Below are 288,358 nucleotides of genomic sequence, written 5' to 3' on the forward strand. Positions count from 1 at the left end.
TAGTTATCTACTTATAGGCACTTTAACCGGGGCTTACTCCAACTGGTTTAAGTTGCCCCGTATCAAAAATGTGATTGAGAGCGACACCTAGTGTCGAATAGACTGTTTTCGAATAGACTAACTCTTGTACTGACATCTATGGGCGAGTAGACAAACTATGCTTCTTATAACTGTCCATAGATGGCAGGGTAATTTGACTTTAGATATTTTTTTACCAAAAATATAAATAAAAGGAGTTTTATTGTAATAAATATAAAATAACTATAGAAAGTAAATATTTATTTCGGTAAAATTATATACCGATAGCGCCACTATCATTTTAAATAGCAACCCTAAAGTCAGCCATATTTATTTTCCTTTTTGACGTTGCTGTCATAATCAAAACACAGCACGTGTGAAAAATGCGTATAGAAACGTGTTATTTCTGCTCCTCTAGGATATATCCTGGACATGGGATCCAATTCGTGAGAAACGATTGCAAGGTAAAATGATTTCCATAATTTTCCATCACAAAAACTTTATTTCACCAAGTTTTGTAACTAACCAATACACCGATCAGATTTTCAGATTCTGCCGTTCAAAATGCCACGCAGCGTTCAAAAAGAAGAAGAACCCGCGTAAAACCAAATGGACCAAAGCTTACCGTAAGACCGCTGGCAAGGAATTGGCTATTGACCCATCGTTCGAGTTCGAAAAGCGTCGTCACGCTCCCGTGAAGTACAACAGGGAGTTATGGACAAAGACCATCGAAGCCATGAAGAAGGTTGAGGAGATTAGGCAGAAGCGGTCCAACAACTACATCATGCAGCGGCTGAGGAAAGGACGCGAGGTTGAGTGGCAGCGGGATGTTAGAGAAGTGCAGAGGGATATCTCACTTATCAGGTTTGTGATATTTTTAAACATCAAAGTAATGCAATCGAATCGAAACATACTTAATGCATATCAGCTTGATTATTCTCCGTAAACAATATTATAATTAGGTGACACAGTATACAATCTTATTCTCAAACAATTGATGGAGGTAATAGTGTCTTAACCAATGGAGGCCCATGGCAAATGGAGGCCTGTGGGATTATGGATTGTGCACACATGTAAAAGTATCATTAATTAACGTTCCTTTAAATTTTGAGTATGATGATTAAAAGCAGAAAAATTGTTATTTTTCAACATAATTTTTTGGGGACTTTACTATCAGACTTGTACAATACTTATTAGAAAGAGAGAAGGAGGCACAATCTGACAGCCTGACACAATGAAATGTGCCAATTTGCTTGAAATAGTCTCATACGTCAAAATATAAATAATAGGAGTCCCATTTATATATACGGTCCACAAAAATTTAGAGTCACACCAAGCAAACTGCAATTTCTGCATGAAATTTGCAAAGATGAAGTCATATTTTTATTAAAACATTTTTTTTTTCTCTCAACTTAAATCTGCAATCGGCTGTTCTAGCCATAATCAGATGGTTTGTTTCTTTTTTTTTTTAAGTTGCTTTTTAGGGTGGTGTTCCACTGAGCACCATCACCAGTTTACGTGGGGGCTTATTGTCTCTGGTCTAGCCCTAGGATGTGCCATCTTTTTAGCCTCGGTGTGTAGTCTTGTTCGTTTAACAGGTTTCTGGCTAATTCGTTGCAGTGGTTTTGAAGTCTTTCCTTGTACTTTTTGCAGTATTCGTTTACCTCTTGTTTTATAGTTGGTATTTCTGTGTATTCATGTATTTCACTATTTCTGACCAATAATGGTGCACACGTGATCATTCTTAGGGTTTTGTTCTGGAATCTTTGAAGTATTTCTAAGTTTGAGTTGCTGGCTGATCCCCATAGCTGTATTCCATAAGTCCATATCGGTTTTATTATACATTTGTATATGAGTAGTTTGTTGTTAAGTGTTAGAGTTGATTGTCTTCCAATTAGCCAGTATAAGTTCCTGCATTTGATATCTGCTTGTCGAGGTGGAGTCCTAGATATTTGACGCAGCTTTGGCTTTATAAAAACATGGTGTTTATAATATAACTCTCTCACACTTTGTTCTGTTCAAATCAGTGGGAAGTCAGGTTAGATGGACTATATTTTTACCATCCATTTTCACCCGCAGATCTCCAGCAGCAGGCCTCAAACAGCGACTAGCTGAAGAAGAGACCGAAATGGAAGTTGAACCAGAAACCATTGAAGTTGTGGATGCTAAGGGCCGCAAACAAATCATTGAGGCTCCCGTCATGGTGCCCGCAGTGGGAGAAATGATTGAAGATGGAGGGAACATTGAACTATAATTTGTTATTCCAAAATGTATTCTTTTTTAAATGTGACTCACCATTAAGCAGTCAAATCTGTGTGTAAAACAGAGTGTAGATATCCACAAAAATAATAGTATTAAGACATTCACTCTGGTCATGCATCCGTAAAATGAATATACCTATACTCTGTATCTTTACGTGTTTAAATAAAAGTAAACAAACAATCTGTACATTTTCGGGTATAGTTATAACATTTACTGGACTTTAACCTACATTTGTTGGTCATGTAATGTTTTCATCTACTCTCAACTGGCTGAAGGAGCCATTTCAAATCAAAAAAATCAAAATCAAATCAAAAATTATTTATTCAATCAAGAGTAAATTACAGATAACATTATAGTATTTAGTACCTCTTTTTAAGTAAATTATTACCTGTGTTAAGAGGTACTGCTCTTCTCTTATTTTAACAATAACTCTTAATTATATTACAATAATATCTAATGAAATACAAACTAACATAACGTATTCTCTTGAAATAATATATAAAACATGAGTTCGGTATCTATGATCTATGTATGATGTATGTTCTTTCCTTTTCGTATTTATGTGCATTGGATGTATGTATATAAGTAAATTTATTCAATTTCAGCAATGTTTAGTAATATGTTTTCTATATTATGGTATGTTTTCGACTTAATCCAGTCCATTATATATTTTTTGCATTCATAATAAGGTAAATGGTAAATGTTTATTTGTTTATTGATGAAGTTATACAATTTAGTCGATCTAGTGGTGTATTGTCTACTCGCAAAGGTAGTGTTAATAGACGTGGTTGGTAAAATATTATCTTTTCTTCTTCTATTTTGTACAATGGATTTAAAATGCAAAGATTTGTGCCGTCTTAAAGTGGTAAAAAGAATGTATAGTTTTCTAACAGATAAAACGTCGGATAGCTTATACAGGTCTATGGTAGGGTATCTAAAAGGCTTGAAATGAATTACTTTTAATAGAGATCTTTGAGCTCTTTCAAGTTCTAGAAATTTCATTTTTGTGGCGCCTCCCCAAACTGGTATACAATAAGTAAGGATAGATTGAGCTAGGGTTAAATATATCTGCTTCAGTAGGTTTTTGGAGGCTATGTGTCTCAGGTTTTTAAAGATCCAAATTAGTTTTCTGGTACGGGACATTATTAGCTCAGTGTGCAAATGCCAGGTGAGTCGTTGGTCAACTAAAATACCATGGTATAATAATATACTCCGCCTGGTACTCCATTCCCGTCTTTTCTAGGTCACCTAACTGACACGGGCCTACGTCATCATGCGACAGCGCTATATGATAATATGCGATAGCGCTATATATAGCGGCCATGTTGTTGTGACGTAGGCCCGTGTCACTCTGGGAATGGAAGACCATGTTTTATTAGACTATGTAAAATACCAAGATATTTAGTATTATCTACTTTCGAAATAGAAGGACAGGAACAATTTTGTGGATTAATGCATGTATGGATTTTGATTCTGAAATCATTACTTGGTTGAGAACTTTTATAGTTTGTGAAGCAGATATAATTGGTTTTAGCTGTATTAAGTGTAAGTAAGTGAGAGTTAAGCCAGTGAGCTACTATGGATAGATCTTGTTCTGCATGATTTTTAGCATTTGCCCATGTCTCTCCGGAAAAAACAATAGCGGTATCATCTGCATAGGAAACAATATGACCATTTTTTATTTGTATGTCACAGAGTCCGTTTATATAAATAAGGAATAAGGTTGGTCCAAGCACGCTACCCTGGGGCACACCAAACGTTATATTGGATTCCTCACTGATGTGGTTTCCTATTTTAACTCTTTGTGTGCGGTTTTGGAGATAATTTTCTAGTAGCTTCAGTGGGATGTTTTGGGACATTTGAGGGTAGATTTTGTTTACTTTTATTTAAATACAGAGTATAAATGTAGTGATCTAAACAATGGTTTTTGTTAACTTACAAAGTGAATGTTTTAATACTGCAGTGAAAAAACTGTTCATTTATTGCAGTGCATACAATTGTTTCTCTGAATTAAATAAAATTATTAATAAATGCGTTTTTTTTTTTGTCTCATTTTTATATCTGTAACACATCCATCATAGGCCTTTTCGTCTATAGCAGACGATTTATGGTGTAACACCGGAGAAACACCGTTTTTGGTGGCTGAATAGACCGATGCGAGACCGACATGGTCTACCACAGGTCTGACAAGAGAAGTTTGTGGAAACCGGTACTGAGACACCTTGTCGTCGCCTTTGCCTCTTGTCAGCGAGTGCGGCGAACCAGGTCTCATCACAAAACTTGCGACCCTCCACAACACGTTTGCGCCACTCTGTCCGCTGCTCTGCGAGCCTCTCCCAGTCTCGGTGGTCGATATGGAAGGCAATCATGTCCCTCTTTGCGCAATCTTTAAAGCGAAGCAATGGCCTTCCAACGTTACGTTTTGCATTCGCAACCACACCAAGAAGAACACGACGAGGTAGTCGAGAGGGTTCCATCCTGTGCACATGCCCTAGCCAACGCAAACGTCTCTGCTTGAGAAACGCTCTTAAACTAGGCAGCTGTGCAATTTCTAGAACCCTTTCGTTTGTCACCCTGTCTTGCCATGATATTCCTAGGATCTTACGAAGGCAACGCATGTAGAAAGAGTTAATACGACGTTCTATTTTTGCATACGTCGTCCAGGTTTCAGCTCCGTACAAGAGTATGCTTAATATAGAAGCCTGAAAAACCAACATTTTAATGTAGTGTGCACCATATATGACACGTACACTCTCTCACATGCACCCAATATATACCCTAGCATAAGTATCATATATCAGAATAAACCTATACTCCAGAGATAGTGTTTGTCTTTACGTCCCACCTCACAGATGGTTACAGTCATTACCTGTATGTATACTGATAATATTGATATTAAAGTTCTTTAAATAAATGAGATTCTTCTAAAACTAATTAATGTTTATTCTATTCGTTACATAATGATAACTTAATTTCCAGATTCGGACAGAATACACGAAACACATTCAAATATAATTAGAACTATAGGTAGGTCTTCGATGTGACCTATAATGAGGATACAACTTACTTAATCATTCAATCAAATTAAGTGTATTGGCCCTTAGAGAAGGTACCTATCGTATCGCGATATATCCACGCACTGTTTTATAAAGAATTTATTGATCCTGTGGTAGACCCGACTAATCCTCTTACGTCTTTAGGCAGGGGTAGACAACGTATTTTATTTCATTAAACCAGCCTAATAATAAGTTTTTTGTTAAATACCTACTGTTTTTTTTTCTAAATGAAATGCAAGTTAAAGATTAGGTAGTTCTTAGGAAGTAGCGCTGAATGCGTATGAAAATATTAACATAAATGTCACAATGTCAGTTAATAGGGTAAATCGTCAATAACTGGCCACCTTAATACTGAAATAAATTCTGTTTATAGGTGAATAGAATTTATTCAGAAAAAATCTAGGACTTTCAATAAAATTGCCCGATTAACTAACCCACAAAGCATACTCTACGTAGGTAGGTACTTTATTTTTTTCACCATTCGTGTAACTTTTTAAAAAGTTGCGTATACCAGTTTAATTCAATTAGACTACTTTTACAGTACGATACGTAGGCACTGGGATTAAGCAAGCCGGAGTCATTCATGGGGGCACGACACGCGACAGTGGCGCGCCGCTAATATGACGATGTATTCGTACGTATTCGGTGTAATTGTGGCTTGTATATCATATTTAGTGTATCAGAGATATGTGAATTTATATCCAAGTATCGTTTCAAAGCCTGAGAAGAGATATGACTATATTATTGGTAAGTTGGTTAATATTAAAGGCGCCTGATAAAATATTAATAGCAACAAAGTTTAAGTTAGATTTATCAAATCCCGCGCTGCAGGCGTAGAATAGGTGTACTGCCATCTCGCCGAAATATTTTTCGCCTAATTTCACTTTCCAACCAACTTATTGCAGTACTTTTAGTTGGCAAACCAATGCTTAGCATATTATTATTTAGCATAATTTTTATTTGAACACAATTTTATTTAGCAGATGTTCATTTTACCACGATTTATTTAGAAAAATAGTTACTAAGCAAATGTTTTATTATACCTAACTATTTATTGTTAAATAACGTTTGCCCAAATTGAAATTTCGCATACTTATTATTGGATCACAACTATATTTAGCATTTTTTTTATGACCCGTAAAACGAAACTGCTCCCAGAGATAGGTAGGTTATGGTTATTTTTTTTAAGACCCTAAAAACGAAATTGCTCCCAGAGATAGGTAGGTTATGGTTATTTTTTTTATGACCCGTAAAACGAAACTGCTCCCAGAGATAGGTAGGTTAGGGTTATTTTTTTTTTGATGACCCTAAATACGAAACTGCTCCCAGAGATAGGTCGGTTAGGGTTATTTTTTTTGGTGACCCTAAAAACGAACCTGCTCCCAGAGATAGGTAGGTTAGGGTTATTTTTTTTTTGATGACCCTAAAAACGAATCTGCTCCCAGAGATAGGTAGGTTAGGGTTATTTTTTTTTGGTGACCCTAAAAACGAATCTGCTCCCAGAGATAGGTAGGTTATTCACAATATTAGGCGAAAAATAATTTATGCCTATCAATACATTCGACATAACAATAAAAGACATTTTGAAACATGACCAACTAAATATTTTGCCATACAATAATATTGTAAATAATCATTTGCGACATGTTATATATGCGAAACATTGGTCTGTCGTCTGATAGTTTTGCCAAATGATACTATGGGAAAAATAGTTTGGGTAGTGATAATTTGCCATACAATTTTAGGCCACATATTAGTAAACCCGTAGAATAAAATTTTAAAATTATGTACTGCGAGCTTCTGTACATCTATGCCTCAGTTTAGCAAAATTAGCTTTTAATCACAAGACACAGTCGGAGTGTTTCTGAAGACCTGGCCTACACGAGATACGTAATTATGCAATACAGCAGTACGGCTACGTCTCTTCACCCTGCCCCGCCATCTACCCATTAATGGCACGTAACGTAAGCGATGTAACATCTTCATGGACGATTAATATGTATTTGATGTATTATACTCTACAAATAACAAATGCCACGGCACAGCCTGGTTACAAAAGCATCTGCTTTATCCACTGATCAATAAAAGTAGTCGCTTTTCAGTCGGCGCCGGGACCTCAGGCTGCGTGCTGGCCGCTCGCCTCTCGGAGGACCCGAAGGTGACAGTACTCCTGGTAGAAGCAGGGTACCACATGGGATATTTCACGAAGATCCCGCTCACGGCAACCGCGGCACAGCAGGGGCCCGACGACTGGTCGGTCAGGAGTAAAGCGCAGAAATATTCTTCGTTTGGAATGTGGGATCAGGTTGGTGGATTTCTTTAAATACCTAATAATGGTTCTGTTGATTTTTTTGTAACACAATATAAGATAGAGAATTTAAAGACATACCTACTAATCAATTAGGAATTATGCAATCGGAAAAATATATACCTATAGTTTAACTCTGACATAAAGCATAATTAATATACAGCCTACAATGAGGGGAACATGGCAACTTCTTATGGACCGTACGGTTTAACTTGTAATTCGGTAGGTAGGTACATGAACACGCATCTATGTACCTACAGTTATGACATAAAGCAACCTTGATATTTCTCTCAGTCTCAAATAATCCCTCGAGGCAAAGGCCTAGGAGGCTCTGGTCACATCAACTTCCTCCTCCACGGCTTCGGTCTGCCCGAAGACTACGAGCGCTGGTCTGCCCGTGGCTTCCACGGTTGGGGCTGGGAAGACTTGAAACCGTACTTCATCAAGGCTTTCGGCACGGAAAAGAGCGAGTTCGACACTGTGCGCTGTGCTGTGGAAGGATATTGTAAGGGTGATAAGGTAAAAACTAGAATTATAATTATTGTGACTTTTGTGTTCTACAATGTTAGATCGCATAAATTAGATAAGTGGCAAAGCAGCACTAAATACGGTTGTCTATGAAGAGTACGAGAAATGAAGCTAAAAGGTTTTCTAATTAACAAACTTCCCATGTCCTCTGAATAAAAAATAGTCACGGAATTAGGTTTCTCACTTTTGAACCATAATGCCATTACATAGAATCTAAAAGTGATTCCTGAACTTTCTAATTCCGTGACTATACATTAAAGTGCATCAAAGATTCCACTGAAACCCATTCTTACTGCTTATTTAATCAACAATTATTGCGTGCCTATCAAAATTCAATTTGTCGCACAGGCACCAATGAAGCTCCAACAAATCGACGAAAACCACGAGTTGCTCAGGGTGTTCCAGCAGGCATCTTCACAACTCAAGAACAAACACACGGTGTTCCGAAAAGCTACGGCCACAGTGAGGGACGGGGTGCGCGTGTCAACCCTGGACGGGTATTTGAAGAACGCTATGAGCAGGAGGAATCTGCATGTTGTGCTCAGAACGCAAGCGCTTTCTGTAAGTATTTAGTTTACGTACCTACCTCATATCATTACCCTACGCCCTACGGGAACTTGACAATCTTGTACCTAAACATAATACACTTTTCTGCTGGCCCTCCACCAGGTTGACAGAAACCTACTCGCCCTGAACGCAGAAGATTGAGAGGAAGGCCGTACCGGAGGCCAAGGTGTCAGTACGAGTTGATACAATGATGGGATGATGATGAAGTCCGTCATTTCTTTTCAGATCAGATTCGAAAACAAGACAGCGTCGTCTCTCTTCATTCTCCGCCGCAACAGAGAGTTGGACAACGTGTTCGTGAACAGAGAGATCATCCTCTGCGCCGGCGCTATTAAGACGCCTCAGATCCTGATGATGTCGGGCATCGGACCTAGAGATGTCATACAAAGGTATACCTCTAGCTACCACAGTGTAAAAAGTAACAGTGGTCCGACGGCCTTTGACGTGTACCGAGCTACTAACAATGTGATGACTGCGATGTACGCAGCTCGGGTGCACGCGAAATGCCTGTCCGAAGACAAACAACGACGCCCGATTCTCTAACATGGGTCGGTGCACAATGACAGCATCTGACTGAAGTGAAGAGCATCCCAACATTCACGTCACTAGGTTCTCCAATGCACAATCTCTTCAATTTAGAACACGCTAATAAGTTAGCTACACCATTGGTGGTCGCTTCTGTTAACATATCGTAACAAACCTGTGCGACTAGCTGAACCTTATCAAACTACACAACGGGACTTAATCGCGTATTTAAATTTTAAGATTTATCTCCGACGTTTAGAGGACGGCGTTGTCCCCGTGGTCTCGAAGAAGACTGGCCCAAGGGCAAATTGCCAGCCTCTGGCTTCCCGCGCAGACACAAGCAACGCAAGCGATATTGTTGCTGGCAATACAACGTCGCTCCAGCATCCTTTGAACAGGGATGGTAAAAGTAAGTTCTTTTGTTCAGATTGAAGATCAAGCTAGTAGCGGAGAACAAGGCAGTGGGCCGCAACCTGCACGACCATATGAACCTAGCGGTATATGTCAGTATCAAGAAACCGATCAGCCTCATCCTGCCCAAGGTGTTCACGTTTGGCACCGCTTGGGACTACTTCCTGAATGGGAAGGGTGAGTGAATTTTACAAACTTCATAACCTATGAAACTTCAGAGATACCTTTTCAGCGTAATCTGCTCCTCTACAAGTAAAAACATAAGTTAAATCTCGCTGAGTGGCGAATTTATCTGAGAGCCCTTGTAAATTCGTCGAATTGTAGGGATAACTAAGATTATAAGATTGTAACAAACAAAATAGGCGAGATTCTTATTAATTGTCAGACCGGCGAACTAACTATGCGATGCGATGGTAAATCTATACGAACAATCAATAAAGAAACGATAAAACATGCATTGTATTATTTTCTGGCAGGGTTGCTGTCCTTCCCGCCAGTTGCAGGCGTGGAGTACCACGAAGCATCTGCATTGATGCTGTTTACCATGGGAACCACCAGCGAACGACTGCTCCGGGACTTATCCAATTATAAACACACAGTATGCCTAGTTTTGAGAAAATTTATTACCTAACCGTTGTCGTGTAAAAAGTACCTAATGGCCTTGGTTTTTGGTTTGACGCCGTACGCAGTGTACAGTAGGTACCTACTAGGTACAACGTCATGTCATGTTCTTTAGAAATGTAGTACCTAGTCCTCTCATAGAATTTCACATACCTATATTAAGCAGCACGCGACGATATACATGTAGGTACCTATTGGGTATGCATTAATTCTCCAGAATCATGGGGTTTCTTGCTACTTCATTTCTGACTCGAGAGATTTTGAGGTTGAAGCTACCTACTTAAAAAGTTACTAAAATTACTTAAGTACTACATATACGTGTTCAGAGTATCTTCTCATTACGTGTTCATATCACATCAGCGAGATATTATATCATCAATATCGGTTACCCTTTCACGAAACTGTTGCACTAGTTTCATATATTATATCAGTACACGGCGGGAAGAAGTTGATAACTCGAGATATTTTAATGAAGAAATTTGAACTTTAAATTAAATTGCATAAGGTTCAAATTTCTTCCATTTTTTCCCGCGAGTTATCAACTTCTTCCCGCCGTGTACGGATATGTTCGAGTTTGCCACGAATTCCTTCTTTATTGATTCAACACGTCACAGGTATTCCGCGACACATTCCCCTTTCACAACGACAGCAGCCGAGAAGGTTTCATGTTCCTGGCGACGTGCGCACAGCCCCGCAGCAGAGGCACCGTCACTCTCCGAGACCTGAGCACCAACGTGCCGCCGGTGGTTGACCCGAACTACCTCCACGATGGCTTCGATGTCAAGTGCATGATTAAAGGTACTAGTAAAAAAGCCTAGTAGTAGTATTTACAGACACCAACTAACTTCGATGGCCATTCGAGTATTTTAACTGGCTGGGATCGGAGTAAATGCTCCGCCACTTTCAAAAACATGAACACCAACTTATCGCCATTTGTGTATCTGCACTTCTACTATCAACTTGAAAGATACATAGTTTTTCGCTTTAAATAATGCGCAAAGAGGAACATGATTGCCTTCCATATCGACCACCGAGAATGGGAGACGCTCGCAGAACAGCGGACGGAATGGCGCAAACGTGTTGTGGAGGGTCGCAAGTTTTGTGATGAGACCTGGTTCGCCGCACTAGCTGACAAGAGGCAAAAACGACGACCAGGTGTCTCAGTACCGTTTTCCGCAAATCTCTCTTGACAGGCCTGTGGTATACCATATCTGTTTCACATCGGTCTATTCAGCCACCAAAAACAGTGTCTCTCAGGTGTTACACCATAAATCGTCTGCAACAGACGCAAAGGCTAATGTGATGAAGGTACCTAAAGTTTGAATTATTAAATTGAACAATTCTTGGAAGAGTTGGAAGTCAAAAGAAATATTGAACACGGTTTTGTTAGTTATTCTCTTTAATATAAGTATGTAACTTTTTTAACACATAATCCTTTCGTTATCCTGTCTTCTAGCAATCCGTCGAGCTGAACGCCTGGTATCATCGTCTCCGTTCCAGGAGATAGGGGCGAGAATCCACTGGCCGCGGCCGGAGCGGTGCCTTTCCCTCTGGAACTACACGCGGATCGACCAGTTCGGCCCAGACAGAAGAAGAAGAAGAAAGTAAGTGAACTGTAGAGATTCTGATAGACGATTCTTGATGATGATTGATTGTCATGTACCTACCCTTAAATTAAACTAGTGACCCGCCCTGGCTTCGCACGGGTTACACAAAACCTTAACAAATTATGCACCTAAACCTTCCTCAAGAATTTTTAAGTTTATCGCGAACGTACAAACACACGAACAGACAGACGCGGCGGGGGACTTTGTTTTATAAGGTGTTGTGATGATTATGTAGGTACCAAATTCAATTTAGATGTATCAGCACTCTAGCTCACATTACTTCTCGAGAATATAGTAAAATTAATTGAAGCTCACAAAGAACCACAAAATAATAATAGTAAGAGCATTGACGTATATGTCGAATACCGATTGTCCTAAAAGGCGGTGGGCGCGTGGGGTAGTACGATAATGTATTACTTCTCAGCTAAACCAGTATGCTACCATGCTACCAGTGCATGAAATAAACCTTAGGACTCGTTAACCATACTAGTGCCTACTATACTTCAGTACTAAATGTTTAAAAGAACTAATTGCTATGTTTAACTCAAGGGAGCGATATGAAAGTAAAAAGAAACCGTTTAAATCTTTATTCAAGTCAAACTAGGCCGGCTCCAACCCTACGCCTCTAACATGAGAAGATTTAGCCCTATATGGGACCGGCAACAAACTCAGAGGGACAAATCTTTTCAAAACAAGTTAAAACAACACATAACACATCATTTCTTTATTTCACAAAAGTAAGCTTCTAATGAAACATAAGAAAACAAAATAACACTTGAAATAAAACACTTAGCTAAATGGTTAAAGAACGCGGGATTTTATAAGCTATCAGAATAATCCTTTAGGTATAAGCCTTCAGGAACGTAGCGAGTTAGGCACGAGGTTGGCTAACGAGTACGTCCGATCTCTAGCGCGGTCCGATCAAGAAGAACTACCAGCGGCGGAGCCTCTCTGCTCCCGCCTCAAAGTCAAGTTGGCAAACCTGCTCGACCAGTCTACCAACATACCGACAAAAACGCCAACTCGTGCCTACGCTCACTCGAGAGAAACCTCTCGACGTTCCAAAGCCTTCTACCTGTCATCTCAGTTCAATAACACGCCAATAGATGGCGTTACTCTCTACGCAACTTTATTTCAACAATGCGCCAATAGACGGAGTTACTCTCTACACAACTTTATTTATTTTGTTACAACCAAATAATATTTTTGCTAATCGATTTTATACAGGCGTCTAAAATAATGAATTATAACGCTGCAATACGTCTTTCTGGTGTCAGGTTCCGACACGGCCGTCCTGCGCTACACACGTCCTCGTGTGTGTGTGTATGCATTTGATTCTGTAACAAAATACTCAGCACAGTATCTCATCGCTCGGTCATTCCTGACCCACAATTTGGGTCTCTCTCAAATTACTATTAAAATCAAACTTCAATCCAACCAGAAAAAATAATTGTTCAAAATTACTTTAACAATCCTCAATTCTCTAGTCAAAAATAGTCCATCGAGCAACGACTTAATAAAAATAATCAGTAATCATCGCCGCTATCTAGCGGATACACTCCATTAATCATCGCCTCCATCTGGCGGATACTCTCAAATTTATGTGAAAACAGAACAATCTCAAACATCAAAAACACAAATCACAACAGCTCTAATTCATTGCTCGACAGTATCACTACTATTGTCATCAATATCAATTTACGGGGAAATCATCTGGCATAAAAAAAAAATAGTTTGGTCAAATGTGATAATAATCATTGTAGGACATCTTAAAATAAATAGCACTCTGACTTAATAATGCCAATTTTACTCATATGAACACAGTACATCAACGGGAGTTCATTTTTAACAAAACAACACCAGTCCTTCGGTGCATTGCCAGTCCTTCGGCAGATACCAGACCCTCGTCAGAAGTAACCATCTCAGCCGCGTAAGTGCTACTCCTTTCAAAGAGCATTCTGCACATAAAAAGCAGACCACGTGCACCTCTTACATGCTCTGGCACTTCTGATGCGGTCACTAAACAATACCCAGTCCATCTAAAGCAAAACAGTAGTGCCCAGTCCATCGGGCGTGCCTTCAGTCCATCGAAAGCAAAACAGTAGTGCCCTATCCATCGGGCTTGCCTTCAGTCCATCGAAAGCAAAACAGTAGTGCCCAGTCCATCGGGCTTGCCTTCAGTCCATCGAAAGCAAAACAGTAGTGCCCAGTCCATCGGGCTTGCCTTCAGTCCATCGAAAGCAAAACAGTAGTGCCCAGTCCATCGGGCTTGCCTTCAGTCCATCGAAAGCATGACAGTATTGCCCAGTCCATCGGGCGTACTTTCAGTCCTTCGAAAGTACAAGCTTTCAGTCTATCGAAAGCAAAAACAATGTTAAGAGTGAATTCCAAAAAGAAAATAAAAACGGTTCTTTAAATCATGTTACTCAGAACCATTGGTACTATCAGCGTCAACTGATCAACTGAAACTGAACATCACTGATCAAAATCACTAAAGATAGCTTTCTACTTTAGCTTTTACAACAGAAACTCAGCTTTCTACTTTAGCTTTAACAACAGAAACTCGCTCAAAACTTCTATGCAGAAGTAAATCCTCTCAAAATAATCCCAACAAAATGGGAACTGCTCACCAGATTAATAAAGTATGATGCACGCGTCCAAGACAAAGGTGGTGGTGAAGTCCAATCCAAGCACGACGGCTAATGCCTTTCGCCCTGCAGTTGCCGTTGCTGCAGCAGATGGCAGGATGCACGATGTGGTTTATCGTAGCTGGCTGATACTGAAATCATCATTAGCACGGCATCAGGTTTATCATGTAAGCAGGATAAACTCAAAGGTTTATTAAATGCAATGTAGCAGACAAAAAAACATGTTTCCAATGTATACGGGACTTCAAAAATCTCAGAATAAAATTTAAACTTCAATGAGTGCGTTTTATTTCATTCTATGAACAAACAAACATGTGTTCCAAAAATAAGTACCACGGTAAAATGGGCCAATACGAAAAGTGACAGCTAATTAGTTACGTTAGACTGTTATGCTTCGCCATTACACTCATAATAAAATTCACTAATAAACAATTGGAACGAAACCTGTCCTTTTATTTCCAAATCTCCAGAACAGACGATACTGCACAGCTGCTTCTGTGTTACAGGTGTGATGGCGTCTGTAAGTTGTCCCTGCTCAGGTTGCAGCACACTGTAACATTAATTTTCATATGCGTAGCTCATGCTTTCATAGTATGCACGATTTGTGATCTATCACGGCATCACGGGCAATAATTTGTAGCAATTTTACTAATTACTAAACTTTACAGGGTAGGAATTACACAATCCTATGCATTGGCAAATCAGCAGGATCCATTTCTAACGGTGCATTGTATTTTCAAAAAAAAAATATTTTTGAGGGTAGAAGCACAAGTGAGCGATGAAATAATATCACGTCGTGATAGCCGATATTTGGTTGTAATTAACAACATGGATTTCACTTCAAAATAATTCAAGATCACTTAGATTTAAATCGATTATAAAAATGAATTGTATCTTCATAAAAAATCAATCATTGAGGGTAGATTCACAAGTGAGCGATAAAATAATATCACGTCGTGATAGCCGATATTTGATTGTAATTAACAAGATGGATTTCACATCAAAATAATTCAAGATCACTTAGATTTAAATGGACTATAAAAATTTATTGTATTTTCATGAAAAATCAATTATTGAGGGTAAATTCACAAGTAAGCGATGAAATAATATCACGTTGTAATAGCTAATACTCGGTTTTAATTAACAGTATGGATTTCAAATCAAAATAACTCAAGATCGCTTCGATTTAAATGGATTACAAAAATGAATTACAAAGAAACGTAACGATCCCAGAGATGACGTCACGTAACGACCGCTATGCTCGACTGCCTCAATCACAATTTTATTCACATTTTCACAATAATTCTCACCAAATAACAATGAATTACACTCACCTTTCAATCAAGGTTAGACACGTGAGCTTACCATTACCACGTGTCCAGATTATGGAATGTAGGTCACCAGAAATACACCACGCTCCCAGGTGGCTGTGTAAGCAATACATGATACCTTGACAATCCCACTTGCTGATGTCGAATACCGATTGTCCTAAAAGGCGGTGGGCGCGTGGGGTAGTACGATAATGTATTACTTCTCAGCTAAACCAGTATGCTACCATGCTACCAGTGCATAAAATAAACCTTAGGACTCGTTAACCATACTAGTGCCTACTATACTTCAGTACTAAATGTTTAAAAGAACTAATTGCTATGTTTAACTCAAGGGAGCGATATGAAAGTAAAAAGAAACCGTTTAAATCTTTATTCAAGTCAAACTAGGCCGGCTCCAACCCTACGCCTCTAACATGAGAAGATTTAGCCCTATATGGGACCGGCAACAAACTCAGAGGGACAAATCTTTTCAAAACAAGTTAAAACAACACATAACACATCATTTCTTTATTTCACAAAAGTAAGCTTCTAATGAAACATAAGAAAACAAAATAACACTTGAAATAAAACACTTAGCTAAATGGTTAAAGAACGCGGGATTTTATAAGCTATCAGAATAATCCTTTAGGTATAAGCCTTCAGGAACGTAGCGAGTTAGGCACGAGGTTGGCTAACGAGTACGTCCGATCTCTAGCGCGGTCCGATCAAGAAGAACTACCAGCGGCGGAGCCTCTCTGCTCCCGCCTCAAAGTCAAGTTGGCAAACCTGCTCGACCAGTCTACCAACATACCGACAAAAACGCCAACTCGTGCCTACGCTCACTCGAGAGAAACCTCTCGACGTTCCAAAGCCTTCTACCTGTCATCTCAGTTCAATAACACGCCAATAGATGGCGTTACTCTCTACGCAACTTTATTTCAACAATGCGCCAATAGACGGAGTTACTCTCTACACAACTTTATTTATTTTGTTACAACCAAATAATATTTTTGCTAATCGATTTTATACAGGCGTCTAAAATAATGAATTATAACGCTGCAATACGTCTTTCTGGTGTCAGGTTCCGACATATATATCATCTTAGGACTGGCCTTACGGGCAATAAGAATGGGGCATGAATGGGGCCAGTACAGCGGTGTGACATCGCTACAACGCAATTGGTTGATGAGTTCGCATCACGCACGCGATTAGTTAATGAGTTCGCATCACGCGCACGATTGGTCGCAACTATATAGTTGCGTTAGGCTGCACGACGGCTGCACGATTGGCTCGAATTAGTGAGTGACACCGGTGAACTAGTACCATTCTACCATTTTAGTGCCCGTAAGGCCAGTCCTTAGATATAATACGTCAATGAGTAAGAGTAAAAAAGATAAATAATTCGATGCAATGTGAAATTTTATCGAAGTGTAAGAATTCAAACCCTCACATTTAAGTATTATAATCCTTTTTCATGGTCCAGGATAATACCTGGCCCGCCTAATCAAGCGCCGCCAAAAGAGAAGAAGCCAGAGCAGAAGCCCAATAAGCCACAGAGGCCCCCCGACGAGTACCTGGAGTGTGTGTTGAGAGAGGTGGCGGTGACGGGGCATCATGTCGGTGGGACGGCTGCAGGCGGCACTGTAGTGGACAGCCAGCTAAGGTATATATTTCCTGGGTTAGGGCTATTGAAAGTCTAGTCTCCGTAGTGCGTAATGTTGCTATATGTACTCGTATCTGTCTTTCAAGCTAGAATTTACCGTTAGTCCAAAAGACGAAGATAACAGCATCTATATAAAAAATGTTTTAAAAATCAAGGGGCCCACTGATTAACAGTCCGCCGGACGGTATCGGCCTGTCAGTTGTTCGGAACTGTCAAAATTTTGTTCTAACTGACAGGCCGATACCGTCCGGTGGACTGTTAATCAGTGGGCCTCTTAAGAGCTGCAAGAAAAATACATTAATTTTATTTTAATGCTAGTAGTTATTCTGAATAAACTTCATTTATTTGTTTCAGGGTGATGTCGGTATCAGGACTACGCATTATGGACGCCAGCGTCCTGCCCTCACCTCTGTCCTTGTACCCCAACTCTGTGTTAGTGGCCATGGGTGAAAAAGCTGCGGATATTATAAGAAACACGATTGTCACTTGAATAGTAAATATATTATAGTTAAACAATAATTATACCTATTAGTATTTTTGAAGAATAACTGGCTGATATTTAGACGTTACCGTAATGAACAGAAACTTAAAAGTTACCATTAAAAGAGTAGAAAGTACTAACTTTCACACTTAGGTACTGCAAAACTGACCACGGTTTTATTTTGCTTTAAATCCCGCATATTTAAGATAAACTCACCTTTTTATTTTGACTTCAGCCAGTTCAGCCTTTTCCAGACCCTAACAACTTACCTACTTACTTACTACTTACTAGTTTGGCGTGATGACCTGATGACCCATGGTCTAATAAAACATGGTCTTCTATTCGCAGAGTGACACAGGCCTACGTCACAATAACATGGCCGCTATATATAGCGCTATCGCATATTATCATATAGCGCTGTCGCATGATGACGTAGGCTTGTGTCAGTTAGGTGACCTAGAAAAGACGGGAATAGAGTACCAGGCGGAGTATATTATTATATCATGTGATGACCCAAAATGGTCGTCCTAAGTAGGTAGGTCCGTCCTAAGTACCTATCGCTGGGCGGATAACTGGCGTGAATCCGCGCAGGACCGAGTAAAATGGCGTGCTCTTGTGTTGGAGACCCTAACAACAATGAAATGTAATGTTCAATTGAAGAGAGAATAAGAAACACTTAAAGTATCCATATTAGGTACTAATAAAATTTACTGCCTTCATACAATAATAACTATTCATCATTCAGGTACAAGGAAATATCCCACACATTCATGTTTTGGTGAGGCGGTTGCTCAATCCATAATTTTATAGTTTCAAGTTTCATGAAATGGGTTGCACAATTGACGAAGTGTTGATCTTTCACTTTAGTGTGTATTGTGAATTAATATTTACAAGCAGTCACTTCCTTGAGAGAATTCAAACTGCAGACTGCTTATTGTAATCATTCTTATCTAACCCTTTGCACACCATGATAAGTTCGTCACTATTAGTGGTGACAATAGGACCAATAACGCTTACAAATGTTATCACATAATAAATAATACGTTTTATATACATATATGTACCTACTTATTAAAGGGACTAATAATGAATACATGCCAAGTGATTATTCAACGGTGTCATCCGTCATAACATCCCTCGTACGTCCCTTGATACATTCCCTAGGGGCAAGCGCCCTTCTTTGATCATATCATGCGGTCTAAAAGTAAAAAGCACGACCTAGAAAGGCAGATTATCTTGGGCTAAATAGAGGGCAAGCGAGCGCGAGGAAAAGCACCCACGAGATGGTCTGATGTTGTGAAGAGGGTGGTTGGCGGCAACATGCAGTGCGTGACCCATATGGCCTATGATCGCACACTGTGGAGACCTAGCATACATGGTCGCGATCCTCAGCAATGAGGGACCGAGGAAGGTGAAGGGGCAAGCGCATTGTCCTTATAATTTTGGAAATGGGGTAGGTATTTATAAGTACCTACTCTGATTTTTTTATTTAGGTACCAATATTTGTCGATGTTGAATGCAAATAGATGTCCCGTGGGCAATGAACTCGTCGTACCTACTAGCGTCTAGGTTTTTACCACGGCCGCAAGGAGTGGTTAAATTCAAGATAAAAATAGAATTGTGGCCCTGCGAGACAAAGAAGTCGCACGCTACTCCGCTAATCCGATCCGCCCCCTAAAGCTCGAAGACTCGATCCAGTGCCGCGTGCAAAATTAATTAACCTTAACTACATTGAGTAAGTAGTTTGATAAAAATGACAAAAAACACTTTAAAAAACTTCCACAAATACGCTACTAAATATTTTCAACAATACCTATTAATTATGATGTATGAGTTGTATGACGCATGTGCAATCATCTTTAAATTCAATACTCGTCCTGTTTTTATACCTCGTATGAGTATGAATAGTTCCTGTTTACTCAGTGTTGACGTTGGCCCTGAGCTAAAACGTATGTTGCTTTTGTGTTAAATAAAATTACAAGGAATATGTGTGAAACTGGGACAAAATTGGACGGCAAAACGGCTATAGTGACTGGTGGCAGCTCAGGAGTCGGTTATGAAGCAGCTAAGAATCTAGCTCGCCGGGGAGCTAGAGTCATCATAGCTAGCCGCAACGAAACCAAACTGAAACTAGCAAGGGACAAGCTCGAAAAAGAAACCGGAAACAAGGAAATTGGCTACAAAACTATGGATCTAGGATCATTCAAATCTGTCAGGGATTTCGTGAGTGAAACTACTAATACTGAAAGTCGACTAGACATCTTAGTCAACAACGCTGGTGCTGTAGGCCTGCCTGATGTTCTCACGGAAGATGGACTAAATTTAACTATGCAAGTGAATTATTTCGGAACCTTTCTACTCACTTGATCGATGTATATCGGAACTATTGATTTTGACCACTGGAACGACATTGGGAGATATTCGTTCATAGAAACGCTGAGCAATTCTAAACTTGCTATGACTTTGTTTAACGTTGAGCTGAGTAAACGTTTAAATAGTGACGATGTTACTGCTAATAGCTTTGACCCTTTCGTAGTGCCAGATACGGATCTTTTAAATCAGATCCCGGGTGGTATCAGATATATAGCTGATTTCTTTATACGATTAGTCGGTCAGCCGAAAGAAGAGGTTGGAGCTCAGATAGCGTATTTAGCTGCTGCGCCAGAGTTGGAAAATGTTAGTGGCAAACATTACAAATTCTGTATGGATTGGTTCAACCACTGGTTAGCAAGTGACGAAGAACTAAGGAGAAAATTATGGGACGTTTCGAAGCAACTTGTTAAAATAAGTGCGGGTGAAGATTGGGAAACGAATGTCATACATTAGTTCTTAAGAGAATGTAATATTTGTGTTATTATGTAGACCCCTATTCACTTTCTTTATTTTATTGTAACACTGTAATGTAAAGTTATAGTGTATATCTATTTAACTTTATAAAGTGCAGCTATTTAGTCATTTTCAGCCATATTTGTCCCCTCCTTCCCTGGAATAAATGAGTTACCTTTCCCCTTTTCCTACTTAAATAGTTTTTGAAGTGAGATAATTTTACACAAATAAAGTTGCGGGCATAAACTTGAGTTAAATATGTTATATGCATTCGAGTTGTTTTTAGAAAGAGGTAAAAACCTGAGACTGAGGGCCTAACGCGAAAAGCGAAAATCTAAATTTTGTTACGAGTATCTGCCTCTATATCGCTCTTGCATATTCGGGCGATAGAGATAGAGCGAGAGAGATCTAAAAAATAACAGCAGTCTATGGATTTTATCTCTTTGGATTTGGCATATCTAATGACATGTTTTTTTTTAAATGATTGCAGTGCCATCTTCATTAAGCTGTTCAAATTTATCCTCATTGTGTCATAGGTAGAGTACCGGAAAAGTTTAACGCATTCCCACGCCCCGTTTCGCACAATACGGTTATTCATTGTTGCCCGGGACATTAGGAAACTCTTGCGCATATGGCAAATAGAGAGCTACATAATTAGGTACTCTTATTAGGAAAATAAAGTTTACCTACTCTTAAATTTTCATCACCGACCTATATGTATGTTTGTAGTTAGGTACGCTCATATCCGTCCTTTAATTAAGCTAACGCGGGGACTAAGGAGTATAAAAATTCAAAAAATAATGTGTACATGATCGTATAATATCAATAAATCATCATCGTATTGATGAACTTACTGACTTATAAAATTCTGTCGTTAATACTTTGTTAGGTGTATATTAGGAGAATTAGTACCTACAAATATAAGAGTAAAATTCATGTATCTTTGGTATTATATTAGGAAAACTTATACCTACCTCGTATGAAGCTACATATGTATATATTTACAGTATGTATGTACGCTTTTTGCTTGGTCACTATTTCGTATACCTACATGTATTATTATACTCATGGCCAAATTTAGAAGAACGCAAAAAAAAGTTTAATTACTAATTTTGAAATTGCTTTAAGTGTTGTAATCCAGTAAATACGTAATGAAACCTTTTTTTATGCGTTCCTCTAAATTTGACCATGCGTGTATGTTTAAGTTATGCACGGCCAGTGTCGTTTGCCTTTAAGTTCAGGGCCGTTATACTTATTAATAGGTTTAATAACCATGCAATAGGAATATCCTAAGTCGAATAACCAACATAAGAGATCTCCCATTACACATATCTGTCATGAGCATCAGGGTGACTTGTACTGGTGCGCCTGAGAAGGGAGTTTGGTAGGCGTTGCGAAGAACAATAACGAACCTTCAAAGCCGAACGACCTTCTCGCCTTAAAGGTTTTTTTTTACATTTTGCTCAGTTCATAACCAAAAACAAGTGAAACCGGACATTATTCTTGCTGTTTCAACATGGCTCGCGACGAGTTTTCCAACTGCGAATCGGACATCCGGTTGGACGGAAAAGTGGCTCTCGTGACAGGGGCAACGTCCGGCACTGGGCTGGAGGTAGCCAAGAACTTGGCCAAACGAGGGGCCAAGGTCATCATAGCCAGCCGAAACCCTGCCAAGTTGGCAGACGCGAGGAATATAATTACAAACGCGGCAAAACACAACAACGTTGTCGCTAGAACCTTGGATTTTGAGTCACTGACGTCTGTGAGGACATTCGTACATGAGACAATAATGCAAGAGCCCAAGTTGGACATGTTAATTAACAACATTGGTGCCATTGGTCTGGAAGATAAACTGACAGAAGACGGCCTTCAGACTATGATGCAAGTTAACTATTTTGGTTCGTTTCTGTTGACATTTCTGTTATTCCCACTTTTGAAGGCGTCTGCACCGAGTAGAGTGGTCAACGTATCCTCTCTTGCATTGGTTCTTGGTTTTATAGACTTCGAACACATGAATGATGTCGGCAGATACACCAATTTTCAATATTATTGCAACGCTAAGCTAGGAAACATACTCTCTACCGTGGAAATGAATAAGAGGGTCAAAGGCCAAGGCGTGAATGTGTACAGTATGGATCCAGGACTGGGAAAGTCGGAATTCTTCAGACATTTGGACAATGAGGCTTTGAAGACGTTGTTGAATGCTGGCTTGCAGCTGATTGGTCGGCCATTGGACAGGGTGGCCACAATGCCAGTGTATTTGGGGATAGATCCGAGGGTCGAAAACTACAGTGGAAAGCACTTTAGAGACTGTATGATGTTCTACAGTAGTTGGTTTGCGAATGATACGGTATTGGCAAGGAATTTATGGGATGAAACGAAGCGCCTGGTCGGAATAACGGAAGAAGAAGATTGGGAGAGACAATAGAGATGACAGTAGCCAGTCGAAAGTCCCGAATCCCGATACCTACATAAAAATGTGTTTTTTTGATGGACTGTACCTACATAGAAGTTACCTAATTAATTAGGTACTGTGTGATTTAGTGTACTTACAGTGTAGTTACTACAGTGTAATAGTTATGCAAATGTGTTCGCTAGAAAATAGTAAAAATAAATTATTTCTGTCAGCTATCCTGGCGTCTCACTATAAAAATAATAGGTGATACCACTATGAAAAAAATTTAGTAAAAAGAGGAAGAAAAATGAATATGCCAATAAAATATTTTAAAAACGACACGAAATAGGTGTTATTTAGGTCTAATAACGCTTGAGATGTTTCGATCAGTGCATGAGTGACTGACTTATATACGTGAGTGACTGAGTAAATATTGTAATATTTCTAACTCTCGTTACTTCTCTAGTTAATAAGGCCAATATTAGCTTAGCGCACTCGGTAATATTTCACAGGAGCAGTATTTGAGCATCTTGCGCTCGCGCTCGCTTCCGTGTTGCTTACGCAAACATATACCGTGGTCCAAAGAATGAGATACTGCGATGGTGGCAAACAAGCATACCGATGTGTTGATGCCCAATTAATCGGACGAGCATTTAGTTATAGGTTAAGAGTTAGCCTCGGAAAATGGTAGGTAGGTATATGATAATGGGAATAACAAAATTCACTTCGTTTTCAGTTACTTTGCTATACTATCCTTATTACTACAGTGACAGGTTTTCATCGGTCTGGCAGTTATTCATCAGCCCATTTTCCGGGACTAGCTCTCCGTCTATTACTAAATATAAGTTCGACCAAACTGACAAGTGATAAAATTAATGAGAGCTTAAGTTTACCATAAACCTGGGTTGAAATAACATTAAGTCCGTCGCTTTATGTCAACCTGAAGTCCACCATATAAAAGAGCAATAGACGATGTAAAGAAGTGTAGGCCTAATAAGAACATAAATAGGCTTTTATCACATTTTTTATCGTTTAAAAAAGACCCTTCTTCGAAGACAGTAGATTTTTATGAAATTTAAGTCATGCCAGAGCTCCGTTCCGTCCGTTTTAAGGATGACTCACGTTAGACCGGGCCGTGTCCGGGCCGGAGCTTCCGGCGCATCATTTTCTATGGAAAGCATCACGTGATCGCCTGTCACAGAAAAGTAAGCGCCGGAAGCTCCGGCCCGGACACGGCCCGGTCTAACGTGAGTAATCCTTACGAAACCGAGTACAATAATGTTTATTAGTTAACGATCCGCTAACGCTTGTAACTTATCACCGACACTAAAAGGATTCTGCGGTCATCGGGAAAGCGTGTATTCCTTCAGACACCAAACGCATTCCTAATCACCACTGAGAGCCGTGAACCTAATTACGCAATCAAAAACAATAGCACAGATTAAGTAACTGCATTATTAGCCGATATGCCACTCTAGAAAAAATTCACAGTCATTGTTCTTGGTTATCGACATCGCTCATCTGAATTGCGCTGCTCTAGGTACTTACGTCACAATTATTATCTGTTTGACTTCTGCTGAGCTTTGCTTTCATCCAATCTCAATTTTTCCTTTAAAAAAAACGTGACATACATAATGTCACGTTTTCACACAGATCAGAGATTTTCAGAGGTGTTGTCAGATGTACAGTTTTCTAATTGACTGAAAAGAAGACGGTCATCTGGCCCCTGTCACCCCGCTAACAATTTATGACACCTGACACTGACAATTAAGGTGACGTTCGGCTTTTTACTGCAGCTACATTACCTTTGCGGCATCGTTGTTGCCGCCGCTGTATCTGTCAATTTCCTTGATAATATGAGTGACGGAATTAACGTCATAGTAATGCGACAGCGAACGTCACTTAATTTTATCAATCAATGAAGGTGACAGATACAGCGGTGGCAATAACGACGCCGCAACAGTATAGTTGCACTTGTTATCCGAACGTCACCTTTAGGTACCTGTCCATTTCTGGGTTGATAAGTAGTATCGATGGTACGTAAGTATATTTGTGTCCGAGACTTTGTGTTTAATCTGCGACAGTAAGTACGTCACCAAATCCTGCGAATTTAGCTTTCTCCATTTATATAATATAGGTAGCGCTAAAGTTTAAACCTAGTCTAGACTTAATATGTATTAGTCATTGTCAGTAGTTCAATAGCAAAATTACATCCGCGTTTGAATTGTGAGAAATGTAAGTAGTAGACGGTGTAGGTATTTTTAGTTAGGTACAATTGTCTTTTTGTGAATGTGTTACGAGAATATTAGTTAGCTTCTGAACTGTTGATAGGATTGAGGAATTGAGCGACTTCAAACTTTATTTTATCCTTTTTGAAGTATATTTACTAGTGATGTACCGACTATTGATTTGGCCGACTAGCCGACTACTCGGCGCTCGAATGGCTAGTCGGCCAGATCATTATTTTCGTATAAGTTTAGTCATTTAGTAATTTATTCAATATTGCATGGTTATGTACCTACACACAAAGGTGTTACAATTTAAAAGGCCATTTCATGACATGCCTGTAAGGGCACACAATAGTAGGTACATACTTATTTACAGTTTTATACGATTTAAACAAGTCTATATGGTGATATAGTTCAGGTTAAAAACAATAGTTTGCTCTTTTGGTTGCGCTATTCATCATATTAGCTTGGCTAAAAGGTGTTCTCTACAGGTTCAAAGACCTATCACAAGAATCCTCGTTCAATTTCTGTCTTTCTTTTATTTGCGATCCTGAGCAGACCGTCAGTACAGCTTGTAGGAGGTATTTCCAAGGCTCTATTTCCCGTACGTAGTCGCCAGTTAAGAACCTGTGGTCAGCGTCTTTACGAACAACGTGCCCTGTCTAAGTCTCTAGATTTTGCAATAACATTAACAGTTCCCCATGGTTCCATTTAAAAATAAAACCAAAAACTGAATACTAATAAAATCATTTTACTATCGAACTCGGCCATGAAATTACACGAGAATCAGTTGAGATCGACCTGTAGAGGAAAACACCAGCCCAACAACATACGATAACGATCAAACGGTCAATTATATGAACAAAAGTTTTTGTATGCACCCTGAATAGGTATTTTAGTAAAATAGACATAAAACATATGGTAAATATTGACTGTTGATTTCTTTTTTTCTGTTTTTCTTTCACTAATAAAGTGCCGACTAATCGGCCATTTTTGCCGACTAGTCGCCGACTAATCGCCGACTACAAATGTGGCTGGATAGTCGGCTTTCCCGACTAGTCGGCGACTATCCCTAATATTTACTTGTTTTTTGTAAAAAGTTTTTATATGATCATATAGTAGTACCTAGTAGTAAACACTTTATTGCACAAAACAAGTACATAACACAGAGAGAATACAGTAAATGTGTACAAAGGCGAACTTGTCCCGTTAAGGGATTTCTTCCAGCTAACCGTTGATACCATATACGTACTGCAGCAACACTTGCCCCGTCACGTACCTGTAACAACTAAATGACATTCTAAATCTCATTAAGTACCTATTTGTCTTTTTATTTAAATAAATTCAAGAGGTTAAAAAAAAATTAAGTATATAGTAGGTACATTGCTTCCTGTATTCTCGCACACTACATAAATTACAAGTTCAAACCAAACCGATTTTCCAATGTCACTTACCGTCGTTATGTTCTTGCGAGGCAGTAGGTATTAGGTACAGGTAGGGTATATATAAAAATCGGAGGCATTATAAGGAGTGTGTTTATAAGGTGTGTTCCCGGTAGGTACTGGTTATTCAAACAAAAACAATCCTGTGTCTGGACTCACCTTCTAAGCTTAATAATTTTTATCTAAGATATTTCTCATGTACATAAAAAATAAGATGGACGTTCGATTATTTTAGCAAATGCTACATGAAGAAAGTCTTGTCCAAAAATCTTTGATCGATGTGTAAGACAGATTATCAGGCTCAGAGGTCAATCCGTCGCCCGCCATACGAAATTACGTTCAAAAGCCATGTAAGTACAGTAAACTTCAATGCAACTCTATTATAGGTAGAAGTGTGACATAATAATAATCATCACCCGCCGCTAGTGATGTGTACGATATCGATTCGCATCGATGTTATTAAACTGAGAGCACTGAAGATGATAATTATTCTAACAATTCTTGTTCATTTATTTATATATTTTGGGGATTTCGATGAAATTTGCTAGGTATATGAGGGTTTTCGAGGGCAAAAAATCGATCTAGAGTCTTATCTCTGGGAAAACGCGCATTTTTGAGTTCTTATATGTTTTCCGAGCAAAGCTCGGTCTCCCAGATATTATTAATTATATAGGTAGGGGGCTACATATTTTAATTTTGGTGAAAAGGTCCACGGAAGCCACTGGAACGTAACAGAGAAAAGAATGACAAGTCAGGGAGTGGTACCTAGAACTATGAAATTTGGCAAGTAATATAGTCTTTTATTTGTTAGGTACAAGTACTTACGGGAAAAAATCAGAACAGAAAAAAATATATATATATATTTGTTAAATATTTAAATATGTATTTCTATATGTTCAAATAATTATAATAATATACATTACAAAAACAGTTAATATCTACAGTACAGAAATTTACAAACTTATAACTAGGTAAATATAAAAATTAAGGGTTTTATATACTATTAGGACATAGGTACCCGGCTAAATGTACCTAGCACGCTGCTGGCGTTTCCTCTTTGTTAAATTGTTAAAGTGTACGGAACCCTCGGAGAGCGAGTCCTACTCGCACTTTAGTCCGTTTTTTTAATGCGAATGTTTGTTTGGTGATGAAAATAACATGCCATGATTAGTTTTTATTACAGTTTTGAGTACTTACAATTTATTACAGGTACGATGGTGTACTGTACCTACGTACCTATCTAACAAAACGTTAATAAATGAGATATTACTGAGATTAATATTTATTAGTACCTAGCTATTACCTACTATACGAAACTACCGAAATCTTCGATACTTAAAAAGATCGATAATGGTACATCACCATTACCTCAGGTCAATGGAAAGTAAGAGGCGAAAGGTTATGGAGCTCGCAATGGCACAATTCCAACGCCCGGCGAGTGCGATACGCTTCACCCACTTCCAAGGAATAGTTAAATTTTGAATAGAATCAGGCGTTACTTTGCGGAGATCCATATTAACCAAAATATATATTACATACTTTGCTAATCCGCGAAAAGATAACGTGCTAGTCAATCAGTGCTAACCCGTTATACTTACTTGCGTATTTTTTACATGCAATTAATGTTAACACCGTCCCACCGCCAGGTTTTGGTGGTGGTTGGTTATATTTATTTGCGTATTTATTTTTACGGTGGGAGGGTGGGACATTAATTGCATGTAAAAATACGCAAGTAAGTATAACGGGTTAGCACTGATTGACTAGCACGTTATCTTTTCGCGGGTTAGCAAAGTAATATTTTGGTTTTAATAGTTAAATTTGATTAATAGATCATAGAGAGAGAGTAAAAAAAGCTCTGAGGCTGATTTATTATAGCTAAGCGCCTTTGATCTATGTTGAAGTATCGTTCCTATACTGTATGGTATACGAACAAAGCCACCAATGAGATGGTCGGATCAGGTTAAAACTGCAGTGGCGGATGGGTTGGAAAACCAATTTCCTGAATCAATGCCTGCATTATCCTACCCACAACACATCGCATGAACTTACTATAGATTAAATTTAATTAATTTACATATTTATTCCTTTACAGTCTTTACAGTATATGAAGAACTTAAAAAAAATTTCATACAAAACTTCGCGAAGCACTTATTTTTGCATAAAACCTCCTTTATTTTGGAAATCGTTAAGATTTTTTTGGCTTAGCTTGAAGATAACCGGCTCCATGTAGACCAGGGGTCTCCATACTTTTTTACCTGAGGGTCAGCGCGGGGGGGATCTGGTTGCTCCTGTTAGGGCTGAACCCCTGGAGCCTGGCTCCCGCGGGCCGGACGCTTTGGGTGTCGGTGCCGGATTGGAACGTGTAGCGGGCCGGAGTTTGGAGGCCCCTAGCTGATTTCGACTATGGTACGGGTACACCAAACCGTCGGTCACCGTTAAAACGTTCGATAAAGCTTCACTGCTGATCGAGTGACGATGATCAGACTGTCAATTGTCAAATCAAATTATGGCTTTTTTCAGAATCAAATAAGTAGTTACATAAGCGATAGCTACTTTGTTGGAATGCTCAATACGGAACCATAGGATGATAATGAGAATCTTTATAAAACTTGTACACACAAAAAAATATTAACTGTACACACAATTGACACTTTTAAAAACAAACGTACTGTTGAGTTAATGTGTTAAGTGGCAAACAGCGACTGCAGTAAAACTAGTTTCTATGTACACTTTCGTGTGTGTTTTGACTGTTGTTACTAAACTTAGTTGACAGTAAGTACCTATATTATGTCAGATTTTCTGACTACGCGTTGTGTTCACGATAAACTGTTTATATAAAATACTAACGACCCGCCCGGGCTTCGCACGGGTTAACAAATTATACACCTAAACCTTCCTCAAGAATCACTCTATTGATAGGAAGGTGATAACCGCATGAAAATCCGTTCAGTAGTTTTTTTAATATATCGCGAACAAACATACAAACAGACAGACGCGGCGGGGGACTTTGTTTTATAAGGTGTAGTGACAAACAGAATAGTTTTCATAATAATTAATTATTTTCACATTTGAAAACACTTTTATAAAAAATAATCTTATGGCGACTTTCTTTTTTTTCTGGAAAAGGTCGAGGAGGACGTATTGTTTAAAAAGAGTAGCCGGATATTGTCCTAAACCGAGACGGACGGACGGAGATTAAAGAAGGAGATCTATGACCAACAATGGCAGCCATATTCGAACTTGATACGTCAAATAATAGATATGGAAACGATATAGATTGGATATGTCAGTGTCAAACAAGTGTCAAAAGTGAGGTTTCTTCAAACAAAAACGTCACTTTTGACACTAGTTTGACACTGACATATGTGGACTTTTGACAGAAGCGCCGTGTGAGTCTGTTCATTTTTAGGTTATTTTCCTTTATAAATAATATCCTTTGTAAATTTCATCCTTATTTATTAACTTGGTTGAGGTTTATTTACATAAATTAGTTTATTAATACATTTGTTCTGATACAAAGCTAGGGTAAGGCCTTTTTGGCCTTAGGGCCAATGGTAGGGAATGAGAAGGAAAAGCCACCTGACGAGACCGATGGTAACTCTAATGTTATGGTTGGTATGGACATTGAAAATAATTCTAGAAAAAGAAACTTGCAAACATTAGACTTATCACCGGTCAGTAGCCCACAAGAACCGGCTCTTAAAAAAATTACAACCAACGTCAACAAAGAGATCTCGGAACAGGTAATAGCAATAGTAAATGAGGATGCCACCAACCCCCACGTAGATAAACAACGCGATGAGAATGCTAACTCACTTTTGTACAAACACCCTGATCTTGACACAGAAGGCAGAGGATACAATGCAGACGACGATGGCCCATTTGTGGTTCACATCTCAAAGGAATCTTCTGCTGACTCCAGGTCAACACTGAAAGCCATCTATGTAGGTATGCTCTTAACACAGGCAAATGTCACAAATATTAAGAAGGACGGGATAAAATCTGTAGGCCGCAATAGAGTTTCAGTAACATTCAATAAAGCCGTTGATGCCAACTCTATCTTAAAAAACCCTATGTTAGATAAATACAAACTATCAGCAAACATACCAACATACAACATTTCTCGTATGGGTCTAGTTCGAGGAGTTCCAACGGATTGGTCCATGACTGATTTCGTTAAGGGTACAAATTTAATAGAAGGTAAAGGTAGGATTCTGAAAGCGCGTCGCCTACAAAGGAAAGTGACTAAGGAAGATGGATCTCCATCCTGGGTTCCAACCCAGACTGTAGTAGTTACTTTTGAAGGTCAAACTTTGCCATCTAGAATATTTGCTTATTATACTTCTCTAGTGGTGGAAGTATACCTACTGCCAACAATTCAATGCCGAAAATGCCTTAGATTTGGACACATTCAGACTCAATGCCGCTCAGATGCCCGCTGCTACAAATGTGCCCAAAAGCACCCGGGTGATGGGTGTAATGTAGCTCCCGAACACATATCCTGTATTTTTTGCACTGCCCGACACTATGCCACTGACAGAAACTGCCCAGAACATCACCGACAAAAGTCCATCAAACTGATAATGTCTGAAAGAAACATTTCATATGCTGAAGCATCCACACAAGTCCCAGTTGTTAGTCGTAGACCCTATGCGGATGTTGCAAATATAATGTTTGGCCCCACAAGAGAACCTTCCCCCCCATCACAATCAACCTTTGACTTAACAGATTTACCTTCTACCCCTCCCAGAACCTCTCACCGCAAAACAGTATTTTTGTCACCTCGGTCAAGACCTTCCTTGTCCCCAGGTTATGACCAACAAGCCCATAACAATATAGTCCGACCCCCTCCATCCCAAATTCCCAACGGACAAGCCCTCAATAACTCATACACCAGAGAAACTCCAAATGAGGACCTCATGGAGCTCCTCCTAAAACTGTTGACTAATATCATCGCCAAATGGAGTGATATATTACCGAACGACGTTGCACCTATAATGTTGACCCTAGTAGAAAAACTCTCCTTCCCTCACCACCACGGACCGCCAGGCCACATTTCTTCAATGGAATAGCCGGAGTATTTTTCCTAAAAAAACAGATCTCATCCAGCTGATCAATGACCATTCTGTGTCTGTCGCGGCCATCTCGGAGACGTGGCTGAGGCCCGGGTCTCGGTTTAGACTCCCGGGCTTCTCATGCCTCCGGGACGACCGCGTCGATGGACGTGCAGGATGCGCTCTGTTGATCAAGCAATCCTACCCCTTCTCTCAAATTCCCCTCCCTCCTCATGGAAATGAAATTAATGCCGTAGCCGCTAAGGTTATGGGCATTAATTTCATTTCAATATATATTCCTCACCCTGACCTTGACCTTATTCCTGAATTATCTTCTATCCTAACCTCTGTCCCTCCTCCTCATATAGTTTTAGGCGATTTTAATTCACATAACATTTCTTGGGGATCATACCATTCGGACGGGTTTTCGTCACTCTTGTTAGAAATCTTCGATGAAATCAATGTTTGCGTTATAAACGACGGATCGCCCACACATCGAGTCTATCCAGGCCAGAACCCACAATCCGTTCCCGACTTGTCAGCTTGCTCCCCTAATTTGGCCTCATTGTTATCTTGGACTGTGCTTCGTCAGTCCTATGGCAGCGATCACTTTCCCATTGTTATTTCCAAGCCCTCATCTGTTCTTCCATCCCCGGCTCCTGAACCTCTTCTGAAATACAGATTACAATCAGCTGACTGGTCGAAATTTTCACTTTATGTCGAAACAAAAATTAAAGAATGGGACTCTAACTTAAATGACAATAGGGAAAATTACTCAAAATTCAAAAATTTACTTTTAGAAGCAGCTGATAAGTTTATCCCCCAGAAAAATAACAAAAAGGATAAAATTCTTTCACCTCCATGGTGGAATGCTGACTGCACAGCTGCCGTGAAAGAGAGGGATGAAGCTGAACAAAGATTCAATGAATCAGGTGACATACAGGACTTCATCAATTTCAGGAAAACCTCGGCCCGCACTAAACGCTTATTGTCCAAAACAAAGAAAAAGGGTTGGAAAGGGTTCTGTGAGAGCTTGTCCCCTAGAACTCCCCCATCAGTTGTATGGAAGAATATAAGGCGGTTCAGAGGGTCCTTTAAACCGGATATCATATGCTCTTCTGACAGGTCGGCTTGGCTCTTGGACTTTGCTGATAAACTGGCACCCCCAACTGCCCCAGAATTATCCTGCGTAGTGTCGCCACCACTCCCTCCTCCGTCGACCACCTTTGACGAACCGTTTTCGGTTTCTGAGCTCAAAATAGCTTTGGATGGACTACGCAACACTTCACCAGGAGAAGATGGTATTCCATACTGTTTTATAACAGAACTGAGCTCATTCTCACAGGAATACTTCCTTGGCATTCTGAATCACGTGTTTGACTCAGGAGAGATCCCAGAAGATTGGAAAACTCAAATTGTCATCCCAATTCTGAAACCGACTAAAAATCCACAAGAGGCCAGCTCGTACCGACCGATTGCGCTCTCCACTACGATGGGCAAGATACTTGAGCACCTAGTAAAGAATAGGCTAGAGTGGTATGTCGAGAGCAGAGGACTATTAGCAAACACCCAATTCGGTTTTCGAAAAGGTAGGAGCACAATGGACAGCTTAAACATACTAACCACGGATATCAGACTTTCGCTTTCTAACAATGAGGACCTACTAGGATGTTTTCTTGATATTTCGGCAGCTTATGACAATGTCCTTCTTCCGGTGCTCAGAGCAAAAATGCTACATCTGAGCATTGCAGTGAAGATTGTACAAATTGTCTCCAATCTATTCATAGGAAGAACCATCAAAATCCGTGATGGCAGTTCTTATCTTTCTCCTCGTACACTGTGGCAGGGCCTTCCTCAAGGATCCGTTCTTAGCCCAATACTTTACAGCATATATACATATGATTTAGAGCAAGCCGTGTTACCCTTCTGTAACATTCTACAGTATGCAGATGATCTAATCCTCTACACTTCCGCAAAATCTATTGATACAGCATCTGCAAGGTTGAACATGGGCCTGAGTTACCTGAAGGATTGGCTTGAAGAGCATGGTCTGTCTTTGTCACCTTCCAAGAGCTGTGCTGTGATCTTCAGTCGCAAAAGGAACATGCCAACTGCAGATGTTCATTATGGTGAAGAAAGCATTCCCAATAACGAATCAACCAAATTCCTGGGTATCATCTTGGATCGGAAAATGAGTGGAATACCTCATCTGAAATACATACAGGACAAGTGTGAAAAAGGAATCAACATTTTGCGGGCTCTATCAGGAGTTTGGTGGGGTTCTCATCCATATTGTCAAAAGCTACTTTATAATGCTATTATCCGCAGCCACATGGACTATGGATCCTTTATATTAGAACCATGTAATAAGGAATCCTTAAAAAAGTTGGATTTAATACAGGCTAAATGCTTAAGAATCATACTTGGTGCCATGAGATCTTCCCCAAAAAATGCCATGCAAGTAGAATGTGTGGAGCCTCCTCTGGCGCTGCGTAGACAATATCTTGCTGACAGGTTCCTCATAAGAGCTATCTCCAACTCCAATCACTTGCTGATTACACGCTTGCGGGCTCTTGCTTCATTGGTCACTGAAAACCCATATTGGATGCATAAGGAGTTTCCAAAAATTATTATTACTTATTCTAAATTAAATCGTATAAACCCCATATTATATAAATCAGGAACAAACCCCTTATTTGAAACAAAATTTGAAACTTTAATTTACACCCCTAGTGTTATTTTAGACCTTGGAATTTTTAAAAATGACCCGGGAGCTAACAGCAAATTTAAAAAACTTTTAGAAAAGTGGGAAGACTACTTACCGGTGTTTACTGACGCATCAAAAAATAATTCCGCAAATTGTGTTGGAGCAGCAGTGGTGGTTCCAAAATATAGCATTGTCTTGATGTTTAAGTGCCCTCCTCAATCATCCATTTTTACAGGCGAGGCTGTTGCCATCTTGGAAGCTGTAGCATACGCGGATTCTCACAATATAACAAAAATGTTCATATTTACAGATAGCAGGAGTTGTCTGCAATCTATTATGGGCAATCAGTTTAAAATGAAAGCAAAATTTCCCTTAATACTTCAGATCAAAACCTTACTAAGAAAATGTGAATCAAAGGGATTAAAAATAGTACTTGGGTGGATCCCGGGCCATTGTGGCATTCCTGGAAATGAGTCTGCAGACTTATGGGCAAAGAGAGCTATTGAGATGGGATCACCAGGCCACGACAGGATATACAGTTCTGACCTTTTAAACCATGCACAGACTGATATGTTTAACACGTGGCAAAATCACTGGAATTCTTCCAGATTGGAGGTAGGAAAACATTATGGCCACATTCAGCCCAATATTCCACGTAAACCATGGTTTTTCAGATTCCGAGCATACCCTAAATGGGTCACGTCTACAATTTGCCGTTTACGCTTAGGGCCAGTTTGTACGCCTGTATTCCTTGCCAAGATACGGGTCCGGGATACGTCACTGTGCGAATGTGGGTTAGACGAAGGCACCGTAGATCACATTTTCTTCTCTTGTCCGAGATTCAATTACTCTTTGTATGATGTGTTACCTTCAAATATTCCGCGACCCATTAATTTTTACTCACTTCTCACTCTAATGGACCCGCCCCTAACTTCTATCCTTATTAAGTATGTACAGGAACATAATATAAAACTTTAATTCTTACTGCTCGTCTTACTATTATTTTCTATCTATCTATATAATTTAATCTCTACGTTTTTTCCTCCATTTCATCCGCTATGTTGCTTGCCTTAACAATCTGTCATCCGCTTTCCGCTCTTTTTCACTAATGTTGGTACTATGTTAATTGTGTCATGTCATGTATTTGTCTGTGATGTCCATAATAATTTGTTTGTTTTAGGTTCCCAGTCTATCCTTCCACAAAAATCAAAATTAAACCGAACATTCTCGTCTCATAAGTCAAAAGTCTACACCTCGACATTGGCAGAATCCACCTTGCTAAATTTAGCGAGGAGTAAAAGCCATAATAATAATTAAAAAAAAAAAAAAAAAAAATATCTATTATTTGACGTATCTAAAGTTCGAATATGGCTGAGACACTACATCGTAATATTCCACTCTTAATAAAAATACTTTAATTGGCATGTTTGTTTCTGATTAGTTAGGAGTGGTTAATTACTATGTAGTGGCCAATAACTATAGCAGTCACCCGAGATAGAAATTGATAAATTATTTTTTGATTTAACTTAGCAATTCTTAAGGAATTTCCTAGAAGTTTCCACTTGTGAAAGCCTTCCGCAACTTACACTTCTTCAAACTCAAACATTTACTATCTTTAATTAGTATATTTAAATACCTATGTTAAGTAAACCTTATGAGAGACCAGCTTTATCATGCGAACGGCAAGGCCACTATAACTTGGATCTCTTTAAATCGAGAGTGAATAGGCATCTCTTAGGTAAGCATGTTCCATCCTAGACTGCATCGGCACTTACCATCAGGTGAGATTGTGGTCAAATGTTTACCTTTTTCCAATAACAAAAATAAAAATAAATATGAAACTCCAACAACTATCATTTACGAATTAATAGTTCTAATTTGAAGCCAGATTACCTAAAACTTGAAGTGTTGATTGCAGTAATTTTGGTTTCATACAGCCTTCGTTGTTATAGGTACGATAGGATGCCATTATCTTTCACAATTTCGTACCTGTCAGTAAAGTGTTATATATTCTTGCAGATAATAGTTCAATCTTGTATACACTTATTATTAGTTAATACTAAAGTGATTTTGAGGTAGGTACCTACCTATAAGAAAATAGAATGGCAAGAAGCAAAAAAAAAACTACATATGGCTCCGAAATCTCTTGCAGTTTACGTAAAGGTGCTTTTCTTGTATTTAATGCAGGTGGCGAGCACCTTGGAAAATCTTTTCACAAAAGAACATTTTTTTAGATGTTATGTATATAGAGGGCATATCTACGGGTCACCACGCGAATATAACAGCCGCAACAGCAAATAACAAACCAGTGTATAATTTTGGATTTGTTAGAGATAAGGTGAGTTTTCCTTTGGCTATATGGTGGGGGTAAAGAATATATCTCTAGGTATAATCTCATCCCCACAGTCAGTCAGTTACCATCAGATATATCGTAGCGGCCGTCATCAGTCGTTAAAGTGCATGTTCAGATAGTTTTGAATACCGCCGCCGCTCCGATAAATCTGGTGGCCACTGTACTCTTCGTTGCTGCTCCACAGTACTTATTTATGTGGTAACTTGTAACAAAGTCTTCACATAAGATGCAAGCGACGAGAGCGTATTGCGTGAATCAGAATCACATGTAAATCGTTTTTAACCGATTGCGTCAGACGGACATTAGCCCGATATGCATCTGCCGCTACAACAGACTGTTAACCAACCACCAATTGGACAATATGTACCTACATCTGCAGTTTCAGAAAGAAAATGATTTCTTAAATGAGGCAAATATTGAGGATTTATGGAGTATGCCAGGGGTCTCCAAACCCCGGCCCGCGACGCGTTGCAATCCGGCCCGCCGATACCCAAAGCGACCGGCCCGCGAGAGCCAGGCTCCAGGGGTTCAGACCTAACAGCAACCCTCGGCGCCGACGGTGGCCCGCGCGAAAGTTTCTGAGGCGCAATATGGCGCTCAGGTAAAAAAGTTTGGAGACCCGTGGATTATGCCATTTAAAAAGACACGACCAAAACAGATGCGCGCCTTAGTGAATGAATCATACCTATACTCGTTCTGCCTAGATAAACGATATATCTATGTCGTAGTCAGATCGTATAATCCGCCGTATTACATTACGGCTAGCCGTTATCAAAAACAGGGGCGTTTTGAAATGCGGCGGTTCGACGATTAGCCGGATTGTCATTGCGATACGTTCTTCAATAAGGCGGCCAACGTTTAGCCGCATCGTACTACTATTTTAGATTGTAGAGTGACCAGTTCTTTCGGTCGCCTACGTAACCGGAGTTTGACAATGTTTGCAATTTAATTTATTTTTACCATGGTCCCACCGCACTACATGTGTTTCTTTTCCAAAACATTTCCTTCACAACTTAAATAGACGGAGCCCCGCAAGCGGGGCTCCTATTTCTGGGCGGTTTGCCCTTCGGGCATCTGAAGCTACCTAACGAACCTAACCTACTTACCTACCTACGCTTTTTTCCCCAAAGTGTAAATGTTTTCACGGACGTCTCACTAAATCAATAGGTAGGTAGGTTAGGTTCGTTAGGTAGCTTCAGATGCCCGAAGGGCAAACCGCTCAGAAATAGGAGCCCCGCGAAGCGGGGCTCCGTCTAGTTAAGTTGCGAAAGAAATGTTTTTTGAAAAGAAACAGTCCGACGAACTCCAGATTTGATGGACACCCCAGCGTTTGTCAGGCAGCGCCACGGGTGTTAAAAATGGGAACTAAAAACTGTCAAAGCGGCGGCTAATGACTCGCTGTATTACATTACGGCTAGCCGTGTTGAAGAACGTATGGCGCCGAATACATTCCGGCGGATTCTCATTCAGCCGCATTCAATCCGGCTAATCGTTAAACCGCCGCATTTCAAAACGCCCCTGTTTTTGAAAACGGCTAGCCGTAATGTAATACGGCGGATTATACGATCCGACTGCGACATCTATATTACCCAAGTAGCATTGCAAGCTGTATATAAGCTGTATTAAAGTTTATTTGTATACTATAAGCTGTACAGTTAGGCTGTACAAAGGCTGTATAAGCGCTTATACAGCCCTTATAAGTAAAAAAAGGGCCCAAATTATACAGCCTTTGGCGTTATTAGGGCTGTAGAGTAGCTGTATAAGCAATACATAAGCTGCATAATAGCTGCATTACAGCTATATTTCGGTGTAACAGGAAACCTTAACACTACAGATAATCTCTTATAAGTACGATAGAAGAAAATAAGTTTTAAATGAGTTATAAGAAAGAATTACAAGAGAATAATAATCATTTAAGAAACTAAAATGTCTTAATCTTGTTCATTCGTAATATAGTAATGGCGACAATAAAGTGTTATAGTGGATGGTAAAAGTAAAAGTAAATATTATACAGGACTTGAATGGAATTTTACATTATTGGTAAGTGCGGATTATTATTTATTGTGAACCTGTGTATCTTTTCTGGCAAAATATTTACGCGCCTGCAAAATAACAAAGAGAAACCATAAGGAAAATATCAAAAATCGGTAAAGTTACTGTTTGTTTTTAAGGTTAGAGTATCAAAAATATTTATAAATATTAATTCTAAGGCTAAACAATTTATTTTAGCTGGTAATCATAACACGGCGTTAGTCTGCTAAATATTTGCAAGTATTTCTTTAATTATATTTACAAATACGTATTTTTTTTTATTGTAAAGTGGCGACAATTTTTTAACAGCCTACAGGATAGTTGGAGAGCATTATAATCTTTTACAGCTTTTGTAATTAAAACAGCTTTATAATAGAATATTTGTATTCGTTTGGCTGTATTTCGGTTCTCCGTACATAAGTTATAATTATCTTTAGAGATCCGTATAACAAATAAAAAACCTGTAACTGTCATTCATTAAAAACATTCGTAAAAACTAAAAAAACTAAAACTAGTGCCTACGTCAAATCATGGGATTAGTTGTCAAGCGGACCCCAGGCTCTCATGAGCCGTGGCGAAATGCCGGGATAACGCGAGGAAGAAGAAGACTGTAACTGTCATATATTCCTTTAGTTTTATAATACACTTATTTTCAGAAATCATTACACTACTATACTTATACGAGTGTAAAATTACGCCAAAAGATTGTTATAAGCGACTCTATCAGTAATATAGAAAAAAACTGTACTATAGCTGCCATTTATTCATTTGGTTTTATAATACCCTTACAGACAGAAGTTATACAACTACTATTCTTATAGGAGAGTAAGATTACGCCATAAGAAATAGCTTTAAAACGGGGTTGACAGATACATTTGTACAGCTACAAGTGCCAAGTGATACTACAATACAGCCTGTATACAGCTTTTACGATAAAATTAGCTTGTAGTGTTTCACAACACTTAATGTTTTAAAACGGAGTTGACAGATACTTTTGTACAGCTAAAAGTGCCAAGTGTTACTACAATACAGCCTGTATACAGCTTTTACGATAGAATTAGCTTGTAGTCTCTCACAACACTTTTAGTTTTATAGTAGATTTTTTATAATCTGATAAAGCACCCCATGCTTCCGCAGAATCCTTTATAATGATTTTATACAGCGTGAGCTGTATAATGTCTGTAAAGTACCTTTTATACAGCTTATATCTTTTCTGACACTCTTATACGTCCCTTAAATCACTCTAAGTTCTTAATTGGCTGCTATATTGATGTTGCCGACACTTCCATGCTACTTGGGTATGTACCTAAGAATTAAGTACGTGCATACATTGTGAATTTTCCAAAAACTACTGTATGTAGAGAAGAACATCCGGACAACCGTACGAATCTCAAGGGAAATGTCAAAAACTTCGTGTTAACGAAGTTTCGTCTTATCGAGGGCATCGACTTAGGGAGATTCTTAGGGGCCCCACTGATTACCAGTCCGCCGGACGATATCGGCCTGTCCGTTGTTCGGAGCTGTCAAATTTTTGTTCTAACTGACAGGCCGATATCGTCCGGCGGCCTGTTAGTCAGTGGTCGGCTTTATAGGTTTTGATTCGTCTTAAAGAGGTTTCGAGTTACAGAGTAATTATAGAAACGCGGAAAGTACAGTCTTTATTAGTTAATAATTATCAAATTATCAATAAATTAACAAATTTAAGAATTTTGTAAATGGTTTAAACCTCATTAATAACCAAATATTATTATCTATATAATGTGTTAGGTAACTACCTGGAGGACCACTGACCAGTGGTACTTTCTAAACTATACAAAAAATATAATACATACCTATAATATAATATAATAAATAAAAAACAACATAATAGAATGAAATAAAATATTTTTTTATGTAAAACACTGTCATAAAACTTGTATTTAATATGCCCTCTAATTTATACAATTAATAGATGCCAGTTAGCGACTAAGCATCAGTAGGACATTCAGAAAAAAGAAACAAAAGAAAGTTGCGGATAAAATTAACACAGACATAAATATTTGACTTCATAGTATGATGTTTTGGCTTTCATTTGACTTATGTTTTGGCCGCTTCGAAAACGAAAGGTTAGTCGTAATGTGAGGTCGCGTAAATGCGTTGCGGGTCATCGAGTGCCCATTTATAGTTAACGATATCATAAAGTTGGAGAACCCGAAGAGAAAGAAAATGGTGACAGGATATAAGTAGGTATACTCGTAGATAAAAATATTTCGATGTAGAGTTTCGGCTCTCGGCGTGTAAATTCCAATTCAATAGAGACGGGTCGTTAAGTGCACGTATGTAAGCCCTTTTATTTTGCGCGAATTAGCGAATATGAAAGAAGATATGCATTGTAGTAACACAAAAAGTGTTTTTAATAATACCTTAACCATTGAAAAGGATTTTTGTTATACAAAAGGACATCATTACAACTGAGTAACTCGATTTAAGGACATTGATATTGATGAATATTCTCCTAATAATGTAGCAAATTAAATCGAGAACACTCCAAAATATATAGGTATCTTAGGTATTTTAAACTATGGCGTGGAACGAAAAGCACATATGCGACTTATACGAGATGAACAAAGACGAAAGACGATATAAGTACCTACAAAGACGAAAGTCGTGTCGCACTCGTGTCGTTTCGTGTAAAATTCGCATTCCTCTACATTTCGCAAGCCTCTCCGATGATAGCTGGATTTAATTAATAGAAACCGATCAATACACCGGCAGTGGGTTTGTTTGTTTATTAATTATCATTTTTTTGTTGGCGATCCGTTAAACTTTGATCGTGATTGAGAGTCGTGAGTTGTTACCACTTGGCTGGAGTGATGTTTGGCATGATGAGGATGAACATTATGAACGCTGTGCCAAAGAGAATTTGATATATAGAGGCGGATTGTCAAAGTAGCAAAATTGTGGCCGCTTTCGGACGAAAGGAGCGCCAGAGGGCCTATCGCGGCTATCGCGAACCATTCGGCGTGTTGCGATAGGCGGCCATAGGCGTACGTTGGCTCGTTGGTTTGGTTGGGTGGATGATTGCGGGTAACTTCTGGATGAGATTAGCCTCAGGACCGGGACAAATGGCGTACTCAGAGACAGACTTATGATGCTCGGCAGTGGATGATAAAAGGCTGATATCTCGCGGGGTGTTTTACCTTCTACACATATCAATTACTCATAAAATATTGATCATGTTAACTCTTCGTTCCAAAACAATCGTGCAAAGTTAGTATCTTTACCTACTCACTAGGTAGGTGCCTACCTAAGATAAGTACTAAATAGATCGTAAACGTAGGAACGACCCCACAAATCACATTTAAATCGGCCCTTCTCCCTATTCAAGAGTCAAAGTAAAATACATCCTATCCTCAAGCTTTTAAACTCATAATCCAACAGCAATGGGCCAAAAATCTCAATTAGCATACGAATGTGATGAGTTAAATATTAAGTTATCATTACCTATTTACATAGATAACTTCCCACAGATACCGCGTTATAACGCCACGAGCCACACCACTTAGCTGCATGTTTGCACTAGGTTATACCCCTAAATTCGTTATTCGTAGGAATTTGTAATTACAAATGTACTGGTGTAAACCGGCAACGTCGTTGTATAATAAAACACAGCTTTTAAATAATGCGAAACTTATATTAGTGTTTTAGGGTTGTTACATTAAAATTAAATAAAAAATGTGGCCAGTTTGTAACATACTTTTCTCAAACATGCAATGAAATATTGATGTTATGTTCCTTATAATAGGCTGCGAAGTATGACGTTTCAGGTGCGGCTAGGACAAGAGGTCGTTAATGGAATTTCATACAAATCTTGCAGGTCTAGGCCGGCAAAGTCCTCTTTTTTAATTTCCATTTCACAGATATTTGTGACACATCATCGTGGCATTCAGCTATTAAAGTCGTAACACACTGTCGCACCGCGCCGCGGCCTTGGAGCGTCGCACCCATGGGTGAGAGCGAGAAAGAGATATCTATTTCGCTTTCTCGCTCTCACTTATGGGTGCGACGCTCCAGGGTCGCGGTGCGGTGCGATGGTATGTTACCACTTTAAAAAAAATTAAGGCAGTGTTTGGTTTATGGTACGATTTCTTTTTTTTTTCATCTTTATAGGGCTGTATCTCCTAAACCGTACGTCGTAGCGCAAAAATAATAAAATATTCGTTACTCTGTAAGAAACCCCTAATTAATATTAAAAAAAAATAACAAAAAAAACTTTATAAGGCTGTATCTCCTAAACCGTACGTTGTAGCGCAAAAATAATCAAATTTTCGATCCCCTTTATAAATCCCCTAAGTCATATTTAAAAAACACAAAAAAAAACACAAAAAAAGAAAAAAATATATTTATTAGGGCGAGCGAAGCGAGCCCTATCACTATTCGACGAACTATGCATTCTTGTGGTACACTTTACGGAAAAACTACTGCACTGTTAGGTTTGAAATTTAACATAGTCATTTAAATTCGTGTCTAGATGTGTTATCAAACATAAAAATATCATTTTATAAACATAAAAAATAAATAAAAGGGTCAATAATGTGTATTACTACTAACGCCATCTGTTGACCTAGTGTTGGTTATTTATTTTCCTAACAGATGGCGTTAGTAGTAACAAGGTTAAAGGTTGTTCCGTTAAAAATGCGCTGGGTTTTTGGCTCAGTATAATTGGGTAATTGACTACTAGTCAAATGAGTTTCTTTTTTCGAACTGTCAAAACGATTTGCTACTAAGGAATTTACATGAAACACTAGCTGAGACGTCACAATCAAATTACCTACTCTTTATAGTTTTATACGGGATTTAAAATAGAAATGTGACTAAAAATAACTGTTATCTACGTTTATTAATCTTCTGGTGCTTTATTTCATGCATGGTGTAAAATAATTTATTTTAAATACAGTCAAATACCCTATTAGCACCTAATAATAATTAATTATTAGTGAATACGTGACTATTTTTAGGGTTCCGTACCTACCTCAAAAGGAAAAAACGGAACCCTTACCTATAGGATCACTCGTGCGTCTGTCTGTCTGTCCGTCTGTCACAGCCTATTTTCTCGGAAACTACTGGACCAATTAAGTTGGAATTTGGTACACATATGTAAATTAGTGACCTAAAGATGGACATGTTTTTTTTGTAATTTTAAAATACATAGGTTCGAAGTTATTTAAGAAAACAGCCAAAAAATTACCATTCACCCCCTTTTATCTCCGAAACTACTGGGTCTAAAATTTTGAAAAAATACACAAAATAGTTCTTTACCTATAGATGACAGGAAAACCTATTAGAAATGTACAGTCAAGCGTGAGTCGGACTTATGTACGGAACCCTAGAAACGCGAGTCAGACTCGCACTTGGCCGGTTTTTTTTATTGAATCTATAATCGTTTTTACTACTAATATGTCGGTTAAAATCACACGTGACTGCTGTCGATATTGCGGCAATAATGCACAATGCAGTTGGCAGTAATATCGCAGTCGGCAGCAGTATCGCAGCGCGATATTATTACTCCCTTACTGTTTCAAATGCCAAAATCGATTTCGCTGCCAGGGTTTTGACATTTGAGGCAATAATGTAGTCGGCAGTAATATTGCAGTCAGCAGCAGTACTGTAGCGCGCAAATGTCGAAATCGATATCGCTGGCAGGATTTTTGATATTTGCGGTAGTAATACAGTCGGCAGTAATACTGCAGTTGGCAGCAGTATTGCAGGGCGATATTACTGTTTCTAATGACAAAATCGATGTCGCTGACAGGGTTTTTGGCATTTGCGGTAGTAATGCAATCGGCACACTCGGCAGTAGTATTGCAGCGCGCAAATGTCGAAATCGATATCACTGCCAGGAGTTTTTAATTAATATTATTTACATTTGCAGTAATATAGTCGGCAGTAATATCGCAGTCGGCAGCAGTATTGCAGTGCTCCGGACATTTGTAAGGCGTGCGCGGAGTTTAAGCCAACACGTGGGGCCCTTTTGATATTTTAATGAGATGTAGTACTCATAGTAGTAGTAGTAAAACATTTATTGTACAAAAAGAAACATAAAACATGAAAAAACACACAAAGTTTTATAGTACAAAGGCGAATGTATCTCTTTCAGGGATCTCTTCCAGTTAACCTTTGAGCAATTGAAGAGAAAGAGAGGAGAGAACGGTAGACATAAAATCTGTACTAAACGGCATTAAAATATGAGATATTTTGGATACATCGAGATATAGATATGGTTCCTTTATAATATATTACGTAATGTTAAACTCTCATGTATTGAAATGTAGGAAACAAGAATATATTTGTACGAGGAATTTAATGTAAGTAGATACCTATTGATATAATATAATACAAACAGTCTGAAAATGATTTGGGGTATTAATTATATTCAGAAGCCCTTCTTCTTCATCTCGTGTCGATGGTTTCGTATTTCATATTAAGCGGGACCAGAAGGTATAGCGACGGACAGAAGCCCTTATATCACATCATATCCTTTTTAGAGTTCCGTACCTCAAAAGGAAAAAAAACGGAACCCTTATAGGATCACTTTGTTGTCCGTCCGTCCGTCTGTCTACTAAGACCTTTTATCTCAGGAACGCGTGGATGTATCGAGTTGAAATTAAAGCATAAGTTCCTAAAAGCTGTGAAAAATTCAAACTTCTAAGTTATCGGAAAAAAAGATACTTGTCCGGTTTTTTTAAGATGTATCTCTTATTAAACTACCTTAGTAATTATAACTATATAGGTAGAAAAACTTCGCGAGCCCTTATAAAGCTCTGCTTTTTGCTAGTAGGGTTGTATCTCCTACACCGTGCGTCGTAGCCCAAAAATAATAAAATTTTCGTTCCTCTGTAAGAAACCCCTAATTAATATTAAAAAAAAAACAAAAAAGAAAAAAAAATCCAAAAAAATCTTTATAATGCTGTATCTCCTAAACCGTACGTCGTAGCGCAAAAATAATCAAATTTTCGTTCCCCATATGAATCCCACGCACTGAACAACCTATCACATTAGGACATGAAACAATCATCATCATCCATTTTTATTATTATTTCATTGCATGTTTGAGAAAAGCACTATACATACGTCGGCGGGAAATATGGGGTTGCCCGCCTCAGACCTATCCGGCCTCGCTTCGCTCGGCCGTCTATATGTCTTCGGCCGGCAACCCCTTTTGTCCCGGCCTCTGTAGTAATGTACTATTCTCCCTATACAAACTATACCTATATTAAAAATTTCCTTATGGTAAATATATTATTTAACAGTCGTAGTTGTTTTGCCTAATGGAAAGAGGCATTTAACCAGCGATACCGATTAATAAAAGATGAGAAATAGTAATTTGTACGCCTTTAAATGGAAACCCAGGTCATAAATAACCGCTATGTCTGGTTGCTGATCGTGGTTTGACATTGTGTTCTTTCATTGATGTTTATTAATTACCTTCAAAAAATGGAGAATACTTATCACATACTTTGACAATTTTTTTTGTACATATGTTACTTACCTCAGAATTTGTGAACCGATTGAGAAAATAATTTTTATTCTGCATTATTGTAAATCAATTATTTGCATTCAAAAAATGTAATTTATTTTTTCCTGAACTCTCATGTAAAATATATTATATGGCAGCGCCAATGTGTGGTGATGAAGACCTCGAGTCGTCTTAGTATATAGACCATCTAGTAGCTTAAGTGATCATTACTCATTTAGTAAATAGGTACTTAATGCAAAGAGGTCACGACCGTGTGAACGGTCACCCTGAACTCTAAGGTTAAACGAATGTGTTTTTGGGTTAGTTTCTTATTCAGAGCCTTTATTAACAATTATGACCTAGGTTAATTTAGAGCTCTGAACACTGCCGTTTTTGGTTCCACATCTAAGGCTACTCGTACAGGCGAGTTCACAAGCCAAGCCAAGCCAAGCCAACGTCCCAAACATATATTAACTTATACTTACACCTTTAATACATTGCCATAAATATTAAAAGGTCGAGTAAACACGAGTAGGTATACTTTTGGAATGTTTGGCTTGTAATAGTTAATATTTGTTTTACAAGGGGGCAAAGTTGTTATTTAACCGCTCGTGCTAATATTGATACCCGAGCAAGCGAAAGATTCCAAAATTGAACCAGGAGCGTAGCGTGTGGTTCGAAAAATGGAATCATGAGCGTTACGAGGGTTTCAAAGCACGAGGGTTAAACAAAATTTGCCCCCGAGTGAAACACAAAATTTTTCACCACACCGACCCGAAGCAAATATTAAATGTAAAATATCAAACAAATTCAAATCGAAATGAATGTTTTTAAATATTTATCATCCAAAATCATAATTTAAAAGTCAATTCTACCAGCAAACATAAGAAAACAACTCAAAATTTGCATTTGATTACTTTGCCTCACATGTGAATTACTGATCTATCCGTTTTAAGTAAGCCTTTCCGAGCTGGTGTGGTGAAAACATCTTTATAAGCTAAGTTCCAAACATACATTTGTTACACACGTTTAATACAGTGCCAATGAGGTCGAGTAAATATGAGTAGGTACTTTTGGAACGTTGGCTTGTATATATATTTGTGAACTCGACTTTAGGTACAGTTTTGCACTTGTCGTATGTAACTTGCCTTGCCTGTAGAATCAAGTGACCATTGGCTAAGATGGCTATTTATCATCACAAAAATGAATCGCTTAGATAAAGTAAAATAAAATATTATAAAGGAATAATAATATAGAATGACAGAGAAGGATGCGTTTTATCTATTAAAATTATGAAACGTTTCATACGGACATAAAATATGGAAAATATGGATTATGGACACTTTTTAGAGTTAGTTATCACTTAGTCTAAAAAGTATTCCATATTTGGAAAAGTGTTCCATATGGGGCTATTGCCCCATTTTACGATACCTATTATATAAACAAACATACCTACATACATTCATGAATTTTTCTTTACATTTAACCTTTATTTAGTAGGGAAATTATTTCTCGACTCATCGATTTTTATAGTTTTACTTAATTATTTTTAACATTTAACCTTCATTAGTAGTGAAATTATTTCTCAACTCACATTTTTTTATAGAATATTACTTACTTATTTTTTCTGTTTCATAAAATGTTACAACGTGCATTTTACTTACATGCATACTCAATATACAAATATCATGGGTCACACATTAGATTAAAGGTCATGTCCCATCTACATCAAGTCATTGCGGTCAATTACAGTGTCTGCATCTACACGCGTTTATGCCGTTTATGGATTTTTCACCGACCTTTAGCGCTAGAGAGGGCACTTTGATCTAAGGCTAGAGCCAAAAATCGAGCATTTCGGTGTCATATCTGCTATTGTATCGGCAATGTTAATGAAAGAAAGAATATACATTAATTTAACGCAACAAAATAGTACGCACAGAATAAAAACATCGGACGATAAAATAGGATAGGTAGGTTTAGCATAACATGCCACTCAGCATAAAATGCCGCGGCAATCCGTCGCGCTGGTTTTCAGTGGCCTGTACTGTCTGTCAGACAGTACTTACTTAAAGCTACGAGTAATTAGTGCTACGCCAACGAAGCACAGAATTACTGTTCAATATCGGTTCAACAATATAAAAAAAAACAACGGGTTGCACTCCGGGAGTGCCGGCAGAAGTGAAAACTCAACGACATTGTAACTCAAAATATTAATAACAGCGCCATCTAGTGCAAAATGTCTGCAGCACTATGTGTAATTGAGGTTAACGCCATCTAGCGTTATTTCGTCATATTAATTGAAACCCCTAAGCACATCACTGTGAGTAAGTACTACAGTTATATTAATACCAGTTTGAAGGAAACTCACTAAATGGCATTTAAATAAAAAAAAAGAAAAACACAATGACATGTCCGTCACACGTGACGTCACGCAAGCGCCCTGCGCCGCCTAAACGAAACAGCAGGCTCAGGCGTACATTTTCGCCGCGCGGTAGAAAGAGAGGGTTACGCCTAACGCCTTACGCTGTCTCGAGTTTAACATTTTTTCCCCACCTCAAAAAGTGCACAGCGCCGCTAAAGAAGTTTTCACTTCAAAGATTGCGGGAGAGCGCCCTATATTTAACGACTTATTGTTAACAATATGGGTTAGTAAGTAGTAAGGCCCACAGATTACCAGTTCGCCGGACGATATCAGCCTGTCAATTAATCGCAAAAGGTGACAGTTCCGACCAACTGACAGGCTGTTATCGTCCGGCGAACTGATAATCTGTGGGCCCCTTAACATTTTTGATACGGATATTATTTTGTTATAACTCTAGCTATATATTCCTTAAACCTTTCTGCTATCACAGGTACCCCTAGTTTTACGCACGCAGGCGTCGGACGCGGGTGCGATAAGTCAACACCTAAAATAAAGGTAAAACCTTAAGGTTCTACCACTTTGTGGGGTGACTACTATAGTTATTGGCCAGTATATAGTAATTGTGGCCACTCTTAATAATAAGGTTTCAATTGGCTTGTTTCTTTCTAATTTTTAAAGGCCCCAGTACACAATGGGCCATCGCCGGCCACTCCAAGGGACGCAGCCATGCGGTAGAATGAGATAGCAATATCACTTGCTCCCTCTAACGCATAAATGCGTCCCTTAGAGTGGCCGGCGATGGCCCATTGTGTACTGGGGCCTTAAGGAGTGGCCTACTATATACTGGCCAATAACTACTTATATAGCAGTCACCCTGTTGCCTACTCGGACACAGCCTTGTACTTGTTTCTGAGGCTTACCGCTCTGACATCTTACCGCTACCTGCCGCTAAACTCGGGCCACATCCTAACACGACTTGAGCGATATAACATAGTGCCTATACGTCAAAGTTTAAAAAGTGAACGGACCTGCCTGAACCCTGCTCGGACACAGCCTTGTACCGATTACTGAGACTTACCGCTCTGACATCTTCACGGTGAATAATTTATAAGGCTACAAACGTAGTCGAGTTTATTAACTAGCAAAAAGCAGAGCTTTGTAAGGGCTCGCGGAGGTTTTCTACCTTAACGTACCGAACCGGTTGCTGTCCGGTACGCCTGTCTGTTACAGCTTTTACTTTGTCCTTTAAAAACGTGTCCAGACGACAAAATCAAATTGCCAATATCATCCACACGTAATATACAATTTCATAAGTGCATTACATCCTACACGGTCGCCCAGTACTTTTTGTAAGGAACCCAACTGGCTTTCCTACATAATGTTGGGTCAGCGAGCCAATGTTCTTGAATTTATTTTTGCGTCCACTCCACACAATTGATCGAAAAACTATCCCGTCTGGACACCTACTGGCGGTAATCACACTGCTCCGCACATAAACTAACACACACAGTTCCACTAGGTACAGCCAGGGTCCAGCATCTGCTCTATCTTGGGTACTGCTCTTCCAAGTTCTCATTAAGACGAGTCAGATGACCAAAACAGCGTGTGCCTATGTTGCACCAAACCTGAGTTCCACTAGGTACAGCCAGGGTTTAGCATCAGCTCTATCTTGGGTACTAATCTCCTAAGTGATCATCAAGACGAGTCGGATGGCCAAAACAGCGTGTGCCTATGTTGCAACAAACCTGAGTTCCACTAGGTACTGCCAGGGTTCAGCATGAGTTCTATCTTGGGTACTGTTCTCCTAAGTGCTCATCATGACGAGTCGGATGTCCAAAATAGCGTGTGTCTATGTTGCATCAAACCTGATCGAGTTCAACTAGGTACAGCCAGGGTTCAGCATCAGCTCTATCTTGGGTACTACTTTCCTAAGTTCTCATCAAGACGAGTTGCATGACCAAAACAGCGTGTGCCTATGTTGTATAAAACCCGAGCTCCATTAGGCACTGTCAGGGTTCAGCATCAGCTATCTTGGGTACTGAAAGTACTGATCTACCCAGTGATCATCATGACGAGTCGGATATCCAAAACAGCGTGTGTCTATGTATGTTGCATCAAACCCGAGCTCCACTAGGTACTGCCAGGGTTCGGCATCGGCTCTATCTTGGGTACTACTCTCCTAAGTGCTCATCAAGATGAGTCGGATGACCAAACCATAATGTGCCTTTGTTACACCAAACCTGAGTTCCACTAGGTACTGCCAGGGTACTGGGTCATTTTGCTGAACTGCACGCCGACGTTTCGATTGGCGTGCAGTTCCCATACAGGTTGCAGTCGGGTTGTAGTCCGTCTGTATCGGCCCTAAGTCACTGAAGTTTGTATTAATTATGCTTATCTTTATTTATTATTTTGAGCAGTTCCAAGCAATAGTAACACTAAAGGCGCCATTCATTAATTACGTAAGACAATTTTTGCCAGCTTTTGACCCCCTCCCACCCCTATGTAAGAAATAATAAGAATAGGCTGACCCCGTCCAGCTACCAATATAATTTAATTTCAAAAAAATATTTTTATGAATGTTTATTTGTACCTGTACAAAGGTACTTGAGCTCGTTTAAGCTAACTCTGCACCGTATTTGATAGCATAGAGTGTGGAAGTATTATTTTAAACGTCATAATTAATAAAAACTGTATCTCGTACTGAAAATACCCGATTTAAGTTTGCTAACACAATATGACTGATCATCACATCGTCAGCGTCACAAAACATACGAGTAAATATACAGCAAGATTGATTGTTCTAGTAGGTATTCACAAAAACTTAATTGCTAAAATGGGAATCAAACCAAGTGAAGCGAGGTGGGTTGAATCCAAAATTGTACCCACATTGGTATTCATCGTTGTTAATGGCGTAAGCGCCATCGACATTATTGAACTTGAAAACACCACATAGGTATCGTATTGTCTGAATACCCACAACACAAGCCTTCGTAGTGAATTTGTATAAGAATGTCCAATATTTATTTATTTATTTATTACTAACGCCATCTGTTAGAGAAAGAAATAATTAACATTAGCACGAATGTTAATTCATCATTTGCCAACAGATGGCGCTAGTAGTAATACAAAGTGTTATTACTTTATTTAATTTTTTTAGGTTTATAAAATGATATTTTTATGTTCGATAACACATCTAGACATGAATTTAAATTACTATGTTAAATTTCAAACCTAACAGTGCAGTAGTTTTTCCGTAAAGTGTACCACAAGAATGCATAGTTCGTCGATTAGTGATAGGGCTCGCTTCGCTCGCCCTAATTATCACTTTGGTCTTTAATTCTCGACATGGTGTCCATATCGGATCACATAAAGTTCAACAAAGTTATTCCTTATCGCACCAATCTGAATAGGTACGTATTATTATTTTATGATTTCATGAACATGATACATATAAGTACATATTTTTTAGCATACCTAATTCTTTATTTTTTTGGGTAAGAATTAACCACCGATGAACATCAATTTTACAATAATGTTTAGAAATTGTCCGTGTTGACGTCAGTCGAACAATATCTATTGACGATAAAACTAAAACTATTTCATATAATTATTTCAGTAGGAAAATAAGTCAACTACCTAATACTTCCGTTTACTAAGTAGAAAATTAATCCTTACCTCCATCGTTTCTCCGAATTCTTAAATCATTAATTTTATATTCATAACATTGTTGCATGTAAATCTGCATAGTTTTGAATAATTTGGTGAAGTTCTAACATTCACATTGTTATGTGGTTACGTTGTGTCGAGTCTGGAGAGCAATTCAAATATACTCGGACATTTTGATATCAAAATGGTATCTAAATGATGTGATTTCCGTAGGTACATGTATTGAATTGACGCAAGCGAGATGCACAGGCGAACGATAGCAAAATGACATCATTTAGATGTTTAAATGTAAGTTTGACAATTCAAACTGACCCCTTTATAGTCGTGAATTCCGATCATAGACAACCTCTCAGACTAGAGACACTACCTAGTTTTGTCCGTACCGATTGGCAGATCGAAATGATAAATATATTTAGTTCGTTGGTACTCTTAAGATGCACTCAGAAGATCAGAGATGGTACTCAGAAGATAAGATGGTTAATCTTGAGATGCACAATAACTTGTTTAGGGACGGTACAGACAGACGGACTGCAAACTATATGGGAACTGCACACCGACGTTGCAGTCCGTCTGTATGGGCCCTTAGAGACTTAGGCCTCTGGCACTTAGAATTTATGGGGCCCCCTTTTCCATCTCAAAACCATTACTGACCTATTACCTTGTGGGTTGTGGGCGTAAGCGAAAATCCGGCCCTGAGTACCTAACACGAACCGCGTTCGACGTGGTGAGTCCCTGTCACACTTACGTACGAAAAATAAGTACGACAGAGAGGCAACACGTCGAACGTGGTTCGAGTAAGCCCTCTGTTGGTATGCGTTATCGTTAACCGTAAAAAGACACAGTGTATTATGGCATATATTCACTGGTACACACACACATTCACATAACGAGGCGAGTAACTTCATCAGCATTGCGAATAACATCCCTATAGTTCGTTTCTTTAGCATTAGAAATAAGGTAAACAATCTTGATGTGTCTTTTAATTGAAAACCACATTTTAAAAATAAGTTACGGCAAATATGTAACAATTATGAATCTAATACGATCACTGTCATCAACTGATCACATGTCAAGATCGCTTACCTTCTTTCAAGTTCTCTCTAATGCTAAAAAAAATGAACTATAGAGCCCAAATCAGATTTAACAACGTGTTATGGTTTTGATACGACCTTAACGATCGAGTTGGTGATTGGCGCGCTTGTCACGTACGAACGTTCATTTCGCATGCACCAATCAGCGTGAGAGATCTTCAAGGTCGTATCAAAACCAGTTCAAAAACATAACAAATTGTAAATCTGAATTGAGTTCCTGGTTTAGAAATTTAGTGGTTGATTACTACAATTATAGTGCGTGACTGTGTGTATTAGTGGTTTATAACATAATAGGTGGTTTAGTTTATTTTAAGCGTTTAATATACTTTATTGTTTACAAAATGTTACAAATCTGGGTCGCCATGTTATTTATAGATAGCAATATTTACATAAATACCATTCATATTTGTAGGTATATGTTATGTATGTCAGATGTCTGGTCTGGAGTCTTGAGAAGCCTTCATTATTAAATATGTTATTACGCCTACGAAACGTCTGTCTGTATGTATGTTCGCGATAAACTCGAAAACTGCTAAACGGATTTTATGCGGTTTTCACCTGTGAATAGAGTGATTTTTGAGGAAGGTTTAAGGATGACTTACGTTAGACCGGGCCGTATCTGGGCCGGAGCTTCCGGCGCATAGTTTTCTATGGAAAGCATCACGTATATTATCTTATTTACATATCGCTATAGCAGTGAAAATGATTCAGTCAGTATTTCACTAAAATATAACACATTAATTCACTATAATTTGAGCTTATCTTAATTATTATTAAATGCTAATTCTAATTCATCCTTCAAACTTTACACAAACGTGACCAATTTCGCAATTAATTATTTTATCTTTTAGCAAAAGTCTAGACTGATTTATAGAACAAAGTTACGTAAGATGGTATGTTAGTTAGTATCTTATAAATGCAATTTAATGAATTAACTGCATCCGAAACGTGCCCCCGGAATAATAATGCTATAAATATTAATAAGACACTAAATAACAAAATTAAATGACATTACACACGCTGCATATGTACATTAATAAATATATAAATTAATAAACTGAAGTAAGTTTTTAACAAATTCCTTCGGACGGCGAAATATATATTTTATTTTAATGGATATACAGCAAAGCTAAAAGGAAGGGTTATAATGTTGGTAATATGTATGACGCCATTCATATATTCTCTCTTCTAAGTCGGTCCCTCACTGCTGAGGATCGTGACTCCGCTTGCTAATTTTTCCTATGGCAGCTCTCCACTTTCTCCCTGTCGGTTGCTTTATGGAAAGCGTTGCTTAGTGTGATGTCCATCTGGGCGGATACTTGGTCACACCATCTCGTTGGACTTGGTCCTCTAGGCCGTCTGCCGTCCACCTTTCCCATCACCACAAGTCTCTCCAAGTTGTCAGGTTCTCTGCGAGCTATGTGACCGAAGTATCTCAGTACTCGTTGAAGACGATGGTGGATAGGTTCCTTTTCTAATTTCCAATTTGATTCATTTATTACGTAAGACGATTTAGGGGCGGGGAGAGGTCGACCTATTTCTTCTTACAAGGGGGTGGGAGGGGTCAAAAACTGGCAAAAATCGTCTTACGTAACAATTAAATGAACAGCGCCTATGTACCTACGTACCTACTTTTATTTATTTATGTAAGTTCGGGCCCGTATCCTTATAGGCAAAGAGAATAGATAGTATAGAGGGGTCCTGTCATAGTAAATTTTGTAGTCACAGTAAATTTACTGCCATCTATCGACACACCACTAAAACTCAAAATGAAAATGTATAAAACTATCAAAAATTTATATACAGGGTGTCCCTAGCCATTGGACAAAGCCGAAATGTACATATGCATTAGGGTATTTAGAACCAGTATACAAAGTATCATAACAATCGGTGTAGCGGTTACGAAGAAATTAACAAATTACGATTTTTTTACTTTGGAGCAACCTGTATGTGTTAGTAGCTCCTGAGGTAATAAATAGTATGAAACCTTCTTTGACCGTTTCGATTATCTTTTTTATTTATGACATTAATAAGATTCTGACTTTTGACAAATGTCATAATTGCCGGACATTTTCAAACAAATTGTCAAAATCACTGCCAATGATTAATACAGTATGTTTCGTTTTGTTGTCGATTATTGGAAATAACTTTTGTTTGATAATTTATTTTTTTATCTATTGTTCTAATTTAAAACATATTACCGCTAGAGCATTTCTGAGAAGTAACCCTACGTGGGATTTCAGGGTTTGTCCACTGGCTAAGGTCACCCTGTATATGGATAAATGATTTTATTATTTTTATATGATTTTGACCCATGTTCATTCAGTGATACCTATGTGTTAAAATTGTTAAATATGAAACGGTGTCGTCAACGCCATCTAGCCGAGCATAGGCCAAAGGTGTGTGCGCCATCTATCCGAGAATGACTTTTTCTTGTTTTCCGAGGCACGTTTTTTCCTTAGACTTTATTCATCTTATACGGAGTTACATAAGGGGTCATCCATTAATTACATCACACGTTTAGGGGGAGGGAGGGGGTCAAGAAAATGTGACATGTTGTGACAAGGGGGAGGGGGGAGTCACAAACTTTGTGACGTCACTTTTAACTTCATCAGTAACCGAAAATGTATTTAAATTATTTTATTCGCTACACAGTTAAATAACAAGTTTTTGAAACGATAATCGTTTTTATTCGTTTAATTTTATTTCTTAATCAGTTTTGGGTTATAAAATTACTAATATTTCTTTTGTCAAAAATATTTTGACAAAATATTAAATAAATATTTGCCGATTTCGTTGAAGAAATGTGACGTCACACCAGGGGGGAGGGGTTTGCCAAATGTGACCAAGTGTGACAAGGAGGGGGGGGAGGGGTAAAAAAACCTAGAAATTCGTGTGACGTAATTAATGGATGACCCCTAATTATGTCTTTGTTATAGGTGTGTCAGTAGCGTCCTTAAGCATTTTTAACCTTCTTTGAACGAGGGAGCTTTTTCGAAAAAATCGTCCAATAAAACAGTATAAACGATTTGCGCTAGTTGTTTCAAAATTATTTCCGTGTCACTTAAATATTCATTACCTACATTAATTATAATAAATATCATTAATATCATTATGTACGACTACAGTCGCGTCGGGGATTCTGCAAATTTCCGAGTTTTACGAAATAATTTATGCATTTGTGAGGTTACAATAAATATTTATAACTTTAAAAAGAATTAACTTTACATTGCATACCGGCATTAAAATATTCAAGATTCATTAAAGTAATAATACCTATGTGCCGAAAGAAAATACATGTAAGCATTGTTGATAAAATTCCATCTAGTTTACTTGGAGACGCAGTCGGGAGGAGGTTCTAAAATCATCGAATTGTAATCAATTTGTAATTTGTAAACCCTGGCCTTTTATTTTTATTTTACCTAGCGTTGTCCCGGCTGTTTAATATTTCAGCAGACCAGAATACATCTCAATTTTTTTATTTGTAATTTGGAATTATGCAACAGGCCTGAAAGCATAAAAGTTAAATAATCGTTGAAAACGTCGGCTATAAAAGTCGGTGAAATATATGCGATTTGTTTTGTAGGTAACTAAAACTAACAGCTAATTTTTGTTTAAACTTTTTTAATGTCTGAGTCTTAGCCTTTTGTCTGTGTAAATATGATAAGAATCCTGGGGGCCGATTTATCGAATTTCGATCGTTCGATTTCGTCACTCGAATATCAGTGGAAAACGCCGAAATGCAAATTTTTGAAATACAAGCGATAGAAATTGGGAATCTAGTGGTATTGACCATTCGTTTTCAATTTTATTAGTAAAATTTAAATGCCTAGTATTGGAGATATTATTGAACGAAATACACGAAATCGAGTGGTCCAAAATCGGCCCCCTGATCGAATAGTCAATAAAGTCACATTGTTGTATTTTTTTCGAGAACGTTTTTTTCTGCTCTATACCTACAGCACAACGATTTGACTTGACTTGATTTGACCACAACACACATTAATACAAAGGTTAAACAAAATTAGAATACTAAACTGTAATAAAATTATGGAAAAATCATCATTGCTCAAATTGGTCATTTTATGTAAATAACGCAATGGTTATGTAAAACCCTAATGAATTAATGATTAATAAATAATAATTAACTATTTTCCAATGTCATGTTTTGCAACACCGTTGGAATCCGATCCGCCCCTTGATATTGGTGTGTGAAATCTACGAAGTTCTAGGTAATGTAAATAAAATAAATATCTGAGGACGATCTTACACAGATCAACCTAGCCCCAAACCAAAAAGAGTAGATAGTATAGAGGGGTCCTGTCATTGTAAATTTTGTAGTCACTGTAAATTTACTGCCATCTATCGACACACGACTAAAACTCAAAATGAAAACGTATAAAGTTATCAAAAAATGTATATATATGGATAAATAATTTGATTATTTTTATATCATTTTGATCCATGTTCATTCACTGATATCTATGTGTTAAAATTGTTAAATATGAAACGGTGTCGTCACGCCATCTAGCCGAGGATAGGCTAAAGGTGTGTGCGCCATCTATTCGAGAATGACTTTTGCTTGAATTGCGAGGCACGTTTTTTCCTTAGACTTTATTCGTCTTATACGAAGTTACATATGTCTTTACCCAAACTAAGCAAAGCTTGTACTATGGGTACTAGGCAACGATATACTTAGTTAGATACATTGAAAACATCCATAACTCAGGAATTCGTGATGAACACAAATAAATGCCCTGACCGGGATTCGAACCCTGGACCTCCTGCTTCATAGGCAGGGTCACTACCGACTATTAGGCTAAGACGCCGTTAAGTAGGTAAAGGTCAGAATTATTACCATCATTTACATAAAGCATGTTTATTAAAGTGTTATTCGTATTTTACAAACTGTGTAGGTGTAAATAATCTTCATAAAGAAATAAAAAAAACCGGACAAGTGCGAGTCGGACTAGCCCACCGAGGGTTCCGTACTTTTTAGTATTTGTTATAGCGGCAACAGAAATACATCATCTGTGAAAATTTCAACTGTCTAGCTATCACGGTTCGTGAGATACAGCCTGGTGACAGACGGACGGACAGTGGAGTCTTAGTAATAGGGTCCCGTTTTTACCCTTTGGGTACGGAACCCTAAAAATAAAGAGCTCTGCTAATTCAAAACAAAACCTCTTTTAAATTTTCAAATTTTATTAAATACTAGCTGTGCCCGCGGCTCCGCCCGCGTGTAATTCGGTCTGTGTCAGTAAGCGGCTAATTTCTAATCCTAATTTCTCTCCCTCTCCCCTGGAGGCGGAACTTGAAGTAAAGTTGACAGATGGATATGCTAGAGGACTGTAGTCCAGATAAAATATTTTACAATTAGGTACCACTAAATAAAACTACACTCCAAAATCAATAGTTTTATTCGCCCTAATTAAAATTTTACACGTGATTTAAACTTTAAATTTAGAATATAACCAAACGGAGTGGTCATTAACAGGCGTTCCCCTCTGACGAAAATAGGCGGCCAATGGTCAACCGACGTTTATCTGACATGGCTATGTTTACGTTACGTAGGTACACATTTGATGTGCCCCTCCCCCGCAGAAAACGCCAGACTATTTTGTACCGAAAATTATAGACATGGCGTCTCCGTTGGTTATATTCTCTAAGGATTTAAACGACAGAGTAGTAGGTGTATATCGGACGATACAGTAAGGTATACGCGCGCGAGCGAAAGCGAAGCGGCCTGCCTGGCTAGAGCGCCACTACCGTGGTCTTCTTCAGACTCCTGAGGAAGACCACGTGCCCCTTGTAACCTCAATGCGTTGCGAAACTTTCGCGAATGATTCGATTTTTTTTGGGAAGGCATGGTAATGCGTATAAAATGCGAGTCCCAAATCGTTTGACTCCGCAAACGACCAGTGCCGGATTAAGATATTTTGATGCCCTAAGTATTTCTAGACCATGGTGCCCCCTCTTCCTAGGGTCATCAAGATTACATTGAATTTATTTGGTAAATTGAGTGACGTTCATTGCTGCATTTCAGCTGAGAATGGAAATCAGTCACATCATTTTATCACGAAAATTGACAGTGCCGCAGCAGTAACGTTGCAACAGAGTACCTAATGCTGCTGCAGTCGCCACCCGAATGTCACCTTTATCATAAACACCGTAGAGTGTTATTGAAAACGCGAGCGAAGCGAGCGCGAAATTTTTTCGATAATTTTTGGTGCCCCCTAGACATGGTGCCCCCTAGACATGGTGCCCTAAGCAAGTGCTTATTTTGCTAAAAAGGGTTAATCCGGCAGCCGGCACTGCAAATGACAGATCTCAATGTTTTTTTTTCAAAGTTTTTTTTTTACCCACCTTCGTGGCCATTATTAACAGCTTAAGGAGGCGATACGTATGGTATGAATATGGATTTGATATGGATGCGATATAATTACGATTAGGTATAATTCATGACGGAGAAAATAAATAATTTTATGCAATTATACGCGTGTGTTTATTTTACCACTACGTAACTATGTAAACTCATTTTTAATGTTTACTCAGCTCCCCAAAAGATGGCATTGTGCAATGAGGGGCAATTAATTTACTGTCGATTAATTTTGTTGTATTATTAAATCAACACAATTATTCAATTAAATTTGTTGATATCCGTACGATTTATTAAAATTTTAGAAGCGGGGTCTTCTAAACTTAGAGTTAATTTGGCAAAATCCTTCCTTGGTGGCTTATTTATGTCACATCGTATTAAATTCAGCGCCATCTGTTACCAGGGTACTCTATAGTGATAGCACATATTTGAAAAAAGTTTGCCCCTCCTTCCTAAGTGGCGCCATACGATTCAGGGGCAAACTTAAGTCAATCGATTGTTGTGGCTACCCCCCCTTTTAGGGGTTGAATTTTTATAGCCTATAACCTGGCCGGTGATTTTCTCGACGGATTAGTAAAGTTTTCATCAAAATCCGTTCAGCCGTTTTCACGTGATGCGCGTTCAAATAAACAGACAAACAGATAAACAGATAAACAGACAAACAGACAAAAATTCTAAAAACTGTTGGAACGTGTTCTGTTATCAATTCTAAGTATCCCCAGCCAACTTTTTTTCAAATATCTTCCATGTACAGACTTTCAACCCTCTTCAGCTTTATTATATGTATAGATGTATAGAAGATCACCAATTTTAAATAGATTCTTAAAAATCGCTTCTTATGAAAGCTCAATAAAAAGTATAAAAATTCACAGTCCTAAAACTAAGGTCCGGAAAAATAATACGTTCGTTTTTAAAGTGTACCTAAGTATTTTTTTATTATACTCTGTATCTTTAGGTACTTATTTAATTTAGTAAACAAAATCTACCCTGAAACGGCTCCTTAAGCCAGTTGAGGGTAGATGAAAACATTACATGATCAAATAATGTATGTTAAAGTCATGTTGTTCAGTGACAGATCCAGGAGGTTTGTATTTGGTTGGTTAACCAATAAATGTTATAACTACCCGAAAATGTACAAATTGTTTGTTTACATTTATTTAAATACCTAAAGATACAGACGTAGAACCGGTGTACCCTTGTTTTGCCGACAAACTTTTCATCGAATATTGTTTCATCGACAACGATTCATCGAAACGTTAGTACTAGCAAAGACATATGTAACTTCGTATAAGACGAATAAAGTCTAAGGAAAAAACGTGCCTCGGAATTCAAGCAAAAGTCATTCTCGAATAGATGGCGCACACACCTTTAGCCTATCCTCGGCTAGATGGCGTGACGACACCGTTTCATATTTAACAATTTTAACACATAGATATCAGTGAATGAACATGGATCAAAATGATATAAAAATAATAAAATCATTTATCCATATATATACATTTTTTGATAACTTTATACGTTTTCATTTTGAGTTTTAGTCGTGTGTCGATAGATGGCAGTAAATTTACAGTGACTACAAAATTTACAATGACAGGACCCCTCTATACTATCTATTCTTTTTGGTACTAGTAATATTGTTTGGCGGTATTTTGTTTCATATACTATTTATTTCAATTTTTCTTACTGCGTAGAAATACTATTCAACGAATATTACTTGATCGCTAATTCGTTTCAAATTATTTTAATTGGCACAACTACTAAACATTGCAATTCATTTGTTCGACGTATTACTTTAATACATTTTTATATGTCGTACTACAACACATTTATACATTATTCTGAAGTAAGAATTTTAGATTTAGGTTAGGTTATAACTGCGACCCCACACAGAAACGAACGGCTTATAAAGTAGATTTAGGTTAGGTTAGAACTGCGACCCCACACAGAAACGAACAGCTTTCAAAGTAGGTTTAGGTTAGGTTAGAACTGCGACCCCACACAGAAACGAACGGCTTTTAAAGTAGGTTTAGGTTAGGTTAGAACTGCGACCCCACACAGAAACAAACGGCTTTCAAAGTAGGTTTAGGTTAGGTTAGAACTGCGATCCCACACAGAAACGAACGGCTATCAAAGTAGGTTTAGGTTAGTTTAGAATTGCAACTCCACACAGAAACGAGCTGCTTTTAAAGTACGTTTAGGTTTAGGTTATCAAAGTAGGTACAGGTTAGGTTAGAACTGCGATCCCACACAGAAACGAACGGCTAACAAAGTAGGTTTAGGTTAGGTTAGAATTGCGACCCGACACAGAAACGAACGGCTTACAAAGTAGGTTTAGGTTAGGTTAGAACTGCAACCCTACACAGAAATGAACGGCTTAGTAAGTAAAATTATTGTTACCAACCAACCTATCTTCAAAATTAGAGCGCAAACTTAAAATTAAGTATATCCAGATAAACAATTTTATATCTTAAACTACCCATATAGCTATAATCGCGCAGAGTAAGCCGACTGACGTGACTGCGTTTAGTTTCGATAACGAAATTTTACAAATTGAAATAATTTTACGCGCAATAAATTTTATTAAATACAATCCAAAATGAAATAATAAAACTCGTAAAGAAATACCACGATATAAACTATATACAAAATAACTCAAGTACCAATTAAAAGTCCGTGATTTAAATTTACTAGTATCGATTCTTCGACGCAATAACTTGTCGATGAAATGAAAATACTTGAAACGTTGTCTTCGAAATAACATTCGATGAAATGTCTGTCGGCAATTCAAGGGTAAACCCGTAGAACCATGGTATAATAATATACTCCGCCTGGTACTCTCTTCCCGTCTTTTCTAGGTCATCTAACTGACACGAGCCTACGTCATCATGCGACAGCGCTATATGATAATATGCGATAGCGCTATAGATAGCGGCCATGTTGTTGTGACGTAGGCCCGTGTCACTCTGGGAAGAGAAGACCATGTTTTATTAGACTATGCGTATAACACAAAAGAATTAGACTCAACATTATTTGTCCCAAATCTTTCATAAAAGAAAATCCATTAAAAGCAGAGTTTTCAATGTCGTAGTCAGGGCCGTGTCGTAACGTTATTTGGTATAATTTATGTGTTTTGGCGGCATTCCACCCAGCAGAGGTTATCAGGTTACTGCCCTTACCAATGGCGACAATCATTTTATTATGAAATAGGTATATCATAATAAATAGGTTATAATCTTATAATATATTATAATTAGGTACCTACAATGTTAATAGCGTATTATACTGTATTTAAAGTAAATTATTTTACACCATGCATGAAATAAAGCATCAGATAATTATTAGAAAAACACAGATAGGGGTTATTTTTAAACACAAGTTCTATTTAATAAATCGGATAGAAATATAAAAAATAGGTGAGTTGACCGTGACGTCACGATGTAATGTTTCATATAAATTCCATATTAGCAAATCGTTTTGACAGTTTAAAAAAAGTAACTGATTTGACTAGTTGGAAAATACCATATTGAAACAGCCGAAAACCTACACACGGAAACCTTAAAAAACGTCATGCCCGTTATAGTCTAATTTTAATGGTTAATGAAAGAAAAACTTAACTTTCATCTATTATTTGACTTCGATAATGCCAATTTCAAATTACACATGACGGTTACATATCAGAATACCGAAAATCGATTTACCTAATGTTGAATCACCTATGCTCGTTTCACCTATTTTTTTAAATACCTAATGATCAATTAACCTAAGCTCATAACACCTAATGAACGAATTACCTATTGCACGTTTCACCTACAATTGGTTTACCTAAGCTCAAAATACCTATGCTCGATTTATCTAAAGTTGAAACACCTAATACTCGAAATACCTAAAGCTAATATACCTAAAACACGAAACACCTTATGCTGATATACCTAATGCACGAAATACCGAAACTCGGTATACCTAATGATCGAATTGCCTAAAGTTAACATACCTACTGCACGAATTACCTAAAGTCGGTATACCTAATGATCGAATTACCTAAAGTTAACATACCTAATGAACGAAATACCTAAATTCGATACACCTAATGCACGAAATACCTGAAGTCGATGCACTTAATGAACGAAATATGTACCTAAAATCAAAAATATAATTATTGTTTAGTAGAATATTATTAGGACATGGTATACATTTTTTAGCCAAATCATTCAATTGGCTTACTATTTTTTATTATAATATAAGGTCTAGTCATTTGCCAGAGTCGAGATAGGTGCGACGACGAGCAAAGCGAGGAGGAGCGTGTTAGGTTAACTGCGACCAAACAGTGCCAAAACCGACTTTTATTTCATCGTCATGATGTTAACTTACAAAAATCAAGTTTTGATAAGATAAGATAAGATAACTAATTTTGTATTAGACTTACGAAATCATTCTACTACCTAAAAAGTAGCGTTTCAAAAAGTGTATTCTTAAGTTGTTATCCAAACAAACAGTTTCTACTGTAAGGTTGGGAAATCATACGATTTATTAGGTGGAGTTGGTTGCCACTTGGATCATTCCGCAAAATGATATGAATTTTGTACTAGGTATATAGACTTTAGGTATTCCGTGCATTAGGCATATCGACATTAGGTAATTCGTTCAGGAAGTATATCAACTTTAGGTATTTCGTGCGATAGGTTTAACAGTTTTAGGTATTTCGTCCATTAGGTAAATCAAGTTTAGGTACATCGTTTATTAGGTATATCAGCTTTAGGTGTATCGTCCATTAGGTATATCAGCTATAGGTGATTCGTTCATTAGGTATAATAGCTTTATGTGAAACGTGCAGTAGGTAAAACGTGCATTAGGTATATCGTGCATTAGGTGTTTCGTCCATTAGGTTATTTGAGCTTAGGTATTATAAACTTAGGTCAGTCAATGTTTAGGTAAAATGATCGATAGGTCATTTAAAAATAGGTGAATCAAGCATAGGTGATTCAACATTAGGTAAATCAGTTTTCGGTATTCTGATATGTAACCCACATGACTTACCTAGCTAGATCGCGCATAAAGTTTAGTAATGGGGCTAAAACATATCCGCAATTAGTTAAATTTAGAAAGAAGTTCAGTTACTTTTCATTATGACTCACGTATAATAATTACCGAACTATTTCTATCCGGTACGTTAATACTTGTTTATGTAATAAGCACCAACATTTCTTCCACTCAGGGTCATGTACCTACCTATGTCTTAGAAATGTTCTTTGCAATATCAAATACTAGCGAGCCGCCGCGGTTTCACACGGGTTAACAAATACACCTGAACCATTCTTAATAATATTGATACTGATAGGTGAAAACCGCATGAAAATCCGTTCAGTAGTTTTTGAGTTTATCGCGAACATACAAACATACAAATAGACGCGGCGGGGGAGTTTGTTTTATACGATGTACTTAGTGATATTTAGGTATTTTGCAGTCCCAAAATCAATTGACCTTAAGGACAACATGCAAATCATCACAATGACTCTAACGGTTAGTCAAGGCAGCGTGGCGTAAGCTTGCGTGGCTCCATTTGTATGCCACCGGGAAGGTTAAAAAACAAACGTAACATATGCGAATTCTAATCATATCATTAGAGAGTTACCCTTGAAAGGGCCATAGCTAAAATTCATTGAATACAGTAGACTTCTAATACACGTGTCTCACTTCTCTGCGAGGCATCCTTCCGAGGCAACATGTTGATAGGGTAGTCTGGTGTTCGAAAAAGAAAACTCCTTAACATCAAGTAATTATTATGAATTTCCGCCAAGCTGATGATTTTATAAACTGTTTACGCCTAATTTTGTAGGATTTGCTTCAGATCAGTAAATAACTTTGGTCATAATTGTTTCCCACCTAATATAATTTCAATCGTAACATTAGCTTACGTTACCTACCAAAACTACCAAATTTTCAAAAGCCCACAGTATGAGGCATGTTTATCACGCAATTTAAATGCATTAGTCGCACTCTTACGACAAGGATTTGTGTCGAACCACACGAAATTTGTAATTGAATTACTACTTATCCATTCAAACGGTAATTTCACAAACTTAAAGTACAAAATAACAAAATGTTATGCTGTTTTCGTGTAAACGAGGCATAAGATGTGAGCGGATCATTGCCATCTCCTCATCCTCATCTCCGTATAGTTTTTCATTATGTTTTAGACTCTGACCTTTTTTTTAACGTTGGGGAAATGCGTTTACCAATGCCACCTGGCCCGGGGAACTAGGTGCGATGGCGGACTAACCAGTGGTAGGACTTCCGTCAAAAACCACCAACGAATGCCGACTCCACCTTGTAGAGGAGCGCCGTAGGAACACTATCGACATGCGACTGCGACAAAGTACATTATCTTTAACATTTTGTCTATGTAGGATAAGAATCCTGACCGAACCCTCTGTCACCTTTTTGCATTTTTCAAGAACGATCGAACGAACGACGAACGACGAGCACGGAGCTCAGCCGAGGTTGGATTGAACCCACGATTTTTGACCACCACACACAAGAAAGGTTAATAATGAGTGAGTGATAATGGTAATAAACCTATAATGAAACATCACTACACCTTAAAGTCCCCCTTAGTACACCTTAGTACTTAGTAGTTACAAAGTCCCCCGCCGCGTCTATCTGTTTGTATGTTCGCGTTAAACTCAAAAACTGCTGAACGGATTTTCATGCGGTTTTCACCTATCATTAGAGTGATTCTTGAGGAACGTTTAGGTGCGTAATTTACCAAGGTTTTGTGTAACCCGTGCGAAGCCGGGGCGGGTCGCTAGTCTTCAATAAATGAAAGTGGAATATCTTTTTCAGTTTTGGAAATTATTTCAATGAGGTAATGCAAGTTTCTACTCTTTCGCGCTTGTGACTTATGCCGATTGACATAGCTGACTTCAATGGTACTTCCATGATGAAATGTCAAGAATAATAAGACTAGCACTCGAATTCTTTGACCTCAAACGTACATAATGATGATTTGATTATGAACATGCGTAATACTGGTGTGTAGGTGTGAAATATAATGCATTTTTAGAAATGCCTTCTACATGGCCTTTTTAGAGATAAGTAAGTGGGTAGGTACTTCTTTTTATTTAGAAAAACAAAAACATTCTTATTAATTTTGTCGACGTGCCGTTTTAAAACATAAAAAAACACATGTCGTCATAAAACTACGGCACCCTAAAAAGAACATGAAGGAAAGGAGTTAATAAAACGACAAAACATGGGAGCCCGGCGCAAAATTCCTATGCAAAGAAATTTTCCAGCGCCTTGTTGAGTCTCCAGTGACCAATAGGGCTGGCAGCTACTTTGGCCAATCCAAAAAGGTAACGCTGCCAGTATTCTGGCACCTTAACACGTCATAATGGCGACCTAGGAAGCATTTTTTATTTTATAAGTTTATTTTAAGTTTTATAAGCACATACACAGGTACAACAGGTAGTTTAGTTTTAATGATTAGTTAGTTTATTAAGTAGTAATAAATAAATAAATATTATAAGGACATTCTTACACAAACCTACTAATAGTGTAGTAAATGAAGCAAGTTGTTGTATGGAGACCCATGCATTAATTTCTCAGTCGATGAAATTTAGCTTGGTTATTGTATAGTATGAGCCGAGACTAACATTATAAATATCAAAAAAAAAAACACTCCTAAGTTAGGTAAAAACACAAATCTGATTATATATTGAACCGAGTAATTCCTCAGTCCAAAATTATTTTACAAAATAAGTTATTTGTATCAGTATGTGATACTAGAAAAAAATCTAATAGTTTTGTCAAACATGACAATATTTTTTTATGATACTTCCTTTTTTTGACGCTCATTTTCATCGGAAAATTGCTCTGTCATTTTTTTCTTCTTATATGGTCTTAGAATATAATTTGGCGCAGTGGGTAAAAAAATCCAAAAAAAAATGCGGTTCGAAATGTATGTATTATAGAACTATTAAAAACTGAGAGTGGAAAATTTTTAGATTTTCATTTTGTAGGTATAAAACGGCAATAAAATGGCATTCCAGTGAAAAAATTAGACTGAGCAATTTTCCGGTCCAAGACACGCCAAAAAATTTTATTTTATTAATACTGGTATTTCTGCTGGGATATTTTTTTGATATTTCATATATTGTTGCAATACGTTACATGAATATGTCTGGTGAAGAAAGTTTGAACGGAGCATTTTTCCGTAAAAAGATATTAACGATATAAGACTTTAGGTATTTACTTTAATTCTATTATTATTATTCTTTGGAAATTTATACAATACTCTTTATTTATTGATACTTTATCATACTGTAAGTTTTTTCTGGCTGAGGAATTACTGCGGGGTCCACTACCTTTATTTACTACACTATAAGTCCCACCCCACGGTAAGCTCAAGAAAGCTCGTGTTGTGGGTACTCAAACAACGATAAATATAAATATACAAATACTTAAATACTTATATTAGAAAACATCCATGACTCAGGAACAAATATCTGTGCTCGTCACACAAATAAATGCCCTTACCGGGATTCGAACCCAGGGCCATTTGATTGACTTCATAGGCCAGACCGGTCGTCAAAGAAATTAATAAAGATTAAGATAGTTTATTATTCAAGTAGGCATATTAAAATGCGCTTCCAATGCTTCGCAATGTTCCAAATTCCTTGAAAAGGACTCAAACAAGTTTTACTAATTAAAATATCTGTAAATATTATTTTTCGCCATTTCCATAATTACTTGATTTGGCGTATCATATATTAATACGAGATGAGCTCACATCGCACGTAACGCATTTTACGCAACGGGCAAATTTTATTGTAATTTAGACTCTATTCCAACTAAATAAAGTTTTATATATTCAGAGACAAAAACTTTGATTGTTTGTAAACACAAAGTTGACTTAAAAAGACTTATGTGTTATTAAAAGTCAAATATTTTGTGTTGTTTCGAATAAGTAAGTAGGTACTTATGTAAAGTTGTAAACAGTCAAGAAAGCTATGAGATTCACGCCATGCTTAAAAGGCTATGGACGATTGTTTTCGGATCAGATACTGGTACAAATTGTATTATGATTGTATCTCGCTCTTTTTGCACAAATTTGGGAACCGGATGTGAATTTACAATTACTTTTTTCTCTAGCCTATAATACACAATAAACCCTCTTTATGTTTCGCACCTATTCATTAAGCGTTTACCTATTCTAAATAATATAATTAATCCACGTAATAAAGTGCCTTTTTAGGGTTCCGTACCCAAAGGGTAAAACGGGACCCTATTACTAAGACTCCGCTGTCCGTCCGTCCGTCTGTCACCAGGCTGTATCTCACGAACCGTGAACCAGTTGAAATTTTCACAGATGATGTATTTCTGTTGCCGCTATAACAAGAAATACTAAAAACAGAATAAAATAAAGATTTAAGTGGGGCTCCCATACAACAAACGTGATTTTTGACCGAAGTTAAGCAACGTCGGGCGGGGTCAGTTTTTTTTTGCCGTTTTTTGCATTATGGTACGGAACCCTTCGTGAGCGAGTCCGACTCGCACTTGCCCGGTTTTTTTATATAGTCGATGGCCGTCGAGTTACAAGAGGGGGAGACAGCTGGCACCCCCTGGCGACGCCCTTGGCTCGAGTTGAAGCGCGGTGACAACTTGTTGGAAGCACGGTACGTTGTGAACGCACCAGCTTGTGCTGAGGCGAGGCTAGGCTGATGTTCCGATGCATTGACTTATATCTCAGGACTGGCCTTACGGGCAATAAGAATGGGGCATGAATGGGGCCAGTACAGCGGTGTGACACCGCTACAATGCGCTTTGATGAGTTCACATCACGCGCGCGATTGATCGCAACTATACTCTAAATCAGCGGTCGGCAACAAGCGGCCCGCGGGCCGCATGCGGCCCGCGAACCTCTCCCTTGCGGCCCGCGAGCCTCCCTGGCTATTTTGTATGTAATATTGACAAAGGACAATGTCTGATAAAGTCGCACAACAAACAAAGTGCGGCCCGCGTCAACTTCGGTAACTACAATTTGGCCCTAATAGGCTGCTAAAAGGTTGCCGACCGCTGCTCTAAATCATAATTAGATTCCAAAAAAAGTAAGACAATGTTGCCACTTTTTACTAACGCGTCTTGTATTTATGTAAAAAGAAGTAAATAAAAGTACTTTTTTAAATCGTAGGCGTAAAATTACCAATAAATAAATTATCTTAGCGTATTTATTTATAAAAAGGAATTTACTATTTTACAAACAAATTATTGCAGTGGCAACATTTATTGGAATCTAATTATGATTTAGAGTTTAGGTACATAAATAGTTGCGTTAGACTATTACCATTTTTAGTGCCCGTAAGTCGCTTCCTGAGATATACGTCAATGTTTCAATGCCGATAAGTGTGCGTTACAGTATGGAGTATCCTATAATGTATACCGAGCGGGTCGGGTTGAAGCGATGTCGACCTAGCAAGGAACTTTTTATATAGTGTGCTTCAACCTTTACAGTTCACAGGCAAAACTGGCCCTTTTCTCGAAAGTGATTTTTCTAGTAGCTACGTCACGGGCTCTTATATAAACGGGTCGAGTTTATCTCCATAGTACGATAGTTGAACGTCAAATAATTACTAAAGTGAAATCTGACGAAAGCGCGATCTATGCATATTAGGCACTGTAATTTTGGACGCCCCTAGGCATCTCTAAATGAGCGTTAATAGTGACCCTAAGGCCTAATCCATTTTGCTTGACACGCGATTACATATCTAATTGCTTGCAGCATATATCAACAGACATATATCTGTGTATATATATACTAGTAGTTCGCCCCAAATTGAGAACTCGCGGTGTGCCAAAAATTATATAGAGCGATTGACTTTGTTGCACCTACTTACTCGTATAGTTCGACATAAAATAGTAGAAAATAATTTTCAGGAAAAAAAACCGACTACTAAGGGGGTCAGTGAAACATTATTGTACAAGTATATAGATGGTACACTATGTATAAAAGGAGGTAAAACCACCCACTTTTCTAGTAGGTAGCATTTCGTTTCTGTAAGGGTCGCAGTTTTAGCCTCACGAACCCACTTCTCTGATAGCAGTTCGGTTCTGTGTGGATTGCAGTTCGAACCTAACCAAAACCACTTTTCTAGTAGCATTTCGTTTCTGTAAGGCTCGCAGTTCTAACCTAGCCCACTTTTTTTCGGTTCTGTGGGGATCGCAGTTCAAACCTAACCTAACCCACTTAACGGCGCGTGCGGTGCGGTGTACGGGGGTTTGAGGGGGAGGGGCTAGTAAGTCTGGCATCATTATACTTTATACCTACATTTTATGGTAGGTAATCATAGTGGTTTATTTAGCTTAGGTATCAGTGGTTTCCGGGTCCAGGACCAGGTCCAGGTCGAGGTCCAGGTCTAGGTCTTGGTTCAGGTCCAAGTCCAGGTCCAAGTCCGGGTCCAGGTCCAGGTTCAGGTCCAGATAAGATCCCGGATCCGGGTCAGGTCTGGCTCCAGGGCCAGCTCCGTCAAAATGGAAATTCGAAATCGCCAAACGTGTAGTCATTGAAGAGTTCTGTTCTGATCATCATCAGCAGTTCCACTTCATCAAATGCGACAGTTTTTAATGTAAATTCTTGATTTTCTGATGAAAATACACAAATCTCTATTCTCTATACGCATGCCTTTAAGATTTGAGGAGTTCCCTCGATTCCTCATATACAGGGTGGAAAGGCACGACGATCCTTTCCGGAAATGGGAGATAGTTTAGCCTAAGCTCTATATTTTCTCCATAGAAACTATGTTAATATGGGCAACCGTTTCTAAATTATGACCTTTTAAACATCCACGCAAAAAACTACTTTGTTCTAACCCTAACAGGTGACAGGGTCAATGAACTTACTTGTAAACAATCAGTATTCGACAGGAAATTATGCTAATTTGTTGCCATCTAACCATTTTTAGGTCTGCTTACAGCACGGTAAGAATCATTGCAGGATTTTCGCTTTCTTAGTGGTTCCACTTGTTCAATACTTGAATGAAATAGTTATGTTATTCCTTAATATTAATAATACTAACCACAACATTGTTTACAACAACAGTTCAAATGGTGACATTGACAACCACTCAAAAGTACGCAATCGTCTTATAAATATCTCTGGTTTCCTTGACTGATAAAAAGGTTTTAGTTTCTTAACACGTTTCACAAAATTATTTTCGAATAATTGGAAACTATCTAAAATAATTAAAAATAACAAGTAGGTTGTGTTAGTTGCACCAAATGAACTTGCAAAAATGAAATACTAAGAATAAATCAAGAATAAATACTTCTTCAATACCAAACTAACAAACCTTCTTGCGTGGTAGGAAATAGACAAGACGTCTGATGTTTGAAATTAAATTTTCATTGAACTATACTTATTGAATGTCATATTCTTCAAATAAAAATGTTAGATGCTCGTGGCTATTTAAATTTGTGGGGCTGTGTAAAAGATATGGTGTACCAAACCAAACGGAATGTGAAACTGCGGACGAAATGAGACAAAGGCTAATTGGTGCTTTCGGCGGAGGATAAATGACGAAGAGCATACACTATATCGCATGTGCATCGACATACTCGGGCACGGGCTGCGGCGGCGTTGTAATACACGGAGGTACATTTGAACACCGTATGTGAAAAGAAGATAGTATTAAATATTGGAAAAAAGTAATTATCTAAGAAAGTAATAAAATTGTTTGTAATATTTTTGCATGCATTTGATTTATTTGACATTTATGCGTCATTCATACATCATTGCGATACTGTCAACGATCGGAAAAATGTTTAAAGTCCCGAGCTTTCCCGACGGAGATCCTTAATCTAGCCGTCATGTGCACATGCTATAGGGTTATCACCACAGTTAAAAAGTAGTATTTTTGCAATTTTTATTTTTTACTCAATTAACGATTCTTACCATTACCAATAGTCTCTGTATCACTTAAACGACCTAATACTTCCGGGAAGGATCGTCGTGCCTTTCCACCCTGTATACCATCATCAGACCTCGAGCTTGGCAAAAATGTGGCTTAAAAACTTAACTTGCTTAACAAACATAACGAAGAGGACAAATCGCCAAACGTGAACTATGCGTCGTTGAAGAGTTCCGTTCTGATCATCATCAGCAGTTCCACTTCATCAAACGCGACAGTTTTTAATGAAAATGCTTGATTTTCTGATGAAAATACAAACATCTCTATACGCATGCCTTTAAGATTTGAGGAGTTCCCTCGATTCCTCGTGGATCCCATCATCAGAACTCGAGCTTGACAAAAATGTGGCTTAAAAACTTAACTTGCTTAACAAACATAACGAAGAGGACAAATCGCCAAACGTGAACTATGCTACAACGAAGAGTTCCGTTCTGATCATCATCAGCAGTTTCACTTCATCAAATGTCACTTTGTTGATAAAACACATAAATCACTATATGTATGCCTTTAAGATTTGAGGACTTCCCTCGATTCCCCATGGATCTCATCATCAGAACTGGGTTTTGACAAAAACGGGACCAATCTGTATATACAATCAAAAAAATATTTTTCTAAAACGGACCAGTAATGACGGAGATATGGAGTAACAAACATAAATAAAATCACAATCGAATCTCCTCCTTTTGAGATTTGGAAGTCGGTTAATAAATGAGGGCGCCACTTTCTACGTAGCTGTCCATAGAAGGTAGCATCCTATAGACGTGGTGTGCGAAGGGTGTGCGCGTGCCTCCGTGAGGGACAAAACATACGCAAGGCGACAATATTAATTATATAAATATTAAAACCACGATTTAACATTCCTGACAATTTACCAAAAGTTAATCTACGTAATTCGGTCGGGTTATTTGTTGCCCACCATAAACCATTCTAAATTTATGGTTGGGAACAAACAAAAAGTGAGACTGTGACAAGGACAAGCTAGTACCTAGGACCGCTTTCTCTGCTACTCTTACTGAAAGTTGTATAAGTGTATCTCGTTCGGTCATTTGGCCCCTCCCCCGTTTCCTCTCTATATTATTGGAGTACCTCTATGGTAGCTGTCACATTTTTGACGTAAAATGCTTACACATGGCAACAAATTTATAGTCTGTCAAGCCATTTCCGTGTGTAGAAAAAAGCGGCTAAAAAATGTAGGTGCGAAGGGTTATCGTCCCATAGAAAATTTGAATATCGCGCCTTTTTCTACTGACAAACTTGTTTGACCGACCTTTAGTATGGAAATTTTAGAGTTCCATTTTATTTTATTTCTACTATTTTATGTCCCACTATAGGTGGCAATGGATCAAAAATCGCGTGGATATATTACAAGGTCTGTGGAGCCCTTAACTGATACTGTATCTGTGGTAAGCCGAAATATTTCATGTCAAATACCTATATTATGTTTATTTTTATCTTGCTAATTATTACAAAATGGTAAATTGAAAAACGATATTATAAAAGTGCAAGCCGAGCACTTTCATTTGATACCAAACTCGACCATACTTTCTTGAAAAAAGATGACCAGAATAGCAAGATCCCTCACAAATAGCTTTTTAGCCTTCTAAGCTCTTCTAGCTCAATAACCCCTTGATCGAGCCTGCTCATAATTTAATGACTAAAATATAATGCCCTTTGACTACACGTTTACCCAATTTCATTTAAATTAGAACAAATTTATTTAAGTTCTTGAGTATCAAACTATCCTCTGATAGTTCAGCTTAAAAACATCGAAATGCCGGGACGTGCCCCTAGCCAGCCGCGAGTCCCAAGTCGAATGTAAGAACTTCGTTCGCTTCGCTCGCTCGTTAGATAATTTCTGTAGGTACAGCATATAAACTTGAATATACTCGTACGTATAATAGGTATTTAACATCTAAGGCCTACTGTTCACATAACTTGAACTATTTTTTATGATAAAGGAGGCAAAATAGCGGAAGAATCACCTGATGCTAAGCAATTACCGTCGCATATGGACACCTGCAACAGAGGGATTGCAAATTATGCGTTGCAAATATTTAAGATGGGGGTAAGCTCTTTTCTTGAAGGGTTGAATTTTGCCTACCCTACTACTATATTGCTACTCAATCATTGTGATTTTTTACTCAGATAACAGATACCTAAGTCTTACCGCTAAAAACGATCTCTTCCACACAACCTTTGGGTAGCAGGAAACGAATAACTGACAACAATGAAAGTGTAGTGTCGATATAAGATTATGTAGAGTACTAGGGCGAATAAATAGAAAACATTTATTTCAGGTCTTAAAACCAATATGACATTTACAAAATAAAATGACAAAATAGATATAAAACAACATTGATAAAAAAAACAACGGGTTGCACTCCGGGAGTGCCGGCAGAAGTGAAAACTCAATGACGTTGTAACAGTTTTTCGATCAGGTCACGTGTCCGTCTTACGTCTTACGAATCTTACGCGAGTTTAAAATTTTTTCCCCATCACAAAAAGTGCACAGCGCCGCTAAAGAAGTTTTCACTTCAAAAAGTAAAAGTGAAAGAGCAAGAAGACTGTTAACTTTGTAAAATCACATGTCAAATTCTATGTAAAAGGAGTGATACCGATGTTAAACATGCCATAAATGGTGGAGTACTGCCATAATACCCATATATTACCCACTGCGGTAGGTTTACGAGAGTCAATAACCACTGAGCTCGTAAAAGCAGTATACAATAGTATTCAACCGTTTGAAGGATTACCACGGTAGCTGTACGTAAGCTTCTTCACAGACATGTCAATAATAAAAACTGCTACTTACCTATAATAAAACATTCTTTGTCGTTGATAATGTCTTATTCTGCAGTGATATTCGGAATAGGGAATAGTAGATCAAATCAAAAATATTATAAAATTTAGGCATTCGTTTATCAAAGTAGGTATTTATAAGAAGAAATAGGACCATTAATAGGTTCTACAACACGGTATTTTTTTTTATTAATCGCCCGCAAAAATCAAATTACTTTTTCAGTCAGTGCAGGTTTCAAAATTATACATTTAGCAAAGGCGTTACAGTTATGCTAATATTTTAACGCTATCATTAAATTTCTAACCCTTTCGGGAAGTATACTATGGTCAAACGATGCACCAGTTTGCTGACACTGCGTCGTCTGTCGCCTCCGACTTTGTACGTAGTTTTAAAAATTGTCGACGTTAATTAATAGCGAAATGCTCCCTTAACAAAATTAAGCGAGGGTTAAAGCTTTATTTCATATGGCATTGAGACCTCACTAAGTTATGTCATCATTGACAATAATAAAGTCAGCGACTTGGTAGTCTGTATCACTTATATGTCTCTGGTTTCATGCATAGAGATAGTGCGTTCTTTGGTAGCAGACAAAGTGACGCGTATTCACTAATTTTATGTGCGTACACACTCTGGGATTTTACGCGGTAGGGTTTGCACATACAGAGCACTGTTGATTCTTAAGCATGTATTACTAGCACCTATCGAACTAAAAACTTCATATGTTTGGGAACTGCAGTGTGAGTAACATTGGCACAAAGGTGTCACCTGCAATAATTTGTTGCACAACGAATGCCGCAAAAATATCTGACACGATCCTATTTTACAAGCTTTTATCTAGTTTCACCTGACCGTTGTCTGTAATCAAATCTTGCAAGTTAAATTTGATCCACTTCCCGGTTTCCGATTAAGCTGAAATTTTGCATACATACGTAAGTCGGGTGACAATGCAATATTATGGTGTCATTGAGCTGATCTGATGATGGAGACCAGAGGTGACCATAGGAACTCTGTGATAAAACATCGAAACCTAATTGTGTTTGGGGTTTTTAGAATTGTCTCGATGAGTATTAATTGCCTGTGGAAAGAAAAGTACCTACAGTCAGCGACAAAAGCTTGTACCAAAAATGAAATATGTGCCAAAAACTTATTTAGCCTTAGACATAAGAGTGTGTCACATAGTTTTGCGGCCTTCGAAGAGTAACATATTATTGTAGGTGACTGTATGTGTAAATAGATGCACATGGTCATAGTCTACCCATATTGCTCAAGGTGCCATGATGGAAGGAGGATTTTATAGGAGATGCTGGAATCCGGTGATTGCTGGTTGCATAGAATCGTTGAAAGAGCTTTTGATACGAGTATTTTGTCACTTGTGTGATACGTAAGAGTAGATTTACACCGATGTCGAATACCATTTTATTTTTGATATCCACCATTTGTACGATTTTTTATTGCGTGCAATAAAGTTTTTAAAACAATGACGTCAATGACACGGTTCTAGGCGCTACACCTAAGCCGCTGGGCATTGTTGGCATGGAGTTTGACTGCTTGCTTAATCAGCTATGCTTAGTTACCATAATTATGTAAACTAGTAGCGTACCTAGCATAGTTTTGCTCTGCTAAAAAATCAGGTAATGCCTAGTACGTAGGTATCTCAAAATTTTTCATCAAGAAATTATCAAAAAACCGTTTTACCCTACCTATCTTGATTTCTGCTCTCGTATGTTTCTTTTCTCTTAATGAATGTATTAATTATACAGGATATTGACTCTTGGAGATCCTATACATCTCTAAGGATAACTTGATAAACTATATAATCTTATAGTTCTGACACCTAGAGACATTTACACCTCTAAATATAATAGATTATTTTTTGTGTTTTGTATCTGTATTTTTTATGTAATACGACATTAAGAGACCATATACATCTCTTAGTAATTGTAATACGTTAGATTGAATTCTTAGTTTTATTTTATAAAATTGTTGATTTTATTATTTTTGCATGTATGTAAATTCAATGATGACGTGTAAAAGTGCCCTTGTGGCCTATTTGCTGAATAAATGTTGATGTTTGATGTTCAGTATTGAATTAAAATAAGTAACTACTAACATATTTTATTTATGTCAACCCTACGCTCGTAGCCCTTTGCACAGTGTGTGACCAGCCCGCATGATTGTTGGTTTTGTCCAAGTTGATTGCCGTGAAAATTGATTTCCATATTACGTGGTGAAAATGCGTAACCTCTTAGTACTGGTTATTCTTTACTCAAAACAGATGTTAAACTATCATATTCAACACAGTTCTCTCTTGAGAGCGGTTTTCATAAAAAATGGTAGGTACCTACTATTTAGTTTTTTATTTCGAAAAACCGTAATCTTTTGGTTCTTATTAGAATCACGAGTACCTACTTACCTACTATTGAATGCGACAAAGAAATAAAGTGTCCCCAGTTTTTCATACAAACTTTGGGTGTCAGTTTTGTAACGGTCTACACAAAATGTACTTATGTGAAAATGCGTTACAAAACTGACATTCTTTTTTGGGATACATTTTTTTTCTTTTTAAGTCCTCTTGATTCCGAGTAGAAATAACCCAAAAGTTGATGGATTTTGTAAAAAAAGTAAATGGTAAACTTTGAAGTGAAAATGCCCGGATACTGTGTGTACATAATAAAATAGATCAGGGAGCTAGTCTAGATCTTCCCGATACAGAAAAACATGTAAGTAATATTAAAAGACAAATATTAATCGCCTTGACTTAGATAAATTAATTATAATCTGAAATCGATTATTGTTTAATTTTTGTCAATAAAATGTCAAAATTAATCAAATGAAATGGGCAATTAAGATGTTAAAAAACATGTTATTCGTGCGTGCATAACGCTCTCTATGTAAACACAGTTTGTTGGCACATAAATATTTATTCTAACCATCATTAAACCCGTAAATTACTCAACTGGTAATGTTCGTGACCTCCCACCTATCAGTCTTCTAAATTCGAAAAAAAATCGCATAACGCCCTCCAATTAAAAAACTTCCTCGTCCGACTCTATGGTAGCATCTCCCTTTCTTGCACAACTGCCATACCTATCCTTTCTCCGCCCCACCGCGGCCATTTAGCTATATAGTACCTGATACCATCCAAGAACATCACACTACTTCACTAGTAACCGAAGTGACCCATCACTAAGCATCATGAAAGCCTTCGTAGCGGTAAGTCCAGTGCAGTGCTCGTGCCAAGTGAATTAAAAAAACTAAAGTGACAAGTGATTGTGACGTTCCGAAATCAAGATTGACAGTGCATCGGTATTTTAAATTTGGAATCCGATTTAATCGATGATTATTGAAATGTGTTTTGGTTCACAGGATGTGATTTAATTTTTTTGGACTGTTTTTATGCACTGAAGTTGATTTCAGAACTTTTCAGCTTGAGTTTAGTGACCAACATTATTTCATTACGATTAAATAACTTTATCAACACGATGTACAAGTTAATCCTATTTATTTCAAAGTGATGAATAACTTCAGTTAATTTCAGAAATTTAAAACGGCAGTTTAAGCAATTAGTTTAATCACCTTGACAATGTCTTAGCGTTTTCTTTAACAATTTTGTTTTAAGCAGCAAAATAATGAGTAATGTTGTATCTCTATTCAAATTGAGTTCACACCATACATCGTTAATCAACTGTTTTTGTCCCATCACTCAGTGCGCTCCGCACAATGCATCATTAAGTACCTAAGGATAATTGTCTATGTTTTGGTAATGATGGTCTCTACATACTGCATGTCTACTCTAAAACAGCCTATAAGTTCTCCAGCGGGTCAAAAGTTCAAATTGCTTCTAGACATTATTTATGAAGTAATTAAAATGGCCCTAAAGTTAGCACGTAGGTGAAAATGGCGATATTTTATAGGTTCTAACAACATTTTAATAATATTCAATTAAGACGAGATACTAAGGTAGGTACAAGCTAACTTTCCGTAACATTAAACTTTCTGTCGTATTGTTGTTCTTCGGAAAATTTAACGTTAACATACCTTACCTATATAAATATGAACCTTTTACCGTTAACCTATATATAGTTTGTCAAAGGACTGTCTCATTTCAATCATAGACAGAGATAATCATACTTATCTTTGTCTTACACTAGTACTAGCACCCAAAAGAAAAGGATGAGTATTGTTTTCCTGGTTCTTACTGACTGACAAATTGGTTTGACCAACTATAGTAGGTATTCCTGATTCCTCCCGTTTACAGTTTTCTTTTCGCCATTTTGATGCTTTAAAGTACAATTTTCAAGTTTTTATCAATTGATGTTATAAGATAATAGAGTGTTATTAAAATTAGCGGAGTACATAACATAGGTACCTAAACATCTATAATTTGAAAACAGAGAGAATAAGCTAAACAGCATTTCTTTAAAAAAAAAATTATAATACCAACATAAAAACTATAACTAAAACAACAATAAAAAAATTAAAGAATCACTAAGAACTCAATGCTCATATTTTTTTTTTAAATGCCAAAAAGACATTATTTTGGTGCGTACATCTATTTAATATTCGAGGTAGGGCCCAGTTTGGCAACAATCCTTCAGTTCTCCGTTCACTTATGCTACGCAGTAAAGTACGCCAATTATATTCCATTGCACAAGTGCGTATCTTTCCATGAGCAAGCCTAGACCGCGGGTCACAGGTTACGCATATCATAAAACTTACAAACCCTAGTAAAAGTAATTAAATTACGATGTAACGTTCAAGTAATTGAGTATGCCTTGCGAAAGTCTTTATAATTCAATTTATTTATTTTGCTTGAACATACACAACAGTTGTCATGGTTACATGTCATTGGGGTATTATAGGTACATTTATTGTAGCTATTGTGTACATGCATGTATGGTCTACCACAATATGGCATGCAAAATCTTAGACTAACTTAAATTAAAATAATAATCTAATTAAGTACAATTAAAATGTCAAGGATGGTAATTCAAGAAATCCTAAATAGAACTTAACCTCGTTAATACCCAGGGCAATTTTGGCGCTTTTGAATTTGGAACTTTTATTTCTATATGAGTTCAAAACTCGATTTTAATTTGTACTTGTACTTGTACAAGTACACGGCGGCGGCGGGGACTTACGAGTTCAAAACTGAACTTAGAATTTTTCGCAAAAAAATGGAGCAAAATTACCAAGTAAAAAATTAGTATCACATAAAACATCGAACCTATGTCAAGTCTCCCTAGAAATAACAAACAGACTTTTAAGACAAACCCAATTAGGTATTTATTATCTACCTATTGTCAAAAGTTCCACTGTTGTTGATTTCTTTCGATGAGCTCATGAGCTGTTAGTTTAACTTTTAAAAACCAGACAGACAGACGGACAGACAGGCGGACAGTGGAGTCTCAGGGTCCCGTTTTTACCCCTCGGGTACGAAACCCTAATAAAATGACGATGGCGTGATACAGCATAAACAAATGAGACGTAGAGCTCGTCTTCGTCAATATTGAGTGTTGACTTTACGATGTGCTTAAGAGCTTTGACACATTAGGTGCCTATAAACAAAACAGTACGTACACTTATTCATATTCTTGGCATATTCATATTCAATAGACGAATCGATTAGGATTGAAAACTTAAAATAATATTAACATCTTAACGCATACCTAAGTCTTAATTCGCTTAAGATATAAGAATACACTAGGTATTTCAATTATGTATTAATACATACTAAACTCTTACATAACAAAACACTTGTCCCATTCCTAACACGGACCTTGCTGATTTAATTCAGAAATCGAACACCGTTTGAATATTAAAATGTAGATCGGTTGAGCAAGTGAGCGAAATTAGTTTTTCCAAAAAAATATTTACTTTCGTCTTTTATTTTTTTAAAACGATTTTAATATTACGTAGTTTTAGATCGTTATAAAATTTAAAGTATCTACTATCTACTACATAATTTAGAATAGTTAGATACTTTTAGTTTATATACAATATTTATATTTATCTGTTTAATGGTTCAATAAAGAAATTAATTCTACTATCTATAATGTCATGTTGGATTTTAGCCTCCGAAAAATCAATTACTTTTTAAATACTTAAATCGTTTATTTTCTATATCCGGGCTGTTAATAGCAGACGTCGTAAATTTTATAGCATTTTTGGTGCAGCGGAGTGGTGTTAACGGAATTGGTATAGATAATTCCAACTTCAATGGTAAATTAAGGTTAATATTAACGTAATTAATCATTAGGGTTGAAATTGTTTATACCAATTCCGTTAACACCACTCCGCTGCACCGAAAATGCTATAAAATTTACGATATCTGGTTATTAGTTGTCATAAAGTTTATTATGAGAAATCTACCCATTGTCTGTGCCTAATGCATAACCATAGCATGATCGAGCACCATAGACATCTCGATCGTCGAAAGCTCTGAACTTAATGACACTAGCGTGACTTCCGCCACGGAAGCCTTGCATAACCTAGTGCATCATAAGTCCATAGAGCATACTATAAAAAAGTATGTCAATTGAACACATTACGAGTGGCGGAGACAATTTAAATTTGGAACACATACAGTTTTCAAGATTCCACTTTATGAACCACTCGCTACACCCGTGATAAAATTTTGGAATCTTTTGCTTGCTTGGGAATCAATATCATAGCACGAGAGGTTAGAAAACCCCTTGCCGCTTTAAAAAAATAATTATTAGAATATACTTATACATGTACATACCTAACTCCTTCTTTCAGTTGCGGGTACTAAGGTTTTTTAATTATCCTAATAAGCATACATAATAATTAATAACACTTTACACTCTCGCGTTTTGTACACATATTTAATTACACAAACAACATAAAAAAACATTACATTTTTACAAACTAATTTCGGGTTGTTTAGTGTTGTTTTATATCTCCGATTGACATTTGCTGGGACGTCAGTTTTTCCTGGTGCAACTCAGCTGGCAGCAGCGTAAAAACAATGAAATTATATCGCGGTAGACCCGTTTGTGTAAATAAGCATAGGTACATAATCTGGCTCGTGAATTTATACCTTATATTTTTTTAGTGTTTATGAGGGCAAAGATCATCTAGAGCGTCTAACATTTAAACCAAGTGCATCCGTGATGCAACAGAGACACTATATCACCTCAACTCTGACCTTTCTTGTGAACTTTCACTTGCCATTTCCAATGTTGTTCCATCACGTATTAGACAAAATTTTATAGCGTTTAAGAAAACAATCCATTAAATTTAGCAATAAAATTGTAATTGAATAATTACGCGTGCATGCAAGAGCTACGAGTGTTACGTGCGTGACGTGAGGAAAGTAAAATTGTTAAAGAATGGCGACATGCTGCCTAACCTTATGCCACTTGACCCAAAGCATCCCAAAGCATGCTCGTGAGAACTTAACAAATTTCACTTTCGACTCCACTTGAACATCTTAAAAAACAACTGAAGTTCGTTGGTCAGAGATTACGCAACGGCAGCTCGCGTATTTGCATATTATACGGTTTATGGTAGCGAAGACTTACTTAGCAAATAAAATGCTCAGAATTGGAAAGCAAGACAATGCACGTTTCACATAATTTACATTTGCGAGTGGTTGGGTCATAAAGCATTTTAAGAGAGGCATTAGCGTCTGAATTATCATATTTAAGTAGGTGTAGTCTCCACTTACATAGTAACAGTTGACAGTACTACTCGATGCCATAGTCAACCCGATTTTAATAGCTTGTCACTTTATTGCGCGATTCAGATTTACTTTTTTTTTATGGATTGTATGAATAGTTCTAGTTGTCTAATTAGTATTATTTTTCGCAGTGCATAGCCCTCGCGTTGGTGGCGGCCGTCAGTGCCGAGGCTCCTGGCGGCTACAACTACAACCGCCCGTCCGGCGGCTCCGGCTTCGGCGGCGGTTTCGGCGGCGGCCTGAGCGGCGGCGGCGGTGGCTACCGCGCCGTTTCCTCCGGCTACCAGACCTCCGAGGGCCAAAACGTTGACCAGCAACTCCTCGAGCAAGTGCGCCAAATCCTCCTGAAGGAAGAGTCCTCCGCTTCCTCCGGCAGCATCGGCGGTGGTTTCGGCGGTAGCGCTCCTTCCTCCTCTTACGGCGCTCCTTCATCCTCCTACGGTGCCCCCTCATCGTCTTACGGAGCCCCATCCTCCAGCTACGGAGCTCCCGCTCACGGTGGCCGCGTCGTTGGCATCAACCTTGAGGGAGTCCGTCAGGCCATCCAGGTCGCGCAATTCGAGCAGTCCGGTGGCTCTTCCGGTGGATACCCATCTGGCCCATCCTCCTCCTACGGAGCTCCCGCCCGCGCCCCCTCCGGCAGCTACGGTGCCCCCTACTAAGTCCCTAACAAGATTCCGAACGCAATCATCGACTGGACCCTCCCGTGATCGGATTTTGCCAACTAGTAAGCGAATAGCTGAGTACTCCGTTACTTCTAGTCCATTCGTAGGTCCTCGATAGCCACTGAGCGTTCGGATATTGTTTTATTCGGGCGACTTCGTAAGATCTCTGGAGCGGCCGAATGTTTAATCAATTTGGCCGGCAGTCACGTACAATGTAGGTGATGCCGGCCCACCAGGCTCTTGTCTCACCAAATCCAACACTTGCGACTATGCACGCGAACGGGTTGCAACGTCCCAGCGGCCGGCCAGTCGTCATTGGCCCGCGCCCTGGTTATACTGAGAGCCTCCTGCGGCTCTCAGCGACTGGTCCGTGTGCCAAAAAGCCGCGAAGTGGCCGGCCGTTGGGCTCAACACTTGTATAAAGTTTATTATAAGTATAGTTAAATATTTTTTATATTTTAAGATTTATTATGTTTTTATTTTTATTTACAAAAAATAAATACATTTCGACACCGTAAAAGATGGTTTCTCTTTAGGTCAACTGTCAACTGTTACCCTCTGTTTTTACATAGTGCATATATAAAAAAATATGTAAATGCTGTTCTTCACCGACCTTGGAATACAAATCGAAGCACTGACGCAACTATTACTATAAACCGATAATTGTAATTCTATTCGGCGATTGTTTACACCTATTCGATTTTATATTCCATCCGTAACTTTATAGGCCGAATGAAGATGCAAGGTGTGGAATTAGACCATTGCATCACCGTAGAAGGCGAATGCAAGGCCGGACCACCATCGGAGTGTACTATGTCCATGCAACGATCTGGCACCCTAAATAAATAGTTTTAAAGATCTTTTAAGATTGACTACAGAGTAAATCATATGTATTACCTAATGAATAAAATGAGGTTAGAACTTACGAGCATATCTATGTATATAACCATTAGACACAAACGATCACTCAAGCTTCTAGTGTGTTTTAAGCTGATACCTCAGTAAGAAGTAATTAGCTTTAAATAATTCAGTTAATACGACGATAAAGTCTAACGTCAAGGGATTTGTCAGTCAGCGATAAAGCCTTCATATCTCGCCGAGTCGATTCCGTTTACATAAGCCACAAGCTTAAGCAATATCGTACGCACTTAAAAATTGACCACCATATAACACTTTATTTTTAAATTGTTACTTAACAAAACATAATGTTGATCTCATCACTTTCCAACCACAGACAAGCATTCGTCTCAGCTAAACAATTGCAATTTTATTTCGACGTAAACAATTGGACATGGAGGAGACAGTAAAAATTTAAACAATATATTATATCTTGAGGGATCTTCGGTATCATTTTCAGTATTCCTGCTCCGTCTTCGCATTCGAACCCCGCTTTGATATGTCGTCTCATGCCTCTGACTCTTATGGGGACGGCTCTTATTAAATAAATTTCGACTTTAACAATCAGCCAGAAAATTTGAATATGCCTTTCCCCATTTATCATTTAATTTTGATGCTATGTGATTACATTTATACCGATTCCCGTGAGGCAAACAATCTGTAAGCGGTGTACAGAGGTTTAATTCACATGCGGAAAAATATCGCGTGGATCACGTTTGATCTCAACATAAGATACTCAATGGAAGAAGGGACTTCAATAAGTCAGTCGCTTACGTTGAGATGTCATTAAGTAAGTATAGAACCCACTCATAATGATGTAAGCGCCTCCCGCAATAAGGTCACTTTTCCATGCGAAAGACGCATTCAAAGTTAATACCTTTGTACATCTTCAACGGTGGGAGACAGCGATTATGAAAGCATCCCACGTCTAATCTGCGATCGCATGATATCGTGTTATGTAAAGTTGCATCATGTCGAACAATGGTCAGCCTCTGGCAATTCGGTACATCTGTGTGTAATGTAATAATTGCAGTGTTTTGGTTGAAAAGTAGGTACATAAGACAAACACGGCTATCCCACTCCCCTAGCCATAAATAGAACATAAGACATCAATGAGCGTTTGGCTCATTAGACCTACTTCGTTTTGCCGGGCCTTAGATGTTCATTAGATACCTAGTTTGTCTAATTAGATATTTCGGTAGACCTATCTTAGAAATAGTCACTACATCTTATAAAACAGACCCCGCCGCGTCTGTCGGTTTGTATGTTCGCGATAAACTCAAAAACGGACGGAAAACGAATTTTCATGCGGTTTTCACCTGCATGTGATTCTTGAGGAAGGTTTAGGTGTATAATTTGTTAAGGTTTACCTGTGCGAAGCCGGGGCGGGTCGCTAGTATTATACAAGGTGTCCCAAGAAGTAGCGATATACTGAAGCTGGGAGGTAGAGGACCTAGAGGGCTATCTGAATCACCCCCATGTATGTTCCGCGATTTTTCGTATTTTTTTCGTTTTTTTTTTTATTCCATTCAAAAATCTAACGATAGTAAATGTTACCATACTGAATTGGCCTATCTATCAGCTTAGCACACAAAAAAAATCAAGCATCTACCGCAATAATTCACGTCACCATAAATAAAAATCTCATCGTACTCGGCGATAGGTGAAAAATTAAAAAAGTCATAACTCCGTAAATACGAAAAATCACGGAACATACCTACATGGGGGTGATTCAGATAGCCCTCTAGGTCCTCTACCTCCCAGCTTCAGTATATCACTACTTCTTGGGACAACTTGTATATGTCGTAGGCCGATCGTAAGATCAGGCAGATCGTAATGTTCCTGTGTAATGTTTTGACGATAGTCACATTAAACCAATACATAGGTAGGATAGGTTCGTTAGGTTGCTTCAGATGCCCGAAGGGCAAACTGCCCAGAAATAGACTCAGGGAACGAGTCAAAGATTTTCACGTTTCACGATATGCCTAGGAATTTCACGATATGCCTGATCTTACGATCGGCCGCCGACATATATACAATAGTGACATAATTAACATTTAAATCTCTTAGGCCAACACAGTAGACTTTTCAATCTAAATTGAAAAGCTCATTATCTATTCTGTTACAATCTCATGATTGTACAGTCAACTGTAAAAATATGGGTGTAGCCAACTTATTCAAAAATATGTCCCATAGTTCTTAATTCGCTGACATAAGAGCTATAGGACATATTTTTGAGATGATTTGTGCACCCATATTTTTACAGTTGACTGTACCTATAAAATACTACACATTTATTTGGGTTTTGTAGGTTTTATTGACAAAATGTAATTAATATTAGGCCACACATGTATCTTAGCTAGCTACCAAATTGCATCGACACTTTATGAATGAGTTCATTAACAAAGTGGCCATGCAATTCAGCAGCTGGGTGTACGTATGCAGGGCAATTGTGGGCTTATGTAACGTTTGCATGGCGCACAATGGAAATGGCCAGCAACCCCGGTGATTCGGTACAGCTATGCTCAATACGATAATTGCAGCGAAAGTCAGCTAATGGAGGACAATTGCTAAACTGTTTGTGGGAAAGTGGGTAAGTAGGGTAAGCTGGGGAAAATATGCAATTTTATAATAATATTCAAAGGACTACATAGACATACATATTATATTTACAACGCCCGCGTGTTTTATTTTATATTATACTTCGGGATGATTAAAGGATCGTGCCGAATTTGGCCTACGATTCGATAAGCATGTTATATATACGATAAATTTCATCATATTTCTTACAATCTCATACATATATTAGATTCCAACGGACACTTCTTAGTAAAGAAAATAAGTTAAAGAGTAATTAAACCAAAACAACACATCCCACGCCATTACATAGAATCAATGACATTTCATAAATGGACGTCCAGAGCCAAACAAAAAAGTATGGCAGCAAAATACTTTTCTACGATGTTCCTGTTGATGCTAATAACGCTCACTTCAAAGAAAAGCATTCATACCACTAACGACATACTGTTTTAAGCACTAAGTATCAAAATTGCAAAATGAACTGCGATACAGTAAAAACATTTTATTCCAATGACTTTAATTGTAACATACCCAAATGACTTACGTCAAAAGTGAATAGCGAACGAATATGGAACGAATAGAGTCGCTATGGCTTGTGTTTTCATATTAATTATTTATACATATTTATTTAATAGTATTGTATGAAATCTAGAAGAGCACCAATTTACAATTAGCTTTCACCGGCTTTCCCCACTGAAGTAGTTTTTTACTTCTTTAAAATTGATTAACTTTTTTAATAAAACCTTATTTGATATCAGGGTATGAATATGAATAACACGAAAATAGGTTAAAACTTAAAAATACATTAAAATAAAGGGAAAAATATATATCTAACTTTTTTTATAAATTACCTATATGATAAACCTACAAAATAGGAATTCTAACTTCTTTGAAATAAATTAAGTTTATTATTAAGTGCCTTTTAGGCAAACATTTGTTTTTGAAATATTCTTTTTTGGAATGAGTTAGGTACCGTAGACCGGGGTGACTTTGGAAAATTTGGGGTTACTTTGATAGATTTAAAACGGCCATAGAATTACCATTATTCATTATTTACTGAAAATGTTCCTGTAACTAGTTAGATTACTATATATTCATATTCACCTACTGTAAAAAATCTCGCATAAATATATATTATGGCTTAAAAACTAGAATTTTAAAGTCGCCCCTGCATTTGAAAGTCACCCCGGTGAATGGTACTTATCGAATTCATTATAACAATCTTGTGATTGTTACTGTATTTCTTCTCTCTCTGGAATTGAAGTAAATATGTTTACTTAAGTGATTGGTTTTACATTTGATGCTATAACAATTTTTACTATAAAACAGCTCCTAGTTGTTATAGTCTATTCCGGTTCGCATGCTATGTCTTATTCATTTACAAAGTCTTATTAAATGTATTATTTTATTTTAAAAAATGTATTAATCTAATACCAATTCATTCGATTTTTGTTCCTTGACAGCCTTTAAACGCCCAATATCATCGATATGTTTACACTATTTACGGCACCTTATTTCCTTGTAATAAGGCATAATAATATTTAACATGGCCCGATACAAGGCAGAATTTCTAACCTCAAAATCGTAGAGAAATTCCGCTTTTATAATGTTCTGTGAAGTGTCCGTGAATTTAATAACTATCGAGACTTTCATTTCATGTTTGGAGCCTAACAATATACCACCCATGTGTAGCGAATGAAAAGAAGGCATTGTGACTACGTAGAAAATTGGCGCTACAACTTTCCATCCCAGGTCTAAGATCCGGGGGCAAACCCAGAACAAGATGGAAGGATGTAGTGCTAAAGGACATGCAAGTAATCCGAGGACGATGTCGTGGACAAGGCGAAGTGGAGAAGATTAAGTAGTAAAGCTGACCCATAGACTAGGAATCCTCTAGGCGGAGTTTAGAGCAATTATTTCATGAAACCGATGCTGCCAAAAATACGGGGGTGCGGGGGACGAGGTGAGCGAGGTCCCGTGCTGTGATTGGTCCGTTCAAAGACACGGACGTCACACAAAGACACTTTCGACTCGAAAAAGGAGTAAAACTACCGTATTTGTGGCAGAGGGGGTAGAGCTACTATGCTCAGTCTGGAGGATGTCTTGTCTGTGAGCTGACCCCACCACCATGTGGGATAGATAGCTAGGAAGAGAGAGTACAGGAGCACCTCTATGTTTGGTGACTTTCATTTGTCGTGTGCTGCTTGCAGTCAATCTGATCTGCGCGTATTCCTAGAAGACTTATATAGTGCAGTCAGCATCGAAATTAGCGAATACTCTTCAACGCGAACTGTAGAGATCTTCTTCTTCTTCGTGTTAGGGGCTATATAAGGCTCCAAAGCCTATGTATCACTGCGACCATCGCTGATCTATTGTGATCGCCACCTACTACAACTCTCGATCCAAGCCTGCAACTTCAAACAGCTGCAGGATCTTTTTGATCTCGAGAGACTTTAACTTCTCCGGGCGCAATATGTGTCCGCCCATGATTAAGTCACGAACTGTAGAGATATATTATTTGCAAAAGTATTCCAGGGTGGCAGATACCTACTGTTGGCGTGTTGTTTCATCTGCTATTATAGTGGCTGACTGTACTCATGACAGGTACCGAATAATGAAAACACTGTTGTAGACAAAAATAATATTTTATTTAATTTCGTACTTTCAATCACTTTCAAATCACATTGCCGTTTCCATTCAATTAAAACATTAATATCAACACAAAAATATAACGGTTTGCGTTCATTTCTAATATTTACCTACTTACGACTAACGATTGGCACTTCACATGTGAGCACATTACATTTACAGCTTATTTACAAAATATAGTCGCTATACTTAGTCAACCTCATATCTGCAACAATCTTTTGATGGAAATGTCGCTTTTCTTTCATTCGGAATACGGGTGTTTTTGTCATCAAATGAGTGTTGCAGATACGAGGTTGAGTAAGTATAGCGGCGATATGTCGTTCCAAGGAAAAAGGACCTTAGTGAGTTTAACTTGCGTTAACCGATGATCCAATAAAAAAATTATAAGTAGTTTTTGATATAAGCACCAATCACCATAAAGTCCTTTTACCCGGGGATTATAATAACAAAAAAAACTTACCTACAATAATTTATTATTATGACAAATGGGACGTTTTCGACAGTGGAAAGTGACCAGTGAGTGAGCGAAAAAGAAACGTTAGTTGTTTAAGTTATACGACAGATACCGCGAACCACGAACGAAGTTTGGCCTCTCTGCCGCAACTACGTACGAATTTACAAGTGCAGCAGAGAGGCAAAACTTCGCTCGTGGTTCGCGGTACGGCACAGAGGACCTGCTGGGAAAAATGTAAATCGAAATTTCGTTACCTGCCTCTATTGCTCTTGCATATTCGAGCGATAGAAAGGCACATAAAGATTTTTTTTTGTTTCGCGGTAGGCCCTCAGTACATACACAATAGTGTAAAGGCAGCATCCACCACTGCTGCATGAAGTTGCGAAGCGATGCGAGAACAAAGGTGTCCGTATTAGTTCGTGCGTATCTATTAGGTACTGGAGGGCTGTTGTGAACTTCAAAAGTGCAGATAATCCATATTCTCAACAATCTCATCAGCATATCTCTAGCATTCAAATATAGCGAGGGCGATAGAGATGAGCCTCCTATTAGACCTTTGCCTCGTCCTTTTCTCCGCTATGATACTTCGCTTAGCTCTGGTGGATGCTTACCCTTATACGTAGTAGACAAGTCACAGGTGAAACTCAAACAAAAACAGAAATCTCGCGTCAAAAAAACGCTAATTCAATTAATAAATAATTGAAGAAAAATCATAAATCATAAATCATGATTGATGATTCATGATTTAAGGAAAATCAATTAGGCATCGAGTTTTTATTTGGGGTAACGTATCTACTATTAACATTGTGATCTGTAGCCAAATTTTTGAATTTCATATCCTCTCATCTGTGGAAAATAAACAACATAAATAAAAAAATACAATTTTGCAATTAATTTGGTCCAAACTTACAGAGAAAGTTGTGACTGGGAATTTTCACTTATGAGTGTACCATTTACTTTTTTCGATAATGCACTAACTTTTGGGTTATTACTACTCACTCAGAATCAGGAGGACTATAGATTAAAAAAATAAAAAAATATGTGTTCCGGAAAAAATTACAGTTTTGTAACGCATTTTCACATACATTTTGTATGGACCGTTACAAAACTGATACCTAAAATTTGTATGATAATCTGGGGACACTTTTTTTCTTTCTCATATTCAATGGTACCCGTGATTCTGAGTCTAAATAACCCAAAAGTTGATGGTTTTTCGAAAAAAAGTAAATGGTACCACTCTTTCTGAAAACCCCCGACTACTCAGTACTACTATAGTAAAACTACAAGAACGGTAAATTGCGACATGTAAAAGTTAAAATCGCACAGGTAAAAGTTGTTATTTAATGTGTACGTACATATCTTGTTCAAGAATGTTCTGAAGTTATAAAATAAGTAATTATTGCCTTTAAGTGATAGCTTGTACGGAATACATATTTAGTTCACAACCAGCATAGGGTATATATAATACAGTCGATCATATAACGAGTATGTTTAATTCAAGTAAAACGAAATGAAAAGGTAAAATATCAGATAAGATTCCATAAAGGGGTAAAACGGCTAAGGTTCATACTTAGAGCACGAGACCCATCGGTTTAATAACCTCATTAGGTAATTTGGTTGGCTAACAATTGAAAGAATAAATCCAATGCGCTTAATCAAGATATTAAAGAGCATCACCGGCAGAGATGTGAAAAATACTTTATAAAAAGTATTTAAATACAAAATACAAATACTTCCTTGATATTACTATTTCAAATATAAAATACAAAATAGTTTTTGAATTTGTATTTAAAATACAAAATACGAAATAGGTATTTTCAAAATACTTTTTAAAAATACAAATACTTTGCGATAAAAGGTACTCTGAGTAGTGAATACCTAGTCTGAATTAAAAAGTATTACTCAGAATATCCGAGTTGAAAAGACTCTCTTTATTCTTTGAAAACAGTGTGTCAATCAGTCCACTATCTAAAGTGCAAATTTCTAGTTTGCTCATATTAATCGGTAGGATGGATGGCTGATGGTTTTTAATGGACAATTTTTAAAATCATTAATTTAGATTTGTAATGTTTTACAGCTAGTATAATGCCTCTCGTTGGTGTGATGAAAACGTCTCGTTTGTGTTTCACCAGGGCAGAAAAGTTTGTTCTCCTCTCGTGCCTTGAAACCCGCGCAACACTCAAGATTCCACTTTTTTAACCATTCGCTACGCTTGTGGTCATGTGCGACGTTACTAAACAGATTCAACAGTTCCATGTTAAAAGAATGAGAGAGTTGCTAGGATTTTAACATCAGACGAGATTGTATATATAAAGTATTTTGTATTTTGAAAATAGAAAATAGGTCCCAAAAACTATTTCAAATAAAATACAAAATAGTTTTCTTCAAAAGGTATTTAAATACAAAATACAAAAAAAATAGGTATTTTGCATTTTGTATTTGCATTTTAAATACAAGTAAGTATTTCAAATAAGTCACATCTCTGATCACCGGGTATGAGCTAATATTTTCCACTTTTCTGAATTTAATAACTAAATTTTATTCAAAAGTTCTTATAAACTAGGTACCTATTGTCATATTTACGGCAGTAATCTTATATTGCTTGCTCTAAGAAGTTATTGATAGTATTCATCCACTTATTATCAAGTAGGTACAGTTAGTAGTACCGTAATTTAATATTTATTTGTCTAACTATAGGAACAATTATACCTAAGTGAATTTGACGCTGTTAATACATTCACTGCCAGGAGCCCTATTAGTGGGCGCTCGTATTTTTTTACTCAGATGCCCGACAACTCTCTAGGCGGGTTGTTGCTATAGGTAGCCATAGATAAGGCTACGCCATAGAGCCCACTTAGCGGGCACACATTGTAACGGCTATCGCAGTTGACACCAGCAAAGAAATGTTCATTAGTAGGTATATTAAAGCAACATGGATAAGTGGTTTTTTCATGTTGCTTTAATGCCCTTGATAACAGATGATTCTTATTAAAAGGCTGCGTTTCCTCCGGATACGTGCTACGCATCCTAGTACATCTCTAGTGGAACCGCAGCTGAAAATGTTTTATGGTAATGATTACATGGAAAGACTACTTTTCCACTGACATTCATAATTAAATAAATGCTTTAAATTGTTTACGTATGTTTTCATGGTTATACCGTTTTAACAAAAAGAAATAGAGAATTATGCTTAGTAGGTATAATGAAACATTACTAAAGTCGAGTTTTATATGATCTGACTTCAGACTAGGAATCTCTTAGTAAAAATAAAAAGCCATGTTTCTTACTTAACTAAACTAAAACTTGTTCATTGCGATAAAACAAAACCACCTACACGATATCATGTAGCATTCCTCATAAAAAAAAATTTAAACGTTTAATTACTTGTGGTATATTACTCGAAAATTTTGCCCGTTAATATCTATTTACATTATTTTCTAAAATTTTATTTTTATCACAAGTCCGTCAAAAAAAAAAACTAAAAATGATAATTCAATAAAACTGACTAAAAAACTATATAATATACATTTGACTTTCGTAATAGTTATACCAAATGCAGATTGAGTAGACGTAATATTAATTACATACAACCCCTTCACAAAAGGGGACTCTTAATAGTTATTAAATAAGCTAAGCCTGAACCCTATACTAGCTAGCACCTTTCTCCGCGTCTGGCCACAGCACATCCGGGTGGTTCAACATGTAATATGTCATGTGCTTGTCATTACCATGAGTCGAAGCCTTCGTCCCTAGGCACATCAAAAACTGACTCTTCTCCAAATGCTTATCACAGTCTACCGAGTGGAAGATATGCACCAAACTGTCATCTGGACCTCGATACACAGTCAAATTCGACTTGATCATAGTTTCAAATAATTGAACGTCTTCCAACCCCCAACCCTTAATGGTAAGGTCGAACCCGCCCACCCTTTCAAAGTCCCTCTTAAATATACTTAGTATACCAAAACCGTATTGCCTAAAGTACCCATAGTCGTCATGTACCTCTTTACTGTATTTCAAATTAGTGAGTTCTCGCTCCGATTTAGCACCACTTTCGGAACTGTCCACGTACTTACCTAAATCACTATTTATTACGAACGTTTCACCTTTGAATTTGTTATAGTCCTCTCCATTAACAACGTCCGGATCATATTCGCTGAACACTATAGGGAAGTACACTTGATTGTATTTGATTGTGTTTATCCTTATCCGCCTAAGACTTTCGAAATTGAACATTACGTCGACGTCTATAAAGGAAACTAAGTCGTCGTCTAAACACTGCTTCAGTCCTTCTGTGAGCGCAGCGCCTCTTGAAAATGTCGTCGATCCCATTCGGACGACTTTAATCTCTTTCCCATATAAATCCTTATAATAGGTTACAAGGGATTCCGTATTTCCGTAGTCCAACGGATTCTTACTGTCTAAATATAGTACGACTATTAACGTCACAGCCTCGTCAGTTTTTAGGACAATGTCCTCATAATTTTTCATGAAACGTCCGAAGATTTCTTGCCTGCCCATAAGGGGCAGTATAAAATTGATTATTCTACTATACACAGGATACTCTTCTATATCTGCGTCGCTCCATTTGAGAACTTTAGGTAAATTCTGGAGCTTCATTAGTCCCGTTTCTAGAGCCTCTTTGACCCCCAATCTCCCGAAGTCGAGGAAGCTATTCTGCTGCTGACTAGACTCGTCAAAGTCGTAGTCCATGGGATCCTTTGCGTCGGCATTGTCCGACAACTCAGGGTCCTCGTTCGGTGCTGGCTCTCCCATTGGAAGTTCTCTTATCTCCATCCCTGAAAATGTAAATAATTTAATAAATTACATGTTCATTTAACGCTGCTAGATGTAGCCGGCGTTGTTGACGGCTTAGAACGAATCCGTTCTTAATTCTCATTGTATCATTTTTTCCAATTACAGTCCATGTATCTAACTCGTCAACGTCATTAAGTATCATATTCATAACATTCCTTTCCTATGAACCCAACTGTCTGGTGCATTCATTCTACATTATACGTGTATCGTAATATTTAACGTGTCATGAAAAAGAATTATATGCCAACTTTAAGACGACCCTGACGTTGCTATCGCGATACCTTCGGTAACTCATTAAGTTGGAATACCGGGGTACAAGTGGTACAACCTCGTGTAGTTTTAGGGTGGTATTCCATCTGTCCAATGTCTATTGATTGCATCTGACATGTTGCTTAATGAGAGAGTGAGACGCAATGACATTGGACAAGTAATTGGACAGGTGAAATACCACCCTTATAAAAATCATTACTAAACGTATCTTTACCAGTAAACGTCTGCTGCAGATAAGCATGCCTCCTAACCGCAGCAGTCATTTTACGTCCTCGATACGTCCGGTACCGGAGCAGCAGGTTCAATATATGATCAGCACCATGCAGTCATTCCAACCTCATATAACCGTATTTATAAAAGCTTATAAAAATCATAAATATTTCTTACCAGTAAAAGTCTGCTGCAGATAAGCATGCCTCCTAACCGCAGCAGTCATTTTGCGTCCTCGATACCTCCTGTACCGGAGCAGCAGGTTCAATATATGATCAGCACCATGCAGTCATTCTAACCTCGTAACCGTATTTATAAAAGCTTATAAAAATGACAAACATTTCTTACCAGTAAACGTCTGCTGCAGATAAGCATGCCTCCTAACAGCAGCAGTCATCTTGCGTCCTCGATACCTCCTGTACCGGAGCAGCAGGTCAAGGATATGATCAGCTCCGTGCAGCGGATCCAATCTCGTGTAGCCGTATAGAAGCTCATTGAAGTCGATTACTCGACCGCGCTGTCTTGATGGCGCGTTAATTATTTCCATTACCTGGAATTAAATAGGAAACATTTTTAATGCAAGAGTTAAGAAAAGTAGTTGAGTCTTAAGAGCGCTATTACATTTCGGCGTTGAGCGAGTTTAGGTATTTTACGCGCTGTGGCAGGCCGTGCGAGCTCAGTACGCCGATCCCTTCTACCACACTCGCACTACAATGATGGATTAAACATTCTTGATCCTTCGCGAAGAATATTGAAATCAACCATAACAACACTAACTGTACTTAACTTTTAAAGTTCTAAAACTGTTATTTGGTAAGTACGAAAATACTAAATGCAGTGCAAATGTACATAGGGGCTGTTCATAAATTACGTCATCTATTTTTGACGATTTTTGACCCCCCCCCCCACCCCTCAAATCATCCAAAAATCAAGCTTCGGATGAATCTGTTTCCTCCTACGTCATGTTACCATCATCCGATGTCCAGACCCCTCCCCCCCACTCCTCCCATTTGAAACGACGTAATTTATGAATAGCCCCATACTCGTACTTATGAAGGTATATTACTCGAAAGAAATTATAGGTTTTCTCGCTTATTTACATGTTTCGTCATTGCATTTGGTACCTATAGGTTGTAAAGTTTGTATCAACGAGGGTTTAAAAACGAACTGGTACTGAGGATCTGATGATGATTAAGGTGGTCACGGATACCAATCAACCATGTAGTAACATGATTAGGCTCGTTTGATTCGTCTCAACAAGATCTTTGACACTGAAGATACACAGGGTCTGATGATGGAGCTGGAAGGTGGCCACGGGTACCAGTCTATCATGTAACTAAACAACTTCGTGTTTGGGCTCGTTTGATTCGTCTCAACAAGATCTTTGACACAAGACAGTACTCAGGGTCTGATGATGGAGCTGGAAGGTACCATTACCAATCAACCATGCAACTAAACCACATCGTGTTTAGGATCGTTTGATTCGTCTCAACAAGATCTTTGACACTAGGTGATACTCAGAGTCTGATGATGGAGCTGGAAGGTGGTCACCGGTACCAATCAACCATGCAACTAAACCACTTCGTGTTTAGGCTCGTTTTATTCGTTTCAACAAGATCTTCGACACAAGATAGTACTCAGGGTCTGATGTTGGAGCCGGAAGGTGGTCACCGGTACCAATCAACCATGCAACTAAACCATTTCGTGTTTAGGCACGTTTTATTCATCTCAACAAGATCTTTGACACAAGGTAGTACTCAGGGTCTGATGATGGAGCGCGAAGGTGGCGACGGGTACCTGTCTATCATCATCAGCTCCATCATCAGACCCTGAGTAGTATCTTGTGTCAAACATCTTATTGCGACGAATCAAACGAGCCCAAACACGAAGTGGTTAAGTTACATGGTAGACTGATACCCGTGGCCACAGTCCAGCTCCATCATCAGACCCTGAGTACTAACTTGTGTCAAAGATCTTGTTGCGACGAATCGAACGAAGCCAAACACGAAGTGGTTTAGTTGCATGGTTGATTGGTACCGGTCACCACCTTCCGGATCCATCATCAGACCCTCAGTACTACCTTGTGTCAAAGATCTTGTTGCGACAAATCAAACGAGCCCAAACACGAAGTGGTTCAGTTACATGGAAGACTGGTACCCGTGGCCACAGTCCAGCTCCATCATCAGACCCTGAGTACTAACTTGTGTCAAAGATCTTGTTGCGACGAATCGAACGAAGCCAAACACGAAGTGGTTTAGTTGCATGGTTGATTGGTACCGGTCACCACCTTCCGGATCCATCATCAGACCCTCAGTACTACCTTGTGTCAAAGATCTTGTTGCGACAAATCAAACGAGCCCAAACACGAAGTGGTTCAGTTACATGGTAGACTGGTACCCGTGGCCACCTTCCAGCTCCATCATCAGATCCTGAGTACTATCTTTTGTCCAAGGTCTTGTTGAGACGAATCAAACGAGCCTAAACACGAAGTGGTTTAGTTGCATGGTTGATTGGTACCGGTGACCACCTTCCGGCTCCAACATCAGACCCTGAGTACTATCTTGTGTCAAAGATCTTATAGAAACGAATCAAACGAGCCTAAACACGAAGTGGTTTAGTGGCATGGTTGATTGGTACCGGTGACGACCTGCCGGCTCCATCATCAGACCCTGAGTACTATCTTGTGTCAAAGATCTTGTTGAGACGAATCAAACGAGCCTAAACACGAAGTGGTTTAGTTGCATGGTTGATTGGTACCGGTGACCACCTTCCGGCTCCATCATCAGACCCTGAGTATTATCTTGTGCCAAAGATCTTGTTGAGATGAATCAAACGAGCCCAAACACGAAGTGGTTTAGTTGCATGGTTGATTGGTACCGGTGACCACCTTCCGGCTCCATCATCAGACCATGAGTACTATCTTAAGTCAAAGATCTTGTTGAGACGAATAAAACGAGCCTAAACACGAAGTGGTTTAGTTGCATTGTTGATTGGTACTGGTGACCACCTTCCGGCTCCATCATCAGACCCTGAGTACTATCTTAAGTCAAAGATCTTGTTGATCCGAATCAAACGAGCCCAAACACGAAGTGGTTTAGTTGCATGGTTGATTGGTACCGGTGACCACCTTCCGGCTCCATCATCAGACCCTGAGTACTATCTTGAGTCAAATAAATACATATAGAATGTCAGGTCGTTTCAAATATTTTTAATCCTGTCCGGTAGTTTATTAAACTGTACCATTATAAATTATAATACTATAAAAACAGTGCTAGGATCAAAGTCTCTCGTTGCGGTTTACACGCACACAGTATAGCGTTTTACACGGCGCCCGCCGCACACAATGATAAAAAACCTCGTCGTCGCCGTTGAAAATGTGCGGAGCCGACCGACACACGTCCTGCCTCTACAAGCTCTGCCGCGGCACTGAGCTGGCGCAGCGCGCGTCATCGGTAATATAGAGTAGTTTTCAAAAAATTGCCAAAAAATTATAGTAGAATTTCATAAACACTAATATATACCAACAGTATAAGCAAACGTTGCAGATTGCTTGAGTATGAAAATGACTTCGATATTAAGTAGATTTTCGTAGGAATTGACACTTGTTTCGGAGAGAAAATCGAGTTCGTTTTACTTTGATTTTCTCTTTCTCAAAGGTATGTAGGAAAAATATAGTTTGATATGCCTAAAGTACAGGGTATTAGTAATACAAAATAGCCAGGTTTAGCAGAGTAAAATTCTCAACATTTCCAAATAAGAGCTCGCCATTCAGTGCTTCACGGGGTTTTTCGGAAACGACCATCAGAAAAAAAATCATTACTAATTTAATAAGTCCTTTTTCTAATATTCACAACGATATTTATAAAGATAAGAAGACGCTTTTACTGGAACAAGTACTCATTGTTTCTAATAATAAGCGCAAAGTCCTGAATTTCGTCGACTAGTATCATCAATTTTGCATTATTTCGACTTTTCTTGTAAGAGCGCTCTTAATTATACTTCCTTAACACAGTTTCTCCGAAAGCCCCATCTCGTCTGCTAGTGGACGATCAATTAATCAATCAATCAATCAATGTCTTTATTTTGTATAAAAAGTGGTACATAATAGACTTTTTAGTAATTCAAAGATGTACACAATTTACCAACATCTGGCATGCAAAGTACAAGTTTAATTGTTTTTCTTTTACTTTAACTTTACGACTAAGTAAAAATTGCATAGACTCGGACCAAGCAAGCTAAATCTGCACTGCATTTGCTCAGACAAAGTGTGTAAATGTCATCATAAATGTCAATTTTCTATGTAAATGAATATGATATAATGACACCTCCGTACTTTGATCTGTCAAAGTCGGTGCAGAGTTAGCTTAGATGGACTCTATAGTCGGTATGATCCTCAGACTGGCTGATATTATCTCTGGACGATACTGCGCAGATGCTTGTAAGTAGGGAATAGGTACTTGTGGCGATTTATTTGTGACATATTAAAACCTCTATATCACTCGCCTTGTTAATCGCTGTGCCCTTGCCAGCTGACGAAAAAAAAATTTTTGCGCGGGGAGCGATCTGTCATAAGAAACAAACGTGAATAATCTACTACGGTTTTGTGAAAATGTGTATAATTTCTATAAAATGATTTCCTTCTTGCGACACATTTTATTTCCCTGGGTCGGACAGATGAGTGGTTGTATTTTTGGGTCGATCAACTATTTCTTGTTGTTATTCTGTCCCATCAGCCAGGAGACAATAGTAGCATAGTTTCTCAGAAGAGCTGCTGTACAGTCAGCAACAGAAGTTGCTAAGCGGGCCAGGTGTTCAAACTTGTGGCTACCGGGCCAAATCAGCTTTGATTGACCATAGAAACAATTATGCCAACCGGCATCGCCCGAGACAAAAGTGTATACTCACTGCACTTACTTAGCCTACGAATACAAGTTCGAAAAAATTATACATTTTGAAAGGCTTTATCTCGGAAAATATTAGATGTACAGAGACAATTCTAGTGTCTTATTGTAGCAAATTTAGTCTACTTTAAAAACGCCCTAGGAAGTTACTATCAAAAACTAGTACTTTAGGGTTATAATCGCCCAAATCTAAAAAAAAATGCGGTTTATTCTATTTTTGACAAAGTTGCGTTCGGCGCTTGAGGGTCAAACTTGGATTATTCATTGGGCCAACATCATAAACAAGTCTGCAAAAAATCAGAACTACCGGATTTGACGCAAACGCAAAATGTATAATTTTACTGTATTAAACATATCCCTCAACGCATCCTCGCACTTCCCTGGTCAAAACGCACCCTTAATGTTCCTTCCGTTTAAATCTTCCGTTTATTTTAAATACACAAGTTTAGTTTCATTTTTCTACCTAACTAACTATCCGAAATGCGAATGTCCACAGACTGGCCAATATTGTCTCTCGGTGACTTCGCGTTGCTACTCTTACAAGAAAAGTCGAAATAATGCAAAATTGATGATACTAGTCGACGAAATTCAGGACTTTGCGCTCATTATTAGAAACAATGAGTACTTGTTCCAGTAAAAGCGTCTTCTTATCTTTATAAATATCGTTGTAAATATTAGAAAAAGGACTTATTAAATTAGTAATGATTTTTTTTCTGATGGTCGTTTCCGAAAAACCCCGTGAAGCACTGAATGGCGAGCTCTTATTTGGAAATGTTGAGAATTTTACTCTGCTAAACCTGGCTATTTTGTATTACTAATACCCTGTACTTTAGGCATATCAAACTATATTTTTCCTACATACCTTTGAGAAAGAGAAAATCAAAGTAAAACGAACTCGATTTTCTCTCCGAAACAAGTGTCAATTCCTACGAAAATCTACTTAATATCGAAGTCATTTTCATACTCAAGCAATCTGCAACGTTTGCTTATACTGTTGGTATACATTAGTGTTTATGAAATTCTACTATAATTTTTTGGCAATTTTTTGAAAACTACTCTATATTACCGATGACGCGCGCTGCGCCAGCTCAGTGCCGCGGCAGAGCTTGTAGAGGCAGGGCGTGTGTCGGTCGGCTCCGCACATTTTCAACGGCGACGACGAGGTTTTTTATCATTGTGTGCGGCGGGCGCCGTGTAAAACGCTATACTGTGTGCGTGTAAACCGCAACGAGAGACTTTGATCCTAGCACTATTTTATAGTATTATAATTTATAATGGTACAGTTTAATAAACTACCGGACAGGATTAAAAATATTTGAAACGACCTGACATTCTATATGTATTTATTTGACTCAAGATAGTACTCAGGGTCTGATGATGGAGCCGGAAGGTGGTCACCGGTACCAATCAACCATGCAACTAAACCACTTCGTGCTTGGGCTCGTTTGATTCGGCTCAACAAGATCTTTGACTTAAGATAGTACTCAGGGTCTGATGATGGAGCCGGAAGGTGGTCACCAGTACCAATCAACAATGCAACTAAACCACTTCGTGTTTAGGCTCGTTTTATTCGTCTCAACAAGATCTTTGACTTAAGATAGTACTCAGGGTCTGATGATGGAGCCGGAAGGTGGTCACCGGTACCAATCAACCATGCAACTAAACCACTTCGTGTTTGGGCTCGTTTGATTCGTCTCAACAAGATCTTTGGCACAAGATAATACTCAGGGTCTGATGATGGAGCCGGAAGGTGGTCACCGGTACCAATCAACCATGCAACTAAACCACTTCGTGTTTAGGCTCGTTTGATTCGTCTCAACAAGATCTTTGACACAAGATAGTACTCAGGGTCTGATGATGGAGCCGGCAGGTGGTCACCGGTACCAGTCTACCATGTAACTGAACCACTTCGTGCTTGGGCTCGTTTGATTCGGCTCAACAAGATCTTTGACTTAAGATAGTACTCAGGGTCTGATGATGGAGCCGGAAGGTGGTCACCAGTACCAATCAACAATGCAACTAAACCACTTCGTGTTTAGGCTCGTTTTATTCGTCTCAACAAGATCTTTGACTTAAGATAGTACTCAGGGTCTGATGATGGAGCCGGAAGGTGGTCACCGGTACCAATCAACCATGCAACTAAACCACTTCGTGTTTGGGCTCGTTTGATTTGTCGCAACAAGATCTTTGACACAAGGTAGTACTGAGGGTCTGATGATGGATCTGGAAGGTGGTGACCGGTACCAATCAACCATGCAACTAAACCACTTCGTGTTTGGCTTCGTTCGATTCGTCGCAACAAAATCTTTGACACAAGTTAGTACTCAGGGTCTGATGATGGAGCTGGACTGTGGCCACGGGTACCAGTCTACCATGTAACTGAACTACTTCGTGTTTGGGCTCGTTTGATTTGTCGCAACAAGATCTTTGACACAAGGTAGTACTGAGGGTCTGATGATGGATCCGGAAGGTGGTCACCGGTACCAATCAACCATGCAACTAAACCACTTCGTGTTTAGGCTCGTTTGATTCGTCTCAACAAGATCTTAGACTAGGGCTTGCAATTCGAATATTCGAATATTCGAATTTGTCGAATATTCGGCCTGTTTTGATATTCGAATATTCGGCCGCTCAGGTTTCGAATATTCGAATATTTTTTATTACTATAAAAAATCTATTTAATCCGCTGCAGTTACAGTTTCTGTGTGTTTTCCGGGTATTTACAGTGAATGAGTAATGGTAGGTACCCAAATACGAAGGAAATAATATTTTTACTGTATTCCTCTCGATAGACTTCGTGAATACAGTGAAACCAAACTCAATTTGAAAGAAAACGAAATCAAAAAGTATGTTATTTTTACGGTGCAAGTTTTAAGTTAAAGGGTCATTCTGTTTATTAAGACTAAACCTTGCCCACACTTATCGCAATTCTCAAATTTGATCATACCAAACCTGCCCAACTAGCCCAACTAGGTAATCTAACTATGCACCTTTAGCTGACGAATAATCCAGTAGTCAACTAACTTTTTCCCTTAAATATTCCAATATTATATAATTAAGCCAACCATTAATTAAGGCCTCTGAGTGACTACAAGTTAATTTAAATCAGAAAATAATTACCTACTAAAAAAAATATCTTACATACCTAGGTTTGGTTTAGATGATTAAAGTTATATTATTTCACTCAACGGCGCATTTATAATAAAAGTTTTATCTAGAAATATTGAATACGTCTTATTTTGGCGTTTTACTTGTTTTTATAAATGTGGGCATCTCATAGTAGGATGATAAAATCTAGTCAATTAAGTGGATTTCTGCAAAATATCATTAGTTTTAGCAATAAGTGAAATAAGCTTTTGAATAAAACGATAATAAACCGATTTCTCGTTCTTTTTCTTATTTTTAGGGTTCCGTACCTCAAAAGGAAAAAACGGAACCCTTATAGGATCACTCGTGCGTCTGTCTGTCTGTCTGTCTGTCTGTCTGTCTGTCTGTCCGTCTGTCACAGCCGATTTTCTCCGAAACTACTGGACCAATCAAGTTGAAATTTGGTACACATATGTAAGTTTGTGACCCGAATACGGACATGTAACGTAAACAAATGAATTTTAAACATGGGGGCCACTTTTGGGGGGTAAATGAAAAAATGAAAAAAAAAAATTTTTTCAAACTATATCATGTTACATATCAAATGAAAGAGCTTATTGTAAGGATTTCAAATATTTTTTTTTTATAATTTTCGAATCAACAGTTTAGAAGTTATTCAAGAAAATAGGCAAAAAATGACCATTCCCCCCCCCCCCCCCCCCCTTATCTCCGAAACTACTAGGTCTAAAATTTTGAAAAAAATACATAAAATAGTTCTATACCTATAGATGACAGGAAAACCTATTAGAAATGTACAGTCAAGCGTGAGTCGGACTTAATTACAGTTTTTAATCCGACCCCTACGGATTTTTTTAAAGAGATTTCACTCACGTTTCACATAAAAAATACATTGTTAACAGTGCCGGATTACTTAGAGTAGTAGTTTTCTTAGAGTAATTGGTGATAATTTTCTGATAAGATAATCATTTTAAATATTTAACGGTCTTACCTACTTACGAGTAATTGTAAGGTCAAATTAAAAATAATGTTTAAAAAAAAAGTTAAATTGAGAGCTAGCTTAAAGTTTTTTGTACTCGTCGACTTTAATGGTTGAATTAATAAAGACTTTGTAACCAATAAGCAAAACAAGCACGTGCTTACGGCGCCACGTTCAGGGAGGGCACCAAAATGCCAGGTTGAAAAAGGTGAACAAATTTTAAAATTAGGGACAGACACATCGTTTTTACCACACGATTTTTTTAGCTGTCCAAAAGCTAATTTGCAAAAATAATGGCGCGTAATTCTTTGGGAAACAATCGGTAGCAGTAGAATAGTCGTGATTACATGCATAGATTCGATTTCAACCCACTCTTTTGCGGTTCGGCGTCAGGTCTTATGCGAGGCCTTCTGCCTTACGGCAAAGTTGATCTTCTGCCTTAATTACACTTGGGCGTGGATCCAAATCCAAGCTTTCCTCTTTCGCAGCTGGGCCTACTGCCTTTCTCACACTTCGCCAATTCAATTCCAAGCTCTCTGCTTTCTTGCATATTTTATGCATGAAAACAACCTCGCTGAGACCCTTAAATATCGAGCCCTATGCGAAGCTAGGCTGATAGAAAACTGTCCCATCCCTTCTCTGTATGAAATCCTGGATTCGCGCCTGGTTAGGACTAAAACTAAAATTGCGTTTTTATATCGAAAAATTTTCGCGCTCGCTTCGCTCGCGTTTTCAATTACTTTGTAAGGTATGATAAAGGTGACATTCGGGTGGCGACTGCAGCAACATTACTCTGTTGCAACGTTACTGCTGCAGTACTGTCAACTTCCGTGATAAAATGATGTTACTGATTTCCATACTAAAAGTAAAAATGTACAACTGTCTATCATATTGCGTTTGTATATCGAAAAATTTCCGCGCTCGCTTCGCTCGCGTTTCTATATTACTTTCTACGCTATGATAAAGGTGACATTCGGGTGGCAACTGCAACAGCATTAGGTACTCTGTTGCAACATTACTGCTGCGGCACTGTCAATTTTCGTGATGAAATGATGTGACTGATTTCCATTCTCAGCTGTAATGCGGCAATGAACTTCTCTCAATTTACCAAAAAATCAATGTAATCTTGATGACCCTAGGGAGAGGGGGCACCTAGAAATGCTTAGGGCATCAAAATATCTTAATCCGGCACTGATTGTTAAAAATTGTGTAATATACGGAACCCTTGGAACGCGAGTCCGACTCGCACTTGGCCGGTTTTTTTATAATATTCGAATAATTATTCGAATATTCGAGTAAGTCGTCAGAAAAAGTCGAATATTCGAATACCGGAAAGTTTCGAATATTTGCAAGCCCTACCTTAGACACAAGATAGTACTCAGGATCTGATGATGGAGCTGGAAGGTGGCCACGGGTACCAGTCTACCATGTAACTGAACCACTTCGTGTTTGGGCTCGTTTGATTTGTCGCAACAAGATCTTTGACACAAGGTAGTACTGAGGGTCTGATGATGGATCTGGAAGGTGGTGACCGGTACCAATCAACCATGCAACTAAACCACTTCGTGTTTGGCTTCGTTCGATTCGTCGCAACAAAATCTTTGACACAAGTTAGTACTCAGGGTCTGATGATGGAGCTGGATTGTGGCCACGGGTACCAGTCTACCATGTAACTGAACTACTTCGTGTTTGGGCTCGTTTGATTTGTCGCAACAAGATCTTTGACACAAGGTAGTACTGAGGGTCTGATGATGGATCCGGAAGGTGGTCACCGGTACCAATCAACCATGCAACTAAACCACTTCGTGTTTGGCTTCGTTCGATTCGTCGCAACAAGATCTTTGACACAAGTTAGTACTCAGGGTCTGATGATGGAGCTGGACTGTGGCCACGGGTACCAGTCTACCATGTAACTGAACCACTTCGTGTTTGGGCTCGTTTGATTCGTCGCAATAAGATGTTTGACACAAGATACTACTCAGGGTCTGATGATGGAGCTGATGATGATTGACAGGTACCCGTCGCCAACTCGCCAGCTTCGCGCTCCATCATCAGACCCTGAGTACTACCTTGTGTCAAAGATCTTGTTGAGATGAATAAAACGTGCCTAAACACGAAATGGTTTAGTTGCATGGTTGATTGGTACCGGTGACCACCTTCCGGCTCCAACATCAGACCCTGAGTACTATCTTGTGTCAAAGATCTTGTTGAAACGAATAAAACGAGCCTAAACACGAAGTGGTTTAGTTGCATGGTTGATTGGTACCGGTGACCACCTTCCAGCTCCATCATCAGACTCTATCACCTAGTGTCAAAGATCTTGTTGAGACGAATCAAACGATCCTAAACACGATGTGGTTTAGTTGCATGGTTGATTGGTAATGGTACCTTCCAGCTCCATCATCAGACCCTGAGTACTGTCTTGTGTCAAAGATCTTGTTGAGACGAATCAAACGAGCCCAAACACGATGTTGTTTAGTTACATGATAGACTGGTACCCGTGGCCACCTTCCAGCTCCATCATCAGACCCTGTGTATCTTCAGTGTCAAAGATCTTGTTGAGACGAATCAAACGAGCCTAATCATGTTACTACATGGTTGATTGGTATCCGTGACCACCTTAATCATCATCAGATCCTCAGTACCAGTTCGTTTTTAAACCCTCGTTGATACAAACTTTACAACCTATAGGTACCAAATGCAATGACGAAACATGTAAATAAGCGAGTAGGTACCTATAATTTCTTTCGAGTAATATACCTTCATAAGTACGAGTATGGGGCTATTCATAAATTACGTCGTTTCAAATGGGAGGAGTGGGGGGGGGGGGGGTCTGGACATCGGATGATGGTAACATGACGTAGGAGGAAACAGATTCATCCGAAGCTTGATTTTTGGATGATTTGAGGGGCGGGGGGGGGGGGGGGTCAAAAATCGTCAAAAATAGATGACGTAATTTATGAACAGCCCCTATGTACATTTGCACTGCATTTAGTATTTTCGTACTTACCAAATAACAGTTTTAGAACTTTAAAAGTTAAGTACAGTTAGTGTTGTTATGGTTGATTTCAATATGCTTCGCGAAGGATCAAGAATGTTTAATCCATCATTGTAGTGCGAGTGTGGTAGAAGGGATCGGCGTACTGAGCTCGCACGGCCTGCCGCAGCGCGTAAAATACCTAAACTCGCTCAACGCCGAAATGTAATAGCGCTCTTAAGTGGGGATACTCATAAACTACGTAAGGGATATTAAAAACAACTTACTTCTCGAATAACATCGTCCAACGCCTCTTTCAGCGGGGACTCAATCCTTCTCTTCGGGTTGGAGTGTGTGGTGGAATATATCGACTTGCTGATGAAGTCGAACGTCAGTATGTCATTCAGAGTCGTCGGTTGATATCGGCTCATGTCGATGGGGGCACCTGAAAAAATTACAAAAAATGGTATGAGTACTTTTTATACAAATGAACAAGTAAGTAGGTAATAATTATTTTGGGTTACAAAAGGGAAAAAAGGAAATACACAAACAAATGTCTTATTTAATTTCGTATGCCATGCCAAAACCCTCCTCGGTCATCAGATTACCTACGCTTTACAATTTATTCTGGATTGGCTTCGGTCTTTGAAGGTATTCCGTCGGGTTTTAGGTACGTCTTATACACCTCGTAGAATCTACGGACCCATCCTTTTTTCGGGGAACACGTGACAGTCTGACAGTAAGATGTAAAATAACCTTATTTTAATCCCAAAACTCAGCGGCCTTCTACAAGAAACTTCTTTCACCGCTTAACTTCTTTTTCAACTGTCTAGGATAAGCGGTAAACCTATAGCATGTACATACATAGTCCGCAAGTTGTGTTTGGGGCACAGCAACTCAGTTGAGTTCTATAGATAACTTACCTAATATAGTGTTCTGTCCCGCGTAGTCCTTGTCTTCGCTCTTGGCAGGGAAAAGGCATGTAGTCCGCCACTTGCTCTTACGATACGTAAAGTCCTTCCATATTGCAATTGAGTACATTGTTGTTCTACAGAAAAGTCACCTAATATAGTGTTGTCTCCAGCATAGTCCTTGTCTCCGATCTTAGCAGGCAAGAACGACATGTCCCCTGGAAGCATGTAGTCCGCCACTTGCTCTTGCGTTGCGATACGTAAAGTCCTTCCACATTGCAATTGAGTACATTGTAGTTCTACAGACAACTCACCTAATATAGTGTTGTCTCCCGCGTAGTCCTTGTCTCCGATCTTGGCAGGGAAGAGAGGCACGTCCCCTGGAAGCATGTAGTCCGCCACTTCTCTTGCGATACGTAAAGTACTTCCACAATGCGATTGAGTACATTGTAGTTCTACAGACAACTCACCTAATATGGAGTTGTCTCCCGCGTAGTCCTTGTCTCCGATCTTAGCAGGGAAGAACGGCACGTCCCCTGGAAGCATGTAGTCCGCCACTTCTCTTGCGATACGTAAAGTCCTTCCACATTGCGATTGAGTACATTGTAGTTCTACAGACAACTCACCTAATATAGTGTTGTCTCCCGTATAGTCCTTGTCTCCGATCTTAGCAGGGAAGAACGGCACGTCCCCTGGAAACATGTAGTCCGCCACTTCTCTTGCGATACGTAAAGTCTTTCCACATTGCGATTGAGTACATTGTAGTTCTACAGACAACTCACCTAATATAGTGTTATCTCCCACGTAGTCCTTGTCTCCGATCTTAGCAGGGAAGAACGACATGTCTCCTGGAAGCATGTAGTCCGCCACTTGCTCTTGCGTTGCGATACGTAAAGTCCTTCCACATTGCAATTGAGTACATTGTAGTTCTACAGACAACTCACCTAATATGGAGTTGTCTCCCGCGTAGTCCTTGTCTCCGATCTTGGCAGGGAAGAGAGGCACGTCCCCTGGAAGCATGTAGTCCGCCACTTGCTCTTGCGGTACATGCAACTCCTTCATGCACATCGCTATATCTCTGTGCAGGTCTACTGATAGCTCACGGGTGTCTTGGATACGGAGGTTCTGAAATAAGAAGAGAGGTCTCTATTATTTTTGATGACAAAACATATTCAACCGAGTGTTTTGATCTACGCAAATAACCATGAGATTTAAATTCAAATTGATTGTTAGTATGTCGTAAGTACGTAAACCCTGTATGTGTCCCAGATAGTAGTTATAATCAAATTTGTTTGAAACAAAGCAAGGAATTCTGAAACCGTCATTACAGTCGGTATTGAGACAGAGAACGCACGTGTGTTTAGACTTGGTACAAGCGGTGTAAAGTGCTAAACTACAAACATCTTTGATGTTTTACGATCAACATGGTCAGTTATTTTTAGCTATAGTCTTGAACTTAATCACCAGTTTATTAGGCCTTTGCTCTTTGTAGTATACGTTCACGAACGGCCTACGGGTACCTAAACTAGTAATAATCAGAAATAGCGAAACTGAAATAGAAATCTGGACCAAAGTCCGAAAAATGAGACAGTAAGATCTCAGTCAAGTCAAGATAATGATCAAGACTGAAATCGATTTGTTTGAAACCGATAGTTGCCCTAGTGACTGCAAGTCGAGTCGTGACCCATCCCTCCTCCCTATTGACAGCTTAATCGTCTAGTATCAAATGGATTTAACCAGGCGGCTTAGCACGGTCGCGTTTTTATCCCTTGTCACCATGCCTGTCACGTTCTAACAAGTATGTAAGTGCGAAAGGGACGCGCATAGTGATAGTCGATAAAAATGGAACCGTGCTGAGCCCGCAGTTCTGTGTAATGAGATCTTTCTCGGCTCTTTCCCTTTAACTTAAAAGTGTGTCCAAAGAACCTAACAATCATAAATAGGATGTTGGAGAGTCGTAGTGCGGTTTAAAGTTTGATTTAAGTCTATCTAGGTACTTCAAGTGCGAGATTAAAAAAAAACTACTTCTAGATCAATCTTTGGCGCCTATACATTTTCCTGAGTAAACTTATTACTAATTAATCTTGTCACTCGGGCAATGTTTGTCACTCGGACAATGTTTGTCACTCGGACAAGTGTATTCGTATTTAATATCCATAAGTGACAATTTCTTATAAGTTAAGCCTTTTTACCTCGAGGATATGATAATTCCAGGGCATTGAACTAATTATCATATCGCAGTCGAAGAAGCTTGAATTGTCTGTTCGTGGGCATTAAAAATAATAATGGCAGTGTTCTAGGCCGGCGGTCGGCAACCTGCGGCCCGCGGGCCGCATGCGGCTCGTGAAACTGTCACTTGCGGCCTGCGGCCTCTCTGGCTATGTAATATTGAGAAACAACAATGTCTGATAAAGTCATAAATATTAACAAAGTGCGGCCCGCGTCAACTTACTCATCATTAACTACGCTACTAAAACTACGCAAAAAAAGGTTGCCGACCGCTGTTCTAGGCCATTAGCTATAGGTACTGATCGGGAAATATATAGATATTGCAAATAAATAAAAGTGAAGCGATAGCGGATTTCAATGAATAATACATATATCTAGGTACCTACGATGCAATTAAAACGAACGCATTGACTAAAGAACGAAAAAAGGGAAGTCGTCGGCTGTATACACGAAATTAATAAAATTATTAGGAACTAAAAAAAAATTCATTTCGATTTCTGTAGGCCTAGCACATGATTGGCGCGACAGTATCTCGCGGCAAGATAGACTAGGTACCCGTCTTTTTCTAACTATGTTAAAAAAAGGAATGGATAGTCTATCTCGCCGCGAGATACTCTGCCGTATTCGAACTTCAAGATATTCACAAGAGATGACACGTACTAGATCCTAGATATGAGCGCCGATAGGCATTTAGCCGGCGGCGGCGCGCCGGTCAAAATCGGTCGGCGGCGGCGGCGAATCGGCGGCGTGGCCTTGAAACACCTTTGAATGAAAAACGAATTCAAACCAAAACTTTACCCGTTAACATGTTTTTGCTGTAAGGAAGTTATAAAATAAGTGCATTTTTCAATTTCAAGCAAAATTTATTCAATAAAGGTACGAAAAAAGTTTTATAAAGTATGAACAGTATCGCGCGGCATCAGAGGCGGTCTTAATCTTGGCGAGGCCGTGGCCGGAAGATCTTTGCGAGGCCCTTATCTTTTGTGCTTAGTAAAAAGTAGCGGATTAACTGTATCAGGGAAACGTCTGGTCGACAGTCCAAAGAGCCGAAGTGAGGAAAATCAAGCTCCGTCATTAACCAATTACGACCCAAAAAACAGATTTATGTCAAAAAGTGAGGTCCAGGGCCGAGCTCCACCTAACACCGAAGACCTGTTTCCGACGCCTTCCCATGCGAGGCCAGAAGCTGCAGGTAATGCCAAGTGTGAGCTTGGCTGACGGCCGAATGCCCGGAGCGCCGATTACAGCGCGCCTCTGTGCGAGGCCGAAGGCCAAGCTGCAAGAGAGCAGAGCTTGGAATTGAACTATAGGTCCAGTGTAAGCAAGTCCGAAGGCCGATAAAGACCGAGGCCATAGTGTTAAAGACCTGGAGCTTTCCTGAAGGTGCATTGGTGCGAGGTTAAAGGCCGTGCTGCAGTGAAGCTAAGATCGGAGAAGATCTAATGACCAAGCATTTATTTTAAAAGTGAGGCCGAAAGTTAGGCTCCAAACAGGGCCGAAAACTTGGAGGTTCAGATAGCGTTTTACTTCTATGCGAGCGATGCCAGGCCAAAGATTGGGCTGCGAGAAAGCAAAGCTTGAAATTTGAACAATAGCCAAGCTTATATGAGACCAGATTCCGTTTCCGAGGCCCTTCCGTGATTCCGTGCGAAGCCAACGGCCGGACCTTTGGGCGTGAAAACACTTAATATCTGAAATTAACCCCTTTTAAAGACATTCAAACCATGCTTGCAATGATTAAATTCGCGGTGAATGACGGATGAGCACGCAGAGAAGATGGCCGATGGGGTCGAAAAGTGCTCGAGTGGAGACCACGGACTAGCAAGCGCAGCGTAGGACGTCCACCCACAAGATGGACAGACGACCGTATTAATGTCGCCGAAAGACGCTGGATGCGGATCGCTTCCAACCGGTACGTATGGAGGTCCAAGGGGGAGGCCTATGTTCAGCAGTGGACGTCTTATGGCCGAGATGATGACGGATGAGCTAGCCAGCTGGCAAAATTAGTCATTTCGTTGCCCTAACAGTACTAGCGCGGTTACCAAACAGAATAGTTTGAATTTACCATCAATATTTTTTAATTATATGGACCTATAATTATTTATTTATTTATTTATTATACAATAAGTTACAACTTACAATACCTTTTGAATGTCTATAAGCTATTCAGACTGGCGCTGTTAAAGATCTAAACTAAATAAAATATATATTTCTGATTCTGAAAGTAGTACTATCTAACAAGGTCACGCCGATGCCACGCCGATAGCGCAGCGTTGGCGGCGGCGGCGCGAAAATTTTGTCGGCGGCGGCGGCGCGCCGGCGCGGCGCTCATATCTACTAGATCCATTCTAGGGGCTATTCATAAATTACGTCATTTCAAATTAGGGGGGGGGGGGGTCTGGACATCGGATGACGGTAGCATGAAGTAGGAGGAAATGGGGTCACTTGAAGCATGATTTTTGGATGATTATAGGGGGGGGGGGGGTCAAAAATCGTCAAAAATCGATGACGTAATTTATGGACAGCCCCCTAGATACGTTATGGTTTAGATATCAACTAGTTCTCTTTTGCAGCGCAATTCGGGCAACCAATGTCACTTTTACGTTAGATAGAGTAAGATATCTATTAGATGTGAATTGAATTGGATCTCTAAGTCATATCCTGTGGAAATCGTTCAACAGTATCTCCAGAATCGCGCAAATGTCAAATTTGACAGGTTAGATCTTAAACATATCGTTATCGTATCTTGGTGATGTCTAAAAGATGTCTAATAGATGTCTATTTCAAAATCCGAATCGGGCCGACTGTCCCGCCAATCATGTGCTAGCCCGGCTGGGCTGGCTGGTCAAACAGGCAAACTTGTGTAAAGAGTAAGTACCAGCTACGAACGTAAATATTCTGAGCTCAATAAGAATTTAACTGTACTTACCTATAAATAATTAAATAGGTATATTTAAATAATGTTCGCCACAGTGACGTCAGTCGCACGCGCTTGTCTAGCTCTCAGAAATAAACTTGTTGCGTAAACAACTCATGCGCAAAGGAAGTGTTGCCTACTTAGTCATTCATTTGTTTTAATTGTTAGACGCCTCAACTAAGTAAATAAGGAATAGTTTTGTGTTTTGTGTGAAGGTGCACACGAGACTACGTGGAATAAATATAGCATCATCTCAACTCATCATGCAAAAATAACTCTCAATTTAGGTATTATGTACTTTTTTTATATACCTACCTAGAGATGATGTACCTATTTCCAAACACAGCTTTAATGAATTTATGACAATTTATGTTTTGTCTACTTGTCTAGATTTACGTTGTGAAAATCGTGGTCAAAAGCAAATGCAGGAAATATAACTATTTACCAAGGTGTAGGGATTGCAATCCGGTCCGGCGGATCCGGTAATCCGGCCGGATCCGGCACTTTTTAGGAGCTACCGGATCCGGTTGAAATCACCGGATCCGGACCGGATCCGTGTAGATAGAAAAAAGACTGCACACAGCACCCACTGTGCGTTTTAGGTGAGATAAAGGCTACGGATGGAAGAAAGAAGTTAAACAGAATAAAGAACGAATGAAAAAGTCAAGATTTAGTAAAATAATAAGATATTTAATATGACGATAATTGAGAACAGAAGAGGATTTCTTCTTCTTTCATGTTGGTGGCACGAATCGGCACGATACGACGATTACTTAAATACTTAGAAGTATACTATAGAAGTAAAAATTAAAGGATGGAGATGGCATGGAAGGCATTTGTAACCGTAAAAGGTCTGGCCTAGTGGGTAGTGACCATTCAGTGACCCTGCCTATGAAGCCGATGGTCCTGGGTTTGAATCCCGGTAAGGGCATTTATTTGTGTGATGAACACAGATATTTGTTCCCGAGTCATAGGTGTTTTCTATGTATATAAGCATGTATTTATCAATATACTATACGTATTTACTTATATCGTCGCCTAGTAGTACTACCTAGCTAGCTAGTACCCGTAGTACTGTTTGTTGCTACGAGCTTTGCTTGGTTTGGGGCTAATGGATGTCAGCGTTACAAATAATTCCGTCAAAGAACAGTTACGAAAACTTGTCCTTTCAAGGAGTTCCAATTCCCATCCCATAATTATCCCATTAACAGGCTTTGGAATCTAATCAAATCTATAATTTTATTGTAAACGTAAATTTGAGCAGAATGTGAATGATTAAATATAATAAAATTAATAAATTACTTCGATTTCACTTTTTTTTGTTAATTGAGATTGACATTGTGACACAAAAGTAGTTTCTTATTAACTTCAAATTGTTGTTTTATTTGTAAAAATACCCTTTGTTTCTCATATAACGCATAAAACTTGAAAAATATGTCATTTAATTAACTTTAATATCCTTACACCTAACCGGATTGTGGCCAAAATCCGGCCGGATCCGGCCGGATTGAAAATCAATCCGGTTTGCAATCCCTACCAAGGTGTAAGAAAGTAAAGTCCAATTTTGTTTGTTTTTCCCTCAAGTACTCTATCATTTCCGATCCCTTATATTTTATCATTTTGTCAAATGAATGAGTATGAAAGTCAAATAATAACGACCATCTATAGGTAAGTATAAATAAAGTGAGCGTTTAACATTTACGCAAAATAAAAACAACCTAGCGTAGACAGTGAATTACAAATCATCATAAGCTCAAGCTAGGGACTAGGAATGTCTGTAAAGATATATTGTCATGTTTCATAAAGTTCATTGCCACATGTAAAGGTCCGCCACGTGTCAAAGTATTTGCAAGGTTTGAAATTTAAAACTAGGTTTACATTACAAAACTACCTGTTGTGCTGTTACTTACGGTGACGAGACTCAGCATAAGTAGTTATCTGGGGGCCGATTTTTTAATTTCGATCGCTCGATTTCGTCACTCGAAAATCGGTGGAAAACGACGAAATGCTAATTTTTGAAATACGAGTGATCGAAATTTGGAATCTATTGGTATTGACCACTCGATTTCAATTCTATTAGTAGAATTTAAATTCCTAGTTAGTGGAGATATTATTCAATGAAATACACGAAATAGAGTGGTCGAAATTCAAAAATTCGCCCCATGATTACTTAGTTTTAAGTTTCGTTTTGTATGAAAGTTTATGTTGTCATGGAGACACTATAGGGTTTCTGAATTCTACATGAACCTTTTTGGACGCAGTGGTACTTTCTCAGTTCCATGTTTGTTTCGTTGTATACCCGGCATTACCATAAAGAAAGCCAATTGTTCTGCAGAAAGTGAGTGTAGGTGTTAAGTGGGTAAGCAATCGGTATTAGCTAATAAAGTGTGTGTTTTATTACTGAGGAAGAAACACATACCTACCATGAACTGCAATATATTGTATCTTTACGACCCTTTTTGACAGACATGTATTGGATTCTAGCTCAAACCTCAGCTAGAGTTTAAATAAAAAAAATCCTACATGTTAATTTAGGTTATAAACTAAATTCCTAAATTCTACCCAAATACCATACGTTCACCAAACATCCATACGTCTGAACTGAATATACATAAGCTATGTATTTTTTTAATCCCAGACACTATGACAGATTCATCGGACTTTGGGCAATCGCTTCGATTGGTGACCCAGAGTAGCCGCGAAAGAAACTATCATTAGGCTTAATTATTTTATGAGCAAACTTCTGCTTATTATTATTAGGATAACGAAATGAATAAACCAGTTGCGGTGTTCATAAATTTCACTTCAGCCTAGCTAAACGACTTCTGATCGTTACTGAACGGAGCGGCGAGTCGCCGACTTTTGTGGTTTGCAAAGTGGTGAGCAAATTTTGTGGTATGCAGCCTGTGCATGTGAAGACCACCTCACGAGGTGAGGCGCCACTTCAAACGCCAGGTGTATGTACCGTCACTACCGTCTGCTGTGGTGCAAGAAGATCACCTTTTAACAAGCTAGGGCTATTGCCAACTGAAAACAATTCTGTACCTTAAAGTAAGTATGCAGTCTGTACATATGGCGGTGGTCCTTCACAGGATGCAGAGTAATAGCTCGGTGCACCTCGCGTTTCTTCAGACGCCCGGTGTACGCTGCTGCGCCGCTGCCGTTGTGGTGTAGAATCGTCTGCATCTGGAAACGAAAGAGGCTTATGTTAGGCATTTTGCACTTGAGAATCTTTAAAATAAATTATGCTGGATTCATTTAACGTTTCATAGTTCTCTGCTCAGCTCCGTTAATCAGTCCATCAATTGTGGTTGATGTAATCCTGGCCGTCCGGGTCTAAATTACACTCCGTAAAACGGGCAATAATAGTAAATAGTATCATATTACAACAGATTGATTATTCATTTTAAAATTGTTAAAACAATTTTACACCTTCTCATTGTCGTTTGACCAAGGATAACATTCCAACGACTTTTCGCGCGGAGGCGAATTGAGCATACTGGATGGATACCCAGTATAAAGGAGTCCCCGATACGCCTAGCTATTACAAAACTCGAATTCGCTATTCACTGGTTCTTCTAAAAACAGTTACTGCGCGCAGTAGCAATGATAATACACGACCAGTAAACATGCCTACTCAAACAAATCTAATTGAACACACAATGCAACCAAAATAATCGAGCGCTCGAGATGTATGTGACACTATACGAGCCAGGGACGTTTTTACATGGCGGTGTATCGTTATACACACACAGATTATCTCATACGTGACGCTATTTGGCATGACCGTGGTCTGAATGTCAATTTTGTTTGAATTTACAATTATACTAAGCGAATAATTAAACGTTAATATTTATCGGAGACTTCACACCAAAGAGAGTAAGTATATATATTCTTCACACTAGACGCTTTACATTACTTACTCTACATATAGATGCTCTAAAGTTATAGAGGTACATTATTATTGTATTTATTCTATATTACTTATAGGACAGAAAACAGTAGCTGCTAAAGTACCTATAGCTAGCCTAGCTCTCACAGGGAACCATCACAACGGCTATTAAAGACCATACCAAGACCAAACACCAGGAAGAATGGGATAGTCTGACGGGTCTAAAGCATGCAAAGCTCTTTATGCAAGGAATAGACTCCGGCTGGAGCAAAAAGCTTTGGAAACTTAGCAAAAGACAACTCCAAATCATAACGGGGGTGTTTACTGGCCATTACGGGGTCAAAGGATTTCTGGCCAAGATGGGACACTCTGACAACACCGATTGTCGTATGTGTGGCGAAGAGGAAGAGACAGTAAGACACTTAATGTGTGAATGTCACGCCCTCGCCAGACAAAGAATGAAGGACTTTGGAGCAGGATACCTGGAACCAAAGGACTTTAAAACGCTACCCATGAGCTCCATCATCCGACACATGGATATGGTGGGAAAAGCTCTTGAGTAGTTGACAGTAGACATGTGCGCCGCGCCGCCGCGCCGCCGCCGCCGACGATTTTTCCACGCCGCCGCCGCCGATAAATTTGACCGGCGTATAATCGGCGTGGGAAATTTTGATACCTATCGTGTCTTATTCCATGTTGCGTAGTGAATAGATAGTGTCAGAGGTATAATTTAAAGATCCTTATGCTTTTTCGCTTATTATTTGCGGGTGAACCAAATTAGCATCATTTTTGTCGTTGCGGTGTTAGCTGTGATAACGATTTAGTGTTAATTTAAACAAGATCTAGTTTCTGGATCTAAGGTTATTATTTGATATTTTTTCGCACAGCTTTTTTGTAGAACGTAAATGAAATTGTATATTATGTGATAAATCAAAATATGATTTATTTATTTATCACATAATATACAATTTCATTTAAAATTACACACGATCAATTCTTAGTCATTTTATGGTGATTATCAGCTTCTTTTACTTAACAATATATATTTCAATCCATGGTCTAATAAAACATGGTATTCCATTCCCAGAGTGACACGGGCCTACGTCACAATAACATTGCCACTTTATTTCAACATAACATGTTACATGGGTACATTATACCTATGGTTAATAAGTTAAAATATTTCTTTATAATTTTATAATTTTCATTTATATGTATTTTAGCTTAAATTTTACAATAACACGTCATTTTTAATTACTCGTTAGCAATATCTTCCGATTCACGAAAGAAATTTCAGACTTTCGGGTAATTCTGTTTATACTACTGGCAACACAGGATAGCGCTGTGCACATTTGACAATTCGGATCTAGATAACTTCATGCCCTGACCGTCATCCTTGTCGAACGCGTGTTAATTGTTATTTCCTTCTCGCTCAGTGTCAGCAGTCGCAGTGTTTTCCAAACTTTTCACGTCGTAAGCTTGGTAATTAATGTGTAACTGTGAATTAGTTTTTTAAACGTTTGTCTTGTATAGATAAATAAAGTTTAATTTAATACATTAGATTTGTTTTATTTTACTATGTTTCTACATGAATAACTTAAAATTAATGCCGTTAAAATAATTTTCACCGTTGGTTAAAATTCTCCCACATTTCAAAGTTTGAGAACCTGTAAACAGCATGATGACGTAGGCGCGTGTCAGTTAGGTCATACGCGAATCTCGGAATGGAGTACCAGGCGGAGTATATTATTATACCATGTTTCAATCAAAATTATAAAAATCAGTTTAAAGCTTCGCAATAAGCTATTACTTACTTCCGTTGGCGCTACAACCCTTTGTGGGTCTTGGCCTCCTCCACAATCTTCCTCCAGTTGTCGCGGTGTCTGGCGACCTTCTTCCAGTTGGTAAACTTTCCCATCTTCCTAAGATCTTCTTCTACACAATCTATCCAACGCTTCTTAGGCCTGCCTTTCGGTCTTTTTTATTGCGGCGTCCACCTTGTCATGACTTTTGCTGCCCTCTTGTACGGCATCCTTTCAAGGTAACCCGTTCATCTCAACTGCTGTGACTTACAGACCCTGACGATGTTCTCGTGCTCTATGAGTACATCCAACTCGTGGTTCATACGTTGACGATAGGTATCATGTTCTATTACAGGACCATAGATCTTTCTGAGCACTTTTCTTTCGAACACTGCAAGTTTTAGTTCGTCTCTCTGAGTTAGCGTCCAAGTTTCGCAGGCGTAAGTTACGATAGGCCTGATGATGGTGCGATAGATAATAAGTTTGGATCTAATGCTAAGCAGTTTAGAGCTCAAAAGTTTGCTACACGCGTAGAAACATTTGTGCCCAGCAGCTATGCGCGCCCTTATCTCTTCGTCGGTTTTGTTCTGAGAGTTAACCGTCGCTCCTAGATACTTGAAGCTGCTCACACCTTTGATGTCCTGATTGCCGACATAGATGTTTGTTGGCAGTCCAGTCTGTCTTGATGTCGCAAGGTACTCAGTCTTGGATACGTTTACACGTAATCCAAACGTGGCGGCTTCTGTCTGCAGGTTTAGGCAGTGATCGGCCATTCTGTTTCTCGACCTACTGGTAATGACAATGTCATCGGCATACGCAGCAAGCTGAGTTGTGTTGTAGTCGATCAGCCCATTGATGTTTAATTTACGCGTTGCAGCCTCAAGTACCAGGTTGAAAACTATGGACGAAAGCGCATCTCCTTGCTTCACTCCCGAACGAATCTCAAAAGGCTCAGATAAATCGTTTTGTATCGCCACAACGGATTTGGAGTGTTTTAAAGTGGCATCCACAAGTCTAACCAACTTGCTTGGCACACCCAAACACAGCATGCTGGAGAGTATTTGTGCGCGGTTAACACTGTCAAATGCCTGCTTGAAGTCCACAAACATGTGATGAAGATCGATGTTGTATTCGTATTCCTTTTCCAGTGTTTGCCGCAGTAGGTGAATCTGGTCTACAGTAGAGCGGTTAGGCCTGAATGCGCATTGGTATTCTCCTAATATCTCTTAAGCATAGCCGCATAGGCGCCAATACACGACTCCTGATAAAACTTTATAAGCCACAGACAAAACCGATATACCTCGGTAATTGCTACAGATGCTCTTGTTTCCTTTTTTGAAGATAGGCACAATAATACCTGCGATAATAAATGACCGTAGTTATGCAGAAAACGACTAACTCTATTTTATCATCAATGCAGAAAGCGACCAAAGCCACTGAGTTAGGGTGTAAGTCACTTTGACAAAAATAAAAAGTTGGTCGCTTTCTACAGAACTAGGGTCAAATAAGAGCGCTGGTGGCCTAGCGGTAAGAGCGTGCGACTTTCAATCCGGAGGTCGCGGGTTCAAACCCCGGCTCGTACCAATGAGTTTTTCGGAACTTATGTACGAAATATCATTTGATATTTACCGGTTGCTTTTCGGTGAAGGAAAACATCGTGAGGAAACCGGACTAATCCCAATAGGGCCTGGTTTCCCCTCTAGGTTGGAAGGTCAGGTGGCAGTCGCTTTCGTAAAAACTAGTGCCTACGTCAAATCATGGGATTAGTTGTCAAGCGGACCCCAGGCTCCAATAAGCCGTGGCAAAATGCCGGGATAACGCGAGGAAGAAGAAGAGGCACAATAATACCTAAATTCCAATCTTCTGGCATCTTTTCCTCTTCCCATATCATAGATACGAGTCTAAACATTCGCTTCTCGAGATCGCTGCCTCATTTTTTGAGTAACTCTGAAGCAATAGTATCAAGTCCCGGCGCCTTGTTATTCTTGAGGCAACGCATAGCCCGCTGGACTTCTAACCGAGTAGGCGGTTGTAATCGTTCTTCAACGTCAAAGTAAATGGGCACTTTTTCCGTGGCTGTTTGCGGAATGTTCAGGAGATCGTTAAAGTGTTCTCTCCATCTCCGAAGCACATCTGCCTTTTCCGTGAGAAGACTTCCAGAGGTATTTTGGCATGCATTGGTTTTCGGCTGGTATCCACTACGTAGGCTGTAAAAAGGTCGTACGAAATGACGCACCCTCAAATCCTCCATTCTCCTAAACCTCTCCCTTTCCATATTTCTCTTTTTGCGTCTCGCCATTTTTCTGCATTTGTTCCTCTCGTTCTTATAAAGTTCTTTGTTTTCTAAGCCATCGTTTTGGAGATATTTAAGCCGCATTTCAATCTTTTTATTGAGGGCTTCCTCGTATTCCTTATGAAACCATTCCATATTTTTTGAACGTTTTGCTTCTCCGATAGTGCTCTTAGCTGAACTTCACGTCACTGCTGTTTTTATACTCTGCCACTCTTTGTCAATAAGCTATACTTAAACAATTATACCTACTTATAGGAACTTAAATCACTAACTATCACCAATTCATCACTAAGCTGCAGTAGTAAAGAAAACAAAGTAGACCTTAGTATTCCATAAAACGGGACACTTCAAAGACATTCTGTTGAGTGAATCTACCTGCCAGAGACGTTTTCTTTGGAAAACGAAGACATCTTTAATCTAACATTACATTTCTGTTAAACTTCAGTTCAGACAAATGTAAAGTATGTAGTTCATCATTATTTCGTAACAAATCCTAGGTGAGGCGACAGCGGCTGGGAAAAGTCAATATACATAGATGTAAGACTTAACTTAAAAATATTTTTTTTTGTTTTATTTGTATTCCACTTACAAAGTAAGTAAAAATACTGCCTAAAATGTAGCGTTTTAAAGTATCCTTTTATTTTAATATTTAAACATACCGTTGGTAACCGTTAGGTTGGTATTGGTAATAAATGGTTGCCAAGTGTCATGATGGGATATAATTTTCGGCAATAATTTAGAAAACACACATAATATGTTTTGGATAGCCTAGTAAATACTCAGAAGGCTTTAATATAGAGTTTCTACAGCCACCTTCTCATGCAGTATCAAAAATTATGCCACGCCGATTTCACGCCGATCACGCCGCCGCCGCCGGTCAAAAAATCATCGGACGCCGCCGCCGATGATTTTGCCATCGGCGCACATCTCTAGTTGACAGATCTCTTCTAGGGGGTAACTGCACAAAAGATCCCAATGGGTCGAATTGTATCCGCAAGGGCCCCCGAAAACAATAAGATAAGATAAGACCTATAGCTACAACAACCTCTAAGCCGACTATACCATAATAGTAAGTACTCGTATATACCTAAACCCAAACATCTTTACGTGGCACCTGGGTATCAAGTAAGCTACTTTGTACTTAAATGAGAAGCGACAAAGCAACATTAGCTGCCATATTAATAAAATAAAATGTAAATAAATAAGTAGGTAGGTGCTTAACACTACTTTTGCTTTTATTTAAATAAATACCTATGTATGTTTGTACCAAATCTTGCAAATAAAATTTGACCCACGTCCCGGTTTCCGATGAAACTGAAAATTTGCATACATTATTTTGTAAGTTGGGTGACAATGCAATAGTATGGCACCATCGGACTGATCTTATGATGGAGACTGCAGCAGGTGGCCAAATAGGTGGCCATTGGAACTCGGTTATAAAACAACGCAACCTAATTGTGTTTGGGTTTGTTAGAATTTTATGAATGAGTATTAGTTGCCTGTTAAAAGAAAAGTAGTCAGCGATAAAAGCTTTGAGTATCAAAAATGTTATTATTTTTTGAAAAAAAAATGTTTATTAATAACTGCATTTTGTCCATCAGTTGTTGGAATGTTTTGTTGCTACGAAGCGTTACTAAGAGCAAATTGTTACACGCAAATTCTACGAAAGTTTTGTGGTAATAATAACGAGGGTGTTATGTCCGCTGCTAATAATATTGATTAAACTTTTGGTTTTGGTGTAATTTGGTTTTTGGAGCGGACCCCAGGCTCCCATGAGCGGTGGCAAAAAATGCCGGGATAACGCGAGGAAGAAGAAGAAACTTTTACACTATAGGTAAGTACCTAATCAAAAGTCCATTTGAAAAAAAATATATTTATTGCATTAATAAATAAATGTTACATAATAAAGTGAAAGGTTGGAATTTAGGATCACAATAAAGTTATCGAATAATGAACGTATGTAACGTTACTGCACTACCAAGATAATCACTAATCATAATATGATATTATGCTATGACGTACTAATCATAAAATAGCATATTATGCTATGACGTATTGAAGTAGTTCTAGACACTTATCAAACCCGAAACCGAGATTATAATGATAAGATAAGAACTATGCGAAGTGGCGCCGATAACTGTGATAGCTTTCTATAAAGTGGTTCCGAATTGCAACCAACACTAGAGACAAGTACCTACCAAAGTAAATTAAACAGCTAATTTATTAAGGCCTGTGCACACCGGGTGCGTGTGCGTAGATGTGCACGTGCGCGTTGTAATATACAGATCCTTATGAGAGACGGCACATCGCTTGCGTGACGTGTGCGTGCGCGGCTCGGACATTTTGGCGCACGCGCAGCCAGTGTGCTCTGGCCTTTAGTCACTTTCAAGATCTTTTAATAAGTAGGTAATCAATTAGTTAAATGATTATTTATAATGCACTTATAAATGGCATACATTTATCTCATCAACAGTTGAAATAGAAGGACGTTTGTCCCGAGAAGATACCGTAAGATATTCGGTATGTAAGTAGGGATCTATCATTAAGAAAAAAACAGTATAGGCATTATCACTTATTTTACATACCTAGAGTTTGAAAGAGAGAACAAGTATAAAACAATAAAACCATTATAAGCATAGAACGTGCTGTTTAAAAGAAAAACATATCCTATCTATAATAAATAATAAATAACATAGAACAATTACAATAATATATAGTCGTACTGGCTGATTAATTTGTCTATATTTCTATTGTATAGTTGCTTTATATCGTTCTAATTCTTTCCAATTTTTAGTGTATTTTCCCCATTCCTTTTTGTGTAATATATGTATGTTTATCCTATAAATTTTGTATGTATTTATATCCTTTATCTTTCTGGTACCTTGTTGTACATTTTGCTGCCTTTGTCACCCTCTTTTCACTTTCTCCTCTCATCTACTCAAAGGTTAACTGGAAGAGATCCCTCAAAGGGATAAGTTCGCCTTTGTACTTCTTACTAATTGTATGTTATTTTTAATATGTCTTTTTGTACAATAAAGAGTTTACTACTACTACTACTACTACTACTACTGACATAGGTACTAGATTCCTACTGCCAAAAAATGATATATTATTAAAATCAATAACGATAGTTTAAACACGTCATTCAATGGCCAGTAATCTGGCCAGCGAGCTGATACCCTGAACATTGAGGTTATCTATGTTGCGATATGGGTTATACGTTAATTAATTGGAAATCAATGAAAATAATATTCATATCGTATATTATATATTTCGATAAAACATTGTAGTTGTATTTTACCGTAATAGCGTAGGTGAATTATTTCTGTTTATACCAACAATGAGCAGGCTAACGGGTTATTAGTGTCTAAAATGTAGGTACTATTTTCATTGTTTTACTTACACCGGAACTTGTGTTCGTTGTTATGAATATTTGTATGCAGTGGCCAGTGGGTAGTTTATTTCAACTATACTACTGTGCCTATATACTTATAATAGTTAGGTAGGTACTTTCTTTTTAACAAAAGTATGATACACTTTTAAACTTATATTAGGTTCGCCAAACTTACGACTTATATTAGGGTCAATTCAATAGGTATATTATCTAACAACAACCGAAACTTATTCGGCGTCGGTGTCCAAACTGTTATAAACGTGACAGCAATTCTGTATGTTTGTCTGATCGGCCAATGTGAAAACGCTCTTACCCAGCTTATTCACAACTTTAAGTAAGTATGAGCCCAGTTCTCGTGAGAATCCACAACATCTGACATCTGATCTGACGATCTGAGCTCATAGCGAGTTTTATTGGGCAATTAATTATGTAATTTAAACATTACGCTGTAGATCTCACTTGCAAACGTATGAATTATGACTTGCATGTTAACCTTTTTTCAATCTAGTAAATTATATAAATCTACTGTAGATTAATATAAAATTAATGTTTCCAATCGCGACTAAATATGGTTTGGTACGAGCCGAAATGGTTAGTCAACAATTTTACGAATAGGTTTTACTTTCTGTAAAATCAGTTACCTATTTTCTTTTCGTAGCCAGTTATAATTATTGTCCGACTTAGCTTTAGCCATGTTTTGATATAATATACGTAATACAGTAATTATTCCTTTCATCGAATTTAAGTAATGTTTCTATTTATATTTTTTTTCGTTGCAGTTGCAGGTGTTAAACTTGACTAAGTATTTAACTCTTTACTACCTACTCACTTTTTAGGGTTCCGTAGCCAAATGGCAAAAAACGGAACCCTTATGGATTCGTCATGTCTGTCTGTCTGTCTGTCTGTCCGTCCGTATGTCACAGCCACTTTTTCCGAAACTATAAGAACTATACTGTTGAAACTTGGTAAGTAGATGTATTCTGTGAACCGCATTAAGATTTTCACACAAAAATAGAAAAAAAAAGAAAACATTTTGGGGGTTCCCCATACTTAGAACTGACACTCAAATTTTTTTTTCCATCAAACCCATACCGTGTGGGTATCTATGGATAGGTCTTCAAAAATGATATTGAGGTTTCTAATATCATTTTTTTCTAAACTGAATAGTTTGCGCGAGAGACACTTCCAAAGTGGTAAAATGTGTGGGGGCCCCTGTAACTTCTAAAATAAGAGAAAGATTAAACTAAAAAAAATATATGATGTACATCACCATGCAAACTTCCATCGAAAATTGGTTTGAACGAGATTTAGTAAGTAGTTTTTTTTTAATACGTCAGAAATCGTAAACCGCAATTTTATTATGTTACTTGCTGCTACGGAACCCTTCATGGGCGAGTCCGACTCGCACTTGTCCGCTTTTTTTATTTTAGAAAAACTTGCAAAGTGGTTCAGATTTACGATATAAATATATTATTAGTTTCATGGCCATACCTACTACGATACCATGCACTTAGACGCTAAAACGTCTGGATTTTATCCACTTCCTAGTGTTTATATCTGAACATAAATCACGCTTAATTCTACACACACTTTTGTTAATCGTATTTACGTATTGATTATTTATAACTCGAAAAACAATCTCGGAAGGAATTATTTCAGAAATTTTAGTTGTTAAATTATATGTAGGTGACTTATAATTAAGTATATTATTAAGCTCACTAGATAGTGAATTATTAGACAACACAGTCAGCAGATTTTTGCTTTCTTTAGGAAATTGGGAGGGCTGTAATTTGAATAATTAGGAAATCAAAACAATATTTTTAATATGCTTGTGTCGAAAAAATGCTTTTTTTGCAATAGACAATCTTAAATATAATGATATCTACTGTCATACAAATCATAAAATTACGTTATGATCGGATGACAACGATGACAATGAAGTAGGTATGACTGGCAATAAGTACATTCATAATTGTATTTTACCTAGATGTGAGCCGTTACCTAGCAAAAGAAAGTGAAATGATGACAGCCAATCGTCGTGAGTATCACAATGATCTTCTAGATAACATTATAGATATGACACACCGTCACTACCCACACGGAACGTTTAGCTTTCAACAGCTGATATGATCTTTCGAAAGTGAATTCGTCAGTGACACTATCACCGGTATGGCTGACTATAGTGAGTATGTGTATATGTTTATAATATACCTAATTGTTTCCTATTCAGTATCTTGACTTCATAATAAGTAATGAAACTTATTTTGTATCCGTGTTAAAGAATTTATAATAAACCATAATATAGGAATATAAACCAAATTATGAATTTATTGAATGGTCAAGAAAAGGGATTTGACAACTTATTTTTTTCTGATAGTATTTTTTCTTATAAAAATCTGCTGTGATTTTACTGAGTGTGACATAGTTATTATTTTTGAATGTCTTATGTCACTGACGCAATACTTGCCTACGTTTTTTTGTTAGACTGAAGGTGAAGATCATTGTAAATACGTATTAGCCATTGACTGTGCAATGAAAGTTACAGTGAGCGATAAAAGTATCTTGTTGAAAATTACATTTTTGTTCTTTACAAGTAAAAGTTCCAAAAATATTATATTTAAACGTCTCTAAGACACTGAAAATAAGGTCGTGTAAATATACCTATTTTAGGGAAGTTGGCTTGTAAAGATGTTATTGAACTGGACCGTATCTAAGTAGGAGTATTCTAGAAATTCTATCCACATCTACCGACATTGTGTGTGGCCATGAATCTTCGTGGTAAAAGGGACGTCACGCAAGCGGTGTGCCGTCTCTAATAAGGATCTGTATACTACAACGCGCACGTGCACGTCTACGCACACGCATTCGGTGTGCACAGGCCTAAAATGTTAAAATACTGTAAGATTTTTATATTGCAGTTAGCCGAGTGCCCGACTTCTTGTCCCATTGTGTGGTAATCGGTCGCCTTAATTTGTGGAACAAACGGACGTTAGGATCCCGTGTCTGCCACGCTAACCACCACAGTTCAGTATTCATTAGTACCTTATCTGATTGCAATAAGGATAATAATTGGTAAATGGTGGATCATTGTTGGTGCGAATCACAAAAAGTATCGTAAAATAAAAAAAAATAGCATAGCTGTGGAATATTCGGAACAATGGTCGCAAACCTTCGAGCAACACGGAAGGGAGGCGGCATTCGCACTATTTCCCCTCTGCCGAGGTACAAGATTAGCGCGTCAATCTAATCTAGCGCGGGTAATAAAACTAGTTGCACTTGGATTTTTCACTAGACCGAGTCCAGACGCGCGCGTGAACACTGCTGCACAAAAATGCCTGTTTGCTCGGTTTTTTGTTATAAAAAGAGGTCGAGGACATCAAATTTACAAAAAGAAAGTGTTACATTTCACATGTAATATTTTTTTTTACATATCATACGTTTAATTACATTCAAACACAATTATTACATTTTAGTCTCATGTAATTGTTGGATTTATCGATTTTGCTCGCTCAGTACAAATTGCGGATCGGTCGAGCGACAAATCCGACTTCTCATCTCTCAGAATACTATAACATACTTCAACGAAAATGAGTTAGTGTGCGTGTTGTGACACTTGTCACTCGTCCGTACACAAAAAGAGATCGAGGTTTGCAAGATTTGTCTTTGACTTGTGTCATTTTCTATGTATTTGTGTCGTCATTACAGATTGGATTTTGTATGTAAGTGTGTGAGAAGTGCGACTGTGTGCACCTTTCCCCCCGCGAAAAATGGCAGAAAGATTTGTACGGTGAGATATCGCTTGGGCCCCTCCCTTCCGATGTGTCGGAAGCCGGTGTTGCTCGAAGTCGCAAACAGTATTGACGAATTTAATTGGATGAAAAACAAATTAAGTGAACGCGCTTAATGTGAAAGTAGGTACGACGCACTGAAAATCATATATAATTGAAAAATAATAAACATTATTTCAAATTGAAGAAGCTCTCACATACTTAGTCATATGTCTCCAGTAGGTATTTAAATTAATTTTCACCTCAGCAGCTCGAACAAGGGTACTTTGCTTCCTAAAAACAATAAGTAATTTTGTCTCACTCAGTGAGCAAAATCGCATTTTGCTCACTGAGTGAGACAAAATGTCATTCAAGTGATCTTTATAGTCAAATGTCATTTCAACATGCGGGGTCTAATACAAGTTCGATATACTTGGGTTCTATTATCTCTGTCCCTCTAGGTATGTTCTCACTGCTTAGGGTGAAAAATTTTGTGTACTACACGAGATCAAAGTTATTTACATCTCGTGCGCTTTTGAATCCCTTACTACGCTCAAGATTCTAAATTAGATTCACTCGCTACGCTCGTGAATCTATTATAGAATCTTTCGCTTGCACGGGACTCAAAATAAGCACTCGAAGAAATATCAAACTTTGATCTCTTGTTGTACAAATAACTATTCTTACTTAATTCGTCAAGAGGGTATCGCTAATAAATATACATATAGATATGGCTGCTATTTAACTGATCACCAGATTTAGTAAAATTTAATACCAAAAAAATCTATTTTACCACCCTAAAATCATGAATGATCACCAAAATTATAACACCATTTTATTGTGAAATGATTACCAATTTTATTACATTTTACTATCCTTTTAAAGGAAATGACACCAAAATAATCATTATTAACCCAAAAATAGTCAATGATTACCAAATTTCAATCCCCATTTTAATGTGAAATGATAACCAAATTTTTACATCTCGCTATCCTATTAAAGAAAATGACACCAAAATAATCATTGTAAACCCAAAAATAGTAAATTACCACCAAAATTAGAACTCCATTTTAATGTAAAATGATAACCAAATTTTTAAATCTTGCTATCCTATTAAAGCAAATGGCTCCAAAATAATCATTGTAAACGCAAAAATAGTAAATGATCACAAAATTGTAACCACATTTTAATTAAAAATGTGCAATCATTTAATATATCGTTATCCTATTAAATTAATTAATCCACTTCGTCACCTTTTTCTAGTAGCATTTTATTTCTGTAACAGTCGCAGCTCTAACCTAACCTAACCCACTTTTCTAGTAGCATTTTGTTTCTGTAAGGGTCGCAGTTCAAACCTAACCTAACCCACTTTTCTAGTAGCATTTCTTTTCTGCAAGGATCGCAGTTCAAACCTAACCTAACCCACTTTTCTAGTAGCATTTCGTTTCTGTATGGGTCGCAGTTCAAACCTAACCTAACCCACTTTTCTAGTAGCATTTCTTTTCTGTAAGGGTCGCAGTTCAAACCTAACCTAACCCACTTTTCTAGTAGCGTTTCGTATCTGTATGGGTAGCAGTTGAAACTTAACCTAACCTACTTTTCTAGTACCATTTCGTTTCTGTAAGGGTCGCAGTGCTAACCTAACGTAACCCACTTAACTGATAGCAGTTTAACTTACTTTTCTAGTAGCATAACGAAATGCTACTAGAAAAGTAGATTAGGTTAGGTAGGTATGCGGTGCGGGCTACGGGGGGTTGAGCGGGAGGGGCTAGTAATTTTGGCATCAGTTTACTTTATTTGATAATATGTATAAATTTTTTGGTAATCATAGTGGTTTATTTAGGTGAAAATATCGCATTAATTTGGCCTTCAAGATTTGGTGATCATTCATGATTTTTGGTGATCATTCAATATATTTGGTATTTGAATACAATTTGAAGTGCAGTCGTAATTAAAGTGGTGGTACTTTTGTATTTTTAGGCCTTATTTTTTTGGTGTTCAGTAATTTTTTTTGGTAAGCATGATTTTTTTATTTAGGGTACCAAAGTATTTTTTGGTGGTCATTATATTTGTAGCCTATAGATATTACATACGTCATATATGTAACGTTAGGTAAAAATACAAAGTGTGGTTGGGCATTTCTAAAGCTAAAACTGCTAGATAACTTTATGCTACGGTTCAGTAGGTAACAATTTATGAAAGTAGAAGATTGATCCCTAATTTTGCAGCATTTTATCAGCCAATAAATATGTGGTCATTGGTTTACAAATCGTAGTTCAATGTAATTGAGGACATTTAAGTGTAGGAAAGCGCAGTAAGGCCAGTAAGCGTATTTATAAATAATAAGAAATTAAGAGTTTAAATTCTAAAATAAATTTTGACAAAGCGAACGATCACGTAGATTCGTGACATATTATGTAGATCAAACTTCGTAAAGTACATGTCTGTTTTTTCTATTTACGTCATACTTACACATATTTGTTCTTAGTCATTAAAACGAAACGTGTCTAGAAAATAACAATAAATAAGTTATTGTGTACCTATCTGAAAAAATAAAGACGTGACCTAGGACGGAATCGAACCGGCGTCTTCCTATTACACGGCGATAGCCAAGCCAAGCCATGACATCTAGGCCACCCGGTATATAGTAGTGCGACTAATTAAAAAAGACAAATCAAAATACATATTTAATAAAAAATCATTAGATTTATTCCCATTTCTCAAATTTTAAAAATTTGTTTAAAATGTTTAAAAGCTTTATTTTGTAAGTCAGTTTAAATTACTTATTACAACACTTGTAAAATAAAATAAATTTAAACAGACTACATTATTGAATTACTTTGCCCCTTTCCGTCACAATCTCACAAGTATTCAGCATGGGACAAATTTCACTCTAAACTCTTATCAGCTTAACGATTATTGAATCGCCACTTAGGAAGTTTCACTTTAAAACGTTATAATTGTAACAGTTTTAATCTGCCAGATAAAAATTACTTGAGAGAGACCTCATAAATATTATCAGCCCATATCCTCCCACAGTGGGACAGTGTTTCTCACGATAATAACGACGAGTACTTAATTAAATAAAGTGCGTTTGTCTGCAGTAATGTTATCAAGAAATGTTTTTGATAATCGTCTGGGCATATGAGAGTCAGAATTCAATTCTGCTCGGAAATGTAAACTTGGAAAGTGAGTTTTACAAATTGAAAGTAAGTATTTTGTTTCCTGAATGAATTCCTTTATTTAATAGCAATGTAATATTGAAGTAAAATTAACTTTGTACTGGTTGCATATAGATATACGGGACTCCTACTATAGTAAGAATTGTATAGTCGCTTTCGAAACATCTGCAATTTAGCTTTTTATCACCAATGTCCCAAGCATCTACATAATTATACCTTCGAAATAAACTTTCAAGGCATAATGTTATCGCTGCTTGGACTAAAAAGAACCAGGTGAAAGTTACGCATTTCACGATGTTTTACACATAAGCACCTAGCAGCCTAATATTCTACCCAACCTATATCCCGTAGTGGGAGGACCGGAGGTGGGTACATAATATAGGCGCCTAGATAGCCTTGAAACTAGACCCAATCATGGCTTTCTCGCGTGTCTCGCGTTCCTAACTGGTTCCTCGACCCAGCTTCTCTGCACTACTTTGTACATCTCGTTACCTGGGTTGTTATTGCCATAGCTGATGTTCGTTATCTTTGACGAACCAGAATAATTTCTTCCTGGAAGCTACAAATATTTAAACTTCATTTAACTATCTTTCGCGCCGAAACAGATTTTCTGCTCTACCTTCAAAAGTGCGTGATTAAATTGAAAACATGATTGATGTAAATTAGTCAACAAACCAATACCTATGGATTCTGTCACGAAATCTAATGGTCCATCAACATCCCGCCGATTTTGTCGTGAGTGATGACAAAAGACACTCGTCATCTTCGGTAATTTTAGGCCGACTTTCAGTCGATTATCGAGAAAGCACGGAACACTTCGAACACTCATTCTTTTGGTAGAAGCATACTCAAGTGACGACACTTTCGTATTCAGAGATTTATATATTAAGTACCTATAGATTATTTGATTGTTTTTGTTTTATTTTACAGTCTATTTTTATTTAGAGTAGGTACTTTACTATATAGGTCATCCTCACTCTAGCTTGTCGTCATTCGTTTTATTCGTTCGTTTTGGCCTTAATTTTAATAATTTTAAAGTAGGTATCTTAATTAGATCGAGACCGTAAACAGATTTCCTTTAACTTTAAAATTTAGCATAACTAAATGTAATTCTGGCTCTAATAGTTCAGAGTCGTATTTTGCATAGCGAAATTGAACTTCATAATAAAGTGAAACAAATAAACTGTAAAATAATCAAAACCAACTCGGCCAATCTTCTCAATAAAGAAACGGTTCCTTTAATCAAACTTCACTTGCTTTTTTATAGGCCAACATCTTTTCAGACATGACCTGAATCTAACTAATTCAGTACACAGACAGACTTGCGTAGATACCATCATTAAATTTCATTATTCGGTCATTCACTTGTTTTAATGTAGGTAGGTAGGTATTTAAATGATAGAGGATTGCTTTTACATATTAAAATAAATAATGGAAGAGATTAGGTACTTAAATATCAGCAGTTTGAAATACCTACCTATCATAATCATTCGCTTGCCCTTTTGCCATTCACTCGGGGTCGGCACAGATGTATTTTTCTTCCACACCTCTCTGTTGTTCGTCATCTCATTATTCACCTGCTTTTGTTTACTCCTTACCCTTATCTCCTTACTTTCTTATCTCTCATCTTGTGAGATGTCCATCCACATTTCCTGGGTTTTTCTTTCGCGTCGCATATGAGATTAGGAATTACCCATAATCTCTAGTTCAATGTCGAGTTTTATGGATTACTTATTAAGGATCAATTGGTTATGTTAGAAGTCAACTGATTATTCTAATTAGCGTCAATTTTGTTAATCTTATCAGTATTTACTAAATATCACGATATGACCCGGAAACATGAGTTTTAGGGATTCTATATAATGCTGGTATGTTTCCACTGTGATTAACCACATTCGGATTAAACGTCCACAGATAACCACTGTAGGTAATACTATACTTGAAAAGTAATACAGTGAAACCTGGTTAATTGGCACCTGGATAAATGGAAAACCTCAATAATTGCAACGAAAAGTCCGGTCCCGGTCCCTTGAGACCAAAAGGCCTCTATAATTGAAATTTTGGAACCTCTATAATTGCAATTTAGATTTTAGTGCTTTTCGTAATTTTGCCTCTGTAATTGACCACATCGCAACTAAGACCTCTATAATTGACACCGTGCTAAAAAAATCCGTTATTTTTGCTCTTCTTTTTACCTCTATTATTGAAACGAGTCTTACTTATTACCTCTGTTATTGAAATAATGTAGTTGTAGACAGCAGAAACAATATTTTAATAGCAATGATTATTTTATTTATATCTTTATCCAGAATTCAATTTATTTATTGGGTTTGTAGTAGGTGAAATAGTTTTGATTAAATCAAAAACAAAGTATGCTTTTTACATTCTAATAAAACTTTCTTCTACAATTCAAGGGAATTTTTTAAACCCAAATGATAAGAAAATAAAGTAGTAATTAATGTAGTGTGTAAGTGCAAGTATAGACAGAAGCAATATATAGACCAGAAACCTAGAACGTAAGCGTGTAAATCCACTTTCAATGGTTATTTGCACCTCCATAAAAGAAATTTGTCAGAACGCAACCTCTATTAATGAAAACCTCTATAATTGGCACAACGATTTTTTGAACCTCGATAATTGACACGAACTGCTTAAATGAAAAACCTGGTTAATGGACAAAAAATGGCCGGTCCCTTGTGATTGCAATTATCCAGGTTCCACTGTATAAATCAATTATGCTTAGTTAGGTATTACTGAAAGTAAATATATAAGTTATAATTACGAGGAAACAGCTAATGGTGCTTAGTTTTATTACCAATACCATCTACCTAAATCACAAATTAAATAAAAGCCCAAAGTTATTTCCAAACATATCAAAGAGAGGACAAGACAAGTGACGATTCTGTGTCGAGTACCGGCAGATCGCAATCATACAAGGCAGAGGAAGCACTTACTTGCCCCCCAGCCGTTTAACAACTTGGTAGTGCAGACACCATTACTTTAGGAATATATATCGTGAAAAGAGCAAGCAAGACAAGTGAACATTCAAGAAAATATGTAGAAAGATACCGCTGGAATGTTTGTTTCATTGTCTATCCATTGTTCCGTGCCACAATGTACTATAATACTACCGATTGGCACCTAAATGAATGCATAGAGTTATATCAGCTCTAGAGGAATTTTCATGTGCATGTGAGATTCTAAAAGAGTTAAGTACAGTAGGTATATGATTTTTCAAGGAATAGACAGAGTTTAAAAAGGCCTGCAACGCGCACTTGGATGAACTCGTATGAATATGTAAGCGCTATTTGCCGTCTATAAAGCGCATACCAGCACTCAGGTGTACGATTATCTGCCACCGTTAAAGAAGGAAATGTGAAAAAGGACACGCAGTGATTATACTGTCGCGAACAATATCTCACATCCCAATCATCAGGAGGAAGCACCCACTTGCCCCCCTGACATCTTACAGTGTAATCTTGCACGCAACTTCAGACACCCAATTTACTTGTTTCCTCCTCTCTAGAACGTGGGTGTAACGAGGTGTAAATGCTATTTTAGGCTTTTGTACTAACGGCAGCCAAAAATTACTGTCGGTAGTGCTTATCTCGGGGCCATAAGGTTTACGAGTGGTCGACGGCGATATATCAAAGAACAGATCTGGCCGTTGCGTTGGTGGTGCAAGAAGCGCAGGTAAGTCGAGCTCAAGAACGAAATATGGGTTCTTTGTTCTTTCATGTGTTTAAGGGAAAGAAAGTAAATAAATAAATTATAAATGTAGCATCTGGCTCGCACGTTGCAAGTGTTATATAGAGCGGGCAAGATGCATGTGAGTGATGTCAAAATGGTATTAAATTAACGTCAAGTTCGATTCGGCGACCATCATTCGGTAATACTTGGACGTTATGTTTTTGTTTAAAATTCTTAAAAATATTATTAATTGTCCTAATCTCCTAAGATTAGTTACTTTCAGTTGTCCGCATCACCCCTTACGCCCTCGATCGCTGTTTTATATTAGTTTTTCTGTCAAGAACTATTCCAGGCATACCTTTTTCAGACGAGTTCCTAGTTACTATAATAAACATCTCTCCGAAATAGATTGCTTTCAAAATTCGATATCTAGTCTAAAAACCATAGTTAAACGTAAGTCGTTTTAGTACCTAAGTACTGATAGCGGTTTTTTCTATCTGGTATTAATATGCAGTAGTTATAATTGTACTTACACAGTTAACATAATTTATAATTTATGAACCTCCAGGTCTTTATTATTGTATCTTTTGTTGCAGTACATCTTGTATTGTATTTTTGATATGTTTATATGACTGTTTGGTTTTCTCAATAAATTAAAAAAAAAAAACTAAGAAAAACATAATTTATTTTGCTCGGGGCAAGACAAAAACTATGACGATTCCATAAACTGCTCTCTTGTCCCAGTATTCGTCTTACCCCGTCTCACGTATTTACTAATAATTAAAGTTTTCTGTGGCATTATAGGTAAATACCTAATACTAATTATGTATTCCATATACAAAACTACGGCGAATGGGTAGAATTCCTTAATTACCAAATGTTCTAGGCATAGAGTATGTCAACTAGGGATTGCAATCCGGTCCGGCGGATCCGGTAATCCGGCCGGATCCGGCACTTTTTAGGAGGTACCGGATCCGGTTAAAATCACCGGATCCGGACCGGATCCGGGAAAATAGAAAAAAAGACCGCATACAGCACCCACTGTGCGTTTTAGGTGAGATAAAGGCGACGGGTGGAAAAAAGAAGTTAAACAGAATAAAGAACGAATGAAAAAGTCAAAAGATTTAGTAAAATAAGAACATATTTAATATAACGATGATTGAACAGAAGAGGATTTCCTCTTCTTTCATGTTGGTGGCACAAATCGGCACAATACGACGATTACTTATATACTTAGAAGTAAGCATTAAAGGATGGAGATGTTATGGAAGGCATTTGTAACGACCGGTCTGGCCTAGTGGGTAGTGACCATTCAGTGACCCTGCCTATGAAGCCGATGGTCCTGGGTTTGAATCCCGGTAAGGTTATTTATTTGTGCGATGAACAAAGATATTTGTTCCTGAGTCATGGGTGTTTTCTATGTATATAAGCATGTATTTATCGATCTATGTACTATACGTATATATCGTCGCCTAGTAGTACTACCTAGAGCTAGTACCCATAGTACAAGCTTTGCTTGGTTTGGGGCTATGACTAGGTCGATCTGTATAAGATTGTCCCCAAATATTTATTCATGAATTATTTAATTATTTGTGATTTAGGCTATAAAACTATGTACACGGATAAAAAATTAAAGCAAGATAATATTGAAGCGCATTTTATATAATTTTGGTTAAAAGTAAAATATCTTGTTATTAGAATGGACATCAGAGTTATAAAATAATTCCATCAAATAACAGTTACGATAACTTGTCCTTTCAAGGAGTTCTCCAATTCCCATCCCATAATTATCCCATTAACAGGCTTTGGAATCTAATCAAACTTATAATTTTATTGTAAACGTAAATTAGAGCAGAAATTAATAAATGACTTAGATTTCAAGTTTTATTTTTAAATTGAGATTGACATTGTGACACTTTTTAATACTTAGTTTTATTTTATTTAGTGTGCTCGAGAAACTGGAAACGTGAAAAATAGAGATACTAATCCTTTAAATACGTGTGATACCTCATTATATTCGTCATGATGCCTAGAAAAATGTATTCGAAGCGTGTATTAGCACACAAAAAATATCAAAAGTTATAAACAAAAAAAGTAGATATTTTTTATTTCCCCAATATCTCAAAAAGTATTAATATTTAAGAAACCAAAATTAATATTATAAAAGAGGAGGATATTTCCTATAAAACATTCCACACTTTCAGAACCGTATTTCACGTATTTTTAGGATTAGTATCTCTATTTTTCGCCGTTTTCAGTTTCTCGAGTACACTATGTTAAAAAGTTATGTCTTGTTAACTTTAAATTGTTGTTTTATGAATAAGGTCACTGTGGGTAAGTCCGTCTACAAGGCAAGTCCGTCAACACGTTATAACTTTTGAATTTGAAGGCGTATGCGACTTTGGAGTCCAGTCGATTAACCAGTTTTTCGCGCTAGTTCCGTCTCTGTAAAACAGATGGCGCTGTGACAACCAACTTCAGAGCAATCCGCTTCAACAAGTCATTTCGTGTTTTGAACTCGAAGTCATAGTGCGACAGCCGTTCGAAAAAAATTTGTTAAAAATAGTTTTTGAAAAGATTGTGCATCAGAAAGTAACTACGTAGGTAGCATAAGAACCAGCTGTCTTTATTCTATTTTTAAAATATCAGAAATTAGCTTAGTTTTGTAATTATACGTTCCACAATTTATCATATTAAAATTTGACTAAGTTGGAAAGTCCGTCTATTATGTTTAAGGCAAGTCCGTCATATGCCGGAGTTTCGTTAAATCAGAGATTACCAACTGTTTTTGCGATTTTAATATTATAACGATTTGATAAGGTATCAAAAAATCCTCCAGACTTTGCGCATGATGTTACTTTATTAAATTTTGATCTCAGTATATTAAAAGAAACGATTAAAATTCATTTTAAAATTACTATTGATCTTTTATTTCGGAAATCAAAAAAATAATTATGTTTAATTATTTGCAAAAAAGGTTTACCACCCCATTTTGGTAGTATATGCCGGACTTGCCTTTGTTTTAGAAAAATGGTTTTTATTTCGAATCTGAACCGTATATTAACAAGTTTAAAATACACTTTTCATTGTCTTGATCCGTTCTTTTTAGGAATTTGACTACGAACATATACGCAACCATATATTGGCTGATATCATAACTAGACGGACTTCCCTTAAACTGCACGGGAAGTCCGTCTACTCGCCGAATTTTAAAAAATGCCATTGTTTTTGCTTAATTTGTGCTTGAAATGATCTGTCACTAAGGCTAAACTATTAATTATTAAATTCTTCATCGTATGCGATTACAAGCAGTAACATAGGTGAATAATTAACGGAACTAGATCACTCCAAAGTCAAAAAAAAATAAAGTATGCCGGACTTCGCCACATTGACCTTACATTTGTAAAAATACCCTTTGTTTCTCATATAACGCATAAAACTTGAAAAATGTCATTTAATTAACTTTAATATCCTTATACCTAACCGGATCCGGTCCGGCCGGATCCGGCCGGATTGGAGCCAAAATCCGGCCGGATCCGGCCGGATTGAAAATCAATCCGGTTTGCAATCCCTAATGTCAACACTACAATAAGTAGGTAGGTTTCGCTAATACTTACCTAATACCGACATAAGTAGGTAATCAGTTTTTTCTAGGAAATAATCAATTAACATAGATTATCTTGTCATCGTCCATTACAATAAGTAGTAAATATTAATCCTAATCTAACTATCAAATACACGGATACAGTAGGTACCTATAGATAATTCCTCATCCTTAAGCCCTACGTCAAAAACCAAATAATACCGACCAATAAAAAAATACCGACATCCATTTATATAAAAAATGTTATGCTCGTTTATGGATTACCTGTAATTTATGTTATTACTAAAACTTTGTTTGTTTCTCGTATAAGTGATTTATAATCTAAGAGAAACAAATATATTTGAACTGAACTGAACTGAAAATAGTCTGAGTGGATTTGTTAAGACAATATGTAGTACCTATTTTTATTACTGCGTTGTAAAAAGAAAATAGTAGGTACGCATAAATGCAACGATAACAATGATAACACGTTAAGAAAACACTAACCTTGAAAGGTTATCTCCGTTCGACTTCCTATCTTATTCACTTACTACATAAATACTAATGCCAAGAAACGATAATTAATTGATTTATCCAATTAGTCTGGTTGTCGGGGCTTTGATGATTGCATCATATAGGTATTATGACAGCTTAAGTAAATCAAACATGGAAATCACACATGATCTGAATAACACAGAAACGATGAAATAATTGAAAAATTATCGAAATTATTAATGTTTTTCCTTGATAAAGTTAATCATGTTAGGTACCTATAAATATAGATTTCTAGATTACTCGGCTACATTATACGATACAATCTGATATTAGTAGGAAAAGATTAATTTTACATATATTTTAATATAACTAACTTAACACATAATAAATTGCAATTACCCTAATGGAATGACAAGATCTACAAAACTACAAATTATCATTTAGGTAAATACGTTACGTTATGTTACTACAACCTATCAATTGAAATGTAGATGAAACAAAACATAAATAAATACAAATAAAAAAGCCTTTAATTTCTCAACATAGCTAAGTAAAAAATAAAAGATAAAAATAATGTATGAGAACCCCTTTTTATAGAGTATAGTATAGGCCTCCTCCAAGGTTTTCCAGAGCTCTCTGTCTGAAGCTGTCGTTATCAAGTTTGAGCCAGCGACTGCCGTTAGGTCGTCTGACCAGCGAAACAAAACATAACCTTGAGTAAAAATACCGGTTTTGACAAATTCTAATAAATTTTTAGAATCATAATAAAACCTGGCCAAGCGTGGCTCACTCCGCGATTTCGTCGCTTTGCTACAGGTAACTAAAAGTACTAGGGAGTGCTCCCGGTACTGGTTTTCTATACAAATACAGTACCGGAACCGGGAATTCCCGGTTCTCGCCATACAAACTCAGTACCGGGAGCATTCCCTAAAAAGTACATCCGTTCCGCGTTCCGCCCCAATTTTGGGGAAAGCCATAAGCTGCGCGTGGCGCTGTCGCCACCTAGCGGCCATATCTGTGCTGATCGTAACAGACGCGTTTTGTTAGAGAGTGAGTCTTCTGTACCTAGTACTATTATTTATTCTGTGACCTGGCTAACGGACTAGGTAGCTTGAACTTTTTAAGACAAGTAGGCGAAGTGGACTTTAGGATCAGAAGGTTATATTTTATGGGCAATTTAATTATATTACCTACCGTAAATCTGTTGACCATAATATATAGAATTATACTTATTCTTATTGCCTAGTTATTAACAAAGACAAATATATTCGTCTCAAGTAGGTTGTTCTATTCATATTTTAGCATCAACGTGCAAATTTGTTTTAAACCCCCGAAGCAAAAGGGTGTTATAGATATATTTGACACCAATGTCTGTCTGATGTCTGTGGCATCGTAGCTCTCCAACGAATGGACCGATTTCGATGCGGTTTATTTAGCTGAAAGTTTCCGTGAAATCGATCGAGCAGTTCCAAAATTATGTAAGTAAGGCATTTTTGGCATAGGTACAATGACAACTATCGCGTATCGTAAGAGCCGGGTTTATTAAATTTTTAACTTAATGTAGTTATTATATACTACACATGCAAGAGAGACAGACAGACCCAAGGCAACAGACATGTAAGACACAGAAATGTAATTAATCACAAAGCGCATGCACATGATGAAAGACATATTTTACGATATAGGTACATGTAGGTAACATGTCGGTCAATTACAAGCTTGCTTTATAAAGAACTATCTTTTAAAGTTTCTTATTGCTTCCGTATGTAGGTACCTACGGTATGAGGCAACAAAGTAAGTAACACAAAAACGTTTCTGTTCACTCATTTGAGCCGGAAATCTGACAAAAATTGTGTAACACTTTGTAATTAAATCTCAATTAGATTTTACAATACTCGCGAGTACTCTTATGAACTTATGTGAAACGTCTGAATAGGTATGTAGGTTTAGTAAATTTAATATGCAAATTAATTACATATAATTAATAATACCATACTTTTAAATCTTAGGTACAGTCACCTGCAATAATATGTTACACAACGAAGGCCGCAAAAATATCTGACACGATCTTAATTGTAGAGACATGAGAGCGTGTCACATATTTTTGCGGCCTTTGAAGAGTAACATATTATTGCAGGTGACTGTACGTTATGGTAGGTATGTGTGTGTTTATAAACACTACGATAATATGCAAATTGCACATATTCTTTATTCTTGATTAAATTATTACCTAAAGGTAAACTACTATTAAGAATACTTCACAGCAATCAAATAAGTCTATTAACACCCAACGTTTTCTAACACCCATATTTAAAAATTTCAAACATCTAACACTTTCGATTTTACTTGGATTATGATTATTATGAATCGCAGGAGGCTCTAAATTTGGGCGCGCGGGAAGGTCAACGACACGCGCCGTGGCACTGCCCTCTACGCAGAAGAAATTGCCAATCTCCGTAATGAGTTAGTTTGCCCGCTACTTTAAGCTGGTCGGCCAGTGCTAAAGAAAACATACATTTTATGGCGCTTTAGACTCGTACGAACTAAGTACATTTAACAGATAATAACAATTAATTATAAATAAATGCCTGCAGAACTTAAAAAACCCTTACTACTTATAGGTTTGTATCATAAGAGTTTTATAACCTATTTACCAAATTTAAGAATAAAAATAAAACCGGACAAGCGCGAGTCGGATTCGCCGACCGAGGGCTCCGCACAGATGTAACTTATTTTTTTTTACAAATTTATAGTTTTCAGTTTTTTCCCTGTACTTGTAGTGTAAGACGATATTAAGTACCTATTTGCTAAATTTCATAGTTCTAGGTTAACGGGACCCTATAAATTTAGATTCCCTTGAGAGTGTCCAAAGTAAAAAAGTCGAGTTTTTGCGGCATTAACGGCCGTATCTTTTTTTTTTACTTTAACTTAAAAGTTTGTTTTTTTTTTTCACTGCTTCAAGGGACTGTAGGCCTGAGTATATGGTTTTAATTTCAACCCGATACCTCCACACGTTCCCGAGATAAAGGGTCTTGACAGTCAGTCAGACAGACGGACGGACGGGCGGCCAACAAAGTGATCCTATAAACCTTATAGTACCTATAAGGGTTCCGTTTTTTCTTTTGAGGTACGGAACCTACTTTATTATATTTAGGTGAGTATGTAGGTTGTATGTACATTGTTCTTGTCGGAGAAAATGCACTTGAGGTCCAGAGCAGGCTGGGAAAATGGCAAGAAAAGCTGGAAAGTGTGGGACTCAAAATAAGCAGAACCAAAACGGAGCACATGTTCTGCGATTTCGGTGGTCTATCCAGTTTTTCCCATATTGCCTTAGATGGTGTATCCCTACCAGTCTGCTCTGACTTCCGGTACCTTGGGTCATTGATCCAAAGTGACGGAAACATCGACCGAGACGTGGAAAATAGAATAAATGTGGGATGGATGAAATGGCGACAGGTCTCTGGAACAACTTGCGATCCACGAATGCCCCTTAAACTTAAGGGGAAAATATACAGAACGATCGTGAGACCTGTTGTAATGTATGGATCAGAATGCTGGGCGTCGAAAGTAGCGGATGAAAGAAGAGTGCACGCAGCGGAAATGAGAATGCTGAGATGGATGTGTGGAGTGACGAGAAAGGATCGTATTAAGAATGAGTATATAAGAGGAAGTTTGAAAGTAGCTCCAGTAACGGAGAAAATGAGGAGTACTAGGTTAGCGTGGTATGGGCATGTAATGAGGAGGGATGAATGCCATATAGGCAAAAGAATGTTAGGGATGAATGTTGATGGACGGAGAGCGTATGGTAGACCCAAAAAACGATGGATGGATTGTGTGAAAGAGGATATGAGAAAGAAAGGAGTGAGTGCTGAGGAGACGAAAGACAGAGGAGAATGGAAGAGAAAAACATGTTGTGCCGACCCCACATAACGTGGGATAAGGGCAGGGGAAAGAAGAAGAGGTGAGTATGTAGGTTGTATACTAGGTATCTATAAAATGCCTATTATCCTCTCAAGGGTACGAAAATAAGTGATGCCTGAAATTAATGTTACAAATTTTCTGGATCCTTTTTCATAATTTGACTGTCGTCGAGTCAACAATGACAGCAAGTCGTGACTGTTACTAATGCATGCTTTTACTCAAATTTTGCCGCTTATATCTGCCACTATGCTACAAGCCGTTATTTTCGGCGGCGGCGCCCGAGACTGCAAGTAAGTGGTCATCGTGTCTTCTTGACCGTCTGCTCTTATTACAATTATTATTCCCCCGTCGCTAAATTGGTTTGCCTTCACGATGTAATTGAGACAGATTTTGCTCAAATGAATAAGTAAACAGGTTTTCCTGTACGGGTAGTTCAATAAATTACACCAACTTCGTGTTATTCCTAAGACGTAAGATTGTTTAAATAATGACTGGGTTGAATAGCAAGTTTTTAAATATTATACCTACATCTAATTTATAACAAAATATGATAAAGATAAAGATAAAAAATAGTTTATTCAAGTAGGCATATTACAGTGCGCTTATGAACGTCAAATAAAGCTATACCGGCTACAACCCTACACCTCTGCCTCGAGAAGATTTAAATCCCCCCTCAATTGGAGGAGGGTATCCCAATACGGGACCGGCAACAAACTCAGCGGGACACATCTTTTCAAAACATTATTACATTATTATGTATGCCACTTCCTGTAATTATACTCAAAGACACCCAACTTGTCCGTAGAAAAAGGCGCGAAATATAAACTTTCTATAGGAGCTCAAGCCTTCGCGCCTATGTTTTTCTAACGCTTTTTTCTAAACTGTAAAATTAAAATTAAATCGGTTGACAGCGCACGAATGATTTCACAGTAAAAGTGCAATTTTATTGGAATCATTGAATCATCTGGTTATTTTGACATTTTATTCGCTATTTTCCTGTTTACTGAACTCATTCAGAAGAAATTCCAATAATATTGACAGGCTTAATTGGGCTTAATACACCAAAATAGGCACCCACGCTGGTTTTAACATTGTCCGTTCCGATATAGAATATCGGATACGACTACAAAGAAGCAAAAAGTAAAATATATAAATATTGCTTGTTATTCAAAAGTGGTAATAAAAAATAAAAGGACTTGATGCGATAGAGCATTTTCTACCAGATGTTTTTCTCCAAGGTTATCCGACATCCGATATCGGGTGCAAGCGTCATTGCTAAGTCAACAGCAGAAGTAGATAAATGGGCGAATTGTTGACGATAAAGTTGTGTATTAATAATTTTGGACACATCGCCCACTTAGCCACTTCTGCTGCAGACTGTACAGGCGCTGTCACAAAATAGCAATAAAATGTGTCAAATAGGGTATTATACTGTTTTTAAAATAAATTATTTTACACCATGCTTGAAATAAAGTACCAGTAAATTATTAGAAAAACACAGATAGTAGTTATTTTTAAACACAAGTACTATTTAATAAATCGGATAGAAATATAAAAAGTAAGTGAGTTGACTGTGACGTCACGATGTAATGTTTCATATAAATTCCATATTAGCAAATCGTTTTGACAGGTCTAAAAAAGTAACTGATTTGACTAGTAGGAAAATACCCTATTCTGCCTCTGGAAAGGGGACACCGTTATGTCGTGTTCGCTGGTCATACGACACCTAATCACGCACTAAATATTAGACATGTGTAAGTAATGCTCGTAATATCACAAATGAGATATCTCTCAAACGCGTACCATGGCATTACGTATCTCTCTGCGAAATTAATAAATATGCAAGCTATTCTGACAATGCCTATTTTTAAGTACCTACTAGACTATAATGTGTATCCAACACATATTTTAGACCGCACGTGCACTTGCACTAGCAATAAACCGCTAGCCAACACTGCCAGGGGGCGTGGCCTAGGAACAAACTTGTATGACGGTGGACGCACATGTGCGTCGGGGGCAGTGAATGTGTTAAAGTAAAGCACATTTACATTGAACGATATTTATAATTCTTACCTATAGCAATTGCATACCTAAATATCTAACATGAACATAATATTAAATGCTTAGATAAGTACGACAAAGCAAAATAATAAATTTCTCTTGATTTTGCCATAATCTAGAACTAGGCAATGCTGACCGTTTAAATCAAAATAACTGTATAAATGTTGCAATAGTTACATGTACCTACAATAGTGTGTACGCAAGCATTATGTCATTGACTTGAGCTTGTCAGCAATCTGCTGTACTTAAACAACTTTACTCATATCATCACGCATCAACAAAGCGTTCTACTTGTCTTTTTATATCGCCAATTGGCCTGCATTTGCCCAAATATACTTATTGCATATCTTATCTTCAGCACACTACCAATAAGGAGTCTAACGCCAATGAATTTTAAACTTACTTGAAGTTCAAATTGAAATTTGATTCTTTCTAACTCGCTGATCGCGTCGGTGTGGACCGAATTAATACAATATCGTAAACGAATATAATGTAGCCTTATTTACGCAAATACAACAGTCCAGTGTGTTACGGGCATCAGTAAATAAAACAATACTGATAGCTTCATAAGCTTTAACATGTTGAAAAATAATTTTGAGGAAAAAAGTTTTAGCTTGCCATTTCTGCAAGCGAATAGTATCAAGTGCCGTTGGAGTAAGTGCCACATATACAGGGTGTCCCTAGCCATTGGACAAAGCCGAAATGTACATATGCATTAGGGTATTTAGAACCAGTATACAAAGTATCATAACAATCGGTGTAGCGGTTACGAAGAAATTACGATTTTTTTTACTTTGGAGCAACCTGTATGTGTTAGTAGCTCCTGAGGTAATAAATAGTATGAAACCTTCTTCGACCGTTTTGATTATCTTTTTTATTTATGACATTACTAAAGGGGCCCACTGATTACCAGTCCGCCTGCAGTCTCTGGCCTTATCGGGCGGCCTGCCGTCCTAGACCAATAACGTCCACAAACATAAGCGATTATTGCCGGCCGGCAATGGTCTGCTGCCACCTCTGCGACTACAGACGAGTCGTCAGTTTCCCACCGTACGGCCGTCCGCCGGCAATAGTCTGATATAATTTTGACAGGTCCCTACAAATTGACAGTTCGCCGGACGATATCAGCCTGTCAGTTGATCGCAAAAGGCCACACATTAACAGTTCTACTTCAGATTTTGGACTGACGGCTATTCGAACTACGGCTCGTCGATTCCGGTCAGCGTCGACAGATATCTGCCGGACAGTCCGTGGCCTGCAGGCCAATTTACACACACATTATCAGATAGCCGGCCGGTGGCCTGTTGGCCGTCATCTGCTGTCAGTCGAGAGCCTTCAGTTTCATGTTTTTCAACTAGTTTAATTTTTTCATCAAAATGGACAGTCGACGTCAAAGATAATGTTTACACTTTTGGACCTTATTCCTTTGTAATAAGGCAAAAAATGTAAACATATTTTTGACTACTATAGTGAAACCTGGTTAAAAGGGGATATTACTGCAATGTTCTGCCGCCAGAGTGCAGCACTACCGACTCAGTAAATTCATAGACTAACTTATACATACTGTGCCTTAAACTGTTTTTGACAAGTTTTCACAGACAATAAAATATGACATTGATGCATCAAGGCGGTTTGTTAACAAGGGCCTACCGGTAAACGCGAAAATCGAAATTTAGTTATCTGCCTCTTTATCGCTCGAATATGCAAGAGTGATAGAGAGATTAGATAACGAAATTTCGATTTTCTTGTTTCGCTGTAGGCCATGTGATTGACGTGACGTGTGATGTGTCAATGTGGTTTGTTTACTGTATGTGCCACAAAGGTGCCACCTACGCACTAGGTTGTTGTCTAATACAATGGCTCGCTTTTCGTATATACTTGCAAATGATTACATCGAGGATGAATGTGTCACTGAGTTTCATAGGATACTTTCCCAAAACACAAATTACCGTCCCCGCGACGTACTTTTGATGCAGGCTATGCATCTAATCGAGTCCGTTCCCGCCGAAGAAGAATTAATGATATATTAAATATATAGTAAAAACTACAAGGGTTGTGAAACTATAAGGGTTCCTATAGGGTAGTTGAATACGGAATCCTAAAAACAGGCAAACAACCTCTGTAAAATATAACGATGCGAGCGGAACACTAAATGCCTCGAGCTATCTCGGGCTTGGCCAAATTATTTATTACAAGTTACAAGGTATCAAACAAAAAAATCACTCGGGTAAAGGCCAAGTAGACCTAATATTATGTAGAAAAGGTTTAAAAGAGTAGAATGAATATAACAAAAACATAACAGTAAAGTATTTTCATTTTTTTCAATTTGGTATACATAGATAGTACCTAAATAAGAGCCGGTGTAAGTAAAAGTATGTTGAATCCACCGCTTGCAGCTTGTGACGCCATATCCTTTTTTTGTAATAATTGTTACATATTACGAGAATTTCGGGTAGGTAATATCGCCACGCCACGCTCTGTAACTCCGAACACAGTTTGCTCCAGATATTCTCTTAACTTAAAACGGAATGAATTAATGATGTCATAATTCGGATCCCACTTGTAGCTGAAGAATTTCAAGCGTAGGTCTTATCTCTTGTCTAAGCAGGTACATCCATACTTGCGCTAGTGTTTCTACCACGTGTCTTTATAGCGGAATCAAAACGCACAATAGCTAGTCTTTTCATTGCTAGCTGCCGTGAACGCCATCGAAGGTATACCTCCCGGCGTTGTCTTGAGAACTATTAAAATTTTAACCAGTGTTGTTATATTGGGACGCTAATTTCCCTATTTGAATCTTTCAATGTTTGCTCCTTTTTTACTCGGTTACTTACTCTTCCAGCAATCAATAATCAAGTCTGTATTTTCAAATATATAAGCCATGCAAATACTATAATAACATGTCACATTTAAAATTAATAGAGAAAAAAATAAGGTTTATGTTATAATTCTCTCTATGACATTTATTTTTGACTGACAGTAAACAACAGTTGCGAGGTAACAACATGATAAATGTGACGTTCCACGGGAAAAGGTACCTTATGAGGGTTTCTAGTTTCGGAGATATGAAATGTTTTGTAAAGAGGTGAAAAAATACTCAATTTTTTTTTATTGTGTGATCTGAAACCTTAATGTGTAACGTTTGTTTACCTGTTTTTATTTTTGTTATAAGTTAGTTATAAGCCTAGTAATGTCGTCTCAGAGTTTAGTAGAAAAGGTACCTTATGGAAAAAAGATTGAAAATTCCCAAAAAAACTAGTCAATACGGGAAAAGAAGTTTGGTAGAGAACTGTATTAGCATTCTGCAAAACTAATTTGATAATTTCAGTTCTGGTTGGGGCGCCTCGCAAATATTATAACCGTACATCGACCGACATCACAAATCCAAGTAGCCTGCTATTATACCATAGTTCGTCGTTAAGTCTTTCTTAACTAGAATAATCTTCATTTGGTTTGGTCGCATGCAGTAAATCAGCCATTGGTTTGCTGAAAAATGCCAATACCCGACGCATTACCTTATGGAATATCTGAGGTCATTGAACCTCAATGCCGCTTATCTTCAATAGCAACCGAAATATATTATTGATAAGAAATAGACGATTTATACCATTACCAAAATATTATTAGTTTATCCTAACTGTTCCATCATCATCATCATCATGCTTCATCATGTAACTTAATCACAAGGTACCTTTTCATTACATACAAATTATTGGTCTTTTTTAAGATTATTATGACGAAGAACTAATTAAATTTGGGGCAGTTTAATGTAAATTAATATTTTCTATTCATAAAAGATAAACTGTAATATGATTGATATTTTGTAGTGATGTATTATTAGATTTATTTCCATAAGGTACCTTTTCGTAAATGTATGGAGCCAATACTGTTATTGTTATGTAAGTTTAAAGTGGCATAAGGGGTTAAATATAGTATTTAGTTGGGGTTTTAGGATTTATTTCATTTGAATGACAGAATTTCTTTCATATGTGCTCAGAAAAATTGATTGTGTCACATTAAAAGTAAAAATATTCAATTTTGTGATTTTATATGAAAAAGTCAGAAAATACATTTTCACCTCTAAATCGGTATTGTTTTTTGCTTAAACTGTCTGTCAGTGTCGTTTTCTAATGGATAAAATTTAAATCTTGAGAGCTCATTGCAATCAATCGTGAAAATGAAATAAAACTATATTTTCAAGAGATTGGTTAGTATACACATAAATCAGTCGATATCAAAAGTTTCTATTTGCATTACAGAACAAGTCGCAATATTTTTTTAATCTCAGATATATAAGGTATTATTATTTGTAGTCAACTATGTAACTTACTTCAGGAACATAGTTTTTTAGGCGGCTAAACTTAAAACTTCTCTATCGTAAAGTTGCTCATTTCACAACATTATTTTCAAAAAATCATATCTCTGTAACTACGCAACCTAGAAGGTTGATCTTTTGTGTTATCGATAGCTTATTTATTGTAGATTACTGGGGTATGCATAACTCCATACCCGCCATAAGGTACCTTTGACCGTGGGACGTCACAAATAAAGAAAAGTCTTGACAAACTAGATACTATGCAACCTTCGCATTGTTGTATTCATGCCTTAAAATTAAAATGATGCCTATGAACCAACTATGAACTCTAACTATACTAGAATTAAAGTTGAATTTTACTAACGTATATATCTGTTTTTTTTTTACTGATTCTATTTCAATTTGACAGAAGCCCTACCGTATTTAAGGTTAATAAGGTCTACTGGCCTTAAAATTGTGTATGAAATTACAAGCAAATATCAGCGTCATAAATTAAGTATTGGATCCGTGATGTTCGAAGACAAAAAGTCGTATGCTTATTTTAGGGACTATGAACTCTTAAGTACTAGGAATAAAGTAGAATTTACTAATGCTGTAACGTGTGTCGATCGCCGGCCGGCTACCTCATGATGTGTGTTTGACTGGACTCGAGGCCACGGACTGTCCGGCGGATATCTGTCGGCGCTGACTGGAATCGTCAGGCGGCCACACACTATCGGTTCGTGTAAGTCGTCAGGCCGAAAACTGACAGAGAACTGTTTAGTGTGTGGCCTTTTGCGGTCAACTGACAGGCTGATATCGTCCGGCGGACTGGTAATCGGTGGGCCCCTTAAGATTCTGACTTGTGACAAATGTCATCATTGCCGCACATTTTCAAACAAATTGTCAAAAGCACTGCCAACGATTAATACAGTATGTTTCTTTTTGTTGTCGATTATTGGTAATAACTTTTGTTTGATAATTTATTTTTTTATCTTTTGTTCTAATTAAAAAAATATTACGGTTAGAGCATTTCTGAGAAGTAACCCTACGTGGGATTTCAGGGTTTGTCCAATGGCTAAGGTCACGTTGTATATGAGATAAGGCACTTGCTCCAACTGATTTAAAATGACATAGGTAGTAGTTATATGATCCAGGAAATTGTAATAATAGGTGTACCTACCTATTGCTATGCAAAGGTACTTAGAGTCATGTATAGCTAATTCGAAGGTCTTATTCCGGAGGCTGCTTTTAACTGGCTCCAAGGTTCCAGTCTGAATCAACGGAAACGCTAGGCTACCACAGTACATCCTGTAAGTCTATACTTAGCCTGAGCTATGAACTAAAGTAGTCGTTGATTAATATTCCTAATTAACTTGGTCTAGCTATAAATTCTGTCATAAAGTTAATTGTCATTTTAGGGACTATTTATGACCTGGGTTATTTTTTTAAGTAGGTATGTATAGACTTATCTGTGATTATCTTTATTTTTTTAGTTTTATTTAATTATTAAACAAATGACTTGTTTTACTTAAAATTTTGCAATTAAGTTTACAATAATTATAAATAAACAAAATAAATTACCCTTTGGTGAAACCAGAAAGATGGTAAGTAATAGATATGTATTAAAACATAAATTAACTTAACCATTCTTATTTTTATTTACTTATTGAATAAGTTACCTAAGTGAATAAGTTTCTTTTATTTTTTGCCATTTTATATATTGTAACCTTTTTTGCCACTTTTGTGTTATTCCTAGTCAGGATCGCGAGCCCTTTTCGTCCTTATAGGAGAAAAAAAGTGTCCTAAAATTTCCATACATTTTTCAAACTTTCCTTTTTGTTACCGCCCTACAAAGTGTATGGGAAATGGTAACACAATAGGAAAAAAACTCTGGGACATTTTTTTATCCCATTAGGATCGAAAGAACTCGTGATTCTAAGTAGAAATTACACAAAAGTGGCAAAAAAGGTCACAATATATAAAAATGGCTAAAAATATAAGAAACGCTCAAGTACAAAAGACATCAACGATATTTTTGCATAAAAAATGTGATTTTGATGTTAAACTTTTAGATAACATTTCAATATTTTTTTAGATTAAGTATATATGTATTCTAAACGTAAATTATATGGATAGGTTATTCAATTACAATATCAACGACTGAAATCATAAGTTTATACTTAAGTATTACATATTATGAATAGCTAATAGAAAAGGTTTCAAAATATTACACTCGCTTTTTAGACACACTGTTCATCTAGACACGCGGCAGCGTGTCAAGCCAAGTTCAAGCAAAGGAATTGGCTAGCCAGCGCCGAGTGTAATATTTACACGAACCACTTGGTGCCACTTTTGACCCTTCTATAACTCAAAACCTCTTTAACGTAAACACATAATAACTACGTGTGTTTAATTATATCCATAAGGACATCTAGAAGCCCAAATTTCATGAAGCTAGCTCAAACGGTTGTAAAGATATGAAGGTCAAAAAGTCGTAAATTTTAGTATTGACTGACTGACATATGAGTATGAGTATGAGATGAAATTTGGAATCCAGCTCGGTAATTGTGTGTAAGCGTAGGAAAAAATCTAAAAATAAAAAAAAGTATAAAAATAGGGGACCCCCCATACAATTTTTTTTTTATTGTGACTGACATATAGTACCTAAACCTAACCTACTTCCAGATGACCTAGAAGGATGAAATTTGGAATCCAGCTCGGTAATTGTGGGTAAGCATAGGAAAAAATCTAAAAATAAAAAAAAGTTACAAAATTGTGGGGGTCCCCATGCAAAAAAAAATTAATTGTAGCGTTGGAACCGTTACAAGCAGATATTTGAAACTATCCCAATATATGTATTATTATTTATTATATTTGCTATATAACAGAAATATAAAAATAAATTTAAGTCAAAAAATAACTGGCCAAGTCAAATTTAACCTACTTTAAGATCTCACATTTTTTTTAAATAACAGCAATTGTTATAAGTATCATAACGTTATTTTGTTCCTATAAATACATATTTGGATTTTGCATAGAACTTGGCACTCATTTACATCTCCATTCTTTTTGCGGCGAAGCCCACATCCATACATAATTAATTTTTGTATTGAACTTGGCTCTCCTTTTTTACATTTATGTTTTTGGTGGTTCAACATTACTGCCCCAGTCAGCGTCAACAAACCCGGTATAAGCTTTGAATCAGACTCAAAACACGTTTGGCATGAGCCCAGTGTTCTCTACCAGCAACATCATAGTCTTTTTGACATTATAAAACGTATGTATCATAATTACTGTTTTGAAAACAAATGTTAAACAGTTTGTCCACTACATTACATTGGGTCATTGTAGGTACAAAATTGGAGATATTCCAAGCTGTCATTAAACCGTCTGAATGCGGCCATTGTCCACAATCAGTCCTCCATTTAGGACATCAGGACACATAAATAAAGGAACACATAACGGACCATTGTTCTCGTTCAAAGGGCCCGCCTACCATCCGGGACGCCGGCCGGTTTGGGAAAAAACGGAACTTCTCCGAAGTGTGAATAACGTTAACATGTGCTGCAAACCTTACGAACTACTTTATTACCAGAGTTATTATATTTCTGGGAATCTGTAAGAGCTGAGAGAAAAATATAAAGTAGGTAGTCAAGTTAAGAAATTCCTAGTGTTAATTTTAGATTTATAGCATAGATACTGCGCTCGTTAAGATAAGGAGAGGGACGGCGCTGCCCCTTCATTATCTTAAGGACTCGCTTGAGTGAGGAATTGAGGATCAAACATTGACAGTCCTATAGCACCATGTCATTGACATCGATATTGCCCTCCATGATTAGAATTGTAGAACTGAAAAGTAGACGGCTCTCTATACAGATTGCTGGCAATCTACTTTTCAGACAAGAACTTTGCAGATAAGGGTCTGGACCCTTTCACCTCAGACGTACTATAATCTGAAGTAAATAATTAAATATAGATATGAATTACCTGGCAATGTTTATGTTATTGAATTAGCATAGTTTAGCCGTAAAAAATCGTAACTTAGCACTAGACTAGTGGAAACGGATTCACTTTAAAATCAGCCGTACAAACTGCAAGGCACCCCATAAAATTGTCATACACTAGAAAAACATTAGAAGAAACTTGTTTTAGAACCAGCATAGCTAGGGTGATTCACTTTTGTATGGAGAAAAAAAAGTTGTAATATTTTTCCTGACTTTGCTCACCAATGGAGTCTCCCCACACTAAAAACAATCTATTTCAATTTTCAAAAGAATCGAATAACGTTTAGAGGTTGCACAAGTTGAAAAGGTAGAGTGAGAACCCCATACATTGCGTGAAAATGAACTATGTTCTTAAATGACAAAATATAATGAACTGATACTAAAATCGAATGAGAAAACTGAATTTTGCGTCTAAAACACGATAAAAGCACTTTTCCTTTGAAAACAGGTGGAAAAACTGAAAAATCTTAATTAGAACATTTATCGAGTAACCAAAATCCAAGTTTACTACTAATTTTAAAATGTAATTATATGTAGAAGGTTCAGTATCACACTACTCTCCGCTTTGATGGTAGCCGCTTAAACCATTTTTTACCCTCCGATGTAGAGTCGTTGGTTATTTGAAAAATCTTTGTTGATGTTGTGCAACCTCTAAATGTTGACCGATTTTAATTATTTTTAACGTATAATATTTTTATATCAGTTAGAACAAGAATTCGAGCAAAGTCAGATGAAAATCGAAAATTAGGAAAAATGAAACACCCTATCAGCATAGCCTACCTTAAATAATTACTCAGCAGCCACTATCTTTATCCAACGCAATCGTGCAAAGTTATTTAACGCCAGCGGATATGAAATATTTACTTTCCAAACTCGCATGCGCCAAGTGTTAGGCCAAATATGTTCACCAGAGTCGCAGCAGCTGGTGTATTTTGAATATAAGTACAGTATATGTTTATAACTATGTATCTATATATAGCATAAGTTAGTGTAAAATAAGTTTCTAAGAGGATTATCAATCAGAAATCGAGTGACCGTTTCATTGATGGTACAATTTACATACTATGTCATTTAACTTCCATTACCCACGGAGCACTACCTTTAATCCACGGTTTGTTGCTTATATGAATTATATCTGTGGACCAAGATTCGAATTCGTATATGGTTATACACCGTGTTTTTATTGAATTCCGTTAACTTCGGGGTATGGTTAAGTACATTTAAGAGAACTAAATGGCATAGTTAATTTTCAAAAAAAAAATATTTTGCTTTTTTTAAAAAAATATTTATGTTTAAAAAGTAATTAAATGTAGCATGTAGCGTTGTTGTAACACGGGCATTACATTTAACTCAACCAAACAATTGAAATCTGTGACATATCAATGTCATTTCGAACATCGATCAACCGAGATTGTACTTAAGTTTAGTAGCAAATGTATGAACTCATTCTAAACACTAATCAATATGTAAACCGGCCCTAAGGCAAGTGTACATGCTTGTAGAGGCCTTATAGGAAAAAAATAAATTATTGATTATCTCCGAAATGGAGTTAATTCGAATATCGGTGTCTTTGAGAAAGTTACTTGATTTAAGCTCAGGAATGCACCCTTGAAAATAACGGAAATCAAAAAAAACACGGTGTATTTAATAGACATTACCTCCGCGTACTTCACCTAGATAGCGCGGTTCACTGCCACAAGCCGAAATAATTAGTTCGCCATCAAACGGTTACTCAGTCATGGCATAGATAGTCATGGCCTGTGAGCTTAAAGTCTTAAACCATGCTTGGGGCACGCGCACGTTTTTGGCGATCCGTGCAGGGCTGACGTGCGGGTTTTCCCGGGTTCGTCCTGATTGGGAAACCGTTTGAGTTAGGTTTTTAAAAAGTGTCCGGGTTATAATCTGGATTTTCTAAACGGTAAAGTAGAATGTAGAATTAAGCTGTAGTACAACGAGTGGCAAATGTATGAACTCGCACTTAACATTAACCAGGTAATCATTAATCAATGTGTAAATCGGGCCTTAACTACGATATATTTTTTTATCAGGCCGTTTTTATTTGATAACTTATATGTATACACTATACGGTCTTAAAAGTCTTTATAGTTATAAACGAATAACTGAAAAACTATTTAATTAACGTCCATTTGCAGATAATTGGCAGTCCTAGTTGTGTAGGTAACCCTTAAAATATAGGATGTCATGCAGAGTCCACATCCCTAAGGTGGCATTGTGTCCTATTTTGAGATAGTAATATTAATTACACAATTAGACTTACAGTAATTAAATGCTTCATTAATTATAATTACCATAGCATCTGCCATCGTTTTACCGAATCTGTTCTCTAAGGTTTTTATACTGTTAACCATCCGTGATGCTTAATGTTCCGTGTCGATTTTAAACGTTTTCAATGGCGATAGTTTATCGAGGTGAGTATACTGTTCCCAATCAGCTTTTTCAATGCTAATGGACACGCCATAGACAAATGCCTTCTTGCTACTGTCATAGAACTTTTTAATAGGGATGGCTGCTGATTAAATTGTTAAATTAAGTAGGTAGGTACTAGAAAATTATTATTGACCTTACCTCAGCCGCTATCATTTTTGGACACGATATAGGTATAATATAATATACGATTGTACAGAAAAAAATGTCAAGTCAATTTTTCTACGAGGTACATAGAAATCTGGGAATTAGGTAGCCTTGTATTACTTACTACTACTACCTAGTATGTACTTAAAAAACGACAGATATATTTTGTTTTTTGCATTGCTAAAGGCCTGTGCACACCGGCTGCGTGTGCGTGACGTGCATGTGCGCGTGCGGCGTTGTAGTATACAGATCCTTATGAGAGACGGCACACCGCTTGCGTGACGTGTGCGTGTGCGGCTCCAACATTTTACCGCACGCGCACGTGCACGTCACGCACACGCAAGCCGGTGTGTGCACACCGGCCTTTATTCTCAACTATAAAATAAGTATTCCTCTTTCAAGAGCGGGCTCATGTTTTATAAATATTCATTAAATATGTAGGTACATTCAAATCAACATTTCCAACGGCTCGCGTTTTGATAACATACATACTCGCATTTCTTACTGCATACATTATTAAAAGGAACCCTAGCGTGTATGAACAAGACACGAACGTCACGTCACGCTAGACGGCGCCACATTTTTAACGTAAGTAGGTATCATTACCTTCTTACCATAATTGTATAATACGCAACACGACTCTATGATGAAACATCTTAAATGTGTCAGTTTTACCAGACAATAATTAGACATTTAGTTTTGATGTCAAAATAATTTCTGACTCATCAGGTTTAATATATTTTTTGTCAAAAATAGTTCGTCGTCGAATATACTCTCACTAATTTTAATAATGTATTTGTAGAACCTAAAACATTTAATCCTTTAATTATATTATGTACCTATATAAAAAAATCATTAGATATTTAATCTGTGGGAGTTTACCAGTTCGCCGGACGATATCAGCCCGTCAGTTGTTTGGAACTGTCACCTTTTGCGTTTAACTGACCGGCCAATATCGTCCGGCGAACTGGTAATCCGTGGGCCCCTTAAGACAGTACCTATACATAGGCACAGTATCACAATTATTGATAACTTGCATAATAAGGGGAAGACGAGGAATTATGTCTCCAAGTTTATAAAGATAAGATAAAGATAAAGATCATTTATTTGCATTAAACATTACCAGTTACAAAGATGTTCATAATACATATGGTAGGTTTACATGTTTAACCTCATTTGGTATGCAAAATTGTAACTAAAAACTAAAATTTTACAAATTAATTTAACCTGTGTCAAAAAATTCACTCATACTATAAAAGTTCTTGTTGTTAAGCCATTCATATAATTTCTTTTTAAATAAAATAATATTCATAGTGCGGAATTCGATAGGTATTTTGTTATAAACTTTTACACTATTAACCAGACAACTTTTTTCATGTTTTGCTAATCGAGAATGGGCATCAGGTAGTAAATATACCTAAATTAAAAAAGTTTTATTAGCTGAAATAAACACATTTTTCTATATTTCTTGTACGGGAGAGTTTCACTTAGTTAATTGGTGCTGGGTGTCATTAATTAACAAAATCAAAATTCATCATATTTTACGTAAGGCTTTATTCTGAAGTCGCTAAAATTCAATTTAAATTGAAATAATTTAACAACGAGACTCACTTCTGCCTATACACTCCCATCACAAAAATTGGTAGGCATTTAGATAAGGTTACATTATCCGATCTAAATTTAATAAAATTACCTACTTGTAATTAAGTTCTTATCTAAGCCCTTAGAAGGAAATGGATTATCGACGTAATGGCCTTTATCCTTCCTTTTTCAAATACCTATAGTATTAACTATAATATATACATACTAATCTTTATCTTCATTTTAAGGATTGTTTGTTTCCTTTTTAATTTTATTTAGTCGTCCCAAATATCTGCTACAAATAAACAAGTGACTTAAGTACTTAATGGGATGGGAGGGATATTTTTCCATTAGGTAAGTAAATTAAATTTGAATTTTGATGAGGTCGTGAGTTGCTGCGCATCGCCAAATAACTTTCCAAAGAGACATTTTTTTAGATCAACGGCCATTTTGAGGGTTCCGTGCCAAACGGGTAAAAACGGGACCCTATTACTAAAACTCCACTGTCTGTCTGTCCGTCTGTCTGTCTGCCACCAGGCTGCATCTCATGAACCGTGAAAGCTAGACAGTTGAAATTTTCACATATGATGTATTTCTGTTGCCGCTATAATAGTTGCCGCCGTATCGGGTTCCCACTTCCCATACAACAACCGTGATTTTTTGCCGTTTTTTGTGTGCGCGACTCCGACTCGCACTTGGCCGGCTTCTTTAAGTATAGGTACTCGTAGTATACTAACAAATTATGGACCCAAACAGTTGTCTGAAAAAAAAAAAATATTTTATTTTTTTATTCTCTCTAGCATATTATGTAGTATTTTGTTAAGGGGAAGGGGACCCGGGAGCAAATCTTGACAGCTCGACAAATTATAGAGAAAGCCAGAGAATTCAACAAGCCCGCCTACATATGCTTTGTGGACTTCTCTAAGGCGTTCGACTCTGTCAAGTGGCCCAAACTCTGGGAAACGCTGACGGCGATGGGTGTTCCAAAACACCTGGTACATCTCCTGCGAAGACTGTATGAGGATAGCACAGCGTCAGTTCGCGCAGATGACGTTCAATCGAATCACTTCCACCCCAGCGCCGGAGTCCGTCAGGGATGTATTATTTCTCCACTACTGTTCAATGTGTACACAGAGCTCATAATGAGGATTACACTTGAAGACTGGACAGATGGCATCTCGATCGGTGGCTTGAAGGTCTCCAACCTGCGATATGCAGACGATACCACTTTGTTCGCCACCAGTACCCAGCACATGGAAGCACTTCTCGGCAAGATGGAACGCGTTAGCCTTGAGTTCGGACTTAAGATAAACCGGAATAAAACAAAAATGATGATTGTCGACCGCATGAATAACAATTCTCCAGAAACCACACAAATTGCTAATTGTGATGTGGTGCAATCATACATTTATCTGGGAGCCTTAATTACGAACAACGGTGGATGTATCGACGAAGTGAAGAGGCGTATGGCTATTTCTAGGTCTGCAATGGACAAGTTGAGGAAAATATGGAGGAATCGCAACATATATAGAGCCACAAAAATCCGACTAGTTCGGGCACTTGTATTCCCCATATTCTTGTATGCCTCAGAAACGTGGACCCTGCGGGAAGTAGAGAAGAAGAAGATAGACGCCCTAGAGATGTGGTGCTGGAGAAGAATGCTCGGAGTATCGTGGACTGAATTCCGTACCAACGAGTCTATACTTCGAGAACTCGGTATCAAGCAGCGTTTATCATCTTTGGTGCAGTCTCGTATCCTCACCTTTTTTGGTCACGTATGCCGCCGAGGGGAGGTGGCTATTGAGAGACTTGTGGTCCAGGGGAAGGTCGAGGGTACCAGGCCACGAGGAAGATCGCCTATGAGGTGGACTGACCAGATAAAGGCGGCAGTAAATGGCTCATCATCACTACATGAATGCACGAGGAAGGCGGCTATCAGAGAAGAGTGGCGACGTGTTGTGAAGCTTGCCACCAACACCTGTGACAATGTATAGAAAGCTTTAATTTATTTATCCACCCTTCTACATTGTTTATGGTTTAATACTTTATAAGGGCTGTCTGTGTTATCTATGGTCCCTCTTTTCATAATGCACCTGTACTCGTCTGCACGTATTGTAAGCTCTTATTTTATTTAATAAAAGTATCTGAAGTTTCCTGAAGCTTTCTTATTCCACCACACCACCACCACTGCCAGGGCTCATCAGGTTATGGACCCAGCGAGTGTACTACGAGTTTTTTTGAAAGTGGTGTGGTTGGAACGCCGGGATCGCCGCCGTGCCGCATGACAAAGGTAACCTCAAAAATCTACAAGGCTCATCTCAAACAGTGAACGCATCAAATCATATAGCAATGACAGAAGAGTTGCGGCTGTACACCTTCAGTAAATTGGAAGGAATCTCGAATTGGTCCACATGGAAATTTTACATGGAGATGGCGCTAAACATCGAAGGTTTGAGTAATTGTATTAAAGGCACCGAAGCGGACGCTGCTAAAGTTCAAAAAGCATTAGCACGGATTTGTTTGTCGGTGAAACCCGCATGCCTTCAATATGTACGCAGCGCGAAGACGGCAGAGGAAGCATGGAAAAACCTGGCCAGCGTGTTTGAAGACAAAGGTTTTTATAGAAGGGTATCCTTGTTACGGCAGCTACATCGCACACAATATGCTGATTTCTCTGACATGACCTCATATATAGACGGAGTAACCACGTTAGTGCAGCAACTTGCCGATATTGGTAAAACGATTGAGGATGAGGAAGTCGCAGAGATGTTGCTGAGTGGACTGCCGCAGGACTTCGACATCGTAGTATCGAGCTTAGAATCGGCGAATATATCTGCAAAACTCACGAGTGATTTGGTGCGTACCCGGCTCTTACAGGAAGAGCATCGACGTGGCAGCCAAGACTCTCCTGATGCAGCGCTTACCGTTCGATCAAATGTGAATAAGCTAAGAAAATGTCATTACTGCAATAAGCTAGGCCATATAAAGTCAAAATGCTATAAACTTCGAAACGACAAGAAGAAACCTAAAAACGACGAACACGTGGTGTTAGTGGCAACGAGTGTGGACAATCAATTTAAGGTTAATCAAGTGTTAATTGATTCGGGGTGTAGTTCCCACATGTGGAAAGATTTCGGTAGCTTTATAAACTTTAAGAACCTGTCTGAAAGTGTAACTGTTGCAAATGGACAAAGGTTAACTTGTAAGGGTAGGGGAGATGTGTTTTTCAAAACCAAGCAAGGTTCTGTTACTCTAACAGATGTCATGTTTGTACCCGGGCTCTCAACCAATTTAATAAGCGTTAGTAAATTATGTGAGAAGGCCCTCTGTATAAAATTTTTAAAAGATAAATGCCTTGTTTTGAGAGAAAGCACTGTCCTTCTTAGTGCCAGTGGAGTTAACGGGGTCTATTGTGTGGATAATGAAGGGGTAGGCATGTCTTATGATTCACAGGTAGCGAATGTGTCAACCAAGGAAGTGCCTGTGGACGTGCTACACAAGAGACTTGGGCACTTGAGCTACTGTGTGTCATGCGCTGAGGGGAAGCAAAAAGTGGTGGCTTTTCCCAAAGGGGAGGCCACGCGCGCCAAACAGATCCTGGAGCTTGTGCACTCGGACGTGTGCGGTCCGTTCCCTGTATGCAGTCTTGGTGGATCAAGATATTTGCTCACCTTCACTGACGACTATTCTAGACGGGTGGTTGGATACTTCATGAAAAATAAATCTGAGGTAATGTCCAAATTCATATTATTTAAAGCTACTGTTGAAAAGCAAACAGGTTGTGTTATAAAGAGGCTTCGCAGTGACAACGGCGGGGAATATTGTAGTCAAAAATTCAGGGATTATTTACAGAAAGCAGGTATAGTGCATGAAACGACTGTACCTTACAGCCCACAACAAAAAGGTGTAAGTGAATCTCAAAATCGTATTCTTCTTGAAAAAGCACGAAGCATGCTTCAGGAGTCAGGCCTCGGCAAGCAGCTTTGGGCTGAAGCAGTTTCAACTGCCATCTATTTAAAAAATAGGTCGCCCACAAATGCTGTGCCCGGTAAGACACCTGAGGAAGCGTGGTCAGGCAATAAAGTTGATTTGAGTCATTTGCGAGTGTTTGGCTGTAAGGCATTGTCGTTAATAGATGAAAGCAAGCGTGACAAATTAGATTCTAGATCAAAACATTGCATTTTTGTCGGCTATGCTGATCATTCTAAAGGTTATAAATTGTTAGATCCCTTGAATCCCAAGAAAGTCATTATATCTAGAAATGTTGTGTTCTTTGAAACTGAATTTATTGATTTGGGTAAAAATACTAAACCTGTCCCCGCTGATGTTGTCCATCTTGACTTGTGTAAAACACAGTCAAGAGATATAGTTTTAGTAAATAATGATTTGTGTATAACACAGTCAGGTAATAATAATGTTTTAATGAATGATAATTTGTGTGAAACACAATTAAATGAAGATAATTTAACAAATTATAATTTTTTAAATATTGACATGTTGGAAAGTAATTGTTTAGACAATAATTCTGATGATAAATGTAATGCAAGCAATGGTATGATTTCAGACAAGGACCTGTCGTGGAGCAGTGCTGCTGATGACAGTGGGCCTGGCCAGCCCTCACCATCAGCATCCTCCGATGCCCACATCACTGATGGGCAGGACACACTGTTCGACCCGGAGCCTGTGTCTGACAGCTGGAGTGGTCAGCAATCATCGGCATCATCCTGTGACGTGCGTGACGTTCGAGGGGAAGGTGCGCCAACCGAACTGCAGTCTGCGTCGGCAAGCGAACGCCCCGTACGGAGTACACGCCTCAACAAACCAGCAAGGTACACTGATTATGATTTGTCTGATTCGTCTATGTTTGTCTGTTCATCTCAAACAAATGAACCTCAAACTTATGAGGAGGCTATGTCTAGTCCCCATAGGGAGGAATGGCTAGCTGCCATGCAGTCAGAATATAATTCTTTATTATCCAACAATGTATGGACCCTCGTAGATAGGCCCTCGGGCCAAAATATTGTTAAAAGTAAGTGGGTTTTTAAGATAAAAAATGATTTTTCAGATACGAGGGACGTTAATTATAAAGCTCGTTTGGTAGCCCGTGGTTTCTCACAAAAACAAGGTATCGATTATGAAGAGACGTTTGCACCTGTAGTCAGGCATTCAACCATGCGTTTGTTATTTTGTATTGCTAATGAGTTAGATATGGAAATTGAACATGTAGATGTAACTACTGCTTTTCTTCATGGAGACCTGGCTGAAAAGATTTATATGGAACAGCCAAAAGGATTTACCTGTAATAAAAATAAAGTTTGCCTTTTAAATAAAAGTTTGTATGGTTTAAAACAGGCAAGTAGGGTCTGGAATAATAAAGTAAATAATGTTTTGATAAATAATGGCTACATGCAAAGCAAATGTGAACCTTGTATTTACACTAAGAAATCTAATGGTAACTTGACAATGATAGCCCTTTATGTTGATGATTTTTATATATTTTGGAATAGTAAAAGTGAGAAAGACTTGTTATGTAATTTATTACAGTCAGAATTTGATTCTAAGCAGCTAGGAAATTTAAGAAATTGTTTAGGTATTACAGTGTCTAGAGACAAGAAAAAAGGGATATTAAAGTTGTCCCAATCAGATTACATTAAGAAATTGCTTTCTAAATTTAATATGTCAAACTGTAAGAGTGTTGCAAGTCCATTGGCAGCTAACTGTAAACTCGAGAGACCCATAAATGATAAAGACTGTTTATCTGAAAATGTTTATCCATTTAGAGAATTAATTGGGTGTCTCATGTATTTGTCAGTTTGTACTAGGCCAGATATTTCATATGCTTTGTCTCAGTTGAGTCAATTTTGTAATTGTTTCACTAAAGATCATTGGATAGCAGCTAAGAGAGTATTGCGTTACCTGTCTGGGACAATTGATTATTGTCTTATATTTGTTAAAAGTGGGAATTTTAACATTTCAGTGTTCGCAGATGCTGATTTTGCTAACGATTGTGATAGAAAATCTTATAGTGGTTTTGTGATTAAAATAGGTGACTCAACTGTGAACTGGGAGTCGCGCAAGCAACGTTGTATTGCCCTTAGTAGTACAGAGGCTGAATATCTAGCTCTGGGTGACGCTTGCCGGGAACTTTGTTTTATCAGAAATTTCATGAATGAAATTTTTGAAAAACATTCATGTTGTACACTTTATAGCGACAATCAGAGTGCGTTGAGACTTCTAGAAATAAGAGAGTATTGTCATAAGAAAACAAAGCACATAGATCTGAAATATCACTTTGTTAAAGATATAGTTTGAAAATGTAATATAACAACTAAGTATTTGCCTACAGATAAAATGTTAGCTGATATTTTGACTAAGGGTCTTTCAGGTCTTAAACACTCTAACTTTGTGTATGATTTGAACTTGAGAAATGTAGTATAGTAATCATGCTTATAAACTCGTTTTTTTTTATATAATTTGATAGTGTTCAAATCTTAGTTTCTACATAATGTGAAGTGTGAGGGGAAGTGACAATGTATAGAAAGCTTTAATTTATTTATCCACCCTTCTACATTGTTTATGGTTTAATACTTTATAAGGGCTGTCTGTGTTATCTATGGTCCCTCTTTTCATAATGCACCTGTACTCGTCTGCACGTATTGTAAGCTCTTATTTTATTTAATAAAAGTATCTGAAGTTTCCTGAAGCTTTCTTATTCCACCACACCACCACCACTGCCAGGGCTCATCAACCTGAAGTGATGACCACGACCACTCTGTCAAGAGTGATACCGACGAAGAAGAAGCATATTATGAGTACCCTATACCCAACCTTATCACAGCAAAAATAATAAACACATAAAAAAAATTATGCCAAGGAATAAGAGTGATGTAAGAGTATCCTTTCATGATGTTTAAACACTTTAAACTACGTTTGCCATTTATGTTCACGTAAAGTATATTTACATTCGACCCGGTTTCTACAATTGTCCGACATTTACAGCGCTATAAATTGTAATAAATTTCAACAGAATTGTTTTGTACAACCACTAATACATTATATGTAACTAGGTACGCACAGTTTCAATGGAAACACGATCAAAGTCAACATAATTATTAACTATAGTTGGTCAAACCAAATTTGTCAGTTAATAAGAACAAAAAAATTATACTCATATTTTTCTTTTGGGTGCTAGTACTAGTGTAAGACAAAGATAGTATGATTCTCTCTGTCTATGTTTGAAATGAGACAGTCCTTTGACGAACTATATATTTATTTAACGTCGACCGTAGATATACTGCGTCAAGCAAATCTTGTCAGTAGAAAAAGGCGGCAAATTTGAAAAATGTAGGCGCGAAGGGATATCGTCCCATAGAAAATTCGAATTTCGCGCCTTTTTTTACTGACAGGATTTGCTTGACCAGCTATACTAGATACCCAGTCAGAAGAAACTGTTGTAACCCGGACATTAAGTACAACCTTCCTGGGATACCTACTTGTCAATATCTAAATACGCACTTATATAAGTATTTTAGAATATTAAGCCATTTGCTAAAATCAGGAGTTAAGCCACCGTTAACAACCGATTACCAATATTTATTTATCAGTGCAACTTATCGAAATTTATCAATTTTATAAGGAAGGAAAACGCGAAAACGAAGTCTCAGCAGAGTTGTAAGTGTTCAAATATTCGGTTTATCTTATCTCGACTTGTTCCCTATTCTGCTGCGCGGCATAGAATGATAAAGCGAAGACCGATCGTCACAAACGTTGCATACCTATGATTTATAATACCTACAATATCTGGGAGACCGAGCTTTGCTCGGAAAACATAAAAAAAAAAAAACAAAATTCGCGTTTTCCCAGAGATAAGACCCAGCTAGATCGATTTTTCGCCCCCGAAAACCCCCATATAGCAAATTTCATCGTAATCGTTAGAGCAGTTTCCGAAAAATATAAGTAGGTACGTATACAAGAATTACTCGTTTAAAGGTATAAGATTAAAAGTATAGGTAGGTATTATTGTAACATTATCATGCCTGGCTGTCTCTAGTCAAATATGAACTAAGTATAGTTCTTTTTTTAGCATTACAAAAAAGGTAAACAATCTTGATGTATCTTTTAATTGAAAAACACGTTTTAAAAATAAGTCACGGCAAATATGTAACAATTATAAATCGAATACGATCATTTATTTTCTTCATTTATATTCTTCTGCTTTCATAAGTAATAGTTACTGATTTTTAAACAGCATTTTTCAATTAAAATACATGTCAAGATCGCTTATCTTCTTTCTAATGCTAAAAAAACGAACTATAAGAAACGAGTTCCAAAACCGAGTTTCGTCTGGTGATGCTGCCAAATTATTTTTAACACAACAACGATCCGCCAGACCCAAAAACCCGCTAGTAACTACATAGGTACCTATAGTTTATTTTATGAATGGCACGGGTGAGGATCCAAAACGAGCGCCCATTGTGATTATAATGGATCTACTTTGTGATGATAAACGGAGTTTGAAAAAAGTAGTAACTAAGAAGAAATTCAATCTATTATTAATTAAACTTCTAGAAACGAATGCATACCTTAATTAAAATAACCAAATAATAAAGGAAACAAATTAATTCCTACCATCTAGAAATGTATTTACAGACTACATTACATGTACCTACTTCGTACACAGTGACTACTTAGAAAAACAAAATGCAGAACCGAACATGCGAAAATGCGGCAGAGTTAATGGTTTCACTTCACCTTCTTTTTTAGGGTTCCGTACCCAAAGGGTAAAACGGGACCCTATTACTAAGACTTCGCTGTCCGTCCGTCCGTCCGTCCGTCCGTCCGTCTGTCACCAGGCTGTATCTCACGAACCGTGATAGCTAGACAGTTGAAATTTTCACAGATGATGTATTTCTGTTGCCGCTATAACAACAAATACTAAAAACAGAATAAAATAAAGATTTAAATGGGGCTCCCATACAACAAACGTGATTTTTGACCAAAGTTAAGCAACGTCGGGAGTGGTCAGTACTTGGATGGGTGACCGTTTTTTTTTTTGCTTTTTTTTCGTTTTTTTTTTTGCATTATGGTACGGAACCCTTCGTGCGCGAGTCCGACTCGCACTTGCCCGGTTTTTTTCTCCTCACCTTCTATGTCTGCCGGTTCATTCACTCTGCCGTAAATATTCGTTTTTATCATATTTTCCTTAGAAAGATGCCTCTGCATATGTATTCTCATTTATTCTATATATGTATTCTCATTTCTGCCCTGCTAAGCCAAAGAGCGCTATCTCAAAAGAAAATTCATTGCTAACTTATACTTTAGTTTCTATTACTGAGAATTCCATTTTCAAAATCATTTGTTTTGAGATAGTGCTTATTCAGCTTAGGAGGGCAGATTTATTATGACCTACTGCAGCAAGTTACGCACATGTTGTACAGTCGTATGTAGATAATTTATCTGTCTTTTATCGTTCTCTTCACCCCTCTCCGCGATGTTGATTCTTTGAGAGCAAATCACAAGATAGGCCGGCTGAACCGGTTTCAAGAGACGCCAATTTCAGTTTTCGAGGAGACTTGTTTCGAATTCTGTGCAAAATTCGAAACTTGTTTAAATGCATGTAGGTATGCATAATTGCCATCTAAGTACCTACCAAAGAAAACGAAATGGATCAGTTTCGCGATGGGTACCTATCAAAATCAATATTTTATGTTTATACCTACACAACAATAGAAATATCCTCTTTTGAACTTATTTACATCTTTAATTACGCATATCGCTTTTATAAATAACTGTTTATGAAATGTCATAAAACTGGTCCCATATGTATAAAACTTGTGAATAGATAAACCTTGACATTTACTGATGAGTACCGGCTTTACCTACTGTTGAGTTTACACTATAGGTACCTACCTACTTGATTATTGTTAACAAAACATACATACAACAACACAAGGTAGTTGTAGAAACTGTACCTACATATAGGTACCTACCTATACCTACTTCGTACTACAATTTTATTTCAATGTCAATTGTAGTGAATGAAAATAAATAAAATGGGGTAGCGTATTGTTACTGACGATTTTGTGACTTTTTATCGTATTTGAAGTAAACATGATATAAATAAATTAAGGTTTACTCGGGTAATTCCGAATGTCGAAAACTGTCGGATAATTCCGAAAGAGACTTTTATTATGATGGAATTAAGGGTGATTTTCATCTGAATTTCGGAATTATCCGACATTCGGTAATACCCGAATACACCTTACCTACATACAAACATGAACGCTGAAAACAATACACTCTTTTTCTTTGGGCAGTCGTGTAAAAAAGAAGGAAAAGCATAAGGTATACTTACACCTACATGGTCTTGAAGCAAAGCTTCTGTAAATAGAGGTAGGTATCTAAAATTCAAAAGCGACTGGACCGGTATTTTAGTCGGTAGATCGTGGGTTCAAATCCCGCTCGAAGAAAAAAAAATTGCTCAACGACAATACAATCGGTGTTTAGCTCATATACCTAACCCAAATAGGTACCTACATATCTATTTCTAATCGAGACCATTTACAACCTTCTCAGGTGAATGTTCCACAGGTACCTACTTAGATTTACAACCTTCTCAGGTGAATGGTCCACATGTAGGTACTTAGTACCGATATTAATTTTATTGCAGCAGTAAACAGACGACCACACCACGACAACTGCAAGTACTGCAACCCGCAGCTCGCGACATTGCCTAACCAACCTCGCCACTTTACTTGTTAGGTATTCCATTGTGCTAACAGCAACAAACTTAAGTTCACTATTCTATTCTAACCTACGCACACAATATATGTGACCATTGAACTTCTTTGCATTGACATAAAAGGTTGTTTGTGATTGTATCATTCTTAGATGTGTTACATCAATAACACTAATTGAGTTTATTTCTTTACTCGTATTGCTTCCTGTTAAAGATAGGATAGCAGATTAAAGTAGGGTAATTCTTTTGAAAAACTATTAGGTAACCCGAATTATCATTGAGTAAGTACCTACAGTGAACAATTTGGATGGATACCTACTACCAACCTATTATGCTCAGACGCCGGAAATGTGCACCAAGAAATTAAGCATTCAATTTGTCAAACAAAACAATGCTCGTCGTAAACCCGTTACTCATGCGTCATTGCCTCACGTCGCCAAATCAAGTCATGATTACTGCCTATTATCACAATATAACGTCGACTCACGTCATAGCTCCACGTGCATGACACCCCGGCGAACTTGGCCACGCACCTTCCCAGCTCCACATCCTCGTGTGTCGTGTACAGGTGTTTCAAACAGTACTTCACGTGAGGGGCCACCCTCCTCAATGTCTCCCTCGACATCATCACTCCCGGCCCGCCCATACAAAAGTTCTCATTATAATCCAAAGCCAAAGCGTCACGCTCATCGTTAGTCCCTCTTCCCGCCTGACCAATGAACTGTGGCTTCCTACTGTCCACCGAGCGCAAAAATTCACCCAACTTATCACCTCTCACGTAAATGTCATCGTCCGCGCGCATATACCACTCAAACCTATCACCGAACTTCTCGTACATGTATAACAACATGAGGAATGACTTCTTCTGTGGCGGATAGCTGTCGTCCACATTCCGCAGCGGCACCAGCGGAAGCCCCGGGGCTCGAGACACCTCTGAACTGAAAAACGCTATCCGACCGGGCAAGTCCTGGGCCCACGTTTCCATCACAGCCTTCGCTCTAGTATTCAAATACTGCTCGGCAGTCATCACTCCTACAAACACTAAACTCCTATTGGAGTTCTGGATAGTCTCTTCCGGGCTTAAATCTATTAAAGCCAGCGGGTCTGGCGATATCAGTTTGGCTGCTTCACATGCTTCTATAGAGGTCCTCGAGGATGGCTTTAAGCAGAGCTTGAGGAAGACCCCGAGGGTGACGCCGGCGACGACGCCCGCCACCAGATGCATCCACTTACTCCTGCGGGGCATCTCGACGACACTGCAGGATCAGTAGCTGCCTGTTACCCGGCGTCGACATGTGCGCATTCCAGGAATAGCCTTTTTATCCCTTTTTTGTTGCCGGGATACATTAGCAGGCGGCTTTTTTGTTCGGTTTTCGCTCCCATCGGCGGGGAGCGATCACATGGTCGGCGAGCGTTCTCGTAACACTAATGTTGTCTCACTATCGGCCGAATATCGGATTCGCAGATTTTATCGGCGACTCGGCGAGGCGGAGCGAGCAGCGTAACGCGAGACGTTCATGTTGGGTACAAGTTCCGATAGCGGAGCGCTACGGGCATGCGGCTCGAGCGCGGGCCGACGGCAGACTGGCTTGCTTGTAACCTGCAACTTTCTGTCTCCGTCGCCTTCGCACACCCGGTGTTATCTATCCGTGTACTCGTTCTTTAAACTTTAAACGAAGCGCCAGACTATGCATATTGCCGGCATCGTGGCAATCCTGACAGCTGGATTGTTGACGTCCATCCATCTGACGTCGCGAATGCTGCGACACATTCCAAAAGTGTATCGTTTATCAGGTCAAGTACGACCAGTGGCCTATTTTATAAAGCTACAAGTTACAATTTACAAGCGGAAGTCTCGTTCTAACACATAGGGTTAGAAAGAGACTTCCGCATGTAAATTGTAACTTGTAGCTTTATAAAATGGGCCACAGACAGAAAAAATGTAGAATAAAAACTTTTTCAAAAATTAAGCCACATGTTTACAAATCTCTGGAAAGCACTTACCTACAAATAAGTAACCATGCCAAGGGGTTAAAGTACGGATTGATAACAATTAAATACTTATGCTAATTTACCTAATTAATAACTTCCCATATTAACTACACCCGACATACCAATAATACTAAAACACTTCGCCAGTCACCTACCTGTCTAAGTCCCAGCATCGGAAACATATGTCTTATCCCCTGCTCTTCAATATTGTTCTCTATCTAACTTGTGTGAAAGCATAATGTTAAAAAGCAGCCAATTGTGCCAGATTTCAATGGACTTGATCCATTCATAGCGGTGTGTGACAATGCCCACATTGCCCCACTGTCTGCATTGTTTGGGTGATTCCTAGTAGTTACCAGCACAATCAATTGGTACAGTCGCTGCAGCTTTATGTCGTTTGCAAAACTGAGGCAACTGAGGGTTGATAATGATAACTTTTCTAAGATCCGGATAAGTATAACCTTATTACCGGACGGACGCGGACAGTGCGAAGCTTCCAATTTAAATTTTAACCATAGTGCTTTTAATGACTGTTGAACCTATAGGTACTACCGATGTTAAAAGTTCCACTAATCCGAAAACGAAACAAAATGCAACCCAGGTCTTACCGCATTTCTGGGGCGCAATAACATTTCAGTCACTTTAACACTGCTACAACCACGAACACCTAGACAGTTGTAATTGCAAAAGCACCTACATCTAACCCACTGATGTCGCCGCGTGGTTTTAGCGTTGCAATGCTTGCAATTTCGCAGTGAATATAAGGCTGAGGCGTGCAGGCGTGCTAACCTTTGTCATGGCGCTCGACAATTGTGGTTAAACCGGAGCAAAAGCTAGGCTTTATTTTTACTTAATTACTTATTATCTTCTCGACGTTTCCTTTCCTGCTTCTCTGCTAGACTAACAGCCTATTATGGTTAGCTAGCCTTTTCTCAAGTTCTTGCGATTAGCTGTTTATCTACGTAAGAAGATCTAATTTTGCTTCGTTTAATAGCACATGCAGTTCCAAACCTGAAAATTGTGCCACTTCTACTAAGAAGGAACTACGCTATTCTCAAGAATCGCGGAAACAGTTGATTATTAAGTTAGTGTACCTACACTACACGTAAGCATCCATTGTATTAGTAAACTGCGGACAGGGCAATGCAATTTGTGCTAATGCTCGGGTAAAATTAACGGTAGATGCTTAGTTGGTAGTAAAACTGGAAAGTAAGATCGCCGTCGGTGTCTGATAACAAAGTCAAGAAAGTGTGAACACAGGTAATTCATTCTGCGATGAATGATTACGTGTATTTTTATTATATCTTCCTCGTCTTAGTTGTGTTCTTGCTTAAAGTAGCTTTAGTAACGTTTTGGCAACCTAATCAAAAGAATTAGCGCATGATTTTTACGACTAACAATAATTTCTGAGTTCTGAATTTTTCACAACTTTTTCCTTCAACGAAAAGCGATTGGTAATTAAATCAAGGATGTTGCCGATGCAGATTTTTTGACATCCGCGGATGCGGATATTTACAGGCTCACATCCGCGGATGCGGATGTCAAGATTAGGTACCTACCTACCTACTTAAAAAACGTTAAATATTACATTTTTAGTAATAGATATTTGCAACATCCCTAAATCAAATAATACTTCGTATACTTAAGTTCCAAGAAACTCCGGTTTGAACGCCACAAGCTTTACCGCTAGGCTACCAACTACGCTTCACTTTTATTTTACCTAACTTACCTATTCGATAAACTGCATGAACATTTAAAAATACAAGTAGTGATACAGTAGGTAGGCAAGTGTTACCAAACCCACGTATTTACAAACATTCAATAAGTAATTTAACACCAAAATTCACATCTTTATTTAACTTCAAAAACTTCACAAAACCCTTATCTTGCCGAAACTTCTTGACATTGACCTACTACCGCCGAGCTAGATGATAAAACTTGCAAAATTCACGCCTTATTATTTCTTCATTAAATACCCATTGTAGAAGCAAAAGGGCTCCATGAAAATAGGACCTTATCTTGATAACGGTAAGGTTGAATTTTGATTTTATGGCAGACGTAGCGTAAACGAGTGAGTTCAGACCACGTGTGCTGCTGACACCATTCTGTGGGATCGTTTTGAGGATAAATGTGTTGTTTCAATCAACACCCTCGGATTAGGCTTACAGTACCGTAGCCAAATTGATAAAGCAAATACTTATTCAGTTTTTAAGGTGACGGGGCTGCTCTGGATAACCACATTTCTATAAAAGGAGATACCTATATATTGTTGCAAATGTGCGATCAGCAACGTAGGTAGAGTCAGTCCATGAAAAGTCTGCAGCGGATTTGATAGCCCACGCAGTGCACGTGTTATTTTAAACGTCAAACTTCTATGAAATTATGACGTATAAATGACACTTGCACTGCGTGGGCTATCAAATCCGCTGCAGACTTTTCTTGGTCCGACTCTATATATCATACCTCTAGATGCCACTCTCTTCTCTGCATCTGGCTCTTACTGACATATAAGTGCAAGCAATATAATGTAAGTGACGTTAGCGAATATGTCAGTGTCAAGCTTGTGGTAAGGCTACAGATCTATCAAAAGCGCCTCGAGTGCGCATGCTTGTTTGATGTGGATTGCGCGTTTTATGACGAGCCTTGCATGACTTGCGCAAATTAGGAGAGCTATCTGAAGCAAACATGCATACCTACGCTCTCGCCGCGCATTGGCTAGATCTGCGGGCTTAGCACGGTTGTAGTTATCACGCGGAATAGTGATAATTAAGATAATTTAGTTGTTAAAACGACAGTTATCATCGATTTTATCAACCATACTATATGGTTGCAGACGATATATGGAGTTAACGCAAGCTGATGAAACTGCTCGGTACGGAGTGAAACATGTCGAGCGTTTTTCGACTTAAAATACGTGAGTGACCCGTTCTTAATATATTTGATATATGGACCCATACAACCATTTCCAGTCGCCGTTACGACGCGGTGTTGACACATCTTGTGTCGACACCGTCTGTTTCGGTCACAATTCCAGTCGCAGAGTCGTCGCCGTGTCGACACAGTTACCAGAAATGGGGAAGGGTCGACACATGACACAAAGTGACATAAAGTGTGGTCGCCGTGTGCACACATTGTTTCGGGTTTGCGACTACTTTATGCCAAAATCATTCGTTCATTCGTTCATTTTGTTCCTGTCAAATGGAAACTGTCAGATGGAAAAATACTTAAATAAAAATAAGTGACATTAATACGCCATCTCTAAAAGGGATTGCAAGACGTAATTATATATTGTTTGCATTTATATTACAATAGGACTTAAATTATTATGGGGAATTAAACTGCTCGAGTGATTTGATAAACTAAGTGTAATATAATCAACGCGCCACCACATTGTTTTAGTTTAGCCGGAAATGAAATTGTTTACTTCTCAGTGCCTGTGTTCATAACTATATTATTTGAAGCATTTTTAGTACTTCGATGCGTATACTATACTTAAATAACAGAAATAACGCTTTACATACTACGAAACTTGTTAATTATGATGTATAAATATGGTTTAAGGCTGAGAAATATTGCAGTCACAAAGTAGTTGCAATGTTTCGACTTTGTGTCGACTCTGTGTTGACACATGACACGCGCTGTCAAAAGTAATAACAAAGTTACTGGTATGTTACTGGATTTGCAAAATGGCTCCTTGTGTTGATTTGTTTTCAGATATTCTCAAAGTGTAAAAATGCCGTGGTCAGAGATGGGCATTAATCGATTAACTGTTTATTCGACTAATTAATGGAATAAAAAAAGTTAATTCTCAAATTTTAATCGCGATTAGTTTAGTCGACCTAACATAGATTGAAATTGAATTAATCTGAATATTAATCGAATAAATTATCGATTAAATCTCGATTGAAAGTTGACAGGGGGCCATTTTTGTACGTAAAAATAATAGAAATGTCTTGCATGCAGATGGTAGCAAAACACTTTGTCATAAAAGTCGAGATGGGTGTCGATATATAGGTTTTAGGGAGTGCCGATTTCGAAAATAATGACCATTTTGGAATCCGAAATGGCGGCCATGCACTGTGTCATAAAAGTCGTCATGGATGTCGTTTTATACGTTTTAGGGGGCCTCAATTTTGAAAATGATGACCATTTTGGAATCCAAAATGGCGGCCATGCACTATGCCATAAAAGTCGTCATAGGTGTCGTTTTATAGGTTTTAGGGGGCGCAGATTTCGAAAATGATAACCATTTTGGATTCCAAGATGGCGGCCATGCACTATGTCATAAAAGTCGTCATGGATGTCGTTTTATAGGTTTTAGGGGGCCCCGATTTAGAAAATGATGACCATTTTGAAATCCAAAATGGCGGCCATGCACTATGTCATAAAAGTCGTCATGGGTGTCGTTTTATAGGTTTTGGGGGGCGCAGATTTAGAAAATGATAACCATTTTGGATTCCAAAATGGCGGCCATGCACTATGTCATAAAAGTCGTCATGGGTGTCGTTTTATAGGTTTTAGGGGGCGCAGATTTCGAAAATGATGACCATTTTGGATTCCAAGATGGCGGCCATGCACTATGTCATAAAAGTCGTCATGTATGTCGTTTTATAGGTTTTAGGGGGCCCCGCTTTCGAAAATGATAACCATTTTGGAATCCAAAATGGCGGCCATGCACTATGTCATAAAAGTCGTCATGGGTGTCGTTTTATAGGTTTTGGGGGGCGCAGATTTCGAAAATGATAACATTTTCAATTTAAAAATGGCGGCAATGCACTATGTCATAAAAGTCGTCATGGGTGTCGTTTTATAGGTTTTGGGGGGCGCAGATTTAGAAAATGATGACTATTTTGGATTCCAAGATGGCGGCCATGCACTATGTCATAAAAGTCGTCATGGATGTCGTTTTATGTATAGGTTTTAGTGGGCGCAGATTTCGAAAATGATAACTTGTTTGGATTCCACTTTTATGACAAAATACGTAGCCGCCATCTTGGATTATAAAATGATCATCGTTTTCGAATTCTGCACTCCCTAAAACCTATAAATCGACATCCGTGACGACGCAAGTTATCTTTATTTTCAGATCTAACAAATTGCTACAGAATACAAAGGACAAAAAAGAAGCGAGGAGGTAATGAAACAAGCAAAAATACAGATGATTCCTCGACGCAATTGGGTGATTCTTAAATTGTGTCCAGATTTTTCTTGTCATAAAAGTTTATATTTTTCACATATTACTCTCACAAGTTCCGTGACATTTCGACCTTGTAATTTTTTAAGTAAATGTTTTTGTTTATCTATGAGGATCTCACTAGAATAGTATAATCAAGGTATGTTTATATTTGATGAATGAAATAGTAACGCAAAAAAAATATATATTTGTGTCTTATATTCCTGCCGAAGACTTTTATTTTACCTTTTCCTTCTACACAAGTTTGGCCAAGTAATAAGAATTTAGGGCTCTCAATTTTATTTTGACTTCTACAACAGTAAAGCTACGGGGCCATGTTTGGTATCGTTTTCGTATAATTTCGCAGTACCAAATTTAGTTAAGGTATCACATTGACACCATTCCGAAGTAAAAACATATAAACTTATTAAAATACTTTCTTTTAAACTCCTCTTCACGCTTAAACTGCTGAACAGTTTTAATTTAAATTTGGTACACATATATTTTGAGTCCCGAGACAGGATATAATAAGTTATCTCAAAAATCATCCTTTAAAGGTGTGAAATGGGGTGTAGGGGGGAATTCAGAATTGACTTCTTGAAGTTAATACTGTTTAAGTTTAGGTTTGAAGTCATGTTTTTTCATCATTTTTAACTAAATCAAAGATGTAGACCATCCCAAATTTCATATAAATCGGTTCAGCGGTTATTGATTTCCCGTACAAATTTCCACGCCACTTTACACACCTTCAAAAGATGATTTTGGTTATAAGATCTATCCTATGTCCTGTTCCGGGACGCAAACTATTTCTATACCAAATTTCAACGAAATCGGTTCAGCGGTTAAGCGTCAAGAGGAGTTTCAAAAAAACCGGCCAAGTGCGAGTCGGACTCGCGTATTAAGGGTTCCGTACATTAAACCGACTCGCGCTTGACTGCACATTTCTAATAGGTTTTCCTGTCATCTATAGGTAAAGAACTATTTTGTGTATTCAGACGGACATACATACAGACGCACGAGTGATCCTATAAGGGTTCCGTTTTTTCCTTTTGAGGTACGGAACCCTAAAAAGATTTATTTTTATTTTGTGGAATGGTGTCAATGTGATATCTTAAATGGATTCAGCACCCCAGATTTATACGAAAACGATACCAAACACGGCCTAGCACCTTCACTGATATAGATATATCAAGATAAAATTGAGAGCCCTAAATAAACTTTCAAGAGCGGATATCTCAAAAACTATTCAACATATCGAAAAAATTGACTGAATAAACTTGTAACAAATTAAATTAACTTTCATTTTGTATAAGTGGCCATGTCGCTGAGATGCATAGTTTCCGAGATATAATCGAAAAACGGGAAAATGGGACCTTCAAAGCCCCCTCTCTCCCCCCCGCTCAAGGGCTACGGCCGGGGACTTTTGATATGTTCACCTCCTAACTTGTCAAACCGAGTTACGGAGTCAAAATTTGTTTTACGAGCATTTCCCTCTACAACTTTTGGAGCATTCGTTGCCTGACCTAAGTAGCTTATTGAATTTCTTTAAAAACTTTTCTGTAAAAGGTTGACGGGTGTTGGGTGTTTATATGGTTTCGGTCGATTATTATCATTTGCATTGCCCATGATGACTTACTAGAATTACGAGCACATGAGACACTAATAGTAGTTTGACAAACCTTGGTTTTCAAGAGGTATTTTATATTGACATTTGCTGTCACAAATTTGCTGTCAGATTTAGTCGCAAACCGCACGCAAAGTGCACACAAATGTGTCGACACCTTGTTACGGAAAAGTGTAGACACGGCGACGACACTTTGTTTCGAAACAATTCTAGACACATTGTGTGGACTCTGTTACGACACATCTGACATTTAGTTACCACTTTGTGATTCTGCGACTGGAATGGTTATATGGGGAGTTATCCACATTTGACAGCGGTAGATGACAGAAGACAATTTGCATTTTTATCACCTGTCATGCCATGCGTCACTTTCGCACTTACATATTTCTTAGAACGTGACAGGCAGCATGGTGACAATAAATGATAAGACAGACAGACACATTTTGATCTAGGTTACGTTACACACACAGGTAACTTAAAATACCAAAATGAAAATAACTCTTTATTTATACATTATTTCCATTGATGTGAAGCCGAAGTATAAAATCACGCACCGCACTCTACCAAGCGTTCACTTACAATTCATACAAATCTTACAATTAGTGTTCAATTACACGAAGCTGTGGTTTTTATCATGTTTTTATGTTTTTTTAAACGGTCAAAGCACGGAAATCTACAAATGTTACCGTACCGTATGAGCATATCCGAACTGTTGGTAATCAATCTAAATTATAATTCTAAATTACAAAAAAAAAATTACAAAAATGCCTCAAAATCACGTCTCGTGTAATTGAGCACTCACAGCGACAAACAATATCAATAATAGCATACACCCATAGGGATATCTCCCTCTCATTTTTAATGTGTATACAGAGCAGGAGGGAAAACTAAGTGCATAATATATTGGATATTACTGAAGTTTATTACTCTTTCTCAAAGTACCATGACAACAGCACCCTTATAATTAAAGTGTTAAAGTTCATTTTCTATTTACGCAACTGTCATCGTAATTTGAACGATATAATGTGTAACATGTTCATTCAATAAATAAAATAGCGTTTGCAACGATGTTAGTGAAATATCTGTTCATTTGTTTGTAGTAAAGCAGAAAACATCTCATATCATTGTTACATCTAAAAATGCTCCAATGGCGGTCCCCTATTTATTTAACAGTTACGTTATAGGCCTGTGCACACCGGGTGCGTGTACGTAGACGTGCCGTGCACGTTGCAATATACAGATCCTTATGAGAGACGGCACACCGCTTGCGTGACATGTGCGTGCGCGACTCAAACATTTTACGTCTACGCGCAGGCACCCGGTGTGCTCTGGCCTTTAATTTAATTTTAGGATAAAGGCAAACTAGACAACTAAACTGATTGCGTACTTTTAAAATACTTATAAAGATATTGGTGACATACTTCCATGCTTGTCTATGACAAATTATCCTCGTCCTTTCTTTTATGATTATAATAATAGTCGTGCTAAGTTATATTTATTTATTTCATTTTATACAAAAGGATGTTGAAACCAGGGACAACGTGACTCGATGATGTACCTATGTATAATTTCCCAATAAAGAATTTTACATTCTTTTTGTGATGGAATGATTCTTTTTTATTTCTTTGCGTTTTCTGCTTAACTACAGATATCCATATTGTTAATAAATATATAGACTACGAAAATACTTTTTACATACATTGTATATGTATATACATTGTGATGTTTCAAACTAAACATAGTGTTTGACAATTAATACAATAATTCGTTATCAATTTTACTAATGCAATTTCAGTACATAAGTCCCTTAAGTTTAACAATTTCCCTACAGTTTTGTAAACCACTAAGCTCAACTTTATTACAAAACCTCTAAGTTATACTTTCCAATGGCAGTGGTTTGGAAAAGCTTTTCTTGTTTTTACCTTAGATTCAATTTTAAATGTAGGTAGGTATCTGATGCTATATTATTATTAGAGTTAGACCAAGACACGTCTGCAACGATTTCGATAGCACACGCAGTGCAATTGTTATTTAAAACTACTCTGGGAAATCGCGCATTTTTGGATTTTTATGTTTTCCGAGCAAAGCTCGGTCTCCCAGATATTATTTGCTTATACATATGCGGACCAGAAATAGTTTAATTTTCGTGTGTTGACATATCTCCTAGTGTAATCTATGTAGATTTCACGCCTTGTATCAAGTGAAATACATACCTGCAGTTCTATACAGTGGTATCCAGAATTGGATGTAGAAAATTGATAATAAGTAGTTTAAAATAATCTCATTAATTACACACTTGCAATCGTCAGGTTAATATTACTAATCCCGGATACCGCTGTTACCTTCACATAAAATTGATAGACAGTAATTTATCACCTTTATGGACGAATGTAAATAAATCATACATATTGCTAAAAACTTAAGATGTGCCCCTCGTCTAAGTAATTGTGTACCGAAATGTACACAATTACTATGTTCTGTTCTGTGTTTTTATTTCAAATTCAAAAAGTATTAACATGCAGCAAGTGCAGTAAGTGTTAGAGCAGCTAAGGTGCTCACAATTATCTGGACACGCCTCAAATGTGAAAGCAAAATTATTCAGATATTTCTGAGCACCTTGGCTTCTCCGATATATCTCATGGAAGTCATGGAGTATGTAAGGTCACTACGATACTTCGACTTAAACGAAAAGCACTTCTTGTGTTTCTGAGCTAATAATTTACTAAATGGACGAATATTAGAAATATAACAAAATGCATATCTTCACTTACTGTAGAAATAAATATTGACTATGTACTAAAAATAGGGACTGTTTGGATTTTATCCTGGATTCTTATATACGGATTTACTATTTAGAAAGGATAATAGTTGGCGTAGGCAAATACGGCTCGGCCACGACATTGCGCGCCTAGCGACGGCGGCGACGGCAACCATAGCTGGGAACGAAAGGTCCGATCGCTTTGTCTCGCTCCATCCTATGGTTGCCGCCGCCGCCGAAGCCAGTCTCGCAATGTCGTGGCCGAGTCGATAAACTTTTTGGTTAAAGCACGTGATATAGAATTAGAATGAATAGTTAAAACATTGGTGCACTCATCAAATAGATATTGACGGCCAAAGTGGCGACCATGAGATGGTCGCGACTGTTCATTCAAAGTTTTGGATATTTACTTTTTAGGGTTCCTTACCCGATGGCATAGAGAAATATAGTAAGACAAGAGAGCTCACTATCAGTTTTGGTACCAAATATTAGTATTTTCATAGTCGACATCTAGCATCGAGTAGCGGAATTATCAGTACTTTAAGTAGTAGCAGTAGTAGTACTGCCAAGTGACAATAGATGTAGCACCGACCGGAAAGTCTAATGCTCAATAACATAAGACTTTCCGGTCGGTGCTACATCTATTGTCACTTGGCAGTACTACTACTGCTACTACTTAAAATACTGATAATTCCGCTACTCGATGCTAGATGTCGACTATGAAAATACTAATATTTTTGGTACCAAAACTGATGTATGGAGTGAGCTCTCTTGTCTTACTATATTTCTCTATGCCGATGGTTAAAAACGAGACCCTATTACTAAGACTCCTCTGTCCGTCTGTCTGTCCCCAGGCTGTATCTCATGAACCGTGATAGCTAGACAGTTGAAATTTTCACAGATGATGTATTTCTATTGCTGCTATAACAACAAATACTAAAAACAGAATAAAATAAATATTTAAGTGGGGCTCCCATACAACAAACGTGATTTATTTGCCGTTTTTTGCGTAATGGCACGGAACCCCTCTTGCGCGAGTCCGACTCGCACTTGGCCGGTTTTTTTGCACAGACGAAATAAATAGTGAGATTACCTATTGTAGTATGTCAGTGCAATAAAATTAATTGATAACAGATAAGGGCTAAAGAAGAAATAAAAGGTGATGAAGGCATAAAAATAAATAAGCTCTCTACTTTAAGTAGGCTTAGAATAGCATCTTTCCACAGACACCTGAGTTACCATAGACTTACGGAGTTGTTGATTTCGTAGCTGTCATCTAGACAGCTGCAGTAGATGGCGCTGGATAGCGTTAACGTTATGCGCTAATCGAAATTTTAAAACTTTTGAAAACTCAGTTAATGCGTACGATACGAGTAAGCCGTTGTGTAGCGCCATCTAGTGAAAATGAAAGTAACTGTGACGAAATATTATTTAATTCCGTACGTCTCTGTTAAATCAGTAGACTATGACTATACTGAGCAATGACTGCAAATTTATTGCAGTTATCTTGTAACCGGCAATAGAAACGGCAATCTCTTTCTAACAAATATGTTCCACTTGTACTGCAGGCTACAAGCCTTTAAAAGGCTTCACATTGGATGCGGGTCCTCAGCCTCACACCGCTCCGTTGTGCGAGCGAGTCATCGCTATATACGTGCATAGGGCTGCCTCGTTCACACGAATCCGCAAAAGGGTGATAACCTTATAAAGAGCTGACTCGAAATGTCTATTTAAAAATTGACAGATCAGCACACATCTCGTGCCAGCTCTCATGAATACACCTGGGCTTTACCATGATGTCCTTATTGCGATTTGTTTAGGACCTAAACTGAATTGCTAAGGGACGGAGCTATATAAGTCACATATCTCCGTCCTTTAGCAATTCAGTTTAGGTACTAAACAGAATCGCAATAAGGACATCATGGTAAGGCCACTGTAATTTTTTTTAATAAATGATTACATTTATGTTAATTCAGAAATCTTGTCATCGCTCAGTCTTACATAATATATTTTAGAATAAAAATTATTTCGACACACTACCTACTCTTAATATATTATTGAAAATATATCACTCTTTCGCGTCTATCGTTTTACAAGATTGTCTATCATTTCGCCGAAAAAAATGTTAGTCAGTCATAAGGAATGCAAATCGGTTATTTTTTGTATGGAAATAACCGCGGTTTCGGTTAAAAACCGATTATTTCCATACAAAAAATAACCGATTTGCATTCCCTAGTCAGTCAGTCGCTTTCGAAGATATGTATATGTATTAGGTCACCATCAGAGAGAACAAAAAGACTGCCAATACTCTCAAAAAGTTGTCAATCCTCTAAAGTCTCTAAACCAGCGGTCGACAACCTTTTAGCAGCCAAGGGCCACATAGCAGTTAACGAAGTGGACGCGGGCCGCACTTTGTTAATATTTATGACTTTTTCAGACATTGTCGTAATGTCAAAATTACATACAAAATAGCTAGGGAGGCTCTCGGGCCGCAAGCGAGAGGTTCGCGGGCCTGCGGCCCTCTCCGAAAGGTGTTTTATACGTACAAGTCAAGTGAGGTCCCATATTTAAAATAACACTTTTTGCCGACCGATATCCAAGTTTTTTTTGACGTAATGATAGGTATTTTATAAACGCTCGTAAAATACATTAAATTACAGGCATTTTCCGTCCAACCACTAAACGTATTATAATTAGGTAAGTATTTATAGCAAACAGCCTACTCAAATGTGGCCGATGGAGAGCAGTAGGTAAACAATAATTACTCAATTTAATTGTCAAAAAATCTTTGGTAGGTATCATTGTTACATGCCCCTTCGCCAATCTTATTGTTACGATGTATTTATTTAATCTTTATTGCACAAAAGAAAATACAATCGTATAAAAGGCGAAATTAATGCTATGAGGCATTCTCTACCAGTCAACCTGTAAGCTCTAAGGGGTTGTGCACAAATCACGCGAGGTGTTTTCGGCTACTTTTTCCCCCCTCCCCCTCCCCCTTGGTGATATTTGGAGCGGTTTTTGGCTACCCCTCCTCCCCCACCAAACCTCACGTGTATTTTTTGTTTTTTTTTCATTCGTTCTAATTTTAAGATAAATAGTATTCTATATATACAATACTATAAGATTTACTATAGTAAATCTTGTTTATTTTTCTATTTTCGTAACCGAGAAAAAGTATCTACTCATGTGGTAGGTATTTTTTCTTAGTTTCGTTCGCTGTAGAAAAATACACGTGAGGTCTTCTTATATGAACCCATACCCATATACCCAACGTGATCCGTCGTGATTTTTTCGTGAAATTAAACTATATCCAAATTACTCATAGTATATTTTTCTGTCAAATATAATTATTGGTCACTACTGCTCAACCACCTAAAACTTCTTACGGGCATCCACATATCTTTCGTGTAAATACGGTTTTCTTAAAAACCGTTACGAGACCAAATCGTCCAAAGCCTTATCTCGGTTAAACTCGTGTTTCGCCAGCGCGGCGGACACTCGGCCTTCTGAAAAGCCAAGGTCCATCAGCTCGCCCAGTATTAGCAGACCCTCGATCACCTGGAAAATGACAACAGACGCGGGTCAACTTATGCTGGAAAATTACGTTCGATATTAAAACCTTCAACTTACGAGCCTATTTAGAAAAGGTGCAAAAGTGTAAAAATATCTTTGACGTCGACTGTACAAATTTCACCAAAATAAATTCGAAATGAAACTTCAGGCACCTATTTCACCAACTTGGCAATTCACACCTGCCACTAACAATTTCCTACAGTTTTGGGTTGGTAAATGCAGTGGAATCCGTTTATTATGACTGCGCTTATACTGACCAACCGCTTACTACGACGTAATTACTGTGCGAAGTTTGGTTTTCATATAAAATTCTTTGTGACAAAGTCGGATAAAATGACTTCCCTTATAGTGACAAATCGCTTACTATGACCTATAAATCCTAGTTTTATGAAATTATGTCCGGTTATACTGACACATTCGCTGGTTTTCGTGGCCATCCCCACGTCTCTCTCTGTGAGGACGTTTGGTGCGTGCGGTGTTTTAGTTTTGATTCTCAGTGACAAGTTGATAATTAGTACAAGGTTAGTATAATTCATCTCTGACAGAGGATTTTGAGATTAAATTGGAAAAAATAACAAAAATAAGAAGTTAATCAACTGTGCTTTATATTATGACATCCGCTTAGTACTCGGAGTAATTAACAATGGAGCCACCATTAACAGGCGTTCCCCTCTGTCGAAAATAGGCGGCCAATGGTCAACCACATGTCAACCATAAGGCTTAGTATGACGGATTTGTTTGTCACTTCCCTTCGATGTCATTATAAGCGGATTCTACTGTAAGTTAAATAACAATGTTGCAGCATCAATGTTTACTTGTCGGATCAGGAATGTATGGTAAATGGTCAATAGTGGTGACATTGCCAGCGTTAAACAGGGGCCAGGAGTTACCCGAGTAACATAACTACCCATAGATTGGTTTATAGCTAGTAAATAAATAGGTACCAGTATGAGTATCCACACTATCAACTGACAGCCTTATTGCAGAGATTTAAGGCACACCTATGGTTAATAAAATGTTGTTGTTAGTAGACTGGTAGATAGGTACATATGTATTATGCTAATTAATGTCTCATGAATAGCACAGACAGGGGCATATTCATCGAATTATACCTGTGACCTACTTTCTGAATGTCACTTAAAAAGAATATGAAAACCAGAGAATGTTTCATGTTCAACATATTTTAAATACCATGCTCAGTTAATACGGTTTAGGCCCAGTTCTACAGATTTCTATTATTTGGACTGAAAAGCTTGATTATTATTGCACAGTGACATGCAATAATATTTATATTGCATAACCAAGTATGCTAAAGTATGTGGGGATCTAAAAATATATGTGTATTTTATTGTGTACATGACTATACAGATACATACTAGCCAAAACATCTGGTTGCTACTTTGGGACCAAGAGCAATATCTGTGAACTTTGTTGTGCAAGATATTTTTATGTAAATAATCTTAGCACAATATTACAGTGCAACTATGCCTCAAACATTCTCAGTAAATGGTAGGTAATAAAGATTGTGAAATACTTTCAATTTATTAGATAAATGCTCTATAAACAGAATGGTGAAGTTTTTATGTGCAATAATTTTTACATAACACTTTTCTTAATTAAACTCTGCTCTACTTTATGAAGTAAGATGTTTTGTCTAAATAAAGATAAGGAAATAACTTTGGTATCTCACCTTCTTATCATTATCACCTACAAGTGTACATACTCTAGCAACCCTGTCAAGTGGGAACCCCATGCCATGTATCTTCCTACACATATCCTGGAGCTTTGGAGACAGCTTTTCCAAAGGATTTGGTAGCTGTTCCGATTTCCTTTTGCTTTTCCTTTCCTTCTTTTCAGTGCTTGAAGATGGTTGTGGAATGTTTGTTGGTGCTGGACTTACATTATGAGAAGACCTTTCATTTGCCCGAAGCCTTGCCGACATGATTTCTTCATTCAACTCTCTAACTATGTCCGGCACACTTCGAGACCGTGATTTAATCTGAGTACTTGTGTTTTCATTAGTTTTGTTCTCATCCTGTACTAGATTTTCAGTTGGAATCTGTGCAGGCATTGGTTGGTATTGATGAAAATAATATGGTTGTGGAATGAATGTGGACTCGCTTTGTGGTTGATTAATGTCTGTACTGACTGGTAATGAATTGTTATAGTATTGAGGGTTAGCAGGATATGGATTTGTAGGAACATAATATTGATAATTTGGCATGTACATGTTTTCCATTGGCATTTGGTTATCACAGACATTGTCAGCTGGTACATAGTAACCGTTAGACACAGGATAGTGATGCGGTGTTATATACATTAATCCAGGGCCTTGCATTTGTTGTTCAGTGTATGAATTGGGCAAATATGCAAGTCCCTCAGTCTGAGCTTGGGATGCGCAGCTCGGAGCTGCAAATGTTTGGTCAGATATATACTGTTGTGGATTGCAACTTGTTGTAGATTCCTTCTGACTCTGCAGTATCTGGGCTAATAATTCCATGTCATTTATTGTCTTTAGTTCCACATTATCAAACGGGCTAGAAGTATCATTTTCAAAATCTCTAAATGTAAGGGTTTCTACATTGTGATTATATTGTGGTATTTTCTTAATCTTATTATTAGTTTTATATTCTTGCAATGGGTCAGGATCATCCAGTAAGCTGTTCTGCGGGTAGTTAGCTTGTAGCTGTATAGGTTGTAGGATATTCAGCTCTGGTTCCGGGTTACTGCATGTCTGATAGGTGACTTCGGGAACAGCGGGCTCCGGTTCGGGAGACTCTTCTAACACAGGAGTAATATCACAGTTTTTGTCAGTTTTCTCATCAGGAGATATTGCACTTATCTCGTCAGTACTCGGGTAAGACACTTCAGAGACGCTGAGCTGTTTAAGTTTTTCCTCGGCCTCGGCGGCCGCGATTGCATCCAATTTCTTCTGTTTGGCCTCCTCTAATAACTGTAAGCGATGTTTACGTTCGTTTTTCTTGGTCTCTTTAGCGCTCCGTAGTTCCTTAAGCTTCGACAGCACGTTGGTCTCAAACTGAGTGCAATACATAGCGTTGTCGACCACATTTTGAGCTCGTAGTGGGCATTCGTGCACGCTGTACGGCAGATCTATTCGGGGCGGTCGCTTGTATTTTTCAGAGATTTTCACGGTGACGCCGTCCATAAAATCGCCAAAATGTGACATATCAAAATATCTCCGCAGAGATAATGCTTATAATCAAACAATGAGACGACAAAGTTTGTTTCTATTGACTCTAAAGATCACATCGTCCTTGCTCAACGTCATCACTCGGTAGTATGGTTAACTTTGAATCTCCAACATTGACGATACTGAGTTTCGCGTGTTTTGCATTATCACTATAATTAATTTTAATTAATAAAAGTCGCAATTTTTTTCACACAAAATTCAATTTCTACGTACGTGACAACTATCAACTCACAATGTCATTGCACTGTCAGATTGACAGCAGACATGAACGTCATAGAAATTTCTCACGAGCCAATCAATGACATATCGGCTAAACTATACTAAGCTCACGGACCTAGAGAGTAAACCGGACAGAGTACATTAGCCAAAAAGTGTGTCCACATGAGAAGTCAAGGTGGGCCGTTGCATCTCTTTCTAATTAGGGTGACCATAAGTCATATGTATGTGGGATATTAGGATAACATTGAATATATAGTTTGGCCAGGATCTTTTCTTATTCGTGCATAGTTATAGAGAATCATACTGTATTTTCGCTGTACTAGTATTATGGCCTGAAAAGGGATGGATATAGTTTTTTTCTCTTCTGTAAAACGCTTCACACAACCTTAGTACCTTAGCACTTAATTTAGTTGTTCTAAAAGCTGTTGCTAATAGGCGCACTGGACCACGAACATGGTGGATCGTCAGGAATGTGGTCCGCCGTAACGTCTGTCAAGAACACGGGTATGAGTGAGAGAGATAGAGAGACAGTAATGGTGACAGAACCAGAGGGTCTACCGCGAACCAAGTTCGACGTGTTGCCTCTCTGTCACACTTACGTACGAATTTACAAGTGCGACAGAGAGACAAAATGTCGAAAGTGGTTTGGGGTAGGCCCTCAGGGCAGTGGGGGATTTACAGTATTTGCCGTCCTAGGCCCCAGGCCCTGTAGCAAGCACTAGACGCCCCTTTCTCAGCACCCATCATATAGACTGCCACCCTAGGCCCGGGCCTACTCGGCCTTAGAGCAAATCCGCCACTGCCTCAGGGTCGCGTGGATCCGCTACGCCCGTTTGTTATAGTTTTTAACTAGGACGCTTATCACTGGAGCATAAATTAAATTAAAAAAATAAATATCATTTATTATCAGGCGACTAAGGCCCATAGATACATACCTTACAAACTAACATACGTACAATAGTAAAAATCTTACAAGCTAAAAATTATTTCGGCGTCACCGAAAACCATAAACACCGAAGTTCGCAAATTGCGAGCATCTTTCTCTGTCACTGTAATTACTCCTTTATAGGAGTAAAAGAGAAAGATGCCCGTAATTTGCGAACTTCGGTGTTCACGGTGATAGGCCATCTGTGCGAAAAGAGAGGAGTCGTGAAATGTAAAGAAAGTAGTGATGTGCCGTTCCCAGTAAATTTTCCAAAGAGGGTATATAAGCCCTCATTCGCACGAGCGCTTTTTCAACGCGCGTTAGAATGAAACAAATGGAAATATGTGTATTTGTTCACACGATGGTGGTGGCGCTTTTTATCAAGCCTTTTTTTTTTTCGACTTTAAGCGTTGGTCGTTAAATCGAATTTAGCGTGTGAACGGATTCAACCTCTTTTGTAACGCGCGTTGAAAAAGCGCTCGTGCTTATGAGGGCTAAATTCCCAGTAACGTTTCTGGTATCGTCCCAAAAGTCAGTAAATTACGATAAACTTCTACTTTTCTTTTATTATCTATGTGTTTTTTTTTATTATTATAACAATTTATAAATGTGTCTGTAATGTTTAAGGACTTTGGATTTCAATTTTTGCAATTATTTATTCTGTATTGGCTCTCATTTCACCAATTTAAACATGCCGAAATAAATACATACCTATTTATGAAAACTTACGTTTAAGTACGTAATAAGAATTGTGTAAAACCATAAAGGAAGTGGTAAAACTGGTTCACATCGTGCCGACATCATGGTCACCCTAATGAGTTTGACAATGTCTAACTTGTATTTTTATCGTAAAATGTAATAATTGTGGCTTCCTTGTGAAACGATATTACACAATTAGAAATTATTTCACTCCCACAACCTTTAACGCAACATTTCTTCACCATTTTTAAGAAATTTTGCATTCACGTGTTTTGTAAATATGTCATCAGGTTAGGGATACCAATTAATATTCAAACTTACTACTACAATGTCTACCATATCAAAATTAGTGTTTTTTATTGTTGTGCACATGCTTGGTTAAATCAGTTAATAATATTGACATCACAATTATTTACAAATTTCCTAAAAGATATCAGAACCGTACTCTGAATATAGCACTTAAATAATATAATAAGGTATTTAATTTTAGTAGTATATTGATATAAATACTACCACAATGGTATATTTTTAACATTGGCAACATGTGCGAGTGAGACACCGCGACCCACCTTTGCTATCTCAAGTGGACCGTTTTCTCTGTACTGGTACGAACGTCTTTCTGGCTCTGTGATAAGGTTCAATTTAGTATGGCAAAAAAAGTGACAGTTCACTCCTTCTTATAACTCCATGACTAAGCTATGATTGGGCTAAAATCAGAGAAGTTTCGTTTCGTTGCATTTATTTATGGCAAATAAAAAGTTTTTGTATAGATTATTTTCCTTGGCCTAAATACATTTTCGATTAAGAACGCTTATACTAGATTAATTTGTGATCGTAATTAACTACATCTTTGAAACATGTGTTTAATATGAAACTTTTGTAGTATTCATGTTTAAATTTGAGCTTTGGCTTCATACGAACTGGCTTAAAATGGAACACGCGAATTTGAAGTTAAAAAAAAAGAAATCACGTGTACTCTTTATTGACTTCCGCCAGATGTCGCTGTTGTTGCTTCTCTTAAAGTCATGGCGGATTTTTTCACAAATTTACAGATTTAAGCCTGATTCGTGGGTAGATTTTATTACCTTTCTTAACCGGAGTCGAAATAATAATAGCACGTCCTTTGTAAGTGAAGCATAGCGATAAACTGACTGCGTCTAAACTGATTCTGACATTGGCCAACATTCGCCATCGACTCCGTGAAGACGTCTGACGGATCTTCTCGAATTTCGGTGGTTCAGTAAATAGATAGAATTAACCAATTTCAGCTCCGCACCGTACGTTAATTAATTTATAACAGCTATTATGACGCAATAAGCGTACGAAGAGTTCGGACGCCATCACATTATTTTTACGCTCGAAATACAGGTTGGTATGTGGAAGACTGCATATTAATTCGCCGGTGGGAATTTGTAGTACCTAACCTCTCGAGTGTTGTGCAGAAAAGAGAGCAGTGATGAGTGAAGGCGCGCCTATGCTGTACCATGGAGGAGGTGGGTTCGGAGGGCCGCGCCAGGGCTTCGCGTCAGGAGGGCCTCTGGAGCGAGCGTGCCACTTCCCCGCTCTGGAGCTGCCGCCAGGACCGGCCACACCGCATCACCATGAGCGCTCCGCTAAGGACAACACTGCCTTTGGTTACGAGTCAGATGACTCCAGTTTGTCCAGCAATGCTTCAGGATCAAATAAAAGTGGTGAGAAAGGTATGTCTTTATTTAATAAAATCAATTGATTACTTTTGTAGGTGTATCTTGTATGTCAATGTCACACTCATTGCATTCTATGTCTGTTCTGAATGTCATTGAAATATTTATCAAATAATATATTCAAGCAGCTTTGTGGTTGAAAATCTATTATTGAATTACGTAAATATTATACTAACATCTTTAACAGATATTTAAACTGTTGAATTGTGTGAGACATTTAAGACACATAGTTAAATATCTCTGTGTAATTGTATATTAAATTTGATGTATATTATCATTAATTACTATTTAATGATACTCAAAAGTAATTTTAATAATATACAAGGATAGCTAATTAGACCACAAATGTTAGTTTTCTGTTAATTTTGAGATTTTAAACTACCCACTTTTTAAAGATATGAGCTTGTTGCTAAGGAGATTAATTTATAATACCCTGTTAATTTTGCCATTGAAGACAATTAGTCATCCTTTAAATTACAAACTGTTTCATATTGGCTGTGACTAAATTGATTGAAGTAGTTTGCACTCTGATAATGCAAGTAATTATACTTGCATCCCATTATACCCACTGTAACATGGCTGTAGTAATGACTTTTTTAGTGCAAGTACTCATTAGTACAATAAGTAATTAAGTAATTAGTAGTAGTATAATTATGTTCTTCTTTTACTATGCAAATTAACCTTTTGAGCACCATAGAATTTGTCATCGAGCGTGCTCGTGTCGCCGGGGGGCACGAAGTTATACTAAGTTTTGTCTTATTTATCAGACCACGGCGAAATGAGCCCGATTTTGTTTGTCTTGTATATCAGACTACGGCGGTCAAAAGATTAAGGGGTAATCCTCTGGTATCTAAGGGACTGTTCACACATTGATTAGTGTTTAGTACGAGTTCATGAACAGTTCATATGTTCGCTACTTGCATTTAGTAGCAAAAAGTATGATCTCACACTTAACATAAATCAATGGAGTAACAAGGAATACTGTGTTATGTCATAAGATAGGTACAGTTTAAAAACATCATAGAAACATTGCAAATAGGGTTTTCTTTAATATTTTGATAAATTCCAAAAATATTCTGGGTGTCAAATATTGCTAAGCTATTATAACCTGGCAGTTGTCAAATACTATGCAGATAACACTCAAATATCTGGCTATCTAATTTTTGTGGCCTTCACACTACACTTAGATAAATATTACAGATTGTGACATCATAAAACAATCTTATATAATTCACTTAAAAATATTTTGATTTATTGAAATATTTTTTGAAAGAAAAAAATTGATTTCAATAACTGAATCTTGTTTATTTATTAGCAAAGAAGATAAGTAAATAAACAAATCCTTATCAGTGTTCATGTTTTTATTAACCCTTTAACCGCCAGAGTCTGATATATAAGACATTACATATCCAGCTCATTTCGCCACAATCTGATAAATAAGACAAAGATCTGATTTGGTTTTTACAGCACATTTATAACTCCCGTAACTATGCCAACCATATTCTGCGTGGTACAATTACTGTTGGTGGTGACACGAGCACGCTCGATCAAAAATTGCTGGCGGTTAAAAGGTTAATAAAGCAGTTGCAATTGTCAATTGTTTCTTTAGGTAGTTTTCTTATTAGAAAGTGGTTCTTTTGAATCTCGTTACAGATGTAGTGCATAATTATTTTCCTTCGTACTTTCACGGAAACATGTTTCAGTCAGTCTTGGTACAAAAAGTACTGACATAGACTGAAGAAGCATGACAAATACGAATGTTTCCAAAAAAATACGAAGGAAAACAATTATGCACTATATCTGTAACAATATTTATTAATATTATGAATAAATGTATTTTTTTACTGCATTAGAAGCCACCTCAATAATTGATCGACATTCCCAAAAAAATCTCAAATACCTTTAATAAAAATAATACATGCCCCTCTCTTAAAATATTAAATATAAATATTAATTATAAATATTAAATATTAAGGGACATCTTACACAGATCAACCTAGCCCCAAACTAGGCAAAGCTTGTACTATGGGTGCTAGGCGAAAGTATGTAGGTAGCACTGACACCCACACAATTCTTTTAGTAATTTTAGCAGCATTTAGATCAGTAACCTGGACTGGATAGAAATGTAAACAGTCCTACTAAAAATCCATTTTTACTTTGTATTAGCAAAAGTGTTGTTGCTAAACGGAAAGCTCATAGATTTTTATCATTTTAATACACAAATTAAAATTAGCTTGCTCTTATCTCATTTTGTTAGAGTTGTAGCACCATGCATTTCAGTTAGTATACCTACAAACTAGGTTGTAATATGTATGTAATACCCATTAATTGCTACTGCAATGTTTTGGGTTTAAGCCTCCAATTGAAGAAATCAGACAGATCTAGTTAGACTAATAGTTATTTTAAGGTAAATGATGATCATCATTGAAAGATTTCTAGTTATATGTTCATCTACATTTACAAGAAAACTATGTCATGCCAATGTCAGATGGCAGATGCCAATTTACTTTCTAAACTTATTTCAACAAATTATTGGGAAAGCTGTTTGTCTAAGCTCCTTCAGAATGCAATGCCTTATGTGATAGCAATCAAACAGCTTAAAGCCAATTTAATTGGCAAATGACCTGTTGCGATTCTGCTAAAAGAGCAATGAAAATGAGTTTCTTTGTTTAAAAATTGAATTTTCTATGTAGAGTTTAACTTGAATAATTTATCTGTAGGAGAAAGCGCATCCAGTGCCTCAGAGCCGAACACATCGCCGCAAGGCTACGCGGTGCGCGAGTGGCGCGGGCGTGTCCGCCGCGAGCCGCACCGCCCGCGCCGCATCGCGCCCGAGCGCTACCTCAACGCCTCCTACCCCTTCCAGGTCAAGTTCACGCCCGATGACTTGCTTAATGGTAAGTTATAATAGTCCTATTATCAGCACACCACCTACAGTCAACACCTTTAATCTTTATCTTCGGGCACTGGTATTAGTAGCGGTGTGAGACTCCTATTTGACCTATTTTATTTACAAATTTTCCCGTGGTACTAAGAATTTATGAAGGCTTCGTGTCTCCCTACTATCAAGCTGTGTAAAACTTTTGCAATGGTAAATTTAAATTTTCTAGTGTACAAATCACATTGGCATCTACTCAGATGTTAACTAAAGGCCTTATCGCCTAAGGAGATACCATCGAGAGACTGGGAGGCAAGGGTGAGATTAGGTAGGATGGTTTGATAGTATCAAGTGGTGTTTAACTCAAAGAGAGGCTATCTAGGTTCTCATTGCTTCCCCTCCCAAACTTTCCATAGGACAGGCCACTTAAAGATCAATGATAATTTATTTATTATTTCTAGCAAGTAAGAACGTAGAATAAACTGCACCGAATACGTTATTATAGTAGAGCTTATATCAGATGAACTTTTTGTTTTGGGCTGGTGGAGTGAAATAAGTTTACCTGATATTAATTTTACTAAAAACAAATAAAAATAAACTCATTGTTCTTAAAAAATACAAATAACCTTGATAAGGGGCCGGATAAAATGTAGATTCTAAGCATTTTTTCACGCATGTTACGATAGTCACATTTGAATGATTAACGTTAAACTGTAAAGCAAATATTGTTGCCTACCACAAAAGATTTAACTGCCCTTAAAATAGATCTTAAATCAATGTACAAAAGAATACTAATGATTGGCTGTTTCAGACTCGTGCGGCTAAGTATTTGGAATATCGAGAACTAAATGCTTTGAGTTACTATATTTTATACTATCTTAACTTTAAGCTCAATAATTTATTATCACGTAAAAACTTGTTCCCATTGTTACTATAGTAGTAAATATTTAAAGCTTTTGATCTCCTAGTTCCAATTCAAAATAGCCCTACAGCGCCCAAACTGCTGAATTTTCCAGTTATTTGCGCTATAATAACGCTTGAGAATCATAGTACAGTCATACAATCATTATAAATAACTACAATCTGACGATAAAATAGATGATTCTGAGTGCATTTGTGTAGCTATATTGTTATAGCCCACTGTATAAACAATACAGAAAAATATGCGAAATCCGACTTTATTGTACTGGCGTTAGAGCGCTAAAATATATCTGCCTCTTTGCTAACCACCATATAATTAATAAATAATTACCTTGATAGTTAAGGACAAAAATGTCGTTCCAATTGAGTCTACAAAAATATGGCATCAATTAAGTCTATGTGCGTTTATTTGCAGGCACTGCAGGCCTTTGACGTAGAGACTAAACAGGTGTGTCTATACAGCTGCAAAAATCCACTGCAGAATAACACAGCTATAATGTTTCCAATGTTGTAGACTATACAAAGGCTTTCGACAGCATTACCCACGATTCCATATTTACAGCACTTCGCCATCAAGAAATCGAGTCCACTATAGATCTACTAAATTCCATTTACAATAACAGTACCGCTAGTATAAAATTGCAATCCTCCGGTCAGCCGTTCAAAATAGAAAGAGGCGTAAAACAGGGGGACCCGTTATCGTTATCCCCAAAACTCTTCACAAGTACCCTTGAACATGTATTTAGAAGCTTGGCGGTTCCTTGGGAAAACAAGGACATTGTCATCGACGACCGAAGACTAACAAATTTCCGCTTCGCTGATGACATTGTACTGTTTTCCTCATCAGCCCGAGAACTCCAAGTAATGCTTCACGACCTAAGCTCAGCAAGCCTTCAAGTTAGTCTTACAATGAACAGGACCAAGACGCAAATAATGACCAACAGCACAAAACGTGGGGTCGAGGTAGACGGGCAGACAATAAATTATGTCGACGAGTACCCGTATCTGGGCCAATTAGTCTCCTTCAGCCATAGACAGGATAAAAAAGTCGAAAGACGGATCCAAAACGCGTGGAGGAGCTATTGGTCTATAAAGGAGCTGATGAAGGGCGACCTTCCTCTGACCTTAAAGCGGAAACTCGTCGACATGTGCATTCTGCCTGTCATAACCTACGGTGCTCAAACGTGGTCACTCACTGAGGCAAAAGACCAAATTGAAGGTTTGCCAAAGAGCTATGGAGCGCAGCATACTAGGAGTAAAACGGATTAACCGAATCCGTAACTCTACGCTGCGTTCAAAAACGCGCATTACTGATATTGGAACTAAGACCGCCAAGCTGAAATGGGACTGGGCCGGCCATGTCTGCCGCATGCACCCACAGAGGTGGGCCAAAATAACTACGGTATGGATGCCGCAAGACGGGCGAGGATCTGGTAGGCCCAGACGGAGATGGCGGGATGGCCTGGACGCATATCTACTGGCCGGAGATTGCTCAAAACCAAGACGAATGGAAATCGAAGGACATGCCCAGCAGTGGGACTCCGTATGGGCTTATAATAAAAATGTTTCCAATGTTTAAGTATTGTTGTGTAAACATTGGCCTCAATATTTAGGTGTACGTATGTGAAATTCCTGTTCGAAAGTAGGTTGTCCCAATTGTCCCGTCATCATGTACCACCGACGTTCACTTACCAATTTGAACCTTATTTGATAACTTGATGATATGAATGGACACTATCATTATTGAGTATTTATTGTTACGTAATTAAACTTATATTTTTCATTTTAATGTGAATCTTCATAAAAAGATTTACCCCATTATTTACAACACTTTACGGGCCTGATTTAGTTAAATTATGTTTTATCCCTTTCTCACAAATACATAAGTCAAAATGACAAATAAAGACAAACGATTATTAGCTAATTGAGGCCAGTAACGCGTTTATGAATAACGCCATTATACTTAAGAAAAAGTCTTAAAAACGAGCTTCCCTAATGCCCTGCCAAATTCACGATTTTTTTTATATCAAGTCCAACTGTAATAAATATTTTATTTTTTAACTGCCAATGGCATCGTAACACCAAAACAATGAAACTTAAACCAATGTTCTTCATCTAGGTATTGTTTGTCTGAAAGTTGGTTTGATTAAGATTATTCTTAGCTGTATTAATACTTTAGATTCATCATCTTCATCTTCCTCTCGTTGTCCCGGCATTTTGCCACGGCTCATGGAAGCCTGGGGTCCGCTAGAACTAATCCCGAGAATTAGCGTAGGTACCTACTAGTTTTTACCAAAGCGACTGCCATCTGACCTTCCATCTCAGAGGGTAAACTAGGCCTTATTGGGATTAGTACGGTTTCCTCACGATGTTTTCCTTCACCGAAAAGCGACTGGTAAATATCAAATGATATTTTGTACATAAGTTCCGAAAAACTCATTGGTACGAGCCGGGTTTTGAACCCGCGACCTCCGGATTGAAAGTCGCACGCTCTTACCGCTAGGCCATCAGCGTTTCAATACTTTAGATTACCGACAAATATCTGAAGGGACTTGGGATTCTACATTTCTTGACAAATAACTATACAAAAAAGTTTTGTTCTAGGGTCCAAATGGGACAACCTGTCGCAGGAGATTTGGGACAAGTTTGTCAAGTCGCAGCAGACAGAGGAGACATTCCGCAAGAAGATGAACCTCTGGAGATACCTCTACGTCACAATAAAGGTAAATACGAGGGCAACAAATTCTCAGGGATTGATAAAATCTGGTCAGGGAATGTGGGTCACTTATTAAGTAATATGATTGTTACAGTCAATATTCCCGCGCTACGGGCTGTACGTAGTGGGCTCCACAATGTCGGGCTTCGCGTTAGACTCGTCGGACATGGACCTGTGCCTGTACGTGCGCGCGCTGGGCGACAGCGAGCCGCGGGCGCACGCGCTCCTCCACCTCAACTACATACTCGCCTACATCAAGAGCTTTGATCGCGGTCAGTACTTGCAACAGCCTTACCACAATAAGCGAACTTGATAAAATTAATATCAAATCTTTAAACGAAAAAGTCACATGCACATCATTGGTTAAAAAGTAACTTGTCTGATAAACAACAATTAATTTAAATGATAATCATATTGATCCCAAAAACTGAAAGCAAATAGTAAAAACTTCTGAGCACTATTACCATGGTGTGCCACAGGGAAGTGATCTTGGACCCTTACTCTTCCCGTTTACGGAATTAATAGTTGTGGTATCAATAAATCCAAATGCATAAGTAAAAGCTAAATACTAGATGATATTCCTGCAGAAACAATAGTAATGCTTTTAACTGCAGATGCCGAACTAATCCAGGCAAAGGTGCCGATCCTAAAGTTTCGCGACGCGCGAGCCGGGCTACAGGTGGACCTGAACTGCAATAATGTCGTCGGTATCAGGAACACCAGTCTGCTCTACTGCTACTCCCGTCGTAAGTACTCTCTTCGCCTTAAACACTTTAATGTTTAGGCTTTTGTAAGAATGTTTTCAACCAGAAATGGGCTTAAAAAGTACCTAACGGAAATTATATAGGAGACTATAAAAGTTACGTTAGGAATCTAAACTTTTACACTCCAACTAATTGGTGTGCCATAACGGGGCAGACGCATTTTCTGCACGCATTATTCGATATAAAACATTGTTTTTAAAATTTTAGGCTATGGTTTCCTAGCTTTTGAACTTATATAATAATGTATTAATCCTTTTGCAGTGGACTGGCGTGTACGGCCGCTAGTGGCGGTGACCAAACTCTGGGCACAAGCACATGACATCAACGACGCGAGGCATTGTACGCTCTCGTCATATTCGCTCACGCTCATGGTCATACACTTCCTGCAGTGTAAGTAAACGTTAAAAAAAAACTGTTAAGTTTCTATAGGGAATCCTCAATACTTCTTGCATTTAATTTAGGTAGTATACTGTGTTCCCGTAATCTCATTTTTATTAAGGTCAATTTTAAAAATTAGGAAGCAAATATTGTACTGATCATTGTCTACTTTTTTCCTATTTGTCGCAGACGAAAGATTTACCGGTGTTAGAAAATGATACTGAATTTGTTACATGCCGCAATTCAACATGATTTGTTATTGCGATACGTCGTTGGAAATGCAGAGGCGGTCTTAACTCTTGCAGGGGCCTCGCGCAACATGCCGAGCATTATATTTTATTTTTTAAGTGAACTCGTTTATAATTCCTGTGTTATTTGCAGGCGGCACGTCGCCTCCCGTGCTGCCGTGCGTGTGCGTGCGCGGGCCGTGGGAGGTGCGCGCCGCGCGACACAACCGCGCCTCGCTCGCCGAACTGTTTCTGCAGCTGCTGCGGTACTACGCAACCTTCCCGTAAGTACCACTCTAAGCGTATATCCTATCCCTATGTATATAGCTCGTTGGATGAACGAACGGATGATTGCGGCCATTGCGGGTCACTTCTGGATAACGTTAGCTCTGGACCGGGACAAGTTTACTCAATAAAGGCGTCAGCAGCACATCCAACCATTATATCGTTCCCATTGCGTAAATTATAAGCTCCGAGTACGAATCTTACAGCAAAAAATACTTTACCTTTTGTGTTCAGATTCCAATATTTGTGAACATGAATTCGTGGCCGCTTTTTGGAGTTTTTTGTACCTATATGGTTCCATTGCGTGCAATATTTCTGAATGCATGTTCAGCTAAAACGGGGAAAGGTTGGGACTGCATGGCAAACTTTATTTTATTATCTAATTGGCATCAAAAACTGTAAATAAAAAACACTGTTGTGTGATTTTAGATCTAGGTATTTATACAGAGTGGCCAAAAATAACTGCATTCCCGTTGCCATGGAGGTTTTGGGATTATACTGAGCAACTTTTACTATGGGACCAACCCCGAAATCGCAAAAAAAAATTTACCCTCCCATAGAAAATGGACCAGCCAAAATGTATGAAACAGCCAAATTTTTTTCGCGATTTCGGGGTTGATCCCATAGTAGAAGTTGCTCAGTATAATCCCAGAACATTGGCCATGTTGTAGGTACGACAAGATGGCGGTATCCGTGCGTGCAGGGCGCTGCGTGCCGGTGTCGGCGTGCCGCGCCGCGCGCAGCCACAAAAACGAGCCGCACCAGTGGAAGTTACTCTGTGTCGAAGGTTTGTTCTTTTAAACCTCACTATTCATCCAATTTAGATCGCGAAAATGAGACGTTCCACTGGTAAAGGTACGGTAGGCGGTGCTACGCGAGGTAACGCTAAGGTGCCTTTAACTGGAACGTCACAAAATGTTTGATAAATATGATTGTCCAGATTGCCCGAATGCGTCTAAGGATGGTATTTCCATCTGTGCACTATCTTTGTCCAGTGTGTATTTATCTCACATTTTGCTTAACGAGAGAGTGAGACGCAATGCACATTTGACAAAGAAATTGGACAGGTGGAATACCACCTAAACGTACGCCGCTGGCAAGCTGCTCATGCCAGCTTTAAACAGCGCGCCTAATTATTGCCACTCCTGCATGGTTCACTTCAAGTGCGCAATTTAAAGCAAAAAGCGCGCGACGTTGCGAACGAGTACCTAATCTGAAAGCACCTTAACTTTCTTAGGCCATTTCAAAACGTATCCTTGTTATTCCAGAGCCCTTCGACTTAACGAACACAGCGCGCTCGGTGTACGACCCGGAGACGTTCGCGCGCATCGTGGAGACGTTCCGCAGCAGCGCCGCGCGCCTCGCCGCCTCGCCGCGCCTCGCCGCCGCCTGGCCGCACACGCACGCCGCCACCCAGTACCAGCCCGAGCGATGATACTGTCGGGACTCCGACCACACAGAGTGTGTGAGTACAACTACCGCTACAACTAACTCGCCCGAGGGCCACGAAACAATGCCACACAATGCCACATCAAGCGCCCACAGCACGCTCACGATCGGACCGATTCACGCTCACAGCGCTTACATGAGATATCGTGACGTCATTGGTGACGTCAATGGACGGCGCTCACGGTACTCACACTCCCAGGCGTAAGCACCTTGAGCGCAAACGTCAAGGGGACGTTTGACAATGACAGAACAGGCGCGAAACAAATTTCAGAGAGCTAACTGATTCGGACCGGCGTTGTGAGCGTGATTCGGAACATAACCATACACTCCGAGCGCGCACGGTTGACGCTGACGCCGACCGACATTGGATTAAAGAGACTTACTTTGAGACTTTCAGAAGCGCCGTTGTGGTATATGGGTGGCAGAGCAACTAATTGACAATGCCCTTGTCTCTCTTAAATTCTTTCTGCATTCAATCCCGTTATCGCGTCAATCACGTCATAAAATTAAACCTCGAAATATCGTCGGGTGACAACCAAAACCCACTATGTAGCAAATTGACATAACAAGATATAAATGGGTTTTGTTTTTCTTTTACACAATCGTTAAAATTAAACGCAAATAGAAATAAGGAGTGAGTTTTTGCTGCCGAGACTTGTTTAACATAAGTATGTAATTAATGTCTTTTATTTTTAAATAAAAGTATGATAAGTTTTTATGTTATTCGTATGAGATAATGAGTTTGTCAGTAGCTAAAAAGTAGAAGAACAAAACATTTTACACGAAATTTTTTTTAATTTTCTTTCATCTAAGACTCTTAAGTGTTGAATTTGCCACCCGATCATATAAACTAGATTATAATCCAATGTTTTTTTTTGTTCCAGAACATTATATGGAGGCTGGTTCTCGATGTTTCCCAAGACTTTATTGACGCGGAACAGTGCATTCCTATGTTGAGTATGTTGTGTATGAGTAGTGTACGGGTACGGGTGGTGGCCCACTGACGCCCCGCGCGTGACAAGTGCTCTTACGTCGCCCCGCGGCGCTCTAGTCCAGTATTTATTGTTATCGTATACCGTTGTTGACACTAGGAAACTAACCGGAGGGTGCCAGTCTGTCCGAATTGAGCCGCGAATAAAACATAACGAGTTAGAAATTTCACAGGCTGTGATATGCGACTGATTCCCTTATAAATATGTTGTAAGGTAGTGTTGTTACTGATAGCGGTAAGGACGGGTCCCGCGCTAGCGGACGTCGGTCCCTAGAGCGAACGCGCCGCGCTGTTGAATTTACACGTACAACAAATTATATACATTTTAATTAAGATAGAGCGAATGCCACTATGAAAAATTATATGTTTACATTCCATAGTGCCATTGTCTGTAACTTTATTTTAAATCATAATTAAGTTATTAAGATGCGAACTTCAGTTTCCGAATGCACTCCTCACTTTAACCCCCGCCTGTATTACATATCGGAGGTTTAGAAGCCGCAATGCGGGGGTCGTGGCGCTTGCATTTGGAAACCGTCGGTGGCCGCCGGCGATACTTGCATGCTTGTATGTCGGCCGACAATGTACGCCGAAACGCTACCTTTGCTGCCGGGCAACTGTACACAAGACTGAGGATAAATTGTTGCGAATATTCTCGAGTAGTCGCTCGGCCATCCGCGCAAAATGCTGCCTCACTACGCGTCCTATTATTTTTAATATTTATATTGTTTATATGTAAGTTATTTAATGTGTACATAGTAAGAAAGGAGAAAGATGAAGAAAAAATTCATATATATGAAATGCGTTCGTTGATTGTGACGTGTAGGGTGCGACCGTTCGCCGGGACTCTAGACATCACAGACATCGCTCCGTCGTTTTGACAATTATTACAAAAAAATTGGAATGTTTTAAGATTATGTACATTTTGTGTAAATATACTTTTATGGTGTGTAAAGAGTAAATGACAAAAATATGTAATAAAAAATGATGTGGAGCCCGGCGCGAGCGCTCGTGCTGCTGGCGACTGAATGTTCTCATGGTCTTTAACAATAACGCACAGAAAATATCCAAAGATTGCTACACTTGTTCCTACAACGCCAGGTTCCCTAAATACCAGATTTCCAGAATTATCGGATTTCGAAGACGCTAGATTTTCAACACCAAATATGCAGTACCAAAGAGATAGTAATTAAATATGAATCTCATGTTATGGAAATTCGGTATTACTACGTTTTAGGACTGGTTTGGGAAGGTCCAAAGTACATATTAATAGGAGGTTCATACAATATTTTTCTCTGCGTTATTGTTTAAGATGTGAAACATCGGAAGTCGTGCTATGATGCTATATTATGGTGCTAGTGTTATGCCACGAGCCAAAAAGATTCCGCTCACTGCGGAACCAGTCTAATTTATTTGTAATGTTTATGATATAAACTAATTGGTGCTATTATATTGTTATGTTGCCTTAATGTATAGGCCAAAGCCGCGGCCTCGCTTGCTGTTAAATAGGTGCCTAGATTAAGAACTCAAATATAATGCTAGATCTCGAATTCCTACGTCAGAGTAAGGTTAAATTAAGAACGGGCATATCTATTAAAGTAACAAAGGCACTGTTTATTACCTATACTATCGTTAGGGATTTGTGCTACATAAACTAATAGTTCATAGTTCGTCGGTGCCTAGCGCAAGTGTCGTTGTCGCTCGCAACGTAAAGTTGTTAATGAATTACAAAATTTATGCAATTCTGTTAAGCACTATTGAATTTTACTTAGATGAAGTCGATATTAGTCATTCGATATTAAATGTTTTACAGTTTCATATTATAAAAGTTGTCGCTTCAAAGTCTAGTGCAGAGTATTATATTAATATTGTTTGCTATTCCGTATGTCTGGCGTCGCGCACCGTCGCTGGCGTCGCGCGTATTATATGCGATGCCCGCGCTCGCGTCGGGGGTAACTTTTATTATCGGTGGCTGTTGACAGGATGTTAAGATTTTAACAATTTGTAAGTAAAAAAAATCCTTACATATATCCTGTCATGAACGAGTGAGACGTTGTAGTTTCTCTTGGTGAAAGGGTACATCGATACACCTCCGGCCGCCGAACTCCACTCGAGCTCTTTACTTTTTGTAAATAATCGCCAGGCAATTTTATAGCGTTATGTATAAGTTTTATATCGATTTTACATTGGCACTCGGCCGCGCTGAATATAAAAGTACAATAAATAATTTTAAAACAACTTATATACGTCTAAGAATACTGATTAGAATAATATTAAAAAGTGTCTCAAAACTGTTTAATTTTTGAAAAGTTATAATAACTTGATGAAGCCGACATCAAAAAAAAATATAAATAAAAAACAAAAAAACATAAAAAAACTAAAAAAATTAATAAAAACGCCATAAAAATAACAAAAAGAGAAAAAAAAACATTGACTTGACTTCGATCAGAGACTGGTCGAACGCCATGTCGTTGTGGCGAAAGGGGAAAGGGAAGGTTTCCACAGCTGTTGGTATTCGAGCGCAAAGTTGACGAAAGGTACCTATTGTCTTCCCGTCAATGTAGCGCTCATTTAGGTGAGGTGATGAAGATGGGGGTTCTTTCTAGTTAGTTCCTACGCTCAGACGGCGGTGATCTTTATGCCAATGACATAGAGTTCACTGTCGACTGCAGGATTGTATGGTAGTAACTACTGGCGATAGCCCGATGGTGGAACCGACCTGCTGCGCGCCCTCTCGTGCGCAGGGAGTGCGCGCCACGGTCGCTTCTCCAACCCGAAGTTTCCCTTTACTGGATGCTCTCAGCCCTCCCACGACTGCGCGGCGGCGAGTTGATAATTGGTAGCGAGCAAAAATCATGGCACACTCTCACACGTGGTTGTTGGCTTCCGAATATCTGAAGTCAATCACGGCAGAGTATCCACTTAAACCAAGGGAACAGTAACAGATTAAGCTCCAACGACCACAAAATCCACATAAGCGCCCTTAACAATTTTACCATCCAGCTGCTATAAAGAAATTAGATTTATCCAAACTCTCTTGGTAATATCACGCTGCTGTTTATTGGTGCTAAAGCCGGGTGGCCGTTGAAAGTCCGGTATTTGATGCTTCAGAATTTAAGGAGGCTTTAAAGCCTCGCGGCCTTAACGTGAACTTGAAACTGCCGTTTGTATTAAATTTTTGCTCATTATTATAATTGTGCGAGGTATTATCGTCACAGCATATTGTTTGTTCCTTTGCCGCTTGTCCTCAAATAGTGTCCAGAAGTACAAGATCCATAAAAATAATCAGAATTTTGCACTAATCCATATTCTAATCCCATATTCCAGATTTTAGGCATAGTACTCCGCAATAAAATAATTTCAAAACGCAATCTAGAATAGCCTAAAACTTTCGATACTGCTACATATGTACCATCGCCCACACTGTTAACTGTACATTGGTGGACCTTATGTCTTTTAATAATAAGGTCCACCGATGTACAGTTAGGAGTGTTGCTGTTTGTACCTAATAAAAATGATATTGTAGAAATTCAATATTTTGAGTGAGCGGTATTTGTAGGACAAGCGAAAGGTTTAGACTGGCTGTGAGTTCTCTTCAAATTGTTAGGTGTAACGTAATAATTTGTGAAATTAAAAATGTACTTAACCTTTATTTTGATGTTCATATAAATAAAGTGCAAAATTATTTCGTGAAAATCGGAAGTTATTGGTATTGAGCCAATTGTGTATAATGTTAATATTGTAAAGTATTGTAAATGTACGTAAATCTCTAATTAATAAATAACTATAGTTTTTCAGCCCCAAGGCTTTGAAATAAAATTGTTTTGTAAAAATATTTTTGTCATGTTTTTGACAAATTTTCTCTTGTGTTGCATTTTATTTTATTGAACACTTGTAATTTTATTGTCCTTGTTATACAAAGAAATTATTGTAAAGAAAATATTCTGTAATAGTTAAAACATTATACAAACCGCCGAAATGTTTGTTTTATTTATTCCAACTTAAATTCATCGTCCTAAAATAGAAATGTGGTTTTTCTACAAAAGGTACATTTTGATGTTGAAATGGTATTTATATTAACAATGTCAGGGATGCCGTTAACTTATAAGATTTCTTTGAAAACATCGCTTTACGCAGAACTCCCTCTTTCAGCTCACTTAAAATGTCATGGACCTTAATTAAATGCCAATTAGACATCGCCAGGGATCGCGTAATCATAACGGTTGGGTTAATAGACGTGGCGTCTTGGCGTGGCGTGGCCGGCGCTGCATGAACTGACGTGAACCGACCAACACCAGCGCACGCCGCACCAACCTCGACATTGGCTACTGGTTAAAAGGCAGACCTGCTTTAGATCACTCATATTTATATGACCTTTTGACTCCTAGCATCGTATTCCGACAATTTGCAACCACAGCCCTTTTATGTGTCTCCCATAAATGGACTTACGAATTACTTGGACGAACATTTCGAAACGCATAAGGCTGAAGTGACGTTTCACACCTTATTGAATATTTCAAGAATTTTAGTGGGAGTATACTATTGTCTCACCAAATACGTATGTGACTTTTTTGGAATGAGCGCCAATTGTGGTGAGCAAAAGCGAATTAAGCAAAATTCTAAAGACGAACAGAACTAATCTCGCCTACCTTCGGTTATCCTAACATCTTTTTCATCACACTCGCTCAGTAAATGTGGAATTGCACGCAGGTTCAGCGGGAGTTATAGAAAAAGCGTTCTCCCTAGGGAGTTATGAAGTTTCTAGTGCCATAGTTAACAGTTTTTGATGTGCAGGATGAAGGCGCAGGGCTCTGCGTAGGACTGCGGCGAAGGATGACGTCGGAAATAAAATGCTTCTTAATCACAACAAAATAGCAGTTTTAATTTGCCATAAACCAAACTACATTTCGTCCATGTCACGGGTCGATTAAATAGGATTTAATTATTAAGTTTACATGTTAAAATTATAAAATAAAATTGACTAATGCAGAGCCATTACATTTTGAGCAGAGGGGAAACGAAAGAAAAAAAAAAAGGATAGGTGTAGGGTGGCAACATTGATCGTAGAGAGGTGTTGCCTGTATAATAATAGACTGAGATGTAAAGGGCATACTACACGATTTCTAACACTCCTCCTTGCACTTTACATGCCTAGAAAAGCTCTAAGTATGGCTCTACATAAAGCATACTTATAACAAATTACATGCTGCAGGCTTAAGTCTAGTAAAAACACATAGACATAAAATATAGACATGCAGCTATAACTAGGTAAGACAGGAACGAATATCACATTTAAAAATCATGAGTAGAGAAAGTAGCTCTTAATTAATTAACATTTTAAAGGCTTAACATTAAGTCCCTGAATAAATTTACAATGTTTTTCAGCACATAAAGGTTTTGTTAATACATCTGCTACCATTTTTTCAGTCTGCAAGTACCTTACATTTAAGTTTCCTTTTTGAATCAGATCTTTAATAAAGTGATACCTTAGGTCTATATGCTTTGTTCTTTTGTGGGAGTGCTCTTTAACTAACAGTAATTTTTGAGCACTTTGGCTATCATTATAAATGACAGTGTTAAAAGTTTTATCGATAATTTCTGACAAGAAATTTCGTACAAAACATATGTCTTTACAACAATCTCCAATAGCTACGTATTCTGATTCGCAACTTGAAAGAGAAGTACATTGTTGCTTTCTTGCCTCCCAGTTAATTACATTAGATCCTAACTTAATCACAAAGCCAGTATAGGACTTACGGTCTGAAAGGTCATTGGCCCAGTCTGCGTCAGCGTATGCAGTAAGGTTAAAAGTATTGCTCTTTGTGAAACAAAGGCCATAATTAATAGTACCTTTAAGATAACGTAGCACACGCTTGGCCATGCGCCAATGATTTTCATCAAAACATGTGTTAAACATACTAAGTTGGCTACATGCATAAGAAATGTCTGGTCTAGTACAGACTGATAAATACATTAGACTTCCTAATAACTGTCTGTACTGATAGACTTCATCATCTAAACATGTCTTATTAGATTTTTGTAATTTACAATTAACCGGTAAAGGTGTTGAAACAGATTTACAATCTGACATATTGTACTTGAATAATAAACGCTTTATGTACTCAGTTTGATCTAAGGCTGTGATACCATTTTCTCTACAAACATTCATTCCTAGACAATTATTCAATTTGCCCAAATGACGGACTTCAAAATTATTTTGTAAAAGTTGTAAAATATTATTAATACAATTATTGTGAAATACATAAAAATCATCAACATACAATGCAATAATAATATATTCAGTCTTTGTCTTCTTTGTATAAATACATGGCTCACATTTGCTCTGAGTAAAATTATTTTGTGCTAAGAAATCATGTATTTTGATATTCCACATTCGGCTTGCTTGCTTAAGGCCGTATAAGCTCTTCTTAAGCAAACAAACCTTATCACAGTTTTTAAAGCCTAAAGGCTGCTCCATATAAATCTTTTCGTTTAATTCCCCATTTAAAAATGCAGTTGTAACATCGATATGATCTATTTGTAAGTTTAATTCAGTAGCAATAGAAAACAATATTCTCAGTGTGCTATGCCTCACTACAGGTGCAAAGGTGTCCGTATAGTCAATGCCCTCTACTTGACTAAACCCACGGGCAACCAACCTAGCTTTAAATTTGGCAGGCTTACCTGAGGTGTCAAGTTTCTTTTTGTAAACCCACTTACACTTGACGATGTTTTTCATCTGCAGGTCTGTCTACTAAGATCCATACCTTGTTTTTAATTAAAGAATCATACTCACACTGCATTGCCTGCTGCCAGTCTTCCTTTTCAGAAGATTGCATGGCTTCACGGTATGATGCAGGCTCATCTGGCGAATAGCCGTCCGCTATCATAGATAAATCGTAGTCTCTGAGATGCTGTGGCACATTACCTCGTGTTTTACGTACGGGACGTGAACGAGACGTGTCGGAAACAACCGGCAGCGTCGGCTCACTTGGTGCAGACTCCGGCAGAGAAGACACGGGACCCCTTGGAGCACCCACTTCATCACCGTTGTCATGATTATCAAATGATGACTCCGGCAGAGAAGACAAGGCGCCCTTTGGGACGCAATCTTCATCACCGGGACTGTCACTTGCACCTTCATCGCCCGTACAGTAGTGCTCAGAGAGCGGTGACCACGCCGGTGGCGTCAGGGTCTCTGCATCTGAAACATTATTTGAAGAGGATGAGCACTCAGCTGACTTATCTTTTTCATTATTTTGAATGACATCATTAACATTAAAATTAGAGTCATCATTAAAATTATTCAATGCATTAAAAGAATTATTCTCATTATTAGTCATTGAAATATTAAAATTGTCTTTATCGATATAGTAATTATAAAAATTGGCTCCACAAGTCTTTTTACTACTGTCATGTTTTCCTATAAATTTATCCTCATTAAAAATAACAGATCTGGACTGTATTACTCTATGAGGTTTAGTGGGATCAATCAAACGGTATCCTTTAAAAGTTTCACCATAACCAACAAAAATTAACGCTTTTGCTCTTGCATCAAGTTTTTGACGCTTTTGACTAGGCACATGTGCATAAGCAGTACACCCGAAGACACGTAAATGACTGATATCTATAGGAGACCCAGTCCATAAGCTCTCGGGAATTCCACCTGAAAGCGCTCTGGTAGGAGACCTATTTTTCAGGTAAATGGCTGTCATAACTGCCTCTCCCCAGTAGCGGTTACACAGGCCGGATTCCTGCAGCATAGCCCTAGTTTTATCAAAAATCGTTTTAAAAGCCCTTTCCGCTGTTCCATTTTGAGCAGGATTGTAAGGGACAGTGGTTTGATGTATAATACCTTGTTCTTTAAGATAATTGGCCAGTTTATTGTTTGTAAACTCAAGGCCATTGTCACTGCGCAAACATTTTATTAAAAATCCAGATTGTTTCTCAATCATAGTTTTAAAATTAATAAAATGTGAACTCACCTCTGATTTATGCTTCATAAGGTAGCCCCACGTTTTCCGGGTATGGTCATCTGTGAAGGTCAAAAGGTAACGAGCTCCACCCCAAGTTTCGACTTGCATAGGTCCGGCCACATCTGAATGGACGAGTTCAAGTGGTTGGGTAGTGCGCTTCATGCTGACAGCAGGATACGGTGCTCGCACCATCTTGCCTGTCAAGCACGGCTCGCAACTACCACTGATGGTGTCTTCTTTCTGAAAAAGTAAGTTCATGCATTTCTCCCCATCACCAAGAATCCTCATACCTGGTTCAGACAAATGACCTAGACGTCTATGGATTAGATCCATTGGCACTGTCGAAACAGCGTGAGCATTCACTGTCTCTTGCCTGGTTTGCAAGAGCTTGGAAGACTCCTCCTCAAGGATGTGTCGCACTTGAGCCTTATATTTATACAAACCATTTTCCTTAGAAGCAACTAACAGTTGATCGCCAGTGACTTTAACATTATCAAAGACTTTACAATGATCCCTACTAAAAACGACAGTATAACCCTTGTCAGTGATTTGACTAACGGACAGTAAATTGCTGGAGAGGTCAGGCACATGGAGAACATTTACAAGGCTAATATTGGAGCATAAAGGGATCCTACCACTACAATTGCTATGTAATTTATTACCATTAGCTATATAAATAGTAGAACTTTTACCTCTAGGTTCTTCTAGTAGCTCCTTATTAGCAACCATGTGTTGGGACGCACCAGAATCCACGACAAAGTCATGGCAGCTGCTGCCGCTGCATACCATGGCTGATGCAAGCATAGTGTGATTCTCTTCATTGTTCTTCAGCTCCTTCTTGCGCTTAAAGCAACGCTTGATAGTGTGTCCGCTCCTCTTGCAGAACTGGCAAAACATAGGCGACGACTTCTTCTTTTTGCTTCCTAGGTAGGCCTTCACACCCTCCTGGTCACTCGCACTTCTCCGGTGTTCTTCTTGTAGCAATCTGGCACGCACGAGCTCCACCGTGAGTTTGCTTGTAAGACAGGCGGTTTCCAGACCTGACACCAGGTTGTCAAATTCCTGCGATAAACCACTCAACAGGATCTCCGCTACCTCATCATCGTCTATCTTCTTGCCTATATCATCGAGCTGTTGAACGAGCCGCATCACCGCCTCGACATATTCCGACATGCTGCTGTACTGATTATATTCTATTTTATGCAGTTGACGTAGCAAGAGCACTTTTCGGTATAGGCCCTTGGACTCGAAGGCATCGGCGAGTTTCTTCCAGGCATCCTTTGCCGACGTGGCATCTCGCACGTACTGGTACAGTGCGGGCTTGATCGTTAAACATATCTTTGCTAAAGCGCGGCTTTCGTGGGTCGCATTGGTGTCCGTACCTTCAACACAGCCCCATAGACCATCCAGCGTTAGCAACATTTTCATGGCAAATTTCCAATTTGAATAGTTTGCCAAGCCATCCAGCTTCTCAACTGGAATGTGCCCGTTATTTTCACTGTGTGACGACATTTTGGACTAATTTGTAGTGACTTTAGTTGAACAATCGAAGAAAAGTGAGGTTATATGCAACGAGGGAAGTGCAATTCTAACCTCAAAAAAATGACACTATTTCCGACGTACCTTTCTGTGGTTTTGTTTTCAGTATCCTCGCGGCACTCTCTTCTGGGTACATAAACTGATGTGCAGGATGAAGGCGCAGGGCTCTGCGTAGGACTGCGGCGAAGGATGACGTCGGAAATAAAATGCTTCTTAATCACAACAAAATAGCAGTTTTAATTTGCCATAAACCAAACTACATTTCGTCCATGTCACGGGTCGATTAAATAGGATTTAATTATTAAGTTTACATGTTAAAATTATAAAATAAAATTGACTAATGCAGAGCCATTACATTTTGAGCAGAGGGGAAACGAAAGAAAAAAAAAAAGGATAGGTGTAGGGTGGCAACATTGATCGTAGAGAGGTGTTGCCTGTATAATAATAGACTGAGATGTAAAGGGCATACTACACGATTTCTAACAGTTTTTTTGTCTTTATACTTAATTTTTGTATCGCAAGTGTGATGAAAAACATTGTGTGTAACTCGGGGCGTAATAATATTGCAAACTCGAGTCTATAAATCGCTCCGGCAAGCCGTCGCGATTTAACTTACTCTCGTTTACAATATTCAACTTACGCCCCATGCTGCACAATGTACTATTAAACACTTATCTAATCGGTAACCCCTATGAAAATTCGGTTGAAATCACAATTAGGAAGGAGACTAGATTTACCCCAAGTTATTTTTTTTGGGGGAACCTTATTTCCATAGTTTTCACGCAGGAGCAGTACTCGTAGACCTACGTACAATTAGTGGTAAGTACCTAACTCTTCTTGCAGTAGGTCAAGGAAAATATCAAGAGGCAATTAACTGGCATACCCCAGTCCAGTCGAAGTTTCGATTTCAGCATAAAAATCATGTTTCGGCCAAAACTAGAGGAAAACCGAACCTTCGATTCGGTTTCGATAGGAAGGGTTGGTAGGGACCAAATACCCAATAACTCGAGGCAAAAATATTGGCCCGGGAATCCAAAGATGAAGTGACCTAATCAATCTAAGAGTGTCCACCTAATTAGCTATTGAAATTGAACATTTTCAAAGACATGAAACGGTCCCATCGATCCATTTCCGCCAGTTTCCGGTGGCCTTAATCCGTCGATCATTCAGTCCACCTGAAGGGATAGCATCGTTTGGAGTGGAGTGAAGTTAGGCACATTAGACCGTAAAGAAACGTAAAACGTGACATACGGCACGTTTATTCACTTAAAGTAAGAGTGAAAAATACTCTGGCAGCTCATGGTAAAGGTACTGACCGATGTCCTGTGTCCTGTCCTACTGTTCTTAGGAGACATTTTGTTCCGAGCACCACATCCCAATTAATTATGTATTATATAAATGTTTGACATTTATAATTCTCAATTTTACGTCTACTTTTTGTCAACTTTAGAAGTCTGCTATTTACCTACGTGTAAAAGCTTAGTAGCCATACCACGAGTTGAAACTTGACGCTTTCGTTAGAGACTGCGTAAACTCGATCGCAGTCCATCTCGCTCGCACTGTTGGATTGGTGCGATAGAGAGGGAATGCGATCGAGTTCTCGTAGATGCTAACGTAAATGTCAAATGCCAGCTCGTGGTAGCCGTGCTGGTACCTAAGTATTATAAACCAAATCTGAACAGCAGACATCGTAAATTTTATAGCATTTTCGGTGCAGCGGAGTGGTGTTAACGGAATTGGTATTTTTAAACAATTTCAAATTTCAACCCTAGTGATTAATTAGCGTTAATTACGTTAATATTAACCTTAATTTACCATTTCAGTTGGAATTATAATTATCTATACCAATTCCGTTAACACTACTCCGCTGCACCAAAAATGCTATAAAATTTACGATGTCTGCTGATCAGAAGTTAGATAGAATGATTGGATAGAATAAGAAACATCAATTAATGACAATTAGGTACTGTTAGGGCTGCCATATCGGTCAGGGTTTCCGCGGATTTCTCAGAGTTTGGAGTAGGTACCAACAAACCGCGCTCTGCTAGTACTTAACTGTATTCATGGGTTATTCTCACTAGCTACAGCCCCCTCCACACTCGCGTTCGCGTCTTCGCGCCGCGATTCGCACACAAGTGTGGATCGGGCTTACCATCAACTCGCTTTGATAACCCGAAATCATCTATGACATGTTTTCCTTTGAAAGCGATAGTGATGAGTGTGCTATTTTACAAACATGGGCCTGACTTCATCACACAATTAAAAAACGTTATTAATTTCCAGTGAGCAGCAGTTCCATCCGCGGGTCCTCTGACTAACTCCTTAACGAGCCGTATAAGTAGTCTTGCCCATGTGCTCCAATTTCTTGCTAATTTGAATGTCATACATCATGATTAACATTATGCCTTGTTTACACGCCAAAGGCTTATAGGTAGTGGGCAAATCTAGTTGTGGTTAGTATACAAAACACATAGAGCCAACATAGTATAGAAGACACTCGGGCACATAGAGAGACTTTCTTAATTATAATATTTGTAGGGATTTTTAGCTACATGGGACCTAGTAGCTGCCCTTACACACAACACCTTCTACAGTTACCCATTAAAATTTAAAATACACCCTGGATAACATATTTTTTTATTTCCAAACGAAACATCTCTCGGTCTGAAGACCGAGAGATACCTAGTCATAGGTTATAGGCTATTAAATAGTGATTTTACTCTTTTACTAATATAAGTAATATATATTCTAATATCAGTAGGTACCTATTTAAAGGTTTTCAGTACTGCGATTAATAGTACCTAAATATTTACCTACCGATATTACCTACGTAGGTGGTAGAATTCATTCCAAGAATTGCACGAGAAGGTCGTGTAGGCAACAAAGTGTGATTTTAAGTATCTTTCTTTTATAGTGGATTTTACTCACCTATAACCACTACGTCTGTCAGTTACTTACAATTAGTAGATTTAGATCACGCAACATCCTTCCTATTCAGCTACGTGGGTGAAAAACGTTTGGAAAAACCCGGAGTCTTTTCTGTGGACATTACAATATTTCACGTTTTGGATACGTTTTTCTAAAACTTATAAATCTTATAATACAGCTTTTAATAAGAAGTAGGTTTTGACATAAGTTTATTAGGAATTAAAGAAAGAAAATTACGCTTTAAAGTCCGTTTATTTTATGATGTCCACAGGAAAGATTTTTTGATCCACCTATCGGATGTAGACCTGTGTGTAAATTTACGATGTAGTGGCGTAAAATAACTGCTAGATTTCTTTAACAATAATTTGCGTTTGCCTCTAAAACACATACCTCATCCCTGCCCCTATATACCTATTTACTGATTACATAGATGCTAAGTTACCAAGCTGCACAAGTATCAACCCTGATTTAGTTGTCAACGGACAACTTGTAACGACAAGGCCCAGCCCTGACACCGCCATTCATGATGAGAACAGTCTGCGTACGCGCGTAATGTGCACGTCGTCGTCTAAACAAGTAATTAATCGACACCAGACTGATTAGCGAACCAGGATTATCCTGTTTACGTTACCTACGCCATGAATGGGGCACGCATTTGCGACGGTTGCATGTTAGGTAAAGCGTGGTAAGGAATATATGATCACGCGCCATGTTGCGGAATTTCACTGGAACTAATTTTTTCATACTATTCTGAACTGTCACCTTATACATGAGAATAACAGCGCCCTCTTGACAATGATCATACTTATATTACTGGTCAGGCTTTATATCACTTGTTATACGAGATGGAAAAGTGCAGTCACTGACAAAGAAGGGAGAGGGATTAGCTTGTCCTCAAACGGGCCCAAAACAGGTTGGAAACTTCACATACTCCTTTCAACATTAGGTACTAAATGAGGATGACAACCGGTAAAACGTTAAAATACTGTCGACCTCCAAAGTTACTCATTTTCCAACAATTAGCATTTGGTATCATCACTTCCGAGGTGAGGTAGGTCCTATCAAGATTGTTTTGTTAAAAAAACCGGCCAAGTGCGAGTTTTATGTGAGTGAAATGTCTTTAAAAAACCCGTAGGGGTCGGATCAAAAACTAAAAGTAATCAACTCACGCTTGACTGCACATTTCTAATAGATTTTCCTGTCATCTGTATGTCTGTAGGTAAATCATTATTTTGTGTATTTTTTTCAAAATTTTTGACCCTGTTGTTTCGAAGATAAATGGGGGGAATTGTCAATTTTTTTCCTATTTTCCGGAGTAATTTCTAAACTGTTTATTCTAAAATTATAAAAAAATATATTTGAAATTATTACAATGAGTTCTTTTATTTGATATGTAATATGATGTAGTTTCAAACTTTAATTTTTTTTTCTCATTTACCCCCCAAAAGTGGCCCCCTTGTTTAAAATTCATTTGTTTACGTTACATGTCCGTCCTTGGGTCACAACCTTACATATGTGTACCGAAAATAGACTAAATTGGTCCAGTAGTTTCGGAGAAAATAGGCTGTGACAGACGGACAGACTGTCAGACAGACAGACAGACTGACAGATGCACGAGTGATCCTATAAGGGTCCCGTTTTTTCCTTTTGAGGTACGGAACCCTAAAGAGGTAGTACCTACAAAATATCATTTGATATTTACCAGTCGCTTAAATTGTCGGTGAAGGAAAACTTTGTGAGGAAACCGGCCTAATCTCAATAATGCTTAGTTTCCCGTTTGGGTTTTAAGGTCAAATGGCAGTCCCTTTCGTAAAAATTAGTGTCTAAACTCTAAACCAATTCTTGGGATTCGTTTCCAAGCGTACCCAAGGCTCCCATGAGCCTTGAGAAAAAGCCGGGGCAGATGATGAAAGGTAACATAAAACTCAAATTTGATACTACTTAAAGAAAAATACACCAAACGACCAATTATAAAAACTGGTCAAACATGAGCCGGACTTAGGAAAAAATATGGTAAAAAAATGTGGCACGGAACCGTCGGGGCGTGACTCCGACACGCCTTTGCCGTTTTTTTTTTTCATATCAACTAACTAAAGGGGCCCACTGATTAACAGTCCGCCGGACGGTATCGGCCTGTCAGTTAGAACAAAATTTTGACAGTTCCGAACAACTGACTGAGTGGGCCCCTTTACGAAAGACATAACTTTATTGAAAAATAAAACTTAGGTTCATCGGAGCGTTGTTTTGTAGCACTATACCGGTATACTGCCCTGAATGGAAGATCTTTATTCATCGTAGTTCATAATTAATAATTCAACCCCAAAATTTTCCATAAATATCAACAGTTCCATTAGGGGAATCACATGACAAGTTATAATTAAAATTAGTTTCTTTAATTAAAGTTCACGTTTCCCTGTGGACACACCCAAAATTGAGAGACACCTATTTTAAAGTCTAATTTTCTGGTTGAACCCTTAAAATCATCAGCATGTAAGGGTTCTATTAACTTAACCCCCTGACCCATTTGATGAGGCATTGATCTCAAATCTCCGTCTATACGTCTGCAGTCGCATGATTGGTTTTAAGTTACCATCCATTGACATAGGACCCGACCATACTGATGAAAGTCCAAGCTATCACGGCACTGGTGAGTGGGAGCATCAGGGCCGTCTTAAACTATGCCGGGGCCCTTGGGCACATAAGAATTTGGGGCCCTTTTGGAAAGTAAATAAAGCTAATTAAACTATCATTTTTCTACTATGATCTTCTATTTATTATGGGTAATCAAATGTACTTTTACTGTCTGTCCTTCGAGGCCCCCTGAGGATGGGGGCTCTGGGCACGGGCCCCGTGTGCCCTTATGGTAAAGACGGTACCGGGGAGCATAGAGAAATAAGTAAGCTTGAAGTGCTCACTACATACAAGGATAGAAAGCCGTTTATAATACGAGTATGTTTAGCAAAATAAAACTATGGAAACGGATTGACAAAATACTTATGGCGTTATTCATAAACGCTGGCCTGAATTAGCTATGAATCGTTTGTCTTTATCTGTCATTTTGACTTATGTATTTGTAAGAAAGGGATAAAATATAATTTAACTAAATCAGCCGGCGTAATATGGATGGCTTTATCCATCTTTATCCACGTGATAAAATAACTGTCACTTTTTAACATCGTGGGATAGAAAGTGACGGACACCGTTTTATATCGCTGTCACGTAGACAAGAACGACCATCATATGCCCGTAAAGTTTCATGAATAAGGGGGTTAATTTGTTGTCTCTTTTTACTAAGAGGTGTTTAAACTTTAAATAGGTAGGTACGTGACGTATCACGTCGACCGCACTCAGTATATACTGTCTTAGGTATGCCCGGTTGTGCCCGGTACAAATGAAGGTTCCTTTGGATGTAGGAACCTTTAGTGGAAACCCTGCTGACTAAACTTATGCAATAATCTATTATATTACATTTAGGCAGACTATCTTGTTTATGATCCACATTATACTACCGAAACGCAGTTTTAACAGAAATAGTGTATCACTACGAGTAAAAACTGACTTTAGTGAGGTGGTGAGCCCAATCAACGAGATATTTTATTGTACCAGAGGCTCTTACTATTTTCTAATTTACTACAAATCTTCTTTATTTACTTATTTCGTACTAGCTGTGCCCGCGGCTCCGCCCGCGTGTAATTCGGTCTGTGTCAGTAAGCGGCTAATTTTTAATCCTGATTTCTCTCCCTCTCCCCTGGCGGAGCTTGAAGTAAAGTTGACATATGGATATGCTAGAGGACTGAAGTCCAGATAAAATACTTTAACAATTTGGTACCACTAAATAAAACTACAGTCCAAAATCAATAGTTTTATTCGCCCTTATTAAAATTTTACAAGTGATTTAAACTTAGAGAATATAACCAAACGGAGTGGTCATTAACAGGCGTTCCCCTCTGTCGAAAATAGGCGGCAATGGTCAACCGACGTTTATCTGACATGGCTATGTTTACGTTACGTAGGTACACATTTGATGTGCCCCTCCCCCGCAAAAACGCCAGATTATTTTGTACCGAAAATTATAGACATGGCGTCTCCGTTGGTTATATTCTCTAATGATTTAAACGACAGAGTAGTAGGTGTATATCGGACGATACAGTAAGGTATACGCGCGCGAGCGAAAGCGAAGCGGCGTGCCTGGCTAGAGCGCCACTTACCGTGGTCTTCTTCAGACTCCTGAGGAAGACCACGTGCCCCTTGTAACCTCAATGCGTTGCGAAACTTTCGCGAATGATTCGTTTTTTCGGGAAGGCATGGTAATGCGTATAAAATGCGAGTCCCAAATCGTTTGACTCCGCAAACGACCAGTGCCGGATTAAGATATTTTGATGCCCTAAGTATTTCTAGACCATGGTGCCCCATCTCCCTAGGGTCATCAAGATTACATTGAATTTTTTTGGTAAATTGAGTGACGTTCATTGCTGCATTTCAGCTGAGAATGGAAATCAGTCACATAATTTTATCACGAAAATTGACAGTGCCGCAGCAGTAACGTTGCAACAGAGTACCTACTGCTGCTGCAGTCGCCACCCAAATGTCACCTTTATCATAAACATCTTAGAATGTTATTAAAAACGCTAGCGAAGCGAGCGCGAAATTTTTTCAATATAAAAACGCAATTTGATAGACAGTTGTACATTTTTACTTTTAGTATGGAAATCAGTCACATAATTTTTAACGAAAATTGACAGTGCTGCAGCAGTAACGTTGCAACAGAGTAATGCTGCTGCAGTCCCCACCCGAATGTCACCTTTATCATATCTTAGAAAGTAATTGAAAACGCGAGCGGAGCGAGCGCGAAAATTTTTCGATATAAAAAAACGCATTTTGATAGACAGTTGTACATTTTTACTTTTAGTATGGAAATCAGTCACATCATTTTATCACGAAAATTGACAGTGCGGCAGCAGTAACGTTGCAACAGAGTACCTAATGCTGCTGCAGTCGCCACCCGAATGTCACCTTTATCATATCTTAGAAAGTTATGGAAAACGCGAGCGAAGCGAGCGCGACAATTTTTCGATATAAAAAAACGCAATTCGATAGCTAGTTGTACATTTTTACTTTTAGTATGGAAATCAGTCACATCATTATATCACGAAAATTGAATGTTACCTTTATCATATGTTACAAAGTAATTGAAAACGCATTTTGATAGACAGTTGTACATTTTTACTTTTAGTATGGAAATCAGTCACATCATTTTATCACAAAAATTGACAGTGCCGCAGCAGTAACGTTGCAACAGAGTACCTAATGCTGCTGCAGTCGCCACCCGAATGTCACCTTTATCATATCTCAGAAAGTCATGGAAAACGCGAGCGAAGCGAGCGCGACAATTTTTCGATATATAAAAACGCAATTAGATTTACTTTTAGTGTGGAAATCAGTCACATCATTTTATCACGAAAATTGACAGTGCTGCAGCAGTAACGTTGCAGCAGAGTAATGCTGCTGCAGTCGCCAACCGAATGTCACATTTATCATATCTTAGAAAGTTATTGAAAACGCGAGCGAAGGGAACGCGTAAATTTTTCGATATTTTTTGGCGCCCCCTAGTCATGGTGCCCTAAGCAAGTGCTTATTTTGCTTAAAAGGGTTAATCCGGCACTGCAAATGACAGAGGTCAATGTTTTTTTTTTCAAAGTACCCACCTTCGTGGCCATTATTAAGTGCTTAAGGAGGCGATACGTATGAATATGGATTTGATATGGATGCGATATAATTACGATTAGGTATAATTCATGACGGAGAAAATAAATAATTTAACCTCGCACAACGTATCAGCATTGCGATACAGCGAGGAAATGCCGCCAGCATCCTTGGTACAATGCCTCAAGGGCCTATTTTAGATTTAAACTAGTTATTAATTTCGTTTAGTAGTACCACTGTATATATATTGTATGTAAATAAATGATTAAAAAAATCTCAACAAAAATAATATACTAATTTTATGCAATTATACGCGTGTGTGTTTATTTTACCACTACGTAACTATGTAAACTCATTTTTAGTTTTCTTGGTTACTTAATGTTTACTCAGCTCCCCAAAAGACTGTGCAATGAGGGGCAATTAATTTACTGTCGTTTAATTTTGTTGTATTATTAATTTATTAAATCAACATAATTATTCAATTATTTTTGTTGATATCCGTACCCCCTGTTCTAAACTTAGAGTTAATTTGGCAAAATCTTTCCTCGGTAGCTTATTCATGTCACAACGTACTAAATTCAGCGCCATCTGTTAGTTTACCAGGGTACTCAATAGTGGTAGCAAATATTTGAAAAAAGTTTGCCCCTCCTTCCTAAGTAGCGCCATAAGATTCAGGGGCAAACTTAAGTCAATCGAGTGTTGTGGCTACCCCCCCTTTTAGATGTTGAATTTTTATAGCCTATAACCTGGCCGGGGATTTTCTCGACAGATTAGTAAAGTTTTCATCAAAATCTGTTCAGCCGTTTTCACGTGATGCGCGTTCAAATAAACAGACAAACAGATGAACAGATCAACAGACAAACAGACAAACAGACAAAAATTCTAAAAACTTTTGGAACGTGTTCTGTTATCGATTCTAAGTATCCCCAGCCAACTTTTTTTCAAATATCTTCCATGTACAGACTTTCGACCGTCTTCAGCTTTATTATATGTATATAGATGTATATAGATAGATTATAAAATCTTGTCAAAATAATTTATAAGCAGACATCATAAATTTTATAGCATTTTCGGTGCAGCGGAGTGGTGTTAACGGAATTGGTATAAACAATTTCAACCCGTATGGATTAATTAGCGTTAATTACGTTAATCATCATCATCTTCCTCGCGTTATCCCAGCATTTTGCCACGGCTCATGGGAGCCTGGGGTCCGCTTGGCAACTAATCCCGAGAATTGGCGTAGGCACTAGTTTTTACGAAAGCGACTGCCGTCTGACCTTTCAACCCAAAGGGTAAACTAGGCCATATTGGGATTAGTCCGGTTTCCTCACGATGTTTTCCTTCACCGAAAAGCGACTAGTATTTCGTACATAAGTTCCGAAAAACTCATTGGTACGAGCCGGGGTTCGAACCCGCAACCTCCGGATTGAAAGTCGCACGCTCTTACCGCTAGGCCACCAGCGCTTCAGTGTTAATTACGTTAATATTAACCTTAATTTACCATTTAAGTTGGAATTATCTATACCACAGAATAAATAATAGTACTAGGTTAGGTACAGAAGACTAACTCTCTAGCAAAACGCGTCTTTTACGATCAGCACAGATATGGCCGCTAGGTGGCGACAGCGCCACGCGCGGCTTATGGCTTTCCCCAAAATTGGGGCGGAACGGATGTACTTTTAGCCACCTGTAGCAAAGCGACGAAATCGCGGAGTGAGCCACGCCTGTCTATACCAATTCCGTTAACACCGCTGCACCAAAAATGCTATAAAATTTACGATGTCTGCTTATAAGACTTATATCTTAGAAGACTGTGCAGGAGCTATCCACCTAAATAATAATATGTTTTCAGGCCGAGAGAATACAACTGTACCATAAAACTCACAGAAATTATAGGTTAGTAGGAGAATAAAACCCAATGAGTTTTATTTCGACGGAGGATTGTTTGAATCGACTACCTCATTGGTTGGACTAGAACTCTTCTGAAATCTCAAGTGGGAACAGACGCTACGAAATAAACTTTACGAGCAGTTTTCGTGAAAAGCCGGAACTTAAATCATAATAAACCGAAGTTTCATAACCGTACCGACGAGTTGACTTTGAGCTCGAGCCAGACTTAGGTACGAGCTCGTGATATTTAAATCTACCGTAATCGTTTCTGCTCATATTATAGGGCCCTCTCTGTATATAATACCTATGTACACTCTAAAACAGCAGAAAACCGTTATATATAAGGTGCTACCTTATTAGTTGCAGAAATTTTAACAGATATTGATACATTACTTTAAAACAATTAGTAACTTTAAATAGAAATTAAGAATATTTAATTATTGTTTTTTTGTATTTATTTACCGAACAAAAAATTTATTAATAAGGAAAACTGCAAAAGGTTATTAGGATGAAGTGGCTAGACAGTTAGGTGTTAGATAAAAGAATCTGTTAAATGAGTTCACATTTAATTTTAATCACATTAACAGGGTGTTTCTACGTAGCAAATTCGTTTTTCAATTTTCTCCAAAAAAAAAACATCGTAAAAGCTATAATGTTTCATACTTAAATAGGTATACTCCAGTAACCGAGTACTATCAGCTGTATAAATCTGCAACTAAATAAGGTAGCATATGTAGAATATGAAGTGTTTTTAAGAAATATTATAGTATTTTAGTTAGTCTTACTTGCCTGAAAATGGGTCAAACAGATCACTGTGTTATGTCTTTCCTGTAGACATACACAAGAGTTAAGGGCTATAAAGGTTAATTTTCTTATTTGACCCTTATCCACGTGAAAAGGTCCTCCTTTTATTTAGAGAACTATGATAAAATCATTGCTCACGTGCCCACAAGCTGTTAACTATTGGCCACAGGAGAGAAAAATGTACTGTTCGCGCGAACACACTAGTTTTCTCTCCTTAGGGCAATAGTTAACAGCTTGTGGGCATGTAAGTAATGATTTTATCATAGTTCTTTAAGGGTCAAACAGATCACCGTGTTATGTCTTTCCTGTAGACATACACAAGAGTTAAGGGCTATAAAGGTTAATTTTCTTATTTAACCCTTATCCACGTGAAAAGGTCCTCCTTTTATTTAAAGAACTATGATAAAATCATTACTTACATGCCCACAAGCTGTTAACTATTGCCCACAGGAGAGAAAACTAGTGTGTTATCGCGAACAGTACATTTTTCTCTCCTGTGGGCAATAGTTAACAGCTTGTGGGCATGTAAGCAATGATTTTATCATAGTTCTCTATGATAAATAAGAAAATTAACCTTTATAGCCCTTAACTCTCGTGTATGTCTACAGGAAAGACATAACACAGTGATCTGTTTGACCCAAATACCTATTTGATTTAATTATTTTGTCAAGGGAGTTCGAGTGCACCCTCTTACATTCCTTACCTACCTATCTCCCATCCTTGTGCATTCCTGAAAAACATACGTACAGACCTACATTAGTCTAGCAGTTCGAATATTGACATTTGTTCAGCGTTTTTAAGCAAATTTGAATAGAACTAATTTCCTTCTAACTTTTCGACTACTGGCGAATGCAAACGAATGAACCCACCTCATAAATTGGACCTGGGGGCCGATTTTTGAATTTCGAGCGTTCGATTTCGTCACTCGAAAATCGGTGGAAAACTGCGAAATGCTAATTTTTGAAATACGTGCGATAGAAATTGGGAATCGAGTGGTATTGACCACTCGTTTTCAACTCTATTAGTAGAATTTAAATGCCGGGTACTGGAGATATTATTGAACGAAATACACGAAATCGAGCGGTCGAAATTCAAAAATCGGCTCCTTGAGCTTTATCCCATGTAAAATATATACGTTGGAACTAAAAATAAACATGATCGGTGCGGGAAAGCTCGCTGGAACTGGAAGAAATCTCGTCATAACTAGAACGACGATTGGTAATTAAAAGTGTCTGGTGTAAGGGCGAGTTGCTGGCTTATATAGGGTCGCTGGGAGGCTGCGCCGTCTTTAGTGGTCGTCGCAGGCCGCCGACCGGACGCGCTGCCGTGCCGCTCGCCTTATCCGCAATACCGCGAAACGGAACGCCGGTGCGCGAAAAACAAAACATAAAAACAATAGTAAATCATTAAAAAATACAGATATTTCATTGTTATCTCTGTGACTGACTGTGTTTGTGAAGTGAGTTTTTATCGGAAGTTTTAATTGTCTATTTCACAAAAGAGACTTTTAAAGGTGAGTTGTGATTGTTTGATTTTTATTATCTTGCGGTTGCGTCTATTTGCCTGCCACTTCTGGTTTTATAACGAGGTATTAACAAACATTCAAGATAGTATGAGGCACATAGCTAATTAACTAACGTTAGATCATACATAAACAAATAAAAAAGAATTATTTTCACAAATATTAAAAAACGGAATATTATTACACTTCTCTTAGATCGTAACTAATACCGGAACAAAATCATGATTAAAAACACGTAAAACTAATCCATCCATTCCACTAGCCGAACGTATAAACAAATGACAGCGAAACCTTGGAAACGTATGTTACCCTCATTGGGATAAATGAATAACACTGATGAATAAAGAATATAAACAAATTGTACAAGAAAGTGGGTTAATACAAAATATAATACCGATAATTTTGTGACAGATCTTAATAATCCTGGCAAAAGAACCTAGGTGTGGAAGCGACAAGCGACCCAACAAATAAATATATGGAGATAAGTCCCGAGTTCAATATCAAATAACATTAAGGAAAATTATGTATCTACAAAAACCGGTAAACGATAAGCGATAGGCTACGAGTATTTACCTAATTCTTATCACTTAAAAGCGTTCAAACTTATTCAGACATCTTTTGAGCATTCATAAATTTCTAATTACCTATACTCATCACCAGTGATCGTTAATTTTCCAGCAATTTTGGTGCAGCATAGTAAAAATAAAGGATTTTCTTAAAAAAAATTCTAGGGAGAGGATTGGTTAAGGTTAATATTACTGTTATTAACCCTAATTATCTATTCCACCTAGAGTAGGGCATACAGATCCTTTTAACCAACAATGCTGCACCAAAATTGCTGGAAAATTAACGATCACTGCTCATCACTTAAAATTACATTAAGTAGGTAGGCAATAGGCATGATAAGGTAGATAATTATATAATGTCAGCCTTTTAAAAAATTGGTAAAGTGAATGAACATGACATTGCACATTATTCTTGGTAGACTGTATGATCCAAAATATCCAGATGTATCGTCAAAATGCGTTTGAAATGAAATGAAGTATCCAGTATTAAAGGAAGTCTCACAGACACAATAAATGCATAGATATATAAGATATATTAATATCGCGATAATGCAAGATAGCATCCAGAGATGTTATCAATTACTGATAGCTTAAACCACTTATGATAATTTAGATTACTGATAACTTGAAGTAAAGTATTAATAATAGTAGAAGAATTTTAAAGTCCGAGAATAAAACGTGCTACGAATTGGACAGCTAATATAGATGGTGCTTCATGGCTTCGCACATTATGCGGTAACGCCTCGATTACACCTAGAGTTTAACCAAGAAAAGTTTGCAATGATTTCGATAGCACACGCAGTGCAAGTGTTATTTATTTATACTTCATAATTTCATAAAATTTTGTCGTTTAAAATAACACTTGCACTGCGTGTACTATCAAAACCGTTGCAGACTTTTCTTGTGTCTCTAACGAGTACAAGTACCTAGCAAAATTAGTAATCTCGACCAAGCGCTATTAGCAATGTTTTAAACACATCGTCATATCGTCAAGTACTCGATCGAGAAAATGACAGGGTCCCCAATATCTTTACTAGACCGAGTGCTCATCCCTATTCCTTTTACTGGTCATCAAAATATGGTGCCGTAGGTACAGTGCCGTCTCATTCAGCCGTCAAACTTATGGCCACGATTTTTTCCAAGAATTTACAACTCTTCTATAATCAATAACTCTTTGCGAATACCTATAAATATTTTAAAACACGGTTGCGAAGAAATTTCCTGTTTGAAGTGAAAGATCCTTACCTTTATACTTACCTAACATTGGCAACTATGTTTTCAAGAGTGGCGGAAGCATGTAGATGCTTTAAAATCATGTCCCTACTTGAGTAGTTATGGTTGGGCAATGTGAAGCATTTTTGTTGCTAATCCTCCCCAGCATAATATTAATAATTATTATATATCTAGTAACAAATAGGTACCTACTAACTTCTTTAAACAAATCCGCAGTACCTAAAGTAAGAAGGCTCATTCTTAACTAAATATATACGCTTAGAGCCCATTAAGACCGTATCGTTGTATGGGGACAGCTTTAGTTACTTAGGCCTTTTTTTTCGCCGTTCCATAGGCAAGCCGCCTTATTTGGCTTCATATTTCCTTTACAACTCTGCTCAAACGTCCAAAAACAGGCAAGCCGGTGGGAATCGGCTTTTATGGACGCGCCGGAGGTAGGTACTTATATTTACCAGATTTAACAACGGAATGAATGAAGTGTGAAATTAGTGATTAAGTAGAAAATGAGCTATTTTCACTAAACTGTAATAAACTACGCGCTAAAACAATTAAGTTTAGGGAACCTTGGGGAGAGGAGGGCTGTTGTTTCAGCCACTGCTGAATCATATTCTGACTGTCACAGACTGACATGACATTTGTTGATAGAAAACGCCAATCGAAAACTAAAAAATTTGAAAAAAAAAGTCACGTGACTTTTCGTAGCATCTGTCATCCCGGGATTGTGATCTTTGCTACGCCTCCTGATTTGCTGACGAGTTTCCGCTAATATGATGATGATGATGAACAACAACATGCTGCGTTTTATAGTAGCTATGCGACATTTCGCGATGAACAAATGCTTGATAAAAGCCCCTTGTGTATTTATCAAGCACGTCTAAGTGTCAATGTCATTAGACATCATACACTTAAGTATGTTACAAACCGATTGTTTCAAACAAGGAAACATAATGTAGGTATGTATGATGTAAATATTGAAGTTTATTACATATTTGACATGTAGGAGCATTTCGAATCTTTAAGGCCACGACGGGAGAATCGAATTACCAATTTAGATCATAAATTGAATTGGAAATTGAGTTGTCAATTTCATCTAGCGTCCACACGTAGACAATAATTTAATAGTGGGATCGGCAATCCAAAAACTGTCCTGTTTAGACGTAGATTATTACGTTAGTATGTTCAATGTAAAAATAAGTGACCTGTCGCACGCTTATTGTGCATAAAAGCAGTCAAATAACCCAAACCTTCAACAATGATAAATATGTTTATTATGCTGTTTCAATCGCACGTACTTATATAGGTATGCCTAAGCTTGAACTCAGGGCGGACAAGTCTAAGCGAAATGAACACGCGAATGAGAGGTAACTGATATGATTCTAATTTTGGTTTGATGTCAGTGCACGTTCGAATTGGCCTGTCAGTCAGTGTCAGTTTCTGGCATTTTCGAACCGAAGAAGGGAGAATATATACTGGCAAGGCAAAAGAACTCCCCCGCAATTCCTTGGAGATCGTAAACAGAGTAGGTAATTAATTGATGATTCAACGTTAATTTAAAGATTGGCTAGCATAGGGCTATTGACATCCTTTCACGTGATTTCTGTGTACCCCCTGAGAAATCGATAGACGTGTTCGATGGCTACTCGTGTTCGATGCGGTCGATGTAAAACACACCTTAATCATCTAACCGCGTCATGCACCGCCGCAAAGACCGCACTGTAAATAATACTGTCGTCATATTGTCTACCCAGAACATCCGATGTATCCTAGTCCTAGGTGCCTTCCTGTAATTTTAGTAACATTAGGTACATTAATTTCAGATGAAAATTATACTTGCCTAATTTCGGTAACAGTACAATGATAATAAAACCAATATTATAATTATTGTACTGTTACCGAAATTAGGCAAGTATAATTTTCATCACTTCACTCACACATCTGATGATGCAGTCGGAATCGAGTTTGGGCTTAAGCACAGAATAAATAATAGTACTAGCTACAGAAGACTCACTCTCTAACAAAACGCGTCTGTTACGATCAGCACAGATATGGCCGCTAGGTGGCGACAGCGCCACGCGCGGCTTATGGCAAACCCAAAAATTGGGGCCGAACGGATGTACATTTAGCTACCTGTAGCAAAGCGACGAAATCGCGGAGTGAGCCACGCCTGGCTTAAGTATGATATTAGAAACGTCTGTTCATTAAAACGAATTGATTGAGAAGCTTTAATTAATAAATAGGTGCTTATACAATACAATACAATACCATTTATTTCTCTCATATAAGCTTACAGTAGTTTACCAATTCGCTTACACGGTAAAATAAAACATATGACACATTAACAATTTATAAATCGACTTCAGGGTAGGCAGCAGTAGGCGATATATCAGTTGAAACTCATGAGATCTAAACACTGATTTAAACTTCACTAGAGGTTGTATCGATGTAGCAATTTTGCGTTGGTTAGGCTGCTGAATGTTTAATTAATCGTAATTGTTTCTAAAGCACCTTAGGTATATTTTTTGACGTGATAACGTCTTATAAATCGATGAACACCGGTAGCATGCACGAAAAAGTGTCACGTTTTGGACAGATCTCCATGGTAACGTTGTGGACAGATCTCCATGGTAACGTTGCAATTTTTCATCAATGTTTTCTTATGACGTTATCACGCAAAATTATCGTCCGTAAACCGACTTTACAGACAACCATTTTTTTGTGGTTGACTGTTCAAACGTTAGAACAGTGTTATAATTTATGAGGTTCTATTAAATACTCATTTAGGAAGGCCTAGTATTAATGAGTTGGTAATTGATATCTGATATCGTATCACCGAAGCAAATTACAATTATGTCATAAAATTTAGTCCCTCGTGCAACAATGTAAAAAAAGTACCTATACTTATTAAGTGTCCTTATTACTCTTATTAGTTATTAGATGTAGGCTGGAGATAACTTGGTTATTACATAACTCATAATAATACTTAATAGAGTCATTAGCGATAGAGTCTACTGACACTTACCTACATTAATTACTTCCATCTTGAGTCATGTTCAATGTTAATATGCGTAAGTCTCCTATTTCTCTTTCTAATTCGTATTAACACCTTACGCCGCCTTTAAGGGTTCTTGACGTTCAAAGAGTTAGTAAAACCAAGGCGAAAAATTTACACGATAATTTCCTCACTGCACTGAAGAGTCTCTGAGTGTGAGTGCTGGGAGTCTCTCTGCGTGATCGCATCAGAAATGAGGCCATCCGCAGCAGAACCAAAGTAACCGATGTAGCCCTCCGAATCGCTAAACTTAAGTGGCAGTGGGTGGGGCACATTGCCCGTAGAACCGATGGCCATTGGAGCGGAAAGGTTCTCGAGTGTGACAAGGTGGACTGATAACCTGGTAAAGGTCGCGGGAGTCCGCTGGATTGGATGCGGGTGGCGAAAGACCGGTCATTGTGGCACTCTTTGGGGGAGGCCTATGTCCAGCAGTGGACGTGCTCTGGCTGATATGATGATGATGATGACTGAAGAGTGACTAGATTACGATCAAGATATACTTATCTATATTACTGCGTCATATTAAAGGCTTAAATGTATTAAGCCTTGTCAGCACTCGAGCCTTCAGTGGCGGATTCTTTTTTTTAGCTGTAAAAGAAAACAGCCTTGATGAACTAACTGCGTAGTGCAATATGTCAACGTCAGTACAGACAGAATCGAGGCGCGGTCGCAGTAAAGTTTAATCAAGCAATTGAATGCGAGTCATCATGAATATGAGCCATATTACTAATGAGTTTTTACTATTGCATTACTACTGAAACATCGTGAATGAATCCTCGAAAAACCATAATATTAGGCTGCATAATAGACTGTTAAAGAAGATACTTCGGTGTAATTCCAAGTACAAACACTCTACCTTACAATCAAATTCTTTAAATAATTATTCACACAACAAGACAAAAGCCACGTTACTAATCAAAATATCATTTAAATACAAATAAATGTACTTAAAAGTTTTATCGCTGACTGTATTTTTCTTTCACCTAATTGAAATTGCAATGTTTTGCCATCTGTCTCCAGAAAAAATCGGCCAGTAGAGTTCAAATCCTGACCGAATCGATACTTTTTGCAATGTTGTCGATGTTTATTTGATTATTAACAAGTGATAGATATACTATTGATAGCAACAGGCAGGCAGAGGAAAACAGCCACGTGTTTCAAGGAAGTCAATGACTTATTTATTTACCAGACGTTAAGGGCGGCGTCCCGCCCGCCCACACCGCACACCACACATATTTATTGCAATAAGGGCGGCTTCCATTACATTTGACGAGTCGATTTAGCTCAAAATGATAGCTTACCACATTAAAAGTTCAGAAATGTGTGTGTGTGTGTGTTATCGCGGGAGTCCGCTGGATGCGGGTGGCGCAAGACCGGTCATTGTGGCACTCATTGGGGGCGGCCTATGTCCAGCAGTGGACGTCCTCTGGCTGATATGATGATGATGATGAATGTTTTACTTACACGAAATTTTCGTACTATAACCCCAGTGGATTCAACAAATATGCTTAAAATTAAATCTGTGTGTAGGCGCGTCTTTGATGAAATAAACACTCCTTGCTATAATTGACTTACCTAATTTATGGTTACCAATGGTTTGAAATTATTGGACATCTTGGAAATAATTAATAAAGTTACTTAAAGAGCTTTCTGTAGTTTCGGTACAAGAATCTGCTTCTTTTTAACTACCCTTACAATATTTAACCTATTGTTCATACAGTCGGTACTGCGCCCTGCAACCCCGTGCCTCGCCCTCCTACTATCAACAGGTCAGCTTCGTGGTGGATACGTTTTAGAACTTATATCTCGGGAATACGATTGATGTTTGTATACCTTTATATATTATTGCCCACTAGAAAACGTGCACCTGTTGAACCTTTGTTATTCAGAATATGATGAAAGAGTTTCTTAAGTGCTTCCTGAAATATATGAAACGATGAATAGGCGACTAAGGGTTAAGGAAAAAGGTATGAAATAAGGAAAATGTACGTTAACTACGTTAATACGTTTATGTAGGTATAGGTACGTTTTAATACTTTGTTACTAACGTTTGTTTACATGGAGTCTAGGTATGTGTAATGCAATTTAAAAAAAAAACCATGAAACTGACAAGTCTTTAGAAAACCTAAGTAGCGAAAATTAGTTTTCTTTTAAACAATGTAGTAGTTACAGATACTTAAACTAATTAAATCGTCTCAATCTTTCACATATGTGTACTAACTGAGTCTAACATGAGTAGGTACTGTGTATTAAAATTACTATGCAAATTATACAATTAATTAATTACTCATTGTTACCCAGTTACAACGTAACCCAGAAAGGTTTTCTAATGGGAATTCACATTGTGTCCCCGTTTGCAGTAAACCTCGAAAATTAACCTATGTGTTGATTTGGTCCTATTATGAATTAGCTCGCATTTATATGGATAGAATGACGCTCAAGCACTTCTTTCTTTGGGACAATTATTAATTGCTTTTATTGACACTATAGAAATAAACAATTGAATGAGTTTCCAATAGCTGTAACGGCTGTTACGCAGGTATAAGGAAAAGTGGATATGTGGCGATCGAGTGGCAGCCACGTAACACAATGCCGTCAAATCAGAGCCCCAACTCATATTCAGAACGCTGAAAATAGATTGCTAAAATCATGATTTCAACAGCATACCTACCTTCAAATTGGATTTAATGCGAAATCGCGATAAATTACATACATTAGTGTAATGACATGACTTTTCGGGCAGGGCCGGTTGGTGTAGGTATGTGAAAAGTGTAGGATCAGTCACTTTATCAAATAAACTGTTACCAACTAACTGCAAAAATATAATTTATGTAATTAATAAATCAACTGGATATTGTGAATACTTGAGCAATTTCTCTATATGACCCTGGGCCCTGTCGAAAAATTCGCAATGTCACAAGCTGTCAAAAATAATGCGAAATTGCGCTCCTTTAGGGCTAAATAATGATTACTCGTCCATATAAATCTTGTCAAAACGGTTTCGTACGTAAATTACCCACATAAAAAATCAGTAGACTTCCTAGACAAAGTTTAAAACTTGAATCATGAAAATAAAGTTAAAAATCGTTTAGAGTTAACCGCTACTGAGCGCTATTGTGAGATCATTAACGTAATAGTCACCATTCACGTGCCCTTACAACAATAAATTACTTGTACTGTAAGTACTTAAATGTACGCTAAATACCTACATGACATTTTCTTTTGTACTGCTAAGGTATTCAGAAGATTCGTTAGGAATAACTTATTGTAATGGAAATAATAGTGCGAATCTGTGTCATATTGTCAATAACATTGAATAGTGCGAAATAATCACATTGAATATCATGAATATCGTTATTCGACTGTGACACAAGGACGATAGTCGAAACGATATTTAAATGATGTTGTTAAGACTTACCTATCGTCACGTGAGAACTGAGAATAAACAGAGATATATATCTCGATACGAAAAACGATCAGTGTGTAAATACTTCTAATCGCGTTTTCCATCCGCTACAATTGTTGCTGAGTGCACACAAAAATGCCTTAAAATACTTACTTGATAGCTGCTAGTCTTAATAATGACAATAGTGCTAGCGGTACGCCAAAAACGCTGCAAATTATGTTAAAAGCATGAAAATCGGTACGATTGATCTTTAGGCCATTTGAATCAATTTGACCCGTAGCACAAAAATAAGGAGACGAGTTAAAGCTACCTTTTATTTCAGGATGGTTTGAGAAAGATTTTTAAGACATTTATTGCACGTCTCGCCAAAGAAGGAAAGCTCATCTTCATGTAAATAAGTGGCAAACCAAAAATAAGCATGCGTGCTATGTGCTATTCTTTTATTCGATAGATTAGACTAGATTAGAGATTAGGCCTAGATTAGACCCATTAAAATAAATTGATTTTCAGTTTTTTTTCCATTATACGGAGAAGTAAATTCGCGTAACACACTTTTTATCGATGTTTACGAGTATGAACAGTTTCATCGTCATTTCACGTCGAAACTACGAGCGCTTTTTTAATTTATTTAACTCGCCCTTTTTTAAACAGTACAGTTTTGTTTACACTGTTATATGGAATGGGAAGTGGCATACCATTACGCGAGTGTTAGGCCTAGAACATAATGGAATGTGTGGAACTATACAGTACAGTCAAAGAATTCAATTTTCGTACCCGTTTTGTTTAATTCCTTGACCGTACTTTCAATAATTGGTGAAAATTAATTCTAATTGAATTCCTAAGTAGTTAATAAGTACGCGACCGACGTTAGTTTACTTCAGATATTAAAAAAACCGGACAAGTGCGAGTCGCCTACCGAGGGTTCCATACTTTTTAGTATTTTTTGTTATAGCGGCAACAGAAATATATACATCATCTATGAAAAACTGTTTAGCTATCACGGTCCATGAAATACAGCCTGGTACAGATAGATGGACAGAGGAGTCTTAGTAATTAGGGTCCCGTTTTTACCCTTTGGGTACGGAACCCTAAAAAACAGCATATTGTCCTAATATTGTATGCTTTAGGTACAAACAATCACGCGGGAATGCGTTAAAACTTTTACGTCACCGGCCCGTAAGTGGAATTTTCTTCCCGCTACGCGAGAAGAAAATCTCACTTCCTGGCCAAGGCAAGACGTAAAACTTTAGACAAACCACGGGCGGTAATTCGTAAAGCCCCAGATCGCATATTTATGGCCCTCACCTTCGGTTCGGGCCACAAACACCTGCGATCTGAGCGAGATAGAGATCTTTATTTCGCATCCAATGTACATATTTCGCTGAAAATTTCTGTATTAAATTAAACTGCTGCTTTAATGTGGTGGACGCCTTATCTTATAGTACATTGTAAATACATTAGACACCACGCTCGTGTTCGTTTTGTAAACTTTGGAGTTATGCCAATGTTTCCCTAAACAAACTGGTGGGAGCTACGATTGGTGCTTTTGTAGGCGCACTTTGAACTTTGCTATGAAGCAATGACAAGGTCTTGCTTATACCATACCGTAGAGTGAAATAAATTCAATATTATTGATCGGTTAGACGTTTAAAAATGCTTAATAATTTCTGCATGCATTACCTAATGCGGTGTTTTTTACCCCACACACACACACACACACACGTTAGTAACACGCTCTTATGGCTATACAAATAAGATCATGTCAGATAGTGACCCCCCAGGGAGTCGCGAAGCCTCTACTAGCCTTAAAATAATACAAGCCAAAAATTTTGTTCATACTAAGGGGGTCTCGTCATGAAAAAATGTGAAAACAGCATACTGACCTAATGCATGGTAAGGTACATTACATAGGTACCCTTATCTGCCCTACCTACCTTTAAACAGCTTCTGTCAAATGCCAGTAAAACATTTGCAGGGCCAAAGCATTTTTGGATCAAATTGTATCAGGCAGGGGTGAATGAGCTCAGAGTTCTCATAAGAGTACGAAATGTTTCTAAATATATATATATGGTATAGCAAACCCTTGCGGGAGAAAATGTCGCAGAACGGGTTATAGCTGGAAATATGTGTGTGAATGTTTATTGCAATGTGTAACTTTACTTTGGCTTAGTCACTGGAACTTTAGAAAGGAGGGAGGAAACAAAAATGTAAAAGTTCAAGCCCTCGACTTATTAAATGTCCAGTCACGAAGGCCGCAAAAATATGTGACACGCTCTTATAAGGCTCTACAAATAAGATCATGTCAGATATTTTTGCCGCCTTCGAAGAGTCACATATTATTGCAGGTGACTGTCCAATGACTGAACAATGATCAGTGATAGAGAAGACTGTACTTTACACATACAAGTCCAACCGTCAGTGATGTTCGGAAATTAGGAACATGCCTAATGGCTCATCGTCATCATCAGACATAGGAATCCGCGGGGAAAATTGTGAATTAAGAACTTTATGTTTGTGCACTTATGCTACTAATTACAACAAAATAGTTAAAAATTAGTTTTTAATTGCCTAATCGTTTTAAAACAGCCTAAATTTTGTTGTAATTATAGTACCATAAGTGCACAAACATAAAGTCTTGATCCACAATTGCCCCGCGGATTCCTATGTCTGGTCATCATACTCGTACTTAATTAATTTATGTCGCTAATCTCCGGAAAACCCGCGAAACTCGGTAGCTACAACCACAGATTAATATGTAGGTATAATAGTTATCTACAACCTCTGCACGGGTAATACCCTGACCCTGAGATTACACTCACACCTCACACGGATTCAGACCTTAACCTATGCCCGCGGTATCTGGGCACCACGTCACATTATAAAGAAACAACATTTCTATAGAAATGTCGGTTATCACGGAGTGATAGCCGTTCTGCCTAAAGGTCAGTCGCAGTGCCCGGAGCAAGTGGTTTTTCCTACTAAAAACACAAAGTATAAGCACAGAATAAATAATAGTACTAGGTAAGGTTTACTCGGGTAATTCCTAATGTCGAAAACTGTCGGATAATTCCGAAAATAGACTTTTATTATGATGGAATTAAGGGTGATTTTCATCTGAATTTCGGAATTATCCGCTATTCGGTATTACCCGAATACACCTTACCTACAGAAGATTCATTCTCTAACAAAACGCGTGTTACGATCAGGACAGATATGACCGCTAGGTGGCGACAGCGCCTCGCTCGGCTTATGGCTAGCCACCAAAATTGGTGTGGTTCGGATGTACTTGATGTAGCTGTTGCAAAGCGACGAAATCGCGGAGTGAGCCACGTCGGGTATAAGTGAAGGTATAGGCAAAGGCATTTGTCCATTGATTGCACTATTTGCACTTTTTCAGGCTATGTCACGTCGGTATCATAACATGTTCAATTACTAGTCGTTGGGCAAGGTCAAAAAATGCATAGACCCATTAAACTTTTTAATCAAATTATAGGCATTTAGTTTGTTTTACGTTTTTAAACTTTTGGCTAACATTAAGTGCTTAAATCAATTTTTTAACAAGCAGATACGTCTGCGAGCGATATTCCAAATTTTATATTAAAGGAAAAACCATTCCATTCCATTTTTCCATTTTTTCCTTTAATATAAAATTTGGAATATCGCTCGCAGACGTATCTGCTTGTTAAAAAATTGATTTAGTATGGGTTAGCACATTGTTACTGGTGAATTCTCAATGCAACTTGAGACTCCGGTGCCGTTAAAAGATGTAATTGTCTGTCGGTAGATGTCGTTATACGCCACCCCAAAGGCGTGTTTACATAAAGAAAGGAATGAAAAGATTTGCGATGTCCTGGTAGGCTTCCGTAGCTCAATTGGTTAAGAGCAACACACGGATTGTGGAGGATGCGGGTTCAAGTCCTGCCGGAAGCGTAACGTTTTCCATTTTTCCTTTAATATAAAAAATTAAGTGCTTACTTACAAGGTTTTGCCAGTTGAATGTCTTTGCTAATATCCGGCTTTGAATGGATCCGTTTGATTCGCAAATTATGACTTGACTTGCATAATGCATATATATGTATGACCTCAATTCACAAAAAACACGTTTTTTCTATGATCACCATAGAAACTCTACATATAGGGTATGTATGTTTGTAGATAAATTAAAAATAAAAATACCTTTGCCAGTAAGTAATCTAATAGCTCTTCTAGCGATGTTCTACCTCGACTAAGGTCAACGTACGTAGCGTAGTACTGAATACAAATTAAATAGGTACCATAGATAATGTCGCATTCCGACAAACGGCTGGCGGAATGACAATTAATATACTCGCAATTTGCGATTCCAAGGACAAAATTGCGTAAAGATTTTATAGTCAAACGGTAGCCTACTCTTGTTTATGGTCAAGGCCTCGCCCAAACTGTGAGTAGCTAGATCAGTGCCCCAAACGCGTTAGTTCCGCGTAGCATTATTCCCGGTCGCATTTTTCCCCAATATAGTTTGTTTTCGTTCATAGATGTCACCATGTTAGGTTCGTTAGGTAGCTTCAGATGCCCGAAGGGCAAACCGCCCAGAAATAGGAGCCCCGCGAAGCGGGGCTCCGTCTAGCTAAGTTGTGAACTAAATGTTTTTTGAAAAGAAACAGTGCGGTGAGACCACATGGTAATATTATCGCCTAAGAAATAAAAAGAATGCGAAAAAAACGACTTGGAAAGTATTAATTATAGAGAAAGGAACGCCGATGAACACATGATAACACACGAAAGCAAATTCTAGTGGGGAAAAATGCGACCGGGAATAATGCTACGCGGAACTAACGCTAGTGGAGAAAAATGCGACCGGGAATAATACTACGCGGAATTAACGCTAGTGGGGAAAAATGCGACCGGGAATAAGTAATGCTACGCGGAACTAACACGTTTGGGGCACTGATCTAGCTACTCCAAACTGTTACTGTTAGGGGGGCCATTCGTAAATTATGGCGAGGATGACCAAATTTACATATTTGGCTATGGTAGATCCTTAACCGTTTTGGAAGTTGGTAAACTATTACAAATAAGGTTGTTTTTTTAGCAGAGATGTGTGATATAGCTTAACGGTGAGATCAAACTAAATATGAAACTTGTTTCAAAAGCAGGACTAAAGCTAAGCTATGCCTGCCAACGTTGGTACCGACATCTACGGCAATTCGCAGGGTATTGAGTAATTCGATTGATTCAAGGTCGACATTTACACCCGAATCACTCGGCGCAAAAAAATCAAGCTACCTTACCTAGTAATGAAAGCATTAGAGCATATAATAGTAGAATGCTAAAATTAGCAATATGGTCCATCCCCTTTTTTTAGGAATTTCGCTATATTTTAAACCACACAGGTTAGGTGGTAAGTATAGCCCCAGTAATGACCATATCAAACAATACTGTACCTAAGACGTGCTAAGACATGTAAACAGCTATAGATGGTAATGATGATGACGTCTCAAGCAACATCTAATTGAACAAACTGAAGTGCCACTGTTTAAGCTTACGTGTTGAAAGGTGTGAACGGAGTATACGGACATATCAAGTTTGAGCTGTAGACATACTAATCAGTTGTCACTGGTCGAGGGTCAGGTAGTTATACAAATAAATTTTATGTACTTACAGTCACCACACGGGATTGTTATGCCATTTAGGGTTCTCGCTAAATTGGAAATTCTATAGCGTAAGTATTGAACAACCAATTTAGCTAGGACCCTAAATGGCGCGGAGCCTGATGGTAGGTTAGTACCTAGCTAGTACCTACCTAGTAGGTCTAACTCTAGTGAGTTAGACCAAGAAAAATCTGCAGCGATTTTGATAGCCCACGCAGTGCAAGTGTTATTTTAAACGTCAAACTTCTATGAAATTATGACATATAAATAACACTTGCATTGCGTGGGCTGTCAAAATCGCTGCAGACTTTTCTTGGTCTGACTTTACCTATGCCTTCTCTGATAGAAAGACACATTAATGTATACGACGGCTTTAATATCACATATTTAACGACCTAAAGAAGAAAGTTGCAGGTCGAGATGTAAATTGCAAAATGCGGAATCTACGGGGCTGAATATTTAAAGCTGTATTGGTCTCACACGCAAACACGAAGTCGTCACGCGAAGTTCTCCGGCGTCATAATCGTAGCGTAGGTGGGTTTATCGCGCATAAAAACTTGTACTTTTTGCTGAGCTTAAGAAAAAAGCCGTAAGTACTTACAAGTGCTATACAATAAGACATATCTAAGTATATATTGTATATGTAATATATGTATACACAAATGGTTACTTAGGTGCTTGCTAGACCATGAACATTGCCAGCAGCCATATAGAGCGAAAAGTCTCGTCTCCTTACGAATTAGACTTTAATATAAGTATGACCTTCTGTACCTCTACCATATCGCGGATGCTCGGATCACATATTAAATAATATATGTATGAATATGAAATACAGACACGCCACTTTACATTAACAACCATTTAGCATTAGCATCATTTATTGTCATTTATGTTTCATACATAATTTATAAAAGTATATAGTAAAAAAAATTGCATATGTTACTGTAGAGTTAGCTTGTTGGTCCGACTCTAGCGACACATGGCGTATCTGTTATGAGTGAATCTGTGGCCAGGAGGCTTGACCGCCGGTAACCGGCTAGAACCGCCTCGAGAGCCTTCGAGCTTTCACACTCCGGCGAAAAAAAAAACACTATGGATGCTCTTATTGCTCTGAGGGACCACGGAGATAGCCTAAGGGTGCCTTGAACCGAAATCATCAGTATAGTTTGTCAAAGGACTGTCTCATTTCAATCATAGACAGTGAGAATCATACTATCTTTGTCTTACTACGTACTACCACCCAAAAGAAAAGGATGAGTATAGTTTTCCTGGTTGTTACTGACTGACAAATTGGTTTAACCAACTATATATTCGAAATTAAAAAAATAACTCTACATAAAAATATTAAAAATAAATGCAATAAGTAAGCAACGTCATTTTAAAGTTGCTTTATTTAGAAAAGTTTTGATTTATTGGAACCAATGCTCTATGCTCTATATAAACACATGTAATAAAGGTAACACTATTGGGTTACACTCTCAAGGGAGCGCTGGTGGCCTAGCGGTAAGAGCGTGCGACTTTCAATCTGGAGGTCGCGGGTTCGATCGAACCCCGGCTCGTACCAATGAGTTTTTCGGAACTAGTGTACGAAATATCATTTGATATTTACCAGTCGCTTTTCGGTGAAGGAAAACATCGTGAGGAAATCGGACTAATCCCAATAAGGCCTAGTTTACCCTCTGGGTTGGAAGGTCAGATGGCAGTCGCTTTCGTAAAAACTAGTGAAAAATGCCGGGACAACGTGAGGAAGATGATGTTGAAAAAAGGTTACACTTGTTCAAATGTCGATTAGGTTAGGTTAGGTCACGAGGTGTTATGTGTAATTTAGGTCACGTTTTTTTCCTATTAAATAGATATTTACAGTGCAGCCATTAACTCCGTGTAGTAAAAATTTGCCCCAGGAAGTCGAAGATTTATTACAAATGTTTCACTTTTATGCAGCGTTTCGTCCATTGTTGTGGCAATTAAGTATTATTTTAATGTACCTACACGTTAGGAAAATTGCACGTACAACGGATGTCACCTTCAGTTATTCATTTAAAATGACGTAGTTTGAGGTATAAAGGCGGAATGCGATTATTTGCGCCAATCTGAGGGAATTAATAAGTAAGTACTTATATGAGCACGTGTAGTTCTATGTTGTATTCTTGTAATTATTTTTTTAATAGAAGATGAACCGTATTTCTAATAGCAGAAGGTAAATATACAAAATATAAAAAGTGTAAGTACTCATTTATAAAGGAAATCGAAATGTATAGGTACTCTAATAACTTGTCGTGGGTGATTACTTAAGGCCCTGCATCGAAAAATAACAGGATCTTTGGCAGACGCGTGGCAGAGATCTTTGAACGTGGCAGTGGCTAACCCCGGAAACTAACAGATGGGATTTTCGGATATATATATCTTGACTATAGATATGATAAGGGTTGTACTAGTCGAAACACGAATGCTTAGATCGAAAACATATGCTAGATTCTAGATACCGACAAACAAAGAATTTTCTAATGGCTATTACGACTGTTATGCGTAGTGGGGCAGAACACATAAGTTTTGTTATGCAAAACAACACAGTAAGTTAGACAAAATCAAAGTGTTCGTATACATTAGGTAACTATATTGATCATGGTAACTACATATACTGTATTTTATAAACAGCTGGTTAAATATCAAGTTAGGTATCCTTGTAATCAAGCATAGCGAATTAGAATAACAAACGTATAGATATAGCTATTGTCATTTGTTAGGTACTCGCAGTTTACATTAATGTTCACAAGGACAATTGCCATTTCAATGAAAGTAGGTTTTTACTAGGCTCTGCCACTGATTTTCCTCCTAAATAAACGCGCCGTATTAAAAGTAAGTTGGTATTTAACGTGATTCGCGTGCTACAATTGCTTATACTTACCTGCGGGCTTAGCAAGGTTGTACGACAAGGTAGTTATCACGCAATAGGTGTGGATAAAACGGCCGTTATCGTCGGTTTTATCATCCATACTATGGTTGCAGACGATATATGGAGTTATCCACATTTGACAGCGGTAGATGATAGAAGACAATTTGCATAACATGGTCGTTGGATAAGATGTGGATAATTTGACAGATTGTCCCATTTTGACAGTTCAACTTAGTTAATTTTAACTACGTGCTTCTTAGATGACGATAAGCCTTGTCGTGAAAGCAAAAGTAGTGAATAATCATATTTTAAGGTATAAATTACAGGTAAATATCAGTTTTTCTATGATTATATTGAGAGTTATTAGTTACAATGTTCCGCTGTATATAATATTGTCAATATTTTCTTCGCAGGGAAGTCAAATTTTATTATTCCTACTCGCGGCTGCTGTTGAAGAAAAATATCGTAAACAGCTTTAAGAAACACTTGCAGCCCATTTGATATGACGGACGAAGAGTTTCGGCATATTTACAGAGTGCGTAAGGAGTGTGCAGTGCATTTACTTATGTGCCGAATTTAACGCCGAGCTTCAAAACGGTGATGGGTTACCTACCAAAACATCTCAAAGGTAAAGCTATAAAATTGCAGTGTTTCTTATAAAGTTAATATGTATTCTATGCATAGACCATGCATAGACCCTATTATATTTGAAATCATTGATTCTATGTAAAACAGACGTCTTAATGACAATGCTACTAAACTCTTCAATACTAGGTACCGGCCTCATTATTATATGTAAAAGTTAGTATGTTAAGATATCTGTTGTACAATCTCTTACTTATGCTACTAACCTACTAACAGAGGTTACTTAAGCTACTATTTACTTCAACATTCATATCCTAACCTCCAAGGGGAAAATCTACTTGACAAAATTAGATTTACAGTACCGGTCAATAACATATCACCTTTGTGTGTTTTTGTATGAACGTGTAGTAGGTTAGTTTGTAGATTTCATATTTTACTAGTCATTTTATATAAATATGCATGTTTTTCCAGAGATGAGACCTAGCTAGATTGATTTTTCGCCCCCGAAAACCCCCATATAGCAAATTTCATCGAAATCGTTGGAGCCGTTTCCGATATCCCCGAAATATATATACATATAAATAAATAAATATACAAGAATTGCTCGTTTAAAGGTATAAGATATTATAAATACTGAAATACTGTGAACTACAATAAGAGACTCAGCATATTACTAAAAAAGCTCTTTAAAAATAATGAAGTTGACCATACATTAAAACAAAAAACCTCTATGAAAAAATCATTACATAGACCAATTTTTCTCATCACTGGACAAGGAATACTACTAAACTACCTAAAGCTGTGGAAGTCACTCACAAATATAAAAAAAAGTTATACCGTAAAAGCATGGAGGTGATATATTATTGGCCGGTACTGTAATTAGGTACTTATTTGTTTTAGGTTCTAACAGTATACACCACACCAGCAGCACACCTACACCAGCAGCAGCAGCAGCAGCTGCTGGTGTGTAACAGTTACACCTGCTAGCTGATGGCAATTAACTACCAACGTGGGACTAGTCAAGATCATGGCTTGTCCATTGGAGCACTACTGACTGGATTGGCCACACTACTGTAAGCCTGAACCTCGAGCAGTTTGTAGATGCTGTAAACAGAAGGTAAGTTCTTTTGAGCACTGAATTAAGTATTAGACATAAAAAACTGTGACTTTCCACAAGGACTGTCTTAGTAACTTTTCCTTTTTTGAATAAGTATGAGTGCGGCTGTATTATGCATTGAGATATGTACCTACCCATTGTTTGATAGTTATGTATGATAAGTAGTTATCTCTGGGATATATAATCTGGGAATGCAATACTTATTAGGTTTAACTAAGGCACCTAGTTCTAATGTGCTGCCTTGTTTAATGGATATTATTCCTGGCGATTGTTTAGTATATGTCTTGAGTGCACTAGACTGCACTCATGTGAAAATACTTACTCCATCGCTGCCACATGAACCTACTTTTACTTATTTCCTTCTTTTTCTTCCAGAAAACTTCTCGTGGATCAAGGGAAAAATTAGAGAAGACGCTCCTAAAAAACTTCCTAAGCATGCAAGCATGCACAAAACCGGCTCTTAATAAGCTTAATAAATACATATTTCGCCTATTACTATGTTTTACTATCACACAAATACCTACCTAATTTACCTATATTTCTATACAAGTAGAGACTAGTAAACATTCAAGACGGATAATCTTCACACAGAACACCATTCCCGGGCATGCTTCAATGTAGGTGTCACTTATTCTTATTTTTCATTTTAGCCTTATGCGTACAACATTTGTGATATTATAGCTTCTAAATGTAAAATCCGACTCATATGCAGTATAGTACAATGAAAGCATAGGTAATAAAAACATTTTAGGCACGTTCTTACTTAAGAGGAAAGGGAGATGGCCGCTTCCGCTTCTCCATACAAACGTAGTCCTCATTTTCCTCTCTGGATATTGACATTATGGAAAATATTTTTACATAATTTAATGTATATTAACCATATAGCTATGCCCCTACGTTCGAATTTTTGATTATTGTAAAAATTAGGAGCGGAAGACAGATTACATACAAATTTTTAAATGCTTCTAACTCTTATAATAATTAAAAATTAAAAAAAAAGAAGAAACGTAGGGGCATGGCTGTAGTTGATGTTGATATGATATACAACAAATTGTATCAAAATATTTAATGTTATTATCCAGAGAGAAAAATGTGGACTACGTTTGTATGAAAAGACGCGTCTTAACGACGCGTCTAGTGAGTCTGGCGGTGAAAAGGTCAAATAAGAATATTCCTAAATGCTCTATTATGCTAATAAGTCTACTTTAGTGACTATAACTGCGGTCAGACTCAATACGCCAATAACTAATGTTGAATATTAAAAACTATGTTAAATTCCATTTAGGTAGATGCAAGAATGACAATTCTCGTCACTTGTGGTGTTGTCAAGTCTTTTTTGTTTACTAAACTCTATAGATAAGTTAACAATTTCGGCTCTGTGCTAGAGAGAATATTATAAATGGTTAAATAAAACAACTATTGCCAAAAAATTAAACAAAGTTTATTTACACATTAAATGTAGGTGTACAAACAAATCATTGGCTGCCGTACCCGGTGTGAAAGTGCCCATCATGCCAGCAGCTTTATCGCTGGATTACTATGAAGTATGAACAGCTTTTGTACCAGGAACGTCATATGGCGCCCGGGGCAGGCACCAAATTTGCGCCTCCCCCCCCTCTCCGAAACGAAATGGGACCAACCCCTAAGTCGCGAAAAAAAATTTGGCTGTTTCATACATTTTGGCTGGTCCAATTTCTGTGGGAGGGTAAACTATTTTTTTCGCGATTTCGAGGTTGGTCCCGTAGCAAAAGTTACTCAGTATAATCCCAAAACCTCCCTGGCAACGGGAATGTAGTTATTTTTTAGCCATCCTGTATAGTGTATAGGAAGCCTCAGTAGTCCACATATCGATGAATTTCGTCGATAGACAACATGTCACAGATATGCAGCAGCAGCTATTGAAGCAGGTTCCGTCAACTACGGCTCATATGCGCCTGCCGGACAAAGGGCTAGCGATCCACTTGCATAATAGGTAGTCTATTGGACAGTCCATAAGATGGTAACTTCGACAGGAGACCCCTAACGTAAGACGCGCTAACACTGGACACAACTCTGATGCACTTGGCCCGCTCGCCTTATAAAACGAAAGCATAGCAACTCCCGCCGAATATCCTTCTGCTTGATAGAAGTTTCTGGCATAGAGTATTCACACTACGGGATGGTGGGCGGTAGGGCGCTACCGTCGTCTTTCAAGGTCGAGTTCGATGCAAAAACAGTTCCTAAAAGATCGTCTTTCTCTTTTGCGCTGTGGGCCAGATTACCATCCGCATTTCACACTTCACAGTGGTGGTAAATACGACTGACAAAAGTTTCCCTGCTGCCTTTGGCAAGGCGGAATAAAAGAAAAGACTACCTTTTAGCCCATTTTGGCGCCCCCCCTTGGACGGCGCCCGGGGCACGTGCCCCCTCCGTGCAGATTTTCTGGAGATTTGCAGGTATAAGAGTTTCCTTTTCTATGACAAATGGTCAAACATGCACGGAAAATTAATCGCTTGCTTTAAATGGCGAAAAAAAAAGTCGCAACACAGGAAATAAAATGCGTTTGTACGGGACAGCTCGTGGAATGCTCCAATAAAGTGATTTCATTTCATATCATAAACTGATGAGGGCATTCAGAGTGTAGCCTTGAGGTTGCCAAGCCAAGCAACCAAGTCAGGTGTCACGGTCTTCAGGTCCTCAACAGGCCCAGGAGTGGAGGAGGAGTGGAGTGGGCAGCGTTAGAAGATATGCTAAGTGGTCTGCATTCTGCATTCGCAAAGTGGGAAAGCCGTCTATCTCCATTTGTGTGGCTGAATTGCAGCGGCCATGTCCGGTTCTCAGGCGGCACCAGATTTTCCGAGGAAGGTCAAACCCTTTTGGTTTTTTAGTTGGGTCAGATATACAGCAACTCCGAGCTGCCGAAGCTGACCATTCCGCTATCCACCTATCCGAAATATTAAAGCTGCTCAGGCTCTCAGCTGTAGCACAGGGTCGGCGGGCAGTCGGGCGGCAGAATTCCTCGTGGACAGGCATTGTGGGGTTATTCGTGATATTCTCAGCCTCCCTCTTCAACGCCTTGAGTCGTCGGATGTGAGGAGGGGCAATGTGACTCAATGCCGGCAGCCAGTGGCGGTTGTAGATCGGATAGTGCCTGAGATGCATCGCATGGTCTCGTTGAGCTTAACGTCCAATCTATGGGTATGTGCACTTTCAAGCCTCCAATATGTTATGACTGAAACAGAAACAAATTATATTAGATGAGGTCAGGCGCAGGCTAGTACTTACAGCGGTTCATTGGCAAATTATGTGAAATTAATGTCACTTTTAGAAAGCTCTCGTTTTTAAGCCAGGGGGATTTTTTTGTTACAGTTGTCCAAATTATCGATTGAAAATAAATTGAATTTTGTTCTAGTAATTATTTATCCGTTATTAAAGTTGTATTATGTATCAAGTGTAGTTCTGTACCACTTGCGTCATAAAAACAAACCAACGAACACCTTATTTATCAAAATGTATCTCAGATATTCTATGCTAGGGTAATATACGACACAAACATACCCACACACATACATAGGCTGCTAAAATCATTCCCATAGTCAGGTATAGGTACAATAGACCACTTTACCAAACACAAAAAAAATATTCCAGCTGCCAGCAGTAAAGAAACCAGCTTCTACTCCCAAGCCCTAACAATATAAATAAGTTTTTGGCAAAAATATAATTTTTGGTACAAGCTTTTATCGCTGACTGTACTTTTCTTTCAACAGGCAACTAATACTCCATGAGTCCATTCTAACAACACCAAGCACAATTAGTTTGCGTTGTTTTATCACAGTGTTCCCATGGCCACCTCATGTCTCCATCATCAGATCAGCTCCATGTCATCATAATATTGCAATTGTCATCCGATTTACATATTGTTATGTATGCAAAATTTCAGCTCAATCGGAAATCGGGAAGTGGGTCAAACTTAGCTGTCAAATGTATATGGCCAGCTTTAGTGCTAACATAACTGTTCCTAGTATTCCTATATTACCTACATGTTATAAGTAAGAATATTGTACGAGTAGGTATTATATTATTTTATAATCTTAGTAGAATAGGTACTAATACAATTTATTTGTATTGAATAAGGCCGGCGCCCCACTGCTGCGCACGCTACATCCACGGCCCACGTTTTAATACAAACCGTGGGCAAGCCCACGAAATTTTGTATAGGAACGTGGGTCGTGTACATAGCGTGCGCAGCAGTGGGGCGCCGGCCTAACTCTTGCAGGGAATTTGTAAGTTACTTGTGGGTATGGCTACTTTATTTATTTAATTTATAAACTTTATTGCACAAAAATATAGAATTACGTAAAAATGGCGAACTTAATGCCAAAAGGCATTATCTATCACCTACTAGTCAACCATAGAAACAAATATGTGACGTTCCACGGCAAAAGGTACCTTATGGCGGCTGGCGCTTACGTCGCATAGCGCCGCAATAATATTGGAGCGGCGTTAATAGTTAATAGCGTAAGCGCCAACCGCCATAAGGTACCTTTACCCGTGGGACGTCACATATAAACACTAAAGGTTGGTGCAAAAACCAATCAAAACGCAAATGCAGTAGGTATATCTTAGATATACATACTAACATAAACATACATATATGTTATAAAAATAAATGTACTAATATGTATATGGGATGATAGACACTAGACGAGACATTTAGCAGATAACTACCGAGCATGACTACTCAAAAAACAAATTTTCTTGGGGCTTGTCTTACAGGTAGAGGGAGTGCATTCCATAGATAGGTTGCCTGAACGGCAAAACAATCATACATAAAACGGTTATGAAGAGGAAGGACTTAAAGTTTAAGTGAGCGGAACATCCGGAACGGGCATAAAAACTAAATACTTATTAATAATATTTTATCTTTATGTCTTAGATTTATGGCATAAATAGTGTGTCTTTTTCTTTTTCAATAAACTTTTATTCTTGCTACAAAACCAGCTTCTAGAATATACAAACAGAGTAAAAAAATATATAAGTTTTTAAAGTGAGGTCTACGGGTTTCAAAGATTTTAATATTTGTTAGAACCCTTAAGTATGCACTTTTTATGCAGTGTGAATAAATGTATGCATAGGTAGTGTTGTAGTGTAACTTTTACACATAATTGTTGCCAAATCAACTTCCTGCAATTATAGTAGTGATAGAACAGGTTTTTAACAAACTTTTGTCACTTAGTAGAACATAATAGATAGAATGAGAAGAAATAGATATTAAGTGTCAATAATATTAAAAGGCACCAGAAACTTTTCATGATTTTAGTTTAAGAAAGGTGTACTTACATCTTCAATCCTTTCTTCTAGATCTTAGAACTTGTGTGCACTGTGCAGCATTGCATTTTGTATCTCTGGGTTCCGAGAGGCTCATGAATCTCCCTGTAGGTGTAGGCGAACAGGGGATGCCGAGTTATATATTTGGCTAGCATTTTCTTGTGCGCCGAAGCATCGACTGAAATTAAACATATTCATGACAAAACCAGTTAATGATCAAACGAACTACAACTTTTTCTATAAATAAATTAGAGAAACTTACATTTTGGGTGGCATTTCCTTTAGTTTACACAGCAAATCAGTATTTTTCTTCGACTTGGTTTGTATTTTCACTAAATTCACTGAATCATGCGCGTACGCGATGCTTGTCAATGTCAAGTGAATTGTCAGTTGCAGTGTTGCCAGGGCTCTGGAGTCATAAGTTACGTTTCGTTTCCCTAAAAGTCACGTTTTTGCTGCTCAAGTCACATTTTTATATTATTGTATTGTATGGGTAGGTAAATCGATTTTGTTAGAAGAAATTCAGAAAATAATATATTTCACAAAAAATCTACTAACCTTATATGATTTTTCCTCAAAAGTAAAAAACGGAACCCTTATAGGATCACTCGTGCGTCTGTTTGTCTGTCTGTCCGTCTGTCACAGCCTATTTTCACGGAAACTACTGGACCAATTAAGTTGAAATTTGGTACACATGTAAATTAGTAACCCAAAGACGGACATGTAAGTCATGTAACGTAAACAAATGAATTTTAAGCATGGGGGGCTACTTTTGGGGGGTCAATGAGAACGTTAAAAAAAAGATTTTCAATAACCCAAGCAAATTAGAAAAATCTGCGGAAATAATTCGTGAAGTTTTGAAAATTGGTAGAGGTATACCTTGTGGTGTCCAGATAAACATACTAAAAGTCCTCGAGGGTAGGAGGTGTGCTGAGGGTGCAGGGAGGGTTAAAGGTACCTTTTTTCATATTTTTGCTCATATCTCGAATATATGTACAAATAGCATTATAATTACTTCGGACAAAAGTTTTATCATACAATTTCCTACAAATTTGGTTATGTTTATTTTTACTCTACGATCAATACTTTAGGAGCTTCAGGCTGTTAAAGTTAAATTAGAGATAAAAAATAGACGATTTAAGAAAACGTCGTTTTTTCGTAATTGTTCATCATAAATTAAAATTTTAGTTTGGGGTAAGCAAGCTATGTGACCTGCTGATAAAATATAAAAAACAAACCGGCCAAGAGCATGTAGGGCAATGCTCAGTGTAGGGTTCCGTAGTTACCCGTCTGTCAAAATAGACTATTCGCAAAAACTCAAAAACAGATATACCGATTAGGTTCGCTATATTTTTCCTTGAAAGTCTTCACTAAGCTATGTTTTTATGATTTTTTTCATATTTTTTGGACACATGGTTCAAAAGTTAGGGGAACTAAAGGGGAAAACACAACTTTTTTTCTTTCAGATCGATTATTTCCGAAAATATTAAGTTGATCAAAACATGGTTCTTGAAGATGAAGACCCGTATTCGATTTAAAAGACCTATCTAACGACATCCCACACCCCACACTATAGGGTGGAAGCGAAAAAATATTCATCCCCACTTTAATGTAGCGCAGCCACCATAAAAAAATATTTTTTTCTAGTTTCTATTATTAAATTTGGCATGAATATATAAATTTGTTACACTGACAAAGTCGTAAAATATAAACTAGAAAAAATATTTTTTTAGGGTGACATGAATTTTTTTTCGCTTTAACCCTATAGTGTGGGGTGTCTTGGATAGGTCTTAAAATGAATAAGGGTCTTTAAGGACCATTTTTGATCAACTTAATATTTTCGGAAATAATCGATCTGAAAGAAAAAAGTTGTGTTTTCCACTTTAGTTCCCCTAGCATTTTAACCATGGGTCCACAAAATATTAAAAATATCGTGAAAGTAAAACTTAGTAAAGACTTTCAAGGAAAAATATAGCGAACCTAATCGGTTTAGCAGTTTTTGAGTTTTTGCAAATAGTCTATTTTGACGGACGGGTAACTACGGAACCCTACACTGAGCATTGCCCGACATGCTCTTGGCCGGTTTTTTTTTATATTATATCAGCAGGTCGCTTAGCTTGCTTATCCTAAGCTATTTTTTTTATTTATGATGAACAATTACGAAAAAACGACGTTTTCTTAAACCGTCTATTTTTTATCTCTTATTTAACTTTAACAGCCTGTAGCTCCTAAAGTATTGATCGCAGAGTAAAAATGAACATAACCAAATTTGTAGAAAATTTTGTGATAAAACTTTAGTCCGAAGTAATTAGTATAGTAATGAGGCTAAAAGAAATCAATACACTAATAAAAATAACTACTACTATCAAACTAAATGACACCGTCATGTCAAGGTAACAAGTCTCATCTTGCCACGACTATTAAGGTGACAGTCCATTTTCAACGACAGCAGCACTACCATTCATTTTACTATGGAAATTGACAATAAAACCGACGCGTTTGTACTAGTAGTGCAGCTGCGGTCAGAAATGGAATGTTACCCTTATAATAAACATGATGGTGGATATAACGTCAAAGTGTCAGTGCAAGTGTCAACTTAGGTGCGTTCACCGCGTTCCTAAATAATACGAATTGCAGAACTAAACTTGTCCAAAATTCGACTAGCTTAAAAAGTCACAAAAATTGCCTCAACATCGTAAGTCACGCACATGTCACACGAGAAGGCGAAAAGTCACGAAAAATGTGACTTTTGTGACCATCTGGCAACACTGGTCAGTTGAGAAAACACGATTATCCGTGCATGTTATAATGTAAGTCAATTTGTATAAAGCTGTCACTCATTTAAACATTTTTCAATTTGGAAGTGTAGTAATAAAACTAACTATTCGTTTTCAAACATCGTCCGACACACGTCCGACATTTTAATAAAGCCAGGCATTAAATGGATTTTTCATAAACTCTAGGCATAGACAATCGTGGTCACTTACGAATGATAGTGGATAACTTTATACGATATCGACGTGGTATTCTTATCGTAGCCCGTAACCATGTTCAGCAAAACGATAAAAATACGACTATCGTTAAAAGACGACAGTAGATTCCACGCGCAATATGATATAACCTTGCTAAGCCCGCTGGAGAAGTTCTACAGCTATGAGTGGAGGCGCATACCTAAGGTGGTGGTACTAGTACTAGTGCTCGACATGCTAATGCCCGATAGATAACACCCTGCTGTCGCCTCTATTGACAATGACTTAAGTTCCAAGATGACATGTACTGGGACCCCGCGGAGCACCAGTACCACCACTTTATATAGATTAGGGATGTAACGATACATGATTTTGCCGATACGATACCGATACCGATATTTGAAGTAAATAATCGGCGATACCGATACAGATACCGATACCAATGGCACAGTACTACTGTACTACTGTAGTTAGTTAATAAATAAAATAAATAAGGAATTATATACTTAATTTGCATAAAACATACTTATGTATATGGACACTCGATTTTGTGAAGTGTGTAAAACTGTAAAACAAATAAAGAAAAATGCCAAATCAAAATCAAAGGGTATCGTCTTGGGTCGTCCCATTCGTTTTTCGTCAAGTTCTTAAATTAGTCCTATTCAGCTTTCGTCACTCATTCTACATTGAAAGCCACCGACGATTGTGTCGAATGTAGAATGAGTGACGAAAGCAGAATAGGACTAATTTAAGAACTTTACGAAAAACGAATGGGACGACCCAAGACGATACCAATCAAAGAAAACAATTATTTAGGTAACCATCAAGCAATCAATACAAAAGTAAATCCAAATCAGTAAATATAGTTCACTTTAGGTAGATTTTTTGGTATGGAAATAAAGTTTATTCAATTTTTTAGCAGTCATTTGTTTCGCGCGCTTTTCAAACTGTGATATCGGCTGAATTTAAATCGGCGATGCCGATATATCGGCCTGCCGATTATATCGGTATCGGTATCGGTATCGTTACATCCCTAATATAGATCAAAAAACCCTAAATCCTTGCACGAGTTTTTAATTCATTACGATCAATGAACCACGTGTATGAAATCCATGACCATGACCGTGACATCGCAATATTTGACTAGTGGGGCTACTTAAATGTTGATTGCCTACTTTGTTAGATTATGACCTTGATAAGGTGGGTTTTATCTCATAAGACAACGAAAAGTACCAATCAATAAAAACTACCGTGACGCATTTCATTAAACGTTGTATACGTACGAATTTTAATTTAATTACTTCAGTTAGCTGTATTGATACGGAAATTCCCACAAGTGGTAATCCCCTGATTTGATATAATGTTAGGGCTTCGAATCAATTGTATTGTAAAGCGAAAATTGACCATCTGTTAAGAAAACTGGTCTCTATCTGTAGATGCCTACCTATTACATTCGCATATACAGAATGGAACATAGAGACTGAGTTGAAAGGATAGTGTTATCTAAGTGATCTACAATCGAGTTATTATAATCGTAAAGCTGGATTAAAAAGTAAAACAAGATAATTAAAATGAAATATTTTTATATCAGTGACAACCCCACAAAGTTAGAGTTAGACCAAGATAAGTCTGCAGCGATTTTTATAGCCCACTCAGTGCCTGTTATTTTAAACGTCAAACTTCTATAAAATAACTCTTGCACCGCGTGGGCTATCAAAATCGCTGCAGACTTATCTTGGTCTGACTCTATTTACATTTTAAATTGGGTTGAAACATACAAATTTGCACTTATGTTTAACAAACTATATTTCAAAAACGGTTAGAAATATTAACGTGATTATAATAAGTGAAAAATAAAGTACGTAGCCTAACAATTCCCCGTTTGCGTAAAAGTCCTTCGTTTTGTTTCACCCGATATAGGTACAGTCAGCCAAGAAAGTGGTCTACCACTTTTCGACTCTATCATCTGATTGATAGAGTCGAAAAGTGGTAGACCACTTTCTTGGCTGACCGTACCTGAAATCTAAAAGCTCCTGACGTAGTTTTGACTTTTGACCTGCGGCATCGACAACATTGCTGGCTAATTGGCTATTTCCAATTGATACCTAACCTCTGTTAGGTACCTACTGTCGAAAAAGGGGACGTAAATTTAAAACAGAACGCGTAGGTAGAGTTAGACCAAGAGAAGACTGCAGCGATTTTGATAGCCCACGCACTGCAAGTGTTATTTATATGTCATAATTTCATAGAAGTTTGTCGTTTAAAATAACACTTGCACTGCGTGGGCTATCATAATTTCTGCACACTTTTCTTGGTCTAACTCTATACGTGTTTGGATTGGACTGTATACAATGCAGAGGCAATTAAAGTAATGAACTTTTAATAATATTTTTAGGGGTATTTCTTTTCCTGTCTATTACTAATTGTAATTATTGTTTGCAGGGTTAAGGGATCATCAAACTATGTGGTTGCACAAAGCTGCTACTGAGATCTTCAAACTGTGCGACCTTACCACGTACATAACGCCTTGTCGGTAGTCCACCGGCGTATGACTATTGAAACAGTCAAAATGGAAGATAACAGGTAATGTACTAAGTTTTATAGTATTATCTGTATTATATTTAGTGTAGTAGTATTCTATTAGGTTTCTAATTTTGTAAGTACATAAAAAAGTTTAGTTTTGAATATTCTGGATTGACCATAAGTACTTACATTTTTTTGCTTTAAAAAGTTATTCCGAATACAACCCTTATTTTATTCTTCCCTCCGCCGGATAAAACCATTCCAACATTACAAATTAGATTTTTTCCAGTCCTAGGTTCACAGTATCGGCCGTGGAGCCGGAATCGAAGAAGAATGGCATCCACATGGGAGCCAGCATCATCTCGCGGCCCCTCCGCTCCTCGGCGGAGACGGTCGAGCGTGGCGTGGCGGTGGTCGCACCCAGCCAACCGGACACATGGCTCCATGATGCCGGGTGGCGTCGGAAACGGTCATTGGCACAGCTCACGAGGGAAGCGCTGCCAAGAATGGAGAACTATAGGAATTCGAAAAGGGCGCTCAAGAGGCCGAGCTTGGGTGAGCTGCATGGGGACCATCTGATTACTGAAGAGGTAAATCTCTACCATATATATATATACATGTAATGGGTTTTTATTGAATTATATTCTTCAAAAAGGTACGTACCTATTTTAATCACTGATTAATCACTGATCAGTTTATCACTTTATGAGAAACTTTACATTGGAGCTAAAAATGTTAAGTAAACATTACCGGTTTATGGACTTCCATGTTTTGGGTATTTTGCTAGTTTTTAAAAACATGTTAGTGGTAATTTTGTTTTACTCAACCTTGGCTCAGTGTCAATTATAGCCAGCTTTAAATGGGTTCCCATCCCTAAAAAGTGTTATTAGCAATTCCGGGTATCATATCATACGACACATTTTCTATGATTAAAAAGTCGTTAAGCAACATTTATGCATAGCAAAGGCCAAAAATATAATTGCTAACTGAAGCCAGTCACATTGCAATCATGTTCTAGGTACTTATTATTCGTACCTACGTAACATATAATACATAAAGAAAATAAACATAGGCAAGCAGTTAGAGGATTTGGTCACTTTTCTACTTTAGAAGACAATTTCTCCCAATAGATTGAGTTTGGGAGGCTAAAAAAATCCGTGTCTGTTATTTAAGACTACCTACTCTATAATATAAAAATAAATCAAATCGGAGTCGGACAGTAGGGTATGTGTCCCTGTAAGATATCATTTTATGATTAAATGTTACACCACATCTTGCCACAACATACCTACTAAGTATAAATAAATAATAAATAAAAAGCCTTTATTGATTCTCTACATGGTACATAAAAAGTTTAAAAAAATTATTTGAATAGTTAAAAAAAAATATATATTATTATTTTGTAGAGACCCCTCTTCGGGTGAAGGCCTCCTCCAGACTCAGCCAGTTTTTCCTGTCCTTTGCCTTCTGTGACCAGTCTTGCCCGGCTGTAGCCACGATTTCGTCGAGCCATTTTTCTTTAGCCTTCCCTCTATGCCACCTACTAAGTATACCTAAGATCAATTTGACATTGATTAGTGCTTGAAGCCTGTATCTAGTTATTAATAAGCCGCCGCACAAATAAGCTAGTAATTATCGCTTTACAACCTCATTCAATAACTATAATCCGCCACGTGTTTATCTCCCGTGGCCAAGGGAGCTTGTTACTTATATATTCCGTGCGTGCTAAAACCTGTATAGCTATTCATAAAACGCTGTAGCACAGACCTCTACGAGGTACAGTCGACGTCAAAGATATATGTTTACACTTTTCGCCTTATTACAAAGGAGTAAGTTGCAAAAGTGTAAACATATCTTTGACTTCGACTGTACATTCTTAATGACTATATGCCTACGCGCCCAGAAGCTCAGAAGTCAAAATCCTTATAAAATCTTAGGTAAGTACATGATATTGGCTATGATAGGTCCGCGTCTTTAAATAACTATAAACACCGCATATCTCGCATCAAGATATGATTTTATAAAACGTAGTATTTATTCAAGTCGTAAAAGTTTAACAGTGGCTAAAAAATAATGTACCAAGCAATGTAAAAAATGGGTATATTATAATACTATACAAATTATACGTATTATTTAGTCCTGCCTAGCTATAATTAAGAATACTTGCTACCCTCTATAGGGTGCCATGTGATTCAATGATTTTATTTACTGTAACAACTATGTACCATGGTTTGTAATAAACAATTTCTGATTTCTGATCAAATAAATACCGTTGACTGCTATTTTATTAAGATAAATAGGATAATTCATTGGTGTAGGTAGGTAGAGGTGTAGATACTTACTCCAGCAACATAAAAACTAGTTTGATGTATTCAAAAGGTACCTAAATACAAAATACAGTACGTAGCGCCCCCTTTTTTTCAATATCTTACGTTAAATTTAAATAATCACGATTAAGTATTTCTCAGTGGCGTTTGTGCACGTTGATGGGCTCTTAACCACCGTTTAAATATTCGTCCGTATTGGATTTACACACTGTATACTGGACCAGAGTACATTCCTCATACTGGTCAGAGTCGTCAGCCATGAACGCAGCGATGGCTCGTGTAGCGAATAGTTCTTGTCCGAGCGAGCGGAGCGCGCCGCCCCGCAGCAGTCCACACCGGTGCGATCCGGATGCCCCCAGCAAAACTACTAGCTTGTCTCTCTGAATCATTAAATCGTTCACAATGATATCATTTCCCATTGACTTTTTGATTCAAAGTTATTCTTCGAAGTGTCATGTTTATGCCATTTGCCCATTTGCGTTCATGAGTCAACAAGACAATGAAAATTGGACATATTGGTTTTAGATTCAAATTGTATTTGTTTCTACGCCCCTGCTACTTAATAGACACACGAGAGCAAACGCATTAATAATTATGTTCATATTTATTTACATGGACTAACCTAAGGCAAATTTAAATGTACCTAACGTTACATAAGGCCACTTGCACCATCCCACTAACCCGAGGTTAACCGGTTAAACCTGGAGTTACCATGGTTACCAGTACAATTTGACACTGGGTTTAACCGCTTAACACCGGGATGGTGCAAGTGGCGCTTAGTATTCCTACCATTTCCTACAATTACAATATCCAGTAAGCATATATCGTAATCGATGTTGAGCTTTAAGCGCCTGGTAAGTATAGATAAATCAGCAGCATAATTCAGCATGTTTCGGAAAAAAAAAATTAAGTATTACTTGCATGTTTCGGAAAAAAAAAAAATTAAGTATTACCCAGGTATCGTATTTTGTTTAGAAAGTCATATAATTCTACGGACATCAAGTCAAGTCGCTATAGTCGCTAGTCACTAATATAGCTCGCAAGTCGCAATGCAACAGATTGCGCAGTAAATACGTAAATAGAGTCAGACCGTGAAAAGTCTGCAGCGATTTTGATAGCCCACGCAGTGCAAGTGTCATTTTAAACGTCAAACTTCTATGAAATTATGACGTATAAATAACACTTACACTGCGTGGGCTATCAAATCCGCTGCAGACTTTTCTTGGTGCGACTTCTATACAGGATGCCATTGATGCATTTGTGCCCTACGAACACGTTTACTCTCGCCAAACAGAGATGGATAGATACACCATAAATAATCATGTTGTGACCACATGACTGACTCACACCTCACACTCACACTATATCGGATATCTCATATCGATGAACGCAGTTGACATCATAGAGATAACTTATATGGTTGACATAGCTTGTCACATAAAAACACCTGCTTTTAGGTTACACCACTACACCTACAATAAATATATTTTCTAACCCTACTAGCGAACTTATTTTTAAAAAGCTGCACACCAAAATAAGCATCATGGCAGAGTACAAGTAATCCTTGCATTTCACGACTCACTGTCAAAAGCACCCAGTAGGTAGGTAAGTAGCAACCACGCAGATGTTATCAAGACAAAGTAGAGTGGTTTGCACTCCAGGAGGCCGCTCTTCTCCTCTCGCCATTGCCATATACTACATAGTATACTTTACTTTTGAGATCTACACCTTAGAACTTGTAGGTGTATGCAGATATGCTAGGCTAGCTGTAGCAAGAGTGTACTGATCTGAATCTCACAAATTCATTTGATAGTACTGGCTTCAGAGGTTTAAGCACTGTTGGCGTTGCCGCCTGGTCAACCCTCTATACCTAGACGCGCCCTTAGTAGTTTTATTTTATTAATATGTCGCCATTGAGTATATTTTTCCTATTGATCAATTAAAGAATAAAGAAGAAGAAGAATAAAGATCATTTTTATTTCAGCAAAGGTTACAGATATACCAGGGGTCTCCGCACTAGGCAATGCCTGTATCGCGGGGAACCAAATTACAATTAAATATCAAATAAACTTGCCAAATAAACTTTTGAAATCACAGGTGCTCACCCTAAAAATTCAATCATACGTAAAGGGATTAAGTAAATGTAGGCGTCATGGATACGAGTAAACTGAGCCTTGCTTTTCGCATTGAGACAATAAGTCCCGTTTTGGTAAATAGGTAATACTGAGTAAAAGTCGTGAAAGTTTAAATCAGTGTTTTTCAATAAACTTCAAATTCTCTATCCTACCACGTAAAATTCTCTTGTAATGCTGAGCTCGCCTAACAACGAGAATTGTATAGGTACATGAGCCTATGACTAGTCCGATTCGACACCGTTACAGTACAATGCAAAAACATGTGCCATAGAATAAATCCACTGTAACCGGTTCTTAACTGAAAAAGGTATATACCGGGTGTGGCCTGTAACACGAGCAAATAATTAAAACATAGATTGTACTCCTTAAACGGTGACACTTTTGTTCTACAACTTTTAAAAATTATGAAGTATTTAGACTCCCTATTTTTCATACAAAATAAATATTATCTTCAATGGACGCCATCGCCACGCCATATCATTGTGATTGACGTTGCTTGTCACGCCTTAAACATAACAAAATTCGCAATACATTGCGTCTTAGAATAAACTTTAAAGTGTATTAAAAATCAAACCACAAGTTATTTTTAAAAGTCGCTGAACAAATGTTGGTCAGTATGAGGAGTACAGCCTACAGTTAAATTTTTTGCTCATACTACAGGCCACACCCGGTATGTGCACTGTCCAGTTCACAAAAGTTCCTACCTTATTACTTTCAGGTAAAGTCGAAAATAGTATACGTATTTATTCCATCCGGGCTTTATGTTTTAGTTGTACTGTGGCATAGAGACCTGCCAGCTGCTGCCATCATCATCTGAGCTGGATGCCATCATCACAGAATAGGAACTGACACCTGTCGGTCATCAGACCGATTATCATGCCGGCATGTTTACAATGATAACACCGGTACAGTCTAATAAGGCCAGTGCAATCATGATTAAACGATTTAAACATGGGATAGCACAGTCCTCCAGTCTTCTACGTTCCGCTCCTCGTTTTCATAACAGGCATTTAACAATCAGCAAGTTAAAACGTTAGCTGATCAACGGCATGGTCATTTTTAGCAGAGATGGGCAGAAGCCTTTACACAGACAATAAAATTGTTGTTTTTTTTACGCTCCACGGTCCAAATAAAAATAAGAATTGAAGAAGGAACATTCGTTAAACTATTTTATTGTTTTGATTGAGTTGACGCTAAATTGACACCAAAGAAGCTAAATAAATTGCCTTGTTCACAGGACGAGAGGGACACGAAGCGCGACACCAAGTCACCGACGCCGGCCATCGGAATTAAATTAGGATGGATCCAAGTGAGTTTCGCCTTCAAATTCAATCATCAGATGCTTTTACTTGTCTTGTCAAGTATTTCTCTCGTATACATAGGTATACATATAGGTATTTTTTAAATATAAATTATCACTTTCGAAAATTTCACTCTGCAGAAATAGGGAGAAAATAAATTGCTTGATTTTCTCCTGAAAACACCAGATTTCTACAACAAAAAATGTGCATTTATCTATTTATCATTTTTGAAAATATTCTTTTGAATACATATTTTCGTTAAATAAATATAGTGAGGGAAAAGAGTTCCAGATTTTCTCTTAAGCACTGAAGCTCCAAACACACCTTTTGCGTTGTCTGCGGTAACGGTGAGTCCAACAACTTTAAATAAAACTTTTGTCCCAGGGCGTGCTCATACCATGTCTTCTCAATATCTGGGGCGTGATGCTGTTCCTGCGCATCTCGTGGGTGGTGTCGCAGGCGGGCATCGGGCTATCGCTGGTCATCATCGCCATCTCGGCCGTCGTGTGCGTCATCACTACACTGTCCATGAGCGCTATATGCACCAACGGCGAAGTCAAAGGGGGTTCGTATCTTTACTCAGAATACTTAATCAAAATACTTGAAAAAGAGTGCCAATGCTCTCGACATAGCTCCGCCATAAAGCAGCTGATGAGCTGTGCGCGTGCGGCAGCGTTTCAATAAATCTACTGTAAATGATAAACGATACCAAAATGCTTTCAAAACCCTGACCAACTTTATGGCTATATTAAAAAGTCGTAGAATTGTGCATAGCAAAATTCTACTATCTTCAACAACAAACATTGCTTAGTTCTTTTAATTAACTTTAGGTGGCATCTACTACATCATCTCCCGGTCCCTCGGCCCCGAGTTCGGCGCGTCCGTCGGCATCATCTTTGCGTTTGCCAACGCAGTGGCGGCTAGCATGAACACCATTGGCTTCTGCGACTCACTGAACGACCTGTTAGGCCCGGGTGGGGGGATATTCTCCGACAAGATGAATGATACAAGGCTGATCGGGAGTATAGCTCTGCTGGTCATGTGCATCATTTGCGCGGTTGGCATGGATTGGGAGAGCAAAGCTCAGGTAAGATCAGTTTCATTTTACCCTAACAAATGGCCATACGCATTTATTTACGTAGCCTGTTTACTATTTACGTTTCCTTCACGCAAGGAAAAGAGGCAGCATCTCTTTGTCTTTTCTTCGACAATAACTAAGACATGAGGGACCAAGCAAAAATCCAGAATTACATAGTGATTTTTTGACTCTTGTATAATGTAATTGGTTGATTGGTATTGGTACCCAAGACGTTGCACACGGAGCCAGAGGAGACCTCGAACAAGATGGGAGGATGAACTCAAACTCACAGCGGGCCCAAACTGGAGAAGAGTGGCCCACGACAGACCCCAATGGAAAGAGCTGGAGGAGGCCTTTGCCAAGCGGCACACTGAGCTAAGAGACATACTCTCAGAATAAAAGGGCTTAATCGATAGATAGTATAATGCCACGCTAATTGATAACATGTGACGTCATGGGTCTGGTAATCCGATGCCACACAAACGAAGGCTGTATAATAATGACCGGGGCGCGGCCACTGTTTTCACTCGACGGTATTGGTTGTTTTTATTTAGGTTATTACTAATTATTAAAGTTCGGGACTTTAGATTAAATTTAACGACATTTTAGATCGAAGATTTTGCTAACAGCACAGAGATCCCCGTTTTTTTTAAATAAGGTATTGATAACGCGCATGCGAATTGCATACAACTAATATAAATTAATGGAAATTGGAAACCTTAATCAGTTTGGGCCCGTTTTGGGCCCATAACCTATTAAAACAAACATTCCATAGAGCGCATTTTTCTCAAAGCCTTTCAGACGATGGTACATAGAATAATGTAATGGCAATTAATAAATGCCTTCTGAGGGCCAGTTTCAATTACCTTGGTGAGCAGTTGTCTCTGTGCAAAGAAAACTTCAGTTGAAATTACAGCTCTTGATATAGATACTTACTTTAATAGTATGTATCTACTTGTACTTCTAATTAGAATTACTTTCAATTATTCGTATGACAACATTTCTGAGACAGAGGAACCTTCCGGATATGACACATCTGTCGGCGTGTTCGGATGATTAGCTGTTTCATTAAATGGCAGTAATTAAGGTGGACACGCGCCAAATGGATGTAATCGCGACTATTGTTTTATTATATATAATGGCTCTTGAAATGAAACAGCCATAAGGATGACTCACGTTGCACCTTGAGTAGTTAGTTCCCAGTACTTTCATGAAATTGCCCTCATTGCACGATGTTCAATTCTATGTTTTGCTAAAGGATGGAAGAAATCGGACGTACCCGGCGGTTAGTTAATTCGTTCCCCGTAAATTTTCTGGTGTCGAATCCGTGTCGCCACAGATTTGTGCAGGGTGCAGTTACAAAATTAAGCTGCAGTGTTTATGTGTTTATGTTTATGTAGTTATTTAGTGGCAACATAGTTAGTTTCTGATGTTTTGAGTCTTGCACGGTTTAGGTAACATTTAGTAGTACATATATTATACGAGTGAGGTAACTACTTAATACATAGCACGTTACAGATCTTCTTTATATTATGACTGCTATCATTATGATCTCGGAAAAGATTATCCTAAATAAAAACCAAGGTTTTGTAAACGTTCATGAGTGAGTTGATTCAACTACAGTTATGAAAAGCATTTGGGTCACGGGTTTGATCTTAAATGCTTTTATCGGCTTAGAAATAAAACTATAATTTATTATTTAGTAACTATGTTTCAAAATAATCATAATCCATGTTTACGATTGCTATTCATAAACTGTTTACCTAAATAAAATCAGGCCTTGAATAAATTCATAGAAAGCTAGTTCTTACAATAAAGGAACTTCAGGTGGCCCAAGTCATATGGCTCCTTAAGTAGTTGTTTTTCTTTTTAATGTTTCTGATTTATTTTACTTGTAAGAACTAACATGCGGTTTACAACCAAGCTCAGATAGACGATGCGTGAACTCGCATGCGAGTTTAGTACTGAGGTACAACCAATTCAATCCATCGATCAAATACCGCTTACTTAAACTGTAACTCCCATGCAAGTTCCCGCGCCCTCTAAATGGTTGTTAAGATTACGTGGATGATTTGACCGTTGGGTTTGTTTACAGAACTTCCTGATCGCAATCATCATCGCTGCAATAGTGGACTTTGTGGTCGGAACACTCATGGGACCACAAGACAACGTGTCCATCGCGCGCGGCTTCGTGGGACTCAGCGGTAAGTTTCACAATTAATAAATATTATAAGGACAATCTTACACAAATAGATCTAGTCCCACAGTAAGCTTAATAAGGATTAAGGCTTGTGTTGTGGGCACTAGACGACGATAAATATAATACATATTAGGTTTGTATTAACATTATACATAGAAAACACCCATGACTCAGGAACAAATATTTGTCATGAACACACAAAGAAATGCTCTTATCTACCAGGATTAGAAGTTAGAACCCGGGACCAGTCCCGGGACCAACAAACAATCAACAGTCAATCATAGTCCGTTCACTGCTGCTGAACATCTATGTCTCCAATTATTTTATATTACACAAATCTTTCATCCAGTCATTGCAACATCAACATCGCTTGCGGAATGCCAATCTATGAACGAAAATATCTTGAATACTTACATCCTTAACTTGACACTATAACATTTTTTCAACTTCCTTCAGAGCAAACGTTCAGCAGCAACTTCTACCCGGACTGGCGGTTCAGCGAGGGTCTGAACCAGGACTTCTTCAGCGTGTTCGCCATCTTCTTCCCGTCAGTCACCGGTATCCAGGCTGGCGCCAACATCTCCGGCGACCTCAAGGTAAGGTAAAGATCGAAGTGTATATTCTACGCTGTAGAATATACACTTCTCAAACTTCTACCCGGACTGGCGGTTCAGCGAGGGCCTGGACCAGGACTTTTCAACGTGTTCGCCATCGTCTTCCCGTCGGTCACCGGTATCCAGATCCAGGCCGGCGCCAACATCTCCGGTGACCTCAAGGTACGCTCTATGAGATCAGTGGAATTATCTAGGTTACCACTGAGTAGATAAGTACATACTTCTTCATAAGGTATTTAGAACCTAGATACCTACTTAACTGGTATAGTTAGGCTTAGGCACCTCTAATTCAACGTACGGACTGTGCGTATAGCTTTTGCAATACGTATACCATAACTGTAAAAGAAAATTAACAAAATATAACATTATGTTTACTTTCTACACACTGTGTACATTGTATAGTGGGCGACGCCAATCGCCGGTTGACGTCAAAACAAAATCAATTAACTGACCGGTGGGCGAGTCCATTTCAAACTCGTTGTTGGCTTTCCTCAAGTCGGGGAAATTACCTAGTATATACTTAGCTTAAGGGTTATTGGTAAAAATAATATTTCTAAGTGCTGCACTCTTCGCCGTAGGAACTTTGGGCTTTGGTATTTCAATTTCCCTTTTCTAGTCTAGCAAGATGACTCAGTACTTACAGGAAGACTTTAAAATCAGAAGAAAATGATAGAGTAAGTAAATTCATGACTGGTGATGAGATGATCATATCATATCACATTGAAGACGATGTTAAGAAATAATTAGAGGAAAAATTCGGAAAGCTTTTCAGTTTGGTAATTGGGTATTAAGTTTTAAGATTTTTGTTGTAATTCCCTGAAATAATAATGCGATTTAGGTAATTAACGCAGTAAACTTTGATTAATTTTATTTACGATTACCTATAGACTACTGCACCGCACAACTGATTGACTCATCAGCATCACCACATACCTATTCAAAGAACTTTGTACTGTAAAAAAGTCTTATTAAAAATATTAAGAACGGGTCACTCACGTATTTTAAGTGGAAAGAGCGTTTTTCGACTTAAAATACGTCAGTGACCCGTTCTTAATATTTTTAATAATATGTCTGTGACTCACGGAAGTTTTGTTATTAAAAAAAGTCTTATTGCAAATCTTCAGTAACGTGTATATTCATATTATTATGAGTATAATAGTGTCAATTTTTTGACCCGAGTTTCATGGGTTAGCACGGGGACGTTGAAAGCGGACTGATTACACCCAATTGGGCCCTTTGAGTCACGGCTATTCCTGAAAGCACTTTGCTCGCTTTTGTAAATAAGGCAAAGTGTTTCTTGGTAACCGAACAGCTGTCTTCATGAATCTTAATTGTTGAATGCAATAATGTAGGTATGTACATACATACATGTACTAACTATAGACAGATAGGCAGGTAACTTAGAAGTTAGAACTAGTACCTACTGTAAAATTAAGAATTTCTGGCATGCATGTTTTAGAGATAAAGTGAAGATGTTGTAAGGGTCATGCTCGGAGCCGAGACTCATAGTTAAGAATTTTTTCTAATAGTACCTATATATTTCTGATCTCCGCTGACCGCCACACTTTCTCGATAAGATCAGGTAACGATTTCATTGAAGTCGTATGACGTCATACTATACTCACATCATGCTCAATTATACTCTGCCCAAATTTGATAAAAATGTGGTCATCAGTGCTTGTCTATAACTTACCTACTGCCATTAAGTTAATGAACTCTGGAGCATGCCGGTATTCACGTGACTTTGATAGAACATAGATTAGCGAGTCCGGTTTGTAAGTATTGCGTCTAGTCCGTACTACCGTACCGTCCGAAAATGTATCTAACATAGGTACGCATTATACGCATACCTACACAATAAAAAAAACATTCATTGACTGTATGGCCAGATTTACCTACACATAGATTAGTGTTAGGTGTGAGTTCATACATTACTTGGGTCAATTTTCAAATAGGCATTTTTTGTTGTCCCACGGCTATAACTCGAAGTCCATAGGACGAAAAGACTGGATATGTATACATTTTCATCCAATGTATTGTGAACTTTAAATATAATGTACAACTGTACCTTAAATATTATTTGTTTCTGAAAAAATCGCATTTGAAGTTCTAAAAACGGCGAAATTAGCCGTTTTTTGCGTGTCCCAGTGGCGCGCGGCACAGACTCAATAAAAAAATCATAACTTTGGATGTAGGTGTGACGATTACACAATAAACAGTACGACGCAACTACCCGCTAGCTTCACTCCGTGGAGAAGTGTCATGGCGAGTGGGTAGCTGGCGGAGTGCACGAGTGATAACAGTTGTTTCATTTGATCACCCAGTACACAATGGAGCCTGGACGTCACAGATGGCGACGAGGGTAAAATATTACAAAAAATTACGGAAAGGAAAGGTAACGGTGGCGGAAAAAAAAAAACAAATCTAAGGTATGGAAATCCTAACCTAATAGCTACCGTATTTGTCCATTTCCTCCCGAGCTGCCGATTGTATTCAGGTAATACAAAATTTTGGGCGAGGTGATATTCTGTGTAACGATTGACGTACGGTTGTACATAATACGAAAATATTAAAACTGCAACGATTTTGTTAGGCGGTACTTACGTAAGTAGATTATGAAATTCCAAACTCACGTAAGAGGAGTATTAAAGAAACTAATGCAGAATTTAAATATTACTGTAAAAACGTAGATCTAGTACCTATACCTAATTTTATAGTTTTGTTTACAATCAATGTTAATAAAAACAATTATGTATATGCACAGTTGATTTTGTCGACTGTTTACATAAGAACAGTGGTTAACTTTACAACTATTATTGAGTAAATAATAGATGATACGTAGCTCGGGAGGAATGTTTACTAAGAAAAGAAGAAATATACGCGTGCTTATTACACTAACTCTTTGACAATGGCTACTGTGCGTGAGCCTGGTTACCAAATGTAAATCCAAAAGTGTAATCAATGCAAGATAGATCAATAATTGGGGTCACTACAAAAAATAATGTACTCATGTTACATTATTCCTATGATGTGGCACCGACGTATTAGCCATGAAATGACAGAAACGAATATGCCGATGGTTTGCGTGTTACAAATACAGATGGTACATGGTTTATTTTCTGACTCAAAATCGTATATTAGAATTCATATGATATAAAGGGTAAATAATCAAACTACCTTCGCGGAAATCATGATTATTATGAGTTGTGTATTTACCGTTCATACTTAAAATATACCGACCTATTTAGTCGTGTAATTAAATACTAAGATATTTTTACATGAGGGAACGTATAGAGAAACCTGCATATCAAGTCGGTATAGTTGTATACATTTTATGGACCTTATGTCCTAAAAGAAATATTGTTCGGTTAAAATAACCAGTTATAATCAATTGAAATGCTATTTATAGCACGATATGGGTATGAATCGATGTTAACTTGGTGTCGATTTAACATGTATTCATATATACATAGGTATGTGCTGTTTATGATAATAAACAATGCTAACAGGTAACGGACCAGTTAAATTATCAAGGACCGTTACGATGTCAAGTGAGTCAAGAACTGTAGATAGCGTACTTAGACTGATGAATGCCGAGGGCTTTGTTATTGTTTTACTGTAGGAGTAGACACGTAAACTCAGCATCAAATGAATTGATTAGTAAGTCGGAGTCGGACTAACAAGAAAAATAAATTGCAAGAAGTAAACTGTACATCACATCTATGCTGCAGTTGGTATAAGTAATAATTAGTAGGTTGAAACGTTCAACTGGTACTAGCAAAACAAATAGTTAGTAGGTTGAAGCTTTCAACCGGTACTAGCAAAACAAATAATTAGTAGGTTGAAACTTTCAACCGGTACTAGCAAAACAAATAATTAGTAGGTTGAAATGTTCAACTGGTACTAGCAAAACAAATAATTAGTAGGTTGCAACTTTCAACCGGTACTAGCAAAACAGATAATTAGTAGGTTGAAACTTTCAACCGGTACTAGCAAAACAAATAATTAGTGGGTTGAAACTTTCAACCGGTACTAGCAAAACAAATAATTAGTAGGTTGAAACTTTCAACCGGTACTAGCAAAGCAAATAATTAGTAGGTTGAAACTTTCAACCGGTACTAGCAAAACAAATAATTAGTAGGTTGAAACTTTCAACCGGTACTAGCAAAACAAATAATTAGTAGGTTGAAATGTTCAACTGGTACTAGCAAAACAAATAATTAGTAGGTTGCAACTTTCAACCGGTACTAGCAAAACAGATAATTAGTAGGTTGAAACTTTCAACCGGTACTAGCAAAACAAATAATTAGTGGGTTGAAACTTTCAACCGGTACTAGCAAAACAAATAATTAGTAGGTTGAAACTTTCAACCGGTACTAGCAAAGCAAATAATTAGTAGGTTGAAACTTTCAACAGGTACTAGCAAAACAAATAATTAGTAGGTTGAAACTTTCAACCGGTACTAGCAAAACAAATAATTGGTAGGTTGAAACTTTCAACCGGTACTAGCAAAACAAATAATTAGTGGGTTGAAATGTTCAACTGGTACTAGCAAAACAAATAATTAGTAGGTTGAAACTTTCAACTGGTACTAGCAAAACAAATAGTTAGTGGGTTGAAACTTTCAACCGGTACTAGCAAAACAAATAATTAGTAGGTTGAAACTTTCAACCGGTACTAGCAAAATAAATAATTAGTAGGTTGAAATGTTAAACCGGTACTAGCAAAACAAATAATTAGTAGGTTGAAATGTTCAACTGGTACTAGCAAAACAAATAATTAGTAGGTTGAAACGTTCAACTGGTACTAGCAAAACAAATAATTAGTAGGTTGAAACGTTCAACTGGTACTAGCAAAACAAATAATTAGTAGGTTGAAACGTTCAACTGGTACTAGCAAAACAAATAATTAGTAGGTTGAAACTTTCAACTGGTACTAGCAAAACAAATAATTAGTAGGTTGAAACTTTCAACCGGTACTAGCAAAACAAATAATTAGTAGGTTGAAACTTTCAACCGGTACTAGCAAAACAAATAATTAGTAGGTTGAAACTTTCAACCGGTACTAGCAAAACAAATAATTAGTAGGTTGACACTTTCAACTGGTACTAGCAAAACAAATAGTTAGTAGGTTGAAACTTTCAACCGGTACTAGCAAAACAAATAATTAGTAGGTTGAAACGTTCAACTGGTACTAGCAAAACAAATAATTAGTAGGTTGAAACGTTCAACTGGTACTAGCAAAATAAATAAGTAGTAGGTTGAATGTTCAACTGGTACTAGCAAAACAAATAATTAGTAGGTTGATTGTTCAACTGTTGCTAGCAAAACAAATAATTAGTAGGTTGGAACTTTCAACGGGTACTAGCAAAACAAATAATTAGTAGGTTGGAATTTGCAACTGTTACTAGCAAAACAAATAATTAGTAGGTTGGAACTTTCAACTGGTACTAGCAAAATAAATAAGTAGTAGGTTGAATGTTCAACTAGTACTAGCAAAACAAAAGAAATGATAAGCGAAATCATAACACTTACCTGCGATACAAACAGAGAATAATTAGTAAGTTGAATGTTGGACTGGTACTAACAAACCAAAAGAGTCAAATGTACCTAGTAACTAGTCTAGTAGACGCGATAGTGGTGGTTGGTACTAACGATAGGACCTTTTGTTATAGGTCGTCCAAATTAGTACAACATAGTACTTAAAAGTAAACTGACGCGATATAGTGTTGGTTGGTACTAACAATAGTATCTTGTTTTAGGTCATCCAAAATGTCCTAGATACCACCATTAGATGGATTCTTTAGCCCACCAAAACTTAATAGGGAGGCAAAATAGTCATAAACTGACATTATGTTAGTATAGAGTGACCTCCTATTATGTAATGTATTTATTGAATTCGACATTATATAATAAGCAGTTTAGTGCCTCTGCCTACTGTTCCAGTTAACTTAAGGCGTAGGTATAGATGGATGGCCTCGGGAATAGGCATATCTACTAATGTAGATTCAGGATAGATTTCAATTATACAAAAAAAAAATACGGCAGTTGGAAAACATTTCCTGTAAAGTATTACAATTTAACCTTCTTCTAACCTATACCCGTATCATAAATTTACTGCATTTTGCAGATGTTCGTATGGGTAAGAACTTAATGTATCAGCTTAAATATATTATACGACGACTTAGACGGTATTCCGGTTAAAGATTGTTGTAGCAATCCTGTTGGAACAGTTAGAAGACGGGTTAAATTATAGTTTAAGAGAAACAAGCAGGTGACCAGGATAAGAGTAATAATGCATTCTGCGTAAGTAGCCGTGGAAATTGTGGAACACAGAGGCATGCCTAAACTGCCCAAATAAAACCTATAAATAGATGAGGATATACAATTCTTCAAAATCGTATATGACCCAGATTTCATATAATAAATCCCAATTCCAATCTATTTTAGAGCCGGAATACATGATTCTGTAGAATAATAATCAGGGCAAAGCTCAATTACAAACCCAAGTACAACAGGTACGTAAATAGACGCTGGGCCTGTCATAATACATCATGTCATGTAGTACCTAAACTCAATGCTGTAAAAACTGAAGTGGCGATGCGGGGAGCCTTACACGGTGAGGAAGCACTGCTTACTTAACTAAACTACGAAACTATACCCAAGGCAACCATGACTAAGGTACTAACAGAAAAAACTCTAGTGACCAGCAGTTAACCTAATGTCTTGTAAATATACATACGACTTTTGTCGGTTAACAGTGTAGATGACGAAGTTCCTTTTTAACTACCTAGGTAGTAGGTACACCTACTCAGATGAAGATGAGTGATGTGTGTGATGTGATGACTAATTATAATTAAGTGTAATTAAAAAAGGCACTTTACCGGAAAATATATTTCCTTATTTCAGTCACATGCATAAACTTACAATAATTAAGGATGCCAAAACGCTTAGGTATGCGGTTGAGACAATACATACATTAGAAATTATACATAGTCTCAGCACCGATACATTAAATCAAAACAGAAACAAATAACTAAATACTGTGTGTAGGAACCTACACATTATAAAATAAAAACAATAAGTATTCGAATTAACCGTGATTTTGATCGCTCTCAATGACAGTTTGCCTGATGTTTAATTTGTTGAGGCTAAGTAATTAAGAAAAACTAGTAGATCAAAGTTGTAGCTTGAACCACTTCATTGATCTACCCAAGAGTACACATTTATTGTACTAATTGAGCACTAAGACTCAAAAGACCAAAAACCTAGGTCTTATCATTTAGAAATGTTAAACGTAACGATAAAATGGTAAAGGACCTAAACATTCGAACTGTACTCTGGTGTACTCAGTATTTCATGGGATCATGGTTAGAATAATGGAATTCCATTGGTTCGTTGGAAGATGTTTATTGAAATTAAATGACATACTTACCAATGGCAGGATATAGGAAGCAGACATACAAGGTGTATACCTATGTTTCAGGTTTATAAAATATGTTGCAAGTAATTGAAATAAACCGAAGAAAAAGTGTACAAGTACAAATAATAATATTTATGTGACAGTCTGACAGTAATTATTGTGGAAATAATAATACAATACTTACTGGTCACAATTCAATTGAAAAATCAGCTTTCAATTAGTAAAGTGTTACCTACGTTATTTTCATAACATAAATTGTAATTATGATTCTTCGCATAAGTAAGTTGCTAGAATAATATTACATTCGATATTATATTTGCTGTGTTACTTTTTGAGCAATAAAATTAATAAAATAAATATTTGGATTAATTGATGTCAAGATTATATTATTCAAGTATTATAATTAAAGAACGATAATTAGATATGTATGCAATGCAATTAATAATAATAATGGTCAAATAGGCAGGTAAATCTTAGTAGGTACCTAACAAATTAATAATATATAAATCTATTTATATAGATTATTGTTTGCTTAACCTATTCATAAGTAAAACTAATCATACTTGACGTGGTACCTCTACAACGAATGTAACATTCCTACTTTATTTGACCTTGGATTATCTTCAACTATTTTAAATTGCATTATATATATTAACATCATACAAGACTAGTAAAACAGAGTCAATCAGTTATTGCCAATAAGTAACTAATGTCCAAGACGCTTGGCAAGCTTACAATGTTATTGTACCTAAATCATGAAATAGGTATTAATTAGGCAAATATTATATTGTATGCTAATGAAAATACCTGGAAATGTGTAAGCATCAAAAGGAAAAGTAAATCTTTGAGTTATAAGCAATTGAATAAAAAACTCAAAACTGCAAATAGGAGAAGGAGAGGGACTGACACCTAAGAAGAAATTGTAAAAGTAAAATAATAGTTTTACAGATTTAAAGGCTTGCTAGTGTTGGAAAATATTTATTATTTAACTGTTGTAAAATGAATACATCCACACCTCGCCGAGTTTCTTACGCCGGTTCTTCTCGGGTCTGAGGTTAACCTTTCCGAACCGGTGGTAGTATACCTAGATTGGAAAAATAAATTAACCTAGCGAGTATAAGATAATACGATAAACTGAACTATTGTTGCATGATAAATATATAAAGTAAAATAAATAAATCATTATAAAAAGGGAGAGATGTGACGATTACACAATAAACAGTACGACGCAACTACCCGCTAGCTTCACTCCGTGGAGAAGTGTCATGGCGAGTGGGTAGCTGGCGGAGTGCACGAGTGATAACAGTTGTTTCATTTGATCACCCAGTACACAATGGAGCCTGGACGTCACAGTAGGCAACATATTATGAATAACTTTATATTTTTATAAAGAGCATTATCTAGAGAATGGATTTAATAATTTCGGTAATTTAATGCGTTATTTAATAAAACAAGGGAAGTCTTTTTATCGTTGTCCCGCGCGGCACTTGTTTTGTTATGACTTAAAGATACCCCCCCCAAAATGTTCTTTGTCTATTGAATAACGGTTAAATTAAATTTACGACGCAATAGTGCGGTTAGATGGGCGTCGATCAACATCGAATGTGGACGTGGAAGCAGTTTTATTTATATAAAAACAGGCAAGAATCTCTTTCGATATATTTTGGTACAATTTGTATGGACGCTTAATATGTTGGTATACAGTCGAAATAAAAATGTGTATTTTACAATAACAGTTACAAATACAGTGTTAAAATATATCGTAAAATAAATAAGTGAAACGGTTATATTGTGTAGGAAATTTCGCAAAAAAATACTATTGGCAACATTTGTATGGCGACATTTGTACGGCTATTTTGACCGTATAAATGTCAATTGTGGTATACAAATGTCGATATATACTGCCATACAAATGTCGAAAAGGTGCCATACAAATGTTGTCAGGGTCTTACAAATGCCACAATAAATAGTGCCATAAAAATGTTGATACTGCCATACTAATGTCGAAAAAATGCCATATACATGTCAAAAGCGCCTTACAAATGGCTAAATAGTGTCATACAAAATAAATGTCGATATTTAAACATCCATATATAGCTAACTATAAAAAGTAGAGTGGTGACTCGTACAGTATATTTTTTGCTGTTAAAAAACCCTTTCTAAAACGATGATTATAAATGTGATTTTCCAAAAATATAATTTTGCCATACAAATGTCGAAAAAACACCCTATTCTAAAATTGACCCACTTACTTGCGTTTAGTAGTAAATGTATGAACTCGCACTAAACACTAATCAATGTGTATAGGCCCAAAGATGCGGTAAAACAAATTCGTGCTTCGAGTTTGACAACTGTACGTCTACCATCAGTTTTAACATTGACATAACGCTCACGTCTACGTAATTTACTTTCTGTACATCTCGCTTGCACTAATATGCGACTACGAGCGAGATGCATAGAAAGTAACTTACGTAGACGTGAGCGTATATGTCAATGTCAAAACTGATGGTAGACGTACTGGCGGCTTAGCACGGTTGCGTTTTTATCCCTTGTCACCATGCCTGTCACGTTCTAACAAGTATGTAAGTGCGAAAGGGACGCGCATAGTGATAGTCGATAAAAATGGAACCGTGCTGAGCCCGCTGATGTAGTTGTAGATGACGCTGTACAGCTCTAAAAGTTGAAGTTTAACAATCCTACAAATACATGTATGTATGTCACTGTACAGTGTCTTCTATCCCAGCCGTCGAATTATCATGTCCGATATTTTTTTTCTCAAATTTCTTTTTCTTTTCTTAAAACTCTTTGGAAAAGGTGAAGTAACTATAGGTAAAGAAGGCAACTAATTAAGAGCTTGAGTTCCTTTTTAAACCAACTTTTAATTAAACCCTAGTTAACGTGATGTCTTTTAGATTACGTCAATACCCGATCGACCTGATGTCTTACAGAACTTTGATTGTGATCATACATACGTCGCACTCCAGTGGGCAGTTTGGGGGCATTTGGGCACCAACTTAGTATTTGTAATATAACAGTTATCATGTATCAATCTTAAATGTGTAAATACTCTTTGAAGTGATAAGTCCATTTAAGTGGCTACTTAAAACATCTAATAAATAGCTGACATGACGAAGAACCTTGACTGCCAAAAATTTAGGAAAAAATATTAATAATATATTCGCATAATATGCTTAAAAAGTAAGTTGTTATATCAAATATACTACATATTATTCAACCTTATCTTTATTTAAAATTGAATGGATATAAAAAATAGATACCTAACTAACGTACAACTTTTATATTTGGAATTGCATATTACAAATACTAAGTACCTACAGATACTTTATTGTGACAACTCGAAAATTGTTTTTTGATTGGTAAGGTTGGTAAGCCAATGACATGCCCGCAAAATGCCCGCTGGAGTGCGACGTATGATTATGATAATACCGGTAAAGATACAGATCGCATATCGCATCTTATCTTCAGACATCTGTATCTTCAGACAATCGGAGAAAATTTATGATTGCATTTAACTACTTAATTTAGGTGTACAAATGGTCGATTTAAAGGATGACTCACGCTAGGCCGGGCCGGGGCCGGGCCGGAGCTACCGGCGCTTCGTTTTCTATGGAAAGCACCACGTGATCACCGATCAGCCATCATAGATAAGGTCGTGCCGGACGCATCGGCTCGGGCCCGGTCTAGCGTCATCCTTAATCCATCAATATACCCTATTCTGCCTTTTTAAGCGTTTTCTAGTGTTCAGCACCAAGTTACGAGTTAAATTAGTCATGCTTTAAGACCAAATAATGACGCATATAGGTACACTTTGTGCGTAAATCCTAACTGTCACCATAAGCGTTGTTTTATTTTGTGTACGACCTTTCTAGGCCACTCCAGGCTATCACCCGGCTGGCCCAAATGGCAACAATGCGATGAAATTAAGCCCCTGCTACACGGTCGCCGACAAGCCTTCAGATCGCGTGGCCTTGGTCCGTCCCGGACCGTGTAGACAGTTGTTACCAACAAAATTTGACCAAAACTGACCAAGGACAGACCAAGGTCAGACGGTTAGAAGGCTTGTCGGCGACCGTGTAGCAAGGGCTTTAGCGTAGCCGCGGGGAACGATGCTATCTACACGTGGTTGCCATCGATCTGTTTGTTTGTCGACCCCGCCACGTGCCGGCGATCGACGATCTATCTACATCTATACCACCTATAATAAGCATATATGCTTGGTATATAGGTACCTTCAGACTGGTGCTTGCAAAGATAGAATTTCGAAAGTTTTTGTCTTAGCGCGCTTTATTGACCCTCCAAATAAAATTAAAAGCCGAGCTACCAAAAGACTCCAAGATTGAACCACGAGCAACTTAGCTTCGAAATGAAAGCTTAGAAATATGTACGTATGTAGGTACATATACAGGGTGATTCATGAGACGTGAGCAGGACTAATCCTGCACACTCTTTTTTTTTTTTTTTTTTTTTTTTTGTCAGAGGTGGAGGTAATCCTCATTGGATACTGCCCGCCCGGTATCCGGCAGCATGCCCGACTCGGCTGCGTTGGAGATTTTCCTCCCAGCCGCCTACGGACTAAACCCCTCCACCCTGTAAAGTGTTTGTTCCCAGAAACTCGGCGCTATCGGTATACGCGTTGTTTCTGGGTGTGTAGTTGTGTGATCCGGGAAAGATTTTAGTGTAGAGTACGTGATGAGTTGTGAAGTGTTATGTGTGTGTTGAGTGTACCTATGTGTTTACAGTGCATGAGTGCAAGAAGCGATCGTGTGATCAACTCTATGCACTGCGAAGAGTAATTTGGATAAGCAAGGAAAAGGTAAGGTATATCAAGGTTTGCAGTATTGTCTATTTGGTGATTATGATTAGGTACCGTTGAATTTTTTCAGATTTTTAACTATATACTCAAGGAACTCGTGAAAGCTTTCGGTTGTTGATTCTTTACTGAGGATTTCTTGTATATTGCTAGGGTCTATGTGTAAGTTTTGACATGTTATAACGTGATTAATTCGTTTAGCTGCAAACCTTGGGCATTCATTTAATAAGTGTTCCAATGTTTGTTTGATTTGTTCTGGAGGGTCGCAGGGGCAGTGGTCGTTATTTACGATTTTAAATCTTAAGAGGTAAACCTTATGAAACCCGTGGTTGCTGAGATATTGCGTTGTTGCAAAGGTAGGTGAATTTTTGTTGACGTAGTCTATTAGCTGTTCGTGAGTGGGAAATAATGTTTTTGTGTATTTACAGTGGTTTGGGTTATTGTACAACAGTGCCTTCTCTTCCGCAAGTTTAGTTTTAAGTTTTAGTTTAATATAGCTGATAGGGACATTGGAGTAATCAGGTGTACGGTGCATTTTGGTTGCGGACTTGGCTGCGGTATCGGCTAGCTCATTGCCCAGGATACCACAGTGAGCTTTGACCCAGAAAAACTGTACTGTGGTGTGTTCTTTGTGTCTTTCGATCAGTTTATGTATGTGGTTTACAAGGTTATTGTAGCTGTTGGGGTTTGCTAGTTCGGTCAACCCCGCTCTGCTGTCACTAAACACGAGAATTTTGTGGGGGTGTGCCGGTCCCTCGAGTGCAAATCGGAGGCCTTCCTTGATGGCTAGCAGTTCTGCCTGAAAGACAGAGCAGCAGTTATGAAGCTTCAGCTTTTTGACAATCGGGTTGTTTGGGGTATTAGGTTTTATGATGACAAAGGCTGACCCAACCTTGTCATCAGTCTGACTGCCGTCGGTGTAAATATGCCAGATTCGAGATGAGGTAGATGGATCACTGTGGCTACTAATCGCCTCAACAAGCTCTTCCTGTGTGTTGAGTAATTGGTACTCTATTCTTTGCCTATGCACAGGGTGAAGAAGGGCCCCAGGTGTTACGGGCGATTCTATTCGTAGGTCATCCGGCAGAAATGATGCGTGGCCGTAGATTCTAGTGAGTTCTATTTCTGCCACATATGTGACCTTGGCGGGTAGTGGTGTTAATTTAGCTAAGGTTATGGAGAGAGGCATGCTCAGTGTCCTGAACCCACGTATGCACTTGATTGCAAAGAGCCTCTGTAGGGATAATAGTTTCCCGTTTACATATTTGTACTTGAGTGCCGTTTTCCATACCGAAGCCGCGTAGGTCATAATAGGCTCTACAAGGTGCTCATAAATGGTGCGAATGTTTTCTGGATGCACGCCCCATGTTGGTCTGATGAAAGTCTGCAGTTTGTAGAAGAGCTTTTTGACTTTCTCCATCGTGGTTAGAGCGTGAGATGTAAATCTTAGCTTCTCATCAATAGTTATCCCTAACAATTTCATAGAGGAAGTAAAAGTCACTTGGTGTGTTCCCATAACTATTTTGGCGAGTTTTGCCCTTTGAGTAAATCCTATCATCCGAGTTTTTTCATGGCCGAAGTTAAGCTTGACGCTGTTCCCCCAGTCCTCAACCATCTGTAGTGCGGAATTAGTAACACGCTCTAGTTCAGGGATCGTTTTGGAGGTGCACACAAGGAGTATGTCGTCGGCGTATGCTTGTATATGGCAGCCAGCTGGCCAATTAATTACCAATAGGTCGTCCAGGATTAGATTCCACAAAACCGGGCCAACGACAGACCCCTGTATGCACCCTCTGGTGGTTGCTTTTTCCACGAGGCAGTCCGCAAATGCAAGTTGTACCCCTCTGTCAGTCAGGTAGCTAAGGAGGATTTCATATATATTTTTGGGGCATCTTAGGTGCTTAATCCTGCACACTCAGTAACTGATAATTGATCGATCACCGTCGTATTTAGGTGAAACAACCACACTTTTTCCTATTTTTTAACTTTTTGGTGAGGGCAAATTTAATCCTCTACAATCATGGTCACCCCACAAGACCTAATTAATAAGCATAAAACCTCTTTAATTTTTGATTACGAAGAAAATAAACTGTCAAACTTGAGTGAGATACGAGTTTTCAAAAGTAACCAGACCGCGATGACAGTGGTGACATTCAATTTGACACAGAATATCGGTAGTTTAGTATTCTAATATTAGGGTGACCACGCATGTCGTAAATAAATTAATAACTTTTTTTTTTTCAACACGACTAGAAAACTAACGTTAACCTCACTAATACTGATACGAAAGTGTTGCTTATAATCTACGAAATGCGCAGTATTAGTCCTGCTCACGTCTCCTGAATCACCCTGTATATTTAACTCTTATTAAAAATCCACTCACCGAATTCAACTTTGACCATAAGCATGGAGAGTATAGTAGGCAAGTAGTATTTCAATGCTACAGGATAGAATGGACTCTTGTAGGTACCTACACACTGTTTAATATAAAAAAAAGACTTTTTGAAACCACGGGTGACCCTAGGGCTGGCTCATTCCTAGGCCAAAGAATAGGCATAACTATTCAGCGTGGGAATGTAGCCAGCCTTATGGGCACCTTTCCGCAGGGGACAGATCTGGGGGACCTAAGATAGGTGGGTAAGTTTTATTTATTTATTTTATTAGTTTTAATTTATTTTATACTTAGTTTATACTTCATTTTAATAATAGTTTATAAGTTTTGTTATTAGATAAAGATGATGTTTAGAGGTCAGATGATATCGTATATTTCCACAAAACATTCTTTTTTTATACCTAATTAAATACTTTAGTTTAGGCTTTCCTATTTATTACGTATTCTATTTCGTTTAACGTGTATCGTCATTCATTTTTCATTAGTTTATTGTGCACGTTTATGTTGACTCTTTGCATCGTAGAATGTATGTAGTTTCTCGTAAAAGACGCATTTGCAGACGTCACTGAAAATTTATCCATGATTCAAACATGAGCAATGCATCAAATTCGAGCGAGTAATATAGAAATACCCGCTTAAACGGGACTCCCTTGATTTTAATATGATTTACTAGATCCATTCATACAGGTACACCTTAGTGAATACTCAATGGTACTACTTTAGGTACTAGTGTGTGCGTCAGCTTTGTCCTCCCATATGAAGCCTACCGGTATATTTATTTATTTAAACTTTATTGCACAAAATACAAATAAAATGTATAAATGGCGGACTTAATGCCTAAAGACCAGTCAACCATAGGGCTAAACAGAGATGTAATAAAAATGGTGCGAGAAGAAAAGTAACAGAATTTAATTAGGAACTATTGCAAACAACTGAAAAACATAATAAACTACATATACAATACTAGGGCTTCCAATACCGGGATCCCGGGATCCCGAAGAACCGGGATCCCGTCTGATTTAACGTATTTTTCAATACCGGTATTTATTATGCAATACCGGGATCGCGGTATTTTCAAAAACAAGGAAAATGTGCTGATTAGAACGGTTAAAATCCATTAAATTGATTAAATTCGGCTGTATCAAGAAGATTACTAGCCCATTTAATTAAAAAAGATCATTTAATTGAAACAAGATCAGTGCATATGCGTTAGATACATATTTGGTGATGAATTCTGATGTTCAGGATATGATATTAATATAATTAGTTCTTAAAATTATACCAATAAGTAAAGAGCGTATCATTAATTATGGGGACAACATTACTAAGCCGTTTTTTTTGTATTATAATTTTATTTCAAAATTACACATGTGTTTAATTAGTGCTTTCTTCTAGCTGAGCTTATTCTTGTAGCTGTCTCCGTCATTTCGCTTGCATCGGAAATTGAAGGGATTCCAAAACGTGGGGTGAAAAAACGGTTTTATGTTAAAATAAAAATTCACCACATTTATTCCGCAGCTGCTCAATTGAGCAATCATGAAGAGGACACTTAGATAACATGTTTTGGCAGCTTATTAACCTTTTGCTACTTTAAATCGTACCAAAGAGTCGGTGAAATAGTCTCAAATTCAGCTCGATAGGCTTGTCCGGACTATATTTGCTATACGGTATTAAAAGCATCATAAAGTCCCTAAAATAAAAAATGTCAAACTTTCTTAAATCAGATATAGCTTAACACACACACTTAAAAATACCCTCAGATCATACTCTAAGAACATAGTAATACAAAATAATACACATGCCAACAGTTAGACCAGGTTTTATCTGTCCCTATAATTAACGTTACGGTCTCGGCTCGGATTAAAGAAATAAGCAAGGAATTGTAGTATGACACTTTAAACTCTCGCGTTTTGTACACATATTTAATTAAAGGTAAAAACAATGAAATTATATCGCGGCAGACCCGTTTGTGTAATTGAATTGTAGTATGGCAAACGACTTCTTGGTGGCAAATTTGAATATAGTTGGCTGGTTTATTAGGTTGAACTAAACATGTAACTGGTGAAGTCAACAAGGCGGATAATATGATTGCCAACCTGGAGGGTGAAATGATAATTATTACAGTTGGCGATTATTGTTTAATATCCTAAGCCCTAAGCTAAGGACATACATATCCAGTGTTACAGTGAGCCTTATTTTAATAAAACTCAAAAAAATTTATGAATCATAATTCATAGTCAATACCGGGATCCCGGGATCCCGGTATTGATGAAGACAGTTTCGGTTTTAATACCGGTATTGAAAGAGTTCCGGTATTTGGAAGCCCTATACAATACACAGATAAAAATAATAAAATATATACGATGAATATACTACTACATAATTCTCACATTAGGATGGATACAAACCCTTGGGGTAATTTACAAAAATACAGTCGTTATGTATATATCTATCTCTACTATATATTTTTTTTTATAGCACATCGGTGGCAAACAAGTATACGGCCCGCCTGATGGTAAGCAGTCACCGTAGCCTATGGACGCCTGCAACTCCAGAGGTGTTACATGCGCGTTGCCGACCTTTTAAAAACCTGTACACTCCTTTTTTGAAGAACCCCATACTGTAGACCCTCGGGAAAACCTCGGAAGGGAGCTCATTCCACAGCCGGAGCGTCCGCGGGAGGAAATTCTCTCTCTATACTATAGCTATACCAAATTATTAGGTATAGGGACGCGCTTTGTGATTGTTTTTTTTTACTCCTCGCCTATTAAGGAAATTCAATATGGGTATTGAATTTGATTCGCATGCCTCAAATACCCCACATGAACATATTCCAATTGAAACAAATTGAGTGAAACATAAACATCTCCTATAGAGAGTCAAATATTTAACCCCTAAATTTGCAAACGCCTTCACCGAACGTTATACGACATCGTATCGATTGATTAAAGCCAATTGAGTCGAAGTGGCAACGAGTGAGTCATCGCAATACAATCTATTTCAAGACCGCACAGAAATAATTCCTGAAATCGACATGCGTTTCCGAATTATTGGGACGCTTCATCATCGGTATGATGTTATGTTAAGGCGTTCCATGACACAGAAAGATATTTGGGTCACGGCTGTAAGCGTCAAATTTACAGGAGCGGTAAGGATTAGAGATGCACCGGATATTCGGTTACTATCCGGTATCCGGCCTATCCGGCCATTATTTTAATATCCGGCCGGATAACGGATAGTGACCTACTATCCGGCCGGATACCAGATAGTAACATTGCTTGATTTCGGAGTAAACAAATTGGATTTAAGAAACAGTCACGGTCATAATCGTACTTGTTTATTATTTTAAAACAATTTAAACATTCATTCTACTGACTTGCACGCGCACTCACATCGAACCTAGAAATGTGTCCGTGCGAACGTTCACTAGGATCAGGTCAAACCTGCGGAATGCGCACATGAGAAACCGTAATGTAGGTATAGCTCCGCTGACCGAATATTCGGCGGCCGGATACCGAATATTCGGCCGATGGTCAGGCCGAATATCCGGTATCCGGCCAAACAACTATCCGTTGCATCTCTAGCAAGGATGTTCAAATACACTGAAACAAGGTCTGTGTTGTCAAGGGCGTTAGATAGAGCGTAGTTCTTGAAGGTCTTCTTATATGCCATATGCAATGCTAGAGTGCTTATTCTTATTTCAGTTTAAATATGTACATACATAGAGTTAGACCAAAAATGTCTGCAGCGATTTTGATAGCCCGCAGTGCACGTGTTATTTTAAACACCAAACTTCTATGAAATTATGACGTATAAAATAACAGTTGCACTGCGTGGGCTGTCAAAATCCCTGCAGCCTTTTTTTGGTCTAACTCTACCACCATTGTAAAACACACAAACATTCAGAGCCTACCTGATGGAATTAGATTCTATTCTAAAACTTGTAAGTATATTCGGAAGCTTTGGCAAACCTACACCTACCTACACGTCTTGTGAATGACAATTAAGGACGTAACGTCAAATTTTTTTTGTCTGGTTTTTTGTTAGGTAAATCTAGAATCAACAAAAAATGCAGCATAATTGCCTATATATCAACTATAACAAAATAATTTTCTTTTGCCTATAGGATCCAGCGTCAGCTATCCCGAAAGGCACGCTGCTGTCTCTTCTCATTTCCATGATAAGCTACGCCCTGATGGTCCTATTCTCTGGTGGTGGCGCCCTGCGAGATGCTAGTGGCAACATAACCGATCTCGTCATTGACAATGGCACCTTTCTTGACCTGGGAACCGTCTCCGACTGTGCTAACACTTCGGATGGATGTCCGCATGGACTGCACAATGATTATTCAGTAAGTTAATTTATCATACCTTTTTAAGTTCACATTTGTGCTTTGTCACAAATTTAATATGTTTGAAACGTTTAAGTAGGTAAGTTAAAGGAACTAAGATATTACTGTAGTTCCGACTTGAGGTTACCGCTTAAAGATAATTTAAGTTATAACCCTTAACAATGTAAATAAATAAGAAGGTATATAAGTATCTAGAGTTGGACATAACACATCATATTATTACACATAATATACATCTATGAGTACCGATGTTCATTGGCTAAATCAGACTTCCATCAGTTATCAGACGGACAGTTATCGGTCCGACATTGTTGGAAACACGTAAAATATTATCTGATGTAGATGTCTCGAGTTTGGTTTCGATAGTATCTACTGGGCTTGATTATTAACCTGCCTATTGACTAGGTACTGAAAAATATAAGTTGTTTGTGTTACCAGGTTATGCAACTGATGTCAGCATGGGGCCCCCTGATCTACGGCGGCTGCTGGGCGGCGACGCTGTCCACCGCGCTGACCAACCTGCTGTCAGTCCCGCGGCTGATCCAGGCACTGGGCGTGGACCGCATCTACCCTGGACTCATCTTCTTCTCCAAGGGCTACGGGAAGCATGGCGAGCCTTACCGTGGATACGTGCTCACGTTTTTGGTTTCACTTATATTCTTACTTATCGGTGAGTTTTGTATGACAAAGAACGGTCAAAATCACGCATAAAATTCTAGCGGACGTAAATGTAATTGCGATTACCTGTGAACAGTTGGTACAATCGACCCTAACATACTGATAACGCCATTACCCTAACCTAATCTAACCATAAAACTTAAAAAAATTAGATTTTTTCCGGGTTTTCATGTTATATTTGTCCTTCAGCTGACCTGAACACCATCGCACCACTGATCTCTAACTTCTACCTGGCCTCGTACGCGCTCATCAACTTCTGTACCTTCCACGCGGCACTCGTGCGCCCGCTGGGCTGGCGCCCTACTTTCAGGGTAAGAATCTCTAAACAAACCCGAGTCTATACCTAGGTCATACACGCAATTCTGTAGCGCTTAAGTACTAAAATGGCTCGAAGAATCGCATACACGAAAGTAGTTCTCAATTTGTGACAATGGATCTCAAATTACTTCAAGAATTACATCAGCAATTTTCATTGATTCATATTTGGATAGACATTCGATAGTACGTTACAAATTCCGATTGAAAATGTGACTCACTCGTGTCATATATGTGCTTGCGTGAATCAATGTCCCACATGTACCTACCTAATGTTTACATCTTATACTTGTACTGTTTATATACTCAAAGCGTGGTACCTATACTAGCGTTAGCGTTAGCTTAGGTAGCGTGCCGGAGTCGAAATGGTCGCCATGGTCGAAATCGGCCGGAAGGATCATCATCATCATCGGGTAGCGTGCGTGCGGGGTGATGGTGCTAGCTTTTTCTCAGAAGAGATGGAGAAAAATAACCAATAACCAAATTCTCTCGGTTGCAGTTCTACAACATGTGGATATCGCTGGCCGGATTCCTGATGTGCGTGGCCATCATGTTGCTTATCAGCTGGAAAATGTCACTCATCACCTTCGCCATCTTCCTGACTCTCTATCTCATCGTACATTACCGGAAACCGGGTACGCACTGTTCCTGAACACGTTTTAAAAATTCATTCCACGTTCACAAGCGTCAAGCCTAAATGTTAACACAAACACCAAAAAATAGGTTGTTGAATTGTTATTGAAAAGGAATGTTACTTCTTCTTATACCTACGTATAAACTACAACTGGCAAATTGAAGTAAACTTTGAATTTTGACGCTTCTTACATTCGCCAAGTATAGAACCCGTCAAACTTTTGAGCTTTTGACTGATTTATATTATAGACATGTTTATCTGCGGAAAGCCCACATTTACGAAAATAACTTTACTGTTGACCGATTCTATATCGGTTTCCGAGTAAACGAATATCTTTCTAAACCTCACAATGCACTCACTTCCGAAATTACAAACAAAACCCTAAATGAAGTATTGTAAAGTTCAGATTAGAAAAACTTCAACTTGCAGAATTTGAGAATGTTATACCTGTTGTTACATGCAACGTGCAATTGAATGCTCACTCCTTATACCTATATAGTTACCTATTGACATTGGCCTGTTCATTCTAGGCGGATGCCTAGCTAGATAGCTAGGTACATATGTAGTTCTTGTTTTTGAGCAGTAAACAAAGATGCAATAATCCTTTAGACATAATACCTACTAATTGCACGAAGTGTGCCAGTTTGGCTAGTTTCAAAGAGCGCCGCCATTGCGTTACACCTCACTTTGGGCTACAAAGGGCTCTTCTGAATGCCAGGGTTTTTAGGATGAACAATTTTGCTGTTTGGGGTCTTGTAAAACTTAGGCAAGTTTTTTGATAGCCTTAACTGCTTGTTGCAGACGTCAACTGGGGCAGCAGTACCCAAGCTCAGATGTACAAGACGGCGCTATCGAGTGCGCACAACTTGGCCCGCACCGGGGAACACGTGAAGAACTATTGGCCGCAGCTGTTGGTGCTGGCTGGTCGGCCGCAGGCTCGGCCGGCGCTCATAGATCTGGGCCACCTCATCACAAAGGCTGGCTCGCTGATGATTGTCGGAGATGTAACACAGGTTAGTAATATAATTTGATATAAAGAGAGAACTGCTGCCAGCTTGTTAGTGTGTGTTACAGTTCTCTATACTTGCCGGATGGTATCTGGCACCTTACCACTATTAAAGCAGGCTCGCTAACGACAAATGTTGTCAGTAATACTGCCATCAGCTCCATGTTTCTGGAGTTAATCCAACCGGCAGTAATTTAATTACTGTAGTACTAGGTGTACTTAGCCTTTGTTTGTAATAGCCGCTGCCTTTGTACTTTTTTTGCAGCGGCAAAAAGCCATGCCAAAAGTCCTACATAATTACCTACTAAACTAGTTAGATTTTCGCATTAAACACAACTCTCGAAAATGGGCGCTATTAAATAGTATTATGTGAATATGCCTTTTATTTAATAGTGAATTATAGAAAGGTTTCATAACAAAAGCATTCAAACAATTCCAGGGTAAGCTATCGTACAAGGAGCGCAGCGCTCGCGCGCGCTCCAACGATGAGTGGCTCCGAGAGCGCAAGATCAAGGCGTTCAGCGCCAGCGTGCACGGCTTCAACTTCGAGCAGGGCGCGCGGGCGCTCATACAGGCGGCAGGGGTTGGCCGGCTGTCTCCTAATGTCATGCTTATGGGATACAAGGCTGATTGGGCCACGGCGCCCGCCAGCGATCTTGAGGCTTACTTCAATGTGCTACAGTAAGTTATTTATACTTGGTCAAACCAATTTGTCAGTCAGTAAGAACCAGGAAAACTATATTCATCCTTTTCGTTTGGGTCCTAGTACTAGTGTAAGACAAAGATAGTATGATTCTCTCTGTCTATGATTGAAATGAGACAGTCCTTTGACAAACTATATTACCTGAAATCGAAAATCGAAAACGTGTTGGAAATCGAAAACGTGTCTGAGAATCTCAGATGATTGCAAAAGTCCCCGTGATATGGGACTCCTGAGCTTTCACTTAAACTAAAACTCTTACGAGAATTAATAAAAAAGTCTCTTATGCACCCCTGCATAATAGAAGTGTCAATCGTAAAGGAGGGAGCTAATTTACTTTGCATCTGTAAGAGTAGTATATTATGGATAGGTATCCATAATATTGTTTTCGGTTATCGCGATAGTTACTCATGAAATAAAACTACACGCGACTACTATATACGCGATATAATCCGTTTCAATAGTTTTATTTCATGTGTAACCTATCCAGTTAAAAAACTATTATATCCAAGACAGTTACAGAGTACAGTTGTCTTCAAGAGTCAAGTTCTTCTATCCATACCAGATTTACCGGAGGTGATTAAATGGTTTTATTTATTGAATGGTTTTTTTTTACAGCACGGCATTCGAGAACCGTCTAGCGGTTGCGATCCTTCGCGTGGCCGGCGGACTGGACTACGGGCCGGTGACGGCGGAGGACGCTCCGGTCACGGGACTCACGGCCACTTCCAGCGGCAGCGGGGACCTCCGGGTGCGCTCGCCCAATGTCATGATGCATGCTGACTCCGACCTTGACATACGGGGGGATTCACAGCCTTCGAGCAGGCATAATCTGCAGAGTAAGCAATTTAACTGCCTTTGCCTTGATATAACAAGTGACAAATGTATATTTGCCCATAAAATCTACATCACATACTACCATATTTTAAAAAGAGAGCTAAAAAAAATCTGTCTGCTACCTTTGCTCCCACATCGTCTTGACAGGGAATTTTTAACCGTTGTCAGAGGTGTGAATGTAACAAAGGTATCAGGTGAAAGTTTTTAACCAAGTTATCAATAAAAAATAACGTTATCATGGAAATTTAAGGAGCTTAATTTGACATTGCAGGTTTATTGACTATGACAACATCGCGATCGTTCACAATATCGGAGGGCAAAGAGAACGGCAAGAAGAAGCCGATGGACATCCATCGGCAAATCGTCTACAAGGCATCCAACGGCGTGGAGCTCTCTAAGGATCAACTTTCACAGATGACCATTTTCCAGAAGAAACAGGTGAGCATTTACATTGGTTTTGATTACAAAATCTTTCCACTGGTAAGTCTGTTAGATTATATCTGTCACTTAGCGGCATCTGAAGAAATGCTGTCTATAACAAATTAATTTTGCAGGAATCAGGTACTCTGGACGTATGGTGGTTGTACGACGACGGCGGTCTCACGATCCTGTTACCGTACATCCTGTCGCAGCGCACTGCGTGGTCAAACTGCAAGCTGCGCGTCTTCGCGCTCGCCAACCGCCGTCACGAGCTCGAGCTAGAAGAGAGGAAGTGAGTTTGATAGCCTCCTGTCGAACATCCTGTCTCAATGTGGATATATAGGATATTAGGAATAGCACATTATCAGTTATTTTAATAATTTCACCCAATTAATCAATGGAAGGCTATTAAAAACGATTAATTTTCAGCATGGCGAACCTGTTGTCGAAGTTCCGTATCGACTATTCATCACTGACGATGGTGCAAGACATCACCGAAGCTCCGCAGCCGGAGACGAAGAAAATGTTCGACGACCTCGTCGCCAAATTCGCTGACAACACAAACGAAGGTACGCTATTATAATATTCGCAAGAGTTTCATCGACAGCATCTCTAGATTGCTCTTACAAGTCTTAAATATTAGCATATGTTTCACAACCTTGGATTCTCAAACGGCAAAGGGTAGGTAACAAACAGCTCAGCGCAGTGTTAGAGTTAACCGTACCGTAGATTATCTCCCATCAAATTCTAATATTTTTATTAAGTAAAATAAATTCTTTTAACATACTGAAATTCTGTCAACCGCCGTATGCCAGTCCTATTCTCTTACACTGACTGTTCATAAATATTTAAGAAATTATTCTCTTGTCGGTGGAGTATTTTCCAGCTTTCCCTATCTTGCGCCAGCTCTTTGACTTTTTGATACGACACGACCCCTACTTTTTCTTTCACTTGCCCCAAAAAGCTGCGTCTGGGTTTTCCACTTCCCCGCTTGCGTCCTATCCGCCCCTCCAGGACAAAGAAAAATAAAATTATACCTACTTATTGTTTCAGAATGTGCGAAAATAAGCGAGGTGGAGCTGTTAACGTTGGCTGAGAAGACGAACCGACAGCTGCGGCTGCGGGAGCTGCTGCTGGAGAAGTCGAAGGACGCCAACCTGGTGGTCATGTCCCTGCCGATGCCTAGGAAGGTTAGTTGCATTCTCATAAACCAATTATATTTCATATAATACCAAACTAGCCACAGAATGCATCTCAGGGCAGAGGAAGAACAAAACGGATATGGCGGGACGAGCTTGACACATTTTGTAAAGAGTTGTGGGAGTGTGCATCGGATAGGACCAAATGGCGGGAAAGATGGGAGGTCTTTGCCCAGCAGTGGGACACTCTTATAGGCTAATATAAAAATAAAAATACAACCATATAAAACGGATCCATTACCATGTGAAGGAGGAGGAAATAATCTGGTTAAGGGCGGCATTGTTCCGTTGTTTGCTTGGCTTTTTCAATTGTTGCCATATTATATGATACGGTTCGATACGTTGGACAGAAGCTACGCACAAGTAAACTATTTTATGTTGTCGCCAGAAACCCTTGTCGCTCGATCATGGCTGTAGGTAAATACCACAAATAA

The 288,358-nt window shown here is 38.0% G+C and overlaps 8 protein-coding genes, 1 long non-coding RNA gene and 1 pseudogene across 10 annotated transcripts in view; 8 read left to right on the plus strand and 2 right to left on the minus strand.

The window, feature by feature from the left end:
- The first annotated feature begins 333 nt into the window (after positions 1-333).
- Positions 334-2,317, plus strand: LOC134798754 (probable ribosome biogenesis protein RLP24). Its single transcript, XM_063771127.1, has 3 exons — positions 334-482; positions 560-882; positions 2,098-2,317. The coding sequence occupies exons 1-3, from the start codon at positions 402-404 to the stop codon at positions 2,270-2,272; spliced, it is 579 nt and encodes a 192-aa protein (XP_063627197.1). The 5' UTR covers positions 334-401; the 3' UTR covers positions 2,273-2,317.
- Positions 2,318-5,941: 3,624 nt separating this feature from the next.
- Positions 5,942-18,022, plus strand: LOC134798755 (neither inactivation nor afterpotential protein G). Its single transcript, XM_063771128.1, has 11 exons — positions 5,942-6,083; positions 7,439-7,641; positions 7,939-8,163; positions 8,521-8,733; positions 8,965-9,128; positions 9,692-9,852; positions 10,152-10,273; positions 10,911-11,094; positions 11,753-11,900; positions 17,345-17,524; positions 17,879-18,022. Exons 1-11 carry the CDS (start codon positions 5,957-5,959, stop codon positions 18,012-18,014), a joined length of 1,863 nt encoding a protein of 620 aa, XP_063627198.1. The 5' UTR covers positions 5,942-5,956; the 3' UTR covers positions 18,015-18,022.
- Positions 18,023-19,952: 1,930 nt separating this feature from the next.
- On the plus strand, positions 19,953-20,831 carry LOC134798971 (retinol dehydrogenase 13-like; annotated as a pseudogene).
- Positions 20,832-22,284: 1,453 nt separating this feature from the next.
- Positions 22,285-23,259, plus strand: LOC134798972 (retinol dehydrogenase 11-like). Its single transcript, XM_063771397.1, has one exon. The coding sequence runs from the start codon at positions 22,348-22,350 to the stop codon at positions 23,257-23,259; it is 912 nt and encodes a 303-aa protein (XP_063627467.1). The 5' UTR covers positions 22,285-22,347.
- Positions 23,260-78,591: 55,332 nt separating this feature from the next.
- On the plus strand, positions 78,592-84,686 carry LOC134798756 (pro-resilin). The gene is made up of 2 exons (XM_063771129.1): positions 78,592-79,009; positions 83,633-84,686. Exons 1-2 carry the CDS (start codon positions 78,992-78,994, stop codon positions 84,161-84,163), a joined length of 549 nt encoding a protein of 182 aa, XP_063627199.1. The 5' UTR covers positions 78,592-78,991; the 3' UTR covers positions 84,164-84,686.
- A 6,828-nt stretch (positions 84,687-91,514) lies between these two features.
- Positions 91,515-171,049, minus strand: LOC134798809 (chondroitin sulfate synthase 1). Its single transcript, XM_063771197.1, has 6 exons — positions 169,843-171,049; positions 117,109-117,249; positions 109,862-110,042; positions 108,294-108,451; positions 96,393-96,594; positions 91,515-95,545 (listed from the first exon to the last, which is right to left on the minus strand). Exons 1-6 carry the CDS (start codon positions 170,599-170,601, stop codon positions 94,395-94,397), a joined length of 2,592 nt encoding a protein of 863 aa, XP_063627267.1. The 5' UTR covers positions 170,602-171,049; the 3' UTR covers positions 91,515-94,394.
- A 13,165-nt stretch (positions 171,050-184,214) lies between these two features.
- On the minus strand, positions 184,215-187,928 carry LOC134798757 (uncharacterized). The gene is made up of 2 exons (XM_063771130.1): positions 186,169-187,928; positions 184,215-184,463 (listed from the first exon to the last, which is right to left on the minus strand). Exons 1-2 carry the CDS (start codon positions 187,663-187,665, stop codon positions 184,338-184,340), a joined length of 1,623 nt encoding a protein of 540 aa, XP_063627200.1. The 5' UTR covers positions 187,666-187,928; the 3' UTR covers positions 184,215-184,337.
- Positions 187,929-190,505: 2,577 nt separating this feature from the next.
- Positions 190,506-205,823, plus strand: LOC134798795 (poly(A) RNA polymerase gld-2 homolog A-like). 2 transcript variants are annotated; one of them, XM_063771178.1, is made up of 11 exons: positions 190,506-190,900; positions 190,975-191,223; positions 193,956-194,132; positions 197,639-197,757; positions 197,845-198,022; positions 198,365-198,496; positions 198,776-198,904; positions 199,274-199,403; positions 200,076-200,191; positions 200,673-200,869; positions 201,738-205,823. In XM_063771178.1, the coding sequence occupies exons 2-10, from the start codon at positions 190,989-190,991 to the stop codon at positions 200,837-200,839; spliced, it is 1,383 nt and encodes a 460-aa protein (XP_063627248.1). In that variant the 5' UTR covers positions 190,506-190,900; positions 190,975-190,988; the 3' UTR covers positions 200,840-200,869; positions 201,738-205,823. The 2 variants fall into 2 exon arrangements, with proteins under 2 accessions (XP_063627248.1, XP_063627247.1); XM_063771177.1 differs by having other exon boundaries at positions 190,510-190,900; positions 190,975-191,232.
- An 18,025-nt stretch (positions 205,824-223,848) lies between these two features.
- The window catches only part of LOC134798780 (bumetanide-sensitive sodium-(potassium)-chloride cotransporter-like), a 66,239-nt gene continuing 1,729 nt past the window's right edge, over positions 223,849-288,358 (plus strand). Inside the window, exons 1-19 of the mRNA XM_063771155.1 lie at positions 223,849-224,197; positions 253,404-253,544; positions 253,774-254,074; positions 259,184-259,255; positions 259,632-259,812; positions 260,078-260,334; positions 262,421-262,529; positions 262,982-263,121; positions 281,911-282,135; positions 282,574-282,805; positions 283,003-283,124; positions 283,628-283,763; positions 284,564-284,775; positions 285,208-285,449; positions 286,087-286,307; positions 286,577-286,743; positions 286,860-287,017; positions 287,155-287,294; positions 287,779-287,915. Coding sequence (XP_063627225.1) covers positions 253,510-253,544; positions 253,774-254,074; positions 259,184-259,255; positions 259,632-259,812; positions 260,078-260,334; positions 262,421-262,529; positions 262,982-263,121; positions 281,911-282,135; positions 282,574-282,805; positions 283,003-283,124; positions 283,628-283,763; positions 284,564-284,775; positions 285,208-285,449; positions 286,087-286,307; positions 286,577-286,743; positions 286,860-287,017; positions 287,155-287,294; positions 287,779-287,915 — 3,087 coding nt within the window. The 5' untranslated portion in view covers positions 223,849-224,197; positions 253,404-253,509. The remainder of the gene's footprint in view (positions 224,198-253,403; positions 253,545-253,773; positions 254,075-259,183; positions 259,256-259,631; positions 259,813-260,077; positions 260,335-262,420; positions 262,530-262,981; positions 263,122-281,910; positions 282,136-282,573; positions 282,806-283,002; positions 283,125-283,627; positions 283,764-284,563; positions 284,776-285,207; positions 285,450-286,086; positions 286,308-286,576; positions 286,744-286,859; positions 287,018-287,154; positions 287,295-287,778; positions 287,916-288,358) is intronic.
- On the plus strand, positions 241,018-243,175 carry LOC134798558 (uncharacterized). The gene is made up of 3 exons (XR_010145217.1): positions 241,018-241,611; positions 242,469-242,685; positions 243,061-243,175. It is a non-coding gene; the product is annotated as an uncharacterized LOC134798558 (long non-coding RNA).

Source organism: Cydia splendana, chromosome 17 (genome assembly GCF_910591565.1).
Source record: "Cydia splendana chromosome 17, ilCydSple1.2, whole genome shotgun sequence".
NCBI classification, from domain to species: domain Eukaryota; kingdom Metazoa; phylum Arthropoda; class Insecta; order Lepidoptera; family Tortricidae; genus Cydia; species Cydia splendana.

Excerpts from the sequence above, each read along its gene's own strand:
- LOC134798972 (XM_063771397.1), top strand. The coding sequence starts at position 22,348 with ATGGCTCGCGACGAGTTTTCCAACTGCGAATCGGACATCCGGTTGGAC.
- LOC134798795 (XM_063771177.1), top strand. The coding sequence starts at position 190,989 with ATGAGTGAAGGCGCGCCTATGCTGTACCATGGAGGAGGTGGGTTCGGA. Across the intron at positions 191,233-193,955 it reads AAATAAAAGTGGTGAGAAAG|GAGAAAGCGCATCCAGTGCC; the intron begins GTATGTCTTTAT and ends ATTTATCTGTAG. Across the intron at positions 198,905-199,273 it reads GGTCATACACTTCCTGCAGT|GCGGCACGTCGCCTCCCGTG; the intron begins GTAAGTAAACGT and ends TGTTATTTGCAG.
- LOC134798809 (XM_063771197.1), bottom strand. The coding sequence starts at position 170,601 with ATGCCCCGCAGGAGTAAGTGGATGCATCTGGTGGCGGGCGTCGTCGCC. Across the intron at positions 117,250-169,842 it reads CATGCACGTGGAGCTATGAC|ATGCAGACGATTCTACACCA; the intron begins GTGAGTCGACGT and ends TTTCGTTTCCAG. Across the intron at positions 95,546-96,392 it reads TCTGCAGCAGACGTTTACTG|GGATGGAGATAAGAGAACTT; the intron begins GTAAGAAATGTT and ends TTACATTTTCAG.
- LOC134798755 (XM_063771128.1), top strand. The coding sequence starts at position 5,957 with ATGACGATGTATTCGTACGTATTCGGTGTAATTGTGGCTTGTATATCA. Across the intron at positions 6,084-7,438 it reads GAGATATGACTATATTATTG|TCGGCGCCGGGACCTCAGGC; the intron begins GTAAGTTGGTTA and ends GTCGCTTTTCAG. Across the intron at positions 11,901-17,344 it reads GACAGAAGAAGAAGAAGAAA|GATAATACCTGGCCCGCCTA; the intron begins GTAAGTGAACTG and ends TTCATGGTCCAG.
- LOC134798757 (XM_063771130.1), bottom strand. The coding sequence starts at position 187,665 with ATGTCACATTTTGGCGATTTTATGGACGGCGTCACCGTGAAAATCTCT. Across the intron at positions 184,464-186,168 it reads TAGGTGATAATGATAAGAAG|GTGATCGAGGGTCTGCTAAT; the intron begins GTGAGATACCAA and ends GTCATTTTCCAG.
- LOC134798754 (XM_063771127.1), top strand. The coding sequence starts at position 402 with ATGCGTATAGAAACGTGTTATTTCTGCTCCTCTAGGATATATCCTGGA. Across the intron at positions 483-559 it reads TCGTGAGAAACGATTGCAAG|ATTTTCAGATTCTGCCGTTC; the intron begins GTAAAATGATTT and ends TACACCGATCAG. Across the intron at positions 883-2,097 it reads AGGGATATCTCACTTATCAG|ATCTCCAGCAGCAGGCCTCA; the intron begins GTTTGTGATATT and ends TTTCACCCGCAG.